The sequence below is a fragment of the Prionailurus viverrinus genome, chromosome X (genome assembly GCF_022837055.1).
Source record: "Prionailurus viverrinus isolate Anna chromosome X, UM_Priviv_1.0, whole genome shotgun sequence".
Classification (NCBI taxonomy): domain Eukaryota; kingdom Metazoa; phylum Chordata; class Mammalia; order Carnivora; family Felidae; genus Prionailurus; species Prionailurus viverrinus.
The window spans coordinates 65,770,369-66,058,726 of NC_062579.1; positions in this window are offsets into that span (position 1 = coordinate 65,770,369).

Below are 288,358 nucleotides of genomic sequence, written 5' to 3' on the forward strand. Positions count from 1 at the left end.
TTTGAGACAGAGAGAGACAAAGCATGAACGGGGGAGGGTCAGAGAGAGAGGGAGACACAGAATCTGAAACAAGCTCCAGGCTCTGAGCAGTCAGCACAGAGCCCGACGCAGGGCTCGAACTCATGGACCGAGAGATCATGACCTGAGCCAAAGTCGGACACTTAATCGACTGAGCCACCCAGGCGCCCTAAATACATCTTAGTTGACTGAAATATGATGGAAGTAAAATATATTTTGAAAAATTTTACATAAATCAAAAAACAGTAATGGAAATTAAATAAGAATATTTTAATAGATATTAAAAGTAAAAATGAAGTTTTTCTCTTTCTGCATTCAAGAAAAAGAAATGTAACAAAAAAAGAAAAAGAAAGGAAAAAAAGGAAATTTTTTGAAATTTGAAAAGGTGAATACACTAAATTAGACTATAATAAAATGATTGAAGTAAAATAGAATTTGAAAAAATTTACATAAAAGCAAAAAATATAGTAATGAAAATTAAATAAAAATATTTTTTTAAAAATTGAAAGTAAAAATGAAGGTTTTCTCTTTCTGCATTCAATAAAAAGAAAAGAAATGAATAGGAAAAAAAAGGAAAAAGAAAGGAAAAAAGGAAAAAAGGAAATTGTTTCAAAATTTGAATAGGTGAATACAGTGAAGCAGACTAAAATAAAATGATGGAAGTAAAGTAGAATTTGAAAAAAATCACACAAAAGTAAAAAATATAGTAATCAAAATTAAAGAAAGATATTTTTAATAAAAATTGAAAATAAAAATTATTTTTCTTTTTGTATTCAAGAAAAAGAAAATAATTTTAAAAGAGAAAAAGAAAAAAGAAAGAAATAAAATTGTGTAAATGAACCTGCTAACAGATTGAAGTAGGACTGTATTGCTTCATTTTCCCCTAAGAGTCAGTCTGTGTAGCAGTTTATAGTCCATAAACTAAGCCAGCAGTGAGAGTTGTGTTCTTGAAAGGCAAAGTTGGCCCAGTTGAGCGGGGTTCAGTGTAACAGCTCTGCTCTTCACTAGATGGCGCTGCTAGCCTCCTGGGGTGAATTGCTGTGGAGCTCATGAGTACATGCATGTGCAGGAGTGGTGAAAATGTCGCCACTCTGCTACCCAGTCTGTTCTCCAGGATCAGCAATCACGCACACATCCTCTGTCTTCAGCTTTCCTCTCATCCCCACTTTTTCACTTTCCGTGACCAGGCCCCAGGCAGTACCACTCTCCCAAGTTTTGTCTCTGATGTGGTGTTTTCTCTGGCCCTTTACTTCAGAAGGACTGTGGCTTTGACCCATTCTGCCCCTCTGCAGGAGTGTCTCACCAAGAAATGGCTAAATGTCGACTGTACCCAGGAACACCCGCTGGACCCTACTGTTGCTGGTGCCCCAAGACTGTGGCCAGATGCCAGCCTGCCTCCAAAAATGTTCGGAGACAATGTAGCAGCAGTGTTTCAGAGATTATGGAAAATCACAACACACATCTGGCACCAGGCTTCACCCTCAATGACTTTGCCCCAGCACCAATGAATGTGGCTGCCTTCTGGGGTCTGCTGAGACCAGGTGGCTTCAACAGTCTCTACCAAATGTCTGTCAAGCAGTGGAACAGCTTTTCCCCGTGTGGCCTGAGAACCTCCCAGACCCCATTCTGTTCCTGGGGATTCATCCTTCCCACCAGAGCACTGCCAGGTATCAAGCTGCAGAGTTGCAGCCTTTGTGCTCCCCTTGTTTACAGTCTTAATGGAATTTAAACCCGTCTCCTTTCTCCTTTCTCCCTTTTTAGTTTAGTCCCTGTGGTGTTTCCAGTTTTCTACTTTCTCTCCAGCTGCTTTTGGGGAGGGATGCTTTTCCTGTATTCTCCCCACCTCCCCAGTCTCCATCCTCTTTCTGCCTGCAAAAGTGGTTTCCTACCTTTTGCAGCTCTCGCTCCCCAAGTTCAGCTCTCCACACCATGTGCCTGCTGAATTCTGTGGTTCAGGCTGTGCAGATTGTTGTGGTAATCTTCCAATCAGCTTTCTAGGTGTGTAGGATGGTTTAATGTCAGTCTGGCTGTATTTCATGGATGCGAGACACACAAAAAGCTTCCATGCTGTTCCACTATCTTCTAGATTTAAAAGTTTTTAATGTTTATTTTTGAGAGAGAGCGAGAGTGGGGGAGGGGCATAAAGAAAGAGAGACAGAATCTTAAGTAGGTTCCAGGCTCTGAGCTGTCAGCATAGAGCCTGAAGCAGGTCTCAATCCCACGGATCATGAGATCATGACCTAAGCTGAAGTCAGATGCTTAGCCGACTGAACCACCTAGGTGCTCCTCAAACTAAATTTTAAAACAAAGATCACAAAAAGAGATGAAGAAGGGCATGATATCATATTTAAGGGGTCTATTCATAAAAAATAGCTAACAAATTGTGGGGGCACCTGATCAGTTCAGTTAAGGTTCCATCTTGGGCTCATGTCATGATCTCACAGTTTGTGCGTCAAGCCCTTCATCGGGCTCTATCGCATTAGCACAAAGCCCGCTTTGGATCCTCTGTGCCCTCTTTCTCTTCCTCTCCTCATTCGTCCTCTCTCTCTCTCAGATTTAAAATAAATAAGAACTTGAAGAAAATTTAAAAAACAAAAAGAAGAGCTAACAATTGTAAATGTTTATTTCCCCAGCATGGAGAAACCCAAATATATAAGTCAATTTTTCACAAATATAAACAAATGTATACATAAAACTGTAATTGTAAGGAACTTTAATGCTCTACTAACATCAATTTACAGATAACTTAGGCAGAAAATCAATAAGGAAACAAAAACTCTGAATGATACATTGGACCAGATGGATTTAAAAGATATATTCTGAACTTTTCATCCTCAAGTGCAGAATACACATTCTTCTCCAGTGCACATAGAACATTCTCCAAAATAGATCACTGCAAGCCTCATTGAATATTTTCAAATCAATAAATGTGATACCTACATTAATAAAAGAAAGGATAAGAATCATAAGATCCTGTGAATAGATGCAGAAATATTTGACACTTGTGTAAAAACTGCATTCCATGCCAGGCCTGAAATGTTCCAAAGCTCAGTTCGCTATCAGCATCCCAAGTGGTGCAATTAATAAAGAGCTAGCGTGGGGCCACTGGCACAAACAAGGCAGCTCCTTAGAACCTGAACTTCCTATTTGTTCCATTCCTTGGGTAGATAACTCCTGTTAATTACTCTGGAGGTTTTGTTAGAACATTCTATCTGGTCTCGCTGGATCAAGCTCTCCTCTCCAGATCGCCCTATATGGGGAACTGAAAATAATCCTCGTTTCAATGAAATTATTTTGGCGAGGAGAAAGGGAAGATGGCAGTGTAGGAGGACACTGGGCTCACCGCGCATCCTGCTGATCACTTAGATTCCACCTACACCTGCCTAAATAACCCAGAAAACCACCAGAGGATTAGCAGAACGGAGTCACCAGAGCCAAGCGCAGACGAGAGGCCCACAGAAGAATGTAGGAAGGACGGCGAGGCGGTGCCCGCTCCACTGACTGGCTGGAGGGAGCCGGGGCGGAGGGGCGGCTCACCAGCCAAGCAGAGACCCCGAGTCTGGCTGGCAAAAGCAGAGGGGCCTGACGGACTGTGTTCCGACAGCAAGCGCGACTTAGCGTCTGGGAGGTCATAAGTTAACAGCTCTGCTTGGAAAGCGGGAAGGCTGGAGGACAAAGGGAGGGAGAGGTGCTGAGCCTCCGGACGACAGAGCTCAGTTTGGTGGGGAACAAAGGCGCTCGCCAGCGCCATCTCCCCCGCCCATCCCCCAGCCAAAATCCCAAAGGGAACCAGTTCCTGCCAGGGAACTTGCTTGCTCCTCGCAAACACCCAACTCTGTGCTTCTGCAGAGCCAAACCTCCAGCAGTGGATCCGACTCCCTCCCGCTGCCACATGGCCCCTCCTGAAGTGGATCACCTAAGGAGAAGCAAGCTAAGCCTGCTCCTCCTGCCACCATGCACCTTGCCTACCCGCCCCAGCTAATATGCCAAATCCCCAGCACCACAAGCCTGGCAGTGTGCAAGTAGCCCAGATGGGCCACGCCACCCCACAGTGAATCCCACCCCTAGGAGAGGGGAAGAGAAGGCACACACCAGTCTGACTGTGGCCCCAGCGGTGGGCTGGGGGCAGACATCAGGTCTGACTGTGGCCCCACCCACTAAATCCGGTTATACACCACAGCACAGGGGAAGTGCCCTGCAGGTACTCACCACTCCAGGGACTATCCAAAATGACCAAGCGGAAGAATTCCCCTCAGAGCAATCTCCAGGAAATGACAACACCTAATGAGCTGATCAAAAAGGATTAAAATAATATAACAGAAAGTGAATTTAGAATAATAGTCATAAAATTAATCGCTGGGCTTGAAAACAGTATACAGGACAGCAGAGAATCTCTTGCTACAGAGATCAAGGGACTAAGGAACAGTCATGAGAAGCTGAAAAACGCTTTAAACGAAATGCAAAACAAAATGGAAACCACCACGGCTCGGCTTGAAGAGGCAGAGGAGAGAATAGGTGAACTAGAAGATAAAGTTATGGAAAAAGAGGAAGCTGAGAAAAAGAAAGATTAAAAAATCCAGGAGTATGAGGGGAAAATTAGAGAACTAAGTGATACACTAAAAAGAAATAATATACGCATAATTGGTATCCCAGAGGAGGAAGAGAGAGGGAAAGGTGCTGAAGGGGTACTTGAAGAAATTATAGCTGAGAACTTCCCTGAACTGGGGAAGGAAAAAGGCATTGAAATCCAAGAGGCTCAGAGAACTCTCTTCAGACGTAACTTGAATCGATCTTCTGCACGACATATCATAGTGAAACTGGCAAAATACAAGGATAAAGAGAAAATTCTGAAAGCAGCAAGGGATAAACGTGCCCTCACATATAAAGGGAGACCTATAAGACTCGTGACTGATCTCTCTTTTGAAACTTGGCAGGCCAGAAAGAATTGGCACGAGACCTTCAGTGTGCTAGACAGAAAAAATATGCAGCTGAGAATCCTTATCCAGCAAGTCTGTCATTTAGAATAGAAGGAGAGATAAAGGTCTTCCCAAACAAACAAAAACTGAAGGAATTTGTCACCACTAAACCAGCCCTACAAGAGATCCTAAGGGGGACCCTGTGAGACAAAGTACCAGAGACATCACTACAAGCATAAAACATACAGACATCACAATGACTCTAAACACGTATCTTTCTATAATAACACTGAATGTAAATGGATTAAATGCGCCAACCAAAAGACATAGGGTATCAGAATGGATAAAAAAACAAGACCCATCTATTTGCTGTCTACAAGAGACTCATTTTAGACCTGAGGACACCTTTAGATTGAGAGTGAGGGGATGGAGAACTATTTATCATGCTACTGGAAGCCAAAAGGAAGCTGGAGTAGCCATACTTATATCAGACAAACAGGACTTGAAATTACAGGCTGTAACAAGAGATGAAGAAGGGCATTATATAATAATTACAGGGTCTATCCATCAGGAAGAGCTAACAATTATAAATGTCTATGCGCCGAATACCGGAGCCCCCAAATATATAAAACAATTATTCACAAACATAAGCAACCTTATTGATAAGAATGTGGTAATTGCAGGGGACTTTAACACCCCACTTACAGAAATGGATAGATCATCTAGACACACAGTCAATAAAGAAACAAGGGCCCTGAATGAGACATTGGATCAGATGGACTTGACAGATATATTTAGAACTCTGCATCCCAGAGCAACAGAATATACTTTCTTCTCGAGTGCACATGGAACATTCTCCAAGATAGATCATATACTGGGTCACAAAACAGCCCTTCATAAGTTTACCAGAATTGAAATTATACCATGCATACTTTCAGACCACAATGCTATGAAGCTTGAAATCAACCACACGAAAAAGTCTGGAAAACCTCCAAAAGCATGGAGGTTAAAGAACACCCTACTAATGAATGAGTGGGTCAACCAGACAATTAGAGAAGAAATTAAAAAATATATGGAAACAAACGAAAATGAAAATACAACAATCCAATCGCTTTGGGACGCAGCGAAGGCAGTCCTGAGAGGAAAATACATTGCAATCCAGGCCTATCTCAAGAAACAAGAAAAATCCCAAATACAATATGTAACAGAACACCTAAAGGAACTAGAAACAGAACAGCAAAGGCAGCCTAAACCCAGCAGAAGAAGAGAAATCATAAAGATCAGAGCAGAAATAAACAATATAGAATCTAAAAAAACGGGAGAGCAGATCAATGAAACCAAGAGTTGTTTTTTAAAAAAAATAAACAAAATTGACAAACCTCTAACCAGGCTTCTCAAAAAGAAAAGGGAGATGACCCAAATAGATAAAATCATGAATGAAAATGGAATTATTACAACCAATCCCTCAGAGATACAAACAATTATCAGGGAATACTATGAAATATTATATGCCAACAAATTGGACAACCTGGAAGAAATGGACAAATTCCTGAACACCCACACTCTTCCAAAACTCAATCAGGAGGAAATAGAAAGCTTGAACAGACCCATAACCAGTGAAGAAATTGAATCGGTTACCAAAAATCTCCCAACAAATAAGAGTCCAGGACCAGAAGGCTTCCCAGGGGAGTTCCACCAGACGTTTAATGCAGACATAATACCTATCCTTCTCAACCTATTCCAAGAAACAGAAAGGGAAGGAAAACTTCCAGACTCATTCTATAAAGCCAGTATTACTTTGATTCCTAAACCAGACAGAGAACCAGTAAAAAAAGAGAACTACATGCCAATATCCCTGATGAATATGGATGCAAAAATTCTCAATAAGATACTAGAAAATCGAATTCAACGGCATATAAAAGAATTATTCACCATGACCAAGTGCGATTCATTCCTGGGATGCAGGGCTGGTTCAACATTCGCAAATCAATCAACGTGATACATCACATTGACAAAAAAAAGAGAAGAAACATATGATCCTGTCAATCGATGCAGAAAAGGCCTTTGACAAAATCCAGCACCCTTTCTTAATAAAAACCCTTGAGAAAGTCGGGATAGAAGGAACATACTTAAAGATCATAAAAGCCATTTATGAAAAGCCCACAGCTAACATCATCCTCAATGGGGAAAAACTGAGAGGTTTTTCCCTGAGATCAGGAACACGACAGGGATGCCCACTCTCACTGCTGTTGTTTAACATAGTGCTGGAAGTTCTAGCATCAGCAATCAGACAACAAAAGGAAATCAAAGGCATCAAAATTGGCAAAGATGAAGTCAAGCTTTCGCTTTTTGTAGATGACATGATATTATACATGGAAAATCCGATAGACTCCACCAAAAGTCTGCTAGAACTGATACATGAATTCATCAAAGTTGCAGGATACAAAATCAATGTACAGAAATCAGTTGCATTCTTATACACTAACAATGAAGCAACAGAAAGACAAAAAAAGAAACTGATCCCATTCACAATTGCACCAAGAAGCATAAAATACCTAGGAATAAATCTAACCAAAGATGTAAAAGATCTGTATGCTGAAAACTATAGAAAACTTATGAAGGAAATTGAAGAAGATGTAAAGAAATGGAAAGACATTCCCTGCTCATGGATTGGAAGAATAAATATTGTCAAAATGTCAATACTACCCAAAGCTATCTACACATTCAATGCAATCCCAATCAAAATTGCACCAGCATTCTTCTCGAAACTAGAACAAGCAATGCTAAAATTCATATGGAACCACAATAGGCCCCGAATAGCCAAAGTAATTTTGAAGAAGAAGACCAAAGCAGGAGGCATCACAATCCCAGACTTTAGCCTCTACTACAAAGCTGTCATTATCAAGACAGCTTGGTATTGGCACAAAAACAGACACATAGACCAATGGAATAGAATAGAAACCCCAGAACTGGACCCACAAACGTATGGCCAACTCATCTTTGACAAAGCAGGAAAGAACATCCAATGGAAAAAAGACAGTCTCTTTAACAAATGGTGCTGGGAGAACTGCACATCAACATGCAGAAGGTTGAAACTAGACCACTTTCTCACACCATTCACAAAAATAAACTCAAAATGGATAAAGGACCTGAATGTGAGACAGGAAACCATCAAAACCTTAGAGTAGAAAGCAGGAAAAGACCTCTCTGACCTCAGCCGTTGCAATCTCTTACTCGACACATCCCCAAAGGCAAGGGAATTAAAAGCAAAAGTTTAGTACTGGGACCTTATGAAGATAAAAAGCTTCTGCACAGCAAAGGAAACAACCAACAAAACTAAACGGCAACCAACGGAATGGGAAAAGATATTTGCAAATGACATATCGGTCAAAGGGCTAGTATCCAAAATCTATAAAGAGCTCACCAACCTCCACACCCGAGAAACAAATAACCCAGTGAAGAAATGGGCAGAAAACATGAATAGACACTTCTCTAAAGAAGATATCCGGATGGCCAACAGGCACATGAAAAGATGTTCAACGTCGCTCCTTATCAGGGAAATACAAATCAAAACCACACTCAGATATCACCTCACGCCAGAGTGGCCAAAATGAACAAATCAGGAGACTATAGATGCTGGCAAGGATGTGGAGAAACGGGAACCCTCTTGCACTGTTGGTGGGAATGCAAATTGGTGCAGCCGCTCTGGAAAGCAGTGTGGAGGTTCCTCAGAAAATTAAAAATAGACCTACCCTATGACCCAGCAATAGCACTGCTAGGAATTTATCCAAGGGATACAGGAGTACCGATGCATAGGGCCACTTGTACCCCAATGTTTATAGCAGCACTCTCAACAATAGCCAAATTATGGAAAGAGCCTAAATGTCCATCAACTGATGAATGGATAAAGAAATTGTGGTTTATATACACAATGGAATACTACATGACAATGAGAAAAAATGAAATATGGCCTTTTGTAGCAACGTGGATAGAACTGGAGAGTGTGATGCTAAGTGAAATAAGCCATGCAGAGAAAGACAGATACCATATGGTTTCACTTTTATATGGATCCTGAGAAACTTAACAGAAATCCATGGGGGAGGGGAAGGAAAAAAAAAAGAGGTTAGAGTGGGAGAGAGCCAAAGCATAAGAGACTGTTAAAAACTGAGAACAAACTGAGGGTTGATGGGGGGTGGGAGGGCGGGGAGGGTGGGTGATGGGTATTGAGTAGGGCACCTTTTGGGATGAGCACTGGGTGTTTTATGGAAACCAATTTGACAATAAATTTCATAAAGTAAAAAAAAAAAAAGAAGATGTGGCATATATACACAATGGAATTCTACTTGGCGATGAAAAAGAATGGAATCTTGTCATTTGCAACAGCATAGATAGAACTGGAAGGTATTATGCTAAGTGAAATAAGTCAGCCATAGAAAGATAGATATCACATTAGTTCACTCATATGTGGAATTTGAAAAACTTAAAATATTATCATAAATGAAGGGAAGAAAAAGTAAGATAAAAGCCGAGAGGCAAATCATTAGCGACTCGTAAATACAGAGAACAAACTGAGGGTTGATGGGTTTGGGGAAAGTAGGTGATAGGCATTCAGGAGGACACTTGGGATGAGCACTGGGTGTTATATGCAAGTGATGATTCACTGGATTCTACTCCTGAAGCCAAGACTACACTGTATGTTAACTAACTTGAGAATTAATATACATACATATATATTTAAGGAGAATATATTTTTTTCTTAAGTTTGTATGTAATACTATTAAAACAATTAAAAATATGCATTAAAAAAAAGAAAACCCGAAAGACTTCACCAAAAAATTACCAGAAGTGACACATGAATATAGCAAAGTCACAGGATACAAAATCAATGGTCAGAAATTGGTTACATTTCTATACACCAATAATGAAACAGCACAAAGGGAAATCAAAGAATTGGTTGCATTTGAAATTGCAACAAAAACAATAAGATACTGGTGTGCCTGGGAGGCTCAGTTGGCTTAGCATCTGACTTTGGCTCAGGTCATGATCTTATGGTTCGTGGGTTTGAGTCCCTCATAGGGTTCTGTGCGGACAGCTTGCTCAGAGCCTGCTTCAGATTCAGTGCCTCCTTCTATCTCTGCCACCTGTCTGTTCACACTCTGTCTCTCTCTGTCTCTCGAAAATAAATAAATTTTAAAATGAAAATGTTTAAATACAATGAGATACCTGGGAATAAACCTAATCAAGGAGGTAAAAGATCTGTGAAAGAAATTGAAGAAGATACCAAGAAATGCCAAAGCATTCAATGCTCATGGATTGGAAGAACAAAAATTGTTAAAAATGTCCGTATTACCCAAACAATTTATACATTTAATACAATCTTCATCAAAATACCATGAGCATTTTTCACAGAGTAACAAAAAACAATCCTAAAATTTGTGTGCAACCAAAAAGGCCCCAAATATCTAAAGCAATCCTGAAAAAGAAAAAAAAAATAGACACACAACAATTCCAGATTTCAAGATATATAATAAAGTTTTAGTCATCAGACAGAACAGTACTGGCACAAAAACAGACACATAGATCAATGGAATGGAATAGACAAAACCAGTAATGTACCTACAAATATATGCTCAACTAATCTTTGAACGAAGTAGGAAAGTATATCCAATGGAAAAAAGACATTCTCTTCAACAAATGTTATTGGGAAAACTGGACAGCAACATGCAAAAGAATGAAACTGGTCCATTTCCTTACACCATACACAAAAAATAAACTCAAAATGGATTAAAAACCTACATGTGGGATGGGACGCCATCAAAATCCTAGAGGAGAACACAGGCAGGAACCTCTTTGACCTTGACTGTAACAACTTCATACAAACATGTCTCTGGAAGCAAAGGAAACAAAAGCAAAAACGAACTATTGGGACTTCATCAAAATAAAAATCTTCTATACGGTGAAGGAAACAATCAACAAAACTAAAAGGCAGCCTATAGGATAGGAGATGACATTTGCAAATGACCTATATGATAAAGGATTAATATCCAAAATCCAAAAGGAATGTATCACACTCAGTTTCCAAAAACCAAATAATCTAGTTATCAAATGGACAGAGGACATGACTATACACTTTTCCAAAGAAGACATACAGATGGCCAATAGACACATAAAAAGATACTCAACATCAAGGAAATACAAGTCAAAATCACGATGAGATACCACCTCAAACCTGTCACAATGGTTAAAATTAACAACACAAGAAACAAAAGGTGTTGGTAAGCACAAGGAAAAATGGGAACCCTCTTACACTGTTGGTGGGAATGCAAACTGACACACTACTCTAGAGAATAGTATGGAGGTTCCGCAAAAAGTTAAAAATAAAACCGCCCTACAACCCAGAAAATGCACTACTAGGTGTTTACACAAAGGATACAAAAATGCAGATTCAAAGGTAGATGTACCCTGATGTTTATAGCAGCATTATCAACAATAGCCAAAATATGGTGACAGCCCAAATGTCCATCAACTGATGAATGGAAAAGGGGAGGTGGTATATATAGTGGAATATTTCTCATCCACCAAAAATAATGAAATCTTGCCATTTACAATGACATGGGTGGAGTTTGTATGTATTATGCTAAGCTAAATAAATGACTCAAAGGAAGACAAATAAATATGATTTCACTCATAGATGGAATTTAAGAAACAAAACAGATGAACATATGGGAAGGGGGAAAGAGTGAGCTTAACAATGAGAGACTCTAAAGATAGAGAACACACAGTGTTGATGGAGGGAGGTGGGTGGGTGATGGGCTATATGGGTGATGGGTATTAAGGAGAGCACTTGTTATAATAAGCACTGGGTGTTGTATGTAAATGATGAATCACTGACTTCTATACCCCAAACCAATAACTAACAGGATCAACTGTTAACTAGCAGAATTTAAATACAAATTTGAAAAGTGAAAAATAAAAAAAAAAAAATTAAGGACTTACATTCCTAAAACTCTCATTTCCTACTGTATAGCCTCTTTCTGCTTTCTGAAACTCTCAATTGTAATTTTAGAATCTATGAAAGAGTGATAGAAGGCCATATAGTATTCAGTTGGTATATATCTGATGCTGTATTTCTTAAATGAAATACCTAGTTCAATTTCAGCCTAAAAGTAGGTTTTTATCTTATATTCCAGATGTAAATTCATTAATTCTTGAATGTTTATACTTATCTTCCTATGTTGATGTAACTGTCGTCTGATTATTTCAATTTGATTGGTAATAACTAAGCATTCTTGGAAATCTCCATAGACATAATGTGAAAGTAAGCACTTAAATTAGTATACGGATGGACCAATTATATATAATCACTGATTAGTGATATAGTAAGCTGCTATGTACTAAGTATGTACTAAGGGTAAAACAATCTGAGAAACATTTAAAAATATAATATATGAATCATGATCTCAAAAAAGCAAAAATAGTTTTGGAGATATATGAAAATAAATATCTACAGTGTAAGGGAGAAAATGGCAAGTGTCTCATTTTGACTATCTATAGGAAGGGGTAAAAAACTAACTTAATAGAGTAAAACTAGTAAAACGTGTTTTGAACTTGCTGGGAAAGCACAATCCAAATGAGATAGGTTAGAGCAATGTTTCTCAAACATAAGTATGCATCAGTACCACCTGGGTATATTTTTAAAAATATATATATATATTCCTGTGTCTCACAACCAGGGAATCTGATTCAGTTGGATTGTGGTAAAACCTGGGAATTACATTTTACCAAAATTCTCAAACAATTCATATTAAAGGAATCCATGTCAAGAAACATAAAGGAACACATCATATCATCGCATTATTACTAATTGTTCATACGTATTGAGCAACTACTCTGTCCTTGGCCTTGTGTTTCTGCAGTGTAGTTGTTATCACATTTTTCTGACACTGGCTTAATGCTCATTATCTCATGTAACCCTTAGAACTATGCTATGACATAAGAACCATTACTACTACCTCATTGTATAAATGAGAAAAATATAATACAGAAAGGATAATTTACTCAAAGTCAGCAAGTCAGTAACTAGTGGAGATGGAATTTAGCCTGAAGAGGACTTCAGCCCAGGCCTCAGGTAAATAGATCTAGGAATAAAGATACCTGGGATAGGAAAGAGCATGACAAGCCAAGTGAAGCCTGACTCCTTGACTGAAAATCCCTTCGGAGACCGCAATGCACTAGCTATACATTAAGTCTGGTGTGGAAAGTGCAGCTTCCACAGTGAAGCCTGTAAGATAATGCCTTTTTAATTGCCTATGGTCAGAACTGAAAAATCACACATAGGTTTCTAGTAGGAGCCAAACCACTCAGTTTCTGCCTTTATGAATTTTATATTACTAGTGAGTTCCAAAAATTACTTATAAAACTTTGCATTGATTAAATATATCATTTCCTAAACCATATGGATCTATGTCTAATTTATTTGCTGTTATCTAAGGCTTGTAATAACCCATGGGAAATGGTCCCAATGTGCTATGAAAGCGAGTTGTTTTTATTGTTATTTATTACTAAGTTGTTGCTAAAAGGAATTGTTTGGCTTGAAATATAAAGGAATAGTTCGATTTACTTGTAAAATGCAAGCAATAATTCTTGATAAGTAAGTGAGAAGATGCAAAAATGGAGAAATGCTATATTTATGATTTAGCTTTTTTCCTGCTGGTAAAATACTGATCAAGAATTCTGAAAGCTAAGATGACATGAATCAGAGTCTATACCAAGTGCTTTAGTTAAACATTGTACAGTTGTTTTAATTTTTCTTATAAAGGAGATGTCATTGTCATTTGCATCGCTCACTCCCCATCCTGAGTAGGTGATATATAGTTGATAACACACATTTACAAATGCATTTGATTTAAGTGCTACATGAAAGTGGAAGTGTCAAGGTGATTCATCTGTATTCCAGTGCTGACAGTTACATAGCACAAAGTAGAGCAAGAATTGTTTGGATCAAAGTAATAGAGATGACAAATCAAACAGGTGGCATTTTTCGAATTCCAAGGACAAGATATCTATAAATATAATATGACAGATGAAGAATCTAAATAGCATCCTCCACATTCACAGTGACCTGAAGCACTGTGTAAATTGTAAATATGTGCTGCCAGTGTGTTTATTATGTGGGCAAAGAGAACAATCATTCTGTCCTCTAAAGTTGATCTCCCACACCCATGGAGGTTAGAATCAAAAAAATAATATTTCCACTTACCTAAGTAGAATTTTATAGGAGTAGATCCCCAGCACATGTAGGAAATAAGGCTAAGTATGAAAAGATAAACAAGAAGCAAAAGTATCAATAGACAAACAATGTTTTGTTCCCTAAAACACTGATATTTTAATTTATATCATCATGCTTTTTTTATATATATACCAGGAATATTGCCCAGGAATCTGACAAAGATCAGAAGACCTACGGTCACATTGGTTTGTGGAAATATTTATAGATTGTGTGACCTTGGCATTCTATCAACAAAGCAAATCTTGTGTTCATAATAATCCTAAAAAGTTAAGCCTTGATAATCTGTTAGTTCTTAAAGTGGACCAATATTTACTACTTCCACCAAAATGACACAATAGATATTTATGCTTTTGGTTCTAGTAAAAGGTATGGAACAAAAAACATTTTCTTCAATTTGGCTCTTACATTTGGTATTGCGTTCTGAATTTCTTTTTGAAATTAAACATATCTTTAAGTTTACAAGTGAGAAACTAACCACTAATTATTTACATTAGTTAAACAAACATGCATGTATTAAATATTTTGGAAGACTGTTTTTGGGAAAATACAAAATACTGACATTGACTTAACTGACTAAATTAACCAAACAAGGAAATATTTAATATTGTATTTTAGTAATTTAGTACTGACTGCTTTTATATGTGAAGCACCATGTCTCAACACTATATATAAGTTATCTTATTTGATCCTCAAAACAACCCTATGACATAGACACTATTACTTCCCCCATTTTAGAGATGAAATCAGAAGCAGACAGTGATTAGGTCAGGGTCACACAAGTGATAAACAGGTAGTTAAGAGTCAAATGCTGAGAGTTTGAGTCCACAGCCTATGCTTTTAACTACTACGCTAGATATAAGGGGAAATTATTGTTTCAGATAATGAATGATCAGATAGAAGATCAAGAAGGGTGTTTTATTTTTTTTATTGCTGACTCTCTTGACAACACTTTATTTGCATTTCAATTAAGAATAACAAAACAAATAAACACAGCAGCTATAATTTACACTTTCTTTTGGAGTGAAGATAATTCTTAAAATAAGTGAATATTTGGGACGCCTGAGTGGCTCCATGGGTTAAGCGTCCGACTTCAGCTCAGGTCATGATCTCACAGTTTGTGAGTTTGAGCCCCGCGTCAGGCTCTGTGCTGATAGCTCAAAGCCTGGAGCCTGTTTTGGATTCTGTGTCTCCTTGTCTCTCTGCCCCTCCTCCACTTTTGATCTGTCTCTCAAAAATAAATAAATGTAAAAAAAATAAAAATAAAAAAATAAAAATAAAGTAAGTGAATAGTCAATAGCTATAACAAAGATTTCTCATCATTTCAAAATAAACATGGTCTTGGTTTTTAATTTATTATTTTCAACAACTGTGAATTTACAAGAGTAGGTATGTTATCACTGAAGGTTGAATAATATTCGTTGACTGTACTGCATATAGGCTAAAATGTAATTCTTATCAAAGTATTTATGTATTTTTAATACTTATTTCTTCTCAAACTTTCAATACAACTATTCTTTTTACAAAACAAAATAAAATAAAATGAACGTGAACAGTGTTAGGCCTTCTATATGACTTATTCAGTCAGGCATACATTTTAAATTAACTTTTAAAGTTGAGTAAATTAACAAAATTTAAATAAAATATTAAATTATTCATATTAAGTAAAATATCACTGCTAGATAGTATGGATATTTGAAACATTAGGAGATATTATTTTCTGTGACTTGAAAACGTTATCATGTAAAATGAATTATATTTATTTAATATATTTTAATTAAATTTTAATTAAATTTAAATTAAATTAAATTAAATTAAATTAATTAAATTAAAAAAATTAATGTTTGTTTATTTTTAAGAGAGAGAGAGAGACAGAGCATGAACAGGGAAGGGGCAGAGAGAGGGACACACAGAATCAAAGCAGGGTCCAGGCTCCGAGCTGTCAACACAGAGCCCTACACGGGGCTGGAACTCAGGAACTGCGAGATCATGACCCGAACTGAAGTCAGAAGCTTAACCGACTGAGCCACCCAGGTGCCCCATATTTAATATAATTATTTATTCCAAAGATTCCACCATATTCAAGTACATGAATGCATGTTAGTAGGTGACTAGTCTTTTTTAGTTGTTTCATAGACAACACATATTCAGTTTCTATAATTACAAGGATGTTTCAGATATTATGCTCTTTATCCTGACATTTTTCAAGAATTCTATATATTCATGCTTTAACCAAAGTTTTCTAAATGACAGCAAAGAAGAGATAAAGGAAATATTTAGATGAGTAACTAAAACAAATTGATCAGGCCAATGACCCAGACATTAGGTCATTCAGTAAGATATATATATATATATATATAGATAGATAGATAGATAGATATATAGATATATATATAAATATATATATATATATATCCATTTGCCTATGGATGGACACTTTGGTTGCTTCATAAGTCAACTATTGAAAATAATGCTGCAATAAACATAGGGGTGTGTATATCTTTTCCAGTTAGTGTTTTCATTTTCTTTGGGTAAATACCCAGTAGTGGAATTATCAGATCATGTAGTATTTCTATTTTTAATTTTTTTGGGGGAAACTCCATACGATTTTTCACAGTGGCTGTAAAATTTCCATTTCTCCTAACAGCACATAAAGGTTCTATTTTCTTCACATCCTCACCAACACTCGTTATTTCTTGTCTTTTTTATTTTAGCCATTCTGATATTTGTAAGGTGATACCTTCTTGAGGTTTGGTTGAGATTCCTTGATGACTAGTGATGTTCAACCTCTTGTCATGTATCTGTTAGCCATCTGTATGTCTTCTTTAGTAAAATGTTTATTCTGGTCTTCTGTCCATTTTTAATCAGATTATTTTGGGGTTCTAGTGTTGGCTTATGTACATTCTTTATAATTTTTGGACGTTAATCCTTTATTGGATATGTCATTTGAAAATATGTTCTTCCATTTAGTAGGTTATCTTTTTGTTTTTTGATGGTTTCCTTCACTGGGAAAAATATTTTATTTTGGTGTAATCCCAATAGTTTATTTTTGCTTTTTTTCCCTTGCCTGAGGAGACATATACATAAATGTGTTGCTAAGAACGATGCCCAAGACATTATTGCTTATGTTTTCTTGTAAGACTTTTATAGTTTCATGTTTCATATTTAGGTCTTTAACCCATTTTGAGTTTATTTTTGTGTATGGTGTGAGATAGTGGTCCAGTTTCATTCTTTTGAATGTAGCTTTCCAGTTTACCCAGCACCATCTATTGAAGAGATTATCTTTGCCCCATTGTATATTCTTGCTCCTTTTGCCATAGGTTAATTGACTATATAAGCGTGGCTTTATTTCTGGGATTTCTATTCCTTTCCGTTGACTTATGTGCCTATTTTTGTGTCAGTATCTTACCGTTTTGATGACTACAGGTCTGTAGAATATCTTGAAATCTGAGAAGGTGATATCTACAGATTTCTTATTCTTTCTCAAGACCACTTTGGTTATTTGGGGTCTTTTGTGGTTTTATACAAATTTTAAAATTATTTGTTCTAGTTGTGAAAAATGCTCTTGATAGGAAAGTAATTTTTTGTGTGGCCCTTAATACTCAATTATTGTTACAAAATTCCAATCCAATAAATTACTTATTTTTTAATGTTTATTTATTTTTGAGAGAAACAGAGACAGAGTGCAAGTGGGTGAGGGGCAGAGAGAGAGGGAGACACAGAATCTTAAGCAGGCTCCAGGCTCTGAGCTGTCAGCACAGCCCCCTGACGTGGGGCTTTAACTCAGGAATCACAAAATCATGACCTGAGCCAAAGTCGGTAGCTTAACCGACAGAGCCACCCAGGCACCCCCAAATTACTTAATTGTAAAACCCCTTTCAAATGTCAGTGTTGCCCAGTGCCTAGCCAGTGCCTGGTAAATAATTGGCAACCAGTACATATATTTTGAATTAAAATACAAATAAACATTATTATTCACTTATTGAAGATTAATAAAGAGATTAAATAATTGAGACAGTATCATATATTTGCTAAGAGACATACCTAGAATTTCAGCCATGATTTCTTAACTCACAATGTCTGTGATCTTTCAACTAAGCCATATTGCCTATCATGTGTTGAAAAGTTTGGAAGAACACTAGAGAATATTGTAAAATTTTTGTTAACTATTGTTGCCCTAAATTGATTTCTTGTAGGTTGAATAATTATATAAGTGAAGTGAAGTGGAATTAAAGCATGTTTTAATTTCTATAGCCAAAATCGTATATTCTTTTATGAGTCACTCAGTAATACATAATTAACTTCAAAACATACATATGTAATATTTTGTTTTCCTTATTATAACTTTAAAAATACCCAAAGTATTTCTAATTCTAAAATTAATACAATTTTAGTGGTTGTTCCAAGGACCTTTTTAAATGGAAAGCAATTGAAGGTGCAACATGAAGGGTTAATATTGAGTTTTTTCTCATATTTAGATACACATAAAGAATCTAAATTGTGATTTGGCATTTTAAGGATAATTTTCTTTGTTAAGCTTTCAAAATGAAACTTAACAATACAACTACAACAAGACTTACAAGAAATATTTTTATATCATTTATGTAATTATTTTCTTTAAAACATATATAGACTGTTTTGCTATTTATATGTATGCATATAATGTTATATACATTATAATGTGGAAATATAAAGATACAAAATATAAAGTTATATACAAATACATATCTATGATATATAAATATGTATAAGGTTAAAAATGTATAATTATATATATGTATATATAAATTCTTCACATTATCATTACTAGGTGAAATGAAATGGAAAAAAAAGTTCTTAACCATGCTACGTGAAAAGAGGACAGTAAATAAAATGAAAAATAGAGATTTATTATTCAACACAAAACTTCTTTAGAATTATTTTTCATACTAAATTATATGTTCTCCGTAGCTGTTTAACCTTAACTCCTTTTTCTTTTCACTAGTGGAAGCATTATATAGTTGCTATTATGGTGTTCAATACATTAACTTAAAACAAAGAACACTCAAAGCCTCAGATGCTAAAAATTATGGTTGTCAAAAGTAGAGTAAAACAAGTCATTGAAGAAATAACTGGGAATAAGCCCTTGTCTATGAGGTTTATATATCATATTGACAACAAGAAAAGATTTACTTAGAAAAGTATAAGCTTTTTCAACATGAAAAAGGTAAGTACTACAAAAGCTTTAGTGAAGTTTATTCCTTTAATACTATTGCCTGCTTTAATCTGTAAAGTAAATATAATTTATGTATTTCAAAGGAAAACTAGATAAAAAGAAAAATGAAAAAAGAAAATGAAAGGATAAAGACACATATATCCTGAAAGGTATGGTTGACATAAAGATTTATTCAAAAATATGATGAATGCTGAGATCCTGGATTTCAATTACTACATAAAATTTTTCACATGAAAGTAAAATGTGACAAATTTAAGGTGGATACTATTGCAAAAAATGAAATAACAAAGAATTATGGACAAAAGGCAACAGAGAAAATAAAATTCAGGCATACATTATATTCAGTTAATCTAAAAGATGGCTGAAACATAAGGAAAGGGGAAAAAAGAACAAATGGACAAATAGAAATCAAATAATTATGTGATGCTCTTTAACATAACTGTATAAGCATTCAGATTAAATGTAAAGGGACTAAATACCCAAATTAAAAGCAAAGACTGTCAGAATGGATAAAAAGTTTAAAACTAAATACATGTTCTAGGAAGAAATATTCTTTAACTGTAAAGACAAGAATAGGTTATAACTAAAAGTACTGAAAAAAGAAATACCATGCTACCACTAAAAATAGTGGAAGTAATTGCCTGAAGTAACTATGTCATATGTACTTTATATTGTAAGCCCTAGCATGTGATTTTTGTGATGCAAGTGCTTGACATAAGTTTTGAATGCTGGGACATCCACTTCAAAGACATAGCCACTTAATGATGGTTGTCTTGAATTAATGCATTACCAGCTTCAAGATAAAACTACTAGATAAAGAGCCAGGCCACCTTCAACCACCCTTTGTTCCCATTGAAGCTTTTGTTTGTTTCTTTTAGAGAACTTGTTTCATTTCAGTGACTGACCATTTGTGTCACTTATTGTTTTTTTTCATCTTGTGCTTTAAATTATCACTTTTATGTTTTAAATTCACCAATAAAGAATGAGTTTGTGACATCCTAGGCTTGACATTAATAAAAACAGAACCTCAGGATTCTGAGCACTCCTTCTCTATGCATGACTTCACTGTGTGTCCCTAGGTATGCTGGGTCATGTTTTAGGTCCTATAAGTAATAAGGCTTTATTATTTATTTATTTATTTTTTATTTATTATTTTTATATATTTATTTTTATATTTAATATATTTAATACTATTTATTATTATAAGTAATAAGGCTTTATGTTTTCAATGTTTTATGACGGTTATTGCTGAAGAGCATCTTTCAACAATAATAAGAACCACAACAGCTGGTCCAGCCACAACATTGGTTGTTGATAGGCTGAGACAAGTACATAACACTGTCTAAATAAATTTCAGAAAAAATATATTATCAGACATAAAGGAAATTATTTCAGAATGATAAAAGGGAAAGTTTACTATGAAGAACTAATCCTAAATAGTTATATGCCTAATGACAGCACTTAAAAATACATGAGGGGAAACAGTTAAGGTGGTGGAATAGTAGGAGGACTCTATGCTTGCCTTGCACCTCAAACACAGATAGATAAATATAAAATCATTCTGAATACCCAAGAAATCAATCTGAGAACTGAGAAAACAAACTGAACAACTAGAAGGATAAAAGAGGTCACATTGTGGCAGGTAAGAAGTTTGTAGATATGGCTTGAGGGAGAAAAGGATCATGGGTGCTGAAGAGGGGATTAATGACTGATTACAGAGAAAGGAGAGGAAGACAGAGAAACAATCACAGAGAGGGAGACAGAGAGCAGTGTACAGGGGATTACACAAGAAAAAAAATTCCCTGAAACCATTGACTGTGAAACAAGACGGTCTGATTATTATGAGGTGTTACAACAAGCAGAGCTCAAAGACTGGAATTTTAGAATTCCACGCTGTGCTCAGTGTGGAGCCTGGAAGGCACAGTGGGGTTCCCATGGAGAAGGAGTGCAGAGGCCTGGGAGCAGATGGCATGATCTAAGGATCCCCTGGGGTGCACAGGGAGAGATGTTTCCCCCTTCTTGGTGTGTGTATGGCAGAGGTAGTATAGCTTCTCAGGGGACAAAAGAGCAGGCAGGCAACATTGACATCCCTCACCCACAACATAATGGGCAGAGACACCTGCTGAGGATGGCTAACTTAGAATCAGGCATTTTGCTATGATTTGTTCTGAACTCCAAGCTCTTCTGTGACTGCCCTTCTGGGACATAACTGCACCAGCTGTATCATGGTGTGACCCTTCCTCAGAAGACCAGCATGTGTCCACACCTCACTGTGTCCTTAAAGTTTAGAAGTTTGAAACTCAACCAGCATGCCTGAGATAAAACACAGGTGCACTGCACTCCCAGGTGGAAAGATGGCCCATATATTGACAGGTGAAGGCAGGAATTTGAGGAACATTTGGGAAACATGAGGGGAGATTGTTTGCTCTTCTTTGAGGGCTTCCTGGACAGCCACGGGTGCAAACTACTCTCTCCAAGTAATAGGGAGAGGGCTGGTACCATCTTTCTCCCTCAACCATCAGCACGGGCTGATTTCAGTGAGCAGCACAGCGCCAAGAGTGAAGGCCTGAGCTGCTATCAACAATCCCCATGCCCCTGTGCTCCACAGGTGCTTCTTTACTAGGGAAGTGTGCCTGAGAACCAGAGCATCAGGCCCCTCCCCCAGAAGATCAGCAGAAATTGCACACATGCACCAAGTCTACTGACCATAGACTGCTGCAAAGCTTCAGCTCCAAAGGAAATGTGGTCAAGTATCTTTTAACAAGCAGACCAGAGCACACCTATTTAAGACTTTCCACACCCTGGCCAAGGCCCAAAGACTCCCCACTATCGGCAAGCAGAAACCCTGCAGAGGACTGACCTGAGGGAAAAAGCAGACAAAACACAGCAGCACAATGCACACAGCATACACCACAAACACTTCCTGAGATGCCAGGCACTGAAGAGTATATGACCTCTTATTAATGAATTCATTACTCTCAGGAGAAGGAAATATAAGAGGTTTTCCTAGCAGAAGAATACAAGCTAGAAAAAATGCTGAGACACAGGAAGTCATCCCAAAAGAAGAATTAAAAAAAGGTCACAGCAAGAGATCTAATCAAAAGGGCTATAAATAATATGCCTGATATAGAAATTAAAACAACAATAATAAGGATACTGCTGGGCCTGAGAAAAGCATGCAAGACTGCAGGGAGTCCCTAACCACAGAGATAAAAGACCTAAAAACTAGTCAGGCAGAAATAAAAAGTGCTATAACCAAGATGTGAAACCAACTAGATGCAATGACCAGAAGGATGGAATACGCAGAGGAACCAATAGGTGATATAGACTATAAAATTAAGGAAAATAATGAAGCTGAAAATAAGAGGGAAAGAAAAATATTGGATCCAAAATGGAGACTAAGGGAACTCAGTGACACCACAAAGCATAACATTTATATCATAGGAGTCCCAGAACAATAAGAGAGGTAAAAAGGGGCAGAAGGTTTATTTGAGGAAACTATAGCTAAGAGCTTTCCTAATCTGTGCAAAGAAACATCCAAATGCAGGAGGTACAGAGAACTCCCATCAAAATCAATGAAAGCTGGCAAACACCAAGACATATCATACTGAAATTTGCAAAATATAGAGATCAAGAGAAAATCCTAAAAGCAACAAGGGGAAAAAAATCACTAATTTATAGGGGAAGACAAATTAGGTTACCACAAAACCTCTTCATAGACACTTGGCAGGCCAGAAGGGAGGGGCATGATATATTCAATGTGTTCAATGGAGAAAACATGCAGCCAAGAATACTCTATCCAACAAGGCTGTCATTCAGAATAGAAGGAGAGATAAAGAGTTCTCCCCCACCAAAAAATGAGATTGTGACCACCAAACTAGCCCTGAAAGAAATATTAATGGGAACTCATTGAGTGAAGAAGAAAGAACAAAAGTTTTTTTTTTTTTTTGTTCTAAAAAAGAACAGAGAAAATCCCCAGAAACGATGACTTGGGAGCACACAAAAATATAAAACAGTGAGTAAGAAACATAAATGAACTCATTGATAATAATACAATAAGAGTAGGGGACTTTAATAGCCCACTTAGAGCAACAGACAGATCATCTGGGCAGAAATTCAACAAGGAAACAATGAGTTTGAATGACACACTGGATCAGATGGACTGAACAGATATATTCAGAACATTTCTTCTTAAGGAAGTAGGATACACATTCTTCTCATTCACACATGGAACATTCTTCAGAATAGATCACATACTGGATCAAAAGTCAGCCCTCAACAAGTATAAAGAGATTGAGATCATACCATGCATAATTTCAGACCACAACACTATGAAATTTGAAGTCAACCACAAAGAATTTTTTTGAAAGACCACAAATACATGGAGGTTAAACAGCATCCTACTAAAGAATGAATAGGTAAACCAGGAAATTAACAAATATATAAACGGAAACAAATGAAGATGGAATCACGGTCCAAAATCTTTAGAATGAAGGTGAAATAATCATGAGGGAAGTATATAGCAATATAGGTCTACCTCAAGAAGCAAGAAAGATATCAAATACACAACCTAACCTTACAGATAAAGGATCCGGAAATAGAACAACAAAAGAAGCCTAAAGCCAGCAGAAGAATGGATATAAAAAAGATTAGAGAAGAAATGGATGATATAGAAACAAACAGACAAAACAACACAGTAGAACAGACCATTGAAACCATTTGAAAGTACTAATAAAATTGATAACCCCCAGCAAGACTTATCAAAGCACAAAAAGAAAGCACACAAATAAGTAAAATAATAAATGAGAGAGGAGAGATCACAAACAGCACCACAGAAATACAAACAATTACAAGAGAATATCATGAAAATTTATATGACAACAAATTGGGCAGTCTGGAAGAAATGAATAAATTCCTAGAAACATAAACTACCAAAAATGAAATAGGAATAAATAGAAAATTTAAAGAGACCCTGAACAAGCAAAGAAATTGAATTCATAAACAAAATTCTCCCAACAACAAAAGTCCAGGACCAGATGGCTTTCACGGGAAAAATCTACCAGACATTTAAAGTGGAGTTAATACCTATTCATATCAAACTCTTCCTAAAAAATAGAAAAGCAAGGAAACTCCAAAACTCAATCTGTGAGGCCGGCATTACTTTGATTCCAAAACTGGACATTGATATCACTAAACAGAAGGATTACAGGCCAATATCCCTGATGAACACAAATGAACAAATTCTCATTAAGATTCTAGCAAATTTAATCCAACTGTATATTAAAATAATTATTCACCACGATCAATTGAGATTTATTCCTGGGCTGCAGAAATGTTTCGATATTTGCAAATAATTCAACATGATACATCACATGAATGAAAGAAAAGATAAGAAACATATTACCATGTCAATAAATGCAGAGGAATCAATGACAAATACAGCATCTATTCATGATAAAAACACTTGACAAAATAAGGTAGAGGGTACAAACTGCAACATCATAAAGGCCATATACAGAAAACACACAGCTAATATCATCCTCAATGGGGAAAAACTGAAAACTTCCTCTATGGTCAGGAACAAGATAAAGATTCCACTCTCCCCATTATTATTTAACATAGTATTTGAAGTCCTAGTCTCAGTAACCAGACAACACAAAGAAATAAAAGGCATTCAGATAAGCAAGGAAGAAGCCAAACTTTCACTGGAGGAAGTCAAACTTTCACTGTTGGCAGACCACATGATACTCTATGTAGAAAGCCAGAAAGACTCCACCAAAAAATTGCTAGTACTGATTCATTAATTCAGTAAGTCTCAGGATACAAAATCAACTTACAGAAATCTGTTGCATTTCTATACATCAGTAATGATACAACAGAAAGAGAAATCAAGTAATTAATTCCATTTACAATTGCATCAAAAAAAAACCATAAGATACCTACGAATTAACCTAACCAAAGAGGTAAAATACTTCTAGTCTGAAATCTATAGAGCATGTATGAAAGAAATTGAAGAAGACATAAAGAAATGGAAAAACATTCCTTGCTCTGGATTGGAAGAACAAATATTGTTAAAAAGTCTATATTACCCAAAGCAATCTATAGATTTAATGCAATTGCTATCAACGTACCACTAGAAATTTTCAGAGCTGGAACAGCCAATATTAAAATATTTAATGGAACCACAAAAGACATCAAATAGCCAAAGCAATCCTGAAAAAGAAAAGCAAAGCTGGAGGCATCACAATTCCAGACTTCAAACTATATTACAAAGCTGTAATCATCAAGACAGTGTGGTACTGACACAAAAGCAGACACATAGATCAATGGAACAAAATAGAAAACCCAGAAATAGACCCACAACTATAAAGTCAGTTAATCTTTGACAAAGCAGGAAAGAGTATCCAATGAGAAAAGACACTATCTTCAAGAAATGGTGTTGGGAAAACTGGGCAGCAACATGAAAAAAAAATGAACCTGGACCACTTTCTTACACTAAACACACAAAAAAATTTAAATGGATGAAAAACCTAAATGTGAAACAGGAAACCATCAAAATCCTAGAGGAGAACAGAGACAACAAGCTCTTTGACCTTGGCTCTAGCGACTTCTTAATAGACATGTCTCTGGAAGCAAGGGAAACAAAAGCCTAAATGAACTATTAACACTTCATCAAGATAAAAGGCTTCTGCACAGTGAAGGAAATAATCAACCTTCAGTTGGAAAACATATTTGCAAATGACATACCTCATAAAGGGTTAATATTAAAAATCGATAAAGAACTTATCAAATTCAACACCCAAAAAAACAAATAATCCAGTTAAGAAATGGGAAGAAGATATGAATAGATATTTTTCCAAAGAAAACATACAGATGGCCAATAGAAATATGAAAAAATGCTCAATATCACTCATCATCAGGGATATACAAATCAAAACTACAGTAAGGTATTACCTCATACCTGTCAGAATGACTACAATTAACAGAGGAAACAATAGATGTTGGCAAGGATGCAGAGAAAGGGAAATCCTCTTACACTGTTGGTGGGAATGCAAACTAGGGAAGTCATTCTGGAAAACAGTATGGAGATTCCTCAAAAAGTTAAAAATAGAGCTACCCTAGAATCCAGCAATTGCACTACCAGGTATTTATTGAGAGGATACAAAACTACTGATTTAGAGGGGCACTGATTTGGAGGGGCACCCTGATATTTATAGCGGCCTCATCAACAATAGCCAAATTATGGAAAAAGCCCAAATGTCCATCAACTGATGAATGGATAAGAAGATGCGGTATTAATATACAATGGAATATTTCTCAGCCATCAAAAATAATGAAATCTTTCATTTGTCAAAATGTTGATGGAGGCCGAGAGCATTTGGCAAGCATAGTAAATCAGTCAGTGAAAGCCAAATTGCTTTACTCATATGTGGAATTTAAGAAACAAAACAGATAAACATAGGGTAAAGAAAAAAAAGGGAGAGGGAAGCAAACTATAAAAGTTTTTTTTTTTCCTTTTTTAAAGTTTATTTATTTATGTAGAGAGAGTCAGAGAGAGCACTTAGGAGGGGTGGAGAGAGAGGGAGAGAGAATTGCAAACAGGCTCTGTACTGTCAGAGCAGAATCCAATGCAGGGTTAGAACTCATAAACGGAGAGATCATGACCTGAGCCAAAACCAAGAGTTGGACGCTTAACAGACTGAGACATCCAGGTGCTCCAAATAGATTTTTTTATTATAGAGAAAAAACTGAGGGTTCCTAGAGTGGATGTGGGTGGGGTGATTGGCTAAATAGGTGATGTAAATTAAGAAAGGCACTTGTGATGAGCACTGGGTGTTATATGTAAGTGATGAATCACTACATTCTACTCATAACACTAATATTACACTACATGTTATGTAACTGGGAATTGAATAAAAACTTGAAACATTAAAAAATACATATAACAAAGACTAATAAAAGTACATGAAGAAATACACAAATCCCAAATTAGAGTCGTAGTTTTAGTACCCTTCACTCAATAATTGATAAAACAAGGAGCCAAAATGTGGCAAGAATATAAAAGGTTTAAATAACAGTATCAACAAATGTGACAGACTGACATATATAATCCCACCCTAAAATAATGGTTTACACATTGATTTTAAGTGTACAAGTAACATTTACCAAATAAAGCCAAATTCTAGACCATAAAACAAGTCTCAATACATTTAAAATAATTCAGTTCATACAAATCATGTTCTTTGACAACAATGGAATAAAATTAGAAGTGACAGAGATATCTTAAAATCACCCAATATTTGGAAATTAAATAACAAAACTATAAATAAGCATTAAAAAAAGAACAAATCAAAAAGCAAATTAGGCATATTATAAATTGAATGAGGATAAAAACACAGAATATGAAAATTTCAGGGATGCTGCTAAAGGAGTTAGTCAGTGAAATTTAAAGAGCAAAATGTCTATATTGATTATGAAGAAAAATCACAAATTACTGACCACAATTTATACATTAAGATACAGGAAGGGGAGATATGGGTGTCTCACTTGGTTAAGTGTTCAGACTATTGATTTTAACTCAGGTCATGCTCTCAAGGTTTGTGAGATGGAGCCTCATGTCAGGCTTCGGGTTGATGGTGAAGATCCTGCTTGGGATTCTCTCTCTTCCTCTCTCTCTGCTTCTATCTCATTATTTCAAAATAAATAAATCAAAAGATACAGGAATAAAAGAGTAAATTAAAAGAAAATTAAGCTTCAGAAATGAAACAAATAGATGAAGTAAATAAAATAAAAAAGAAAACTAGTGAAAAAACAATGAAATACAAAAATGATCCTTGAGATCAATGAATTGATAATTATCTCCTTAGGTTGATGAGGAGTAAGTTAAATGACCAGAAACCAAATCACCAGAAGTAAAAATTAGAGCTGTGCTATGACTATATATTCTCCACATAGTAATATGATAAGGAAATATGAGCAATGTAATGCCAAAAATGTTAACAATTAAGATGAAATAAACAAATTCATTGAAAAATTCTAAGCACTAATACTCTTCCAAGAAGAAATAGACAATTTGATAGATCTATATGTATTAAAGAAATTAAATATATAATTAACCTTCCCAGAAAGAAAATTCCAAATGCAGATACATTCAGTTGTGAATTCTACCAAATATTTAGGGAAAGCTAATACCAATTCTACACACACTTAAAAAAAAAGGGTAAAGATGAGGAAATAGTTTCTAATCATTTTTGAGACAAACAAATCATGACACCAAAACCTGACAAAAGCATTACAAGGAATGAAAAACTATAGATCAATATCTCTCATGAACATGTATGCAAAATCTTAAACAAAAACTTAGCAAATTAAAAACTACAATATCTTGAAGTGATAATAAACAATGAACCTGTAAAGTTTATTCCAAGAATACAAATTAGTTTAATATTTGAAAATTAACAGAATTCACCACGTTAAAAGACTTAAAACACAATGTAGTCATCTCAGTAGGTTAAGAGAAAATACTTGAGAAAATCCAACACCATTCTTGATAAAAACTAAAAAAAAAAAACCTCAAAAAAAAAGTAAGAAAGAAACGTTCTGAACTCAATAAAGAAATGTTACCAGGGGCATCTGTGTTGGTTGAATGTCAAGCTTCAACTCAGGTCATGATCTCACAATTTGTGAGTTCGAGCCCCACATTGGGCTCACTGCTGTCAGAGCCAAGCCTGCTTCAGATCCTCTATCCCCTTCTCTCTCTGCCCTTCCCCCACTTGTGCTCTCTCTTTCAAAAATAAATAAACATTAAGAAAAATAAATGTTACCAAAAAAACTGCAGTGATCTTAATAGTGGAAAAAAATCTCTCCTCACTATTAGGAAGAAGACAATGATGACCACTATCTCTACTTCCACTCAGTCTGTAATTGAGGTTTTAGCCATATTAGGAAAGATGAATACATTTATTTTTATTCAAGGACTACCTGAACATCAAAAAGAAAAACTAGTTATATTTTTCTTGCTGTGGAATAATGTTTACAAATTTAAAAAAATTCTGAAATGTGCAGTTTTCTCTAAAATTTCATTGTTATAGTCTGTTATTACCTGCTCAAGTTTATAAACCATATACAGTGCATTTATCATTTTTTTAAAACACAGTAAAGGTGTTACTTCTGTTTTGGAATAGGCAGCAACCAATTGGGACTCTTAAAATTTATGGTTATCAAGCAAGTGTTCCTAAGGCATTGTACTCCCAGATTTATTCAGTATGATCAACAAATTTTAAATATATACATGTGTGTGTATATATACACATATATGTAGTTTTTATTTACCATTACTAGCTTTTGATATAATGGCATCTAACTTTGAGTGGAAATAAAATATTTAAGATGCATTATTTATGAGTATTTTCTAAAATCTTGTACTATTTTAATTGAGGGTAAAGTTTACTATAGGCATATAATTTTTTTAAGTTTATTCATTTTTGAGAGACAGAGAGAGACAGAGCATGAGTGGGGGAGGGTCAGAGAGAGAGGGAGACACAGAATCTGAAGAAGGCTCCAGGCTCTGAGCTTTCAGCACAGAGCCTGATGCATGGCGTGAAACCATGAACCATGAGATTGTGACCTGAGCTGAAGTCAGACACAACCAACTGAACTACCCAGGCACCCCAATAGGCATATAAATTTTGAAGGAAATAAAGCATTCCTATTCTCCATGTAATGAAGGTAGTTTTTATTTACAGACTTATTATTTTGATAGTAATGTAGTTAATAAACATAAATTAAGGTGAACCCTTATTGTAACAAGCTAAATTAGATGAAAGAAATAAAGTACTTTAGATGTCTTTAGAATTAATAACTTTCACAAAGATAGGAGAGCAGATATTTGTTTACAAATAGATTTCTATTTAATAATCAAGCAAACGTTTTTGAAAGATCTGAAAAATGTCCATATCTTCCTGCTATAATTGAAGACCTATTTACTTTACTGAGCATCATTATTAAATCATTTACTTACAGATCAAAGAAGATTTTAATTATAATAAACAAGTTACTCAGGAACATAAAATGTTTCTTTAAGCCTCACATATTTTTTTTTCAACGTTTTTTAATTTTATTTTTGGGACAGAGAGAGACAGAGCATGAACGGGGGAGGGGCAGAGAGAGAGGGAGACACAGAATCTGAAACAGGCCCTGGGCTCTGAGCTGTCAGCACAGAGCCCGACCTGGGGCACGAACTCACAGACTGTGAGATCATGACCTGAGCTGAAGTCGGACACTCAACCGACTGAGCCACCCAGGCGCCCCAATAATGTCTTTTTAAAACAGGAATCACATCTATCACTGTTGGGGTAAGACACATATAAAGAGGTGTAGAGGATAAAATAATTCATGTGGTGTAAAGTTTAGTTGTTTGAGATCTTTTTTTCTTAATATAGTCATTTAATGCTATGAACTTCCCTCTTCATAATTGCTTTTACTTTGTCCCCTAATTATTGCCATATTTTATTTCCATTTTCTTGTTTCTCAGTATATTTTTTTTCAATTTTTCTTTGACCTATTGGTTTTTCAGTAGCACATTGTTTAATTTTACATCATCAGAAATTTTCCAGTTTCTTGTAGTTGATTTGTAGTTTCATACCAGTGTGATTGGAAAAGATGCTTGATACTATTTCAATTTCTTCAAATTACTAAGGGTTGTTTTGTGGCCTATCATATGATCTATTCTGAAAAATGTACCATGTACACTTTAGAAGAATATATATTTTGCTTCTGTTGGATGGAGTGCTCAATATATATCTCTTAGGTCATTCTGGTTAAATATGCAGTTTAATCCAATGTTTCCTTAATGATTTTCTACCTAGATGGTCTATCTATTGTTGAAATCGGGCTATTGAAGTTATACTATTATTGTATTGCTTTCTATATCTCCTCTTAAGTCTCTTAACATTTGTTTTATATAGTCAAGTGTTCCTATGTTGGATGCATAAATATTTATAATTATTAAATCATCTTTATGGATTGACATTTTTATCATTATATCATGACCTCCTTTATATTTATACAATCTTTGGTTTAAAATCTATTTTGGCTGATATAAGTCTAGCTATCCTGGCTTTATTGTGGTTTCCACTTGCATGGAATATATTTTTGCACCCTTCAGTGAGTCTATGCGCATCTTTAGAGGTAAAGTGAGTCTGTTCTAGGCAGCATATGTTTGAATTGTCTTTTCTTTAATCCACTTAGCCACACTGTGCTTTTTATTTGGTGAATTTAATCCATTTACATTGAGTGATTACTAATATGTAAGAATTTATCAATGTCATCTTACTAATTGCATTTTAGTTGTTTTGTATTTCTATTGTTTCTTTTTCCCTTTGCATCTTCCTACCTTTGCAAAGTTTTTTTTTTTTTCATTATGGTATGTTCTGCTTACCCTTTTTTTCATATTTTGTGGGTCCAGGACAAAGTTTTATTTTGTGGTTTTTATGGGATTTACACTGAATGTTTTAAAAACAAGCAGTCTATTTTAAGTTGATAACAACTTATTTTGGCTGCCAAGAAAGACTTCACGTTTTTTTCTCCTCCCTTTTATATTATTAATGTCACAATTTACCTCCTTTTATCTGGTGTATTAGTTAACAATTTATAGTACCTATAGTTACTTATACTATTCTTTCACTTTAATCTTTATACTATAGTTTAGTATTTAGTACACCATGCTACTGTAAAGTTACAGTTTTCTAAGTCTGACTGTATATTTTTCACCTGTACCAGTGTGATATGTGATTTAATATGTGTTTATGTTACTGACTGACATCTTTTTATTTCAGATTATGGAACTTTTTTTCAGCATTTCCTACAAGGCGGGGCTAGTGGTGGTAAATTTCATCAGCTTTTGTTTGTCTGGGAAAGCCTTTATTTCTTTTTCATGTCTGAAGGATAACACTGGTGGATGAAGTACTCTTGGCCAGGAATGTTTATTTTTAAATATGCTGTATGTTATTCCACTCTCTTTTGGCCTGTAGAATTTTTGCTGAGCAATCCACTGATAGCCTACTGGAGGATCCATTGTAAGTTACATTCATTTTTTCCTGGATGCTTTTAACATTCTTTATCACTGATTTTAGACAGTTTTACCATAATGTGTCTGGAAGAAGGTTTTTGTTGTTTGTTTTGTTTTGTTTTGTTTTGTTTTGCATCAAGATAACAGGGTAAATATTAGCTTCATGGACTTATATGTTCAATTCTTTTCCCAGGTTTGTGAAGTTCCCAGCTATTATTATTTAAATAAACTCTCTGTCCCCTCCTCTCTCTCTTCTTTTGAGTACCCAATTATTCTAATATTCGTGTTTTTTTTTTAATTTTTTTTCAACGTTTTTTTTAATTTATTTTTGGGACAGAGAGAGACAGAACATGAACGGGGGAGGGGCAGAGAGAGAGGGAGACACAGAATCGGAAACAGGCTCCAGGCTCCGAGCCATCAGCCCAGAGCCTGACGCGGGGCTCGAACTCACGGACCGCGAGATCGTGACCTGGCTGAAGTCGGACGCTTAACCGACTGCGCCACCCAGGCGCCCCCTAATATTTGTGTTTTTTTAAAATTATGTAGGTCTCATAGGCTTTCTTTTCTCTTTTTCAAATCTTTGCTTTTTCTTCTTTGTGTGTGTGTGTGTGTGTGTGTGTGTGTGTGTGTGTCTTATTTCAAAATTCTTATTTTCTGAGTTACTTTTTCTTTTTTCCATCTGGTTTGCTCTATTACATATACTCCATTGTGTTCCTCATCTCATTCACTAAATTCTTCAGCTGTAGAATTTCTGTTGGTTCTTTCTTATGATTTCAATGCTTCAGGTAAAAGATAAACTTATTTTATTCATATATTTTATTTCTGATTTCATTGAATAGCCTTTCTGGGTTTTCTTGTAACTCACTGAAGTTTTTAATAATAGCTCTTTTCAATTCTTTATCAGTTAGATTGCAATATTCTATGCCTTTGAGCTTTGTTGGTGGATAATTATCATTTTCTTTGTGTGATGCTATATTACCTTGATTTTTCATATTGTTTATTATTATGTAATTTTTTTGCTTTTGCATTTGAAGTGACAGACATTTCATTAAATCTTTGCTCTTTGCTTTCAGATGGGTGTTACGTTCTATGGTGTAATTATCTATTTTCCCCTTGTCTTTGTAAAAGAGTATCCATTCCATTCTTCTTGCTCCCTCTTGTAAGTAAATTTTTAAATTTGTATTTGTACTTTTTTCCCAATTCACTCTACTGGCTTTAGAAATCTCTTTTGTTTTTCAGAAGGTGGCACTATATTTAAAGTTTGTGACTTATCACTTGTCCAGCTGCCTTGTCCTGTTTACTTAGTGCTCTCCCTTCTCACTGGAGTTCATTCTCTTGGGCCCATTCAGGGGCTGACACAAAGACCTGGCAACAGTGTAATGAGAGTTATGGGTTCAGCACTCAATATATTTGGGGTTCTCATGGACCCTGTAGGGAGATCTGCAGTGGTGTCACTCCCTGAAGTTCCTTGGTGGACTTTCTTCTGAGCACAATCCTTTAACACTATTTGAAATTCTTATCTGACTCTTTCCCAATATCCTCTTTCCCCCAAGTTGTAGAGCTGTTACTTTAGTACTCCAAGTGCTGGTGGAGAGACTTGGGTTTCTCCAGCTACAATCTGCTTATGTGAAATAGCTGGGTCCTCACTCACTGCTTTCCTTTTCCCCATAGGAGAGATTGTTTTCACCAGATAAATCATCCCCACTCAATGTTTTCTTGGGGAAGATACAGTTCCAGAAAAGTTTCTGTTACCACCTTTGCCAGGACCAAATACTCATATATGTATGTAAATATATATATATATATATATATATGAATATATGAATTTATATATATGAATTTATATATATGAATATATGAATTTATATATATACATATATATATATGTATATATATACTTTTTTTTCCTCCAATGTTTGCTGGAGTCTCCCTTCAGAAGGAATAAACCTCTGCAAGTTCTATCTTGTATATGAGTACCTGCCGGTGACAGCATCCATACAATTTTTGCTCTACAATGGCAAAAAAGGTCTAGGCAATTTTTCTGGTTCCACTGACTGTACAGCCCATATAAGTTTGTCTATTACTCACTGGGAAAGATTTATCATGGATGTCTTGCAGTACAGTGCTAGATATCCAAATACAAAGGCACTTTTGTTCATATATAGATGTCTAGTTTGTTGATTAAAAGGGTGAAAACAGGAGGAATGTCATATGCTGCCATATTGCTGACATCACTTGAAATAATTTTTTTAATATCAAATGTTTTTCACCACATTCTACACGAATTCCAGAAATTCATGTATAAATTAAATACCATATTTGAAAAGCCATGCCTCAGTACTAATATTGTCAGCTGCACAACATTTGAGCTACAGATTAGCTATATACCATATGCCAAATGAGAGACCTTTGCCAATGACTTAGAAATAAATCAATTACAAAAAGGAGCACCAGGTATTAGAGACAGCATTCTTAGAGAAATCAGCACTTTTATCACTATATTTCTGCTGTTAATCTACCAGCAACATCTCATGTGGTCTGTATGAAACAGGCCCATGCCATGAATACTGAATTATTAGAAGAAATATTCTACAAGAAAAGTTTGACTATATGATTTTAAAATCTCCCTTCCAGTTCTACATTTCTAAAATACCAGGCATTAAAAAAGCAAGGTCTTATAATAATTTTTATTAAATACAGTAAGTGTTTAGTATCTTTGTTTGCTTCCAGCTCACATCCCTTGAGAACTGGGTTATTTTGGAAATATCTAAGAATGGCTAAGACAGGATATGCTGAATTTTTGGGTTTCAGGATTTGTGTGTGGTGTGTGTACATGTGGATAGATATATGATAGATAAATAGATACAGATGATATAGATATAGGTATAGATGCTGGAAAGATGGAGAAGCAAAGAAGGGATGTGGTGAGGAAGAGGAAAAAAGAATTGAATTGAAAATATGAATTCAGACTGATGTACACAGTTTCTCAAAATCTTTCTTAATCTAGATTCATAACTGTGTGTCAACTCAGAGGGACTTATAATTGACAAAAGATGTACAGATAGAAATCTAGACTAATCAAAAAGCTTTCATTATTTCAAAGCAATATATGATGGGTATATAATGTACAGTCACATAATTACTCTGTAAAAATATTAATCATGATGACTGTAGTTATGAACTTTTAAACTATACAAATACAAATATGTATTTTGAATACATATTCATTTTTTGGAAATAATACCTAGAAATACTATCATCATTAATCTTAATAATGTTATTTCATTTATTATTTATTTATTTTTATTTTTTCAGAGACAGAGAGAGTGTGAGCAAGGGAGAGGGGCAGAGGGAAAGAGAGATAGAATCCTAAGCATGCCCCATGCTCAGCACAGAGCCTGACACTGGGCTTGATCCCACCATCCTGGGATCATGACCTGAGCCAAAACCAAGAGTCAGATACTCAACTGACTGTGCCACCCAGTAATTTATATATATATATATATATATATATATATATATATAATATTATACACATTTATTTATAAATAAAAAAACAAAATTTTAAAGCACCTACAAAAATATTAATTTTCACTAAAAAGTGGACATGCTATGAGTGTTAAATAAGTACTGGATTAGCTCTTTCTTTCTGATACCATATATTTAATATTATCAAATTGAAAAAGCTATGTTTGAAGGTCTTGTGACTAAATAAAATCTGTTTTTCTGTTTTCATTGGTTTATTCTCTGCTATTCATGATTTTAAGTGTGGATATTAAAGGTATATTATCAAAACCACCTGGTTATATTTGTAAATAATATTTTTCCAATTCTCAAATAATAATTTTGAATATTCATTTACAATACAACAGCACTTGGAGTCAAGGCCATGTTCCTATGCATATTAATGGTTCTGAGGAGGAAGAAAGGGAGTTCTGTTTGCTCATTTTTCAGAAGATATAACAGTCTTCAACCATACAACCATCTAGAAGCTTTAAACATGTAATGAAAATCACAGTTGGAATCAATTGATAAATTATATTATTATCTCTGGAAGACTGTGAGCTCTACTATGAGCAATGACTTCATCTTCAGATTCTGGAACAGTGGCTGGCAACTAGTGGGTACCCAATAACTATCTGTTGAATAAATTAATGTATTAATATTCCATAAAGCACCATTCTTCCCCTTTGGCAACTTTCTAAAGCAAAACCCTTCAACCAAGAGTGTCTTCATCAGGGTGAAGATAATTTTAGAATATTGAAAATGTATGTAAACAAATGTAAAAATACAAAGCAGCCATGTAAAGAAATCATATCCGGATATAGTAAAAAAGTTATCATCTTAGTTACAAGAAATACATTATTATTAAATTGTGTATGTATATATATATATATAATTTATATATATAATATATTATATATTTATACAATATACAATTGTATATATTATATATAAATAAAATTGTATACATAATTATTATGTTGTACACCTATAATTAACAATGTTATATGTCAACAGATCAAAAAGAAAAAAATAGAGCAGAACTCTCTGCAGTCTTTTTTTTTTAATGTTTGTTTATTTTTGAATGAGCAAAAGAGACAGAGTGCAAGCAGGTTATGGGCAGAGAGGGAGACACAGAATCCGAAGCAGGCTCCAGGCTCTGAGCTGTCAGCACAGAGCCCAACATGGGGCTTGAACCCACAGACTGTGAGATCATGACCTGAGCTGAAGTTGGATGCACAACTGACTGAGCCACCCAGGCACCCCTCTCAACAGTCTTTCAAGAAATTTACTTATTTACTTAGTGGGGGAGTGGGCCAAATGAAAAGCCCTTGGTAAATATATTTAAACTCTTTAAAAAAAATAATGTTTATTTTATTTTTGAGAGAGAGAGAGAGAGAGAGAGAACGAGTGGTGGAGGGGCAGAGGAAGAGAGGGAGACACAGAATCCAAAGCAGGCTCCAGTCTCTGGGCTGTTGGCACAGAGCCTGATGTAGGGCTTGAACCCACAAACTGCGAGATCGTGACCTGAGCTGAAGTCAGACACTTAACTGACTGAGCCACCCAGATGCCCCCACCTGCTGCTTTTCTTTGATTTCAGTGGCTTCCCAACATCCATCCTGTTCTTGTATCAGCTTTCTGAGTGAAGTGAGACACAAAGTACTTCCTTCAGCATATCTGAAAATCCAGAACATTGGAGGTATATGCTCCATTCTTTGCCTTTCTCCAAGGGAGATGTTATGGGCCAAGGTTTTTTTCCCTGACACTGAGCTGAACTGGCTTGCAGGAGGACCTGATGCAGATAAAGTGAAATTGCTCTTATTACCCAATTCAATACAGTTGTTCTTGGCTTCGTACTTCTCTGCAGTACTGAAACTTCTTAATTGAATCCTGGATTCTTATAGAGTTATTTGTGTCCTCATATCATTGTTAAATAGTGTTTCTATCAGAGAACAAGGACTGGTACTTCCTATTCTGCTGACCAGCTGATATCATGATGGAAAATATTTATGTAATACATTTATATTCTTTAACAATAAAGGACATTAAATTTTTCCCTTACACTTTGTTGTTTCTCTTTCCCTCAGTTTAGAGTGATGATACCAGATGCTATTATATTTTTACATCTTTACTCAGGCACATACTGTGTTTTCAGTCAAAATAAGAACCATTATTAAATAGGAAACTTCTAAAATACATTCTTTGTCTTCCTTTAGTCAAAATCCCAAGTGATGTTGATAATCCTCCTGGTTTTATTTTTGATGCCAATAATCCTTCTCTTTATATATGTAATCTTTTACCAACTCAGATCAAGCAACAAAACAAATCTTAATTCTTTCTCCCCCACAGATTTTGATTTATACAATAACATATCTATTCTTCATGAACTTATGCAAATAGCAATAAAGTGATTTATGATCTAGTTTATGGTACTACTGTGATCCAGGCCCCACATAACACTGCGATCATCCAATGTGTTGTGCCAACCACACAGCCCTGTTGAAACTGTGCTTTATAGATCATTATGTTAGAGAATGTATTTCCAAATATACTTGTATATGTATAATTATATATTATAGATGCACATACATACTTAATAATTATAATTTAGAAATTGAAATAAATGTAAAATGCTTTCAAATTATATTGAATATATTTGACCTTTTCTAAGTGCCTAACTAAAGAATATTTATTTCAAATATGATGTTTGCTGCTCCGTAGTGGAATGAGATAAAATGCCACTGAAAAAATATAGGAAAACTCATTAAATATGTGTTGACATATGCAATTTAATCCATTTGTATCCTCACATACATTTGAATAAAACAGGATATTGAAATAATGTAATAGAACATCTGAAGCATTAGATAACCACAGTGTTTCCTAGGCTATCTGTGCTGCATGATTTTGCATGTGCAATATGATTTTATCTTTATATCATCAATGTTTCTAGATGAGTAATAAACATTCTTACAGTTAGTTCACTACGAATGTGGCCAAAATATCTCCAGAAATATGTCATAAATGACACATACCTGGATGGATTACTACATGTACATTTTTGTATTTTTTCTTTCTTATGATTTTCTTTTTTAAGTATAATTAACATACAGTGTTATATTAGTTTGAGGTATACAATATAATGATTCAACCATTCTGTACATTACTCAGTGCTCACTACAATGAGTGTAGGCACCATCTGTTGCCAAAGATAAATCTTGTTTGTCAATACTGTATTATCTAATCCCCATATATTTTTTTTCCTTTCCCACTTATATTTGTTTACAAGTTGGAATGGGTTTCAATAGGTATTGACACCTGACCATTGTGACCAGTGGAGAAAAAAATTATGTCAGTTATTTGTATGAATTCTCTCTTTATTTAAATGAAACTTCAATTAATCATTTTGAGAGTAAAACTGTTTCCACACTAAATTGACACCAGTAAGAATCAATCATATCACTTCCAAACTGTTGTTGCCATCTGGAATAGTTATTTATCAAATTTAAGCAGGAAAATAAGACTTTATACTTGTCTCTCATGCAAATATCTTAAGAATTGGCCCTCCTGACTTTTTTCATTTTACAATGAACAGGGGAATTGCTATTTTGATGATGCAGAGGAAGCAATATTTACTTTCATCTATGGAGAAAGAATAAAGAAGGCAGCTGATATGGTTTGTCTTCTTTGCTATAAATTGTTCTCAGTATATACTATACTTCCCCCAAAATACAAAAGGAAATATTGAAAGAAGGAAACCACTGATTTCCAGCTTCTTTGGCAGGGGGATTGTTTTAAGTGAGAATTGAATGATATAAAGTTTCACTAAATTTTGAGAAACTAAGTGGAATTATATCTATTGCAAAATACCTGCCAATCCCCTGTGTTCTGAGATCCTGTCAGTTCTTGAGACATTTTAGTTTTGAAATAACTTGTTCCTCTATCTGTGATTTAAATTATTTAGTTTGCATATTCACCAAGTCTTTTAAAAGGTGCCTTTGGATGTTCATTTATATATAATTCAACTATTTAGAGAAAATGTTCTTTTCCTGGTGGGGGAATTAAATGTAAGGTCAGCTAATGACTTCAGAGCCACAATTAGTTACAGAATTCAAGTCTATTAGCTTCCAGAACAGCTCTTGTTAATTAATTCAGAAATTTTCTGAGTAGAAGGTGGCTGATGGTTTCTCTACCTATTATTACTTTACCTCAGTAGAAATAATTCACCTAATGAATAGCCATGGTATTACCAGTCTCCATTATCCAACAGAGTAGGAAAAAAGGAGGAGAGAAATACAAAGAAATATAGATATAATGAGGAATTCCACATAAAATGTATATATGTAGAGGCAATGCTCTGTCACATTTTCCTTTACAAATGGAAGCATTTGTTTCCTTGGTTATCACATTGGAATGACTTGTCTTGGGATCACATGCAAAAAAGCCTTAACCTGGCATCTTGGGATTATATGAGAAAAGCCTTAACCTGGCATCTGAGCTTAACTTAGGACCTATTGAATTAAAATATATATATAAGTGATAATTCACCACTCACAGAAACCACTAATCTCAAGGACTTTAACAAGCAGTATGTGCTGAAGCCCCCTAGAAGAGTTATAAGCAAATGCTTGGATTCCAGTAGTCAGGGCTGAATGTGAGGAAATGGGAGTTTTGTTCCTCCAAAGATTAGCTGATTCAGAAAGTAATAGAAAGCACCTGACAGTACAAACAGGTGTTGGAGTTATAATGGAAGTTTCCAGCAGCTCCATTTTCCTAGGTCGGTATTGAAGGATACTAGTAATCCATGAGACTGGAATCAAATGTGGTAATCTGCTTTAAAAATACACAATTGAATATTACTCAGGCATCAAAAATAATGAAATCTTGCCATTTGCAATGATGTGGATGGAGCTAAAGTGTATTACGCTAAGCGAAATAAGTCAGAGAAAGACAGATGCCATATGATTTCACTTATATGTGGAATTTAAGAAACACAACAGATGAATATAGGAGAAAGGGGAAAAAAGAGGAGGAGGCAAACCATAAGAGATTCTTAAATATGGAGAACAAACTGAGGGTTGCTAGAGGGAAGGTGGATGGGGGGTGAACTAAATGGGTGATGGGTATTAAGGAGAGCACATGTTGTTTGAGCACTGGTTGTTATATGTAGTGACTAATCACTAATTCTACTCCTGAAACAAACATTACACTATATCTTAAATAACTATAATTTAAATAAAAACTTTACAAAAAAGAAATAGTACAGAATACCCCTCAAAATTATGAAGTTTCATCAGAGATTACACAGTTCATTTAACCATGAAATTTAGTCTATATTTAATTAGTATTCACTAATATACTGTGGTATGGATGTGTTACCAATTCAATCATTTTAGGTATGTGTTTTATATAGTCCTATAATTGAATCATGTACATGTGATTTAATTTAGCATTAATTATATATAAGGAATTTGTACTAAATAAACTCATTCGTTGTGAGTCTGGGTTTGAAAATAGAAAGTATTAAATAAAAAGCATAGTTTTATCTGAATCAAGCAAACAAAATGTAGAAAACCCAAGATAAAAAATATATATTTTTTGGTTTCTAAAAAATCAATTTTTCAACTTGTGGAAGGTCAAACAATTCATATCAAATTGCACGAAACTATGTTTTAAAAATATGAAAGTCATTTGCCCACCATAAGTAATGTTTCTCTTGAAGCAAAGTGAATGCTGGGTAGCGAAAATTTTTATAAGAGATCCTTTTGTCTTAGCTTAAAAAGCATTTGGAAAAAAATTATGATGTGTATAAATATGAAGATATATATTTTCAGGCAACATCTTAATTTGTTTGAAAATGTTTATTAAAAATGTTAATAAATGTGGCATAATACAAAAATTGTGCACATTTAAAGTATAAAATTTAGTAATTTTGTCATATGTATACATTTTGAAAGCATTACTACCACCAGAGTACACATCTACCACACACTAATGCCACATCTACCACACACTAATGCCACTCTCTTAATCCTCTCTGGGCCTTTTCTCCATAGCCATGGAAACATTCATCTCTTCTTTCACTATAGATTAGTTTCCATTTTCCAGAATTTTATATAAGTGGAATCAGGTAGTGCGTATTTTCTTGAGTTTGGCTTCGTTCTTTCAGTATATTTATTTATGTATTTATTTATTTATTTATTAGAGAAAAAGAGACAAGAGAGCACGGGAGAGGGGCAAAAGGGAGAAGGAGAGAGGCAATTTTATGCAGCGCAGAGCCTGCCACGGGGCTCAATCTCATGACCATGAGATCAAGATCTGAGCCAAACATCAAGAGTCAGATGCTTAACTGACTGAGACAACCAGGCTCCCTTCAGCATAATTATTTGAAATGTATCCATAATGTGTATGTATGGATAGTCTTTCTATTCCTAAGTAGGATACCATTGTATGGATGTACCACCTTTATTTATCCATTCACTATTGTTGGGAATTTGGATTGTTTCCAGTTTTTGGCTATTAGAAATAAAACTGTTATGAACTACCGTGTACAAATCATTTTATGTGCATATATCATTTTTGTCTTTGGTAAATACCTCAGTGGAATGGCTGGATTATATTGTAGGTGTGTGTTTAACTTAAAAAAAAAAAAACAACTATCAAGCTCTGAAAATAGTTACGTGTGTGTGTGTGTGTGTGTGTATGTGTATGTGTGTGTGTGTAATGACCAAGTGATAAGATGAAAGTGCGAGTGTTATTTTACAAAGTAAGCTTACCATACAGCACTCTCTGGAGAAACCAGGAAAATTAGAGAACTGCAAACTGCTTATACAGCTTTAACTGAAATGTGGGGTAATTTGACTAATTTAAATTACTAGTTGTATTAAAGCTATCAGTGCTGCTGCTGTGCATCAAATTAAGTCGTTTGTCATTTGGTATTAAGAAGACCAAATTTGTTAACAGAACTCTTGTGATCGATGGTTATTTGATGATGAGTCAATTTTATCACAGGGATTACTATTGTTGTTTTCAACATTCAGTATCAATTTGAAAAATCACATTGAAGAGGACTGCTCTTATGAGGCGTTTTTATATGTAGTGTCACTAGTAAAGAAATATTTGACCAAAATAACAAATAACAAACAAATATTTCAATATTTAACATGCTTCAGAAGTGTGGCCACCTGAAAATACATTTAGTTATTGCATGCAAAATAGAATGAAATTAGCTGTATGTAAATGTCCACCTCATTAAAAATTATTTTTAGTCATCATTTATGCTATCTTTTACCCTATCAATTATATTTGATCATGTCAAACTAGGCCAGTTAAAAGTTAATTCCAAAATACAGCATTTTTCCTATGTAGAGTGATAAAATGACTTTCATATAATAAAATACAAAGTTTTCTGAGCTGTTTTATAACTTTAACATTTTCTAACCTTCTGTTGTCTAACAGTTTGAAATATTTTCCATGGCAGCTTAGACATGTATCTTCTGTAGATTTTTTTTTTAATTTCACATGATGGATCTGTTGATAAATGGAAGAATGTGGCAAAGCTTTCTTCCAGATTACAGCATTTCATAATTTATTAAGGAAGCTCTAATTGAGGTCCATATCCTAAGAATAACATAATTTCTTATATTCAGTGACTTTTTGATTAAACTTAATTTTAGAGTTAATAGAGATGTTAATACCATTTCACAGCATCTAAGGGATTTGCACTGGTAAAATACTGTTTTCTGACAATAATTATTGCCTTCTACAATCATGAATATTGGTAATAAGAGTTTTATCTATAAGACAACAGACTCAAAACTGAAACAAAACACTAATGAAACTTTAGCTGAAATATTTTTTTTAAGTAGACTAATTCAAGATATCACAACTATTGGAAAATGTGTATATTGCCATGCTCTTTATTTCAATGTGTATCTGAATGAGAAGTGCAATAAAAATAGTAAAGAATAGACTTTATGTTTCACCTGAAGTGTGGATATGACTCTATTATTAATGAAGAAAAATGGTTTATAAAGCAAATATACAGATTATACTTTAAAACGAAAATATGTCTTATACTTTAAAAACAAAATGGGCATTTTAAGAGAAACAAGTTTTATTTTATCTTTATATTACTTATTTTTTTTGGTTTTAATTCAAATGTTTTAATTTGTTTGGCTTATTTCTTATTGAAGCATAATTGGCACACAACATTCTATTAGTTTCAGGTGTACACAATATTGAGTTGACAATTCTATACATTATTCAATGCTCGCCATGATGAGTGTAGTCACCATCTGTTTCCATACAATGCTATTACAATATTATTACCTATATTTCCTATGCTGTACTTTTCATCTGCATGACTTATTTATTTCACAATTAGAAATCTGTACCTTTTAATCCCCTTTATCTTCTCTGACAAGCATCAATTTGTCCTCTGTATTCGAGTCTGTTTTTGTTTCTTTGTTCTTTGTTTTGTTTTTTAGACTCTACATATATGGGGGCACCTGGGTAGCTCAGTTGGTTGAGTGTCCAACTTCGACTCGCATCATGATCTCACCACTTGTGGGTTCGAGCCCTGCACTGAGCTCTGTGCTGACAGCTCAGAGCCTGGAGCCTGCTTCAGATTCTGTATCACCATCACTCTGCCTCTCTCTCTGTCTCTCATAAATAAACATTTAAAAAAGCGATTCCACATATAAGTCAAATCATGTTGTATGTGTCTTTTTCTAACTTATTTCACTTAGCATAATTTCTAGGTCCATCCATATTGCTGTACATGGCAAGATTTCATTCATTTTACAGCTGAATAATATATACTTCTTATTTATCCATTCATCTATCAGTGGACACTTGGGGTGTTTCCATACCTTGGCTATTGTTAATGTTGAAATAAACATGGGGGTGCATATATCTTTCTAATTAGTGCTTTTATTTTCTTTGGGTAAATTTTCAGTAGTGGAATTATTTCATCATATGGTATTTTTATTTTTGATTATTTGAGCAACCTTCATACTGTTTTCCACAGTTGCTGCACCAATTTATATTCTCATCAACAGTGCACAAATGTTCCTTTTTCTCCACATCCTTGCCAAGGCTTGCTATTTTTGGTCTTTTTGACACTAGTCATTCTGACTTGTATTAGGGGATATCTCACTGTGGTTTTGATTTGCGTTTTCCTAATAATTAGTGGGGTTGAGCACATTTTCATGTGTCTGTTGCCCATGTATATGTCTTCCTTAGAAAAATGTATATTTGGACCCTCAATCCACTCTTTTTTAATGTTTATTTATTTACATTTGAGAGAAAGAGAGAGATTCAGGGAGAGAGAAAGAGAGGCAGAGAGAGAGGGAGACAGAATCCCAAGCAAGCTCGCACTGTCAGCTCAGAGCCTGATGCAGGGCTCAAACTCACAGACTGTGAGATCGTGATCTGAGCTGAAATCACGAGTTGAATACTTAACTGAATAAGCCACCCATGCACCCCCTCAGCCTACTTTTTAATCCAATTGTTTGTTTTTATGGTGTTAACTTGTAAAATTTCTTTATATATTTTGCATATATACCCTTTATCAGATATATCATTTGACTTACCTTTTGCTTTTCATTTTTGAAATGTTTTCTAAGAACATATAAACTATATTTAGATTATTTCCAGCAGTTCTTACTATTTTACTATTTTGAGCCAAGCATACATTATATTTCATGGACTTTTATAAGGATTCAACACATTATAATTTAAATAATGTCCTGTTTAAATAAATCAGGTGTGGGTCGCCTGTAGGTATTTTTGAGTAATGACTAAAGTACTTGCCATTTCCTGCACTGATAATATATCCGAAGATAAGCACTAAAAAGTAAAGATAAGGATGCCTATAGCAGGTCACACCCCTGACTCAAAGAATCACTCAGGGTAAAAACATCAAGGAACCTGTATAATAAGACTCTGAATTAGGATTTTGAGAAAAAATGAGCCGTGTTAGCTGTCATCATCATCATCATCATCATCCAAAGAATCTAGAAGAGTGTTGTGACTTATTTGTGGAAGATTGCATACAGTGGGAGGCAGCAGAGAGACATGAGTCTACAGGTGCTACAAAAGTCTTTGAGGCAGTAACAGTCTTTGTTTAAGATTTGTTTTAGAACATATTCTTTAGTCAAATATGTTTCAAAAATCTCACTCTAGGTAATAGGGATAATAATGATTGGCATGAAAATAGTGACAATTTTCTTGAGGCCTCCACACAGATCCAGCATGTTTGAATCTAGGGAAGAACACAATTTAGACTCAAGCTGTCACCTTCTCCACATAAGAAGTATTTAATACTGCTTCTGTATTTAAATAACTCCCAAATTAAGGACAGCTAGCCTCAGGCATTTAGTATTTTTTTTCAGTGGGATTGTATTGCTATAACTGTCAAACAATTTTGTGCCCCATGCTGGGTATTTTAATATGGATAAAATTTCAATTTTGTTAAAGCAAAGTAATGCCAAAAGGTAAAGTTAAACATCTGATACAGACAGAACTGGGTGACCTCCAAATTTGCTTTCAAATATACAGTTCTATTATGAGTAAACAAAAATATTTGCCCTTATTGATTCCCATAAAGGACACTGGATATATTAGATTAAGAGACACCAAACCTTGATCCATATTTTAAAATGTATTCTATGTGGAATTTAAGAAGCAAAGAAAATGACAAAAGGGCAAGAAAAGAGGCACATCAAGGAACAGACTTTTAACTATACAGAACAAACGGATGGTTAACAGAGGGGATGTGGGTGAGTGATTGCATTAAATCAGGGATGGGGATTAAAAAGTGCACTTGTTAAAAAAAAACAAAATAAAAATAAAACATAAAAATAAAAATAAAAATAAAAATAAAAAAATAAAAAGTGCACTTGTGATGAGTACTGGGTGTTGCATGGAAGTGTTGAATCACTATGTTGTACGCCTGAAACTAATATTACACTGTATATTAACTAACTGGAATTTAAAGAAAGAACTTGAATAAAAGTATTTTATTTTAAAATTATGTGTGTTAGTTTTGTGTACAAATTATTTCAATTACAACCAATTTGCGGGGAAAGCATCAAAGATGTCATTCTATTATTATTATTATTATTATTATTATTGATATTATTATCATTTAATGTGCCTTTATTTCTACTCTGACCTTCCCAATTTTTGAATTTTATTCATTCAATCAAGGAGTATAAACAAATGTTGGAAAAACTATTCAATTTAGCACGTAACTTTTCCATTTCAATATTATTTAGCATTTTAGATATATTTACTTTTCATACAAATCTTATATGATTTATTGATTTTCAAGACTCACCAGTTGTCCTTTCATACTACTTTTCTTTTCTATTTTTTTAATATATGAAATTTATTGTCAAATTGGTTTCCATACAACAACCAGTGCTCATCCCAAAAGGTGCCCTCCTCAATACCCATTACCCACCCTCTCCTCCCTCCCACCCCCCATCAACCCTCAGTTTGTTCTCAGTTTTTAACATTCTCTTATGCTTTGGCTCTCTCGCACTCTAACCTCTTTTTTTTTTCCTTCCCCTCCCCCATGGGTTCCTGTTAAGTTTCTCAGGATCCACATAAGAGTGAAACCATATGGTATCTGTCTTTCTCTGTATGGCTTATTTCACTTAGCATCACACTCTCCAGTTCCATCCACGTTGCTACAAAAGGCCATATTTCATTCTTTCTCATTGCCACGTAGTATTCCATTGTGTATATAAACCACAATTTCTTTATCCATTCATCAGTTCATGGACATTCAGGCTTTTTCCATAATTTGGCTATTGTTGAGAGTGCTGCTATGAACATTGGGGTACAAGTGGCCCTATGCATCAGCACTCCTGTATCCCTTGGGTAAATTCCTAGCAGTGCTATTGCTGGGTCATAGGGTAGGCCTATTTTTAATTTTCTGAGGAACCTCCACACTGCTTTCCAGAGCGGCTGCACCAATTTACATTCCCACCAACAGTGCAAGAGGGTTCCCGTTTCTCCACATCCTCGCCAGCATCTATAGTCTCCTGATGTGTTCATTTTGGCCACTCTGACTGGCGTGAGGTGATACCTGAGTGTGATTTTGATTTGAATTTCCATGATAAGGAGCGACGCTGAACATCTTTTCATGTGCCTGTTGGCCATCTGGATGTCTTCTTTACAGAAGTGTCTATACATGTTTTCTGCCCATTTCTTCCCTGGGTTATTTGTTTTTCGGGTGTGGAGTTTGGTGAGCTCTTTATAGATTTTGGATACTAGCCCTTTGTCCGATATGTCATTAGCAAATATCTTTTCCCATTCCGTTGGTGGCCTTTTAGTTTTGTTGGTTGTTTCCTTTGCTGTGCAGAAGCTTTTTATCTTCATAAGGTCGCAGTAATTCACTTTTGCTTTTAATTCCCTTGCCTTTGGGGATGTGTCGAGTAAGAGGTCTTTTCCTGCTTTCTCCTCTAAGGTTTTGATGGTTTCCTGTCTCACATTCAGGTCCTTTATCCATTTTGAGTTTATTTTTGTGAATGGTGTGAGAAAGTGGTCTAGTTTCAACCTTCTGCATGTTGCTGTCCAGTTCTCCCAGCACCATTTGTTAAAGAGACTGTCTTTTTTCCATTGGATGTTCTTTCCTGCTTTGTCAAAGATGAGTTGGCCATACGTTTGTGGGCCCTGTTCTGGGTTTTCTATTCTATTCCATTGGTCTATGTGTCTGTTTTTGTGCCAATACCATGCTGTCTTGATGATGACAGCTTTGTGGTAGAGGCTAAAGTCTGGGATTGTGATGCCTCCTGCTTTGGTCTTCTTCTTCAAAATTACTTTGGCTATTCGGGGCCTATTGTGGTTCCATATGAATTTTAGGATTGCTTGTTCTAGTTTCGAGAAGAATGCTGGTGCAATTTTGATTGGGATTGCATTGAATGTGTAAATAGCTTTGGGTAGTATTGACATTTTGACAATATTTATTCTTCCAATCCGTGAGCAGGAAAGTCTTTCCATTTCTTTAAATCTTCTTCAATTACCTTCATAAGCTTTCTATAGTTTTCAGCATACAGATCCTTTACATCTTTGGTTAGATTTATTCCTAGGTATTTTATGCTTCTTGGTGCAATTGTGAATGGGATCAGTTTCTTTATTTATCTTTCTGTTGCTTCATTGTTAGTGTATAAGAATGCAACTGATTTCTGTACATTGATTTTGTATCTTGCAACTTTGCTGAATTCATGTATCAGTTCTAGCAGACTTTTGGTGGAGTCTATCGGATTTTCCATGTATAATATCATGTCATCTGCAAAAAGCGAAAGCTTGACTTCATCTTTGCCAATTTTGATGCCTTTGATTTCCTTTTGTTGTCTGATTGCTGATGCTAGAACTTCCAGCACTATGTTAAACAGCAGCGGTGAGAGTGGGCATCCTTGTCGTGTTCTTGATCTCAGGGAAAAAGCTCTCAGTTTTTCCCCGTTGAGGATGATGTTAGCTGTGGGCTTTTCATAAATGGCTTTTATGATCTTTAAGTATGTTCCTTCTATCCCGACTTTCTCAAGGGTTTTTTTAAGAAAGGGTGCTGGATTTTGTCAAAGGCCTTTTCTGCATCGATTGACAGGATCATATGGTTCTTCTCTCTTTTTTTGTTAATGTGATGTATCACGTTGATTGATTTGCGAATGTTGAACCAGCCCTGCATCCCAGGAATGAATCCCACTTGATCATGGTGAATAATTCTTTTTATATGCCGTAGATTTCGATTTGATAGTATCTTATTGAGAATTTTTGCATCCATATTCATTAGGGATATTGGCCTGTAGTTCTCATTTTTTAGTGGGTCTCTGTCTGGTTTAGGAATCAAAGTAATACTGGCTTCATAGAATGAGTCTGGAAGTTTTTCTTCCCTTTCTATTTCTTGGAATAGCTTGAGAAGGATAGGTATTATCTCTGCTTTAAACGTCTGGTGGAACTCCCCTGGGAAGCCATCTGGTGCAGGACTCTTATTTGTTGGGAGATTTTTGATAACCGATTCAATGTCTTCGCTGGTTATGGGTCTGTTCAAGCTTTCTATTTCCTCCTGATTGAGTTTTGGAAGAGTGTGGGTGTTTAGGAATTTGTCCATTTCTTCCAGGTTGTCCAATTTGTTGGCATATAATTTTTCATAGTATTCCCTGATAATTGTTTGTATCTCTGAGGGATTGGTTGTGATAATTCCATTTTCATTCATGATTTTATCTATTTGGGTCATCTCCCTTTTCTTTTTGAGAAGCCTGGCTAGAGGTTTGTCAATTTTGCTTATTTTTTCAAAAAACCAACTCTTGGTTTCGTTGATCTGCTCTACAGTTTTTTTTAGATTCTATATTGTTGATTTCTGCTCTGATCTTTATTATTTCCCTTCTTCTGCTGGGTTTAGGCTGCCTTTGCTGTTCTGCTTCTATTTCCTTTAGGTGTGCTGTTAGATTTTGTATTTGGGATTTTTCTTGTTTCTTGAGATAGGCCTGGATTGCAATGTATTTTCCTCTCAGGACTGCCTTCGCTGTGTCCCAAGGCGTTTGGATTGTTGTATTTTCATTTTTGTTTGTTTCCATATATTTTTTAATTTCTTCTCTAATTGCCTGGTTAACCCACTCATTCGTTAGTAGGGTGTTCTTTAACCTCCATGCTTTTGGAGGTTTTCCAGACTTTTTCGTGTGGTTGATTTCAAGCTTCATAGCATTGTGGTCTGAAAGTATGCATGGTATAATTTCAATTCTTGTAAACTTATGAAGAGCTGTTTTGTGACCCAGTATATGATCTATCTTGGAGAATGTTCCATGTGCACTCGAGAAGAAAGTATATTCTGTTGCTTTGGGATGCAGAGTTCTAAATATATCTGTCAAGTCCATCTGATCCAATGTGTCATTCAGGGCCCTTGTTTCTTTATTGACCGTGTGTCTAGATGATCTATCCATTTCTGTAAGTGGGGTGTTAAAGTCCCTTGCAATTACCACATTCTTATCAATAAGGTTGCTTATGTTTATGAGTAATTGTTTTATATATTTGGGGGCTCCGGTATTCGGCGCATAGACATTTATAATTGTTAGCTCTTCCTGATGGATAGACCCTGTAATTAGTATATAATGTCCTCTTCATCTCTTGTTACAGCCTTTAATTTCAAGTCTAGTGTGTCTGATATAAGTATGGCTATTCCAGCTTTCTTTTGGCTTCCGGTAGCATGATAAATAGTTCTCCATCCCCTCACTCTCAATCTAAAGGTGTCCTCAGGTCTAAAATGACTCTCTTGTAGACAGCAAATAGATGGGTCTTGTTTTTTTATCCATTCTGATACCCTATGTCTTTTGGTTGGCGCATTTAACCATTTACATTCAGTGTTATTATAGAAAGATACGGGTTTAGAGTCATTGTGATGTCTGTATGTTTTATGCTTGTAGCGATGTCTCTGGTACTTTGTCTCACAGGATCCCCCTTAGGATCCCTTGTAGGGCTAGTTTAGTGGTGACAAATTCCTTCAGTTTTTGTTTGTTTGGGAAGACCTTTATCTCTCCTTCTATTCTAAATGACAGACTTGCTGGAGAAAGGATTCTCGGCTGCATATTTTTTCTGTCTAGCACCCTGAAAATCTCGTGCCAATTCTTTCTGGCCTGCCAAGTTTCAAAAGAGAGATCAGTCACGAGTCTTATAGGTCTCCCTTTATATGTGAGGGCACGTTTACCCCTTGCTGCTTTCAGAATTTTCTCTTTATCCTTGCATTTTGCCAGTTTCACTATGATATGTCGTGCAGAAGATCGCTTCAAGTTACGTCTGAAGGGAGTTCTCTGTGCCTCTTGAATTTCAATGCCTTTTTCCTTCCCCAGTTCAGGGAAGTTCTCAGCTATTATTTCTTCAAGTACCCCTTCAGCACCTTTCCCTCTCTCTTCCTCCTCTGTGATACCAATTATGCGTATATTATTTCTTTTTAGTGTATCACTTAGTTCTCTAATTTTCCCCTCATACTCCTGGATTTTTTTATCTCTCTTTTTCCATAACTTTATCTTCTAGTTCACCTATTATCTCCTCTGCCTCTTCAATCCGAGCCGTGGTGGTTTCCATTTTGTTATGCATTTCGTTTAAAGCGTTTTTCAGCTCCTCGTGACTGTTCCTTAGTCCCTTGATCTCTGTAGCAAGAGATTCTCTGCTGTCCTCTATACTGTTTTCAAACCCAGAGATTAATTTTATGACTATTATTCTAAATTCACTTTCTGTTATATTATTTAAATCCTTTTTGATCAGCTCATTAGCTGTTGTTATTTCCTGGAGATTCTTCTGAGGGGAATTCTTCCACTTGGTCATTTTGGATAGTCCCTGGAGTGGTGAGGACCTGCAGTGCACTTCCCCTGTGCTGTGGTGTATAACTGGAGTTGGTGGGCGGAGCCGCAGTCGGACCTGATGTCTGCCCCCAGCCCACCGCTGGGGCCACAGTCAGACTGGTGTGTGCCTTCTCTTCCCCTCTCCTAGGGGTGGGATTCACTGTGGGGTGGCGTGGCCCATCTGGGTTACTTGCACACTGCCAGGGTTTTGATGTTTGGATCTGGCGTATTACCTGGTTGGGTAGGCAAGGTGCACAGGGGCAGGAGGGGCAGGCTTAGATCGCTTCTCCTTAGGTGATCCACTTCAGGAGGGGCCCTGTGGCAGCGGGAGGGAGTCAGATCCGCTGCCGGAGGTTTGGCTCCGCAGAAGCGCAGAGTTGGGTGTTTGTGGGGAGAGAGCAATTTCCCTGGCAGGAACTGGTTCTCTTTGGGATTTTGGCTGGGGGATGGGCGGGGGAGATGGCGCTGGCGAGCGTCTCTGTTCCCCACCAAAATTGAGCTCTGTCTTCCAGGGGCTCAGCAGCTCTCCCTCCCTTTGTCCTCCAGCCTTCCCGCTTTCTGAGCAGAGCTGTTAGCTTATGACCTCCCAGACGCTAAGTCGCGCTTGATGTGGGAACACACTCCCTCCAGCCCCTCCGCTTTTGCAAGCCAGACTCGGGGGCTCTTCTTGGCTGGTGAGCTGCCCCTCTGCCCAGGCTCCCTCCCGCCAGTCCGTGGAGCGCGCACTGCCTTGCCGCCCTTCCTACCCTCTTCCGTGGGCCTCTCGTCTGTGCTTGGCTCTGGCGACTCCATTCTGCTAATCCTCTGGCGGTTTTCTGGGTTATTTAGGCAGGTGTAGGTGGAATCTAAGTGATCAGCAGGACGCGCAGTGAGCCCAGCATACTCCTACGCTGCCATCTTCCCTCAAAATCTACTTTTCTTTTCTTGATTTTTAATATTTAACTGATTTCTCAGTCAGTTGGAATACATCTTTCACTATATATGTTAATAAAATCATGTAAGTGATATATTCACAAAGACTTTCCCCACCAGAGAATGACTTTGTATTTGTCTTTACACCTGACGTATTTATTGTTTTTTTCGTTAGGATTTTATTTATTTATTTACTTATTTATTTATTTACTTACTTATTTATTTACTTATTTATTTAATATTAAATATAATTTATTGTCAAATTGGTTTCCATACAACACCCAGTGCTCATCCCAACAGATGCCCTCCTCAATGCCCATCACCCACTTCCTGCTCTCCCCTATCCCCTTAAACCCTCAGTATGTTCTCAGTATTTAAGAGTCTCTTATAGCTTGCCTCCTACCCTCTCTTTAACTTTTTTCTTCCCCTTCCCCTCCCCCATGGTCTTCTGTTAAGTTTCTCAGGATCCAAATATTAGTGAATAATCATGGTATCTATCATTCTCTGCCTGACTTATTCAGGCACTTATTATTCAGGCACTTATTATTTCACTTAGCATAATACCCTCCAGTTCCATCCACATTGCTACAAATGGCCAGATTTAATTCTTCCTCATTGCCAAGTAGTATTCCATTATATATATAAAGCACATCTTCTTTCTCCATTCGTCAGTTGATGGACATTTAGGCTCTTTCCATAATTTGGCTATTGTCGAAAGTGCTGCTATAAACATTGGGGTACAAGTGCCCCTATGCATCAGCACTCCTGTTTCTCTTGGGTAAATTCCCAGCAATGCTATTGCTGGGTCATAGGGTAGATCTATTTTTAATTTTTTGAGGAACCTCCACACTGTTTTCTAGAGTGGCTGCACCAGTTTGCATTCCCACCAGCAGTGCAAGAGGGTTACCATTTCTCCACATCCTCTCCAGCATCTACAGTTCCTGATTTGTTCATTTTAGCCATTCAGACTGGCATGAGGTAGTATCTGAGTGTGGTTTTGATTTGTATTTCCCTGATGAGGAGTGACGTTGAACTTCTTTTCATGTGCCTGTTGGCCATCTGGATGTCTTCTTTAGAGAAGTGTCTGTTCATGTATTCAGCCCATTTCTTCACTGGATTATTTATTTTTTGGGTGTGGAGTTTGGTGAGCTCTTTATAGATTTTAGATACTAGCCTTTATCTGATATGTCATTTGTAAATATCTTTTCCCATTCCACCAGTTGCCTTTTAGTTTTGCTGATTGTTTCCTTTGCAGTGCAGAAGCTTTTTATCTTCATGAGGTCCCAATAGTTCACTTTTGCTTTTAACTCCCTTGCCTTTGGAGATGTGAAAATTTGTGAAAATTGCTGTGGCTGAGGTCAAAGAGGTTGTTTCCTGCTTTCCCCTCTAGGGTTTTGATGGTTTCCTGTCTCACATTCAAGTCCTTTATCCATTTTGAGTTTATTTTTGTTAATGGTGTAAGAAAGTGGTCTTGTTTCATCCTTCTGCATGTTGCTGTCCAGTTCTCCCAGCACCATTTGTTAAAGAGACTGTCTTTTTTTTCCATTGGATATTCTTTTCTGCTTTGTCAAAGATTAGTTGGCCATACATTTGTGGGTCCAAATCTCGAGTCTCTAATCTATTCCATTGGTCTATGCATCTGTTTTTGTGTCAATACCATACTGTGTTGAGGATTACACCTTTGTATTACAGTCTACATTCTGGGACTGTTATGCCTTCCACTTTGGTTTTCTTCTTCAATATTACTTTGGCTATTCAGGGCCTTTTGTGGTTCCATACAAATTTTAGCATTGCTTGTTCTAGCTTCGAGAATAATGCTAGTGCAATTTTGATTGGGATTGCATTGAATGTGTAGATAGCTTTGGGTAGTATTGACATTTTAACAATATTTATTCTTCCATCCATGAGCATGGAATGTTTTTCCATTTATTTGTATCTGCTTCAATTTCCTTCATAAGCTTTCTATAATTTTCAGCATACAGATCTTTTACATCATTGGTTAGGTTTATTCCTAGGTATTTTATGATTCTTGGTGCAGTTGTGAATACGATGTTTCTTTATTTCTCTTTCTGTTGCTTCATTATTGGTGTATGAAAATGCAATTGATTTCTGCACATGAACTTTGTATCCTGAGACTTTTGTAAGACTTTTGGTGGAATATGTAGGGTTTTCCGTGTAGAGTATCATGTCATCTGAAAAAAATGAAAGTTTGACTTCATCTTAGCCAATTTTCATGCTTTTTATTTCATTTTGTTGTCTGATTGCTGATGCTAGCCCTTCCAACACTATGTTAAACAATGGTGGTGAGAGTATACATCCCTGTCGTGTTCCTAAACTCAGGGGGAAGCTCTCATTTTTTCTCCATTGAGGATGTTATTAACTGTGGACTTTTCATAAATGGACTTATGATGTTTAAGTATGTTCCTTCTATCCTGACTTTCTCAAGGGTTTTTATTAGGAAAGGGTGGTGTATTTTGTCTCATGCTTTTTCTGCATCTATTGACAGGATCAAAAGGTTTTTTATCTTTTCTTTTATTAATGTGATCTATCACATTGATTGATTTGCGAATATGGAACCATACTGAAGCCAGGGAATGAATCCCATTTGATCGTGGTGAATAATTCTTTTTATACGCTGTTGAATTCGATTTGTTACTATCTTGTTGAGATTTTTTGCATCCATGTTCATCAGGAATATTGGCCTATCTTTCTCTTTTTTGTGCTAGGCCTCTGCCTGGTTTGGGAATCAAAGTAATGCTGGCTTCATAGAATGAGTCTGGAAGTTTGCCTTCCCTTTCTCTTGTTTGGGAGAGCTAGAGAAGGGTAGGTATTATCTCTGCTTTAAATGTCTTATAGAATTCCCCAGGGAAGCCTTCTAGTCCTGGACTTTTGTTTGTTGGATTTTTTTTTTTGATAACTGATTCGATTTCTTTACTAGTTTTGGGTCTGTTCAAATTTTCTATTTCTTCCTGTTTGAGTTTTGGAAGGGTGTGTGTGTTTAGGAATTTGTCCATTTCTTCCAGGTTGTCCAGTTTGTTAGCATGAAATTTTTCATAGTATTCCGTGATAATTGCTTCTATTTCTGAGGGATTGGTTGTAATAATTCCATTTTCATTCATGATTTTATCTATCAGGGTCTTCACTCTTTTCTTTGTGTGAAGCCTGGCTAGAGGTTTACCAATTTTGTTTATTTTTTAAAAAACCAACTCTTAGTTTCATTGATCTGCTCTACAGTTTTATTTTTATGGATTCTATATTGTTTATGTTCTGATATTTACTATTTCTCTTATTCTGCTGGGTAGGGTTTCTTTGCTGTTCTGTTTCTAGTACCTTTAAGTGTACTGTTAGATTTTGTATTTGGGATTTTTCTTGTTTCTTGAGATAGATCCAGATTGCAATGTATTTTTCTCTCAGGACTGCCTTCACTGCATCCTAAAGCGTTTGGATTGTTGTATTTTCATTTTAATTTGATTTCATATATTTTTAAAATTTCTTCTCTGATTTCCTGGTTGACCAATTCATTCTTTAATAGGAGGTTCTTTAACCTCCGTGCTTTTGGAGGTTTTCCAGACTTTTTCCTGTGGTTGATTTCAAGTTTTATAGCATTGTGGTCTGAAAGTGTGCAGGGTATAATCTCAATTCCTTTATACTTTTAAGGGCTGTTTCGTGACCCAATATGTGATCTATCTTGGATAATGTTCCATGTGCACTCGAGAAGAAAGTATATTCAGTTCTTTGGGATGCAGAGTTCTAAATGTATCTGTCAAGTCCATCTGTTCTAATGTGTCATTCAGGGCCCTTGTTTCTTTACTGATTCTCTGTCTAGATAATCTATCCATTGTTGTAAATGGAATATTAATGTCCGCTGCAATTAGCACATTCTTATCAATAAGGTTGCTTATGTTTGTGATTAATTGTTTTACATATTTGGGTGCTTCTGAATTCGGTGAATAGATGTTTATAATTGTTAGCTTTACCTGTTGGATAGACCCTGTAATTATTATATAAGCCCTTTTTCATATTTGTTACAGCCTTTAACTAAAGTATTATTTGTTTGATATAAGTATGGCTACTCCAGCTTTCTTTTCACTTCCAGTAAAATGGTAGATAGTTCTCCATCCTCTCACTTTCAATCTAAAGGTGACCTCTAAAATTGGTCTCTTGTAGACAAAAAAAAAATAGATTGGTCTTGTTTTTTATATCCATTCTGATACCCTATGTCTTTTAGTTGGAGCATTTAGTCCATTTACATTCAGTGTTATTATTGTAAGATATAGGTTTAGAGTCATTGGGATGTCTGTAGGTTTCATGCTTGTAGTGATGTCTCTGGTACTTTGTGGTCTTTGCAACATTTCACTCACAGAATCCCCCTTAGGATCTCTTGTAGGGCTGGTTTAGTGGTGATGAATTCCTTGAGTTTTTGTTTGTTTGGGATAACTTTTATCTCTCCTATTCTGAATGACTGGCTTGCTGGATAAAGGATTCTTGGCTGCGTATATTTTCTGTTCATCATATTGAAGATATGCCGCCATTCCTTTCAGGACTGTCAAGTTTCAGTAGTTAGGTCTGTTACTACCCTTATGTGTCTACCTTTGTATGTTAAGTCCCATTTATCCCTAGCTGCTTTCAGAATTCTCTGTTTATCCTTGTATTTTGCCAGTTTCATTATGGTATGCCATGCAGAATATCAATTCAAGTTACATATGAAGGGAGTTCTCTGTGCCTCTTGGATTTCCATGCCTGTTTTCTTCCCCAGATTGGGGAAGTTCTCAGCTATGATTTGTTCAAGTACACCTTCAGCCCCTTTCTCTCTCTTCTTCTTCTTCTGGAACTCCTATGATACGGATATTGTTCCATTTGATTTCATCATTTAGTTCTCTAATTCTCCCCTCGTAATCCTGGATTTTTTTTTCTCTCTTTTTCTCAGTTCCCTCTTTTTCCATAATTTTATCTTCTAATTCACCTATTCTCCCCTCTGCCTCTTCAATCCACTCTGTGACTGCCTCCATTTTATCTGCACCTCATTCATAGCATTTTTATTCATCATGACTGTTTTTTAGTCTCTTGATATCTGTGGCAATAGATTCTCTGCTGTCCTGTATGCTTTTTTCAAGCCCAATGATTAATTTAATGACTATTATTCTACATTCTTTTTCCATTGTTTTGCTTAAATCATCTTTGATAAATTTGTTAGCTGTCACTACTCCCTGGAATTTCTTTTGAGGCGAATTCTTCCATTTCATCATTTTGGCTAGTTTTCTGTCTCTTTTGCATTTTAAAAGCTTGTTGTGTGCTCTCCACCTGGAGCACTGCTATATTAAAGGGGGGGGGGTCATACACTGTCCAGGTCCTGGCCCTTAAGGAGGTGTTTTCTTGGAGATTTTTACTTGCTCTCTTGTTGTGACTTTGGTTATTTTATTACCCTACATGTAGTGACATTTTGGACCTTCTGCCAGGTGTGCTTTGATTTGTTCCTTGGAGTAGCCCTGTAAATGAGAACAGATAGACAAACAGGAAACAAAAACATGCAAACACACAAGTAACACAAATAAACATAAACAAAAAAACTAAAGACTAAAAACAAAAAACCCAAAAACACCAACTACAGGTAAAGAACAGGGGGGAGGTGGTGCTGATGGAAGAGCACATACAAAGAGAGAAATGATAGGAGTGGGGAAAAAGAGAATATAATCATTGACTAGGCAGACTAAAAAGCTTAACCCAGAGAGGGAGAAAGTAAAGTAAAGAAGGAGGTGGGGAAAATGAAAGGAAGATAAAGTTACCAAAAGAGAGAAACTATATGGCTTGATTATTCCAGAGAGGGAGAAAGGAGTGTAAAGAAGGAATTGTAGAACATGTATCAAGACAATGGATTAAATATGTCTGTTTAGACAAACCAAAAACCAGAGTAAACAGCCTTGAAGAAGGAATGGATAAGGAGGAGAAATGGGGTGGGGTTTGATAATATATCCATATATCCAGAATTGATCTAGAGTTAATCCAGGCAATGCTGCCATGCTAGTCTGGAGGAGCTGTCCACAGGATCTGTCCAGCTCCTGTAGATAGGTACTTACAGGGTGATAGGGGTATGGTTTGGTGTAGTCTAGACCCACCTCCACTATGGGCCCCAGGACTGAGCCCAGAGGCCCTGCCTTGGTGGTAGTGTTGGCGGGGGGAAATGGTGATCCCCCAGTCTCTTCTCCACAGACACAGACCAGGTGGACATCGTTTGAGTTGTCCTCACTTTGCTGTGGGCTCAGACGGGGCAGTCCTTCTTGCTCTGCCAAATCCCCTGACCCTGCTCTTGGCTAGAATTCAAAGTCCCACTCCATGTGCTCTGGTACTAGGGAAGCGCCTCTTAGTGGGACCCAAAATGTGGTCACGGCTGGCTTTTTCTGTGCTTCTGCACTTCAGGAGGATCACCTTCTACTACCATGGACTGCGTTGCCAACCTCACCCTCGAGCCCCGGGAGGTGACGGATTGAGGCAGACACAGGCAGGGTTTGTCTTTTCCCACAGCACTCCAGGGCTATCTCCTACTGTGGAATGCAACCTCAGCCCAGCCACTGAGCCTGGGGGTGGTGGGCACAGGCCTTGTACTATCACGCAGCCCTCCAGGGAGGGGACTGCTTTCTCTCACTGCAGACTGAGCCCCTGACCTACTGCCGAAACTGGGGCTGGCTCCCCTCCTCCCCAGGTGCTTGAACAGGGCAGCCAGCCCAAGTCCGAAGAAAGCCCCCCCAGTTAGAGGTAGGATCCCTCTCAATCTCAGTCTGAGGTCTTTCTCCTGTCCAGATAAGGTCCTACATTTCCCTAGCTGCTCTTTCGCTTCCCTTTGTCTCTCTGCTGAAGGGAGTCCCTCCCCTCTGGGCCCACACGGCCTTTTATATCTCCCCCAGTTTGCCATCACCCACCTATCTTTTCTCCATTTTTCCCATTTTCTTCCTGATAGATTCAGTCTCTTTTCCTCCCAGACTCTGGGGTTCAAAGTCCATTGGATTCAGAACTTCTTTGAGTGATGCAGGAAGTATGGATCCCCCTACTTTTCTGCCCTGTTGGCCCCTCCTTTGCATGACATATTTATTTTTCAATGAAATATGAAAATTTATGATTTTGGTTCATTTGTACATAAACTATTAGGGTTTTGTTTGTGTTTTTTTTTACTGTCCACATGATTATAGAATTCTAAAATGTATCTTTTAAATTATTTTTATATGAATATGTTTACTTGTGGGATTTACTTTGTGAATTTCCCTCCTGGAATGTACTGACCTCCCCTTTATAGAAATTTCAACCAGCAGTTTTTTCCCCAGATGGCTCTAGGAGAAATCAGGGGAAAAAAGGTAAAACACAAGTGAATTCTAGGAGAATAAGGAGACTGTCTGCTTGGAATTTTGATAAATCTTTCTATGATTAGCAAGAATGGTAATTATATGTCAACAGGTGATATATGCTTTATGTGTCATATGGTACCTAAACCACACCCAATCTTAGGTCATAGAAAACACATAGAGATGTGGTAAGTTGCCTTATTTAAAATTTAATATTGTAATCTTGCTTTAAGAACAAAGCTGAATTGTTTGATTATTTAGGGTACTTCAAATGTGCTAGTGTAAAATAATTGTGTTGAAATAACTGCATCAATCTCAGACTGTGCTCTAGTTGAATGTTGCTTATAGTCAGAGGAAAGTGATGTCCAATTGGATTTGCAGACAATTCCATCTGTGAAAACTCATGCTTCAAAAATAAACATGGAAACAGAATGTCAATATAGAAAAATATAATAAAAATTGAAAAAGGTATGGAATTGAAAAAAAATGTGTCAAAATGTCATATCTTCCTACTAGTTTGATATCATGGTAACCACAAAATCAAAAGGTGTTTAAAAATTATTTCATATTAGAATAGTGATTCAGAATCCTACTACAGAATTCAGCCAAGGAATAATTATTTTTAGCTTATGTATATAATAGTTATTCACTTTAATATTTTTTGGAAAAAAATCACATTGCTTTAAATATACACAGAATCTGGGTGGCTCAGTCAGTTAAGCCTCTGACTTCAGCTCAGGTCATGATCTTATGGTTCATGAGTTCGAGTGCCACATTGGACTCTGTGCAGATAGCTCAGATCCTGAAGCCTGCTTCAGTGTCTCCCTCTCTCTCTGCCCCTCCCATGCTCATTCTCTCCCTCTCTCTCTCCCAAAAATGAATACACATGAAAAAATAAAGTTATATAGAATTCCTCTCACTTGAGAGAATTAAACACAATATATGGTCCCAATGAAATATGGATTTCTTTCAAGTACACTCAATAGCTTCCATAAAACTGATGCTAACATTTGAATAGGGGCACCTGGGTGGCTCGGTCGGTTGAGTGTCCAACTTCAGCTGAGGTCATGATCTCAGTTTGTGAGTTTCAGCCCCGTGTTGGACTCTGTGCTGACAGCTCAGAATCTGGAGCCTGCTTCGAGTTCTGTGTCTCCCTCTCTCTCTGCGTCTCCTCTACTCACACTCAGTCTCTGTCTCTCTCAAGGGTAAATAACATTTAAAAAATTAAAAAGAAAAACAAAAAAAAATCAAATAAAATATTCAGATACAGAAGGCTAATTACAAAGTACATCAAAAGAGAGCCAAAAACAATATATATTAGTATTATCTCTTGTAGCTGAAAGAAAAACAAAGAACTTTAATATTAGAAAGGGGAAACACAGTTCATGGAGAATGGTGTTAATGTTTATACTTATTCTTATGCTCCTCGGTATAATGTAGAGAGTTAGAGAATCTATTTAGGAAATAAAAAAATAATAATTGTAGAAATATGCTATATTATGGTTATTATTATGCTGTAAGAATAGCTCACTATTAAACTGAAATTAGGATTATGAACTTTATAGTAAAATTATAAATTAATTCGTATAGAATATAAATCACAATCATCAGCCTACATGAATGAGAATCATAACATACTCCAAAAGTATTCAGTTTGTATTATAAAAATTAAGACATGCTGGCAGTAGGCACATAATGCATTTAACTTCACTTATTTTAAACTATTTTGTTTTACATGTCATTTGTCACAGAAAATAAGTACATGGAACAAGCAACCTGAGCTTTCAAAAGCATTAAAAGACAAGAATACATAGATGGTGCAGGTTAATATTCATCTGATGATCATGATGACAGTCATGAGGCATATTTCTAAGTATAAGTCATGTTTTCTAAGATGAATCACTAAATTCTACTCCTGAAAAAAACTTCTTTCATTATGTTAAAAAAATAATAATATTAAGCATATCCTCAGTACTTCCAAGGAAACTGCAGTGCTACATTTTATAGCCCATCTCATTTTGATAGGGACAGAACTGAAACCCTGTTTTTTTAATTTCCAATCTGTATGGAGAGCAAAATGAAATTCTCTTGCAATATATTTGGCTTTATTTCTACATATTTAATCCAAATAAATTTGCACAGATTTTTATCTCCATTTTTTATTATTGTTATTTTTTTTCTTGACAGATTTTCTTTCTTTGGACATTTTTATTTTTCACTTTTTTAGTTTAAAATATTATAAATTCACAGGAAATTAGAAAGATAGTAGAGAGTCCATATGTACCCTTCACCTAGTTTCCCACAACAGTTACATCTTGCATACTTAGAGCACCATGTCAAAACCAGGAAGTGGTCATTGGTACAATATACATGTACAGGTATGTGTGAATTTACTACCTGTGTAAATTTGTATAATTGGCACAGCAATTAAGATACAAAACTTTTCCATCATCTGTCATGCTACTCCTTTATGATTGCCCTCATCTTCTTTCCCTTACCTTCAAATTGTTACAACTGATAATGTGTTCAACATCTCTATAATTTTGTCATTTTGAGAAAGTTTTAAATATATATATATATATATATATATATATATATACACACACATATATATATGTGTGTGTGTGTGCGTGTGCCTGTGTGTCTGTGTGTGATTATATACATTGTAACATTTTGAGATTGGATTATTTTGTGTTGATCTATTTTTAGGTTATGTCTTCCTTTGATCTGTATGTTTATCCCTTCACAAACACCATTCAGTTTTAATTACTGAGCTTCTATAATAGTTACTGAAATCCATTAAAATAATTTTCCCCACTTTATTCTTCCTTTGAGAAGCTGTTTAAATATTCTAACTTTATTACCTTTCCAAATATATTGTAGAATAATTGTATTTACAAAAATCTTCCTTAGGTTTTCATGTGAATTGGATTAAACATACTTATAAATTTGGATTAATGGACATTTTTAGTATATTAAGTATTTGAATCCATAAATTCAGTATATCCTTTGATTTTTAAGATTTTCTTCAATTTATACTTATTTTTAAAAGTGCTCCTTTATTATTTAGTTTCGCTACATTTTCCCATTTATTCCCTTTCCAATTTACTAAGCATCAGAATAGGAAAAATACAGTTCTTTAGTTGTTCATCATAGAAACAAACTTGATAATTTTTCTACAAAATAAAGACCAAAGCTCTATACAAATAAATTTGTCTACAAAATAGAAAAAGACAAAAATCTCTATAAAAATAAGCAACAAATAGATGATTACTTTGAAAAACAATTTCTGATTTTTGCCAAGAACCAGTTTCAGTAACAGACAACCATATTAATCTAGACAAACAAAACCACTGCCTACAATGCAATCCAAGTACTTCACTATCTTTCCAGAAGTTTAGACTATAAAATTCAGATCAACCTGAGTGTTCATCCGTTTCAGAACTTCACAAATGAGTTTCTGATGTAGGAACCTCAAGATGAAGTTTTTCTTTTTTTAGTGTAATTTTTACAATTTTATATTTTAATTGTGACAAAATATGAAAAACAACTTGCAGCATTTTAACCACTTATACATCTATAATTCAGTGACATTAATTACATTCTCAATGCTTTGCTACCAACATCACTGTTTATATCTCAAATTTTTTATCATCTTCAACAAACATTCTGTGCCCATTAAAAAATACATCCAATTATCACCTCCCACATGTCTCTGGTAAACTCTAATTGCTTGTCTTTATAAAGTTGGCTTTTCTGAGTACCTCATATAAGTGTAATAATACAATATTTACCTTATGTATCTGGCTTATTTCACCTAGCACAATGTTCTAAAGGTCCATACATCACATAGCACATAACAAATTTTTATTTTTTATAGCTGAATAATATTCCATTATGTGGATTTACCATATTTGTTTATACGTTCATCTGCTGATTGACACTTAAGTTATTTCCACCTTTTGGCTATTCTGAATAATGCTGTTCAAGTCCCTCTTTTTAATTACTTTCTATCTATATCCCAGAGAAGAATAGCTGGGTTATGTGATAGTTTTATGTTTAAATTTTTGTGAAACTGCCACACTTTTTCCCAGTGGTCTTACCACTTGATATTCCCATGAGCAATGAACAAGTGCTCCAATTTCTCTCAATCTTTGCAAATACTTGTTATTTTCTGATTTTATTATTGTCATCTGACTACTTTTGAAGTGGTATTTTGTTTTGATTTTATTTGCATTACCCGATAACACATAATGTTGAGCATCTTTTCATGTCTTAATTGTCCATCTGTATATCTCTGGTGTCTATTCAAGTATCTTTTCAAGTCCTTTGCCATTTTTTTCTGCAAAGTTTTTTATTTAAATTCCAATTAGTTAACATATGTATAATATTAGGTTCAGGTGTAGGATTTAATGATTCATCATTTACATATAACACAAAGTGCTCAAAACAATATGTGCCCTCCTTAATACCCATCATTAAGTTAACCCCCCACCTCCCCTACAGAAAACCTCAGTGTGTTCATCTGTTATGTCTCTTAAATTCTACATATGACTGAAATAATATGTATTTGTCTTTTTCTGATTGGCTTTTACACTCAGAATTATACTCTCTAACTCCTTCCAGGTCATTGAAAATGGCAAGATTTCATTATTTTTTGTGGTGGAGTAATATTACATTGTAGATAGATAGATAGATAACCCCTCTCTTTTATCCATTCATCAGAAAATGGACATTTGACCTCTTTCCATAATTTGGGTATTGTAGATAATGTTGATATGAGCATCAGAATGCATGTATCCCTTCGAATCAGTATTTTTTTAACTTTTGGGTAAATACCTAATAGTGCAATTGTTGTATCATAGGGTAGTTCAGTTTTTTGAGGAAGCTACATACTGTTTTGCACAGTGGCTGCATCAGTTTGCATTCCCACCAAGAGTGTAAAAGGTTTCACCTTCCTCCACATCCTTGTCAACCTCTGTTGTTTCATGTGTTGTTAATTTTGGCCATTCAAACAGGTGTGAAGTGGTATCTCATCATAGTTTGGTTTGCATTTCCCAATGATGAGTGATGGTAAGCAACTTTGCATGTGTCTATTGGCCATCTGTATGTCTTCTTTGGCAAAATGTCTATTCATACTTTCTGCCCATTTTTTAACTGGACTATTTGTTTTTTGGATGTTTTGTTTTATAAGTTCTTTATATATTTTGGATACTAACCCCTTATCACATGTCATTTGCAAATTTCTTCTCCCATTCTGAAGATTGCCTTTTAGTTTTGTTGATTGTTTCCTTCCTGGGCAGAAGTTTTGTTTTGGTGAAGTCACAATAGTTCATTTTTGTTTTTGTTCCCCTTGCCTCTTGAGATGTATCTATATGAAGTCGCTACATCCAATGTCAATTTACTGCCTTTGTTCTTCTCTAGGATTTTGGTGGTTACAGGTCTTCTATTTAAGTTTCATTTTGAATTTGTTTTTGTGTATGGTGTGCGAAAATGGTACAGTTTCATTCTTTTGCATATTGCTGTCCAGTTCTCCCAGCACCATTTGTTGGAGATTGTTTTTTTTTATTGAATATTATTTCCTGTTTCACCAAATATTAGTTGCCCATATAGTTATGAGTCTATTTCTGGGTTTTCTATTCTGTTCCAATGATCTGTGGGTTTGTTTTTTGCCAGTCCTGTAATGTCTTGATCAATACAGGTGTGTATTATAACTTAAGTCCAGAATTGTGATGCTTCCAGCTGTGCTTTTCTTTTTCAAGATTGTTTTGGCTATTCGAGGTCTTTTCCAGAAAAGAAAAGAACAACTCCTTACAAATTTTAGGATTGTTTGTTCCAGCTCTGTGAAAAACGCTGGTGGTATTTTATCAGGATCACATTAAATGTCTAGATTTCATTGGGTAGTATAGACATTTTAACAATAGTTGTTCTTACAATGCGTGTAATTTTTTTCCATTTATTTGTATCATCTTCAATTTCTTTCACAAGTTTTTATAGTTTTTAGAGTACAGATCTTTTACCCCTTTGGTTAGTTTTGTTCCTAGGTTTCTTGTTATTTTTGGTGAAATTATAAATTGGATCAATCCCTTGATTTCTCTTTCTGCTGCTTTATTGCTTTGTAGAAAAGCTACTGATTCCTATAAATTGACTTTGTGCCCTGCAACTTTACTGAATTCATGTATCAGTGAGCAATTTTTTTCATGGAGTTTTTCAGGTTTTCCTAGCAATTTTTTTCATGGAATTTTTCAGGTTTTCAACATAGAATATCATTTTGTCTGCAAAAAGTGAAACTTTGACTACTTCCTTTCCAGTTTGACTGTTTTTTATCTCTTTTAGTTGTCTGATTGGTGAAGCTAGGACTTTCACCACTATGTTAAATAAAAATGGTGAGAGTGGACATTCCCATCTTTCTCCTGACCAGAAAGGAAAAGTTTTCAGTTTTTCCCAATTGAGGATGGAATAATCTGTGGATATTTCATACATCACCTTTTTGATGTTGAGGTATGTTCTCTGTATCCCCACCTTGTTGAGGGTTTTTATAAAGAATGGATGCTGTACTTTCTCAAATGCTTTTTCTGCATCTGTTGAGAGGATCACATGGTTCTTATCCTTTCTTTTACTCATGTGATGTATCACGTTGCTTGATTGTGAATATTGAACCACTCTTGTAACCCAGGAGTAAATCCCATTTAATCAAGGTGGATGATTCTTTTAATGTACCATTGGATTCAGTTTGGTAGTATTGTGTTGAGAAATTTTGCATACACGTTCGTCAGGTTATTGGCCTCTTTTTGTAGTGGGATCTTTGGTTTTAGAATCAAGGTAATTCTGGTCTTGTAGAATGAGTTTGGAAGTTTTCCTTCAATTTAAATTTTTTGAAGTCATTTCAGAAAAATAGGTAGTAACTCTTCTTTCAAGGTTTGGCAGAATTCCCTGTGAAGGCACCTCTCCCTGGACCTTTGTTTGTTGGGAGATTTTTCATTACTAATTCAATTTCTTCACTGGTTTTTGGTCTGCTCAAGTTTTCTATTTCTTCTTGTTACAGTTTTGGTAGTTCATATATTTCTAGAAATTTTTTCATTTATTCCACATTGTCAAGTTTTTTGGAATATAATTTTTCATAATATTATATTATAGTTTGTATTTCTGTGGTATTGTTTGTAATATCTCCTCTTCCATTTATGATTTTATTTGGGTCCCTTCTGTTTTCTTTTTGATAAGTCTGGCTAAGGGTTTATCAATTTTATTAATTCTTTCTAAAAACCAGCTCTTGGTTTCATTGATCTGTTCTAGTCTTTTATTTTTATTTCTATATCATTTATTTCTGCTCTAATCTTTATTATTTTCCTTCTTCTCCTGGCTTTGGCTTTCATTTGTTGTTCTTTTTCTTGCTTCTGTATATTTAAGATTAGGTTCTGAATTTGAAATTTTTACTTCTTGAGTAGATCTGTATTGCTATATACTTCCATCTAGTGACCGCTTTTGCTGCATCTTAGAGGTTTTGTGCCATTGTGTTTTCATTTTCATTTGTTTCCATGTAGTTTTTATTCCTCCTTGAATTCCTAGTTGACACATTCATTCTTTTTAAAATTATTTTTTAATGTTTATGTTTTTTTGAGACAATTAGAGAGAGAAAGCACGAGTGGGGAGGGGCAGACAGAAAGGGAGACACAGAATCTGAAGCAGGCTCCAGGCTCTGAGATATCAGTACAGAGCCCAACATGGGACTCAATCCCACAAACCACAAGATCATGACCTGAGCTGAAGTTGGATGCTTAACAGATTGAGCCACCCAGGTGCCCTAACACATTTATTCTTTAGTAGCATGTTGTGAAACTTCCATGTATTTGTAGTCTTCCAAAATTTTTCTTGTGATTCACTTGGTGTTTCCAAAAATTTTCTTGTGATTCACTTCAAGTTTAATAGTGTTATGGTCAGAAAATATGCTTTGTATCATCTCAATCTTTTTGTATTTGGTGAGTCCTTATGATCACATACTGTGACCTATTCTGGAGAATGTTCCATGTGCACTTGAGAAGAATGTGATTCTGCTGCTTTAGGATGAAATTTTCTGAATGATTCTGTTCAGTCCTTTTGATCCAGTGGGTCATTAAAAGACATTGTTTTCTTGTCAGTTTTCATCTTAGATGATCTGTCCTTTGATGTAAGTGGGGTGTTAAAGTCCCATAGTATTATTGCATTATTATCAATGAGTTCCTTATGTTTGTTATTAATTGTTTTATATATTTGGGTATTTCCAAGTTCGGGTCATAGATATTTACAATTGTTAGATATTCTTGATGTTTAGGCCCCTTAATTATGATATATTGTCCTTCTTCATCTCTTGTGACAGCCTTTGGTTTAAAATCTAGTTTGTATAAGTATGGGTAGTCTATCTTTCTTTTGACGTCCATTTGCATAATAAATATTTCTTCATTCCCTCACTTTCATTCTGCAAGTGTCTTTAAGTCCAACATGAGTTTCCTGCAGGCAGTATATAGATGTTTCTTGTTTTTTAATCAATTCTGACATGTATTTATTTTGATTGGAACATTTAATTCTTTTACATTGAGAGTAATTATTGATAGATATGAATTTTACATTCAGAGTAATTATTGATAGATTTGAATTTAGTGCCATTTTATTCCATGATTTGCTATTGTTTCTGGAGATTGTTTCTGTTCCTTTCTAGTCTTGGTTGCTTTTGGTCTTTCTTTACTACTCAAAGATCCCCCTTTAGTATTTCTTGCAGGGCTGGCTTAGTGGTCTCAAACTCCTTTAGTATTTTTGTTTGTTTGGGAAACTCTTTATCTCTCTTTCTATTCTCAATGATATCTTTGCTGGATAGCATATTTTTGGCTATAGACTTTTCTCATTCAGCATGTTGAATATAACATGTAACTCCTTTGCTAGCTTGCCAAATGTCTGTGGAGAGATCAGGTGCTATCTTATTTGTCTTCCATTGTAAGTTAGGGACTTCTTTTGTCTTGCTGTTTTTAGGATTTTTTAAAATTTCTCTGTTTTTCAAATATAACTCCAGTAAGTCTTGGTGTTGGCCTGATTTTGTTGATTATGATGGAAGATCTCTGTGATGCCTTGATTGGGATGTCTGTTTTCTTCTTCCAATTAAGGATTTTTTTCATCTATTCTTTCCTCAAATAATCCTTATGCTCCTTTTGCTTTCTCTTCTTCTTTTGGGATTCCTATGATATAAATGTTATTACATGTCATGAAATCACCATGTTCCCTAAGTCTCCATTCATGATCCAAGGTTTTTTCTTTCCCTCTTTTGATCAACTTCACTATTTTTCATGATTCTATATTCTATGTCACTTATTAATTTCAGTGATTCTTCTATTCTTGTGGTCATTACCTCCAGTCATTTTGGAATCTTGGTTATCATATTTTTCATTTTAGCCTGAATGGTTTAACCTCTTTTATCTCTAAGATAAAGGAATCCTTGGTATCTTCTGTGCTTTTCTCAAGCCCAGTTAGTATCCTTATGATTGTTGCTTTAAATTCTAGTTCAGGCATATTACTTATATCTGTTTACATTAGATACCTGTCCATGACCTTTTCTTGTTCTTTCTTTTGGGATGAATTCCTGTGTGTTGGCATTTTGTCTAGGTCTCTATCTTTTCCTTGTGTTAGAAAAGCCTGTTATGTTTCCTCCTCCTGAGAGTAATGGCTTTATGAAAAAGAGACCATATTATGTCCGGGTCCTGGCCCTTAAGGAAGTACCTCTGGTATATACTGCATAGACTCTGCTTCTGTGTTATGGCTGCTCTACCCCTCAGGTTACTCCTCTGCAGAGTTTCTCCTTGCCTGCAGTAGGGAGTGTGGTGAGTTTTAACTAGGTGTGCTCTGGTCTGCTTGTTAAAAGAGATGTGATGGTATTTCAACTAGCACTGAAGATTTGCAAAAGTTTATGGTCAGTAGATGTGCTGCATGTGGGGGGTTTGTGCTGGTCTTCTGGTGGATGGGCCTACTGTGCTGGTTCTCAGGCACACTTGCTCAAGAAAAGCAATAGTAGCAGATTACAGGGAGAGAAATGGTGTCAGGCAGCTGATTTGTCTCTGGAGATGGTTATTTGTGCTTGTTATTCTGAGGGAATCCTCCCAAAGAGCAAATAAATTGCACTTGTGTATCCTAGGTGTTTTTCAGATGGCCATCTACACACTGTCTGTGTCCAGGTTGCTCACCTGCCTAGAGAAATTCAGTGCATTTTGGGCTTTCTCCCTGCCAAGCCAACTCACTTTTAAAACACTAAACTTTAGGTACTTGATGTGGCAGGAGCCTGTACTAATCTCCTGGGGCTGGGTCTCACCCTTCTGGGATTGATGTGGATTTGACCCATAAGAGCAATCACATCAGTGCTCAGGAGCATGGAATTTGGAGCAGAGCACACTAAGTGATCAGTATCTGGGTTAGCCTCCCTTATCAGGTGTCTGCCTATTCTGAGGGACAGGTGATGGAAATGTCACCTTCCAGCCTCTTTTTCCCTGGACAGGCAATGCAATTTCTCTCAGATGCACTCCAACAAGGGGGAAATGTCTCTCCCAGTGCATCTAATGAAATCCTCAGATCCTGCCATCTGCCCCCTGGGTTACTTGCCTGCCTTCTCTACAGTAGCACTAAAGCATTCTCAGGGCTCTATACTAGCCATGCCACAGACCTCTATGTCTCCAATTTTTGAACCCTACTGGTTGAAAAAGCTCGTGAAAATCAGTGCCTCTCATTTTCCCAGTCACTGGCTTTGGGGAAGTGTTTTTCTTGTGGGATCTTCTTTGTGCTCCTTTCTCTCTCTCTCTTGCCTATCTGAAACTTGGGCTCCCTCCCCTCCACAGGCCCATGATCCATTTCTCTGTGCCCCTTACCTTCTATGATGTGGCCTCTTCTCTCTCTCTCTTTCTAGTTGTGCAGTTTGTTCTGTCAGTCCTCAGGTAAATTTCTTGGATAATCAGAATGATTTAATATTTATCTAGTTGTGTTTGAAGGGTGAGGCAAGCCTAGGGTCTTCTTATTACTCTGCCATCTTAGTTCTATCCCTTCTTTCCCCATTTTTAAATTGTTTGTTTTGTTTTATGGATTATTTATATATTCTGTATGTTATTTCTTAATCAGAGACATTATTTGTGAATATTTTCTCCTATTCAGTAGGTTTTCTTTCAGTTTCTTTTTTAATTTTTTTTTAATTTGAGTATAGTTGACACACAATGTTGCATTTGTTTTAGGTTTACAACATAGTATTTCAGCAACTTTATATGTTATGGTATGCTTACCACAGGTGTAATTAACATATGTCACCATGCACAGTATTACAACTTCACCCATTTTGTCCATCCCCTTCCCCCCATATAAAAATGAAAAAAAAAGTTTTGTACAGCTCAGGAAAGCATCAAAAAAAGAAAAGGATAACATACTGAATAGAACATATGGTAAATGATATATATGATAAGGGTTTTAATATCCAAAATACATGAAGAACTTATACAACTCAACACCAACCAACCAACCAAACAACAACAACAATAACAATTTGATTAAAAGATGAGCAGAGGCCTTGAATAGACATTTTTCCAAAGAAGTTATACAGATGACAATCAGACACATGAAAAGATATTCAATATCAATAATAATCAAGGAAATGTAAATCAAAACCACAATGAAATATCACTTTATGCCTGTCAAAATGGCTAAAATAAAAAAGATAAGACATAAGAAGTACTGTCTTTCCTGTCAAATCCTTTGATACATAAAAGTTCTTTTTTTTACTTTTTTTAACATTTATCTATTTTTGAGAGACAGAGACACAGCATGAGTGGGGGAGGGGCAGAGAGTGGGGGAGAAACAGAATCCAAAGCAGGCTCCAGGCTCTGAGCTGTCATCCTAGAGCCTGACACAGGGCTGGAACCAATAAACCAGGAGACCATAATCTGAGCTGAAGTAGGAGGCTTAACCAATTGAGCCACCCAGGCGCCCTGATACACAAAAGTTCTTAATTGCTACCTCATTCTTTGAGGTCTTAATTCTAGGTACTATTCAGTCCTTTTTACTGAGCCCTAGGTTGAAATAAACAATTAATTGTTTGTAGTCCCTTGACTTTACACATGGATTCCTTTTATCTCACCTTGATTGTATTTCTCCTTTCCAGGACTTACTTCTGAGTTCCACCTAGGGTCTCTCTAGGATGTCTTTATTTCTGAAATACCTTGTTCTCCCTTTGGATTCTCCAGTTTTTATTTTCTATTCGAATAAACAATATTTTCTAAAAACTAGAGACATAATAAATCGATGTATCCCACTCAAATGTTCTCCCTTTTTTTAGTCAAGCCAGAGAACCTTGGAGGACATTCTTAGAATGGTCCTCACTATCTCTCTCTAGTGGCTGTTTTCAGTAGTATTTTCAGTTTCAAGAGCCAGTTATTCATCAAGCACTATGTTATGCATTTTTGGGTTATAGAAGAAATATGACTTATATTTCAGACAAAACAAAATTTTATCTTTTGTACAGATTATCTCATGTTTTATGCCTTTTTGTATCAAATAAAGGTTAATAATGTGTGTCAAATGTATGTATTTGTAGAAGATCCATCTAATTTTCCAAAAGCTGTCATTACAACTAAGGTACTAGGCTTATTATTTGAAAAATTCAGGATAGATAGAAATGCAGAGTTGTTCCTCTATAAGTGATTTGGTATATAATTAGGAAGGAGAAACAATATTTATGACAAAGATGGGAAGCTGTCCCCAAATCTCCAAGATCTCCAAATTAGGCACTACTGAGAGGGATTGAAGGATCTCTACACTACATAATCCTGTCCAAAATAGGAGGTACCCATAAAGTATAAGGAAGATGAGAACTTCTCTTGTGCCACTAGTGAAACAGATTCAGAGAACTATATACTGCAAACTATAGCAAAAGATGTGATTCAGTGTAGTGGTGTATAGTGGGAAGTATCACATTGTTTTGCTTCCTAAATACTCTTGAAGAATCAGTGCAATAAATCACATTAAATTTTTGCAAATCTAAAACCAAAAAACCATAAAACCAACCTAAAACCCTGTAGGGACCTTGAATCTAGCAAAATTTCTGAGGACATGTAATTTCTGAACATTCTGGGTGTGACAGTGGAAGCTATTGACAGGAGTGCAGGCTATTAGTTGAGATGAGAGATATTGCTGGGGCTATACCATGGCAGTTTTCATTGGGAATTTTGAAATTATGAACAATTTAGTGTACAGCTCACTGAGAATAAAATCTGGTCAGATTGAAGTTTCAGAAATACAAATTATTTAGGACCCATAAATATCCAGCAGGGAGAATATGAACATAAGAATTATATCACACAAAATGATACATTTTTTATAACAACCTAACCTGGACTTACTGTAGAAAGGTTAACTAATATTAGCATACCATCTAATTTAGCTAGTTTATTCACCAGCTGAAAATACTTGTCAAAGAACAATTTGTTTTGTGTTTTATTTGTTTTTGTTTTGAGGGGTTACATTTGGATATTTGATAGAGAATTTTATAACATAAAATTTGTTTTATTTAAAAATAATATTTTATTTCTGTAAAAAACTTTTTGTAAATAAAATGAGCTTTTTCTATGGTTTTCATTTGCTTATTTAGTTTTAATCAAATGATTTCTGTGTCATAACGTCTTAAATACTGTGAAGAAAGGAAAATATTTTAATGAACTGAATTACCTTTTTTTTCCAGAACATAACAGGATAGTTTGATATATTTACTACGTATAGAATGCATGACTCGAATTTAAAAGGGAATTTTTAAGGTCTACCACAAATTTTGAAACAGGTAATTTATTCAATAGATATAATAGATTGATAACATCAGATGAATATTCTAATGTAATTATCTTATCAGTTAAAATACAAATTTATGCTGAATGTACACTAGTAAATCATTGTATTTATTAAAGCATAACTTTCAAATAGAAAACTTTATAAAACATTATTTAATGTTAAATCTAAAGCAAATTCTGAAGGAAAGGCAAAGAACTTGGAGTAGTTTCAGGTAAATTCAATTATTTTCATGTATGTCATCATATTTTAGTGATTATACATTTGCCATATCGGAAGTTTCACAAAGTGAGAAAGCCTTATGTTCACTTTCTATCTTTTCATACAAAGGATCATCTCCTGTTTTAGATTCTTATCAACTGATAACCTTAACTTCATTTCTATATAAGATGATGGGAGAAATGATTTATTACATTTTTTCATTCTTTCTAAAGGAGAATAATCTTCCTTAGTATTAAAGGGGCTTGTAGTCAAATCAACCATAGATCATATTCGAAGACTATCTTTTGCTGTTAATAAAGCATTCTGTAAGGAGTCTGTGTTGTATTTATAGACAGGGCTGTTTAAAAAGGACTATAGTACCTGTCATTTCTGATAATGTTGTAATTTATATTTTTAGTTGTATGGTTTCCTTTGTAAATAATAGATATTTGAATATACCAACATATTTCTCTCATTTATTTTAGAAAATAACTTAAAAATCTTTAGAAATACATTTCATTAAAAGTAAATTCCTATATTTGGAAAACAAATGGCTATGCAGTATCTTGGGCATTGTCTTATATATAATAAAGTGTCTTTTTTATTCATTTGATTCTTTCTTGGATATGTTTATACAAGACTGATATTACTTTGAAGAAGAAAAATTTTAAAAATTTACAAGAAATCATTCTACCTTGTACTTATCACATAAAAACAATTTCTCTTTGGGGCGCCTGGGTGGCTCAGTCAGTTAAGCGTCTGACTTCGGCTCAGGTCATGATCTCATAGCTTGTGAGTTCGATCCCTGCATCAGGCTCTGTGCTGACAGCCTGGAGCCTGGAGCCTGCTTCAGATTCTGTGTCTCCCTCTCTCTCTCTCTCTCTGCCCCTCCCCCGCTCACACTCTGTCCCTCTCTCTCAAAACATAAATAAACATTAGAAAAAAAAAACACAATTTCTCTTTAATTTCATGGAATGTAACAGTAGAATATTGCAAAAATTTTTGAGAAAAAAATTGCAACACATCAATTTCTAAAATAATACTAAACTTTATTTCAAATGGAGACAATTTTCTGGCTAGGTATTCAGTAAAATAGAGTAATGTAACTTATTTATGAATACTTTCAGGCCAACTATGATTCATTGCATCTGTACTACCAATGATAAGAAAACAATGACATTTACTTGAGAATTAAAATATTTAGGAGTATGGATGAATAATGATTTACCTTATGTCCATCATATTTACTTTGATAATTTAACAACGCATGTCTTAAGCCAATAGAAATATAAAAAAAATCAAGAATATTTTAGGAAATAAGTAAACTCACTTTTATTTGGATCCCCAGTAATAGCTCTTTGATTTTGTGTGTCAAATACTTAATTTTGTGCTGGAATTTTATAGATGTGTTTAATGTTATTAAATATTTTTTTTAATTTCTTTTTAATGTTTATTTTTGAAAGAGAGAGAAACAGAGACAGAGAGAGAGAGACAGAGACAGAGACAGAGACAGAGACAAAGACAGAGTGTGAGCGGGTGAGGGGTAGAGAGAGAAGGAGACACAGAATCGGAAGCAGGCTCCAGGCTATGAGCTGTCAGCACAGAGCTTGATGTGGAGCTTGAACTCACAAACTGTGAGATCATGATCTGAGCCAAAGTAGGATGCTTAACTGACTGAGCCACTCAGGCGCCCCAATATTTAGTTATTTTTATAATTCAAAAGTGAATAGAGGACTATTGGGATCTCTGCTTCAAAAAATAATGAAAGGAGATAAGTTTGCAAAATGTTATTTTATGAAAGTAGAAAACATATAAGCTAAATTTATTTTAGAACTTACACATATATTATTCATAATAAAGACACATCTATAAATGGCATAAAATATTGAGATGTAATATTTTTTAGTTTTTGTTGATATCTATGTTTTTATTACTAAGACCAAAAGGAAAAACTAAAATTATCTGACTAGAGCTCACTTATTTTTTTAAACTTTGTTTATTTATTTATGTATTTATGTATGTATGTGTGTATGTATGTATTTATTTATTTACTTATTTTTGAGAGAGAGAGAGAGAGAGCTTGAGCAGGGGAGGGGCAGAGAGAGATGGAAACACAGAATCTGAATCAGGTTACAGCTCAGTTATTAAATAAGAATTTTAAATCATCAGTAATAGAAATGTACTTAATAATAACCCAAATATTTTAAAACTTCATTTACTGTATAAGCTTTAGAAAATATTGTTAATTTGATGCATTGTTTACTACTACGGAATTTATAGATATCTCTATGGATGTTATGATACACAGTTCACGGGGTTATTTTTTAATTTTAGCTCATTTATCTTTTTGAATGTCGCAAAAGCCTTCTTTTTAAAAATTTTTTATTCAATTTTTAGCATGTTTTTTTTCCTTCTGAGAGAGAGAGGCAGAGAGAGATGGAGATACAGAATTCAAAGCAGGCTCCAGGCTGTGAGCTGTCAGCACAGAGCCCCTACCCAGGGCTTGAACCCACAAGCCATGAGATCATGACCTGAGATGAAGTTGGATGCTTAACTGACTGAGCCACCCAGGCGTCCCTTAAATTTTTATTTAAATCCAAGTTAGTTAACCTATAGGGTCAGATAGCAATCTTGGTCTCAAAGAGTCATCCAACAGGAGTTGAATTTGTAAAGTCAGCTGGGTTGTTAGATTACTTCTCAGGATATCCTGGTGAGTTAATTCATGCCCTTATGTCATTATATGATATTGCTAAAGTACCATCTTTACAATCTATCACTTTTTCAGATGTAAGTGTCATTGATACCATCCTGGGGATTTCAGTAACTGCAGTGAGGATTGGCTTTGAGAATTATTGATGTTTTATAATATGGTGATTTGTCAAGGCAACAATGTTATTTTTGTGTGGTTTTCAGTTTGTGTAGGTATTAAAGAAAATTAAATGGGAGATAAGGCAGTGAAAAGGCTTTTTTAAATTGTTCAGTAATATCAAATATTTACTGAGTTTAAAGAAAATATAATTTTTTTTAAAATTTTTTTTTCAACGTTTATTTATTTTTGGGACAGAGAGAGACAGAGCATGAACGGGGGAGGGGCAGAGAGAGAGGGAAACACAGAATCGGAAACAGGCTCCAGGCTCCGAGCCATCAGCCCAGAGCCTGATGCGGGGCTCAAACTCACGGACCGTGAGATCGTGACCCGGCTGAAGTCGGACGCTTAACCGACTGTGCCACCCAGGTGCCCCTAAAGAAAATATAATTTATTTCAAACCAAAGAACAGATGCCAAATGATGAAAACTAACTTAGGAGGTTTAAACAGTTTCACATAAATACAAAAATATATAAATTTATTGTATTTGTCAACCTATTACTTAAAATATCAAGAAATACTTTTGTGGGGATACACATTTTTTAAGTACCTTATGAATATTTATTCAACAATCACATTTTTTCCTAATTGAAATTGCATTGACTTCTGATCAGACAGAAGATTATTTTCTTTTTTCAATAGTTGAAAATGTAATCACGAGCTCATACCAGGACTTAAATGAATAAATAGCAGCCATAAACAATAAAGGGATTATACATGTAATTACTAAATTACATTATTTTTAAATAGCTTCCAGGATATTATTGACTTCGAAAAGCTAATAATTTGAACAATGCACACCTACTTACAAACTAAAGAATAATTCAAATATAGCTCTTTTGTTTCACTAAAATCCAAAAATTACTAGAATGATGTAAATTAAATTATATAATCTTCTCTATTAAATAATGATTAGATTATTAGAGTCAAGAAATGTAGTTTTTCCTAAGTAAAACAGTGAGTTTTGTTTCAACTGACTGTTTTTCACCTTTCATATATCCATTCTTAGTCATTTACCACATCTGTGTTTATGTTTCTATAATAAATTACATTATATCATCCTGTAGTCAATAAAGATAACAAAATTGCCCTCAGCCTGATTTTCCCTTGACGGGAGGGGGGCGCACAGCAAGAATTTCAGGACCACCCATCAAATATCCCCCACTCCGCAGTCCAAGGTGAGAGTTTCCTAGGAAACAAAATAGCAAAGCAAATTAGTGTTTTGATTCAATGGCTGGCAGAAAGGCATAGAAGCAAGACCATGATAAACCACTGACGTAAGTTTTTTTCTTAACTATCTTAATTAAAATATAACATTTCTTGGGTAGAAGTAGTCATAAATATAATTGTGTGAATATCACAAAAGCCTGTAATAACTTATCTCTGTGCATATGTCCTCCTGAGGTAGGTTTACCTTTTATAACTTGCAACCTGTTGCTAACCCTCTTTTTTCATTTGCATACTTGTTTTCAGTCCCTGAAGTTTAAAAAGCCCCAAACAGGATTAGGGAGTGCCCTTGTTATGATGAGCACCAAGTGATGTATGGAATTGTTGGATCACTATATCATACACCTAAAACTAATATAACACTCTATTTTAACTAACTGGAATTAAGATAAAAACTTGAAAAAAAAGAGAATTCCCTCAAACATACTATTGCTACTCTCCTTTCTCTATGCCTCTTCCAATCTCTATCTTCATTCATTCACTTATCTATCAATCTATCATCCCAGGGTCTGTGACTTACACTCCACTGAAATTCTTTGTAGTGTCTTCCCGGAACTCAGCATCCAAAAGAACAGAAAATACTAACAAGTATTAATTTAGCATTTATGACAAGTCAAGAAATGTTCTATATGTTGTAATGTATACTGTTATTACCTTCATTTTATAGTTGAAGAAACTGAGGAACGACGATGTTAATTAACTTAATGATTCATGAATTGAATTTGTAGCTTAACAAATGCACTAAACTGCCTCTCATGTAGTAGACACATTTATTCTTTTAGTAGGCGTTAATTAAATAGTATATTATTGTGGGGAGGGGCGCCTGGGTGGCTCAGTCGGTTAGGCATCTGACTTCGGCTCAGGTCATGATCTCACGGTTTGTGAGTTCGAGCTCCACCTCAGGCTCTGTGCTGACAGCTCAGAGCCTGGAGCCTGCTTCACATTCTGTGCCTCCCTCTCTCTCTGCTCCTCCCCTGTTCGTTCTCTCTCTCTCTCTCTCTCTCTCTCTCAAAAAGAAATAAACATTTAAAAAATAGTATATTATTGGGTCTTGGAGTGAGCGCAAAAAAGAATATAGCCCTTGTATCTGACAGGAAAGGTATGAATGTAGCAGCAAAGGTATCTCCTATAATTGATTTGATCTTCTTGACTCCCAACATACTGAGTGGCAATATTCAAAGTAAATAAATAAAACTTCGCACTTGTCAGTTTACCATATTCTGATATTCTTCAGTGAAGCATTTTAACACTTTTTTTCTATAAATTTTTACTTTCAGACCTCCTCATTCCATGAATTTCTTCACAACAAGGCACTTGGGTAAAATGCGGGTGGTGTTTACATGACTTCATGGTAATGGAGGTATGTATGTAAGTGGGGATTCTGCATCAAGGATGAAATCTTAGCAATTGAGCAGCTGATTTGGCATTGTCCCTGGATCATTAGCCTAGCTCCACTCCTACCCTTAATCTAAGGCATTTTCATCCCGAGGTAGACCTCTGCTTGTTGCTGTACTCATTATTGCCACATCTCTGTATTTCTCACTAGAAATAGGGAAACTCTGCATGCCATGTGAAGGTTTTCCTGAATCAGGAGCACTGTCTCAGGTTCATTTATGTATCCTTGCAAAATTTTTGTTATCACTACTGCTGCTATCACCAACACCAACACCACCCACCATATCAGGGGTCTCTTTTCAGATTTCTAAACAGAGTGAGTCTGAAACCCTGCTTAGACCTGGAAAGGAATGTATCTCATATGTCAATAGTGGCTTATCATATATTCCTATATCCGTATTACAGCAGTTCTTTTACTTAGGGGGTTCTTATTTTTTATCTTTTGGCAGACTTCCTCTTGGTCATATTCCTTTCTTTTGAGAAATAACTTTTATATTGCCTCATTCCCTGGAACAAAATAATAAATTTTGTACAGTAAGAGAAAACACAGTTGGGGAAGTATTTAAAAAATATCTTAAATATTCTAACCATTTAACTATGTCACCTTCTTATAATTTCTGTCAGTTATCATAAAAACTTTTGCATTATACGTGGTCTTAAATGATTGCATAATATTCAGTCAGTTAATTTTAACTCTACTATACCTATTCACTTAACCCAATTAATTAAAATTTCAAATTTTAATTTTCCTTAGAAATAACATTGCAGTGGAGATTATATTTTCTGCAAATTTATTTTTTTCTGAAGTTAGGTGTTTCTGTAGAATATATTGCCAGGATAGAACAAAAAATAAGAATATCTTTTATTCATATTCTTTAAAGTGTGTATCATTAGAAATACAAAAATAAGAAAATATAGAAAAACACAAAGGAAAAAAATTAAAATCAACCCTAATAAATCCCTGCTTAGTTAATGTTTTGCAATTATAAATTTCTAAATTTGAAGATAATTAAATGTATTATCACAAAAATACTTATTTTTATTATCTTGAATTCTTCATCTACCATTAATATATTTGAGTAGTATTCTGCTAGTCTTTACACACACACTCACAAACACACAAGCACACACACACACACATAGAAGAAAAAATTTATGGTTCTTGATAAATTGATTTCCAGTTACATGCCACTGATTTTTATTTACTTTAGCAATATGTGAAAGTACCCCTTATTACTATCTCTGTCATTGAGTTATCTCATTTAATAAAAATAATCAATTGATAATTGTTTTAAATAACTTCAAATTGTTGAGAAAATGCAGTTATTTGATTAGTAGTGAAGTTAAACTCTCCTTTCAAAATTTTATTTACGTTTGAATTTCCACTTTGCTGAAAAGTACAATTTAAACTTTTCCCATTATTTCTTTAATTTTTACTGGTTTTCATCTCTATTTTTTTCTGTATACAAAACATAAATTATTTGATCAGGGTACAATATATTTTTCTGATTAGTTAAATAACTTTGAATTTTATAAATTCTAATGATATGAAAAATAATTTATTATGTTTTTATTTTTTGAACTATGTTCCTGTTAGGAAAAGGAGAAAACAGGACATTTCTAAGAATAAAATTAAGGTATTTTATATTTCATCAGCCATTCCTCATTAGTATAAACATGCCTTATTCCAGTTTTGTATCTATGGACTTAAACATGTGCTTATGTTAATTTTCAGTACAAAATTAGAATTGAACTGTAGACAGTTTCTATTAATGTTTCCATGAACATTAAACTTATCTTTAAATTTTTATTCATTTATTTTGAAAATATTTATTAGTGCTTATTACATGCCAGGGTCTGTGTTAGTTGTTGAGGAATTTAATAAAAATGTGAACAAAGTATATTAAATATAATCTCTGGACTATATTTTAGTGGGGAAGACACATACATAATGAGGCAATTGCAATTTAGTGTATTTTTTGAAATATATTTTTTCATATGTCTGTTGTAATATTCTATTCTACAAATAAATATTGGTTTTTTTTGTAATTTAGGTTTTATATGGGCACTTACAAGGTTCTTTTTTAATTATAAAAATTAATGTTTATTAATTTTTGAGAGAGTGAGAGAGAGAATGCAAGCAGGAGAGAGACAGAGAGAGAGAGAGAGAGATGAGACACTCAGTCTGAATCAGGCTCCAGACTCTGAGCTGTCAGCACAGAGCCCGTGGCAGGGCTCAAACTCATGAACCATGGGGTCATGACCTGAGCCAAAGTCCGATGCTTAACCGACTGAACCAACCAGGCACCCCTATGATTCTTTTTAAATGTTTTATTTATTTTGAGAGACAGCACAGGCATGGAAGGGGCAGAGTGAGAGAGAGAAAACTTGAAGCAGGCTGCACACTCAGAGTAAAACTCAATGCAGAGGCCAAGCTCTTGACCATGAGATCATGACCTGAGCCAAAATCAAGAGTTGATCGCTTAACTGACTGGACCACCCAGGCACCCCTATAAGATTCTTAATGCATGTGATAAATCAATCTTGTAGAAAGACACAATTAATTAATAGTTACATAAGTAACATTTTAATGATTTGGCAAAATTGGACATTATACTCTTTAAAACATCTCACTAACATGGTGGAAAATTGCATCTCATCAGTATTTTAATTTTTGTTGTTCACTAATGACTGAACATTTTTCACAAACCTATTACCATTTGTTTTTCCTCTGTGATAATTCTTTTCATGTCCCTTGCTTATTTTTTTACTAGAATGCTTCTCCCTTGCATATTGTCTTGTCAGAACACTATATTAATATTATTGATTTTTTCTTTCTTCAATACGTTTTCCATTTTTTCATTTGTCATTTCTCTTTTAATTTTACTCATGAGCTTGCTTCTTTTTTTATTTACATTAAGAATACTTAAATTTTTAATTTTTTTAACGTTTTATTTATTTTTGAGACAGGGAGAGACAGAGCATGAGCAGGGGAGGATCAGAGAGAGGGAGACACAGATTCTGAAACAGGCTCCAGGCTCTGAGCTGTCAGCACAGAGCCCAACTCGGGGCTCCAACTCACAGACCGGCGAGATCATGACCTGAGCCGAAGTCGGCCGCTTAACTGACTGAGCCACCCAGGAGGCCCCAGAATACTTAAATTTTTATGAAAGAAATTTTATCAATCTTTTATTGTGTGCCTTCTGTCTTTTGTACTTAAAAATTAATTCAAAGTTCTAGATCATATAAATATTCACTTATATTTTCTTCCAAAACATTTTCTTTTCCATTAAAACATTTAATATTTTATCCCATTAAAATTCTCTTTTGTTATGTTATGTGATAGAACTAGTCCACCACTTAATTCTTTTCACTATTATTAACATAGTAATTATAGTTTACACTGACATTTTCATATTGACTTGAAATGCCATTAGCATCATATGATAAATGTTTATATACTCTTCAGTCTGTGAGCTTCATATTGTACTACACATGGTACACTGGTTAGAAGTGCAGCCTTTGGAGTCATATAAATCATCACTTACTAGCTGTGTGCTTTTTAATAATTATTTTGCTAACTTTATTTATTTTGAGATAGAGCAATGATGAGCAGGAGAGGGGCAGAGAGAGAGGAAGAAGGAGAATCCCAAGCAGGCTTTGCACTGCCAGCACAGATCCCAATGTGGGACTTGATCCCATTCACAGTGAGATCATGGCCTGAGCCAAAATCAAAACTCAGATGCTTAACCAACTGAGCCACCCAGGCACCCCACTAGCTGTGTGCTTTTTGAAAGTTACTTATTTGTGTCTCAATATTCCCATTTATAACATCAGGATAATAATAATGACTACTTGTTAGGTTTATGGAAGGATTAAATAATACCTGTAAATTGGTTTTTTTTTTTTTTTCTTCAACGTTTATTTATTTTTGGGACAGAGAGAGACAGAGCATGAACGGGGGAGGGGCAGAGAGGGAAACACAGAATCAGAAACAGGCTCCAGGCTCTGAGACATCAGCCCAGAGCCCGACGCGGGGCTCAAACTCACGGACCGCGAGATCGTGACCTGGCTGAAGTCGGACGCTTAACCGACTGCGCCACCCAGGCGCCCCTGTAAATTGGTTTAAATGAAGAAATATTTATAAACTTTTTTAATTTTATTTTTTATTTTTTTAAATTTACATACATATTTGTTAGCATATAGTGCAACAATGATTTCAGGAGTAGATTCTTTAATGCCCCTTACCCATTTAGCCCATCCCCCCTCCCACAACTCCTCCAGTAATCCTCAGTTTGTTCTCCATATTTATGAGTCTCTTCTGTTTTTGTCCCCCTCCCTGTTTTTATATTATTTTTTTCTCTTCCCTTACGTTCATCTGTTTTGTCTCTTTTTTTTTATTGTTTTTTTTTTTTTTAAATTTTTTTTTTCAACGTTTATTTATTTTTTGGGGAGGACAGAGAGAGACAGAGCATGAACGGGGGAGGGGCAGAGAGAGGGAGACACAGAATCGGAAACAGGCTCCAGGCTCCGAGCCATCAGCCCAGAGCCCGACGCGGGACTCGAACTCCCGGACCGCGAGATCGTGACCTGGCTGAAGTCGGACGCTCAACCGACTGCGCCACCCAGGCGCCCCATCTGTTTTGTCTCTTAAAGTCCTCATATGAGTGAAGTCATATGATGCTTTTCATAAACCACTTTTTCTTTTAAGTGTTTATTTAAATTCCAGTTAGCTAACAAACTGTAATATTATGTTCAGGTGTACAGTTTGTGATTCAACACTTATATACAACACCCAGTGCTCATTACAAGTGCAATCCTTAATCCCCATCACTTATTTAACCCATCCCCATCATCAATCTCCCCTTCTGGTAAAGATCAGTTCTCTATAGTTGAGAGTGTGTTTTCTGTTTGCCTCTCTCTATTTCCCCCCATGATCACTTGTTTTGTTTCTTAAATTCGACATTTGAGTGAAATCATATGGTATTTTTCTTTCTTTAACTGACCTATTTTGCTTACATAGCACAATACTCTCTATCCCTACCCATATAATTGCAAATGGCAAGATTTCATTATTTATTATTATTTTAATTATTTTTATGGCTATTTCATTATATATATCACATCTTAATCCTATTGTCAGTTGTAGATGGACATTTGGGCTCTTTCCATAATTTGGCTATTGTAGATAACACTGCTATAACATTGACTGGCATATATATGCCTTCAAATTAATATTTTTGTGGGGTTTTTTGGATAAATACCTAGTAGTGCAACTGCTAGATCATAGAGTAGTTCTATTATTATCTTTTTGAATAACCTCCATACTGTTTTCAAGAGTGGCTGCATCAGTTTGCATTCCCACCAAAAGTGCAAGAGGGTTCCCTTTTCTCCAGTTCTTCAACAGCACTAGTTGTTTCTTCTGTTCTTGATTTTAGCCATTATGACATGTATGAGGTGAGATCTCATTGTAGTTTTGATTTGTATTTCATTGATGATGAGTGATGTTGATCACCTTTTCATTAGTCTGTTAGCTATCTGTATTTCTTTTTCCGAAAAATGCCCATTTGTTAACTGGATTGTTTGTTTTTGGGAGGAGTTTAATAACTTCTTTGACAATTTTGAATACTAACCCTTTATCACATATGTCACTTGGAAATATCTTCTCACATTCCAAAGGTTGCCTTTTAGTTTTGTTAATTGCTTCCTTCAGTATGCAGCAATTTTTGTCTTGAAAATCCCAATAGTTCATGTTTGCTTTTGTTTCCCTTGCCTCTAGAGATGTTTCTAGTAAATTGTTACAGCCAATGTTAAAGAAGTTACTGCTTGTGTTCTCTTCTAGGATTTTGATGGTTTCCTGTCTCACATTTAGGTGTTTCATCCATTTTGAATTTATTTTTGTGTATGGTCTAAGAAAGTCGTTCAGATTCATTCTTCTGCATGCTGCTGTCCAGTTTTCCCAATACCATTTGTGGAAGGGACTGCCTTTTTCTCCATTGGATATTCATTCCTGATTCATTGAAGATTAGTTGATCATATAGTTGTGGGTCCATATCTAGGTTTTCTATTCTGTTGTAGTGACCTATTTGTCTATGTGCACTGTCTTGATCACTATAGCTTTGTAATATAACTTGAAACCCAGAATTGTGGTGACTCCAATATTGTTTTCTTTTACAAGGATGCTTTGGCTATTTGGGATTTTTTTGCTTCCACCCAAATTTTCAGGTTGTTTGTTCTAGCACCATGAAAAATGCTGTTGGTATCTTGAATGGGATTGCATTAAATGAGTACATTGCTTTGGATTATATAACAGTTTAACAATATCTGTTCTTCCAATCCATGAAAATTAGAGGTTTTCAATTTCTTTGTGTCATTCAATTTCATTCATCAGTGTTTTATACTTTTCAGAGCATAGGTCTTTTACCTCTTTGTTTAGGTTTATTCCTAGGTACCTTATGTTTTTCAGTGCAATCGTAAAAAACTGAAATTGATTCCTTGATTTCTCTTTATGCTGCTTCATTATTGGTGTATAGAAACGCAACAGATTTCTGTACATTGATTTTTGTATCCAAGACTACTGAATTCATTCATCAGTTCTAACAGTTTTCTGGTGGAGTCTTTGTGTTTTCTATATACAATATCATGTCATCTGCAAATAATGAAAGTTTTACTTCCTCCTTCCAATTCATACGTCTTTTATTTATTTTGTTGTCTCATTGTTGTGCCTAGGACTTCCAGTGGTATGTTAAATAACAACAGTGAGAGTGGATATTCCTGTTTTGTTCCTGACCATAGAGGAAGAGCTCTCAATTTTTCCATGTTAAGGATGATATGTGCTGTGAGTTTTTCATATATGTCTTTTATTTTTTTGAGGTGTGTTCTCTCTAACACTACTTTATTGAGTGTTTTTATCATAAAAGGATGTTCTACTTTGTTAAATGATTTTTCTGAATTTTTGGAAGAATCATATGGTTCTTATTTTTCTTTACTAATGTGGTGTATCATATTAATTGATTTATTAATATTGAACCACCTTTGCAGCCCAGGAATAAATCCCACTTGATTATGCTGAATGATTTTTGTGTGTGTGTGTGTGAATATTTCTTTTAATATACTGTTGGATTTGGTTTGCTAGTATTTTATTAAGAATTTTCGATTCCATGTTCATCAGAGATATTCGCCTGTATTTTTCTTTATTTAGTGGAGTAATTTTGTGTTTTGGTATCAGGGTAATGTTGGCCTTAAAGAATAAATTTGATAGCTTTTCTTCCTTTTCTACTTTTTGGAATAGTTTGAGAAGAATAGTTATTAACTCTCCTTTAAATGTATTTTGTCTTTTTTTTTTTTAGCCTGAACAGTGAGGGTTTTTTTTTTAGTGTTTATTTATTTTTGAGACAGAGAGAGTGAGCAAGAAGACAGGAGTGGGGGAGGGGCAGAGAGAGGAGGATGGAGGATCTGAAGCAGGCTCTGTGCTGATAGCAGACAGCCAGATGTGTGACTTGAACTCAGAAGCCAAAAGATCATGACATGTGCCAAAGTAGGACAGTCAACCAACTAAGCCAACCAGAAACCCCTTTCCTTAAATGTTTGATAAATTTGCCTGTGAAGCTGGGAGATTTTTTTTAATTGGGAGATTTTTTTTTTATTACTAATTCAATTTCTTTGCTGGTTTTTGGTCTGTCCAAATTTTCTATTTGTTTCTGTTTCAGTTTTGGTTGTTTGTGTTTCCAAGAATTTATCCATCTCTTCCCTGTTGTCAATTTGTTAGGATATAGTTTTTCATAATATTTCTTATACTTGTTTGCATTTCCATGGTGTTGGTTGTTATTTCTCCACTCTCAGTTGTTATTTTATTTATTTGGGTCCTTTGTCTTTTCTTTTTGATAAGTCTGCATAATGATTTATCAATTTTATTTTATTTTTCAAAGAACCAGCTCCTGCTTTCATTAATCTGTTCAATTTTTTAAATTTCTATATCATTTATTTCTGCTCTAATCTTTATCATTTCCTTCTTTACTGTCTTGAAGCTTTGTTTGCTGTTCTTTTTTCTTTCTCCTATAGATGCAAGATTAGGGTTTTTTTATTTGAGATTTTTCTTGCATCTTAAGCTTAGCTTATATTACTATATTCTTTCCTCTTCTGACCACTATTGCTACAAAGGTTTTGGATCATTGTGTTTTCATTTTCATTTCTTTCCATGTATTTTTTCTTTTCTTCTTTGATTTCCTGGTTGACCCATTCATTTTTCAGTAGTATGCATGTAGCCTGCTCGTATTTGTGGTCTTCTAATTATGGTATTTACTTTTCAATTGATTCTCTTGAATTTTCTCTGCAGTAATTATATTGACTGTCACGAAATTGTTCCTTGATTCTCATGCTTGTAAATCATATTTTTTACATGTTTTATACCAATGCTAACATTTACAAAATGTTTTAAGTAATAATAGCAATAGTATATACATTTATGTCTTCTTATTTGCTTTAAATGAGCAAAGTGAATCATGGTCATGGCTGCTTGAGACAGATGTACATTATCATATAGAAAAAATTTACTTCTATTCCTATTTTACCATGAGTTTTGCCAAAAACTGACAGTTCATTTTATCAAATGTGGCTTCAATATTTAGAGAAAAATTTTGTGTATGTATGTGTGTGTTTTCTTATTTGATCTATTATGGAAAACTGCTATAACAATAGATTTCATAATTTGGAACCGTCCTTACACTTGTGCAATTGTTTTTGATTATTGTGTATGAGTTTTAATATACTCATAAATTAAATTTTTGAACATTTAACGTTATTGTGTCTACCTCCATGAATCACTTACATTTTTAGATTTCATCTCTGTGCTTTTGTTGTTTCAAGTTTGGTACCTAGATAGTTATATATGCTTCATGGAATGAAAATGAAATTATTCTTCCTTATCTTCTGAAAGGAAATAAATTACACAAATCATATGTCCCTTGTATTTTTTCCTTTTTAAAGTTTTTATTTAAATCCCAGTTAGTTAACATACAGTGTAATATTAATTTCAGGTGTGCATTATGGCGTTTCAACATTTATATACAACACCCGGCGTTCATCATAACAGGTGAAGTCCTTAATCTCCATCACCTATTTAACCCATCCCCTCACCCATCTCACTTCTGGTAACCACCAGTTTGTTCTCCATAGTTAAGAATCTTTGTCTTGGTTTGCCTCACTCTCTCTATTTTCCCCACTGTGATTGTTTTGTTTCTTAAATTCCACATATGAGTGAAATCATATGGTATTTGCCTTTCTCAGACTGACTTATTTTGCTTAGCATAATGCTTTCTAGGGCCATCCACATCATTGCAAATGACAAGATTTCATTCTTTTTATGCGTGTGTAATATTTCACTGTATATCTGTATCACCTCTTCTTTATCCATTCATCAGTCAACCTACAGTTGGGTTGTTTCTATAATTTGGCATTGTAGATAATGTTGGTATAAACATTGGGGTGCATGTACACTTTTTTTACATTTTATTATTATTTTTTTTATTTCTAGGGTCAAAGTTTTTATTTTTTATTTAATATTAAATTTATTGTCAAATTGGTTTCCATACAACACCCAGTGCTCATCCCAACAGGTGCCCCCCCTCAATACCTATCACCCACCCTCCTCTCCCTCCCACCCCCATCAACCCTCAGATTGTTCTCAGCTTTTATTTTAATATTAAATTCATTGTCAAATTGGTTTCCATACAACACCCAGTGCTCATCCCAAAAGGCGCCCTCCTCGATAACCATCACCGATCCTCCCCTCCCTCCCACCCCCCATCAACCCTCAGTTTGTTCTCAGCTTTTAAGAGTCTTATAGTTTGGCTCTCTCCCTCTCTAACTTTTTTTTCCTCCCCCTCCCCCATGGTCTTCTGTTAAGTTTCTCAGGATCCACATAAGAGTGAACACATATGGTATCTGTCTTTCTCTGTATGACTTATTTCACTTAGCATCACACTCTCCAGTTCCATCCACGTTGCTACAAAAGGCCATATTTCATTCTTTCTCATTGCCATGTAGTATTACATTGTGTATATAAAACACAATTTCTTTATCCATTCATCAGTTGATGGACATTTAAGCTCTTTCCATACTTGGCTATTGTTGAGAGTGCTGCTATAAACATTGGGGTACAAGTACCCCTATGCATCAACACTCCTGTATCCCTTGGGTAAATTCCCAGCAGTGCTATTTCTAGGTCATAGGGTAGGTCTATTTTTAATTTTTTGAGGACCTCCACACTGTCTTCCAGAGACTACTAGGAAGACTAGAGACTACTGGGAAAATATGCTTCATTTTTCCTCCACATCAACAAATGCACATATTAAAAAGTTTTCTGGTCTGTATTTCAGTGTTTGTGGCTTGAAGAGTCATAGCTAGGAATTAAGCCTTGCCTTTTCCCCTGGATCTTGTGGGACATTCTAATTGGGGAGGACTGTGACAAGAAAGTGAAATGCTTGTTTATTTCTCAGGTTCTTTTTCCATTGTTTTGGCATTAAACTTCTTTCTGATAGAATTTCCCTTGGTTTATGCAAGACATTTCTATAAGGAAGAATGTGGCAACAAAAATCATATTTTGTCTTATTTTGTGCCTTCACAGTAAAAATCCTTTACACTTAATATTCATTTATATAGTAATGTAAGTGTAGTTCTACACATCACAAATCTTTCAAATGAAACAAAAATAATCAAAATTTAAAAATTGCTATCATTATCCTAAATCTTCCTTGTAAGATTCACTGTGATACTTTAAGTTCATATTGATATAATGGTAGTGAATTTTTTTCCAATGTGCTTATTTTCCTTTATGATTGGGCCCTGCTACCAATTACTCACATTGGCTTCTTTAAACAGAATAAATTATGTGAAAATGAGCTTTAGTTCTTGCTGCACTAAATGATAACTATTAAATTAGTATTTCTAATACTTTCATAGTCTGGAAGCATATAGATATTATAAAATTGTGTAAAAAATCTAAGATAATAGAAAATTTGAAAACTTGTGTTACTACATTAATTTTCTGGAATATGGTTTGCAATATTAATACAGCAATAAATGGAACTTTTTTCTCAGAACAGTAGATAACCATGTCATCCTTTTAAAAATTATTTTCTATCCCAAGAAAGTATTTTAGCACTCTGTAGTGGCATACTCTGTAATGTAATATATAAGACTTTATAAAATAAAGTCCTGTTGCTTATAATAAATTAGACTAACAGGTTATGCATATAAATAATCTATCACATAGCTATAAGATAGAACTGTTACCCAGAAATTAAGATTTCTCACAATTATTTGTGCTTAATAATTTGATGCTATTTTCTGTTAATTTCTATGAGGTTTATCTAGTATTTAATAACCTAATGAAGCATTTTTACATTTAAAAATAATCTGACTCCATTTGCACTGTTTGTTTGTGTATTTTTGATATGGAAATCACCAACAAATGTTAACATTTTGGTATGGATGGAATTCTTTAATACGTGCTATCTTTTCCTCCAAATCAGAAATGACTACATTACAGTTTAACTATATTACATTTCTAGAGTTAGCCAAATTGTGAAGTTTAAGGGGCAGTTCTCCAAATAGCCAAGTCCACCCAAAGTTTCTGGCCTCAAATAAAATCAGTTTAGTTTCAATTACAAAGTTAGAGGGAAGAATTCATACAAGACCACTATCACTTCTGACATTCACTACAAGTTTGGAAGTTTCAGTTTGATAATTTGCTGGAAAGACTCAGAACACACTGCAACTCTATTATGGTCTACCACAGGAATAGATACAGAACATTATCCAAAAGAAAAGACACATAAGGCAGAACCAGGAAAGGTCCTACATGCAAAGCTACTGTTGTTCTCAGGAAATATCATTTTTTCTTAGTCATCTCAGGCTGATATAACAAATTTACCATAGGCTAGACAGTTTATGAATGATAGAATTTATTTATCTCTGTTCTGGAGACTGGGAAGTCCAAGATCAAGGTCTTAGCAGATTTGGTGTCTGGAAAGGATCCACTTCCTGATTCATAGACTGTCACCTTCTCACTATAACAGTACAAGAGAAAAAACAAGAGAGATCTCTGGAATCTCTTTTATAAAAGCAATATTTTCATTCCTGGGGGCTCTACCTTTGGACCTAATCACTTCAAAAATCCCCACTTTCTAATACCATCAAGTGGGGATTAAGTTTCAACACGTGAATTTCAGGGAGACATAAGCATTCAGTATATAGTACTCTCTTATCATTACTGTGTAACAAAACACTGAGAATATTACCAACCTGAGAAATTTATCTGAACTTTATGTCAAGAGTTTTTTTAGTAGAACTTTAGTAGGTAAAAATGATTAATTTATTGATTGCCCATGTGATTGAACTCAGTCTCTAGTCTCCTTGTTCCCTGGACGTCTGGCTGATATCAAGTGGCCCAATGGGCCTATGATGAATCATCTCATTAGTATTAACTAGTAGGTGTCCACAGGGTCCACAATGAATAAAAAAGACATTCTCATCCTTGGACTATTCCAGATACTTATAGATTACCTACTAGGAGCTGAGAATAAAGGCCAGGACTTTCTTTGAGAAAAGCCAAAAAGGAAATAACACAGTAAAGAATGACCACTGGGAAGAACTATTTGATACCTCTATAGCAAAAGTTTTCAAGAATGACTTTATTCACTAACACTTTCCAGTAATTGCCATGCAAATTTTAGGAAAAAAAATATGACCAGACTAGGTCCACACTACTATAGTTTTCCTAGCGATTACAGCCATAGAAACTGAGTGACCTTCACTGATCACTTTTCTTTCCAAACTTCTTTGATTTACAAATAAGGAAAATTTTGCCTCTAATAATGCAAAGTCAAGATCCTCAGCACTTTACCCAGCCCTTCCCTTTTCTGCAAGGATTTTGGATTTTGAAAGAACCTGATTCAAATCCTGACACTGCCACTTATTATCTGTGTAACTTTGGACAGATTAAGCAACCTCTCTGAAGATTAAATGTCTCCTTTGAAAAATAGAAATAATAAAAATAAACTCAAATGGTTGAATTGGTATTTAAAGAAGGTTATATATGATAAATCTGTAAATAGTCCCAGTGTTTTTTGATCACCTTCATGAAGGTGGGAAGAATTCTGTCCAATTAATAGGTGAGATATTGATACTGATAACACTTTTTTACAAGACAATGCAGAATTTAAAGAAGAAATGTCTACATAATGCATGGCAGGCATGAGCTGGTCTGGAGAGGCAAGAGCAGAGCAGAGAGATGGTTTGGCTTTTGTAATGGCTAAAGAGTGGGGCTGGAAAAGAGATCCCATATGCAGGCTGGGGCTGTGGGATTCAGATTCCCATAGGAACCAATATCTCAAGAGACATGCAGGTATCCTTATCTATAGTACCAGATATGTGGTAGTAGCAAAGGGAAGCATAGGTCCTAAATGCTGCTCATAGTCAAATATCAAACATAGAGTCAGATTACCATGAGGAATAGCAGATACCCAATAAACATGAGCAATGTTCTCACTCTCTCCATGAAAATCTTCATTTTCTTGAAGAATATTCTTTAATATTCTTTTTTTATTTTAATTGCAATGTACTTAACATACAGTGTTATATTAGTTTCAGGTGAACAATATAGTGATTCAAAAATTGTATACATTACTCAGTGCTAATCATGCTAACTGTACTCTTAATCCCCATCAACTCTTTCACCCATCCCCCACCTACCTCCCTTCAGGTAAACATCAACTTGTTATCTGTAGTTAAGTGTCCCTTTCTTGTTTTTTTTCTCTCTTTTTTTATTTGCTCATTGTTTTTGTTTCTAAAATTCCACATATGAGTGAAATCTTATGGTACTCGTCTTTCTCTATTTTGCTTAGCATTATTCTCTACTTCTCTCCATGTTTCTGCATGTGGCAAGAATTCATTGTTTTTTATGGCTGAATAATATGCCATTGTATATATGTTTTATATAATATATATATATATATATGGTATTTTTGGTATATATCTTTTCATTTGATTACTGGATCATAGGGTATTTCTATTTTTAACTTTAAAAAAATGTGTGTTTATTTATTTTGAGAAAGAGGGAGAAGGGGAGAAGCAGAGAAATAGAGAAAGAGAAAGAATCTTAAGCAGGCTTTGCACCATCAGCACAGAGTCCTATGTGGGGCTTGAACTCATGAACAATGAGATCATGACCTGGGCTGAAATCGAGAGTTGGACGCTTCACTGACTGGGCCACCCAGGTGCCCCTGAAGAGTTGCACACTCTTCGGACTGAGCCAGTCATGTTCCCTGACATCTTAACTTTTTAATAAACAATGCAAAGCCCTTTATGAACTTAATCCTATGTATCTTTTTACCTTTATCTCTCCCACTGTTGCGTTCCTCTTCACACTCTATGTTCCAGCCATAAACAACTATTTGAGTGTTCCTGAATGTGCCAGATGTTGTCAAGCCTCTGAATCGGTTAATAATGAAGCAGCCCACCGTCGTTTGACTCCTTAACTCCTAATTGTCCTTCAAAACTAACTTTGAGAACATTCTCACTTCAGAGGCCTTGCCTGACCCTGTTATCATCTCTGAACAGCCCCCGTCTACTACACACACACACACACACACACACACATTTAAAAAATATATTTATCTGTCTATTTTGAGAGAGAGAGCACGAGTAAGGGAGTGGGAGAGAGAGTGGCGAGAGAGAATCCTAAGCCAGGTCCACGCTGTTTGCACAGAGTCCGATGCAGGGCTCAATCTCCCAAATCATGAGATCATGACCAGAGCTGAAATCAAGGGTTGGACACTTAAACCAACAGAGTCACTCAGGTGCCCCCTCCATACACACACACACACACACATTTACATAAAAGTACCTTGTGTGCATATCCGTGACACCTACATATTATCATATATTATATTTTATCTTTTTTTTCCTATTTCCCACATTGGATAGTAATACCTTTGAGGGCAAAGAGTGCATCTTTTTTTTTTTTTTAATTTTTTTTTTCAACTTTTATCTATCCTTGGGACAGAGAGAGACAGAGCATGAGCAGGGGAGGGGCAGAGAGAGAGGGAGACACAGAATCGGAAACAGGCTCCAGGCTCTGAGCCATCAGCCCAGAGCCCTACACGGGGCCCGAACTCAGACCGCGAGATCGTGACCTGGCTGAAGTCGGACTCCCAACCGACTGCGCCACCCAGGCGCCCCAAGAGTGCATCTTATTTATCTTTGTATCCCTGGTCCTAGCATAATTTCAGACATAGTGGGTATTCAGTAAATGTTTCAACAAGTGTAATTGTTGAGATCAAAATATACCATGCAATAACTTTAATGACATATAATATTCCTAGATATTTTTAAATGAGGTAAATTTTCCCCTCCATGAATAACTTCTTAGAAATATATGTAGTAAAACAAAGTTAAATGGACAATTTGTAAAATAAATTGTAAAAATTTTTGCTGGATAATCTTCCATTTCTCACTGGATCATAATGTGTACCATTTGTTTGTTGATAAATTTGTAGATTAGTTTCAGTTTTTGACTATTGAAAAATATTATAACTGTTCATGTTCAAGTCTTTATGTTGTCATATAATTTCATTTTACACGTGGGGGAGTAAATGCCTAGGTGTAGAATAGCTGGGTCACATGGTAGATGCATGCTTAAATTTATATAAAATCACTAAATTGCTTTCCTAAATGATTATAACATTTTATGTTACTACCAGCATTGTATGAGGGTTCCATTTGCTCCACAAAAGAATCCTTTTTATACTCAGGCCTCCACTGGTAAATAACTTGTATAACAAAAAGGAACAATTAAAACCATCACTTACTTAGAATGTGAATTATATTGTTGGTTGATGGAATGCTCTCCAAGTGTTAATTATATCCTGTTTGTTGATTGTCTTTTTCAAGTCTACCATATCTTTGATGATTTTATATTTATGGTTCTATCAATGATCAAGAAAGAGTTGTTGAAACCTTTAACTATAAATGTAGATTTGCCTTTTATTTTTTTTGCATTTTGTGTTTGTTTTCTTTTGTTGCTGTAACATATTACCACAAACGTAGAGTTTTAAAGAAAACACAAAGAAATTATCTCATAGTTCTCTCTGGTCAGTGGTCCAGTTTGTCTTGGATGGTTTCTCTGCTCTAGGTTTAACAATGTGAAAATTAAGGTATTAGCTAGACTGGTCTCTGCTTGAAAGATTTTGGGAAGAATCCACATCAAGCAGCATTAATTTGTTGGCCAAATTCAGTTCTTTGTGTTTGTAGGATTAGAGTCCCCATTTTCTTGTTGACTACCAGCAAGGGGATAATCATTGCACCCAGAGGCTGCCCACCTTCCCTCTTATGTTTTCCATGCAACCTCCCTCCAGCAATGGTAGATCAAGTCCTTCCCATGTTTTCCTTTCTGTCATCTCCCTCTGACTCTTCTGTTTCTTGTACTGCTTTTTTTAAAGCGTTATTTATTATTGAGAGACAGAGAGAGACAGAGCATGATCATGGGAGGGATAGAGAGAGGAAAAGACACAGAATCCGAAGGAAGCTCCAGGCTCTAAGCTGTCAGCACAGAGCCCAATGCGGGGCTCAAACTCACAACCCGTGAGATCATGACCTGAGCCAAAGTCGGACGCTTAGCTGACTGAGCCACCCAGCCGCCGCTTCTGTACTGCTTTTAAGGGCTCATGTGACTACACTGAGATCACCTGGATAATTCGGAATAATCTTCCTTTTTATTATCTGCAGACAAATAAATTTAATTTCATCTGAAAAGTCCCTTCACAACAATACCTACATTAGTATTTGATTGATTAGCCTAATATTTTTGGCTATTTGAAGTTTTTTTTTAACAGCTCACTGATGCATTCTTCACTTTTAGGGGGATTTTGGACTATTTTTTATTTTGAATATTTTTTATTTCTGTGACTTCAAATTCACTGAATTTTCTTTATCACTTTCCAATCCAATGTAATTTTTCACCTTACACATTTGGATCTCTGAAAGTTAGATTTGGGTCATTTTCTTTCTATTTTTCAGGTGTCCACTTAACATGTCCAATCTTTACTGTACCTCATTGGGTGGTAGTTATTTTTTGTATTTTTATAAGTCTTCTTTACATTATTTTGTGATGCAGTTAAGATTTTTGGAAAAGTTTGATGCTTTTGAGTCTTGCTTTGGAAACTTTTTTTTGGAATATAGATCTCCACAGGGTTATGGGCTAAATGGTGATGGACATTAAGAAGGCACTTGTTGTGATGAGCACTGGATGTTAGATATAAGTGATGAATCACTGGGTTCTACTTCTGAAACCAATACTATGCTGCATATTAACTAACTTGAATTTAAATAAATAATTTAAAAAAATTAAATCAATAATTAAGGAAGAGAAATAAAAGACACCAAAGAAATACAAAGAGTTATAAGAAAATATTATGAAAAAACATGTGACAACAAATTGGACAACCTGGAAGAAAAAAGATATTCCTGGAAACTACAAATTACCAAAACTAAATCAGGAAGAAATAGAAAAACTGAACATACTGTTTACTAGTAATGAAATTAAATCAGTAGTCAAACTGCTCCCAACAAACAAAGTCGAGGACCAGATGAATTTACAAATGAATTATAACAAACATTTAAAGAGTTTCTACTTTTCTTCCAAAACTATTCTGAGAAATGGAAGAGGAAGGGAACATTCTAAATTCATTCCATGAGGCCAGCATTATCCTGATACCAAAATCAGATAGACACTACAAAAAAAAAAAAAGACACAAACATACAAGCTATTTATGATGCAAATAGATGCAAAATCCTCAATAAAATATTAGCAAATTGAATCCTATAGTACATTATAAAAAGTCATTCACCACAATCAAGTGGTAGTTATTTCAATGATGCAAGGGTGGTTCAATATTTGAAAATCAATCATGTGATACATCACATAAGAAGAGAAAACATGAAATCCATATGATCATTTCAGCAGGTGAAGAAAAAACATTTGAGAAGCTACAACATTCATTCATGATAAAAAACCTCAACCAAGTAGATTTACAGGGAACATACCTAAACATTAGAAAGGCCACATATTAAAAACTCATAGCTACCATCATACTCAGTGATGACAACTGACAGCATTTCCTCTAAGATCAGGAACAAGACAAGGATGTCCACTGTTACCACTTGTATTCAACATAATATTGAAAGTCCTAACCATATAATCAGATAACAAAAAAGAAATAAAAGACACTCAAATTGGTAAGAAAGAAGTAAAATGTTTACCATTTACAAAAGACATGATACTATGCATAGAAAAACACTAACAACTCTACCAAAAAACTACTAGAACAGATAAATGATTTATGTGTGTATGTATGTATGTAGATATGTATGTATTGTTCCAAGATTTTATTTAAATTCAAGTTAGTTAAAGGGCGCCTGGGTGGCTCAGTTGGTTGAGCATCCAACTTCGGCTCAGGTAATGATGTCATGGTTCCAGATTTCGAGCCCCTCATCAGGCTCTGTGCCTGACAGCTCAGTGTCTGGAGCCTACTTCTGATTCTGTGTCTCCCTCTCTCTCTGTCCCTCCTTCACTCGCACTCTGTCTCTCTCTGCCTCTCAAAAATAAAGAAACATAAAAAAATTAAATTCAAGTTAGCTAACATATACTGTAGTACTGATTTTAGGAGCAGAATTTAGTGATTCATCACTTAAATATAATACCCAGTGCTCATCACAAGTGTCTTCCTTAATGTCCATCACCTATTTACCACATCCACCACAACATACCCTCAAGCAACCTTCAGGTTGTTCTCTATTGTTAAGTTTCTTATAGTTTGCCTCCCCATATGTTTTTATCTTATATTTTTCCCTTCCTTTCCCTTATGTTCATCTGTTTTGCTTCTCAAATTCCACATATAAGTGAAATCATATGGTATTTGTCATTCTGTGACTGATGTTTTTTTGCTTAACCTAATACACTCTAGTTCCATCTGTGTCATTAAAAATGCAAATATTTCATTCTTTTTGATGGCTGAGTAATAGTCCATTACACACACACACACACACACACACACACCCCACTTCTTTCTCCATTTATCAGTTGATGGACATTTGGGCTCTTTCCATAATTTGGCTATTGTTGATAGTGCTGCTATTAACATTAGTGTGCATGTGCCTTGCTGAATCAGTATTTTTGTATCCTTTGAACTGCCCAGCAGTGCAATTTCTGGGTCATAGGGTAGTTCTATTTGAAACTGATTGAGGAACCTTCATACTGTTTTCCAGTGTGACTACACCAGTTTGTATCGCCACCAACAGTGTAAGAGGGTTACCCTTTCTCCACATCCTCACCAATTTCTCTTGTTTCCTGTGTTGTTAATTTCAGTGATTCTGACAAGTGTGAGGTTGTATTTCATAGTGGTTTTGATTTGCATTTTCCTTATGATGAGTGATGTTCAGTATTCTTTCATTTCTCCGTTAGCCATTTGTATGTCTTTGGCGAAATGTTTGTTCATGTGTTCTACCAATTTCTTAAATGGATTATTTGGGGGATTTTTGGTGTTGAGTTGATAAGTTCTTTATAAATGTTGTATACTAGTGCTTTATCCAATATGTGATTTGCAACTGTCTTCTCCCATTCCGTAGGTTGCATTTTAGTTTTGTTGTTTCCTTCACTGTGCAGATGCTTTTTATCTTGATGAAGTCCCAATAGTTCGTTTTTACTTTTGCTTCTCTTGCTTCCTGAATCATGTCTAGTAAGAAGTTGCTGTAACTGACATCAAGGAGAATTCTGCCTGTGTTCTCCTGTAGGATTTTGATGGTTTCCTGTCTCACTTTTAGGTCTTTCATCCATTTTGAAATTATTTTTGTGTATGGTGTGAAAAAGCTATTCAGTTTCATTTTTTTTTTGCATGTCACAGTCCAGTTTTCCCAACACCATAGAGTGTAGTTTCTCCATTGGATATTCTTTCCTGCTTTACCAAACATTAAATGACCATTTACATTTGAGTCCTTTTCTGGGTTTTCTAATCTGTTCCACTGATTTATGCATCTATTTTTTTTTGTGCCAATATCACACTGCCTTGATAAATATAGCTTTATAATACGGCTTGAAATCCAGAATTGCGTTGCCTCCCACTTTGCTTTTCTTTTTCAGTATTACTTTGGCTATTCAGGTTCTTTTCTTGTTCCACAAAAATTTTAGAATTATTTGCCATAGCTCTGAGAAATGCTGCTGTTATGTTGATGGGGATTGCATTGAATGTGTAAATTGCTCTGGGTAGTATAGATATTTTCAAATAATTGTTCTCTCAATCCATGAAAATGGAATGTTTTTCCATTATTGCATCTCCTTTAAATATCTTTCATTAAGTATTCTATAGTTCTCCAAGTACACATCTTCTACCTCTTTGGTTAGGTTTATTCCTAGGTATCTTATAGTTTTTGGTTCAAGTACCTGGGATTGATTCCCGATTTCTCTTTCTGTTGCTTCATTATTGGTGTTTAGAAATGCAACAGATTTTTGTATGTTGATTTTATATCCTTCAATTTTGCTGAATTTATGTATCAGTTCTAGAGAAATCTTGATGGAGTTTTTTGGGTTTTCTACATACAGTATCATGTTTTCTGTAAATAGTGAAAGTTTGATTTATTCCTTGCCAATTTGGATGCGTTTTATTTATTTTTGTTGTCTCATTGCTAAGGCTAGGACTTCCAGTACTATGTTGAGCATTTAACAGTGAACATCCCTGTCATGTTCCTGACCATAGGGGAAAAGCTGTCAATTTTCCCCCATTGAGGATGATATTAGCTGTGGGTCTTTGTATATGGATTTTATGATGTTGAGATATGTCCCTTTTATCCCTACTTTCTTGAGAGTTTTTTTTTTTTTTAATTTTTTTTTTCAACGTTTATTTATTTTTGGGACAGAGAGAGACAGAGCATGAACGGGGGAGGGGCAGAGAGAGAGGGAGACACAGAATCGGAAACAGGCTCCAGGCTCTGAGCCATCAGCCCAGAACCCGACGCGGGGCTCGAACTCACGGACCGCGAGATCGTGACCTGGCTGAAGTCGGACGCTTAACCGACTGCGCCACTCAGGCGCCCCTTGAGAGTTTTTATCAACAAAGGATGCTGTATTTTGTCAAATGCTTTTTCTGTGTTAATTTAGAGGGTCATATGGTTCTTATCCTTTCTTTTATTCATATGGTGTATCACGTTTATTGATCTGTAGATATTAAGACATCCCGGAAGCCCAGAAATAAATCCCAGTCAATTGTGGTGAACAACTCGTTTAATGTACTGTTGGATTCAATATGCTGATATTGTTGAGAATTTGCATGCAGATTCAACAGGTATATTGGCCTGAAATACACCTTTTTAGTGGCATCTTTGGCTGGTTTTTGAATCAAGATAATTTTGGCCTTATAAAATGAGTTTGGGAGCTTTAGCTCCATTTCTATATTTTGGAACAGCTTTAGAAGAGCAGATATTAACTCTGCTTTAAATGTTTGGGAGAATTCCCCTGGAAGCAATCTGGCCCAGGACTCTTGTTATTTTGGGTGATGTGTGATTACTGATTGAATAGTTTGCTAGTTATGGGTCTGTTCAAATTTTCTATTTCTTCCTGTTTCCCTTATGGTAGTTTGTGTGCTTCTAGGAATTCGTCCATTTCTTTGAGACTGCCCAGTTTGCTGACATATAATTTTTTATGCTATTCTCTGATAATTGTTTCTATTTCTGTGGTGTTGGTTGTGATCTCTCCTCTTTCATTTGTGATTTTATCTATTTGGGTCTTTTCTGTTTCTCTGTTTTTCTGTCTCTGTCTCTCCATCTCTGTCTCTGTCTCTGTCTGTCTCTCTCTCTCTTCTTATTTGACAAGTCTACCTAGGTTGTTATCAATTTTGTTAATTCTTTCAAAGAACCAGCTTTTACTTTCATTGATCTGTTCTACAGTTTTGTTGTTGTTGTTTCTATAACATTTACTTCTGGCCTAATCTTCATTACTTCCCTTCTTTTGTTGGCTTTAGGCTTTATTTGCTGCAACATTTCTTTCAAAATATTACCCCCAATTTGTGGATTTCATATTTTACTGATTGACTTTGGAGGTGTTCTCCCTTTCTATTTCTTTAAATTTCTTTATACATAGTTTATTTATTTTTCTAAATATGAAATTTATTGTCAAATTGGTTTCCATATGACACACAGTGTTCATCCCAACAGATACCCTCCTCAATATCCATCACCCACCCTCCCCTCCTTCCCACCCCCCATAAACTCTCATTTTGTTCTCAGTTTTTTTTCAATATATGAAGTTTATTGTCAAATTAGTTTCCATACTACACCCAGTGCTCATCCCAAAAGGCGCCCTCCTCAATACCCATTACCTACCCTCCCCTCCCTCCCACCGCCCACCAACTCTCAGTTTGCTCTCAGTTTTTAAGAGTCTCTTATGCTTTAGCTGTCTTCCACTCTAACCTCTTTTTTTTCCCTTCACCTCCCCCATGGGTTTCTGTTAAGTTTCTCAGGATCCACATAAAAGTGAAACCATATGGTATCTCTCTTTCTCTTTATGGCTTATTTCACTTAGCATAACACTCTCCAGTTCCATCCATGTTGCCACAAAGGGCCATATTTCATTCTTTCTCATTGCCATGTAGTACTCCATTGTGTATATAAACCACAATTTCTTTATCCATTCGTCAGTTGATGGACATTTAGGCTCTTTCCATAATTTGGCTATTGTTGAGAGTGCTGCTATGAACATTGGGGTACAAGTGGCCCTATGTATCAGTACTCCTGTATCCCTTGGGTAAATTCCTAGAGTGCTATTGCTGGGATATAGGGTATGTCTATTTTTAATTTTTTGAGGAACCTCCACACTGTTTTCCATAGTGGCTGCACCAGTTTGCATACCCACCAACAGTGCAAGAGGGTTCCTGTTTCTCCACATCCTCGCCAGCATCTACAGTCTCCTGATTTGTTCATTTTGGCCACTCTGATTGGCGTGAGGTGATATCTGAGTGTGGTTTTCATTTGTATTTCCCTGATGAGGAGCAATGTTGAGCATCTTTTCATGTGCCTGTTGGCCATCCGGATGTCTTCTTTAGAGAAGTGTCTATTCATGTTTTCTGCCCATTTCTTCACTGGGTTATTTGCTTTTTGGGTGTGGAGTTTGGTGAGCTCTTTATAGATTCTGGATACTAGCCCTTTGTCTGATATGTCATTGCAAATATCTTTTCCCATTCCGTTGGTTACCTTTTAGTTTTGTTGGTTGTTTCCTTTGCTGTGCAGAAGCTTTTTATCTTCATAAGGTCCCAGTAGTTCATTTTTGCTTTTAATTCCCTTGCCTTTGGGGATGTGACAAGTAAGAAATTGCTATGGCTGAGGTCAGAGAGGTCTTTTCCTGCTTTCTCCTCTAGGGTTTTGATGGTTTCCTGTCTCACATTCAGGTCCTTTATCCATTTTGAGTTTATTTTTGTGAATGGTATGAGAAAGTGGTCTAGTTTCAACCTTCTGCATGTTGCTGTCCAGTTCTCCCAGCACCATTTGTTAAAGAGACTGTCTTTTTTCCATTGGATATTCTTTCCTGCTTTGTCAAAGATGAGTTGGTCATCCTTTTGTGGGTGTAGTTCTGGGGTTTCTATTCTATTCCATTGGTCTATGTGTCTGTTTTTGTGCCAATACCATGCTGTCTTGATGGTTACAGATTTCTGGCAGAGGCTAAAGTCTGGGATTGTGATGCCTCCTGCTTTGGTCTTATTCTTCAATATTACTTTGGCTATTCAGGTCCCTTTGTGGTTCCATATGAATTTTAGGATTGCTTGTTCTAGTTTTGAGAAGAATGCTGGTGCAATTTTGATTGGGATTGCATTGAATGTGTGATAGCTTTGGGTAGTATTGACATTTTGACAATATTTATTCTTCCAATCCATGAGCACAGGATGTTTTTTCCATTTCTTTATATCTTCTTTAATTTCCTTCATAAGCTTTCTATAGTTTTCAGCATACAGATCTTGTACATCTTTGGTTAGATTTATTCCTAGGTATTTTATGTTTCTTGGTGCAATTGTGAATGGGATCAGTTTCTTTGTCTTTCTGTTGATTCATTATTAGTGTATAAGAATGCAACTGATTTCTGTACATTAATTTTGTATCCTGCAAGTTTGCTAAATTCATTTAGCAGTTCTAGCAGCCTTCTGGTGGAGTCTATCAGATTTTCCATATAAAATATCATGTCATCTGCAAAAAGTGAAAGCTTAACTTCATCTTTGCCAATTTGATGCCTTTGATTTCCTTTTGTTGTCTGATTGCTGATGCTAGCACTTCCAACACTATGTTAAACAACAGCAGTGAGAGTGGATATCCCCATCGTGTTCCTGATCTCAGGGAAAAAGCTCTCTGTTTTTCCCCATTGAGGATGATGTTAGCTGTGGGCTTTTCATAAATGGCTTTTATGATCTTTAAGTATGTTCCTTCTATCCCGACTTTCTCGAGGGGTTTTATTAAGAAAGGATGCTGAATTTTGTCAAAGGCTTTTCTGCATCGATTGACAGGATCATATGGTTCTTATATTTTCTTTGATTAATGTGACGTATCACATTGATTGATTTGCAAATGTTGAACCAGCCCTGCATCCCAGGAATGAGTCCCACTTGATCATGGTGAATAATTCTTTTTATATGCTGTTGAATTCGATTGGCTAGTATCTTATTGAGAATTTTTGCATCCATATTCACCAGGGATATTGGCCTGTATTCTCTTTTTTTAGTGGGTCTCTGTCTGGTTTAGGAATCAAAGTAATACTGGCTTCATAGAAAGAGTCTGGAAATTTTCCTTCCCTTTCTATTTTTTGGAATAGCTTGAGAAGGATAAGTATTATCTCTGCTTTAAACATCTGGTGGAACTCCCCTGGGAGGAAGCCATCTGGTCCTGGACACTCATTTGTTGGGAGATTTTTGATGACTGATTCAATTTCTTCGCTGGTTATGGGTCTGCTCAAGCTTTCTATTACCTCCTGTTTGAGTTTTGGAAGTGTGTGGGTGTTTAAGAATTTGTCCATTTCTTCCAGGTTTCCAGTTTGTTGGCATATAATTTTTCATAGTATTCCCTGATAATTGCTTGTATCTCTGAGGGATTGGTTGTAATAATTCCATTTTCATTCATGATTTTATCCATTTGGGTCATCTCCCTTTTCTTTTTGAGAAGCCTGGCTAGAGGTTTATCAATTTTGTTTATTTTTCAAAAAACCAACTCTTGGTTTCGTTGATCTGCTCTACAGTTTTTTTAGATTCTATATTGTTTATTTCTGCTCTGATCTTTATTATTTCTCTTCTTCTGCTGGATTTAGGCTGTCTTTGCTGTTCTGCTTCTATTTCCTTTAGGTGTGCTTTTAGATTTAATATTTGGGATTTTTCTTGTTTCTTGAGATAGGCCTGGATTGCAATGTATTTTCCTCTCAGGACTGCCTTCGCTGCATCTCAAAGCATTTGGTTTGTTGTATTTTTATTTCCATTTGTTTCCATATATTTTTTACATTTCTTCTCTAATTGCCTGGTTGACACATTCATTCTTTAGTAGGGTGTTCTTTAACCTCCATGCTTTTGGAGGTTTTCCAGACTTTTTCGTGTGGTTGATTTCAAGCTTCATCACATTGTGGTCTGAGTGTATGCATGGTATGATCTCAGTTCTTATATACTTATGAAGGGCTGTTTTGTGACCCAGTATGTGATCTATCGTGGAGAATGTTCCATGTGCACTCGAGAAGAAAGTATATTCTGTTGCTTTGGGATGCAGAGTTCTAAATATATCTGTCAAGTCCATCTGATCCAATGTGTCATTCAGGGCCCTTATTTCTTTTTTGACCGTGTGTCTAGATGATCTCTCCATTTCTGTAAGTGGAGTGTTAAAGTCCCTGCAGTTACCACATTCTTATCAATAAGGTTGCTTTTGTTTGTGAGTAATTGTTTTATATATTTGGGGGCTCCTGTATTCGGTGCATAGACATTTATAATTGTTAGCTCTTCCCGATGGATAGACCCTGTGATTATTATATAATGACCTTTTTCATCTCTTGTTACAGCCTTTAATTTAAAGTCTAGTTTCTGATATAAGTATTGCTACTCCAGCTTTCTTCTGACTTCCAGTGGCATGATAAATAGTTCTCCATCCCCTCACTCTCAATCTGAAAGTGTCCTCAGGTAGAAAATGAGTCTCTTGTAGACAGCAAATAGATGGGTCTTGTTTTTGTATCCATTCTGTTACCCTATGTCTTTTGGTTGGCACATTTAGTCCATTTACATTTACATTCAGTGTTATAGAAAGATATGGGTTTAGAGTCATTGTGATATCGGTAGGTTTCATGCTTGTAACAATGTCTCTGGTACTTTGTTTCCAGGATCCCCCTTAGGATCTCTTGTAGGGCTGGTTTAGTGGTGACCAATTCCTTCAGTTTTTCGTTGTTTGGGAAGACCTTTATCTCTCCTTCTATTCTAAATGACAGACTTGCTGGATAAAGGATTCTCAGCTCATATTTTTTTCTGTTCATCACATTGAAGATCTCTTGCCATTCCTTTCTGGCCTTCCAAGTTCAGTAGAGAGATGGGTCATGAGTCTTATCAGTCTCCCTTTATATGTTAGAGCACGTTTATCTCTAGTGCTTTCAGAATTTTCTCTTTTTCCTTGTATTTTGCCAGTTTCACTATTATATGTCGTGCAGAAGATCGATTCATGTTATGTCTGAAGGGAGTTCTCTGTGCCTCTTGGATTTCAATGCCTTTTTCCTTCCCCAGTTCAGGGAAGTTCTCAGCTATTATTTCTTCAAGTACCCCTTCAGCACCTTTCCCTCTCTCTTCCGCCTCTGGGATACCAATTATGCGTATATTATTTCTCTTTAGTGTATCATTTAGTTCTCTAATTTTCCCCTCGTACTCCTGGATTTTTTTTATCTCTCTTTTTCTCAGCTTCTTCTTTTTCTATAATTTTATCTTCTAGTTCACCTATTCTCTCCTCTGCCTCTTCAATCCGAGCCATAGTTGTCTCCATTTTATTTTCCAGCTCATTGACAGCATTTTTTAGCTCCTCCTAGCTGTTCCTTAGTCCCTTGATCTCTGTAGCAAGAGATTCTCTGCTGTCCTTTATGCTGTTTTGAAGCCCAGCGATTAATTTTATGACTGTTATTCAAAATTTACTTTCTGTTATATTGTTTAAATCATTTTTGATCAGTTTGTTAGCTGTTGTTATTTCCTGGACGTTTTTCTGAGTGGAATTCTTCCGTTTCGTCATTTTGGATAGTCCCTGGAGTGGTGCGGGACTATGGGGCACTTCTCCTGTGCTGTCTTGAATAACTTGCATTGGTGGGCGGGGCCGCAGTCAGACCTGATGTCTGCCCCCAGCCCACCGCTGGGGCCACAGTCAGACTGATGTGTGCCTTCTCTTCCCCTCTCCTAGCAGCAGGATTCACTGTGGGGTGGTGTGGCCCATCTGGGCTACTTGCACACTGCCAGACTTGTGGTGCCTGGGATCTCCCGTATTAGCTGGGGTGGGTAGGCAAGGTACACAGGAGTGGGAGGGGCAGGCTCAGCTCCCTTTTCTTTTGGTGATCCTCTTTGGGTGGGAGGGGCCTGCGGCACCAGGAGGGAGTCAGACCCGAGGGAGGGTTGAATCTGCAGAAGCACAGCGTTGGGTGTTTGCCTGGTACAAGCAAGTTCCCTGGCAGGACCCGGATTTTGGCTGGGGGGTGGGCAAGGGAGATGGCTCTGGCGAGCGCCTTTGTTCCCCACCATCTGAGTTCTGTCATCCGGGGCTCCACTCTCCCTCATGCTGTCCTCCAGCACTCCTGGTCTCCGAGCAGAGCTGTTGGCTTATAACCTTCCAGATGTCAAGTTCCCCCTTGCTGTTGAAACACACTCCGTCCGGCCCCTCCGCTTTTGCAAGCCAGACTCGGGGGCTCTGCTTGGCTGGTGGGCTGCCCTTCCCCCCCGCCTGCTCCCTCCCGACAGTCTGTGTAGTGTGCACTGCCTTGCCGCCCTTCCTACCCTCTTCCGTGGGCCTCTCATCTGTGCTTGGCTCCAGAGACTCCATTCTGCTAGTCTTCTGGCGGTTTTCTGGGTTATTTAGGCAGGTGTAGGTGTAATCTAAGTGATCAGCAGGATGCGTTGAGCCCAGCGTCCTCCTACACCATCTTCCCTGCCAAACCTTGTTCTCAGTTTTTAAGAGTCTCTTATGTTTTGGCTCCCTCCCTCTCTAACCTCTTTTTTCCCCCTCCCCATGGTCTTCTGTTAAGTTTCTCAGGATCCACATAAGAGTAAACACATATGGTATCTGTCTTTCTCTGTGTGACTTATTTCATTTAGCATCACACTCTCCAGTTCCATCCACGTGGCTACAAAAGACCATGATTCATTCTTTCTCATTGCCACATAGTATTCCATTATGTATATAAACCACAATTTCTTTATCCATTCATCAGTTGATGGACATTTAGGCTCTTTCCATAATTTAGCTTTTGTTGAAAGTGCTACTATAAACATTGGGGTACAAGTGCCCCTATGCATCAGTACTCTTGTTCTCCCTTTGTAAACTATATGCCCTCTGTGTGTTTATTTTCTCCCCCTAGTCAACATTTTTACTTTTTGTTACATTTTTTACTGTTCTGTGAATGCGTAATTATTATGATTCTGCTCCATTTGGTTGCAAAAAATATTTCTCAGTAGAAGCCTGGGTTTAAAATAGACCATTTTGTTGCTCAGCAGCTGGAATGCTCATATACTTGTGATAGGAATAATAAAATGATAAAATCATTAGGAAAGTAATTTGGATATTTCTTATAAATGTAAGTATCCATATACCCTATGGCCAAGCCATTATACTGTTAGGTCTTTTCCCAAGAGAAATGCTCCTGCACAGGTCAATAGACTACGTGCCCATGTATTTCAAATACATGTATTTCAGTTATACCTCACTGAAGTTGTAATTAAAAAAAAATAACTGACCATGTGACAAAATAAATGGATCCTTCATTGAACAGAAATATAATAAGACGCCCTCTGCAACACCATGAACAACATATTTCTCACACTTTGCAACAGCCACTACAGGCAAAGGCCCATGTGTATAACTCAATTACAACTGGATCCCTGTGGGTGGAGCCTCTCTTATCACTCCATTCTCATCCTCAACCTATACCAAATAATTCTTTATCTCTAAAGAAAATTATCAAATTCTATAATTTATTAGAAAAATATCATATTAGACAAAGACGGATTATCTCGCAAAATAGCTTCCTTAAAATTTTCATTATATATACAATGGAATGCTACTTGGCAATGAAAAGGAATGAAATCTTGCCATTTGTAACAATGTGGATGGAATTACAGTGTACTATGCTAAATGAAATGAGTCAGATAAAGATACCATATGATTTCACTCGTATATGGAATTTGAGAAACACAACAGTGAACATAAGGGGAGGGAAGCAAAACTAAGGTAAAAAACAGGGAGGTAAACCATAAGAGCCTCTTAAATACAGAGAACAAACTGAGGGTTGCTGGAGGGGAGGTGGTTTGGTGTTTGGGTTAAATGGGTGATGGGCATTAAGGAGAGCACTTCTTGGTATGAGCACTGGGTGTCATATATAAGAGATGAATCACTGGATTCTACTCCTGAAGCCAAGAGTACACTGTATGTTAACTAATTTGAATATATATATATATATATATAATATAAAGTCTCATGAAATGCCTTCATTTTTTCCCCTAATGTTTCTTACAATAGGTCAGCTTCTTCATTTCACATTCTATTTCTCTACATGTCTCTGTGTGTTGTTTTAAAACAATTAAACAATGGGTGTTAAATTGCATTAAAAAACAAAACAAAACCAAAAGCCAAAATTAAAAATAAAAACTTCCACTTAGCTTAATTTCCCTTGGAAAAAAAAAAAAGCTTATCCATACCGTCAACAGTTCCTCCAAAATCTTTCTTGGGAATCTAATTCAATTTACCAAGTATTCAACTCATTCCCATCCCCAAAATACACCTCTCCATAGAAATATGATTTCTATACTAGGAAATAAGATTTTCATTATGTTCCATTTACTTTTTGCCAACTGTATTTTTGTAACTATTATCTAGTGGCACTCGTTATGTTATTTGTGATTTTTTTGTACATATATTAAAGCTTATTCTCTTTTATTTCTAAAATAGTCAATTGCTTTAACAAGTTTTATTCGTTTGTTACTTGGAGTAAAAAAGAAACCAGCACAATGAGAAATAATCAATTTATTTTTGGAAAATTGGCACTATGTATTTTTTCCATGTAATAATAGTATTATTTGTGGACAATAGCTGTTATTTAAAGGTCTTATGTTTCAATATTTCTTAGAAATTTCTTTTAAAATGGGTGCATTATTTTTCTGCTGTTCCATGTCTATTAAACAACTACTGGATTCAAAGCCCTTTGGTCTCAAAGTTCCCTTTCACAAATTGTTTCTCTTAATCAGATGTATAGTTTCACGGTGTAAAACTATGTAATCTATAAAAAACAAAACAAAACATGTGATTAAGGTTCATGAGTTCGAGCCCTGCATTGAGCTCTACTTTGATAGTGGTGAGTGTGCTTGAGATTTTCTCTCTCTCCCTCTCTCTCCGCTTGTCATACACTTTATCTTTCAAAATAAATAAATAAAACTTTAAAGAATAAAAATAAAAATGAAAAGACATGTGATTATAATCTTGGCAGAATTTAAGACACTTAGAGTCTATTTTTATAGCAATAATCTTTTCACTATGCTTTCTCTACTTAATCCATTTGTCCTGGGGAAAATGATATCTACTTTTTGTTTTTTTCAGCAGAGGCAAAAATGCTTTCTAAAGTTTAAAATTTTCATCTTCTCTTCAAGATAAACTTTTCATTGATCATACGTTATTTCAAACTCAGGTTTTTGTTTACTGTAAATTACTTGCTAACTGTAAATGCCAATAGTGAACTACATAATTTATAACTATAATCTTATTAAACTATTTCCTGGTGCAGTGTTCACAGACCCTTTAGGTGCAGGGCAAGATAATAATGTATGGTTATTAGAGTGTTATTCTCGAACACAGAAAATGTAACAAAACTATGTCTTATAAAACTATCATTTAGAAATTTGCTCAGTCCCAGATCTTGCTATTTTGCTGAAAAGTTAAAAAGAAAAACTCCAATGTACACCATCTTATATTCCTAGCATGTTTTAGGATTCTTATATAGCCACAAATAAAACTTTGGTGTATGGAGTTTTCTCATGAGTTTTCACAGCTTCTCATTCACATAATCTTTATTGCTTTGTAAAGTCAACAAAGATGAAATGAATGCTGATTCAGGAAATTTTGAAAGCTTCAAGCAAACCATGATAATATATTTAAATTCTTTTCATTAATCTGCCATTCTCACACTAGTCAGTGTCAAAGATTCAATATTCAAATAAAGTACTTACTAGTGACCTACAGTAATATTGTATTAAATAACTAAGGATACTTCCTATTTTCAAACACTTGTCTACCTATTTTATTTTGCTTTTACTTTCCAAAAATATGATATGAAGCTCAATGAAGAAAAATAAGAAAACACTCCACCACCACACACATCCCTGAGTCATTATGACATGGTGACTAGAAGTCCATTAGTGATGTCTGAATGTATACGAGCAGTAGAAAAGTAAGATCATCAATTAGTTCAAAGGGGATTATTTTTTTTACTGTCATTGAATTCATCACTTCCTCTTTCCCTCTTACCAACATTACAAAATGTACCCATTTTTTTTTACAATTTCAATACTCAACTTTTATATATATTACTGCTAACCCTGTCATCAATCTCCAGAGAAATAGTTATACTTATCTAAAAGACAGTTATACTTGGATGTTTTTAAATTTAAAGTCAATATCACTAATAATTGAATTCACCTTTTTCTTTTCTTCCCAATTGGCACACTTTTTAATGCTGTCCATGTTACTACCATTCTTAACCTAAAAAGCTAGTTAAAGAATCCTTTCTCCTCTACAAGTATCATATATAACCTATCTCAAAGTGATATCAGTGATTCCATCAATGACTTCATTATCCATATATTTTTTACATATCCTGCTTATCCTTTAAGATCCAGATGAAATCATAGCATTTTCTTTGAGATGTTGAACTCTAGTAGTATTAGGATGGCTGATAAACTCCAAATTCCACACTGGGGTAATTTGTGTCTAATAATAAAAACAACAAATAATACAGTATAAAGTTTTTTGAACAATAACAGACGTGTTTAAGGAGAAAGAAGTAGAGGAATCAGATTCATTAAAAATTGAATTCAGCTTATATATATATATTTTTTTTTTCCTCTGGAGGTTAAAATTTAAATAGTTCCTCAACCAATGCTCATGGCAAAAAAATTCTTTAGGTGCCCTTTACACAAATGAGCGATTATATCACATGTTCCCCTTTCAGAAAAAAAAATCTTTGATATGCCTGGGTGGCTCAGTTAGTTAAGGATATGACCTGCTCAGTACATGATCTCATGGTTCCTGGGTTTAAGCCCTGCATCAGGCTCCACACTAACAGTGTGCAGCCTGCTTGGGATTATTTCTCTCATTCTCCTTCCTCTTCACCCCCCCATCTCACTCTGCCCTTCCCTTGCTCATGATTTCTTTCTCTCAAAATAAATAAATAAACAAACTTTAAAATAAATAAATAAAATAATATAAAATAGAACACCCTGTACACATATTACTTAATGAGAATGTGAGAAATTAAAACTGGGAAACTATTTTCTTGCCTGCTGATAGGGTTACCTGTGTTATATCTACATATTGTATGAAAGGAAATGTTGAAGACTCAACTGTTCCCTAAATGCTGCCACTTCTTAAACTTATACTAAATGCAATATAGAATCACAGTTATGATTTGATATATGCCCAACAAGAGCTTTAGTAAAGAGGTCATTCTGACTTCACCATGAAATTGATTGATTACCCTCCCTACTTAATCCTGCCTTCCTAGCAAGTTTAGCTACTAAAGCCATTTGATGATACTATCACACACACTGAACATTGGGACATCAGTGATTAAAAAGTAAAATTAACAAAGAAAGTTAAGGACTTTACTAGTGAACTAGCCATGGCAAAATCATATGAGTGTCAAAAGAAATGTATATCTAAAAAATTTGTCACCAAGTTTATTTTCCAACAAAATGTATTTTTTTATTAATTGTGGATTTTTTACTAAAATATTAAAGGCCTTAGAACTTCTCTCAAGAATATAAATAGCCTTTCAAATATTCATAAATTTAAAAAAATGTAAGTGGTTATTTTATTTATCGCTTCAGGGTAAGTGTGTTTAAGACAAGAAAAGAAAAGGTTAAACCATAATAAATTGATAAATATGATGGCACAATATTTCAAATATATGCCAGAAAAAAACCCACAGTACTAAAAGCCAATCAGGCAGATAACAAAGAAAAAAAAGAAAGGCTAAAGAGTAAGTTAATATCCTTACTAAAAAATAACTCTTTACAGTTTTTCCCCTTTGAGGATGACATTAGCTGTGGGTCTTTCATATATGGTCTTTATGACATTGAGGTAAGTTCCATCTAGCTCTACTTTGTTGCGGGTTTTTATCAAGAATGAATGCGCTATTTTGTCAAATGCTTTATCTACATCTATTGACAGCATCACATGGTTCTTATCTTTTCTTTTATTAATGTGGTGTATCAAGTTGATTGATTTGTGAATATTGAGCCAGCCCTGCACCAGTAATAAATCTCATTTGATCATGATGATTAATTCTTTTAATGTACTGTTGAATTTGAATTGCTAGTATCGTTGAGAATTTTTGAAACAGGGAAAAGCTGAGAGCCTTTTCCCTATGGTCAGGAACAAGACAAGTATTACCATTTCACCTGTCATAGACTCTAAGTCTAAAGTTGTCTTGGCCAGCAAAAGAGCTGATGCAGGATTAAAGTGAGAGGTGGCTATGTCCAGGAAAATAAGGGTCCTTGACCCGTATTTATTCAGATCAGAAGGCTAACAAACGTGATAGACATGCACAGACAAAGAAACTGTGAACATTAACTTGGGGACGTGAGGGAAGAGGGAGGCTTTGAAGATATACAGTATTTGGGGTTTGGGTCAATATAAAACAAAATCCTGGTGCTGGGCAGATAGGTAGATGGTTGTTGACAGCAGACAGGAGGTGCCATGCCTATTTATCTTAGCTAGCCTAGGGGATGAGACAGGAGAAATAACCTCAGGGTTAATAAGGCACTTTTCTTTTGTTAACCATTTCTGCTCTGGGCAGTGTTGCCTACAGCACAGAGGTCCATAGTCCAATTCACCAATTTACTTAACTTGGACCTATCTTCCTGTGAAAGCAGATTTTCTTCTATAGTACTAAATTGAGAGTGCTTCCACCCTGAATATCTAATCTTGTTTATTCCATACACCTCTGTATTGGGCACCTTTGTGCCTGTTCCTATTTTGGGACTTTGTCCTTCCCTCCCTATTCTGGGGGCTCTGCACCCCTTTCTACTTTGGGGTGCATTTCACCTCCTTATTATTGGGGTGTCTTTGCATTCCCCTATTCTTGGGGTACCAATCTGGTTTACCCAAACTCGGGTGTGAGCATTCTATGGCTTTGTATTTCTTTATGCCTTGTTAACCCATTGGTGTAAGTAAGCATGGGGGATTCCTAAACTTATTCCCCACACTCACCATTACTACTTAACGTAGAACTGGAATTTTTGGCCTCAGCAATCAGAAAACAAAATGAAATAAAAGTCATCCAAATTGGTAAGAAATAAGTCAAACATTCACTATTTGTGGACAACATGATACTCTATGTAGAAAACCTGAAAGACTCCACCAAAAAATTGCTAGAACTAATACATGAATTCAGCAAAGTTACAGTATATGAAATCAGCATGCAGAAATCCATTGCATATTTATACACCAATAATGAGACAACAGAAAAAGAAAACAAGGAATTGATCCAATTTGCAATTGAACCAAAACAATAAAATATCTAGAAATAAATCTAACCAAAGAGGTAAAAGATCTTTACTCTGAAAAATATAGAATACTTATAAAATGAATTAGAGGATGGAAAGAATTGGAAAAGCATTCCATGCTCATGGATTGGAAGAACAAACATTGTTAAAATGTCTATACTACCCAAAGCAATATATACTTTTAATGCAATCACTATCAAAATATCATCAGCATTTATCATAGAGCTAGAAAAAACAATTATAAAATTTGCACGGAACCACAAAAAACCCTCAATAGCCAAAGCAATCCTGAAAAAGAAAAACAAAGCTGTAAGCATTGTAATTCCAGATTTCAAACTGTATTACAAAGCTGTAGTCATCAAGACAATATGATACTGGTACAAAAACAGACACATAGGTCAATGGAACAGAATAGAAAACCAAGAAATGGACCCATAACTATATTCCATTTCCCTCCCTCAGCCCTCAGCATAAACCAGGACTACCTGTAGAAACCAGTGCATAACACACACTCCCTATCTAACTTACTTTCACAAGCCACACCCACGTGTGTTCTGGTGGATTCACTTCTGCTAGTGTCCTTTGCCTCTGTCACAGTGTTGCAGACTCCCTCCCCCAGAAGATCACCCCAAAAGCTTCCCCCTGGGGTCTCCTGAATCAGAAGTTTTTCAAGGCCTCTGTTCTGATGGTGGTGTCAGCAGGTTTAATTTCACAGACAAGAGAAGGTTTAGTTAAAACTGGCCGCATTCAGGTGAGAGACCAAACACTGCTCACAATAGGCAAAGAGAGCCTCTGCAGATGATTGACTTAAAGTATAAAGTGGCCAGGCCACAAAAGTAGAGAGCACTCAGCACACCACATTGGAGACACCCCTTGAAGTGTCAGGCCCTGGAGAACACAGGATACTATATAGCATGGCACTACAGGACCTCTTCATAAGAAGATTACCCTCAAGAACCAGAGACATAGCTGACTTTCATAACAAACATGAACAGGCACAGACACTTAGACAAAATGAGAAGACAGAGAAATCTGTCCCAAATGAAAGGACAAGGCCATGTCCATAGGCCTAAGTGAAACAAATATAATAAACATGCCTGATGGAGAATTTAAAGCAATGATCATAAATATACTCATTAGACTTGAGAAAAGAGTGTAAGACATCAGTGACACTCTTAACACAGAGATAAGAAATGACATGGCAGAAATAAAGGGCTCTGTGAACAAAATAAGGAACATGTTTGATGGAAGAAGAGTAGGCTATAAGAAGCATAAGAATTAATTAATGACCTAGAAAACAGGGTAGTAGAATGTAATCAATGTGTGTGTGTGTGTGTGTGTGTGTATAACACAGGGAACATAGTACTCTATGGGGAAAAACTTAGAGCTTTTCCCCTAAGGTCAGGAACAAGATGAGGATGTCCACTCTCACCATTTTTATTCAGCATAGTACTGGAGGACCTACCCACAGCAATTAGACAAGAAAAAGAAATAAAAGTTATCTAAATCACTAAGAAGGAAAACTTTCACTATTCACAGATGATATGATATTATATAAAGAAAACACAAGAGACACCACCAAAAAACTGCTCAAACTGATAAGTTAATTCAGGAAGGTGCAGGATATAAATCAACGTGCAGAAATCTGTTGTGCTTATATACACTAATAATATAGCAGCAGAAAAAGAGATTAAGAAAGAATCCCATTTACAACTGCACCAAAAAATAAAATACTTCGGAATAAACCTAAGCACAAAGGTGAAATATCTGTACTGGGAAAACTATGAAACATTGTTGAAAGAATTTGAAGATGACAAAGAAATGGAAAGAGATTCCATGATCATGGATTGGAGAACAAATATTGTTAAAATTTATATACTACCCCCCAAAATTTACAGTTTTAATGCAATTGCTATCATACTACCAAGAGAATTTTGCACAGAACTTGAACAATCATTCCTAAAATTTATAAGGAATCATAAGAGATTTTGAGTAGCCAAAGGCTTTTTTTAAAAAACATGGACTCTTTCATATTTAAAAAATAAAATAAAATAAAATAAAATAAAATAAAATAAAATAAAATAAAAATTCATGACAAAAAAAAAAAAAGCATGGGCTCCTGGGTGGCTCAGTTGGTTAAGTGTCTGACTCTGGCTTTCACCTCAGGTCATGTGTCTCGATTTATGAGATCAAGCCTCACGTTAGGCTCCATGCTGATAATACAGACCCTGCTTGGGATTCTGTCTTCCTCTCTCTCTTCTCCTCCCCTTTTCATGCACGTGCACAATCTCTCTCTCTCTCTCTCTCTCTCTCTCTCTCTCAAAATAAATGAATAGACATAAAAAAATAAATAAAAAGCAAAAAAAAAGCTGGAATTATAATCACTCTAGACATCAAGTTATGTTAAAAAGCTGTGAGGATCAAAACAGCGTAGTAAAGGAATAAAAATAAACACACAGAAAAATAGAACAGAATAGGAAACTCAGAAATGAACCCACAACTATATGGTCAACTAACCTTCTACAAAGGAGTAAAGAAAATCCAGTGGGGGGGGGGGGACAGTCCCTCCAACAAATGGTGTTGGTAAAACTGGACGGCAAACATAGAAAGGAATGAAACTGGACCACTTTCATATACCATACACAAAAATAAATTCAAAATGGATGAAAGACTTAAATGTGAGAACGGAAACCATCAAAATCCTATATGGGAACACAAGCAGCAACCTTTTTGACATCGGCTATAGCAACTTCTTACTAGATATATCCTCTTGAGGCAAGGGGAAAAAAAGACATATGAACTGTTGGGACATTATCAAGATAAAAACCTCTTGCACAGCAAAGGAAATAATCAGCAAGACTATGGAATGGGAAAAGATATTTTCAAATGACATATCTGATAAAGGGTTAGTATGCAAAATATATGCTGAACTTATGAAAATAAACAGCTAAAAACAAATAATCCAATTAAGAAATGAGCAGAAGAAATTAATAGACAGTTTTCCAAAGAAGACATATAGATGGCTAACAGATAAATGAAAAGATACTCAACATCACTCATCATCAGGGAAATACAAATCAAAACTAAAATGAGATATCATCTCATACCTGTCAGAATGGCTAAAATTGACACAGTAAACAACAAGTACTTGCAAGGATGGTTAGAAAAGGGAACCGTATAACATTGTTGCTGGGAATGCAAACTTGTGCAGCCACTTTAGAAAACAGTATGGAGATCCTTCAAAAAGTTACAATTGGAAGTATCCTACAGTCCAGGAACTCCACTACTAGCTCTTTACCCAAATGATACAATAATACTAATTTGAAGGCTTACATGCACCCTTATGCTACAGCAGACTTTTCAACCATAGCCAAATTATGGAAAGAGCCCAAATGTCCATAGACTGATGAGTGGATAATGAAGATGTTGCATATATACAATATGTAATATTATTCAGCCATTAAAAAGAATAAATTATTGCCATTTGCAATGATGTAGGTGGAGCTAGAGACTATAATGCTACATAAAATAAGTCAGTCAGAGAAAGGCAAGTATGATTTCACTCATATGTGGAATTGAAGAAACAAAACACATGAACATTGCGGGGGGGGGGGGAAGAGAAAGACAAACTAAAAAACAGACTCAACTATAGAGAACAAACTGAGGGTTGCTGAAGGAGAGGTGGGTGGGGGATGGATTAAATGGGTGATGGGTATTAAGGGAGACACTTGTAATGAGCACTGGGTGTTGTATGTGATTAATCACTAAATTCTACACCCAAAACTAATATTACACTGTATGTTAAACTGGAATTTAAATAAAAACTTGGTTACAAAAAAAGCAGAAACTTCTGCAAAGCAAACAATCAACCAAACCAAAAGGCAATCTTTGGAATTTGAGAAGATATTTGCAAATGATATATTTTATAAAGGGTTTATATACAAAATATATAAAAAGCCATAAATACAATAAGCTATCACTGCACACCTGATAGAATGGTGAAAATCAATAACAAAAGGGGTGCCTGAGTGGCTCAGTTGGTTGAGCTGATTCTTGATTTAGGCTCAGGTCATGATCCTAGAATGGGATTGAACCCCACATCTGGCTCCCACTGACCGTGTGGCCTGCTTAAGATTCTCTCTCCCACTGCCCTTCTTCCAAATTTGCACTTTCTCTCTCTCTTGGTCTCCAAAATTAGAATATATATATCAATACAAAAACAATAGGTGTTGGTGAGGATGTGGAGGAAAAGGAACATTCATACATTGTTTCTGGGAATTTAAACTGGTGCAGACACTTTGGAAAACAGTATGGAGTTTCCTGAAAAAGTTAAAAAGAACTACCCTAAGATCTAAAAATCACAACAGTGGGTATTTACCCAAAGAATACAAAAACAGTAATTCAGAATGATATTTGCACCCCTATGTTTATTGCAGCAATGTTTACAATATCCAAATTACAATATCCAAATTATGGATGAAGTCTGTGTCCGTTGGCTGATTAATGGAAAAGAAGATATGGTATATATGAATATATATGTATATATACATACACACACACACACACACACACACACACACATATATATATATATATATATATACACAATGGGATATTATTCAGCCATAAAAATAATGGAATTTTTCCATTTGCAATGACATGGATGGAGATGGAGAGCATAATGCTACATGAAATAAGTCAGATAAATTACAAATATCACATGGTTTCACTCATGTGCAATTTAAGAAATAAAATGAATAACAAAAAAAAGGAGAGAAAAATCAAGAAAAAGACCCTCCACTACAGAAAATAAACTATGGTTGTCAAAGAGGAGGTGAGTGGATGGATGTTTTTAATAGGTGATGGAGATTAAGAAGTGACCTTGTAGTGATGAGCACAAGGTCATATGGAATTGTTGAATTCCTTTTGTACACTTGAAATTAATATAACCCTGTATGTTGACTAACTTAAATTAAAATGAAATATTCAAAATTTTAAAAAAAGATAAAAGAAAATTGTTATCAAACTTTATTATTTTATGTTTTTACTGATCTATGTTTTATATTTTAAAAAAGTTTATTACTGAATGTAGTGACATACAATGATATATTAGTTTTTTATTTTAATTTAATTTTTTTATTTTAATTAAATCCAAGTAAGTTAACATATAATAATGATTTCCGGAGTAGTGATCCATCACCTACATACAACACCCAATGCTCATCCCAAGTGCCCTCCCAAATGCCCATCATCCATTTAGCCATTCCCCAGCCAATATCCCTCCAGCAACCTTCAGTTTGTTCTCTGTATTTAAGAGTCTCTTATGGTTTGTCTCTCTCTGTTTTTATCTAGTTTTTGCTTCCTTTCCCCTATATTCATTTGTTTTGTTTCTTAAATTTCACACTAGTGAAATTATATGATATTGTCTTTCTCTAACTGATTTCGCTTAACATAATATCCTCTAGTTACATCCACGTTGTTGCAAATGGCAAGATTTCATTCTTTATGTTTGCCAAGTCATACTCCATTGTATATTAATATATCACATCTTCTTTATCCATTCATATGTCAATGCACATTTGGGCTCTTTCCATGCTTTGGCTATAAATATTGGGGTGCATTTCCCACCTTGAAACAGCACACCTGTACCCCTTGAATAAATATCTAGAAGTGCACTTGCTGGGTCATAGGGTAGTTCTATTTTTAACTTTTTTGAGAAACTCCATACTGTTTTCCAGAGTGGCTGCACCAGTTTGCATTCCCACCAGCAATGCAAAAAGAGTTTCCCTTTCTCTGAATCCTCGCCATCATGTCATTGCCTGAGTTGTTAATTTTAGCCATTTTGACTAGTGTTAAGTGGTATCTTGTTGTGGCTTGGATTTGTATTTCCCTGATGATGAGTGATGTTGAGCATTTTTTCATGTGTCTGTTAGCTATCTGGATGTCTTCTCTGGAAAGTGTCTATTCATGTTTTCTGCCCATTTTTTCACTGGATTATTTGCTTTTTAGGTGTTGAATTTGGTAAGTTCTTCATAAATTTTGGATACTAACCCTTTGTCCTATATGGCATTTGCAAATATATTCTCCTATTCCATTCATTGTCTTTTAGTTTTGTTTATTGTTTCTTTCACTGTGCAGAAGCTTTTTATTTTTTATTTTTTAATATGAAATTTATTGTCCCATTGGTTTCCATACAACACCCAGTGCTCATCACAAAAGGTGCCCTCCTCAATACCCATCACCCACCCTCCCCTCCCTCCCACCCCCATCAACCCTCAGTTTGTTCTCAGTTTTTAAGAGTCTCTTTTGCTTTGGCTCTCTCCCTCTCTAACCTCTTTTTTTTCTTCCCCTCCCCCATGAACTTCTGTTAAGTTTCTCAGGATCCACATAAGAGTGAAAACATATGGTATCTGTCTTTCTCTGTATGACTTATTTCACTTAACATAACACTGTCCAGTTCCATCCACGTTGCTCCAAAGGGCCATATTTTATTCTTTCTCATTGCCATGGATAAAGAAATTGTGGTTTATATACACAATGGAATACTACGTGGCAGAAGCTTTTTTTTTGATGAGGTCCCAATAGTTCATGTTTGCTTCTGTTTCCCTTGCCTCCATAGACGTGTTGAGTAACAATTTGCTGCAGCCGAGATCAAAGTTTTCTGCCTGCTTTCTCCTCCAGGAATTTAATGGCTTCCTGTCTTTTATTTAGGTCTTTCACCCATTTGGGGTTGATTTTTGTATATGGTGTAAGAAAGTGGTCCAGGTTCATTTTTTTTCATGTGGCTGCCCAGTTTTCCCAACACCAATTTCTGAAGAGACTGTCTTTTTTCTATTGGATGTTCTTTCCTGCTTTATCAAAGATTAGTTGGCCATACATTTGTGGATAAATTTCTGGGTTCTCTATTCTGTTCCATTGATCTAAGTTTTGGGTTTTGTGCCGGTACCATACTTTCTTGATGATTACAGCTTTGAAATACATCTTGAAGTCTGGAATTGCTATGCCTTCAATGTGGTTTTCTATTTCAGGATTGCTTTGGCTATTTGGAGTCTATTCTGGTTCCATGCAAATTTTAGGATTGTTTCTTCTAGCTCTGTGAAAAATGCTCTCATTGTTTTGATAGGGATTGCATTGAATATATAGATTGCTTTGGGTAGTATCGATATTTTAACAATATTTGTTCTTCCAATCCATGAGCATGGGATATTTTTCCATTTTTGTGTGTGTCTTCTTCAATTTCTTTCATAAGCTTTCTAGAGTTTTAAGTGTATAGATTTTTCACCTCTTTGGTTAGGTTTATTCCTAAGTATCTTATGATTTTTGGTGCAATTGTAAATGGGATCAATTTCTTGATTTCTCTTTCTGCTACTTTATTATTTGTGTATAGAAATGCAACCAATTTCTGTACATTGATTTTATATCCTGCAACTTTGCTGAATTCATGCATCAGTCCAGACCGTTTTTTGGAGTAGTATTTTGGGTTTTCCACATGGAGTACCATGTTATCTGGGAAGTGTGAAAGTTTCCGTTCCTTCTTGCTGATTTGCACGCCTCTCATTTCTTTGTGTTTTCTGATAGCTGTGACTAGGACTTCCAACATTATGTTGAATAATGTAGTGGGAGTAGCCATCCCTGTCATGTTCATGACCTGAGGGAGAAAACAATTTTTCCCCATTGAGGATGATATTATCAGTGGGTCTTTCATATATGGTCTTTATGATCTTGAGGTGTGTTCCTTCATCCCTACTTTCTTTAGGGTTTTATGAAGAAAGGATGCTGTATTTTGTCAAGTGTTTTTTGAATCTATTCAGAGGATTGTGTGGCCCCTATTTTTTCATTTATTCATTTGATGTATGACATGATTAATTTGTGGATATTGAGCCAGCCCTGCATCCCAGGAATAAATCCCACTTGATCATGGTGAATAATTCTTTCAATGTATTGTTCGATCCAGTTTCTAGTATCTTGTCAAGAATTTTTGCACCCATGTACATCAGGGAAATTGTTCTGTAGTTTTCTGTTTTAATGGGTTCTTTGTCTGGTTCTGGAATCAAGGTAATGCTGGCCTCATAGAATGAGTTTGGAAGTTTCCCTTCCGTTTTTTTTTTTTTTTAACAGCTTTAAAAGAATAGGTGTTAATTCTTCTTTAAATGTTTGGTAGAATTACTTTGGAAAGCTATCTTGTCCTGGAATTTTGTTCGTTGGGAGGTTTTTATTGTTGATTCAATTTCTTTACTGGTTATGGGTCTGTTCAAATTTTCGACTTCTTCTGTTTCAGTTTTGGCAGTTTATATGTTTCTAGGAATTTGTCCATTTCTTCCAGATTGCTCAATTTGGGGGCATATAATTTCTCACAATATTCTCTTACTATTTTTTGTTGTTCTGTTGTTGATTGTGATATATTTTATTCATTATTTATTTATTTGGGTCCTTGTCTTCTTCTTTTTGATCAATATGACTAGGGGGTTATCATTTTTTTTTAATTCTTTCAAAGAACCAGCTCCTGGTCTCATTGATCTGTTCTACTGTTTGTTTTTTATTTCAATAACATTGATTTCCTCTCTAATCTTTATTATGCTTTATTATTTCCCTTCTTCCACTGTTTTTGGCCTTTATTTTCTGTTCTTTTCCCATCTCACTTAGGTGTACAGTCAGGTTGTATATTTCGGGACTTTCTTCCTTCTTTGGGAATGCCTTGATTGTTATATATTTCCCTCTTATGACTGCATTTGTTCCATCACAGAGATTTTGGACTGTTTTGTTTTCATTTTCATTGGCTTCCATGTAGTTTTTAATTTCCTTTTTAATTCCTTGGTTAACCTATTTATTATTTAGAAGGATGTTCTTTGATCTCCAATTAATCGTAGTCTTTCCAATATTTTTTCTTATATTTTATTTCAAGTTTCATAATGTTGTGGTCTGAAAATATTCATAGTATGATATCAGTCTTTTTACTTGTTAAGGGCTGATTTGTGTCCCAGTATGAGATCCATTCTGTAGAATGTTCTATGTGCACTCAAGAATAATTTGTACTCTGCTGCTTTAATATGAAATGTTCTGAATATACGTGAAGCATGTCTGATCCAGGGTGTCATTCAAAGCCATTGTTTCCTTGTAGATTTTCTTCTTAGATGATCTGTCCATTGCTCTAAATGGGACGTTGAAGTCCCCTACTATTATGGTATCATTATTGATGAGTTTCTTTATGGTTGTTATTAATTGATTTATATATTTGGAATTCTTCTAGGTTGGGGGCATAGATGTTTACAATTGTTAGGTGTTCTTGGTGGATAGATTCCTTAATTATGATATAATGCCCTTCTTCATCTCCTGTTACTGTCTTGGTTTTAAACCTAAAATGTCGGATATATGTATAGGTACTCCTGCTTTCCTTTGAGGTCCATTAGCCTGATAGATGGTTCTCCATCCCCTCCTTTTCAATCAGCAGGTGTTCCCAGGTCTAAAATGAGTCTCCTGTAGGCATCCTATAGATGGTTCTTGTTTTTTTCTCCATTCTGATGCCCTATATCTTTTGATCGGGGCATTTAGTCCATTTACATTTAGAGTGATTATTGAAAGATGTGAATTTATTACCATTGTGTTGCCTGTAAAGTTTATGTAAAGACCTTTCTAGTCTTTGTTGCTCTTGTTCTTTTTTTTTGTTTTGTATTGTCTTTCCTCCATTCAAAGATTCCCCCTTAATATTTCTTTTATATTTGGTTTAGTTCTCACAAACTCCTTTAGTTTTTGATTCTCTGGGAAAGTCTATCTTTCCCTCTTTTTTGAACAATAGCCTTACTGGATAAAGAGTTCTTGGCTGCATATTTTTCTGACTCAGCACGTTGAATATATCCTGCCACTCCTTTCTGGTCTGCCAAGTTTCAGTGAACAGATATCCTGTGAACCTGGTCTGTCTTCCCTTATAGGTCAAGGACACTTTTTCCCCCTGCTGCTTTCATAATTATTTCCTTGTATATGTATTTTGTGAATTTGACTATGGTATGACTTGGTGATGGTTGGTTTTTGTTGAATCTAATGGGAGTTCTCTGTGCTTCTGGAATTTTAATTTCTGTGTCCTTTCCAGATTAATAAAGTTGTCCACTATAATTTGATCGCATAGAACTTCAGCCCTTTTTTCTTTCTCTTCATCTCTGGGACTCCCTCCTATGATTCGAATGTTATTCCTTTTAATAAGTCACTGAGTTCTCTATGTCTTGTATCCTGTTCTTTTGATTCAGTTTCCCTCTTTTTTTTTCCGTTTCATTATTTTCCATAATTTTATCTTCTATATTGTTGATTCACTGCTCTGCTTGGTCCATCCATGCCATCGTGGCAGCTGTTCGAGTTTGCATCTCAGTTATGACATTTTCAAATTCTGCTTGACTAGATTTTAGTTCTTTTATCTCCGCAGAAATGGATTTTCTGGTGTCTTTTATGCTTTTTTGCAACCCAAGCTAGTATTCTTATAATCATGGTTTTAAGTTCAACTTCAGACATTTTATTTATATCTGTGTTGATTAAATCCCTGGCTATTATTTTTTCCTGTTCTTTCTTTTGAGGTGAATTCGTTCATCTTTCATTTTGAAAGTAGAAAAAATTAATAAAATTGAAAATTAAAAACACAACCAAAAAAATAAAATAAAGGAAGCTAAATCTTGGGGGTGTTTCAGACTGCTTCTTGAAAGAAGTTTGATAAAATAGAGAAAAAAGAGAAAGGAAAGAAAAGAAAGTTAAGCAAAAATTTTAAAGTAAATAAAATTCAAGTAATAAAATAGAATAAAATAAAGAAAATAAAATAGAATAATACTTTTTAAATGAAAAATAAATACAATTAAAACAACATTTGCTCTCTCTGTATCCAAGAAAGAGAAAGGAATGAAAGAAAAAAGAAAAAGGAAAAGAAAACAATTTAAGCAAAAACAGAAGCAAAAAATGAATACACAAACCAGCAAACAGAATGAAACCTGGATAAAGTTACATCCAGTTTCCCCTAGAACTGAAACTTTTAAGCCCAGTATAGTCCATTCACTAAGGAGGTGGTGGGATTTGTGCTTTTCTTCTGAGGACCTGCAGTTGTGTGAGGCTTGATGTAACAGCTTCATTCTCCACTAGGTGGCGGTAGTTGCCTTACTTGGTTGGATCCTTGTGTGTGCACACATGCACATGTGCAGTAGAGTTGAAAATGGCTTCACCCAGCTCCCTAGTCTGTGGTGTGTGAACTTCACATTCTCACCCACCTGTGATCAAGTACCCCTCCTTTGCCTCAGGCCTCGGTCAACTTCCTGTCTCTACCCTGTCCCAGTTCAAGCTGTTTGTCATGTGGTGCCTCCCTGAAGTGTTTTATCTCAAATTGGGTTGTGTTTCCAAACCCAACACTTCAGAGACCCCTGTGGCTTTTACCCCTGCTGACTCTCTAGAGGAGTGTTTCCCTGAGCAATGGCTGGATGTTGGCTTTCACCAGAAAATGTTTGTGTGATCATTCAACAGCAGAGGTTCAGATATTATGGCAAATTAAAACACACAGTTGGCACCAGGTTTCACTACACTCTGGTATCTTTGTCCCAGTACCAGAAAATGTGGCTGCTCTCTGGGGTCTGCGAGGACCTTTGCCCACATGGTGGACATATGGCTACTATCCAATGCACTCCAAGTAGGGGAACTACTTCTCTGTTTGGTACATGGACCCCCTCAGACCCTGCTGCCTTCTCCCGGGGTTTTGCCCTACTTCCTAACCAGAGCACCAGCAGGCACAGAGCTCTGAACCTTCAGACTCTGCATTCCACTGTTTATAGAATGCTGGTAGTATTTAATCCCTCTTTTTTCTCCCCGCCAGTGCTTTTGGAGAACAGATTTCTTGTTCAGTCCCCTGCGAGTGTTTTCATTCTTTCTCTCCAGCTATTTTCTAGGAGAGTGATTTCCTTGGATGATCCCAGTGCACTGCACTCTCCCCCTTTCTCTTTGTTTCTCTGTTCTATCTCTATGACAATGGCTCCCTATGATCTGCAGCTCCACTGTTTATGTCTACCCCAGTCCACCTCTCTGCACTGCGTACCTGCCAAATTCTGTAGTTCAAGTTATGCAGATTGTTATGTTTTCCCTCACATCAATTTTCTGTGTATTCAAATGATTCAGTGCTGATCTAGTTGTGTTTCAGGGACATGACAAGCACAGGGTCTCCATACTGCTCTGCCATCTTAACTTCCCCTGCCTGTTATATTAGTTTCTCAATGTGATACATCACATCAACAAAATGAAGGTTAAAACCCATATGATCATCTTAATAGAAAATTATTTCATTTTATATATTAATGCATATGATTATTCAGTTATTTTCCTATCAATGTCAACGATTTGACCATCCCACTAGATTGAGATATACATGGCAGTGAAGACATTGAGATTGAAAAATTGTATACAAAGCACAACTGGAAATCATATGTGTTTTCTAGCCAGTATTGTTAATGGTCTTTTGGTAGTGCTTTTAACTCAAGAACCACTCCAAAAGTATACATTACCAATGGTCCCACCTGTAGTCATTTTCTTAGCAATTTCTTTTATAAGTTTTGACAATTGACTTCCCTTTTTCCTTATTAGTTAATTCATCCTAGAAAATTAATAGGGTCAGTATACCTTCTATTTTTCACTCTAACCAGGACATAACACCAAAATTTCCCTACACATCCTCCTTTTTTTTTTTAAGAAATCCATTGCAGGGAAGCAATTAACTTTTGTCAAAATAACTGATTGCAGAACTTATAAGAGGAAAAAAAAGTTATGAGATCTTAAAATAGTTTTGAAAATATCAGTTGGTGTTCAATTGAGTTATTCTGGGACTTGGTCACCTTTCTAATAGTTTCCTCCTCCCCCTCCTCCTCCTCCTCCTCCTCCTTGTCTTCCTCCTTCTCCTCTTCCTCCTCTTCCGTTACTTTTCTTTGAGCTTCTATCATTCTTTATGTACCTGGACTGATGGCCCTGAGTTAGCACAATTTCCTACATCTCCATATATCTTTTAGTCCAAGCTCAGATTAACCCCTTATAAAGATGTATGATAACAACTAAGGAGAGGATGCATAACAGTAGAACCAGGAAGTACTATTTTATTTGATATTTAAAGATAAGTCAGGAAAATTTTCAAGCAATTAAGGTAGTAAAATTGTTACAGAAGTCAAATAAATTCTGAGAAGCATTAGTCATTGTAGACATTAAAAACAATAATTAGCATCACAGGCCATATTTCAAGATGTGACTATATCTTAAACCAGATTGTAAATAATAGGAGGAGAAAAGTATTTGATGAAAGCCTGTAATATCTCAATGCCTGTATGTAATAGAATTTTGATTTTTGGAATTATTGTTTTATTAAGTTGCCTTATGTTAATTGTTTCAGCTTTGGCATATTTTATTTAAGTTATTTTAAGTGCTTTCATTATATTTATAATGAAATATATGTTCTACCAGCAATAGAGAATACATTATCCCTGACATTATACAATGTAATTAAAATTTTTCATAATATTTAAAAAGCAAGAGTAAGGATTTTAATTTTACTAATTTTTCATTTTCACATTTCCATGTATTTAGTTTACATTTTTAACTAACATTGTAAATCAAGAGATCTTGAAAATGTCTTGCATTATGGACTCCACTACAAGATGAAAAATTGAAAATATGTAAAGGGGCACCTGGATGGATCAGTCAGTTAAGCATCCAAATCTTGATTTTGGATCAGGTCATGATCTCAGTTTGTGGGTTCGAATCCTGTTTCTGCCTCTGCATTGACAGTGCACAGGCAGCTTGCAATTTTCTCTCCCTATCTCTCTGCTTCTCCCCACTCATTCTCTCTTTGTCTCTCTCTTTCTCAAAAAAAATAAACCTTAAAAAGAGAAAATAATATCAATTTTTATTTGTCTTAAAAAATTCAACAAAAAAATTAACAAAATTTAACTTCTTACAGAGTTTAAAATAAGAAATCCAAATTTAATATTGGCATAAACTTTACTAAATGTGAGAGATCAAATAAAACTAAACTGTCTAGTTCAGACATTTTTTTTTACTGAAAGTTATTGTGTAAAAAATGCATAATGTGTATACAGGTCAAAAAAACACTAAGTTATAAGGAAATTTACAGCAAAATTAAAGATTAATGCTATAGTCTAAGATACTTAAATTTTCTTCAAGATTTTTTCAGTTTATGCTCTGACCATATGGATATCAAATTTAAGCAAAAATGGATTTATTTCCTTTGAAATATGTATTTCCCTAGTGCCAAAATCATAAAAAAATTATTCTCTTACATTTTATCACTAGGCTATAATTTTCATTTTATTCACTATTATTATTTATTTTCTATATATCTTGTGTTTTCTTTGTTAGAATATTTTCTTAATTTTATTTTTTTTTTAATTTACATCCAAATAAGTTAGCATATAGTGCAACAATGCTTTTAGGAGTAGATTCCTTAATGCCCCTTACCCATTTAGCCCACCTGCCCACCCACAAACCCTCCAGTAACCCTTTGTTTGTTATCCATATTTAAGAGTCTCTTATGTTTTTCCCCCTCCATGTTTTTAGATTATTTTTGCTTCCCTTCCCTTATGTTGATCTGTTCTGTGTCTTAAAGTCCTCATATGAGTGAAGTCATGATATTGTCTTTCTCTGACTGACTAATTTCACTTAGCATAATACTCTCCACTTCCATCCACGAAGCTGCAAATGGCAAGATTTCATTATTTTTTATTGCCGAATAATACTCTATTGTATATATATACCGCATCTTCTTTATCCATTCATCCATCAATGGACATTTGGGCTCTTTCCAAACTTTGGCTATCATTGATAGTGCTGCTTTAAACATTGGGGTGCATGTGTCCCTTCGAAACAGCATACCTGTATCCCTTGGATAAATACCTAATAGTGCAATTGCTGAGTCATAGCGTAGTGCTATTTTTCATTTTTTGAGGAAATTACATACTGTTTTCCAGAGTGGGTGCACCAGCTTGCATTCCCACCAAAAATGAAAAAGAAATCCTCTTTCTTTGCATCCACACCAACATCTGTTGTTGCCTGATTTGTTAATGTTAGCCATTCTGACAGCTGTAAGGTGGTATCTCATTGTGGTTTTGATTCGTAATTCCCTGATGACCATTTATGTTGAGCATTTTTTCATGTGTCGGTTGGCCATCTGGATGTCTTCTTTGGAGAAATGTATATTCATATCTTTTGCCCATTTCTTCACTCGATTATTTGTTTTTTGGGGGTTGAGTTTGATAAGTTCTTTGTAGATTTTGGATACTAACCCTTTAACTTTATGTCATTTGCAAATATCTTTTCCCATTATTTCGGTTGACTTTTAGTTTTGCTGATTGGTTCCTTTGCTGTGCAGAAGTTTGTTTGTTTGTTTGTTTGTTTGTTTGTTTGTTTTGATGAGGTCCCAATACTTTATTTTTGCTTTTGTTTCCCTTGCCTCTGGAGACATATTAAGAAGTTGCTGCGGTCAAGATCAAAGTGGCTTTTGCTTGCTTTCTCTTTGAGGATTTTGATGGCTTCCTGTCTTCAATTTAAGTCTTTCATCTGTTTTGAGTTAATTTTTGTGTATGGTGTAAGAAAGTGGTCCAGGTTCATTGTTCTGCAGGTCGCTGTCCAGTTTTCCCAGCACCACTTGCTGAAGAGACTGTCTTTATCCCATTGGATATTCTTTCCTGCTGGGTCAAGGATTAGTTGGCAATATGTTCGTGGGTCCATTTCTGGTTTCTCTATTCTGTTCCATTGATCTGAGTGTCTGTTTTGTGCCAGAACCATACTAACTTGATGATTACAGCTTTGTAGTATACCTTTAGGTCTGGGATTGTGATACCTCCTGCTTGGATTTCTTTTTCAAGATTGCTTTGGCTATTCAGGGGTCTTTTCTGGTTCCATAGAAATTTTAGGATTATTTGTTCTAGCTCTGTGAATAATGCTGGGGGTTATTTTGATATAGATTGCATTGAATATGTAGATTGCTTTGGGTAGTATCAACATTTTAACAATATGTGTTCCTCCTATCCAGGAGCATGGAATCTTTTTTTCCATTTTTTTGTGTGTCTTCTTCAATTTCGTTCATAATCTTTCTATAGTTTTCAGTGTATAGATTTTTCACCTCTTTGGTAGATTTATTCCTACTTTTTTAATGCTTTTTGGTGCAATTGCAAATAGGATTGATTCTCTGATTTCTCTTTCTGTTGCTTCATTGTGGGTGTATAGGAATGCAACCGATTTCTGTGCGTTGATTTTATATCTTGCAACTTTGCTCAATTCCTGGATCAGTTCTAGCATTTTTTTGGTGGAATCTTTTGGGTTTTCCATGTAGAGTATTATGTCATCTGCAAAGAGTGAAAATTTGACCTCCTCCTGGTCGATTTGGATGCACTTAATTTTTTGGTGTTGTCTGATTGCAGAGGCTATGACTTCCAATACTATGTTGAATAACGGTGGTGAGAGTGGACATCTCTGCCTTTTCCTGACCTTAGGGGGAAAGCTCTCAGTTTTTTCACATTGAGGATGATATTAGCGTTGGGTCGTTCATATATGGCTTTTATTTTCTCAAGGTATGCTCCTTCTATCCCTACTTTTTTGAAGGTTTTTATCAAGAAAGGATGCTGTATTTTGTCAAATGCTTTCTCTGCATCTATTGAGAGGATCATATGGTTCTTGTCCTTTCTTTTATTGATGTGATGAATCACGTTGATTGTTTTGCAGATATTGATCCAGCCCTGCATCCCAGGAATAAATCACACTGGTCATGGTGAATAATTTTTTGATGTATTGTTGGATCCAATTGGCTAATATCTATTTGAGGGTTTTTGCATCCATGTTCATCAGGGAAGTTGGTCTACAGTTCTCCTTTTAATGGGGTCTTTGGTTTTGGAATCAAGGTAATGTTGGCTTCATAGAAAGAGTTTGGAAGTTTTCCTTCCATTTCTATTTTTTGGAACAGCTTCAAGACAATAGGTGATAACCCTTCCTTCAATGTTTGGTAGAATCCCCTGGAAAGCTATCTGACCCTGGACTCTTGTTTTTTGCGAGATTTTTGATTACTAATTTGATTTCTTTACTGGTTATGGGTCTGTTCAAATTTTGTATTTCTTCCTGTTCCAGTTTTGCTAGTTCATATGTTTCTAGGAATTTGTCCATATCTTCCAAATTGCCCATTTTATTGGAATATAATTGCTCATAATATTCTCTTATTATTGTTTTTATTTCTGCTGTGTTGGTTGTGATATCTCCTCTTTCATTCTTAATTTTTATTTTATTTGGATCCTTTCCTTTTTCTTTTTGATCAAACTGGCTAGTGGTTTATCAATTTTGTTAATTCTTTCAAAGAACCAGCTTCTAGTTTCATTAATCTGTTATACTGTTTTCTTTGTTTGTTTTTATAGCATTAATTTCTGCTCTAATCTTTATTTTTTCCTGTCTTCTGCTGGTTTTGGTTTTATTCTTTTTCCAGTTCTTTAAGGTCTAAGGTTAGGTTGTGTATCTTAGATATTTATTCCTTCTTTGGGAAGGCTTGAATTGCTATATACTTTCCCCTTATGAGCGCCTTTCCTGTGTCCAGAGGTTTTGGATAGTGGTACTATCATTTTCATTGGCTTTCATGAACTTTTTAATTTCCTCTTTAACTTCTTGGTTAGCCCATTCATTCTTTATAGGATGCTCTCTAGTCTCCAAGTATTTGTTACCTTCCAAATTTTTTCTTGTGGTTGATTTCTAGTATCATAGTGTTGTAGTCTGAAAATATGCACAGTATGATCTCAATATTTTTGTACTTGTTGAGGACTGATTTGTGTCCCAATATGTGGTCTATTCTGGAGAACCTTACATGTGCACTGGAGAAGAATGTATATCCCGCTGCTTTAGGATGAAGTGTTATGAATATATCTGTTAAGTCCATCTGGTCAAGTGTGTCTTTCAAAGCCATTATTTCCTTGTTGATTTTTTGATTAGATGATCTGTCCATTGCTGTGAGTGGGGTGTTGAAGTCTCCTACTATTATGGTATTATTATCAATGAGTTTCTTTATGTTTGTGATTAATTGATTTATAGATCTGGGTGCTCCACATTTGGCACATAAATGTTTACAATTGTTAGGACTTCTTGATGGATAGACCCCTTAATTATGATATAATGCCCTTCTGCATCTCTTCATACAGACTTTATTTTAAAGTCTAGATTGTCTGATATAACTATGGCTACTCTGGCTTTCTTTTGTTGACCATTAGCATGATAGATGGTTCTCCATCCCCTTACTTTCAATATGAAAGTGTCTTTAGGTCTAAAGTGGGTCTCTTGTAAACAGCATATAGATGGATCTTGTTTTCTTACCTATTATGTTACCCTATGTCTTTTGATTGGAGTATTGAGTCCATTGACATTTAGAGTTAGTAGTGAAAGATATGTACTTATTGCCATTATGTTGTCTTTAGAGTTGGAGTTTCTGGTGGAGTTGTCTGGTCCTTTCTAGTCTTTGTTGCTTTTGGTCTTTATTTTTATTTTTTTAATCTTTTCTCCCCTGAGAGTCCCCCTTAAAATTTCTTACAGGGCTGGTTTAGTGGTCACAAATTCCTTTAATTTTTGTTTGTCTGGGAAACTTTTTATCTCTCCTTTTATTTTGAATGACAGCCTTGCTGGATAAAGAATTCTTGGCTGCATATTTTTCTGATTGAACAAATTAAATATATCCTGCCACTGCTTTCTGGCCTGCCAAGTTTCTGTGGATAGGTCTGCTGCTAACCTTATCTGTCTTCCTTTGTAAGTTAAGGACTTTTTTTTCCCTTTCAGCTTTCATGATTCTCTCCTTGCTTGAGTATTTTCTGAATTTGACTATGATATGCTTTGTTCATGGTTGGTTTTTGTTGAATCTAATAGGAGTCATCTGTGCTTCCTGAATTTTGATGTCTGTGTCTATCCCCAGGTTAGGAAAGTTTTCTGCTATGATTTACTCACATAACCCTTCTACCTCTATTTCCCTGTCTTCCTCTTCTGGACCCCTATGATTCTGATGCTGTTCCCTTTTAGTGAGTCACTGATTTGTCTAATTCTTAAATCGTGCTCTTTTGGCTTAATCTCCCTCTTTTTTCCTGCTTCATTATTCTCCATAAGTTTGTCCTCAGTATCACAGATTCTCTGTTCTGTCTCATACATCCTTGCCGCTGTGGCATCCACTCATGATTGCAACTCAGTTATAGCATTTTTTTATTTCATCCTGAATGGCTTTTACTTCTTTTATCTCCGCAGAAAAGCATGTTAATCTATTTTTGACTCAAGCTAGTACTCTTATTATTGTGATTCTAAATTCTGGTTCAGACATCTTGCTTGTATCTGTGTTGGTTAAGTCCCTGGCTGCCGTTTCTTCCTGCTCTTTTTTGGGGGGTGAAGTCCTTAATTTCGTCATTTTGAAGGGAGAAATGAATTAATGGGGTTAAAAATTTTAAAATTAAAATTATTAAAATAAAAAAAATTAAACACACGCACACACAAAATTGCATAAATGATGCTAGTTCCTAGGTGTGTTTTGGTCTGGGTGTTGAAAGGGGCTTGATTGATTAGAGAAAAAAGGGGGAAGAAGAAAAAACAAAATCTTTTGAAAATTTGAAAAAATGAATACACTGAAATAGACTAAAATGAATTGATGGAAGTAAAGTAGAATTTGAAAAAAATACACAAAAGTAAAAAATATAGTTAAAAAATTTAAAAAATATTTTTAATAAAAATAGAAAATAAAATTTTTTTTTCTCTTTCTGTATTCAAGAAAAAGAAAAGAAACAAAAAAGAGAAAAAAAATTGAATAGATGGACTGGTGATCAAAATGAAATACATCTGAAATTACTTTGTTTTCCCCTAGAAGTCAAACTATGATTTGCTTTATAGTCTTTAAACTAAGCAGGTGGAGAGACTTGTGTTCCTGAAGAGTAGGTTGGCCCAGTTCGCAGGGCTTAGTGTAATGCCCCCGTTCTCCACTAGATGGCACTGCTTAGCTTACTGGGGCGGATTGGTGTGGTGCTTATAGGTGCGCATGCGCATGTGCAGGAGCAGTGAAAATGGAGTCACCCAGATACCCAATCTTTAGTATCGGAATTCTGTTATCCCCAATCAGCAATCGTGCACCCGTCCTTTGTCTTTGGCTTCTGTCCACTCCCCACTTTTACACAGTCCATGACCAAGCCCCAGGCAGCACCTTCCTCCTGATTTTTTTCTCAGAAGAGGCTGTTTTTCTTGACCCCTTACTTCTGTGGGACTGTGGCTTTGACCCATTCTGCCCCTCTGCAGGAGGGTCTCACCTAGCAATGGATGGGTGTGGGCCACACACAGAAACGTTTGAGGGACCGTGTTGCTGTTCATGCCGGAGACTGCAGCCAGGTGCCACCCATCCCAGAGAAAGTTTGTGAAATAGTGCAGCAACAGCTTTTCAGGGATTATGGAAAATTACAACACACATCTGGCACCAGGCTTCACCCTTAACGACCTTGTTCCAACACCCGCAAATGTGGTTGTTCTTCCAGGTCCACTGGGACCTTGCCTTTGGGGGACACACACAGCCTCTATCAGGTGTCCTCCAAGCAGGGGAACCGCCTGTCCCCGTGTACCTTGAAGAACCCCGGACTCCACTCTGCTCCTGGGGATTCGCCATTCCCACCAGAGCACTGCCAGGTATTGAGCTTCAGAATTTCAGACGCTGTGCTCCCCCTGTTTATAGTTTTAATGAAGTTTAAACCCTTTCCTTTCTCCTCCCTTGTTAGTTCAGTCACTGTGGCTATTCCCACTTTTCTACTCTCTCTCCAGCTGCTTTGGAGGGTGCTTTTCCTGTATTCTCCCCCCATCTCCATCCTCCCTTTGCATGCAAAACCTACTCCCTGCCCTCTGTGGCTTCTGTCTCCCCCAGTTCATCTCTCCATGCCATGTAGCTGCTGAATTCTGTGGTTTTGGTTATGCAGATTTTGTGTTAATACTCAGATCAGTTTCCTAGGTGTGCAGGATGGTTTAGTGTTGGTCTGGCTTTTTTTCATGGATGTGAGACACACAAAAAATTTCCATGCTGCTCTGTCATCTTGGCTCCTCATAGAAGTTTTTTTTATAGTGAGTTCAAATTTTCTATTTCTTTGTATTCCACCTTACTGTTTTTGTTCAAGGGATATGTCTCTGTCATACAATTTTTTAAATATTTATTTATTTTGAGACAGAGAGATAGAGAAAGAACACAAATGGAGGAGGGGCAGAGAAAGAGGAAGATACGGAACCTGAAGCAGGCTCCAAGCTCTGAGCTGTCAGCACAGAACCTAACATGGGGCTTGAACCCATGAGCCATGAGATCATGACCTGAGTCGAAGTTGGACATTCAACTGACTGAGCCACCCATGCACCCAGAGAGAGATGCACAGAGACAGAAATTTCCAAGCAGGCTCCACACTGCCAGTGCATAGCCTGATGCAGGGCTCGAACTCATGAACCTTGGGATTCATGACCTGAGCTGGAATCAGGAGTCAGATGCCTAACTGACTGATACACCCAGGCACCCCTGTCATCTAAATATTTAACTCATTAGCAAATAAGATTTTTATAACATTACTTTATTGTCTTTTTAGTATCTTTATGATCTGTAATTATATTACTTATTTTATTTTCAATGATAGGAATTTGTGATTTCTCCATTTTTTTCTCATTTATTGGTAGCAGTGTATTATGTCCATTTTTTAAATACATCAATTTGTGTTTAATTTTCGTTATTTGTATGCTTACAATTTCATTGTTTTTGTTTCTATTGTTTTATCCTTATATATTTATTTTGGGTTTATTTTTTATATTTCTACATTCTTCTTTTATAATATAAACATCTTTTAAAATAAATTTTCTAACAGCAATGGTTTTAGCTATTCTTTGCATATAAATTATGTTTTCATTTTTACTCATGTAAAAGTATTTTTTAAAATTTTTCATTGTGGTTTTTCCTTTGACCAATGGATTATTTGAAATGTGTCATTTCAATTGTAAATATTTAAGACATATTTTTGGATACTTTCTTTATGTCTAATTAATTTTCTTGTGTCCTAAAACACAACATAATATTTCAAACTTTTAAAGTGTATTGAGATTTTTTTTACTTCTTTATTCAAAAATTTACATTCAAGTTAGTTAAAATACAGGGCAGTCTTGGCTTCAGGAGTAGAACATAGTGATTATCTCTTACATATGACACCCAGTACTTATTCCAAAAAGTACCCTCCTTAATGCTTATCATCCATTTAACCTATCCCCCCACCTCATTCCCCTCCAGCAACCTTCAATTTGTTCTCTGTATTTATGAGTCTCTTATGATTATCCTTCCTCTCTGTTCTTATCTTACTTTTCCTTCCTTTCCCCTATGTTCATCTGTTGAGTTTCTCAAATTCCACATATGAATGAAATCATGATATTTGTCTTTCTCCAATTGACTTATTTCATAGTGTAATATCCTCTAGTTCCATCCACGTTATTGCAACTGGCAAGATTTCATTCTTTCTTATATCCAAGTAGTATTCCACTGTATATACACACTTCTTTATCCATTCACGAGATGATGGATATTTGAGGCCTTTCCAAAAGTTGGCTAATGGTTGATAGCACTACTATGGACATTTGAGTGCACATGCCCCTTAAGATCAGGATTTTTGTATCCTTTGAATAAATACCTAGTAGTGAAATTCCTGGGTCATAGAGTAGTTCTATTCTTAAATTCTCAAAGAACCTCTACAATGTTTTCCAGAATGGCTGCACCAGTTTGCATTACCACCAGCACTGCAAAAGGGTCCCCATTCCTTGCATCCTCAGCAACATCTGTTGCTTCTTGAGTTGTTAATTTTAGCCATATTGACAGGTGTGAGGTGATATTTCATTGTGGTTTTGATTTGTATTTCCCTGAAGTTGACTGACATTGAATATCTTTTTCACGTGTCTGTTAGCCATATGGATGGTCAGGAAGAATACAGGGATATCCAATCTCACCACTTGTATTTAACAGAGAACTGAAAATCCTATCCAAAGCAATCATAGAGTAACAACAAAAAAATGAAAAGTATCCAAATCAGCAAGGAAGAAGTGAAACTTTCCCCCTCTAAACCTAATTTCTTCAGGATTTTTAGATTACATGATACTCTATATAGAATATCCAAAAGACTTCACCAGAAACTGCTAGAACTTACACACAAATTCAGTAGCCATAGGATAAAAAATCAATGTACAGAAATCTGTTTCATTTCTGTACACCAATAGAGGCCCAGCAGAAAATAAATTTAAGTAATCAATATCATTTAAAGTTCACTAAAATGCATAAGATACCCAGGAATAGACCAAGGCAAAGAGGTGAAATAAACAAACTTAAAAAAAGGTAGTTGGTGGGGATTAAGGAGTGCACTTGTGATGAACACCAGGTGTTGTAGGGAAGTGTTGAATCACTAAACAGTACACCTGAAACTAATATTACACTGTATGTTAACTAATTGAATTTAAATAAAAAGAAAAAAAAGAAAAAGAAATCAATGCATCCTGCCACCTTAATGTGATAGCTGTTCTTACTCTACTCCCATCTTCACAAATTACCCTTTTTAAAAATTGGCTTCCTGCAGGGGTGCCTGGGTGACTCAGTCGGTGAAGTGAGTTCCAGCCCTGCGCCGGGCTCTGTGCTGACAGCTCAGAGCCTGGAGCCTGCTTTGTATTCTCTGTCTCCTCTCTCTTCCCCTCCCCAACTTGTGCTCCATCTCTCAAAAATAAATAAATGTAAAAAAATTTTTAAAAATGGCTTTATGTATATATCATACCATATGTCACATTAAATGATTTGCTCTCCATGCATTTATTAGAATTAATGGCAATTTCACTTTTTATTTAATATTAAAATACTGGTATTTTGATTCAATTCACCAGTCTCACTGAACTGGGTTGATTTCCCTCTTGAGGTTGATTAAGCTCAGCTGATTATTCCCTTAAAGATGAAATCCATTATCAATGAGATGGCATATTCAGGATTCTCAGTTAAATGTTTTACTTTTGAACTGTAGTGAAATAACTTATTAGGCAACATCCAACCTTCATCCTACATCATTGAACGCCTTCTGTTCAAATTTCTACTGGGATTATATAATACTTTAAACAATTTATATTCTAAACTATGAATTCCTTGAGGAAATATGATGTGGCATATTTTCTCGTTGCTGTATACCCACCTGTAACATAGTTTATGGTACATAATGGGAACTCAATACATCTTGTTGAATAAATGAATTCATGAATTCATATAAATATTCATTATGCTTACACATTTAATTTAAAATTTAATGTCACTTAAAAGGCTGGGTCTTAAAATTTTAATTCCTAGTAATTCATTAGAGAAAACCATCTCTTTATTTATAAAAAGTAAAAGATCTCTCAACCAAGAGTTATACTCCCAAATAAAACTCACCATCATAATTTCAGCATATGCATTCTTTATTTCAGTTTTCTGCCACAGATGTGTTTATTTCAATGAAAGAATGGTGAGAAATTCTATCATTAGATAATATTACACCATAGACTGGAAAATCTCATGATATTGTTTTGTTTCCACTATCAACAAATCCTTGTACTCCCATTGTTCTTCTGTAGCCAGCTTTGTTATTTCAGGGAACAGGCAAAGGCTAGTTCCCCATCATATATCCTATGGTAGTAAATCTTTGTCTAAAATGTCACTCATGTTTGAAATTAATTTCTTCCTTATCTCTTTAAATATGTTGTCCAATTTCAAATGTTTCCAATGACTACAAAAACTAATAAATTACTGATTATTTCACTTTTAAAAAGTGCCAAAAAAACCCTTATTTCCTTTACTAATCCCAGGTTTATAGGACATCATAAATGTAGTTCCAGAAAGTTTCTCAATTTTATGTGAACTCCATAAGTTTAAAAGTGTAGTTTTGACTCAGAATTTGAATGTGCCAAAACTTAGCTTGTAAAAGCACTTATGGGGAAAACTCCTCAGCCAAGCTTGTGGAAAATCTAATTACATTAGGAACCTTACTCTAGCATCACCTTTCAAATTCAAAATTGAAAGGTTGTGTTGTAATATAGTTTTTCTAATATATAAAGTTCCATGCTGTTAGGTCTCAATAATCACATATTTGTACACATTATATTAATAGTAATACTCAGCATAATACAACTTTTCAAGAAAAATAAAAACATTTACTAAGGTATAAATAGGAACCTCCCTGAATTTCTATGTATGCCAATCTTGGTAGTACTCAATGTAAATAAGTATCTCAGTGCTACAAAAAAAAATTCTTTATTTTGAGAGAGGGAGAGCACAAGCTTGTAAGGGGCAGAGAGAGAGAGAGAGAGAGAATCCCAAGCAGGCTCTACACCATCAGCACAGACCCCAATTGAGGGCTCAGATAGACGAACTGTGAGATCATGACCTGAGGATAAATCAAGAGTTGGATGCTTAACTGACTGAGCCACCCAGGAAATCCTGTTTTGTTTTTTGTTTTTCTAATACATAGTGATTTTTCCCTCACCTCATTTGACATTCAGTACTAAAATACTGCCAGCTTGGTATTTGGAGGGAACAATAAATTTGAAACACTGCATTTTAGCTCTAAACACCATCTTCAAAATTGGGGGGGGGAGGAAAACTGGATGATGGAAGTATGAGAATTGACATAGCATATATGTCCTAGGTTCTAATATTCTTTGCCATGTAGTGTTGTCTTTTGTTATGACTTACTGTGCCTGGCTTTCACGAAAGCTAGAAGTACATAAGGAAAAGAGGCATCAACAGGAACATAGTAGTACATTACTAAACTTTATAAATTCTATTTGTATTCATAAATGTTAGAGTCAATAATAGATGTTTGGCAAACACACTGACATCTTGTTTCAATGCCAACAAGCATAACGGTTGAATATTTCCTTAAATATTTCTCTTACTAGTATGCCATCAGAAGAGATAATAATACATCTGTTCTGTTACTTTTAAAATAATTAAATACTATGTTACCTTTAAGGCTTTTTTTTTGCCAATTGGTTTAAATTCTTATAATTGTTCTTCTTGTAGATTGTGCCTTACTTTCAGACTTGCGTTTACTGTGTCCTGGTATATTTAAGGTCTCAGCATTTTAACAGCATGGATATACTCTGAATATTTTAGAGTCTTATTTGTTTGTTTGTTTATTTATTTATTTATTTATTTATTTATTTATTTATTTTAGAGAAGGAAAGAGAGAGCACAAGTTGGGGATGGGCAGAGAATGAGGGAGAAGAGGGAGAAAGAGAATCCCAAACAATCTCTACACTCAGCACAGAGCCCCATGCAGGGCTCGATCTCATGACTGTGAGATCACTATCTGAGATGATATGATGTGTTGGATGTTTGACTGAGTCACCAAGGTGCCCCTAGTGTCTGTCTTCTTAAGGAAAAGGTATATTTATCTCTTACAGATTCATTTAGGCATGAAGCCTATATTTTTTTTTAACTTGCATTGATAAAATAAATGTTACTTTTAGGTGGAGTCATTGAATGGTCATTTGCATGTTTTCCTATATAATCTCTTAATATGGAAAACTATTACGGATTTTACTATTTTTTTCTTCAATAAAAATTATTTGATGGTTTGCTAAATTCACCCACATCATTGAATAGTATCACTTGAAATCAGAGAACTTTTCAAGAATTTAGCCAGGTGGAATTACTATATGGTTTGAGGTTTTTTTTTTTTTTAATATTAACACCCCCTCAATGTTTTCAATTTTATTCATTTTTAAACTTAAAAGTTGCCAGTTTTTGACCTGTATACATTGTGGCTCTATTTGTGAAATGAAAAATAAAACTAACTTCATGTCAGGTCTGAGTTAGGACAAAGTATTTAATCAGAATTTCAAATGGTAGCATGTAAAAGGTATGGATTTAAAGGTGCCCACTGTGTATTACTGTTACTTAGCATTTAAATCGAATATTTTCTTTGCAACGCTCATGTTAATATTTTCTTGGCCCTTCAAATGAACAGCAAAAAAAGCAATGCATTCAAATGAACAGCAAAAAAAGCAGAACAGCAAACTGCCTGCTACCAGTTTGACAATCTCTACCTATAATTTCAAGTGATAAGTCAATGGTACAAATGTGATTACATACTCTAAGATTGCACCCTTCTGTAGTAAATTCATGGCATATCTACACCTACATTAGCAAAGTATATTTTGAAAATATACTGCCGATCTAACACTGTACTGTAGTCATTTTCTCAGCATCAGGCAGAAACATACATGAGTGATATATCACTTCTCAGGGTTGACATTGTATGGAAACATGCTTTTCATGAGCTCACCTTTCATACAATCAAATTAAAAAAACAATAGATGCAATCTAAAGCATTAAGATGACTTACATAAGTGTTATCATGATCACTATGCCCAGGTTTCCACAGAATTAGTTCCATGATGATTTTAAACCATAAAGAAAAACATGATTCTGGAAAACTACAAGAGTTAAAAATAGGATTACCCAAAGAGGAGTTAGGATGGCAGAGAAGTAGGGGAACCTTGGACTGCCCATGTCAGTCAAATTATCTGTATTTGGGTCATATTACTTGGAATACCGAGGAAATTGATCTGCAGAGTGTCAGGAGTATCTCCACAGTTGGAGGCAGGCAGCTTGAGAGGTGAGAGGTGCATGTGAGTTGAGGAAGATAAAATGGTGGAGTGATGGAGGGGAGAGAACTCCTTCCATGGAAAGACAAAAAAGGAGAGAAAGAAAGAGGGCTTTAGATACTCACGTTAGCACAAGAAGAAAACCTCTCTGGACCATGGACTAAGGAGCAGGAAGTACAGAGTGTCCCAGTCGTTGTTTTGCAAACAGCCTCAGGAGCTCAAACTTGGAGATTTTGGTATTGCAAAACTCTCTATGGGGCAAGGCTGTGGGTCAGCTCCTGGGCAGGAAGGAGATGGCTCCAGAGTGCATAGCATGGCATACTGATCTCTGGGTCACATTGGGAGGGAACATTCCTTTTCCTGGAGTACTTTTGAAGATGGTGTATTAGCTCCCCAAGGACAAAACGCCCTGCAGGTGCCAGCCAAAAACCTTTCATCAGCAGGGTAGAGATGTTCTACTCCAGAGCAGAGGAGTGGAGCTGTGCTGTGCATGGTCCTTTCAGACTTTAAGTTTTGAATCCCAGCCAAGTTCTAAAGATAAGGTGCAGAATAGTTGAAGCACAGGGTGAGGTGACTGCCCTCACCGTTCTGTGAGGGCTGCCTGAAAAGCAAGTGTTGAAATCCCATGTCCAGGTACATTGATGTGATGCAACTTTTCCACATAAAACCAACATTTTGGGACTTCAGAAAACAACACAGTGGCCCCAGTGGAGGGGGGACATGCTTACACCAAACCCTGACCTTTTGTGCCTGGCAATTGCTTATTTAATGGGGCAAGACTGATCTGACCCAATGTTGCCAGATTTCCTCCAGAGCAGTACAGCCATCACCCCCAGGCACCAAGAAACAACTCTTTTCTTTTTCTTTTTCTTTTTATCCCTCTTCACTTTTTCTTTTGGAATAAGGCTCATCATTTCTGATTTGTTTTTGGTCATATCATTTTATGTTATTTTTTTACAGGCTTTTTAAATTCTTTTCTTTTTCCTTTTTTTCTCTTTTCTTCTTTTTCTTTCTCTTTCCTTGGAATCAGCTTCAGAGTTTTGTGATTCTGTTTGTTTGGTTTTCTTTTCTTCCCATTATTTTTTTCTTTTTTTATGGTATCAACTCCCCCCTCTTTTTTTCAACAAGGAAATGAAAGCACACCTAGTTAAATATCCAAACACTCTAACAATGCGAGCAAAGAAGAGCTCTGCAGAGGACTGACCAGTGGGGAAAAACAGCGAGTACACATAGCAAAGTGCACAACACATACACCAGAAACACTTCCTGGAGTTCCAGACCCTGGACAGTGTATGACGCCTTTATAATACAGTAGTATTCTCAGATGCAGGACACATAATAAGCTTTTAAAACATGCAAAAGACAGAAACAGCCAAAATGACAAGAGAAAGGAATTCTCCCCAAAAGAAAGGTCAAGAAGAGATGATATCCATAGATTTGTTCAAAACATGTATAAAAAAATATATCTGAACAAGGATTTAGAACAAGTCATAATACTAATCTGGGATTGAGAAAAGGATAGAAGACACCAGAGAAACCTTTGTTTAAGTGATCAAAGACCTAATAACTAGTCACAATGCATTAAAAAATGTTATAACTGAGATGCAAAATAAATGAGGATTTAAAAAGCAGAGGAGAGAATAGGTGAAATAGAAATTAAAATTATGGAAAATAATGAAGCTGAAAACGAGGGGAAATAAACAAAACAATATACGTATCATAGGAGTTCCAGAAGAAGAAGAACGAGAAAAGGGGCGGAAGGTTTATTTGAAAAATCATAGCTAAGAACTTCCCTAATCTTGGGTAAGGAAACAGGCATCCAAATATGAGGCACAAAGAACTCCCTTCAAAATCAACAACAAACAGGTCAACAACAGGACATACCATACTGAAACTGGAAAAACACAAAGATACAGAGAATGCTAAAAGCAGCTAGGGACAAAAGTTCCTTAACCTACAAGGGTAGACACATAAGTTTAGTAGCAGACCTGTTACTGACACTTGGCAGGCCAGAAGCAAGTGGCAGGAATATTCAATGTGCTGAATGAGAAAAGTATGCAGCCCCAAATCCTTTATCCAGCAAGACTGTCATTCAGAATAGAAGAAGATATAAAGGCTAAAGGAGTTTGTAACCACTAAACAAGCCCTGCAAGAGATCATAAGGGGCACTCTGTGAGTGGAAAACAATAAAGACTACAAAGGACCAAGAACATCACCACAAACATAAAATCTTCAGATAACACAATGGCGCTAAATTATTATCTTACAATATTCATTCTGAATGTAAGTGGACTAAATGCCTGAATTAAAGACAAGGTAACAAAATGGATACCGAACAGAAAACCCATTTATATGCTGCCTACAAAGATATTCATTTTAGACTTGAGAACATGTGAAAATTGAAAGTGAAGGATTGGAGAAACATCCATCAAGCTATTGGATGTCAAAAAAAGCGAGACTAGTCATACTTATAGCAGAAAAACTACATTTTATTTTTAATTATTTATTTATTTATTTATTTATTTATTTATTTATTTATTTATAAAAACGAAAATTATTGTCAAATTGGTTTCCATACAACACCCAGTGCTCATCCAGACAGGTGCCCTCCTCAAAACCCCTCACCCACCCTCCCCTCCCTCCCACCCCCCCATCAACTCTCAGTTTGTTCTCGGTTTTTAAGAGTCTCTTAGGTTTTGACTCCCTCCCTCTCTAACTCCTTTTTTTCCCTTCCACTCCCCCATGGTCTTCTGTTAAGTTTCTCAGGATCCACATAAGAGTAAACACATATGGTATCTGTCTTTCTCTGTATGACTTATTTCACTTAGCATAACACTCTCCAATTCCATCCACGTTGCTACAAAAGGCCATGTTTCATTCTTTCTTATTGCCACGTAGTATTCCATTGTGTATGTAAACCAAAATTTATTTTTCCATTCATCAGTTGATGGACATTTAGGCTCTTTCCATAATTTGGCTATTGTTGAAAATGCTGCTATGAACATTGGGGTACAAGTGCCCGTATGCATCAGCACTCCTGTATCCCTTGGGTAAATTCCTAGCCGTGCTATTGCTGGGCCATAGGGTAGATCTATTTTTAATTTTTTGAAGAACCTCCACCCTGTTTTCCAGAGCGGCTGCACCACTTTGCATTCCCACCAACAGTGCAAGACGGTTCCCATTTTTCCACATCCTCTCCAGCATCTATAGTCTCCTGATTTGTTCATTTTAGCCACTCTGACTGGCGTGAGGTGGTATCTGAGTGTGGTTTCGATTTGTATTTCCCCGATGAGGAGTGATGTTGATCATTTTTTCATGTGTTGGTTGGCCATCTGGATGTCTTCTTTGGAGAAGTGTCCATTCATGTTTTCTGCCCATTTCTTCACTAGATTATTTGTTTTTCGGGTGTGGAGTTTGGTGAGTTCTTTATAGATTTTGGATACTAGCCCTTTGTCTGATATGTCATTTGCAAATATCTTTTCCCATTCCACTTTGAATTAAAGGCTTTGTTCCTTGGGTACATATCTAGTGTAGGAATTTCTGAATTATAAGGTAATTCTATTTTTAACATTTTGCAGAATTTCCATACTGCTTTCCAGAGCGGCTGCACCAGTTTGCATTCCCACCAACAGTGCAAGAGGGTTCCCGTTTCTCCACATCCTCACCAGCATTTATTCTCTCCTGATTTGCTCATTTTAGCCACTCTGACTGGCATGAGGTGGTGTATGAGTGTGGTTTTGAATTGCATTTCCCTGATGAGGAGCGATGTGGAGCATCTTTTCATGTGCCTGTTGGCCACCTGGATGTCTTCATTACAGAAGTGTTTATTCATGTTTTCAGCCCATTTCTTCACTGGGTTATTTGCTTTTCAGGTGTGAAATTTGGTTAGCTCTTTATAGATTTTGGATGCTAGTCCTTTGTCCAATATGTCATTTGCAAATATCTTTTCCCATTCCGTCGGTTGCCTTTTAGTTTTGTTGGTTGTTTCCTTTGCAGTGCAGAAGCTTTTTATCTTCATGAGGTCGCATTAGTTCATTTTTGCTTTTTCTCCCTTGCCTTTGGAGATGTGTCAAGTAAGAAATTGCTGCGGCTGAGGTCAGAGAGGTTTTTTCCTGCTTTCTCCTCTAGGGTTTGGATGGCTTCCTGTCTCACATTCAGGTCCTTTATCCATTTTGAGTTTATTTTGTGGATGGTGTAAGAAAGTGGACTGGTTTCATCCTTCTGCATGTTGCTGTCCAGTTCTCCCAGCACCATTTATTGAAGAGCTGTCTTTTTTCCATTGGATATTATTTCCTGCTTTGTGAAAGGTTAGTTGGCCGTACTTTTGTGGGTCTAGTTCTGGGGTTTCTATTCTATTCCATTGGTCTATGTGCCTGTTTTTGTGCCAATACCATGCTGTCTTGATGATGACAGCTTTGTAGTAGAGGCTAAAGTCTGGGATTGTGATGCCTCCTGCTTTGGTCTTCTTCTTCAATATTACTTTGGCTATTCGGGTTCTTTTGTGGTTCCGTACAAATTTTAGGATTGCTTGTTCTAGCTTCGAGAAGAATGCTGGTGCAATTTTGATTGGGATTGCATTGAATGTGTAGATAGCTTTGGGTAATATTGACATTTTAACAATATTTATTCTTCCAATCCATGAGCACGGAATGTTTTTCCATTTCTTTATATCTTCTTCAATTTCCTTCATAGGCTATGTATAGTTTTCAGCATACAGATCTTCTACATGTTTGGTTAGGTTTATTCCTAGGTATTTTGTGCTTCTTGGTGCAATTGTGAATGGGATCAGTTTCTTTATTTGTCTTTCTGTTGCTTCATTATTAGTGTATAAGAATGCAACTGATTCCTATACATTGATTTTGTATCCTGTGACTTTGCTGAATTCATGGATCAGTTCTTGCAAACTTTTGGTGGAGTCTATAGGGTTTTCCATGTATAATATCATGTCGTCTGTAAAAAGTGAAAGCTTGACTTCATCTTTGCCAATTCTGATGCTTTTGATTTCCTTTTGTTTTCTGATTGCTCATGCTAGAACTTCCAACACTATGTTAAACAACAGCGGTGAGAGTGCACATCCCTGTTGTGTTCCTGATCTCAGGGAGAGAGCTCTCAGTTTTTCCCCATTGAGTATGACATTAGCTGTGGGCTTTTCATAAATGGCTTTTATGATGTTTAAATATGTTCCTTCTATCCCGACTTTCTTGAGGGTTTTTATGAAGAAAGGATGCTGAATTTTGTCAAATGCTTTTTCTACGTTGATTGACAGGATCATATGGATCTTATCTTTTCTTTTCTTAATGTGATGTATCACATTGATTGAATTGCAAATGTTGAACTAGTCCTACAGCCCAGGAATGAATCCGACTTGATCATGGTGAATAATTCTTTTTATATACTGTTGAATTCGATTTGCTGGTATCTTATTGAGAATTTTTTCATCCATATTCATCAGGGATATTGGCCTGTAGTTATGTTTTTCTGCTGGGTCTCTGTCTTGTTTAAGAATCAAAGTAATGCTGGATTCAAAGAATGAGTCTGGAAGTTTTCCTTCTCTTTCTATTATTTAGAACAGCAAGAGAAGGATAGGTATTATCTCTGCTTTAAATGTCTGGTAGAAGTCCCCTGGAAAGCCATCTGGTCCTGGACTCTTATTTGTTGGGAGATTTTTGATAAATGGTCCAATTTCTTTGCTGGTAATGGGTCTGTTCAAGTTTTCTATTTCTTCCTTTTGCGTTTTGGAAGTGTGTGGGTGCTTAAGAATTTGTCCATTTCTTGCAGTTTGTCCAGTTTGTTGGCATATAATTTTTCATAGTATTCTCTGATAATTGCTTGTATTTCTGAGGGATTGGTTGTCATAATCCCATTTTCTCTTTTTTTTTTAATTTTTTTTAACTTTTATTTATTTTTGAGACAGAGAGAGACAGAGCATGAACAGGAGAGGAGCATAGAGAGAGGGAGACACAGAATCTGAAACAGGCTCCAGGCTCTGAGCTGTCAGCACAGAGCCTGACGCGGGGCTCGAACTCACGGACCGTGAGATCATGACGTGAGCCAAAGTCGGACGCCCAACCGACCAAGCCACCGAGGCGCCCCATATAATCCCATTTTCATTCATGATTTTATCTATTTGGGTCATCTGCCTTTTCTTTTTGATAAGCCTGGCTAGAGGTTTATCAGTTTTGTTTATTTTTTCAAAAAACCAACTCTTGGTTTCATTGATCGGCTCTATAGTTTTTTTTAGATTCTATATTGTTTATTTCTGCTCTGATATTTATTATTTATCTTCTTCTGCTGGGTTTGGGGTGTCTTTGCTGTTCTGCTTCTAGTTCCATTAGGTGTGCTGTTAGATTTTGTATTTGGGATTTTTCTTGTTTCTTGAGATAGGCCTGGATTGCAATGTATTTTCCTCTCAGGACTGCCTTCTCTGCGTCCCAAAGAGTTTGGGTTGTAATTTCATTTTCATTTGTTTCCATCTATTGTTTAACTTCTTCTCTAATTGCCTGGTTGTCCCATTCATTCTTTAGTAGGGTGTTCTTTACCTCCATGCTTTTGGAGGTTTTCCAGACTTTTTCCTGTGGTTGATTTCAAGCTTCGTTGCATTGTGGTGTGAAAGTATGCATGGTATGATCACAATTCTTTTCTACTTAGGAAGGGCTGTTTTGTGACCCAGTATGTGATCTATCTTGGAGAATGCTCCATGTGCACTCGAGAAGAAAGTATATTCTGTTGCTTTGGGATGCAGAGTTCTAAATATTTCTGTCAAGTCCATCTGATCCAATGTGTCATTCAGGGCCCTTGTTTCTTTATTGACCGTGTGTCTCGATGATCTATCCATTTCTGTAAGTGGAGTGTTAAAGTCCCCTGCAATTACCACATTCTTATCAATAAGGTTGTGTATGTTTGTGATTAATCATTTTATATATTTGGGGGCTGCCGTATTTGGTGCATAGACATTTATAATTGTTAGGTCTTCCTGATGGATGGACCCTGTAATTATTATGTAATGTCCTTTCTCATTTCTTGTTACAGCCTTTAATTTAAAGTTGTTGTCTGATATAAGTATGGCTACTCCAGCTTTCTTTTGACTTCAGTAGCATGACAGATAGTTCTCCATCTCCTCACTTGCAATCTGAAGGTGTGCTCAGGTCTAAAATGAGTCTTCTGTAGATAGCAAATAGATGGGCCTTGTTTTTTTATCCATTCTGATACCCTATGTCTTTTGGTTGGAGCATTTAGTCCATTTACATTCAATGTTATCATAGAAAGATATGGGGTTGGAGTCATTGTGATGTCTTTAGGTTTCATGCTTGTAGTGATGTCTCTGGTACTTTGTGGTCCTTGCAACATTTCACTCACAGAATCCCCCTTAGGATCTCTTGTGGGGCTGGTTTAGTGGTGATGAATTCGTTCAGCATTTGTTTGGTTGGGAAGACCTTTATCTCTCCTTCTATTCTGAATGACAGACTTGCTGGATAAAGGATTCTCAGCTGCATATTTTTTTTTTCTGTTCATCACATTGAAGATTCCCTGCCATTCCTTTTGGCCTGCCAAGTTTCAGTAGATAGGTCTGCCACTAGTCTTATCGGTCTCCCTTTATAAGTTAGTGTGTGTTTATCCCTAGCTGGTTTCAGAATTTTCTCTATCCTTGTATTTTGCCAGTTTTCACTATGATATGGCATGCAGATCAATTCAAGTTACACCTGAAGGGAGTTCTCTGTGCCTCTTGGATTTCAATGCCTTTTTCCTTCCCCAGATCAGGGAAGTTCTCAGCTATGATTTGTTCAACTATATCTTCAGCCCCTGTCTCTCTCTCTTCTTCTTTTGGAATTCCTATTACACGGATATTGTTCCATTTCATTGCATCACTTAGTTCTCTAATTCTCCCCTCATACTCCTGGATTTTTTTTAATCTTTTCTCAGCTTCCTCTTTTTCCATAATTTCACCTTCTAATTCACCTATTCTCTCCTCTGCCTCTTCAATCGGACTGTGGTCGCCTCCATTTTATTTTGCACCTAATTTATAGCATTTTTTAGCTCCTCATGACTGTTTCTTAGTCCCCTGATCTCTGTATAGTTCCCTCTTTGGACCACTTTTGCTGCATCCAAAATGTTTTAGACCATTCTATTTTCATTTTCATTTGATTCCATGATTTCTTTGGATTCCTTGTTTTCTTAATTGACTCATTCATTATTTGGTAGCATGTTGTTTACACACCATGGAATTGTGGTCTTTCAGTTTTATTCTTGTGGTTGACCTCAAGCTTCATAGCATTGTGTTCAGAAAAATATGCATGGTATGTTCTCAATATTTTTCTATTTGTTCAGGCCCTGTTTGTGACTCAGTTCTGGAGAATATCACATGTGCACTTGAAAAGAATGTGTATTCTGCTATTTTAACATGGAATGGTCTGAATAAATCTGTTAAATCTATGTGGTCCAGTGTTTCATACAAAGCCATTGTTTCCTGCTTTATTTTTTTATTGGTGTTAGAGACTCCTATTATTATTATGTTATTATTGATGAGTTCCTTTATGCTTGCTATTAATTGTTTTTATGTATTTGGTTGCATCCAAAATGGATGCATAATTACTTACAATTGTTATATCTTATTTTGGATTGTTACCCTTTTTTATGATATAGCGCCATTCCTCATCTCTTGTTACAGCCTTTGATTTAAAGCCTAGTTTGTCCAATATAAGTATTGCTAGTTTGACTATCTTCTGATGTCCATTTACATGATAAATGCTTCTTCATCCCTTCACTTTCAATCTGCAGGTGTCTTTAGGTCTAAAATGAGTTTCTTGTAGGCAACATATAGATGTGTCTTATATTATTATTATTATTATTATTATTATTATTATTATTTTATCCATTTTGGCACCCTATGTCTTTTTTTTGGATAATTTAATCCATTTGTATTCACAGTAATTATTGGTAGATATGGATTTAGTGCCATTTTATTAATTGTTTTGTCTTTTCTGGAGATTTTCTCTGTTCCTTTCTTGTCTTTGTCATTTTTGGTCTTTTCTTCCAACTCAAAGAGTCCCCTCTAATTTCTTTCAGGGTCAGTTAGTGGTCATGAACCCCTTTAGTTTTTGTTTGTCTGGGAAATTCTTCAACTGTCCTTTTATTCTAAATGATAGTCTTGATGGGTAGAGTATTCTTGCCTTCAGATTTTTCCTATTCAGGGCTTTGAATGTATCATCTCCCTCACTCCCTTCTGGCTTGACAAGTTTCTTTGAGAAATGTGCATTTAGACTTATGGGTATTCCCTTGTCAGTCACTTATTTCTTTGTCCTACTGCTTTCAAGATTTTTTCTTTATAACTATCTGTTGCAAATTTAATTACAATACATCTTAGTGTTGACCTGCTTTTGTTGATTTTTATGTGAGTTTTCTGTGCCTCCTGGATCTGGATATCTGTTTCCTTCCCCATATTAGGGAAGTTTTCAGCTATTTTTTTTCCATAAATATATTTGCTGTCCCCTTTCTTTCTTTGTCTTCTGGGAATCCTGTAACCTGAATGTTATTACATTTGATGGAGTCCCTGAGTTCTATGTCACTGAGTTATTTAATTATATTCTCATGTTGTATAATTCTATCTTTTGTCCAGCTTCATTATTTTCCATTATTTTGTCTTCTATATTACCTATTCATTCTTCTGCTTGTTCCAGATGTTCATTGCCTCAAGCTTGTTTCTAATCTCAGTCACTGCATTTTTCATTTCTAACTGATACTTTTTTACTTTTTTATCTCTGTGGCAGAGTTCTCCTGTCTTCTTTCTCTTCTCAAGCTCTGAGAGTATCCTTATTATTGTTGCTTTAAATTCTCCATCAGGCATGTTACTTATATTGGTTTTGTTTAGACCTTTGGCCATGGCTGTATCTTGTTCTTTCATCTTGGATGATTTCCTCCATCTTGACATTTTCTCTAATTCTCTGCCTTCTTTGTGTTAGCAAAGCCAGTTATATTCCCTTTTATTGAGAATAATAGATTTATGAAGAAGAGGCCATGTAGTGTCTAAGGTCTGGTGCTTCAGGGAATGTTTCTAGAGTGTGCTGCATGCATTCTGCTGTTGTGTTTTGGCTGTTCTATCATTTAGACCAGTAATCTACAGAGAGGCTCTTCTTGCCTGCAGTGGGAAGTGTTTGGTCACTGGCCAGAAAATGGTGAGTTTTAACTAGGCGTGCTCTGGTCTGCTTGTGAATTTAAACATGATACTACTTCCACTAGAATTGAAGCTCTGTAGAAATCTCTTGTCATAAGATATGGTTTTGGGAGGAATTTTTGCTGGTCATTTTGGGAAGGGGCCTACAACATGGACTGAGGCAGACTTGACTGAGAAGAGCAGTCCCACCAGAGCTGAGGGGTGTGGGACTTGATGAAAGCAAGTTAGGCAAACTTTGTCAGTCCTGTGCTGCTTCCCATAGGTGCTCTGTGTTTATGCCTAGAGGAAAGGGAGGGAAATGGTGCCTGAAAGATCCTTTGTCCCTAGAGAAGTGTCTCTGTGAATACCACCTCTTAGGGAAGCACTGAGAAGAGTAAATAATGTCCTCACTGTGTGTCCCAGGTATTTTTCAGATCACTGTTTCTAAGCTGTCTCTGGATTTTTAGCCTGCCTTGTCTCCACGAGGAGAAGAGTGTCCTTTGGGCTCTATCCTAACCAAGCCTGCTGACCTTTAAAACTTTATTCTTTAGGGACGCCTGGGTGGTTCAGTTGGTTAAGCATCCAACTTTGGCTCAGGTCATAATCTATCTCACGGCTTGTGGGTTCAAGCCCCACATCAGGCTCTCTGCTGACTGCTTAGAGCTTGGAGCCTGGTTCAGATTCTGTGTTGTCCTCTCTCTGTGCCTCTCCCCCTCTTGTGTTCTCTCTTTCTCTCAAAAATAAACATTAAAAATATTTATACTTTAGAGACGTGGTGTGGGGAGGGTCTTGTGCTTGTTTTCTGGAAGAAGTTCTTATTCTGTTGGAACTGAGGCAAGCTTGACTGAGAAGTGTGGCCCTGCCAGAGCACTGGGGAAGAAGGAGAGGTATGGAACATGGTATAAACAAGTTAGGTAGTTTATGTCATTGCTGCACTACATCCTGCGGGAGACTTTGTGTTTATGCTGTTTTTAGTTGGTAGTAATGGCACTGCCCAGACTCCTTGTTCCCAGAGAGTTGTCTCTGTGATGGCTGCCTCTCAGGAATATGCTCTGAGAAGTGTGAATAATCTCCCTCCTGTGTGCCCCAGGCATTTCTCAGATCGTCATTTCCACACCATCTCCCCCGTGGATTTTTGACTTCCATCTCTTCAGGAGCAGCACACTGCCATCTAGCCTCTATCCCAGCCAAGCTATTTGGCATTCAAAACTCCAGACTTTAAGCTCCAGTGGTTGAAAGAACTCATGAAATTCAGCCCCTCTCTTTTTCCCAGCCAATAGCTTTGGGAAAATACTCTCCTTATGCATTCCTCTGTGTGCTCTACTTTCTCTCATACTTCTCTGAAACCATGGCTCCTGTCTCTCCACAGAACCTGCAATCCATTTCTTCCCTGAACCACATCTCCGTATTTCCAACCTTGTTCAATGTGGTCCCCTTCTTTCTCTGTAGTTATATAATAACTCTCAGTCTTCAGGTTGATTTCTGGGGTATTTAGGATGATTTGATAGTTATCTTATTATGTTCAAAAGAACCAGAGGAGCCTACAGTCTTCCTACTCTGCCGCCATCTTCTCACCCTTCTAGGATGCATTCATTTCTAATCAGGGTAATATTCATGCAGTATATTCAGTAGTTCCTTAGGGTAAATGCTAACCAATTAAAATATAAATTGTGACTTTCTGTGTGATAGAGTATATATACAAAGTCGTAGTTTTCATTAGCTAATTCTCTTTATAAATAGACTAAAACATTTCAAAAAGCTTGTGAAGTTTTATAATTTATTCCATTGCTCCATCTTATGGGTCCTCAGTTGGAATGTGTGCAGTGATAGGAGAATAATCATTCAAATTAAAGGCTATTATGAGCTCTTTAAATGTACTTTTTATTAAACTTCATTTATTTAAGATAATTATAGATACATATAATAAACAATGCAGAGATCTCCTACATACCTTTTCCCTTATTTTCCCAAAATTAAAATTTTGCAAAATTATAGGACAATATCACAACTGGATATTGACATTGTTACATGCAAATTACAAAACAGTTCTATCACATTGGTCTCTCCATTGTATTTTTTTAGAAATTTATTTTTACTTTATTTTTAAGTGAGGTATAATTGGCATACAGTATTATATTAGTTTCAGGTGTACAATATAATGATTTGTTATTTTTAGATATTGGGAATGATCACCACAATTATTCTAGTTGACATTCATCACCATACATAGTTATATAGTTTCTTGTTCTTGTGATGAAAACTTTTAAGATTTGCTCTTTTAGTAATGTTCAAATATGCAATACAGTATTAAGTATAACTTCCATGTTGTACATTATATCCCCACGACTTATTTACTTTATAGCTAGAAATTTGTGCCTTTTGACAACCTTCACTTATTTTGCCCACCTCTCATCTCCCACCTTTGGGAACCACCAATATGTTCTCTGTATCTATGAGCTTGTTTTTCTTTTTTTTTTCCATCCACATATAAGTAAGATCATACAGTATTTATCTTTATCTGCCTCATTTCTTCTATTGTAAAACCCACCAGTTTCTACCATATAGTTGCATATGGAAATATTTCATTACTTTTATGGATGAGTAATATCCCATTGTATATATTTGCCATATCTTCATTCATTCACCCATAAATGGACACTTTTGTTGTTTCCATATCTTGGCTATTGTAAGTAATGTTAAACTGAGTATGGGGGGTGCATACATCTTTTTGAGTTAGTGGTTTTTTTTTTTGGATAAATACCCAGAAATGGAATTGCTGTATCATATTCTATTTTTTGGATAAATACCCAGAAATGGAATTGTTGTATCATATTCTATTTTTAACTTTTTTGAGGAAACTCCATACTATTTTTGATAGTGGTTGCACCAATTTACACTCCCTCAAGAATGCATATACTCATCAGCACTTGTTATTTATTTGTCTTTTTATGATAGTGATTATGATAGGTGTGAGTTGATATCTCATTGTGGTTTTGATTTGCATTTCCCTAATGATTAGTGATGTTGACCATCTTTACCTGTGCCTGTTGCACTCTTGTCTATCTTATTTCAAAAAATGTTTTAGATCTTCTGCCCATTTTTAATCAACATTTTTGTTATTGACTTGTATGAGTTCTGTCTATATTTTGAATATTAATCTTGTATCAGATATGTGATTTGTAAATATTTTCCCCTATTCATTAGGTTGCCTTTTCATTTTTCTGGTAGTTTCCCTTATGGTACATAAGCTTTTTAATTTGATGTACTCCCGTTTTTGTTTTTTTGGGTTTTTTTTGTTGTTGTTGTTTTGTTGTTGTTGTTGTTGTTGTTGTTGCCTTTGCTGTTGGTGTCAAATCCAAAAAATCATCACCAAGATTGATGTAAAAAGTTTACATCTTATGTTTTCTTCTTGGAGTTTTATGATTTAGGTTCTTACATTTAAGTCTTTAATCCACTTTGAGTTAATTTTTGTGTAGGTATAAGATAATGGTCCAATTTCATTCTCTTGCATGTATCTGTATAGTTATCTCAAAAGCATTTATTGAAGAGACTGTAATATTTCCTCCATTGTACAGCCTTATATCCTTTGTCACAAATTAACTGACCATATATGGTTTGGTTTACTTCTGGTCTCTCTATTCTTTTCTATTGATCTATGTGTCTTTTTTAAGTTTTTTTTTTAATTTCAATGTAGTTGGCACACAATGATACATCAGTATCAGATGTAAAATATAGTGATTCATCTCTATACATTATGCTATGTTCACCACAAGTGTAACTACCATGTCACCATACAACATTAATACAATATCATTGACTATATTCCCTATGCTCTACCTTTTATCCCTATGACTTATTCATTCCATAACTGGAAGCATGTATCTCTCACTCCCCTTCACTCATTTTGCCCACCATCCCGCCCTCCTTCAAACACATGATCCCATAATTCCACTACTAAATATTTACCCAAATAAAATAAAAACACTAATTGGAAAGTATGTATTCATTTCTATGTTTATCACAGCATTATTTACAATAGCCAAGATATGGAAGCAATTTTATGTGTCAATCAGTAAACAAATGAATAAGAAAGACCTGGTTTATATTACACACACACACACACACACACACACACACACACACAAACACTTGCTTTGGCTATTCAGGGTTTTTGTTTTGTTGTTTCATACAAATTTTAGGATTGTTTTTTCTATTTCTGTGAAAAGTGCCATTGGGATTTTGATAGGAATTGCATTGAGTCTGTAGATTGCTTTTGGTAGTATGGACATTTTGACAATAATAATTATTTTAAGCCATGAGCTTGGAATATATTGTCATTTATTTGTGTCTAATTTAATTTCTTTCATCAGTGTCTTATAGTTTTTAGTATACATATCTTTCACCATCTTGGTTAAATATATTCCTAAATTTATTTCTTCGATGCAATTGCAAATAGATTTTTTCTTAAAAACAACTGATTTCTGTATATTTACTTTGTATCTTGAAAATTTACTGAATTCATTTATCAGTTTTAACAGTTTTCTGGTGGAGTCTTCTGGGTTCTCTATCTATATATTATCATGTTATCTGTAGATAGTGGCAGTTCTCCCTTCCCCTTTTACAGTCATACTCACTTCCCTCCTCTGACAGTCATACTTATTTCCCTCCTCTGTTCCTTGGTTCTGATGCTTAGTAGCAAAAATGCTATTTTATATTTCTATAATTTTGTTATTTAAAAATATACAAATTGAATCACTTAGCACATCAATTTTGGGGATTTTGTTTTTCATCAGCATAATTCCCTGGAGATTCACATATATCACATATCTTTTTAACTGTATATTGCTGAGTAGTACACTATGGTATAAATGATCCACTCATTATTTGGCCATCCACTTACTGAGGGACATATGGTATAGTTATGGTTTGGGGCTATTATTAATAAGCTGCTATAAACACTTATGTACAGAATTTTGCATGTATATAAGTCGTCATTTCCTTGGGATAGATATTCAGTAGTACAATTGCTTGGCCACTTGGTAGTTGAATGGTATGATTACTACAAAAATGCCAAACTAGTTTTCAGAGTTATTATGCAATTTTACATTCCCACCAGCGATATATGAGTGATCAAGTTTCTCCACATCTTCACCAGAATTTCATTTCCATTTTAGTGATAAAATAGTGATGTTGAACATCTTTGTATGTGTTTATTTGACTCTTCATAACTTTTTTGTAAATTGTTTCTGAATGTTTTTTCATCTTCTATGTAAGTTGTTTGCTTATATACAATTGATTTTGTGAGTTCCTTTTATATTCAAAATCCTAGTATTTTTCAGGTATGTGATTTGCAAATATTTTCTCCTAATTGGTAGCTTTATTTCATTATCATTACCTGGGCTTTTGCCAAGTTAATGATTTAAATTTTAATAAATTTTAACTTCAACTTTTGTATTATTTTTTGTTTCTAATTTACATCCAAATTAGTTACCATATACTGCAATAATGTTTCAGGAGTAGATTCTAGTGATTCATCCCCTATGTATAACACCCAGTGCTCATCCAAAAGGTGTTTTCCTTAATCCCTCTTATCCATTAATCCCATCCTCCCACCCATGGCTCTACCAGTAACCCTCAGTTTGTTCCCTGTATTTAAGATTCTCTTATATTTTGTCCCACTCCCTGTTATTATATTATTTTTGCTTCCATTATCTTATGTTCATCTGTTTTGTATCTTCAGTTCCTCATATGAATGAAGTCATATGATATTTGCCTTTGACTGACAGATTTTCCTTACCATAATACCCTCTTGTTCCATACACTTTCTTGCAAGTGGCAAAATTTCATTCTTTTTAATTGATGAGTAATACACCATTGAGTGTGTGTGTGTATGTGTGTGTGTGTGTGTGTGTGTATATATATATATATATTCATATTCTTTATCTATTCATCTGTCAATGGGCATTTGGACTCTTTCCATACTTTGGCTATTGTTGATAGTGCTGCTATAAATATTAGGGTGCATGTGTCCCTTCAAAACAGCACACCTGTATCCCTTGAATATACACCTAGTAGTGCAATTGCTGGGTCTTAGGTAGACTTTTTGAGGGAGCTACATACTGTTTTCCAGAGTGACTGCACCAGTTTTCATTCCCACCAACAATGCAATAGATTCTCTTTCTCCACATCCTCGCCAACATCTGTTGTTGCCTAAGTTGTTAATTTTAGCCATTCTGATATGTGTGAGGTGGTATCTCATTGAGGTTTTGACTTGTATTTCCCTGATGATGAGTGATGTTGAGAATTGTATCATGTGTCTATTAGCCATCTGGATGTCTTCTTTGTAAAAGTGTCTATTCATGTATTTTGCCCGTTTCTTCACTGGATTATTTGTTTTCTGGGTGTTGACTTTGATAAGTTCTTTATACATTTTGGGAACTAACCCTTTATGTGATATGGAATTTGCAAATATCTTCTCCCATTCCGCTGATGGCCTTTTAGTTTTGCTGATTGTTTCCTTCACTGTGAAGAAGCTTTTTATCTTGATGAAGTCCAAATAGTTCACTTTTGCTTTTGTTTCCCTTGCCTCTATAGACGTCTAAAGTAAGAATTTTGATGTGGCCGAGGTCAAAGAGAGTTTTGTCTGCTTTCTTCTCTAGGATTTTGATGGCTTCCTGTCTTACATTTAGGTCTTTCACCCATTTTGAGTTTATTTTTGTGTGTGGTATAAGAAAGTGGTCCAGGTTCATTTTTATGCATGTCACTTTCTAGTTTTCCCAGAACCATTTTCTGAAAAGACTATCTTTATCTGATTGGATATTCTTTCCTTCTTTGTCAAAGATTAGTTGGACATACGTTAGTGTGTCCATTTCTGGGTTCTCTCTTCTGTTCCATTGATCTGATAGTCTTTTCTAGTTACATACAAATTTTAGGTTTGTTTGTTCTAGCTCTTTGAAGAATGCTGGTGCTATTTTGATAGGGATAACACTGAATATGTAGATTGCTTTGGGTTTTATTGACATTTTAATAATATTCGTTCTTCCTATCCAGGAGCATGGAATCTTTTTCCATTCTTTGTGTCTTCTTCATTTTATTTCATAAGCTTTCTATAGTTTACAGCATAAAGATTTTTTTCATCTCTTTGGTTAGATTATTCCTAGTTATTTTATGGGTTTTTGTGCAATTGTAAATGGGATTGATTCCTTGATTTTTACTTCTGTTCATTCATTATTTGTGTATAGGAATGCAACCGATTTCTGTGCAATGTTTTTATATCCTGCAAATTTGCTGAATTCATGAATTAGTTTTAGCAGTTTTTCATGGACTCTTTTGGGTTTCCATATAGAATATAATGTCATCTGAAAAGAGTGAATTTTGACTTCATCCTTGACAATTTGCATGCATTTTATTCCTTTGTGTTGTCTGATTCCTGAGGCTAGGACTTCAAATACTACGTTGAATAACAGTGGTGAGTGGACATCCCTGTCGTGTTCCTGACATTATAGGGAAAGTGCTTAGTTTTTCCTCATTGAAGATAATATTAGCAGTTGTTCTTTTATATATGATCTTTATGATCTTGAGGTGTGATCCTTCTATCCTTACTTTCTTGAGATTTTTTATTAAGAAAGGATACTGTATTTTGTCAAATAATTTTTCTGCATCTATTTAGAGGATCACGTGGTTCTTGTCCTTTCTTTTATTGATGTGAAATAGCACATTGATGGTTTTGTGGATATTGAACCAGGCTTACATCCCAGGGATAATATGTGCTTGGTCACGGTGAATAATTCTTTTAATGTATTGTTGGATCTGGTTGGCTAGTATCTTGTTGAGGATTTTTGAATTCATGTCCATCAGGGAAATTGGTCTGTAGTTCTCCTTTTTAGTGGGATCTTTGGTTTTTGAATCACGGTGATGTTTTATTCATAGAATGAGAAGTTTTCATTCTATTCCTATTTTTTGGAACAGCTTCAAAAGAATAGGTGTTAACTCTTCATTAAATGTTTGGTAGAATTCCTCTGGAAAGCAATCCAGCCCTGAAATCCTGTTTTTTGGGATTTTTTTTATTACTAATTTGATTTCTTTACTGGCTATGGGTCTGTTCAGTTTCTATTTCTTCTTGTTTCAGTTTTGGTAGCTTATATGTTTCTAAAAATTTGTCCATTTCTTCCAGATTTCACAATTTATTGGCATATAGTTGCTCATAGTATTCTCTTATTATTGTATTTCTGCAGTGTTGTTTGTGATCTCTCTTCTTTCATTCTTGATTTTATTTATTTTGGTCCTTTTCTTTATCTTTTTGATCAAACTGTCTAAGGGTTTATCAATTTTGTTAATTCTTTCAGAGAATCAGCTTCTGGTTTCATTGATCTGTTCTACTGTTTGTTTAATAACATTGATTTATCTTCTAGTCTTTATTATTTCCTCTCTTATTCTGGTTTTGGTTTTATTTACTGTTTTTTTCAAGCTCTTTAAGGTGTAAGGTTGGGTTCTATATGTGACACAATTCTTCCTTGTTTAGAAAGGCCTGGATTGCTATATACTCCCCTCTTATGACTGCCTTTGCTGCATCCCAGAGGTTTGGGGCTGTGATGTTATCATTTCATTGGCTTACATGTACTTTTAATTTCCTCTTCAATTTCTTGGTTAGTCTATTTATTTTTCAGTGCGATGTTCTTTAGTCTTCAAGTATTTGTTGTCTTTCCAAATGTTTTCTTGTGGTTCATTTCAAGTTTCATAGCATTGTTGTCTGAAAATATGCACAGTATGATTGCAATCTTTTTGTACTTTTGATGGCTGATTTGTGTCCCAGTATGTGGTCTATTCTGGAGAAGGTTCCATGTGCACTTGAGAAGAATGTGTATTCTGCTGTGTTAGCATGAAATGTTCTGAATATATTTGTTAATTCCATCCAGTCCAGTGTGTCACTCAAAGCCATTGTTTCCTTGCTGCTTTTCTGTTTAGATTATCTGTCCATTGTTGTAAGTGGGGTATTGAAGTCTTCTACTATTATGGTATCATTATCATTGAGTTTCTGTATGTTTGTGATTAATTGATTTATATGTTTACAATTCTTAAGTCTTCTTGGTGGATAGACCCCTGAATTATGATATACTGCCCTTCTTCATCTCTTGTTACTTTCAGTCTGAAGGTGTCTTTAGGTCTAAAATGGGTCTCTTGTAACAGCATATAGACGGATCTTGTTTTCATATCATTCTATTATGCTATGTCTTTTGACTGGAGGGTTTAGTCAATTGGCATTTAGAGTGAATACTGAAAGAAATAAATTTATTGCCATTGTGTTGCCTGTTGAGGTGGAGTTTCTTGTGGTGTTCTCTGGTCCTTTCTAGTCTTTGTTGCTTTTGGCCATTTTTGTTTTGTTTCTTCTTTTTTCCTCTCAAAGAGTCCCCCTTAAAATTTCTTTCAGGGCTGGTTTAGTGGTCACAAACTCTTTTAGTTTTTGTTTGTCTAGGAAAGTTTTTATTTTTCCTTCTATTTTGAATGACAGCCTTACTGGATAAAGAATTCTTGGCTGCATATTTTTCTGATTCAGCACATTGAATATATCCTGCCACTCCTTTCTAGCCTGCCACGTTTCTCTGGATAGGTCTGCTGGGAACATGATCTGTCTTCCCTTGTAAGTTAAGGAATTTTTTCTCCCTTGTTTTTTTCATGATTCTTTCCTTGTCTCTGTATTTTGTAAACTTGACTATGATATGCCTTGGTGACAGTCGGTTTTCGTTGAATATAATGGAAGTCCTCTGTGCTTCCTAGATTTTGATGTCTGTGTCTTTCCCCAGGTTAAGAAAGTTTTCTGCTCTGATTTGCTGACATGAAGTTTCTACCTCTTTTTCCCCCCTCTCCTCATCTTCTGGTATTCTTTTGATTAGGATATTTTTCATTTTTAAAATTTTTAATGCTTATTTATTTTTGAGAGAGAGAGACAGAACATGATTGGGGAAGCGGCAGAGAGAGAGGAAGAAACAGAATGTGAATCAGGTTCCAGATTCCATACTGTCAGCACAGAGCCCAACATGAAGCTCAAACTCACCAACCATGAGTTCATGACCTGAGCTGAAGTCGGATACTTAACCGACTGAGCCACCTTGGTGCCCAGAATGCTATTCCTTTTTAATGAGTCACTGAGTTCTCTAATTCTTCTATCATTCTCTTTTGCCTTAGTTTCTGCCCCCCCCTTTTTTTTGCTTCATTATTCGCCATAAATTTGTCCTCTATATTGCTGATTAGCTGCTCTGCTTCATCCATCCTTGCCACCATGGCAATCCTTTGGAGATTGCATCTCAGTTACAACATTTTTAATTTCATCCTGACCAGATTTTACTTCTTTTATCTCTGCAGAAAGGGATTCTATGCTTTTTTAATCCCAAGTGAGTATTTTTTATTATCATGTTTCTAAATTCTGGTTCTGACATCTTCCTTGTATCTGTGTTGACTAAGTTTTTGGCATTCAATTCTTCCTGTTCTTTCTTTTGGGGTGAAATTCTTCATTTCATCTTTTTGGAGGAAGAAAAATATTTAATAAACAAAAAAATAAAAATTAAAAACAACACCAAAAAAATAAAATAAAGGATGTGTTTTGGTCTCATTGTTCAAAGAAGCATGATAGAGGAAAAAGAAAAAGGAAGGGGAAAAATAGGAAAACGTTTGAAAATTTAAAAATAAATGAGTACAATAAAATAAAATAAAATGAAATGATAAAAGTAAAATAAAATTACTTTTTAATAGAAAAAAGTAAAGAAAAATATTTTTATAAAAACTGAAAATAAAAATAATTTTTCTATTTCTGTATTCAAGAATAAGAAAAGAAATGAAAAAGAAAAAAAAAAGAATAGATTGACTGATGAACAGAATGGAATACGATTGAAATTACATAGTTTCCCCTAGAAGTCAAATAATGAACCACTGTATAATCCATTAACTAAGCAGGTGGAGAGACTTGTGGTGTTCCTCTATAGCATGTCATTGTTGGAGGGGGATTGTTGTAACAGCTCCATTTTCTACTAGATGGTGGTGCTTAGTTTACGAGGATGGATCATTGTGTTGTGTGTACTCGTGCGTACACATGTGAGGGAGAGGTGAAAATGATGTCACCCAGCTACCCAGTCTCTGCTATCAGAACTCTGTGCTCTCACCTACCAGCAATCAAGCACCCCCCCTTTTGTCTCATCCACTCCCTGATTCTACCCTGTGTGTGAACAAGTCATCAGCTAACCAGGCAGCACCTCCTTCCTGAGTTTTATCCCTGTGTTTCCAAACCCCTTACTACTGAGGGCCCTGCAGGTTTGACCCTCTCAGACCCTATGGGGGAGGATCTCTCTGGGAAATCCAAGAGAGATTTCTGGCCTGCCCCCAAGGAGTTTTGTGTGACCAGGCCCTGCAGATGCCCAGAGACCGCTGCCAGTCTGCCTCAGAAAACTTTCATCAGATCATGTAGCAGCAGGGTTTCAGAGATTATGGTAAATAAAAACGGACACCTGGTTCCAGCCTTCACCACCTCTTAACATCCTTGTTCTCATACCAGCAAACATCACTGTTTTCCAGTGTCTGCTGGGACCTTTGCCTGTGGGGAGGCCACACAGCCTCTACCAAATGTCCTCTCAGCAGGGGAACCACCTCTATTTATGTGGCCTGAAGATCCCTCAGATCTTGCTGTCTGCTCCTGGGGATTCACCCTTCCCAACAGAGCTCTGCCAGGTATGCTGCAGATTTTCAGACTCTGTGCTCCCCTGTTCATAGAGTCTTAATGATATCCAGAACCTATCGTTTCTCCCTTACTTGTTAATTCTCTTCAACGTGTTTCCACTATTTCTCTTTCTCTCCTGCTGCTTTCAGGGGGAGTCCCTTTCCTGTACTCTCTCTCCTGTCTCTCTCCTTTCTCCACAAGCTAAAACAGCTCCCTACACTGTGTGGCTTCTCTCTACTTCAGGTTACCTCTCCACACCCCATACGTGCTGAATTCTGTGGTTCAAGTTATGCAAATTGTGAGTTGTTCCTCAGATCAATTTTCTAGGTTTGCAAGATGGTTTGGTGTTGTTCTAGCTGTATTTCAGGGACAAGAGATGCAAAAACTTCCATGCTGCTTTGCCATCTTTACCCCTCCTAATTTTTTTACTCTCAAGTATAAGAACCCTTTGCTTAACTGTAGACAGAATATTTTCTCCTATTCTATTTATAAAAGTTTTATACTTTTATATTTTACATTTTAGTCATGGTCCTTTTGATTTGATTTATTTTCATATAACATACGAAGATTAGTTTATGGTTTTGTTTGTTCATTTTTCTAATGAATGTTTATTGCTCCAGTACCATTTATGTGTTAAGAAAGATATTATTTTTGTTGTTCAAGTACTTTTGCATTACTATAAAAATCCCTTGAGGATTTTTATGTTAGTCTATTCCTGGGTTCTTCTGCCAATACCACATAGTCTTCAATACTGTAGTTATATAGTAAGCTTAAATAGACAGAGTTCTTCCTACTTTATTTTTTCTTTCTTTTTTCAAAATTGCTGTAGCTAATTTAAGTCCTTTCTGTAGAGACTTTTGGCTAAACTTGTCTATGTATACAAAAAATTAGCTGAGATTTTTATAGGAATTGTATCAAATCTATATATTGTTTTGGTAATAATTGACAGTCTCATTATATTGAGTCATCCAATTCATGAAAATGGCATATCTCTCCATTATTTAGATCTTTGATTTCCTTTATTAGTATTTTGTAATTTTAAGCACACATATTCTATACATCTTTTCTTAAATATATATCTATGAATTTCTTTATATTTGGAGCAATTTTAAATGGTATTATATTTTTAATTTTAGTTTCAATATTTTTATTGTTAGCATATGAAAATATGGTTTATTTATGCAGGTTGATCTTATCTCCTGAAACGTTGCTGATTTTCATTATTTGTTCTAGGAAGTTTTTTGTTTTTTGTTTTTTGTTTTTAGATTTATTGGGATTTTCTAGGCAGGAAATCATGCTATTTTTATGTAGGAGCAGTGGTAGTCCTTTCATTTTAATCAATGTGTGTTTTCTCATCATTTTTTCCTTGCATTATTGCAGCATCAAGTTCTAGTACTACATTAAATAGGAGAGAAGAAAGTGAATGCTATAGATTCGGTTGTGTCCTCCCAAATTTCATGTTGAATTCCTAATCCAATACCATAGAATTTGTATTTGTGGATATAGTCTTTAAAGATGTTTTTAAATTAAAATGAGATCATTAAGTAGGTTCCTAGTTGAATATTGTGTTCTTATAAAAATAGGAGATTAAGACACAGACACACACAAAGGGAAGAGTATATGAAAACCCATAAAGATGGCCATCTATAATCTAAGAAAAAGGCCTCAGAAGAAATCAACCCTGCTGACACTTTTATCTGAGACTTCTAGCCTCCATAATTGTGAGAATATAAATGTTTGGTTTTGGGGTGACCTAATCTTTAATATTTGTAATGCCAGTCCCAGAAAACTAACAAAATGAGCATAATTGCTTAGTTTGAAATCTTAGAAGGAATATAAATATGATGTTACCTGTAGAGTTTTGTAAATGGTCTTAAGCAAGTTGAATAAGTTCTCCTCTATTCTTATATATAATTTTTAAAATGTTAATGTTTATTTTTTTAGAGAGAGAGAGAGAGAGAAACAGAATGAGAATGGGGGAGGGGAAGAGAGACTGGAAGACACAGAATCTGAACTGGGCTCCAGACTCTGAGCTGTCAGCACAGAGCGCAACTTGGGGCTCTAAACCACAAACTGTGAGAACATGACTTGAGAGGAAGTTGGATGCTTAACTGACTGAGCCACCCAGGCCCTCCTAAAAGATAATTTATTTTTGAAACAAATTGAGGATGATCAGATCCAGTATTTTCTCCTAATGTGTGTTATATTTTATGCATAATCACAGTTTAATTGTTTCTCCTGTCCAAACGCATGCATCTAATTCTTTTTTATCACTACCATATCTAACTCTTTGCTCTATTATAGACTGTATGTTAATAGCTGAATTGTGAAGGCAAGTATCACTTTATGAATATGTAAGAGTATAGAAACCTGCTGGTCCCTATCCAGGAGATCAAAACTGCTGTGCCTAAGCAGCATCTTTGCTTCTCAGCATCATATTGTTTCTGCCATGCAGAGACTAATGGCCAAAGCCATTTTGAGTAAGTAGATATTGAAATTGTTGATATCAAAATAGTCAACATTTTAATATCTTTAATAATGAAATAGTAGATAATTTTGATATTTAGTATCAAAAATAGTAGATATTACAAGTTGTTGAACATTATGGCTATAATCTTATTCATCTTTATACACTCTCCAATTTACCATATCAACCTGAAAATTCTATGCACTCTATAAGTGTTTATTAAATTCATTTGTAAAGATGTTAAGAAAATTGATGTGGGATGTTTTATAAAAATATTAGGTCATTATTATAATACTGGACTCTGGGACTCTTCTCATTTTAATAATCTTTGAGGAAGGAATTTAGATGATTGATTTGAGTTCTTTAATCTTTTTCTAATGTAAATATTTAGTGCTCTAAATATCCCTGTCAACACTGCTTTACTGTGTCCCACATATTTGAAGTGTTGCATTTTGATTTTCATTTAGTTCTTTATAATTTATAAATTTCTTTTGAGACCACCTCTTTGGTCCACAGATAACACAAAAGTGTGTTGTTTAATTTCCACATGTTTAGATATTTTCCTATTGTACTTGTGTTGTTTATTTATGGATTGATTCCACTATGTCTTTATTTATGGATTGATTCCACTATGTCTAGAGAACACACTCTGTATTATTAAAATTATTTCAAATTTGTTGAGGTTCCTTTTATATCCACAAATATACTCTACCTAGGTGATTGCCCCATATGTGTTTAAAAAAAGTTCTGTATTTTATTATTGTTGAATCAAAGCTTCTATCTACATTATAGTTGGTTGTGTTATCCAGTTATCCCACATCTTTATTCATTTTCTGTCTAGTATTGTTCAATGAAATGTTGACAGTGAGGTGTTGAAGTACCCAATAATAATGCTGAATTTGTCCATTTATATTATGTGCTGTATTAATTTAGGCTGAATCTGTTTTGAGGCTCTGTATTTTGGTGCCTACATATTTAAAGCTGTTTTATCCTTCTTGTGGATTGATAGTTTCATCATTACCTGTGTCTTTGTTTCCACTATATGCTTTTGCTCTCAGATCTACTTCATCTGATGATAATATAGCCTCTCCTGTTTTTTTTAAGTTAATGATTGTGCAAAATATCTTGTTCCATATGTTAACTTTCAAACTCTCTATGGTTTTGTATTTGAAATGAGCTTCTTATATACAACATATTGTTGGATCTTTTTTTCAATATCTGCTTTTCAATTGGTATACTTAGACAGTTTAATTTAATGTGATTAATGGTATTTGAGGGTTTACATCTCCAAATTTGACTTACATTGTTTCCTTTATTCTGTTTTTGATTTTCTTGTTTACCTGATTTTACTTTCTTATAGAATACTTGAAAACTTTCTAGGATTCCATCTTAATACTCTTAAAATGTTTTTAGTCATGTCACTTGGTATAGTTCCCTTAGTGATTGTTCTAGGTACTACATTATATACACACAACTTATCACAATATATTCTTTCCCTTATTTTAATACTTTTTTTCAATATATGAAGTTTATTGTCAAATTGGTTTCCATACAACAGCCAGTGCTCATCCCAAAAGGTGCCTTCCTCAATACCCATCAACCACCCACCCTCTCCTCCCTCCCACCCCCCATCAACCTTCAGTTTGTACTCAATTTTAAGAGTCTCTTATGCTTTGGCTCTCTTCCACTCTAACCTCTTTTTTTTTCCTTCCCTTCCCCAATGGGTTTCTGTTAGGTTTCTAAGGATCCACATAAGAGTGAAACCATAGGGTATCTGTATTTCTCTGTATGGCTTATTTCACTTAGCATCACACTTTCCAGTTCCATCCATGTTGCTACAAAGGGCCATATTTCATTCTTTCTCATTGCCACGTAGTACTCGATTGTGTATATAAACCACAATTTCTTTATCCATTCATCAGTTGATGGACATTTAGACTCTTTCCATAATTTGGCTATTGTTGAGAGTGCTGCTATAAACATTGGGGTACAAGTGCCCCTATGCATCAGTACTCTTGTATCCCTTGGGTAAATTCCTAGCAGTGCTATTTCCGGGTCATAGGGTAGGTCTATTTTTAATTTTTTGAGGAACCTCCAGACTGTTTTCCAATGCGGCTACACCAATTTGCATTCCCACCAACAGTGCAAAAGGGTTCCCGTTTCTCCACATCCTCTCCAGCATCTATAGTCTCCTGATTTGTTCATTTTGGCCACTCTGGCATGAGGTGATATCTGAGTGTGGTTTTCATTTGTATTTCCCTGATGAGGAGCGACGTTGAGCATCTTTTCATGTGCCTGTTGGCCATCTGGATGTCTTCTTTAGACAAGTGTCTATTCATGTTTTCTGCCCATTTCTTCACTGGGTTATTTGTTTTTCGGGTGTGGAGTTTGGTGAGCTCTTCATAGATTTTGGATACTAGACCTTAGTCCGATATGTCATTTGCAAATCTTTTCCCATTCCGTCAGTTGCCTTTTAGTTTTGTTGGTTGTTTCCTTTGCTGTGAAGTAGCTTTTTATCTTCATAAGGTCCCAGTAGTTCATTTTTGCTATTAATTCCCTTGCCTTTGGGGATGTGCCAAGTAAGAAATTGCTACGGCTGAGGTCAGAGAAGTCTTTTCCTGCTTTCTCCTCTAAGGTTTTGATGGTTTCCTGTCTCACATTCAGGTCCTTTATCCATTTTGAGTTTATTTTTGTGAATAGTGTGAGAAAGTGGTCTAGTTTCAATCTTCTGCATGTTGCTATCCAGTTCTCCCAGCACCATTTGTTAAAGAGACTGTCTTTTTTCCATTGGATGTTCTTTCCTGCTTTGTCAAAGATGAGTTGGCCATACGTTTGTGGGTCTAGTTCTGGGGTTTCTATTCTATTCCAGTGGTCTATTTGTCTGTTTTTGTGCCTATACCACGCTGTCTTGATGATGACAGCTTTGTAGTAGAGGCTAAAGTCTGGGATTGTGATGCCTCCTGTTTTGGTCTTCTTCTTCAAAATTCCTTTGGCTATCCGGGGCCTTTTGTGGTTCCATATGAATTTTAGAATGTCTTGTTCTAGTTTCGAGAAGAATGCTGGTGCAATTTTGATTGAGATTGCATTGAATGTGTAGATAACTTTGGGTAGTATTGACATTTTGACAATATTTATTCTTCCAATCCATGAGGATGGAATGTTTTTCCATTTCTTTATATATTTTTCAATTTCCTTCATAAGTTTTCTATAGTTTTCAGCATACAGATCTTCTACATGTTTGGTTAGATTTATTCCTAGGTATTTTATGCTTCTTGGTGCAATTGTGAATGGGATCAGTTTCTTTATTTGTCTTTCTGTTGCTACATTGTTAGTGTATAAGAATGCAACTGATTTCTGTACATTGATTTTGTATCCTGCAACTTTGCTGAATTCACGTATCAGTTATAGCAGACTTTTGGTGGAGTTTTTCGGATTTTCCATGTATAATATCATGTCATCTGCAAAAAGCGAAAGCTTGACTTCATCTTTGCCAATTTTGATGCCTTTGATTTCCTTTTGTTGTCTGATTGCTGATGCTAGAACTTCCAGCACTATGTTAAACAACAGTGGTGAGAGTGGGCATCCCTGTCGTGTTCCTGATCTCAGGGAAAAAGCTGTCAGTCTTTCCCCGTTGAGAATGATGTTAGCTGTGGGCTTTTCATAAATGGCTTTTATTACCTTTAAGTATGTTCCTTCTATCCCGACTTTCTCGAGAGTTTTTGTTAAGAAAGGGTGCTGAATTTTGTCAAAGGCCTTTTCTGCATCGATTGACAGGATCATATGGTTCTTATCTTTTCTTTGATTAATGTGATGTATCACATTGTTTGATTTGCGAATGTTGAACCAGCCCTGCATCCCAGGAATGAATCCCACTTGATCATGGTGAATAATTCTTTTTATATGGTGTTGAATTCGGTTTGCTAGTATCTTATTTTAATACTTTGAATGAAGTATACTTTATTTCATGGGGTGCCTGGGTAGCTCATTTGGCTAAACCTCTGACTCTGGCTCATGTCATGATCTCATGATTTTTGGTTTTTGCCCTGCATAGAGGTCTGTTCTGACAGCTCACAGCCTGGAACCTGATTCAGATTCTGTGTCTCCGTCTCTGCCCCTCCATTGCTTACACTCTGTCTCTTTCTCAAAAATAAATAAACATTAAAAAAATTAAAAACTTTACTTTCATTAAGATTCCATTATCCTCCCCACTTTGTAAATATAATTGTCCTTTAAAAAGTATTTCCTTGGAAGATGGCAGCATAGGAGGATGCTGGGCTCACCTTGTCCTGCTGATCCCTTATTCCACCCACATATACCTAAATAACCCAGAAAACCACTGGAAGATTAGTAGAATGGAGTCTTCAGAGCTAAGTGTAGACAAGAGGCGCATGGAACAGGGTAGGAACAGCAGAGAGGCATTGGGTGCTACACGGACTGGCAGGAGTGAGCCAGGTGGTGCAGGGGCATCCCAGTAGGCAAGACAGAGCCCCCGAAGTCTGGCTTGCAAAACCAGAGGTGCCGGGATTTGTGAGTTTCTGACAACCAGCAGGACTTAACATCTGGAATTTTAAAAGTCAACAGCTCTGCTCTTGGAGAACGGGGAGGGTAAGAGGATGCCAGGAGGGAGAGTTGTTGAGTTCTGGAAGGACAGAGCTTGACAGGGAAACAAAGGTGCTGGAAGGAGCCATTTCCCTGTCCCATCCTCAAGCCAAAATTCCAAAGGGAACTAGTTCCCATAACCGAACTTGTTTCCACGAGCAAACACCCAACGCTGTGTTTCTGTGGATGCATACCTTCAACAGGCCTGCCTCCCTCCCGATGCTGCAGGGGCCCTCCTGTGGGGGACCAATGATGGCAAAGCTAGCTAAGACTGCTGCTCCTGCCCCTGTGCACCTTGCTGATCCACCCTGGCTAATACACCTTTGGCCAGAACCCAGTGAAGCAGCACCACAAGCCTGGCAGTGTGAAAGTAGCCCAATTGGGGCCACACCACTCCACAGAGTCCTGCCCCCAGAAGAGGGGAAGATAAGGTACACACCAGTCTGCTTGTGACCCCCGCAGTGGGTTGGTGGCAGACATTGGTTCTGACTGCAGCCCCGCCCACCAACACAAGATTCTCCTGGTTGCACAGGGGAAATGCTGCAGGTTGGAGGTGGCTAGCCAAAATGACAAAATGGAAGAATTCTACTCAAAAAAAAAAAAAACTCCAGGAAGTAGCAACAGCTACGAATTGATCAAAACCGATTTAAGCAATATAATGGAACAAGAATTTAGAATAATACTCATAAAATTAATTGTTGGGCTTGAAATAAGTATAGATGACAGCAGATAATATATTGCTACAGAGATCAAGGGACTAAAAAATAGTCATGAGGAATTTAAAAATGCTATAAATGAGATGCAATATAAAAGGGAGGTGGCCATAGCATGATTTGGAGAGGCTGAGGAGAGAATGTGTGAATTAGAAGATAAAATAATGGGAAAAAAGGAAGCTGAGAAAAAAAATATTAAAAAAATCCAGGAGTATGAGGGGAGAATTAGAGAACTAAGTGATGCAATCAAAAGGAACAATATACATATCATAGGAAATCCGAGGGAAGAATTCTCTCTAGGGAAAGGGGCTGAAGGTGTACTTGAACATATAATAGATCAGAACTTCCATGATCTGGGGCAGGAAAAAGGCATTGAAATCCAAGGGGCACAGAGAACTCCCTTCAGACGTAACTTGAATTCATCTTCTGCATGATATATCATAGTGAAACTGGCCAAATACAAGGCTAAAGAGAGAATTCTGAAAGCACCTAGGGATAAACGGACCTTAAAATACAAAAACAGACACATAAGGGTAGTAGCAGACCTATCTACTGAAACTTGGCAGGCCAGAAAGGAATGACAGGAAATCTGCAATGTGATGAATGGCAAAAACTATGCAGCTGAGAATCCTTTATCCAGCAAGATTGTCATTCAGAATAGAAAGAGAGATAAAGGTCTTCCGAAACAAAAATGGAAGGAATTAATCACCACCAAACCAGTCCTACAAGAGATCTTAAAGGGGATTCTTTGAGTGAAATATTGCAAGGACCACAAAGTAGCAGAGATGTCACTACAAGCATGAAACCTACAGACATCACAATGACTCTAAACCCATAATTTTCTATAATAACACTGAATGTAAATGGACTAAATGCTCCAACTAATAGATACAAGGTATCAGAATGGATAAAAAACAATACCCATCTATTTGCTGTCTAAAAGAGACTCATTTTAGACCTGAGGACACCTTCAGATTGAACGTGAGGGGATGGAGCACTATCTATCATGCTACTGGAAGTCAAAAGAAAGCTGGAGTAGCCATACTTATATCAGACAAGCTAGACTTTAAATTAAAGGCTGTAACAAGAGACAAAGAAGGGCATTATATAATAATTACAGGGTCCATCCATCAGGAAGACCAAACAATTATAAATGTCTATGCACCAAATATGGGAGCCCACAAATATATACAGCAATTAATCACAAACATAAGCAACCTTATTGATAAGAATGTGGTAATTGCAGGGTATTTAATACTCCACGTACAACAATGGATACATCATCTAGACACAGGATCAATAAAGAAATAAGGGCCCTGAATGATACATTGGATCAGATGGATTTGGCAGATATGTTTAGAGTTCTCCATCCCAAAGCAACAAAATATATTTGCTTCTCGAGTGCACATGGGAAATTCTCCATGATAGATCACATACTGAGACACAAAACAGCCCTTAATAAGTGTAAAAGAATTGAGATCATACCATAAACACTTTCAGACCACAATGCTATGAAGCTTGAAATCAACCACAGGAAAAAGTCTGGAAAACCTCCAAAAGTATGGAGGTTAAAGAACACCCTACTAAAGAATGAATGGGACAACCAGGCAATTAGAGAAGAAATTAAAAAAATATATATGGAAATAAGTAAGAAAGAAAAGACAACAATCCAAACGCTTTGAGATGCAGTGCAGTCCTGAGAGGAAAATGCATTGCAATCCAGGCCTATCTCAAGAAACAAGAAAAATCCCAAATACAAAATCTAACAGCACACCTACTGGAACTAGAAGCACAACTGCAAAGAACCCCCAAACCCAGCAGTAAAAGAGAAATAATAAAGACAGAGCAGAAATAAATATAGAATCTAAAAAAAAAAAACACAAAACTGTAGAGCAGATCAATGAAACCAAGAGTTGGTTTTTTGAAAACATAAACAAAATTGATAAACCTCTATCCAGGCTTCTCAAAAAGAAAAGAGAGATGACCTAAATAGATAAAATCATGAATTAAAATGGGATTATGACAACCAATCCCTCAGAAATACAAGCAATTATCAGGGAATACTATGAAAAATCATATGCCAACAAACTGGACAACCGGGAAGAAATGGCCAAATTCCTAAGCACCCACACACTTCCAAAACTCAGGAAGGAATAGAAAGCTTGACCAGACCCATAACCAGCAAAGAAATTGAACCAGCTATCAAAAATCTCCCAACAAATAAGAGTCCAAGACCAGATGGCTTCCCAGGGGACTTCTACCAGACATTTAAAGCAGAGATAATACCTATCCTTCTTAAGCTGTTCCAAAAAATAGAAAGAGAAGGAAAACTTCCAGACCCATTCAATGAATCCAGCATTACTTTGATTCCCAAACAAGACAGAGACACAGCAAAAAAAGAGAACTACAGGCTAATAGCCCTGATGAATGGTGATGCAAAAATTCTCAACAAGACACTAGCAAATCAAATGCAACACTTAATATAAAAATATTAACCACCATGATCAAGTGGGATGCAGGACTGGTTCAACATTCGCAATTCAATCAATGTGATACATTCACATTAATGAAAGAAAAGATAAGATCCATATGATCCTATCAATTGATGCAGAAAAAGCATTTGACAAAATTCAGCATTCTTTCTTCATTAAAGTCCTTGAGAAAGTCGGACACATAGGAAAATACTTAAAAATCACCAAAGCCATTTATGAAAAGCCAACAGCTAATACCATCCTCAATGGGGAAAACCTGAGTCCTGCCCCCCTGAGATCAGGAGCATGATAGGGATGTGCATTCTCACCGCTGCTGTTTAACATAGTGTTGGACGTGCTAGCATCAGCAATCAGACAACAAAAGGAAATCAAAGGCATCAAAATTGGAAAAAACGAAGTCAAGCTTTCACTTTTGGCAGATGACATGATATTATACATGAAAAACGCAATAGACTCCACCAAAAGTCTGCTAGAACTGATACATGAATTCAGCAATATTGCAGGATACAAAATCAATATACAGAAATCAGTTGCATTCTTATAGACTAATAATGAAGCAACAGAAAGACAAATAAAGAAACTGATCCCATTCTCAATTGCACCAAGAAGCACAAAATACCTAGGAATAAACCTAACCAAAGATGTAAAACATCTGTATGCTGAAAACTATAGAAAGCTTATGAAGGAAGTTGAAGAAGATATAAAGAAAAGGAAAAACATTCCCTGCTCATGGATTGGAAGAATAAATATTGTTAAAATGTCAATACTACCCAAAGCTATCTACACATTCAATGCAATCCCAATCAAAATTGCACCAGCATTCTTCTTGAAGCTAGAACAAGCAATCCTAAAATTTGTATGGAACCACAAAAAACCCAAATAGCCAAAGTAATTTTGAGGAAGACCAAAGTGGAGGCATCACAATCCCAGACTTTAGCCTCTACTACAAAGCTGTCATCATCAAGACAGCATGGTATTGGCACAAAAACAGACACATAGACCACTGGAATAGAATAGAGAACCCAGAATTGGACCCACAAATGTATGACCATCTAACCTAATCTTTGACAAAGCAGGAAAGAATATCCAATGGAAAAAAGACAGTCTCTTTAACAAATGGTGCTGGGAGAACTGGACAGCAACATGAAGAAGGATGAAGCTAGACCACTTTCTTACACCATTCACAAAAACAAACTCAAAATGGAAGAAGGACTTAAAAGTGAGACAGGAAACCATGAAAACCCTAGGGGAAAAAGAAGGAAAAAATCCTCTCTGACCTCAGGAACAGCAATTTCTTACTTGACACATCCCCAAAGGCTAAAATGAACAAATCAGGAGACTATAGGTGTTGGAGAGGATGTGGAGAAACTGGAATCATTTTGCACTGTTGGTGGGAAAGCATACTGGTGCAGCCGCTCTGGAAAACAGGGTAGAGGTTCCTCAAAAAATTAAAAAATCGATCTACCCTATGACCCAGAAATAGCACTGCTAGGAATTTACCCAAGGGATACAGGAGTGCTGATGCATAGGGGCACTTGTACCCCAATGTTTATAGCAGCACTTTCAACAATATCCAAATTATGGAAAGAGCCTAAATGTCCATCAACTGATGAATGGATAAAGAAATTGTGGTTTATATACATAATGGAATACTACTTGGCAATGATAAAAAATGAAATATGGCCTTTTGTAGCAACGTGGATGGAACTGGAGAGTGTGATGCTAAGTGAAATAAGTCATAGAGAGTAATACAGATACCATATGTTTTCATTCCTATGTGGATTCTGAGAAACTGAAGAGAAGACCATGGGGGAGCGGAAGGGGAAAAAAGTTACAGAGAGGGAAGGAGGTAAACCATAAGAGACTCTTAAAAACTGAGGATAAACTGAGGGTTGAAGGGGCATGGGAGGGAGGGGAAAGTGGGTGATGGGCATTGAGGAGGGCACCTGTTGGGATGAGCACTGGGTGTAGTATGCAAACCAATGTGACAATAAATTTCATATTTAAATAAATAAATAAATAAATATTTCCTTCACATTTAGAGAACCACATTATATGATATTATATTTTTTTGCAATTTCCAAATATAATTTTAAACATTCATAGAAAGTAAGATAATGTATTATATTTAACTGTTTGCTTCCTTATTTACCCATCCCAGTGTCCTTGTTTCCTTTATCAAGTTCCAAACTGACTCGGTTTTCCCTACTTCAAATTTCAGTATGAGACCTAGTAATGACTAAGCCTACTTTGCATCACATCATTAAGACTCATCACTGCCTGTTGCAGGTAGAAGTTTAGGTTACTGGACATCGCTGATACTATTTTCACAGGTGAATTGGAGCACTGACTGGCTTGGAAAAGCAAATAATTAAAGATCAGCTGCTTACTCAGACACCACCCAGGCAGACATTGAACTGTTGCTGTCTGCTTCTGCCAGGAAAAGGATGGCACAACAGCTCTCTGTCTGCTGGTTCCCACCAACACCATCCTTCAGGGAAATCAGAGTGCTACCTGCTTTTTGTGGGAATTAGTAGGTTAGAGATATGAGAACTTGTAGAAAATTTATTGCCAAAACGTTTTTCTTTTGTTAGGCTGATGTTTTATGTGTATAGTGAAAAAGAAGGCTTAGTGATGCCTGAATAAAATTGGGTCAAGAAAATTCTTTGTCAGACACATAGGGAGAAGATGGCCATTTGCAAGTCAAGGAGAGAGATTTAAAAAACAAAACAAAAACAACTGTTCTGCCACCTTAGTATGGGACTTATAGTCTCCAGAATTGTGAGAAAAAAATTATTTTGTTTAAGCCATCCAGTGTGGTACTTTGTTATGCAAGCTCTAGCAAACTAATAAACTATGATTCAGTAAGTGAAGAATAACCAGATATTCAGTGGATTACAGTGTGAGATATGGATAGAGGTTATTTATAGCCAGATGACATGATACTCAAGACAACACGGATTTTGAAAACGTGGTTGAAGTAGTAGTTTAGAAATAATGGTGGGCAGGGGCGCCTGGGTGGCGCAGTCGGTTAAGCGTCCGACTTCAGCCAGGTCACGATCTCGCGGTCCGTGAGTTCGAGCCCCGCGTCGGGCTCTGGGCTGATGGCTTGGAGCCTGGAGCCTGTTTCTGATTCTGTGTCTCCCTCTCTCTCTGCCCCTCCCCCGTTCATGCTCTGTCTCTCTCTGTCCCAAAAATAAATAAACGTTGAAAAAAAATTTAAAAAAAAAAAGAAATAATGGTGGGCATACCTATTCAGTAAAATACTGGAAGTTCTAAATAGGTAAGACAGGTTCTAAATTAGGTAAGACAGATAAATAAAAGGCCTTCAAAGTAGATATAAGGGAATAAAATTATAACATTTTGCTGATGATATCATTGTATATACAAATTCAATAGAACAAACAAAAAAATTTATAACTAAACAATGACATCATTGAAAGTTGCAGGTTAGAAAATCAACATAGAGAAATAAGTTGCATTATTTTACATGAATGATGAAGTATTGAAAAGAATTTTGAAAAGAAATATCCCACTCAGGACAGCATCAAAAATAATAAAATATTAAGGAAGACATGCATGGCTCAGTCAGTTGAGTGGCCAACTCTTGATTTTGGCTCAAGTCATGATTACAGGGTTGTGGGATCAAGTCCTGCACTGGGCTCTGCACTGAACATGGAGCCTGCTTAAGATAATCTCTCTCTCTATCTCACTCCTCCACTCATTCTCTCTCTCACTATAAAATTAAAATAAATAAATAAATAAATACACAAACAAACAAAAAAAAAGGAAATGAAAGACCTAATAAAAGCTTTCCTGAGAGAAATAAAAGAAAGATACAAACAAACGGATATACATCTCATGTTCATGGATTAAAATAATTAATATTGTTAAAATCACCATAGTACCCAAAAACATATACAAATTTGATGGAATTTCCATCAAAACACCAAAAATATTCTTCACAGGAATATAATTATATGAATAGAAAATTTCTGTGGAACCACAAATGATCCTAAATGGACAAAACAATCCTGAGAAAAAAAATAAAAACGTTAAAGGTAATATACTTCCAGATTTCAAATTATACTACAAAACCATAGTAATAAAAACAGTGGCAGAAAAATAGACACATAAATTAATGGAAAACAATAGATATCCAGGTGTATATGGTCAACTAATATTCAATAAGGGAGCTAAGAGTACCTAATGAGGAAAGGATAGTCCCTTCAACAAATTGTGTTAGGAAAAATGGAAAAATACATGCAGAATAATAAAATTGGAGCCCTATCTCACACCACTCACAAATTTAGTTGAAATGGCTCACAAATTTAAATATAATACTGATACCATTAAACTTCTAGAGGAAAACAGGGACCAAGCTCTTCAATACTGGTCTTGGCAATGATTTTATGGACATGATGCCAAAAGCGTAAACAGCAAAATTAAAAATCAATAAATGGGACTAGGTCAAAATCAAAAGCTTCTGCACAGCAATATAAACAACAGAATGAACCCACAGAATGGGGAAAAATTTTTGCAAACCATATGTTGGTTTGCAAGGGATTAGTATCCAAAATATATAAAGAACTCATGCAACAGCAACAAAACACAAAGAATACGATTCAAAATGAGAAGAACTCAGTAGACATTTTTATAAAGAGTACAGCAAAATGGCCAACAGGCACATGAAAAGGAGTTCAGTATACTAATGAGGGAAATGAAAATTTAACCCTAATCAATATATCACCTCTCACCTCTCACCTCTGAGAATGGCTATCATCAAAGAGACAAGAGACAACAAGTGCTGTCAAGGATGTAGTGACAGGGGAATCCTTATGCTTTGTTGATGGCAATATAAGTGGGTCCAACCACTATGGAAAAGTATGAGGATTTCTAAAAAAAAAAAACCAAAAATAAATCAAACATATGATTCAGTAATTCCCCTACTGGGTAAAAACCAAAGGAAATGAAAACAGTATTTTGAAGAGATGTATGTACTCCCATGTTTACTGCAGCATTATATGCAATAGGCAAAATATGGAAACAACCAAAATGCTCATCAATGGATGAATGGATAAAAAAGATGTGGTATATATACACAATAGAATATTATTCAGACATAAGAAAACAGGGTATCTTGCTATTTGCAACATAGATGCACTTTGAGAACATAATGTTAAGTTAGATAAGTCAGACAAAGTCAACTACTGTTTAACGTCATTTATATGTGGAACCTAAAAAAAATTCAAACATGTAAAAAACAGAGTAAAATAGTGTTTACCAGGTGACGAGGACTGGGAGAATAAGATTCATGTTGTGTAAGGGTAAAAATATGCAATGAGTAGTAAATAAGCTATAGTAATATAATACACTGTATGTTATAGACATTATTTTACTACAATTACGTAATGCAATAAATATCTATAATTGAAATTATATTGCAATATGTAACTGTATTAAAGTAACACGTTGTGCACGTTAAATTTACACAATGTGGCATGTAAAATATTTTCAATAAGAAAGAAGTAGGAAAGGTAAAAAAAAAAAAAAAGGAGTGGTGTGGAGCAAAGACCATATTTAATTTACCTGCTTATCCAATATGTAATAAGAACAAAAAAAATAATAATGATGCTACCATCAACAGCAACACTAAAAATAGTGACAAATTACTTTATTTTTCTTAGTATATGCCAAGTATTATTTTAGTCCCTTTGTACACATTAGCACAGATTCAATTCTCAAAAGACTTATTACCATTATTTCTTTTTTTTTCAATATATGAAATTTATTGTCAAATTGGTTTCCATACAACACCCAGTGCTCATCCCAAAAGGTGCCCTCCTCAATACCCATCACCCACCCTCCCCTCCCTCCCACCCCCCATCAACCCTCAGTTTGTTATCAGTTTTTAAGAGTCTCTTATGCTTTGGCTCTCTCCCACTCTAACCTCTTGTTTTTTTTCTTTCCACTCCCCCATGGGTTTCTGTTAAGTTTCTCAGGATCCACATAAGAGTGAAAACCTATGGTAACTGTTTTTCTCTGTATGGCTTATTTCACTTAGCATCACACTCTCCAGTTCCATCCACGTTGCTACAAAGGGTCATATTTCATTCTTTCTCATTGCCATGTAGTACTCCATTGTGTATATAAACCACAATTTCTTTATCCATTCATCAGTTGATGGACATTTAGGCGCTTTCCATAATTTGGCTATTGTTGAGAGTGCTACTATAAACATTGGGGTACAAGTGCCCCTATGTATCAGTACTCTTGTATCCCTTGGGTAAATTCCTAGCAGTGCTATTGCTGGGTCATAGGGTAGGTCTATTTTTAATTTTTTGAGGAACCTCCACACTGTTTTCCAGAGTGGCTGCACTAGTTTGCATTCCCACCAACAGTACAAGAGGGTTCCAGTTTCCCCACATCCTCTCCAGCATCTATAGTCTCCTGATTTGTTCATTTTGGCCACTCTGACTGGCATGAGGTGATATCTGAGTGTGGTTTTGATTTGTATTTCCCTGATAAGGAGCGACGCTGAACATCTTTTCATGTGCCTGTTGGCCATCCGGATGTCTTCTTTAGAGAAGTGTCTATTCATGTTTTCTGCCCATTTCTTCACTGGGTTATTTGTTTTTTGGGTGTGGAGTTTGGTGAGCTCTTTATAGATTTTGGATACTAGCCCTTTGTCCGATATGCCATTTGCGAATATCTTTTCCCATTCCGTTGGTTGCGTTTTAGTTTTGTTGGTTGTTTCCTTTGCTGTGCAGAAGATTTTTATCTTCATAAGGTCCCAGTAATTCACTTTTGCTTTTAATTCCCTTGCCTTTGGGGATGTGTCGAGTAAGAGATTGCTACGGCTGAGGTCAGAGAGGTCTTTTCCTGCTTTGTCCTCTGGGGTTTTGATGGTTTCCTGTCTCACATTAGGTCCTTTATCCATTTTGAGTTTATTTTTGTGAATGGTGTGAGAAAGTGGTCTAGTTTCAATCTTCTGCATGTTGCTATCCAGTTCTCACAGCACCATTTGTTAAAGAGACTGTCTTTTTTCCATTGAATGTTCTTTCCTGCTTTGTCAAAGATGAGTTGGCCATACCTTTGTGGGTCTAGTTCTGGGGTTTCTATTCTATTCCATTGGTCTCTGTGTCTGTTTTTGTGCCAATACCATGCTGTCTTGATGATGACAGCTTTGTAGTAGAGGCTAAAGTCTGGGATTGTGATGCCTCCTGCTTTGGTCTTCTTCTTCAAAATTGCTTTGGCTATTCGGGGCCTTTTGTGGTTCCATATGAATTTTAGAATTTCTTGTTCTAGTTTCGAGAAGAATGCTGGTGCAATTTTGATTGGGATTGCATTGAATGTGTAGATAGCTTTGGGTAGTATTGACATTTTGACAATATTTATTCTTCCAATCCATGAGCAGGGAATGTCTTTCCATTTCTTTATATCTTCTTCAGTTTCCTTCATAAGCTTTCTATAGTTTTCAGCATACATATCTTCTACATGTTTGGTTAGATTTATTCCTAGGTATTTTATGCTTCTTGGTGCAATTGTGAATGGGATCAGTTTCTTTATTTGTCTTTCTGTTGCTTCATTTTTAGTATATAAGAATGCAACTGATTTCTGTACATTGATTTTGTATCCTGCCACTTTGCTGAATTCATGTATCAGTTCTAGCAGACTTTTGGTGGAGTCTATTGGATTTTCCATGTATAATATCATGTCATCTGCAAAAAGCGAAAGCTTGACTTCATCTTTGCCAATTTTGATGCCTTTGATTTCCTTTTGTTGTCTGATTGCTGATGCTAGAACTTCCAGAACTATGTTAAACAACAGCGGTGAGAGTGGGCATTCCTGTCGTGTTCCTGATCTCAGGGAAAAAGCTCTCAGTTTTTCCCCATTGAGGATGATGTTAGCTGTGACCTTTTCATAAATGGCTTTTATGATGTTCAAGTATGTTCCTTCTATCCCGACTTTCTCAAGGGTGTTTATTAAGAAAGGGTGATGGATTTTGGCAAAGGCCTTTTCTGCATTGGTTTACAGGATCATATGGTTCTTATCTTTTCTTTTATTAATGTGATGTATCACTTTGATTGATTTGCGAATGTTGAATCAGCCCTGCATCCCAGGAATGAATCCCACTTGATCATGGTGAATCATTCTTTTTATATGCTGTTGAATTCGATTTGGTAGTATCTTACTGAGAATTTTTGCATCCATATTCATCAGGGATATTGGCCTGTAGTTCTCCTTTTTTTACTGGGTCTCTGTCTTGTTTGGGAATCAAAGGAATACTCTTGTACTTTGTCTCACAGGATTCCCCTTAGGATCTCTTGTAGGGCTGGTTTAGTGGTGACAAATTCCCTCAGTTTTTGTTTGTTTGGGAAGACCTTTATCTCTCCTATTCTAAATGACAGACTTGCTGGATAAAGGATTCTCGGCTGCATATTTTTTCTGTTCAATATATTGAAGATCTCGTGGCCTGCCAAGTTTCAAAAGAGAGGTCAGTCACGAGTCTTACAGGTCTCCCTTTATAAGTTAGGGCACGTTTATCCCTTGTTGCTTTCAGAATTTTCTCTTTATCCTTGTATTTTGCCAGTTTGACTATGATATGTCGTGCAGAAGATCGATTCAATTTACGTCTGAAGGGAGTTCTCTGTGTCTCTTGGATTTCAATGCCTTTTTCCTTCCCCAGTTCAGGGAAGTTCTCAGCTATGATTTCTTCAAGTACACCTTCAGCACCTCTCCCTCTCTCTTCCTCCTCTGGGATACCAAATATGCATATATTATTTCTTTTTAGTGTATCAGTTCTCTAATTTTCCCCTCATACTCCTGGATTTTTTTATCTCTCTTTCTCTCAGCTTCCTCTTTTTCCTTAACTTTATCTTCTAGTTCACCTATTCTCTCCTCTGCCTCTTCAGTCCGAGCTGTCGTCATTTCCATTTTATTTTGCATTTCGTTGAAAGCGTTTTTCATCTCCTCCTGACTGTTCCTTAGTCCCTTGATCTCTGTAGCAATAGATTCTCTGCTGTCCTCTATACTGTTTTCAAGCCCAGTGATTAATTTTATGACTATTATCCTAAATTCACTTTCTTTTATATTATTTAAATCCTTTTTGATCAGTTCATTGGCTGTTGTTATTTCCTGGAGATTCTTTTGAGGGGAATTCTTCCGTTTGGTCATTTTGGATAGTCCCTGGAGTGGTGAGGACCTGCAGGGCACTTCCCCTGTGCTGTGGTGTATAAATGGAGTTGAAGGGCGGAGTCACAGTCAGACCTGATGTCTGCCCCCAGCCCACTGTTGGGGCCACAGTCAGACTGGTGTGTGCCTTCTCTTCCCCGCTCCTAGGGGCAGGATTAACTGTGGGGTGGTGTGGCCTGTCTGGGCTACTTGCACACTGCCAGGCTTGTGGTGCTGGGGATCTGGGGTATTACCTGGGGAGGGTAGGCAAGGTGCACGGGGGCAGGGGGGCAGGCTTAGCTCGCTTCTCCTTAGGTGATCCACTTCAGGAGGGGCCCTGTGGCAGCGGGAGGGAATCAGACCCGCTACCGGAGGTGTGGCTCAGCAAGAGCACAGTGTTGGGTGTTTGGGCAGAGCAAGCAAGTTCCCTGGCAGGGACTCGTTCCCTTTGGGATTTTAGCTAGGGGATGGGCGAGGGTGATGGCGCTGGTGAGCACCTTTGTTCCCCGCCAAACTGAGCTCTGTCGTCCAGGGGCTCAGCAACTCTCCCTCCCTTTGTCCTCCAGCCTTCCCGCTTTTCCAGCCGAGCTGTTAGCTTATAACCTTCCAGATGTAAGGTCCTGCTTGCTGTCGGAACACACTCTGTCTGGCCCCTCCGCTTTTGCCAGTCAGACTCAGGGGTTCTGCTTGGCCAGCAGGCTACCCTTCCACCCCGGCTCCCTCCTGCCAGTCCGTGCAGCGCGCACCACCTCTCTGCCCTTCCTACCCTCTTCTGTGAGCCTCTTGTCTGTGCTTGGCTCCAGAGACTCCATTCTGCTAGTCTTCTGGTGGTTTTCTGGGTTAGTTAGGTAGGTGTAGGTGGAATCTAAGTGATCAGCAGGATGCACGGTGAGCCCAGCGTCCTCCCAAGCTGCCGTCTTCCCCCATTGAATCTTATTACCATTATTTCAATGATAAGAAAGCTAAGGCATACAAAACCTAATTTTTTTCCCCAAAGTTATGTAGCTGTTCAGTCACAAGAATATGATTCAAAACAAGATATTCTGGATCAATGCCTCCTCTCTATTTAAACCACACTACAAGGTATGCTACAATGTACATAGTGTGTAGGAGAAAAAATAACCTCCCTCAGCTTTTTTTCAATTTCATACATCTAATGAATTCCAGAATCAAGATCCACCTAAGTATTCTGCTTCCAAGTTTAGTATTCATATTGTCACTTATAGTTGCATTGAATAAAATATTAACCAAGCTATAAACTAATCAATTTTGTGAGCTAATCAACTGTAGTTATTAGTGTTGCCCTGTTAAATAAATTACATAAAAGGAGTTTTAACTTCTACTACAAAAAGTAGAACTTTTAAATTTTTTTAGAAAAAAAATTAGTACTAAGAATTCATCCTTCTTACTTTTAACTTATTATAGACCCAAACAGATTCATAGTTTAATAGTTGTCTGTAAGGTCCAAGAAATGAAACAATTTTTATTAAGGTGTGAAATTCAGTTCTGTCAGAGAATAAATATTTACATGTAAGAATGGTGGTCTGAAACATGTGCACATTATTCAAGCACAGTCGTCTATAAATTTGAATATCTTTCTATAAAATTAATTGCTTTCACATTTTATAAAGTATTTGTTATTTGTAAGACCGAACTGCTCAACTTTATTAAGTAATTTCCATGAACTGTACAATGAAGTTTTGTTTTAAAGACCAAGTAATTTGCAGGAGAAGAAAGTTCACTTGAGTGTATATTAAAATGCACAGCAACAATAGTAAACAAAAATATTTGTTTCCTGGCTTAAAGTCTGCGGCTATATCTGCTGGCACTCAGAGACCACAACAGTCTAGCTACAAGGCTAGTGGACAAGAAGTGCAGCTCTAAAAATATTGGTTAATGCAATTACCACCATTTCACAAAGGATGAGATCAATGTATCAGTAGCCTACAGTTGAAAAGCTTTCAGAATTATTCAAGTACAATTTATACAGAAAAAAAATACATCACATGGAAAGTAAAATGCATTAAAAATGTATTTATTTCTTTTTGTGTAGTATAAAGAAATATATTGATTCAGATATGGTATAAATGTCATAATATTCAGGTAAGAGCTAAAAATTTATTATAGGGAATAATTTAATTATAAAGACATAAAGGGATATAAAGGTTAATATTTATAGAAAAGTATTGAAGGCAAATTGGAAGAGATTTTGACCATCAGCATTAATTTAATTTTAGTCTCTTTCCAATTATATGATTAGAACCTTAGTCAGTTTTCATCTTATTAAATGGTTTAATTGAAATTATAGTGAAAATGTGAGCAAATGACTAAGTGCATTTTGCAAAATTTATCTGAAGCAAGGTAGTCTGCTTGGCATTAAAAATATAAAACTTTGGGGCGCCTGGGTGGCTCAGACAGTTAAGTGGCCGACTTTGGCTCAGGTCATGATCTCGTGGTCCGTGAGTTCGAGCCCCGCGTCGGGCTCTGTACTGACAGCTTAGAGCCTGGAGCCTGTTTCATATTCTGTGTCTCCCTCCCTCTGACCCTTCCCTGTTCATGCTCTGTCTCTCTTTGTCTCAAAAATAAGTAAACGTTAAAAAAAATCAAACATCAACCAAAAAATTATTTGAACTACTAAATGAATTCAGCAAACTGCAGGATGCAAGATTAATATACATAAATCTGTTGCATTTGTATAAATTGAAAACGAATTGACAAAAAGAGAAATTAAGAAAAAAAATTATAATTGCATCAAAATGAATGAAATATCTAGGAATACATTTAACCATGAAGGTAAAAGACCTGTACTCTTAAAACATTAAGACATTGATGAAAGAAATTTAAGATCAAACAAATAAATTCAAAGATACACTGTGTTCATGGATTGAAAGAATTTATATTGTTAAATGTTCATACTACCAAAATAATCTACAGATTCATTGCAGTCCTTATCAAAATACCAATGATGTTGTTTACACAACTAGAACAAAGAATTCTAAATTTGTATGGAGACACAAAGGACCTTGAAAAGCCAAAGCAATCTTGAAAAAGAATAACAAAGCCGTGTGTATCATTCTTTCTGAATTAAAACCATACTGTAAAGCTATAGTAACCAAAGCAGTATGGTGCTGTCACAAAAACAGACGTGTAGATAAATGGAGCACAATACAGAGTCCAGAAACAAACTCATACTTATTCAATTGATCTTCAAGAAAGAAAGCAAGGATATTCAATGGTAAAAAGACAGACTTTTTAATAAATGGTGTTGGCAAAACTAGACAACATGCAAAATAATAAAACTGGACTGGAGTGCCCCATTCTGGTTAAGGGTTCAATTCTTGATTTCAGCCCAGGTCATGATCTCGTGGTTTGTGGGATCAACCCTTGCATTAAGCAGATTCTCTCTCTCCATCTCTGTCTCTCAGTCTCTCTCTCTCTCTCTCTCTCTCACACACACACACACACACACACACACAGAAAATAAATTAATTAAACAAACTGGACTACTTTCTTAAACCATATAAAAAAAAGACTCAAAATGAATTAAAGACATAAATGTAAGACAAGAAAGTATAAAAAAATATGGGAAAAAAAACATAGGCACTAAGCTCCTGTATGTAAATCTGAGCAATATTTTTGTGGGACTGTCTCTTTAGGCAAGGACAACACAAGCAAAAATAAATAAAATTATATCAAACTAAAAAGCTTTCACAACAATGAAAAATTGTTGTGCAGTGAGCACCATCAACAAAATGAAAAGGCAGCACACTGAATGGGAGAAGATATTTTGACATGATATAACTAATAAAGGGTTAATATACAAAATACACAAAGGACTTACAGAACTGAAAATAAAAGACAGCCAATCCAATTAAAAATGGGTAGAAGACCTGAATAGACATTTCTCCAAAGAAGACATAAAGACATCTTACAGACACATGGAAAGAACCTCAACATCACTAATCATCATGGAAATGTAAATCAAAAGCATAATGAGATATCAGCTCACACTTGTCAAAATGGCTATCATCAAAAAGACAATAAAAAGCAAATGTTGACATACATATGGAAAAAGGGAACCCCCTTGGACTGCTAGTGTGAATACAAAATGGCACAGCAACTATGGAAAACAATATGGAGGCTCCACCAAAAATTAAAAATAAAGAGAAAAACAGTAGAACTACTATACAATCCATCAATTCTACTTCTGGGTATTTAGCAGAAAAAAAACACTAATTTCAAAAACTATGTACTCCCCTATTTTCATTGCAGAATTATTTACAATAATCAAGATATGGAAGCTCCTAAGTGCCTATGAATAGATGAATAGATGAAAAAGATTGCATATATAAAATACACAATGGAATTTTACTCAGCCACAACAAAAAATGGAAGGCTACAAGAAACCAATTTTAGACCTAAAGACACCTGCAGATTTAAACTGAAAGGGTGAGAAAATATTTACCATGCAAATGGATGTCTAAAGAAAGCCAGAGTAGCAATAATCATATCTAAAAAATTAGAATTGATAACAAAGACTGTAAAAAGAGATAAATAAGGGCATTATATAATCATAAAGGGGACAATCCAACAAGAAGAAATCACAATTGTAAGTATTTATAGACCTGGCATGAAAGCCCTCAAAAGGATAAAACAATTAATAATGAACATAAAGGAACTAATTGATGATACCAAAATAATAGTAGGGATCTGTCAATGGACACATCATTTAAACAGAAAATCAACAGGGAAGAAATGTCTTTGAATGACACACTAGACCAGATGGACATAACAGATATATTCAAAACATTCCATCCAAAAATAGCAAAATATATATTCTTTTTAACTGCACATGGAACATTCTCCAGAATAGCTCAACTATTAAGTCACAAAACAGTCCTCAACAAATACAAAAATATTGAAATGATACCATGCATCTTTTTTTACCACAATGCTATGAAACTTGAAGTCAACCACAAGAAGTAATTTTGTAAGACCACAAATACATGGAGGTTAAATAACATGCTACTAAACAATGAGATGGTCAACCAGGAAATCAAAGAAGAAAAATTTTAAAACTACATGGAAAAAAAAATGAAAATTCAACATTCCAATACCTTTGGGATGTAGCAAAAGTGGTCCTAAAATGGAACTGTATAGCCATACAGGCATATCTCAAGAGCAAGAAAAAATCTCAAAAACTAACCTAACCATACATATGATAAGTGAGAAAAAGAACAACAAATGAAGACTAAAACCAGCAAAAGGAAGGGAATAATAAATATTAGAACAGAAATAAATGATATAGAAACTAAAAAAAAAAACAATATAACATATCAATGAAAGAAGATGATTCTTTGGGAAAAAAACAATAAAATTGACAAGAATCTAGCCATATTTATCAAAAAGAGAAGAGAAAAAAATAAATAAAATCACAAATCAGAAAGAAGAAATAATGGGGCGCCTGGGTGGCTCAGTTGGTTAAGCGGCCGACTTCAGCTCAGGTCATGATCTCGCGGTCCGTGAGTTCGAGCCCCGCATCAGGCTCTGTGCTGACTGCTCAGAGCCTGGAGCCCGTTTCGGATTCTGTGTCTCCCTCTCTCTCTGACCCTCCCCCATTCATGCTCTGTCTCTCTCTGTCTCAAAAATAAATAAACGTTAAAAAAAATTAAAAAAAAAGAAAGGAGAAATAACAGCCAACAGCACAGAAATACAATTATAAGGGAATAATGTGAAAAACTATATTCCAGCATATTGGACAATCTGAAAAAAGTTAAAAAATTGCTAGGAACATAAAAGCTACAAAACCTGAATCAGGATAAATTGGAAAACTTGAACACACCAATAACCAGCAAAGTAATTGAATCAATAATCAAAAAAATCCCAACAAACAGTAATTCAGGAGAATTCTACCAAACATTTAAAGAAGGGTTAGTACCTATTCTTCTCAACTTATTTTAAAATATAGGAGAGGAAGGAAAACTTCCAAATTAATTGTATGAGGCCAGCATCACCTTGATACCAATACAAGATAAAGACTCTAATAAAAAGAGAACTACTAACCAATATCCATGATGGACATAGATGCAAATATTTTCAATAAAATACTAGCAAATGAAATCCAACAAAACATTTTAAAAATCATGCACTAAAATAAAGTGGGATTTATTGCTGGGTTGCAAGTGTGGGTCAATATTTGCAAATCAGTCAACATGATACACCACATTAATAAAAGAAAGATAAGAACCACATGATCATTTCAATAGGTGCAGAAAAAGAATTTTTCTCTTTTTTTAGCTTGTTTAATTTCTATTACTCTGTATTCTAGGTCAGTAATTCATTCCTGTGCTTCTTCCATCTTGCTATTCCATTTCATCAAGCATGTTTTTCATTTTGTTTATTGAGCCTTTTATATCGGCTATGCTATTCTTTATCTCTTTAAAAGTCTTACTCATGTAAGACTCTTTTCTCAAATCCAGTGAGTATTCTTATGATCATTTTTTTAATTTATTTAAATATCAGGCATGGTACTTATATCTGTTTTGTTTAGATCTCTGATTATGGCCTTGTCCTTTTCTTTCACTTAGTATAAATTTCTCTGTGCCCTCATTTTGTCTGTGTCTTTATGTCTGTTTCTCTGTGTTAAGTCAGCTATGTCTTTACTCTTGAAAGTAGGAACTTTACAAAGAAGAGGTCCTGGAGTGTCCTGCAGTGCAGTATCCCTTGTTCACCAGAACCCAGAACTTCAGTAGGGTACCTTATGTGTGGTGTTTCTACCCTGCTGTTGTGTATGAGTCAGTTTTAATGCTGCCTTCTGCTCTGACTCTCTGGCTTTTGTGGTCTGTGTTTGCTCTCTGTGGTGTTAGTGGGACCCAGGTAGGACATCACTGATGGTGCATGCCTGCCAGGGAACTGGGGATCAGGTTGATGATGCTAGCAAAATTTACATTGGGCCACCAGTCTTTTTTTAAAATATCTTTTAATGTTTATTTTTGAGAGAGAGAGAAAGAGGGAGAGAGAAGAAGAAGAAGAAGAAGAGGAAGAAGAAGAAGAAAGAGGAGGAGGAGAAGGAGTGGAGAGAAAAGGAGACACAGAATCTGAAGCAGGCCCCAGGCTCTGAGCTGTCAGCACAGAGCCAACACGGAGCTCAAACTCACAAACTGTGAGATCATGACCTGAGCTGAAGTCAGACACTTAACCGACTGAGCCACTCAGGCGCCCCAAATTGGGCCACTAGTCTTATGCTGGATCCCCTAAGTGCTGCAACATCTGGGGACTGTGCTGAGTTGGCTGGGGACATGCGGCTGGGCTCAGCATTCAGCAATAAATGGATGCAGCTGGGCCCATTGGGTAGCAATGGCTGGAGGCATGTTGCTGGGTGCAGCAGGGTGATTACATGTGGAGTGACAGTAGAATGTGACTCATAGTGGTAGCTATTCACCAGGCAGCTGAGTGTGGTGAATACTCTTTAACAAAATTTGCCCTGATCACAGAGCTGAGGGTAGCAGGCTTGACTAGAGGAGGCCTCAGGGGAATTCATGGACATGGCACACTGCTAGAAGTTTAGGTAAAAAATGTCTGTGTTTATTCTGGGGAACAACAGAGGAAAATGACACCTGCCAGCTCCCCAAAATGTTCTGAAATTACCATGAATATTTGTCTCTTCTTTGTACCCAGTGTTTTGCAAAGTGCTGTTTTTATGTTTCCTTTCTACACTGGTTCTCTTTCTGTAAGCATGGTGACCTAGCTATCACTTGCTCTCTGGCTCACTCAGTGCTGAGTGAGATGACTTTCAAAGCTCCAGGCTCAAACTCCCACTGATTTTACAAACTCACAGAATTCAGCCCTTCTGCTTTTAAAGCCAAATATTATAGGGGTTAATTTTACTTGTGTGAACTCCCTGATGTGAGGGCCTCTTTCTTGTCCTCTCTGTATGTGTAGCTCTCTCTCTCCATTGGGCAGCCTCTCTTAGCATTTCTGACCTTCCTAAGCTTTCAGATGCAGCTTCTTCTATGTATTTAGTTGTGGAGATTGTTCTTTTCTTTGGATCACTTTCAGTGTTATTGACTTGCATGTGGATGATATCTAGTTGTCAAGGTGAGGCCCAATGAGCTCAGGAACCTCATATTCTTTCATCTTCCCAAATTCACCTTTCTTGGTATGTGTCAATTTGAATTCCCACCAACATTGTAAGAGGGTTCCTTTTTCTCCACACCCTTTACAATACTTATTATTTCTTTTATATTTATTTTTATTTTTTTGCCATTCTGACATCTGTAATGTGATACATTGTTATAGTTTGTATTTGCATTTCTGTGAAGATTGATGATGTTGAGCATTTCTTTATGGTCTGCCATGTGTATGTCTTCTTTGGAAAAATGTCTATTCAGTCCCTCTGCCTATTTTAATCAGATTATTTATTTTAGTGTTGAGATGTGTAAGTTCTTTATATGTTTTGGATATTAACCATTTTATCAGTGTTTTTTTAATTTATTTTTTAATTTTTTTAATGTTTATTTAGTTTTGAGAGAGACAGAGACGAAATACGAGTGGGTTAGGGGCAGAGAGAGAGGGAGACACAGAATCTGAAGCAGGCTCCAGGCCTTGAGCTGTCAGCACAGAGCCCGATGCGGGGCTTGAACTCATGAGCTGTGAGATCATGACCTGAGCCGAAGTAGGACACTCAACTGACTGAGTCACCCAGGCACCCCTATCAGTGTTTTTTTTAAACTATAAATTTACATCTTCCTTTGAATGCCATATTGGAGAATTTGTATCAAGAAACAAGTTATCTTTATAAATGAGACTTAATGAAAATAATTATTTCCATGTTTCTTGTTGAAATAATAATACTTTAAGTGGCTTTGATGTCTATCAAAAATGAAATGAAGCAATCATATACGGTATATTGGCAATGAAATGTGATCAATCTACTAAAAAAGGATAAGGTAAATTTAATGTAAATACTTAAAACACACAGCTAGATAAATATAAAATCATTCTGAATACCCAGGGAAATTATCTGAAGATTGACAGAACAAACTGCACAAATAGAGGGAAAGAAGAGGCAACATTGTGGAATATGGGAGGTATGGAGATGTGATTTGGAGGAGAAACAGATTGCAGGTGCTGTAGCGGGGAGGGAGCCTTGGTCACAGACAGAGATGAGAGAAAGAGAAGAATGGATAGGGGATCACACAAGGAAAACACTCTCCAAAACCATTTACTGTGAAAACAAGAAGGGTTGATTTTCATCACTTTTTAAAACCAGCAGGCCCAAAGTCTGGAGTTGTAGATATCCACAGTGTGGCCAGTGTGGAACCCTGAGAACGCTGCAGTGCTCCTGTGGGGAAGGTCAGATAGCCTGGGAGAAGACAGCACAAACTGAGGATCCCCGGGACACAGTGGGAGAGACAGTTCTCCCTTCTTGGAGTGCATCTGGAAGTCTGGGAGAGGTACAATTGTCTTTCCAGGGACAAAAGGGCCAGTGGGCACCATTACCCTTCCCTGCTCCTCAGCATAGGGGTAGAGACACCTGCTGAGGGCAGTTAACCTGGACACTGCCTCTTTGTAGTGCTTTACTCCAAACTACATGCCCTTGTGCTTTGGTGCAACGGTCTTCCTAGGACAAATCTGCATCAGTCCCAGCATGGTAAAACTCTGCCCCAAAGCCCTAGCAGTGGTCCACACCGTGCCAGATCCCTAAGGTTTCAAATTTTAAAGTTCAGCTGGACTGGGGACCCTGGGTGGCTCAATCGGTTAAGCACCCAACTCTTGATTTTGGCTCAAGTCATGATCTCATGGTTTGTGAGTTTGAGCTCCATTCAGGCTTTGCATTGACAGCACAGAGCCTGCATCAGATTCTTTGTCTACCTTTATCTCTGATCCTATCCCGTTAATTCTCTCTTTCTCTCAAAAATAAACATTAAAAATCTCAGCTGGACTGCCTGGGATAGAACACAGGTGTACTGCATTGTCAGGCAGGCAGACAGTCTGGACACAGAGAGGATGAAGGCAAGAACCTAAGGGACTCTTGGGACACATGAGGAGACATTGCTTCCTCTTCTGGGAGGACTTCGTGGACAGCAGTGGGCAGGAACTACCCTCTTGAGGAACAATGGAGGGGGCTGTCATCCTTTCTCTCCCCCCACCCCCAGCATAAACTAACTTCAGTAAGTTGCACAGCACCACCAATGGGAACCTAAACAGCTTACACTAAGCCCCATCCCCCTGTGCTATGCAGGTATTGTTTCTTTTTGGCAAGTGTGTCTGAGAGCCAGAGCAACTTGCCCCTCTCACAGAAGATCAGCACAAACACCACACACTCACCACATCCACTGACAAGAGAGTTCTGCAAAGCTTCAATAAATTTAAAAGGGCACAGAAACTTAAAAAAAATACTTGAATCAATGTCCTTGATGTTTTGTTAAGTGACTAAAACTAGCCATATAATAACATGTATTTTATGATTCTACATTTGTACAAAGCTAAAATAAGCATCTACCTGCACATGTATGTTTGTGTAAGGAAAAGAAATGAAAGGAGAGGCATACAGTTTTTGACAATATTTTGATGGATAAGATAATAGCATGAAAGGGAACTTGTTGACTTCATTTTATGCACTTATTTATGCCTTTAAGGATTTGAACGCAAGCTCCATGAGGTCAGGCCTTATATATCTTATTCACTGCCATAAATCCACTGCCCAGAAATAAATATTTTAAATTAATAAGCAATCAAGGTTAAGTTGTCATAAGGATATACATAACTTTTGTAATACAAATTGTGTGTTAGTGTTTTGTTAAGTCATTATGTACAATTAAACACGTTATTATTATAGTCATAACTCTGGCAATAACTTTGACCTATTTATGACTTCTAAGTCTATTTCTACATCTCTCATATACCTTGTCTTACCTTTCTCAGAAGCAAAAAATACTACTTTGTAAACATAGTATTGTATACCAATCATCTGATGAATGAGAAACAACTACAGAAAATATTCTAATTTACATTCATTCTTAATTAAAAATGATAAAAAATAAGCAGTTTAATGACTCTGATCTATTTTTCCATTTTAGGGATGATCTTTATCTTTGTATTCATTTTGTAGTAACCTTTCCAAGTGTTAACATTTGAAGGGTTTAGGCCATCATGTTTGGGGCCTTGGAGTTACTGTTTTCATATGCATTCTTCTACTTGGGTGGTAAACAAATTCTGTTACCTACCCCACTTTATAAAAGGAAAAAATGAAGTTCTGAAAAGTAATTTGCTCAAAGCCTCACAGATAATAACTATTCCTAAAAGTACTCTCACAAGTAACTTACAAGATTATCAATGAAACTTCTCATGAACATTCCCTGCTTAGAAGATTCCAAGAAATGGTTTGTGGTTTGTAAAGTCATAGGCCTTAACAATGCTTTTTGAATGTCTCCTTTGGTACTTTAAACTAATGTGCCTTTAGGGGCGCCTGGGTGGCTCAGTCGGTTAAGCGTCCGACCTCAGCTCAGGTCATGATCTCATAGTCTGTGGGCCCGAGCCCTGCGTCGGGGTCTGGGCTGACAGCTTGGAGCCTGGAGCCTGCTTCGAATTCTGTGTCTCCCTCTCTCTCTGCCCCTCCCCTGCTCATGCTCTGTCTCTCTCTGTCTCAAAAATAAATTTAAAAAAACATTAAAAAAATAAACTAATGTGCCTTTAATCTAGTATTGTAATTTAAATAGTTGAAGGGAGTGGGCACAACATGGGGTGGTACATATTTCTTAATTCTCATTTCTAGATAATATTTATGAAAAACAAAACTTTATACAGGATGTAGAAATATCAAATTGTGCCATATGTAATTTTACATAGTGAGATCACATGTAATGGAATTAACAAAATGTTAATATTAACAATATTAACAAAGATAATAAAATTCTGTGGAACACATGTATTCTGTGTTATAGACTTGGGCTGTGGGCATTCACTTAGTCAGAATGGCACATCTAACAGCTCCATTTACACACATTCTTGAAGAAAACAAAAAAGAAGCAGAGTCTGTATACACTTGGATAGCCATACATTGTCAACATTTTATTTTGTGTAGGTCAGTTTTTGTACTTGTTATTATGGTTTGCCTTTCCTGTTTCAGACAAACAGAAGTCTGAAAGAATCTTATTTTTTCTTTACTTCTTGACAGTATAACAATACCTGAATAGTGTAGGTAAGAATTAAACACCAACTCCAAGTTTTTCATAAATCCCATTCACAATCAAGGCTACATTTTTTTTTCGAGATAATAACCCTCCAACACATGGGGAAACAATATATGTTCATACATATTTGTAAATACTTAAAAATTGGTATTGAAAATAGAAACTAATATTTAGGAGCTCCTGAAAACACACACATATAAACACACAAATATGCACACACACATGAACACAAACACACATAGGTATACAGAGAAAAAGGAAGTGGGAGAATTATATATTTACTTAAGGTTAGGGTTTAGTGTTTTTAAAATTTTTTAAAATGCATAATAAATCAATTTAGAATGAAGAAAAGGAAAAAAAAGTAAGATGAATTTCAAAAACAGTTAACAGTAATATTGCCATGGTTAAGACTGATAGTTGAAATATATGGATCATGGTGAGTAATATTTTTATACATTAAAATGCTTTCTCATCATACAAATTAGTCAGCAGTTAATAGAGAATTTAAATTTCAGGCATTTCTTACTGACCTGTGAGCACCAAATGACATGGGGTTACGGAAACTATTTTTTGCTTTTCTTATTTCATTATCTTTCATATTAGTATGAATGGAATTTATTTTTTAGATGAACTTATCAAAAGCTTACATTTTAGCATAATAAAGATAGAAAAATGTTAAAAGAAAATTCTCAAATGCTTTAAAACTATTCAAAACACAAGTATAAGAATAACCATTGAGACTGTTAGAAAATTCTGGGGTTTTTTAGCAGAATTTCAGGAGGATATACACCTTCAACATTTCTAAAGGGCACGTGTGTGTGTGTGTGTGTGTGTGTGTGTGTGTGTGTGTGTGTAAAGGATGCTGGGGTAAAGATAAAGATGGTGATCTTTATCTCCAAAGTCAGACTGCCTTCCTTGAGACCCTGGCTCTGCCACTTACAACAGTCTACTTTTGGAAAACTTACTTCTTTGTCCTTCAGTTTCATCATTTGTATAATACAGATGACATTAGTACCTCATGCAGAACTAGGTCTGCTGTGTCCAGAGCCCTTGCTATTTCTATTACACCATGCTGAGATAACTTAAGTGAAAGCTCATTGAGATAGACAAAGTAATATGATTTAAAAACATCAACAAAATAAGAAAAATATAGTGAGCAAAAGAATGAATAAATAAAAATAAAGAAGCATTAAAACCCCCTCATTTTCTACCTCACTGAGGAAGCCAGCTATTTCAAAAGAGCTCCTGTTTTAAACTTTCTTTAAACAAAATCAAAAGTGGACATCTATCAAACCACAGCAGGCAGGAAATGCCAAAGATGTTACCCTTCCTCTGGAAACACATGACTTCCATTGTTGAAAGTGTAAATTTGGGAACTTTTGTAGGAAAGACATGAGCATATCTTAGTTACCACAAGGCTCCATAAATATCCACGTTTAAATCATGTGAGACTTCATAGATTACAGTCAGAGCTGCAGTGCTAGTAAATTAATGAGAGAGTAAACTTGCTTTTTAAGAAATATTTGGCCTACCCATCTACTTAGAATTCTAGGTTTTAGGGTAGGGCAAAGCTCAAATAAATAGCAAAATATATATGTTTTCTGTAACTGTAGGTCATCAAAATCACTGAATGGCTTAAACCAATAAGAAAATAAAATGTTAAATTAAAAAATCTGAAACAAAACAAAAACAAAAGCACACTGATTATTAGCATTGCATTGATGAAACTGGTTAAGTGAAACTTCCTACTTTTTATTAATTAATTTTTATTTTTAATGTTTATTTATTTTTGAGAAAGAGAAAGAGCATGAGCAGGGGAGTGTCAGAGAGAGAGGGAGACACAGAATCTGAAGCAGGCTCCAGGCTCTGAGCTGTCAGCACAGAGCCTGATAGGGACTCAAACTCAGGAACCAAACTCACCAACTGTGAGATCATGACCTGAGATGAAGTGGGACGCTAAAACTTCTGAGCCACCTAGGCACCCCAAACCTTCTTATTTTTTTTAAACTTTAAGCCCTGTCTATTTATGAACATTTTGGCCATAAGTATTGGTCAAAGTAATCTATAAAATTGATCTATTATGGTAGCATGATCAACATCTGCAGTATTCTGATATTCTGGTATTATGAGGTATTTTACCATTACTACCTTATTATTATCTTAGCCTATTTCTTTTCACCTTTAATCAGTAAGAATAAAAAAGAGTATTCAAGTTGGAAATGAATAACTTGGGACTAATAAATTGGTGTTAGTTGTGAAGAATGCATGCAATATTCTAAATCATATTTTATTTTGAATCAGAAAATGTTATATATGTGTGTGTTGTATATTTTGATATATTAACATATACATTTCTAAGTATTCTTGACATAATTTCAGAAATAACCAATCTAAACATATGAATTATCCCTATCATCTCTCCAAATATGTCAATTAAACTTGATTATTAATAAGTTAATATTTTATCATTACACATTCAGAAATAACTTTGTAAAAATAAAAGTTAATGTTGACTAAAATCATTATCTTATTATAAATTATAATTCTTAAAAAAGATAAACTTCTTTTTTTTTTTTTTAATTTATTTTGGGACAGAGAGAGACAGAGCATGAACGGGGGAGGGGCAGAGAGAGAGGAAGACACAGAATTGGAAACAGGCTCCAGGCTCCTGAGCCATCAGCCCAGAGCCAGACGCGGGGCTCGAACTCACGGACCGCGAGATCGTGACCTGGCTGAAGTCGGACGCTTAACCGACTGCACCACCCAGGCGCCCCCCTTTTTTTTTAAATTTATTTTGTAGATAAACTTCTTTAAGATAAAAATACATGTATTTTTCTATAACAAAGTGAAAAAATATAAATCACAGATAATATGAGTATATATTAAGTCTATGTTGACTTTTCCATTTTGTTTTGATATGCTTGTTTAAAAAATAGAACAGTTTGGGACGTCTGGGTGGCTCAGTTTGTTATGCGTCTGACTTTGGCTGAGGTCGTGACATTGTGGTCCATGGGTTCGAGTCCCGCATCGAGCCCTGTGATGACAGCTTGGAGCCTAGAGCCTGCTTTGGATTCTGTGTCTCCCTCTTTCTCTGCCCCTCCTCTGCTTGCACTCTCTCTCTCAAAAATAAATAAACATTGAAAAAATAAAAATAAAAAGACAACAGTTTCTATGTCAAGGAAACATTATATGATTGTCATAGGTCAAAGTTCCTATTATATCTTTGAATCCCTTTTTGCTCATATGGTAGTACTTCACAAATAGCATTTTTGAAGAAATCAAGGTACCTTTCTTGGCATATAGTCTTAATAGCATAGTTCCTATAAAATAATAATTTTAGAGATGAGTTTTATGCTACAGTTTTGCACTCTATAACCTATAGTTTAGACTGTATAAGTTGAATTCATACTGCCTATAGTCTGTATCTTTTCTAAAATAATAAATATAAGTTTTTATATTTACAGAATTAATAGATTTAATTTCCTGCTTGCACAAAGCATGGCCAGAAGAACAAAAGAAAGTCTCAATTACTAAGAAGCTAATTGAATTGTGCCAAATGTTTTGTTTGTGTATCTCCTTTTCAGGAGAATAAGTTCTTTGGATAATAATTTTTGACAAAAAAACCATACCTGTATAATATAAATTTTACAGCTTAATGGATTTATCAAATTTTGATTGTATACTTAAAATGTGGGCCATGAAAGTAGGTCATTGTAGCACTTATAGCTTTTATTTTTCTGTTAATTATGAATCACATTCATCTGACAAAAGTGAGTAGGGGAGATGCAGCAGTAGTAGAATTATAGAGGGTAGGAGTGTTATCTGATCACAAAAATGTAGCAAGATTGTTGGTGTTTGAAACTTATTCAATATGAGTGACTGTATCTTTATAATGTATGGTTGGGGCAAAATAGAATATATTAGAGACTAGAATTTAGGGTGAGCCATTCATATGGACATTCATTCTATCCAGGATGACTCATGGAAGAAGATGAGATGCATTCCTCAAAGTGCTCTATTTATCTCCAAAAATACTTTCTCTAGCTAGAAGCATCTATAGGTCTAGTGAGCACTAAATTAAGGAATGAAGACAAAAGAAAAACTGGAGATGTAGGAATATTTGTAAAAGGAAAATAAGATAATTTTGAGTAACTGTGGCAACTGTAAAAATATGTGTAAAAAATCCATTCAAGTGTGTAGATTGTGGTTTAAGTAGTCTTTTTTTGGCAATTTGGGAATCTAGCTACCATGTAATACATGTTTCTATAAGACATGCACTTTAACATGGAAATATAAACAGTTGATATATTTATGTACTTTTTGAATGTAACCTTTGTTCAATTTGGGAGAAACTGATTGAATGCCTACTATAAACTGAACATTGTATGAAATGTTGTATAAGAGTAAAGTTCAATCAACTTTTTCCCTAAAGGACTAGATGCTAAATATTTGTGACTTTGTGGACCATATGGTCTCTATTGCAGTGACTCAGTCCTGCTGTTGTAATATGAAAGCAGCCACAAACAATATCTTTTTAAACATTTTATTTATTATTGAGAGACAGAGAGAGACAAAGCATGAGCATGGGAAGAGCAGAGAGAGGGAGATACACAGAATCTGAAGCAGGCTCCAGGCTTTCAGCTGTCACCACAGAGCCTGATGTGGGGCTCAAACTCACAAACCATGACCTGGGCTGAAGTCGGACGCTCAACCGACTGAGCCACCCAGGTGCCCCCACAAACGTTTTTTAAAGTAATTTTAGTATATCTTTTTTTTTAGTTTATTTGTCTTTTTGAAAGAGACAGAGACAGTGCAAGCAGGGGAGAGGCAGAGAGAGAAGGAGAGAGAGACAGAGAGAAAGAAAGAGAGAGAGAATCCCAAGCAGGCTCCATGCCATTAGGATGGAGCCTGATGGAGGGGTTCAAACTCACAAATGGTGAGATCGTGACCTGAGCCGAAATCAAGAGTTGGATGCTAACTTGACTGAGGCACTCAGGTGCCCCCACAAACAATATTTAAATGGATGAATGTTTTCAATAAAACTTTATTTATGGATATTGAAATTTGAATTTCCTATGATTTTTATGTATCACAAAATAGTAACCCTCTTGATTTTCCTCAACCATTTAAAAATGTAAAAAACATACTTGTTCATGGACCCTAGTTTCTCTTACATAAAATTTAAATCTTGTTATACATTTCAACCCCAAATTAAATGATGGATAATTTGAATCTGAAACACTTGGCATATAAAGACCATAGATGGTTCATATTTATGAACACAGTTCCAAAATAAGAGAATTTATTAACTACTTTTTCATTGAAGATATTATCACAGTGAATGGGAGACATCAGGTCTGACATTATGCCAGTCTCTTACCAATGGTTCTTGCTTCCTGGTATTTATATCTTTGAGTGATACCTTCCCACATTGAATAGGACTGACACATGTAGTCAATAGGACATTACAGAAATGACAGTGTATGCCTACTCAGTCTAAGCCATTAAAGACCCTGCAGCTATTGCCTTGCTCTTTCTTGAGACACTAGTGCTAGTGGAAACCAGCCACCATGGCATAGGAACACTCAAGCATTACTATAAAGAGGTACAGATGGTGAAGTATTGAGTTGGAAACATTGTTTTCAAAACAAAAGTAAATGAGCTCTTGAGTGTGACGTGCTCTCTGATATATTATGTTTTATTCTGAACTGTGATAAAAAAAGAGGGGTTAACATAACTTTGACTTAGAAATGAGAAAACAATCCTAGGAAATTTAATATTTGAGAAAAAATAATTTAGACAAATGCTAGTACTTAGTATACAAACCTAAGAGGTATCTTGATTTAAGAAAAATATTACATCAAGGACCAAGTCTACATTGTAAATCTGATACTGTCACAACATTCAACAAGTTTTTTTGAACCTGTGAGACCTTAGTTTTACAGGTAAAAAGGCATGTTTAGCATAGGTGGACTCTAGCAGTCTCATGATTTCATATGTAGACTCCCTGCCTTTCTCAATTCATCACTTCAGAATTCAGCACTGTTTGAATGCCATCTATTTATAAATATGAACAAAAAGTGGAAAAAAAATATTTGAAAAAGAAAATAATTGAAATATTTTGGTATTTTAAACTAATAAGTTTGGTGCTACAAAAATTACTGCAAGTTTAGCTAACTCTTCTCCCATCTAACAATAATGATACTGCTTATAAGTGAACAGCAAGTCCTTCCCCTTTCAATTTTCAAAGGTACTGCCATGCCATAACTGTGTAGATTAGGTTAGATTTTTTAAAGACAAGGGTTATATAGAAGGTGATATGTGACATAAGATCTGAATCAAAATATTTATTTTTAATCATTTTTGTCATACTACATAAATTTACAATCTCACCTACCCAACTTTGTTTCACAAGTACTTAATAAAAGCTGATACTGCCCAAACACTGGGGATAATCTCAACATACATACCTTACTTATTTAAAAAATCTTCCAGTTTAAAATTTCAAAGAAAAGTGTTCTCCACTAGAAAGTTTAATGCTAAACATCAAATCCTTACCATGTTTCTTTTACCATACCTTTATCATGTCAGCTTTTCCAATTCTGGAAATGCATGCACATGAATATTTGCCCTCTTCAATACTGGGTTAAACAAACTTAATTATTTGTGGTATTCTTCTCAAATCCCTTAATATGGTAATGTAAATTTTGAGTGTCCTAGAAGGGAGTATAATATAAATCATTAACCAAAAATATCTGACTACAGAGTCCACTTAAAAAATACTGACCCAACTCACATCCAGAAACTGAGATCAGAGTACATAACATCTGATAACATTCACTTTACTTAAATGGTCTGAACCATCCTTCCTATGTCTGCCTCCACAAGTTGCCTGATTTTACTGAAGCCTCATTATAATCATGATATCAAACACTTTCATCTGTTTCAGTAAAACAGAGCTATAAACTAGAAATATTCTTTCACCACCTGAGGTAGGTGCTTTCAATATAAAGTTTCACTAACAATCCATGTATTCTGTCTAAACAACCCACTGTTACTTTGGACCAAACTATTTTGAGGAAGGCCTTAAAATGTAGAAGTTAAGCTCTTGAATTGCAGTTGAAAATTTAAATTTGGCAATCAAATATATATTTTTTAATCAGCTATAGCTAAAGGAAAGACACATTGGAGTTAATGGAAGCTATAATACCACAGTCACAGAGACCATTTCAGACAAACTTCCTAAGGTCTCTCAGTTAAGAAAGGACATTCTTTGTATGATGATTTCTGTGTGCCTAGGTTAACAACAAAGTAGTTATCCAAAGATAAGTGTCTTCATGATAGTTTCTAATAGGCTTCATTCATAAGCACAGGATTTGTAAATTATACAAGACTTAAACTGGAGAAAGTTTTATATTACATCCCATCTACAAAGCTTTTCCTTAGCCATTGCTCCTGACTATATACTAAATCCTTTTGAGAAGTGATTTAGAGCCTGACTCTCAAAACACTTGTGAAATGTTTGTAACCCAGCCTCCCCTTTCTTTCCACTTTTCCACATAAAATAATATTTTATCCACTTTTGTTTTTTCAGATATTTTTGTAACTTTTAAAGCTTTCTCTCTAGGAAAATCTCTCATATTGATTCTTTGTATTCAATTATAAATTTATGTCACTCCCATAGAACTATGGGAGTTGGAACATTTGAACATTCCTGAGAATAATTGAGGGTTTTTATCCTTAGACAAATTTCACACATCAGTGTCTTACCTTAAAGATTCCTTTCCTAAATTTTCTGGGAAAGACATTATTAAATGTAAATACAAATAAACTGGTGAAGCTCTCTCAATTCATGAGGATACAAGGTGGGTGGGGTAGCTAATAAGAAAAAAATCTTAAGAATTCTGACAGGAACTAGGAGCTCCTAGTTCTCCGCCGAAATAAAGTCACAGCATCTCAGATAGCCCCAAGGAATATTTATAGAAAATCTAATTTTTTGAAAATATAATTTTAATTTAAATAAGTGAGACTAATAATTACATACACATATGCACACATACATAAACACTGACTTCACATATATGATAGGGAAGAGTAAGGACTTTGGAGTCAGACATACCTGAGTTCAAGTTCTAGCTGTTGTTTTATCAGCAATGTCAATTTAGGCAAATTACTTAATTTCTAATCACTCTAGTCCAGAGTTTTTCATTGGAAAAGTAAGGATAGTAATAGAACACGGAAGTTTTGGGGGACATTCAGAAGATTAAGCTCAGTAATGTATAACAAGTGCTTAGCATAATTTTGGGCACATAGTTAAAAATTGACAAAGTGAGTGATTCTTGACATTGAGTGCTTGATTCATGACATTCTGAGACTGATTTCTAGAAAAGATTACAAATTATGACTTCATAATTTCTTAAATGTACATTCCAATGAGCATTTATATTTTTGATACTAAAATAATACAGGTTTCTGATTTCTAAAATGTGTTTGCAAGGATAATTCAAATCCATTGTTTTTGCATATATTTTCCAAGAAATTAAAATAAATACTTTTAAATACCTTACTTCTGAATGATTTGTTGGGATTTTATTCCAATTTGATTTTGGTCATCCTTTTTCTTGATACTATTATGGTTACCCATTTGATAGTATTATTTATCTACTCACATGCTATCTCTAATTAAATTCCCAACGAAAAAAGCATTTTATTTTCTGTAGCCATAGAAGAAAACACAAATATACAAATTAAAAAACAACATCATGAGGAAAATATACAAATATAGTCATTAAATTTAGATTACTAAAAAACACAATCAGCTTGATCAATATGAAAAAAGTTTTTCCTTGGGAACAGGGAATTCCAAAAATCATGATTTTAAAAAAGCTATTAGTAGGTCATAAATTACCATATGGGAGGAAACTGCATTTATTATTGCAAATTGTTATCAAATAACTTACAATATGAACATGTAGAAATTCTATGTACAATAATTAAGAAATAATTGCTACCCATGATCATTCACTTTTTGAGAAATAACTGCTGAAATTCAAAGGATTTTTGATGGGATGAGTCAAATAAAATAAAAGAAACTAGAAATAAATTAGCCTGGTAGATACTGCACACTAGACTCTTAATATATGTACTCATTCATACTTACTGGTACTTTAGAAGAAAATATTATCAATGAAACACGGTATTAAAAAGCAAAACATGGGGTGCCTGGGTGGCTCAGTTGGTTAAGCATCCGACTTAGGCTCAGGTCATGATCTCCCAGCTGGTGAGCTCAAGCCCCATGTCAGGCTCTGTGCTGACAGCTCAGACCCTGGAACAAGCTTCAGATTCTCTCTCTCTCTCTCTCTCTCTCCCCTCCCTGGCTCACACTCTGTCTCTGTATCTCTCTGTCTCTCTCTCAAAAATAAATAAACATTAAAACCATTTTTAAAAAAGCAAAACATAAGTGTTACTAATTTTGTATAAAATCATAGTGCATATGTACCCTTACAACAATATGATTTTCTGGTGACCTTGTCTCAGGAAAGGAAGAGTGAAATTGTTTAGAAAAGAGTAATATAAATAAACAATTTGATGTGGGAGCTATTTATGGACAATTAAAAATCAAGACTTTTAACCTTACAAAAATAAAACCTGAAAGAGAATACATAGCAAATCATAATATTAAATTACAAGAAAATGTAAATACTTCTGTTAAAAAACAAAGCATTAGGATGGCTCTGTTGGTTAAGCTTCTGACTTTTGATTTTAGCTCTGGTCAGGATCTCACAATTCCTGAGATAGAGTCCCACATAGGGCTCTGTGCTAATAGCGCAGAGCCTGCTTGGGATTCTCCCTCTCTCTATGTCCTTTCCCTACTCTAAACAAACAAACAAACAAACAAACAAACAAACAAACATTTTTTAAAAAGGATTAAATGATTTAGGACAATTTTATTTCATATGGTGGTTCACACAATATGTAGTTTATGAAAAGTATTTTCTCAAACTAGGTTTCACAACAGAAAAGTTTTGAAGAGCATTAGGCATATTTATTAATGGTTTATTATATAAATCTGAGGTTAGTTTTCATTCATACACTTTAAAGTTAACCTCCTGAAGGATATCCATGCACATCTCACCTGCCACTGCCACAGAATAACCCTTTCAGATTTTATACTGGATTCATTGACTCTTGGATTAAAAATTAATATAATAGTTAAAGGAAGAAATACAAAAGATATATTTAATAGGTATAAAATTAAAATATATTTGTCCTATACCAAATGACCCTGGTTTACTAGTTCTAGCTACAGTTTCTAGCACAACTGCAGATTGGCAATAATCTGTCATGCTCATTAAGGATTCTTCAGAGTTACCAAAAGACAACCACCAGAGTATCTGTGAAATGAATCACTTTAGACCTTGAATTAACTTTATTTCTCATTTTTTTTGTAACATTGAAGAGGCCAAGAACTAGAGACCAAAACAATGATAAATATAATTACTCTGAGGCTTACAACTTTCTATAGACTCAAATTTATACACCATCTGTGAGCTTACCTGCTATGTGATCTAATAACTGTTTGATGTCTCCTAAACTCGAAGTAGACTGAGCATGGAATCAAACCCTCTGAGCATATTTACAACTTTTTCCTTTAAATTTTCTTCCTATATCTTAAAGTGGGATCATGCTAGAATAAGACACATGGATATATGTATCTTTTGAGGTGCAGCAACTCTGTTTACAAGGGTTATGAGCTATAGGCAAGTACTTGCAAGTATGTACTTTCCTTCACATTCTCTCTGACTTGATCCTAGACCAAAACTCGAGTGGTTCAGCTACTCTTTACTCATAGAAAGCGGATGTAGGAAGTTCAAAAGTTAAACTCTTACAATATTAATGTTTCTATTATGGTATCATCAATGTTAATTTGTTCTGTCAATAAAATATAATTAATCTATGATCTCAGCTACTCATTTCATCAAAAGTAGGTCGTTCATAATGAAGAGGAGTTTTTTTTATTAATATTTTGGAACAATTTTATGTTTACAGAAAAATTGTAAAAAGTTCCCATAAATACCATTAGATTTCACTCACATGTGGAATTTAAGAAACAGAACAAACAAGAATGGGGAAAAAAGAAGAGAGAGAAAGAGGCAAACCAAGAAACAGACTCTTAACTATAGAGAGCACACTGATGGTTAACTAGAGGGGAGGTGGGTGGGGGGATGGGTTAAATAGGTGATGGAGTTTAAGGAGTGCGATTGTGATGAGCATGAGCACCAGATGTTGTATGTAAGTGTTAAATCACTAAATTGTACACTTTAAATTAATATTACACTGTATATTAACTAGCTGGAATTCAACTAAATACTTTTTTAAAAAGTTTCCATATAACTTGCCATCATCTCTAATCTCTGCACACACGGTTTTCACTGTTATTAACATCTTTCATCAGTGTGGTATATTTGTTATATTTTATGAGTCAGTATTGATATATTATTGACTAAGGTCCATAGATTACATTAGGGTTCCTCTTTGTGTCATACAATATATGGCTTTTGAAAATTGTATAAAGACATGTATCCACCATGACAATATCATATAGAATAGTTTCACTGCCCTAAAGAATTACTGTGCTCCATATATTTATCCCTCTTCCCTTCTCCCCAAACCCTTTGCAACCTATGCTCTCCTTAGTGTCTCTTTTTTTTCCTTTTCCAGAATATTATACAGTTGGAATCATACACTATATAATGGTTTTAGATTGAATTTTTTTCACTTAGCAATATGTACTTAAGTTTTCTTCATATTTTTTGTGGCTTGATAGCTCATTTATTTTTACTGCTAAGTGATAGTCCATTATACAGATGTAGCACACTTGGTGTATCCATTCACAAATTTAATAAGCATCTTGATTTCTTCCAAGTTTTGGCAATTATGGATAAAACTGCTATAAACATTCATGTAAATGTTTTTGTGTAGAGACAAATTTTTAGCTCATTTGGGTAAATATCAAAAGTACAAATGCTAGATCATAGAGTAAGTATACTTAGCTTTGTAAAAACAAAACGAAACAAAACAAAACTGCTGAACTGCCTTCCAAAGTACTGTACCACTTTACGTTTTCACCACCAACAAACAAAAATTCCTATTGATGCATATCCTCACCAACATTTGGTATCATTCCTGTCTTGGATTTTACCTAGTCTAATAGATGTGTAGTATAGATGTAGTGTTTTATTTTGCAATTTCCTGGTGAAATTTGATGTTGACTATCTTTTTAATATGCTTACTTGTCATCTATATATCCTATTTGATAAAGTGTCTGTTCTTTGATCCATTTTTATTGAGTTGTCTATATACTTATTGTTGAATTTTAGTAGTTCTTTGTATATATGATATTTCATTCCTTTACTGATTATGTGTTTTGCAAATATTTCTTCTTTTTCTGTTCATCTTTTTATTCTATTAACAATGTATTTTGGAGAGCAGAATTTTTAATTTTAATTGTGTACAAATTCCCATTTTTTCTTTCATAGCTCATCCTTTTGGTGTTGTATCTAAAAAGCTATCACCAAACCCAAGTTTATCTAGGTTTTAGCCTATTATCATCTAGAAATTTTATATGTATTTTTTTTTATTTTTTGTTTATGTCTATGGTGTACTTTCAGTTATTTTTTTTTTAATGAATGGTACAACATCTAGGTATATGTTCGAGTTTAGGGCGAGGCCGTGGAGGCATTTCTCTGTTCAGCTAATCTATCACGAATTTTTTTTATTCATGCCATTTATTTTCTTCCTTAAGTTTTTATTTTCATTCCAGTTAGTTAACATACACTGTTTTATTATTTTCCGGTGTTCAATACAGTGATTCAATACCTACATACATCACCTAGTGCTCATCACTACAACTCCTCATCACTATACTCCTCAATCCCCATCACCTATTTAACCCATCATCCTACCACCATTCCCTCTGTTAACTATCCATTTGTTCTCTAGAATTAAGGGTCTGTTTCTTGGATTCTCTCTCTCTCTCTCTCTCTCTCTTTCTTTTTTTGTGTGTGTGCGTGAGTGCGTGTGTGTGTGTGTGTGTGTGTTTGGTAAATTGCACATAAGAGTGAAATAATATGGTATTTTTCTTTCTCTGACTTATTTCACTTAGCATAATATTCACTAGGTCAAACCATGTCATTGCAAATGACAAGATTTCATCCTTTTTATCACTGGATAATATTTCATTGTACGTATATACCACATCTTTATCCATCCATCAATCAGTGTAAACTTAGGTTGCTTCCGTATCTTGACTATTGTAAATAACATGGATATAAGCATAAAGGTTTATTTATCCTTTTCAGTTAGTGTTTTTGTATTATTTGGGTAAATACCTAGAACTGTGAATGAAATAGTTTATTTTTAACTTTTTTTGAGAAACCTCCACAGTTTCCAACTGTGGCTGTACAATTTTTCCTTCCCACAAACAGTGCATGAGTGATCCTTTTGTATACAGAGTATCATGTCATCTGCAAACAGGGAAAGTTTGACTTCTTCCTTGCCAATTTGAATGCCTTCTATTTCCTTCTCTTGTTGGATTTTTGCGGCTAGGACTTCCAGTACTATGTTAAATAACAGTGGTGAGAATGGACATCCCTGTCTTGTTTCTGATCATAGAGAAAATAGTCTCAGTTTTTCCTCTTAGAAGATTATATTAACTGTGTTTTTTTTTATATATGGTCTCTATTATGTCGAGTTTTTTTTTATCATAAATGAATTTTGTAGCTTGCTAAATGCTTCTCCTGCATCTATTGAAATGATCATATGGTTCTTATCATTTCTTTTATTAATGTGTATCATGTTGAATGAATTGTGAATTTTCAACCAACCTTGCATACCAGGAATAAATGCGACTTGATCATGGTGAATGATTTCTTAAATGTATTGTTGGACTCAGTTTACTAGTATTGTATTAGGAATTTTTGCATCTGTGTTCATCACAGATACTGGCCTATAATTTTCTTTTGTAGGAATATCCTTATCTAGTTTAGGTACCAGGGTAATGATGACCTCATAGAATGAATTTGGCCTTTTTCCTCCCTTTTCTATATTTTTTTTAAATAGATTGAGCAGAATATGTATTAATTCTTCTTTAAATGAGTTGTAGAATTTGCCTGTGAAGCCATCTGGCCCTAGAATTTGTTTGTTGAGAGTTTTTTTTAATTAATAATTTAATTTATTTGCAGGTTATGTATCTGCTCAAGTTTTCTATTTCTTCTTTTTTCAGTTTGGTATTTTATATGTTTCTATGAATTTTTCCATTTCTTTTAGGTTGTCCAAATTTTTGACATAACTTTTCATAATATAATTGTATTTCTTGGTGTTTGTTGTTATTTCTCCTCCCTCATGTGTTATTTTATTTCTTTGTGACATTTATCTTTTCTTTTCGATGAGTCTGGCTAGAGATTTATCATTTTATTATTTTTTTAAAGAAACAAGCTCCTGGTTTCCTTGATCTGTTCTTTTTTTTTTTTTTAGTTCCTATATAATTTAATTCTGCTCTAATCTTTATTATTTATTTCCTTCTGCTGGATTTAGATTTTGTTCATTTATCTTTTCCTAGCTCTTTAAGGTGTAAGGTTAGATTGCTAATTTGAGATTTTTCTTCTGCCTTTTTTAAATTTTTTTAACATTTTATTTATTTTTGGGAAACAGAGACAGGCAGAGCATGAGCAGGAGAGGGGCAAAGAGGGAGACACAGAATCTGAAGTAGGCTCCAGGCTCTGAACTGTCAGCCTAGAGCCCAACACAAGGCTCTAACCCACAAACTGTGAGATCATGACCTGAGCCATATGTTTAACTGACTGAGCCACCCAGGCACCCCATCTTCTGTCTTGAAGTAGGCCAGTATTGCTCTAAACTTCCCTTTTAGGAACCACCGTTCCTACATTGCAAAGGCTTTGGATCACTGTGATTGCATTGCCCTTTATTTCCAAGTTATTATTTTTTAAAATTTGTTTCTCTGTTTTATGTTCGACCCATTCATTGTTTAGTAGCATGTTATGTCACCTCCATGTATTTGTGTTCTTTCCAGATCTTTTCTTTTGGTTGGCTTCTAGTTTCATGGCATTGTGGTCAGAAGGGATGCATAGTGTGATTTTTTCTTCTTAAATTTGTTGAGGCTTGTTTTCTGGGCTAATATGTGATCTATTCTGGGAAATGTTTCATGTTCACTTCAAGAGAATGTGTATTCTGTTGTTTTTGGATGCCATGTTCTGAATATATCTGTTAAGACCGTCTGGTCCAGTGTGTCATTCAAAGCCATTTTTTTTCCTTATTAATTTTCTACTTACATGATATGTCCATTTACGTAAGTGGTGTTAAAGTCCCCTACTATTATTATATTACTATCAATTAGTTCCTTTATGTTTGTTATTAACTGTTTTCTGTATTTGGGTGCTTCTATGTTGGAAGCATAAGTATTTACAATTTTTGTATCTTCTTATTCAATTGTTCCCTTTATTACTATATAGTGTGCTTCTTTGTCTCCTGTTACAGCATTTCTTTTCTTCTTTGTCTCCTGTTACAGCATTTCTTTTAAAGCTTAGTTTCTCCAATATAAATAGTGTTACTCTGGCTTTCTTTTGACATCCATTTGCATGATAATGTTTTCCCATTGCCTCACTTTCTTTTTTTAAGTTTTTATTTGTTTATTTAGGGGGAGAGAGAGAGAGAGAGAGAGAGAGAGAACAAGTGGGGGATAGGCTGAGAGAGAGGGAAAAAGAATTGCAAGTGGGCTCTGCAATGTCAGTACAGAGCCTGACACAGGTCTCGATTCCATGAACCATGAGATTATGACCTGAGCATAAATCAAGAGTTAGATGCTCAACTCACTGAGCCACCAGACACCCCACCCATCTCCTCACTTTCAATTTGCAGGTGTCTTTACATCTAAAATATGTCCCTTGTAGGTGGCATATGAATTCGTCTTGTTTTTTGTTTCTTTGGGTTTCTGTTGTATCCATTCTGGCATCCTATGTCTTTTGATTGGAGCACTTAATACATTTACATTCAAAGTAATTATTAATAGATATGTATTTATTGTCATGTTGTTTTGTGGTTGTTTCTGAAGATTTTCTCTGATCCTTTCTCCTCTTTATGTTTCATGTTTTGCTAATTTTATTTAGTGATATATTTGGATTTCTATTAATTTTTGTGTATTTATTAGTGGTTTTTGATATATGGTTACCATTAGGTTTGTATATAACCTCTTCTGCATAGAGCGGTTTATATTAAGTTGATTGCCATTTAAGTTTGAACTTATGCTTTTTCTTGTGCTCCTGACATTTTAGGTATATACTATATTTAATATCCTTTCATTTTATGAGTTCCTTGAATAATTTTTTACAAAATTATTTGTTTTTTACTTTACTTTATTTTTATTTTTATTTTTTTGCTTCCTACCTTTATATTGTCACTTTGGTCTCTCCTTTCCACTCAGAGTTCCCTGCAATACCTATTGCAGGGCAAGTTTAGTGGTCGTTCACTCCTCTAGTTTTTTTTTTTGTGGAAAACTTTTGATTTTTTTCTCCTATTCTGAATTATAGCCTTGAAGGATGGAGTATTCTTGGTGGAAGATTTTTCTCATTCAGCACTTTCAACATATCATGACACTGTTTTGTGTCTACTAGTTCCTGTTATGCTCACATTATGGGTTTTCCCGTGTAAGTTACTGTCTTCTTTTGTCTTGGTGCTTTAAACAGTTTTTTTCTTTATTGCTATATTTATCACTAGTTTTATTTCTATATCACTATATTTATTGCTAGTTGAATTAAAATATATCTTGGTTTCTGCTGTTGTTTATTTTGATGGAAGTTCTCTGTGCTTCTTGGATCTGAAAATCTATTTTGCTCCCTAGTTTAGGGAAATTTTAAGCTAATATTTCTTCAAATTTTCTGCCCTTTCTCACTTCGTCTTCTCCTTCTTCAGCTCGAATAATGTGAACATTATTAAGTTTGATGGAGTCATTGAACATCCTAAGTATATTCTTTCTTTGCATTATCCATTCTTCCCGTTTTTTCTTCAGCTTGTTTACTTTCCACTAATCTGTCCCTACGTCACTTATTTGTTCCTCTACTTCATCCATCATGATGTTTATTTCATCAAGTATGTTTCTCGTTTTGTTTACTGAGCACTTTATCTTTGCTATGTTTGTCTTATCTCTCTGTTAAAGGTGTCACTCATGTCTTCCACTTTTTCCTTTTTCTTTTTTCTCTCAATAAAATTTATAAATTAATATTTAATATTTATATTGGACATTATTTAAAAAGCTTAAAGCTTTTTCAGTCTTTGGCTTTAATTAACACATATATTTTAATTTACTTCTAACCAAAAATTCTAGGAATTCCTACTATAACATTGCTAAATGGTTTTCTCATTGGTGCATGGTAGTTGTATACATTTTTTAAATTATTTATTTATTTTTTTAATATATGAAATTTATTGTCAAATTAGCTTGCATACAACACCCAGTGCTCATCCCAAAAGATGCCCTCTTCAATGCCCATCACCTACCCTCCCCTCTCTCCTACCCCCCATCAACCCTCAGTTTGTTCTCAGTTTTTAAGAGTCTCTTATGTTTTGGCTCTCTCTCCCACTCCAACCTCTTTTTTTGCTTCTCCTCCCCCATGGGTTTCTGTTAAGTTTCTCAGGATCCACATAAGAGTGAAAACATATGGTTGTATACATTTAAAAGGCATGTGTTCTACTTCTGAAATCAATACTACACTGTATGTTAACTAACACAAATTTAAATAAATTTTTAAAAGGGCATAGGTATTTCAGATGTGAATAGGTCACTTAGTAATTTTCATTTCTTCACTTTCATTATATTTTTCCTTAACTAGCACTTCCTGTATTGATGAATACTTTAATAAAACAGACGATTCACTTTTTAGGAATTCAAACCATTCTGATGAAAGACAGAATGTTAGGATATCTAAATTCTTATAAAATTCACTACTGCTGTTTATCCCTGCATTCAAGAAACTGGTACAACTGGGTGCCTGGGTGGCTCAGTCAGCTGAGTGTCTGACTTTGGCTCAGGTCATGATCTTGTGGTTCATGAGTTCAAGCCCCACATTGGGCTCTGTGCTGACAGCTCAGAGTCTAGAGCCTGCTTCTGAATCTGTGACTCCCTCTCCTGCTGCCGCTTTCCCACTCATGCTCTGTCTCTGTCTCTCAAAAAATAAATAAATGTTAAAAAAGAACATGAAAGAAAGAAAGAAAGAAAGAAAGAAAGAAAGAAAGAAAGAAGAAAAAAGAAAAAAGAAAAAAAAACTGGTAACAAGAAGGAAAGAAAGAAAGAAAGAAAGAAAGAAAGAAAGAAAGAAAGAAACTGGTAACAAGAAGCACAGGCTGTGACCTAAAAGGTGCTTTGATTGATAAGGCATTGTCCTTCCTTTAATTTTTCAACATGTAACTGTAATGGAAAGATACTCTAATTCTAATCAATTCACATGGATAAATGAAAAATATTTAGAGGTAAATGTTATTTAAACAGATTTTTTCAGGGAGAGAATTTTATATTTCAAATTTTTCAAGTTATGCAAAGATCATACAACAATCTATTTTTTTCTTTAAGCCATGCATGTAAAGTATTTTATAAAAGTTCTATTTCCATCAATGGAAAATGAAGTAGCTGAACCCAGCTTGTTCCTTTTTTCCCTATTTTTTCCTTCAAATTTTTATTTAAATTGTAGTTAGTTAACATATAGTGTAATATTGGTTTCAGGAGTGAAATTTAGTGATTCATCAGTCACATATAACACCCAATGCTCAATACAACAACTGCCCTCCTTACTATCCATCACCCATTTAGCCCATCCATCACCCACTTCCCCTCCATCAACCTTCAGTTTGTTTTCTATACTTAAGAGTCTCTTGTGGCACCTGGGTGGCTCAGTCAGTTAAGCCTCTGACTTTGGCTCAGGTCATGATCTTGCGGTTTGTGAGTGTGAGCCCTGAATTGGGCTCTGTGCTGACAGCTCAGAGCCTAGAGCCTGCTTCAGATTTGTGTCTGCCTCTCTCTCTGCTCCTCCCCTGCTCATGCTCTGTCTCTCTCTTTCAAAGTAAACATTAAAAACATTTTTAAAAGAGTCTCTTATGGTCTGCTTCCCTCTCCTTTTTCCCCCTTCCCCTATGTTCATCTATTTTGTTTCTTAAATTCTTCATATGAACGAACTCATATTACATTTGTCTTTCTCTGACTGATTTAATTTGCTCAGCATAACACAATTTAGCTCCATCCATGTTTCTGCAAATGGCAAGATTTCATTCTTTTCATGGCTAAGTAATATTCCATTATAGATGATATAGATATAGATAGATATAGATATAGATATATAGATATAGGTATAGGTATAGGTATAGGTATAGGTATAGGTATAGGTATTGGTAGATAAATGCAACATCTCCTTTATCCATTCATCAATTGATGGATATTTGGGCTCTTTCCATAATTTGGTTATTGTTGGTAATGCTATAAACATCAGGGTGCATGTACCCCTTCAAATCAGGAATTTTACATCTTTTGGGTCAACATTTAGTAGTGCAATTTCTGGGTCATAGGGTAGTTCTACTTATAACTTTTTGAGGAAATGCCATACTGTTTCTTAGAGTGGCTACACCAGTTCGCATTCCCACCAACAGTGCAAAAAGGTTTCTCATTCTCCACATCCTTGCCAACATCTCTTGTTTCCTGCGTTGTTAATTTTAGTGACTCATAAAGGTGTGAGGTGGTATCTCATCATGATTTTTAAAGATGTGAAGTGATGGGGCACCTGAGTGGCTGAGTTGAATGTGTCCAACTTCAGCTCAGGTCATGATCTCACAGTCCACGAGTTTGAGCCCCATGTTAGGCTCTGTGTTGACAGGTCAGAACCTGGAGCATGCTTCAGATTCTGTGTCTCCCTCTCTCTCTTCCCCTCCCCAACTCACACTTTGTCTCTCTTTCTCTCAAGAATAAATATTTTTAAAAAGATAAGAGGTGGTATCTCTTTGTGGTTTTGATTTGTATTTATCTGATGGTGAGTGATGTTGAGCATCTTTTAATGTGTGTATTAGCCATCTTGATTTCTTCCTTGGAAAAATGTATTCCTGTCTTCTGTACATTTCTTAACTGGGTTATTTGGTTTTTGGGTGTTGAGTTTTATAATTTCTTTATAGATTTTGGATACACACCCTTTACCAGATATTTCATTTGCAAATATTTTTTCCCATACTGTAGGCTGCCTTTCAGTTTTTTAAAATATTTTCTTCACTGTGCAGAAGGTTTTTATGTGTTTTTTAATGTTTTTATTTATTTTTGAGAGAGAGACAGAGCTCAAGTGGGGGAGGGGCAGAGAGAGAGGAGACACAGAATCCGAAGCTGACTCCACCTTCTGAGCCGTCAGCACAGAGCCTGTTGTGGGGCTCAAACTCACGAACTGTGAGATCATGATCTGAGCCCAAGTAGGACACCCAAATGACTGAGCCACCCAGGCACCCCAGAATGTTTTTATCTTGATGAAGTCCCAATAGGCCATTTTTGATTTTGCTTCCCTTGCCTCCAGAGATGTCTCATAATAAGTAGCTACAGCCAAGGTCAAAGAAGTTGCTGACTGTGTTCTCCTCTAGGATTTTGACAGCTTCCTGTCTCACATTTAGGTCTATTCATCCAGTTGAACTTAATTTTTAAGTTTATTTTGAGAGAGAAAGAGCACGAGTAGGGGAAGGAGAGAGAGAGAGCATGCGCGAGAGAGAATCCCAAGCAGGATCCCCACTGTCAGCAAGGAGACGGACATGGGGCTTGATCTCACAAACTGTGACATCATGATCTGAGCTGAAATCAAGAGTTGGACACTTTACCACCTGTACCACCCAAGTGCCCCATTGTGAATTTATTTTTGTTCATGATGTAAGTGGTCCATTTTATTCTTTTGCAGGACACTGGCCAGTTTTCCCGATGTCATTTGTTGAAGAGACTGTCTTTTTTCCATTGGATATTCTTTCCTGCTTTGTTGAAGATTAGGTGACCATATATTTGTTGGTTCATTTCTGGGTTTTCTATTCTGTTACAATGATCTATGTGTCTGTCTGTGTTTGTGGCAGTACCATACTGTATCGGTGACTACAGCTGTAGCTTGAAGTCCGGAACTGTGATGCCTCCAACTTTGTTGCTGTTGCTGCTGCTGTTGTTTTTCAAGATTCCTCTGGCTATTCGGTTATTTTGTGGTTCTATAAAATTTGTAAGATTATTTGTTCTAGTGCTATGAAAAAATGTTTGTAGTATTTTGATAGGGATTGCATTAAATAAGTAGATTGCTTTGGGTACAATAGACATTTTAATAATATTTGTTCTTTCAGTCCATGAGCATGGAATGTTTTTCCATTTCTTTGTGTCTTCTTCAATTTCTTCATCAGTGTTTTATAGTTTTCAGTGTACAGATCTTTTAGCTCTTTTGTAAGATTTATTACTAAGTATCTTAACGGGTTTAGAGCAGTTGTAAATGGGATCAACTCTTTGACCTCTCCTTTTGCTGTTTCATTTTTGGTGTATAGAAATGCAACATATATATGTACATTGATTTTTTTGTCATGTAACTTTGCTGAATTTGTGTATCAGTTATAGCAATTTTTTGGTGGACTCTTTGGGTTTTCTACAAGGAGTATCATGTCATCTGCAAATGTGAATGTTTTACTCCTTACTTGTCAATTTGGATGTTTTTTATATCTTTTTGTTGTCTGATTTCTGAGCTAGGACTTCTAGTACTATGTTAAATAACAATGGCGAGAGTGGACATCCTTGTCTTATTCCTGGCCTTAGAGAAAAAGCTCTCAGTTTTTCTCATCTACTTTTTTCTCATGTCCAGTGAGTGTCTTTATTATCATTGCTTTAAATTCTTCATCAGGTACTTTACTTATATCTGTTTTGCTTAAATCTTGGGCTCTGGCCTTGTTCTGATCTTTCATTTGTGATAAATTTCTCTGTGTCCCCATTTTGTCTGTGTCTGTTTCTCTGTGTTAAGAATGTCAGTTATGTGTTTGTTCTTGCAAGTAGTTACTTTATGAAGAGTCCCTGGAGTGCCCTGCAATGCTGTGTACCTTGTATACCAGAACCTTGACACTTTAGGAGAGTATCCTATGTATTTTGCTTACACCTGCTGATGCATGTTAGTCAGTTTTCCTTTCAGTGCAGTTGTGTGCACTGACTCTGCCTATTGTGGCCTGTCCTTGTTCTCCATGGTGTTAACAGGACTCAGGTGAGCTCAGACGGGGCATTCCCACTGGGAAAGTTGGAAGTGGAGAAGCACTATTATCAAAATTTGCACTGGGTCACTAGTCCTATGTTGGATTCCCTGAAATGCTGTGGCATCTGGTTTCTGTGCACTGGCGTGCCTGTGGGCAGAAGTTTGGATGTGGAAGGTAGTAATAGCCGGAGATGGCTGGGCTCAGTGCAGTGGCAGCTGTGTACCCATAACTAGGCATTGTGTGGCTAAACTAACATGAATTTTATAAAAATTCTTATCCCATTAAATTACATTTGTTCCTTTGACAAAGATTAGTTGACTATATTTGTGTAGGTCTAATTCTACGCTATTTTGTTCCATTGATCTAGTTGTCAATTCTTTCACCAATAGCACATTTTCTCAATTACTGTAACTTTATATAGAGTAAGAATTAAAGTCTATATAGGCTCTTTTAATTTGTGCTTCTTCTTTAATATTGTGTTGGTTATTTTGGATCTTTTGTTTTTCATTTAAATCTTAGAATCAGTTTGTCAATAACCCACAATTATTTGCTGGGATTTTTATTGGTATTGCATTAAATTTATAGATGAAATCTGAAAGAACTGATATATTTAAAAATATTGAGTCTTCCAGTTTATCTGTAATATAACATATCTCTCCATTTGTTTTTTAAATGTTCAGTTGTTTTGAGAAAGAAACAAAGAGGGGAAGGGGAAGAGAAATGGAGAGAGAGAATTACAAGTAGGCTCCTTGCTGTATGCAGAGTCTGACACAGGGTTCAATGTCATATAATGTGAGATCATGACCTGAGCCAAAATCAAGGGTTGTACATTTAACCAGCTGAGCCACCAGGCACCCTTGTCTCCATTTACTTAGATAGTGTTTGATGTCCTTTTACAGAATTTTGTAGTTTTCATCGTATAGATGTTGTGTATACTTTGTTAGATTTGTACATATATATTTCAAGGGATTATTTTATGTGAAAGAGATTAGTATTATGCTTTAAATTTGTTTCATTGTTCATACATAAGAAAGCCATTTACTTTTATATATTAACCTTGTAATCCTGTAACCTTGCTATAATAACATTAGTTTCAAAAGTTTTTCGGTTGATTCTTTGTGAATTTTCTACATAGGAAACATATAATCTGTAAACAAAGAAAGTTTCATTTTTTCTTCCCTATATTTGTGTTTTATTTCTTTTACTTGTATTATTGCATTAGCTAGTATTTTCAATATAATATCAAAAGAGCTGTGAGAAGGGTCATCCTTGCCTTATTTCTAATATAAGGGGAAAACATAAAGTCTGCTAAGAATGATATATTCTGTGTGTGTTTTGCTGACATTCTTATCAAAATGAAGACTCTTCTGTTCCTAGTTTGCTGAATTTGTTCTATTATTATGAATGGAGTTGGCTTTGTCAAATGCTATTTTTGTGATATGATATGATATGATTATATGATATTTCTCTTTTATACTGTTCATGTGATTAACTACATTATTTATATTCAAATATTGAACCACACTTTCATGTATGCAATAAATCATATTTGGTCATGGTGTATAATTCTTTCTATACATTGCTGGATTCAGTTTGCTAATATTTCATTAATGATATTTGCATCTATGTTCATGAGAGATATTAATCTATAGTTTCCTTTTCTTGTAATGGATTTTTCTGGTTTTAGAATTAGGGCAATTTAGGCCTCATAAATTGAATTAGGAGGTATTTCCTCTGCTTCTATCTTTGGAAAAGATTGCAGAAATTAGTATAATTTCCCTATAAATACTTTTTTAAAATATTTTTAAAAATAGCAGAATTGAGCAGGGAACTTATCAGTTCCTGGCCTGTTTTTTTTTTTTCCCTTCAAGTTTAACCATAATTCATTCACTTTCTTTAACAGAGAGAGACCTATTCGAGTTCCTCTGGTGTTTTTTTTTTCCACCTATTTTTGTTGGATTTCTCTAAAGATTTCTTATAAATAATGTCTGAGACATGTAGCTGTTTCAATTGTATTCTCTTATTATTATACAGAAGCCTTATAATGTGGTGGTAAGATATGGGAGGAGAGAAAACATTTTATCATCCTATGATTGGATATTAGTTTTCTAGTAAACTTGTGCCCTTGAGCTGTGATCTACACAAGTGATTCTCAATCATCCACTTCCAGGTGAGACAGAAATTCTATGCATTTCTCAGTGCTCATCAAAATAAGTGTATTTTTCATCCCAATTAATCTATTTCACCCATTTCCCCTGTCACCTCCCCTCTATCAATAACGAGTTTGTTCTCTCTCCTTAAGAGCCTGATGTGGTTTTTTTTTGTTTACTGTTTTCTTTCCTTGTCTGTTTTGCTACTTAAATTCCATATGAGTGAAATCGTTGTCTGTCTCTGACATATTTCACTCAACAATATATCCACTGAGTCCATTCATGTTGTGACAAATGACAAAATTTCACTTTCTTTTTTTCTCTGACTTACATTACACTATAAACATACACCGCTTCTTTATCCATTCATCTATGTATGAACACATTGGTGGTTTCCTATCTTGGCTATTGTAGATAATCCTACAATAAACATAGGGGAGCATAGATCTTTTTGAATTAGTGTTTTCATTTTCTTTGGATAAATACCTATTAGTAGAATTACTGAATCATATGGTAATTCAATTTTTAATTTTTTGAGGAATCTACATATTGTTTTCAATAGCTGCATGAGTTTGTATTTCCACCAACAGTGTATGAGGGTTTTTTTTTTTTCCCACAACATGGCCAACACTTTATTTTTTGTGTGTTTGATTTTTAGCCATTCTGTCAGGTGTGAGGAGACATCTCATTATGGTTTTAATTTGCATTTCCAAGATGATGACTGACATTGAGCATCTTTTACTTTTGTTTTGTTTTTTTTTATTTATTTAAATTCAAGTTAGTTAACATACAGTGTGATATTGTTTCCAAGAGTAGAACCCAGTGATCCATCACTTACATATAATACCCAGTGCTCATACCAACAAGTGCCCTCCTTAATGCCCATCACCCATTTAGCCCATATCTCCACCCACCTCCCCTCCCACAACCCTCAGTATTTTCACTGTATTTAAGAGTCTCTTGTGGTTTGTCTCCCTCTCTGTTTTTATTTTATTTTTCCTTCCTTTCCCCTATGTTCATCTGTTTTGTTTCTTAAATTCCACGTATGAGTGAAATCATATGGTATTTGTCTTTCTCTGACTAACTTATTTGGCTTAACATAATACACTCCAGTTCCATTCACATTGTTGCAAATGGCAAGATTTCATTCTTTTTGATATCTGAGTAGTATTCCATTGTATGTGTGTGTATGTATGTATGTATGTGTGTGTATGTATATATCTATATATCTATATCTATATCAATATCTATATCTATATCTATATCATTTATATCATCTATCTACCATATCTTCTTTATTCATTCATCAGCTGATGGACGTTTGGGCTTTTTCCATAATTTGGCTATTGTTGATAGTGCTGCTATAAACATTGGGATGCATGTGCTCCTTCAAATCAGCATTTTTGTATCCTTTGGATAAATACCTAGTCATACAATTTCTAGGTTGTAGGGTTGAGCCTCTTTTCATGTGTCTGCTAGCCAGTTGTTTGTCTTCTTTGCAAAAGTGTCTAGTCAGGGCTTCTGCCTATTTTTTTTAATGGGATTATTCCTTTTTGAGTGTTGAGTTGTGTAACTTCTTCATATATTTTGTATACTAACCCCTTATTAGATATATCATTTGAAAATATCTTTACCGATCAGTGGTTGCCCTTCTACTTTTGTTGATAGTTTTCTTCACTGTTAAAAAGATTTTATTTTGATGTAGTACAATCGGTTTATTTTTGCTTTTATTTCCCTTGCCAGATTAGGCATATTTATGGCCAATGTCATAGAAATAACTGCCTCTGTTTTATTCTAGGTATTTTATGGTTTCTGGTCTCACATTTTGAGTTTATTTTTGTGCACGGTGTAAGAAATGGTCCACTTTCATTCTTTTGTATGTAGCTGTTCAGTTATCCCAACACCATTTGTTGAAGATACTTTTCTCCATTACATATTTTTCTTTAAAATATTTCATTGTATATTAATTGACCATAAAAGTGTGAGTTTATTTCTGAAATCTTTATTCTGTTTTATTGATCTATGTTTCTGTCTATGGGCCAGTACCATACTGTTTTGATTACTACAGCTTTGTAGTATATCTTGAAATCTGGAATTGTGATACTTTCAACTTTGTTCACATTTCTGAGATTGCTTTGGCTCTTCGGGATCTTTTGTGGTTCCATACAAATTTTTGAATTATTTTTTCTGGTTTTGTGAAATATATTGGTGATATTTGGTAAGGATTGCATTAAATCTGTAGATTGATGTCAATAGTGTGGACATTTTAATACTATTAGTCCTTCCCATTCATGATCATTGAACATCATTTCATTTCTGTCATTTTTAAATTATTTTCATCAATATTTTATTGATTTTTGAGCACAGGTCTTTCAACTTCCTACTTATGTTTATTCCTAGGTGTTTTATCATTTTTGGTGCAATTGTAAATAGATTGTTTTCTTAATTTCTCTTTCTGCTTCTTCATTATTAGTATATAGAATTGTAATTGACTTTTATATATTAATTTTATATCCTGCAGCTTTACTGAGTGTATTTATCTGGTCTCCAATATTTTTAGTGGAGTCTTTAAGGTTTTTTATACATGGCATCATGTCATCTGCAAATAGTGAAAGTTTTACTTCTTCCTTACCAGTTTGGATGCTTTTTTTTTTTTCTTCTGAAATTTATTGACAAATTGGTTTCCATACAACACCCAGTGCTCATCCCAAAAGGTGCCCTCCTCAATACCCATCACCCACCCTCTCCACCCTCCCACCCCCCATCAACCCTCAGTTTGTTCTCAGTTTTTAACAGTCTCTTATGCTTTGGCTCTCTCCCATTCTAACCTCTTTTTTTTTTTTTCCTTCCCCTCCCCCATGGGTTCCTGTTAAGTTTCTCAGGATCCACATAAGAGTGAAACCATATGGTATCTGTCTTTCTCTGTATGGCTTATTTGACTTAGCATCACACTCTCCAGTTCCATCCACGTTGCTACAAAAGGCCATATTTCATTTTTTCTCATTGCCACGTAATATTCCATTGTGTATATAAACCACAATTTCTTTATCCATTCATCAGTTGATGGACATTTAGGCTCCTTCCATAATTTGGCTATTGTTGAGAGTGCTGCTATGAACATTGCGGTACAAGTGGCCCTATGCATCAGTGCTCCTGTATCCCTTGGATAAATTCCTAGCAGTGCTATTGCTGGGTCATAGGTAGGTCTATTTTTAATTTTCTGAGGAACCTCCACACTGCTTTCCAGAGCGGCTGCACCAATTTGCATTCCCACCAACAGTGCAAGAGGGTTCCCGTTTCTCCACATCCTCTCCAGCATCTATAGTCTCCTGATTTGTTCATTTTGGCCACTCTGACTGGCGTGAGGTGATACCTGAGTGTGGTTTTGATTTGTATTTCCCTGATGAGGAGCAACGCTGAACATCTTTTCATGTGCCTGTTGGCCATCCGGATGTCTTCTTTAGAGAAGTGTCTATTCATGTTTTCTGCCCATTTCTTCACTGGGTTATTTGTTTTTCGGGTGTGGAGTTTGGTGAGCTCTTTATAGATTTTGGACACTAGCCCTTTGTCCGATATGTCATTTGCGAATATCTTTTCCCATTCCTTTGGTTGCCTTTTAGTTTTGTTGGTTGTTTCCTTTGCTGTGCAGAAGCTTTTTATCTTCATAAGGTCCCAGTAATTCACTTTTGCTTTTAATTCCCTTGCCTTTGGGGATGTGTCGAGTAAGAGATTGCTACGGCTGAGGTCAGAGAGGTCTTTTCCTGCTTTCTCCTCTAAGGTTTTGATGGTTTCCTGTCTCACATTCAGGTCCTTTATCCATTTTGAATTTATTTTTGTGAATGGTGTGAGAAAGTGGTCTAGTTTCAACCTTCTGCATGTTGCTGTCCAGTTCTCCCAGCACCATTTGTTAAAGAGGCTGTCTTTTTTCCATTGGATGTTCTTTCCTGCTTTGTCAAAGATGAGTTGGCCATACGTTTGTGGGTCTAGTTCTGGGGTTTCTATTCTATTCCATTGGTCTATGTGTCTGTTTTGGTGCCAATACCATGCTGTCTTGATGATGACAGCTTTGTAGTAGAGGCTAAAGTCTGGGATTGTGATGCCTCCTGCTTTGGTCTTCTTCTTCAAAATTCCTTTGGCTATTCGGGGCCTTTTGTGGTTCCATATGAATTTTAGGATTGCTTGTTCTAGTTTCGAGAAGAATGCGGGTGCAATTTTGATTGGGATTGCATTGAATGTGTAGATAGCTTTGGGTAGTATTGACATTTTGACAATATTTATTTTTCCAATCCATGAGCAGGGAATGTCTTTCCATTTCTTTAAATCTTCTTCAATTTCCTTCATAAGCTTTCGATAGTTTTCAGCATACAGATCCTTTACATCTTTGGTTAGATTTATTCCTAGGTATTTTATGCTTCTTGGTGCAATGGTGAATGGGATCATTTTCTTTATTTGTCTTTCTGTTGCTTCATTGTTAGTGTATAAGAATGCAACTGATTTCTGTACATTGATTTTGTATCCTGCAACTTTGCTGAATTCATGTATCAGTTCTAGCAGACTTTTGGTGGAGTCTATCGGATTTTCCATGTATAATATCATGTCATCTGCAAAAACTGAAAGCTTGACTTCATCTTTGCCAATTTTGATGCCTTTGATTTCCTTTTGTTGTCTGATTGCTGATGCTAGAACTTCCAGCACTATGTTAAACAGCAGCGGTGAGAGTGGGCATCCTTGTCGTGTTCCTGATCTCAGGGAAAAAGCTTTCAGTTTTTCCCCGTTGAGGATGATGTTAGCTGTGGGCTTTTCATAAATGGCTTTTATGATCTTTAAGTATGTTCCTTCTATCCCGACTTTCTCAAGGGCTTTTATTAAGAAAGGGTGCTGGATTTTGTCAAAGGCCTTTTCTGCATCGATTGACAGGATCATATGGTTCTTCTCTCTTTTTTTGTTAATGTGATGTATCACGTTGATTGATTTGCGAATGTTGAACCAGCCCTGCATCCCAGGAATGAATCCCACTTGATCATGGTGAATAATTCTTTTTATATGCCGTTGAATTCGATTTGCTAGTATCTTATTGAGAATTTTTGCATCCATATTCATCAGGGATATTGGCCTGTAGTTCTCTTTTTTTACTGGGTCTCTGTCTGGTTTAGGAATCAAAGTAATACTGGCTTCATAGAATGAGTCTGGGAGTTTTCCTTTCCTTTCTATTTCTTGGAATAGCTTGAGAAGGATAGGTATTATCTCTGCTTTAAACGTCTGGTAGAACTCCCCTGGGAAGCCATCTGGTCCTGGACTCTTATTTGTTGGGAGATTTTTGATAACCGATTCAATTTCTTCGCTGGTTATGGGTCTGTTCAAGCTTTCTATTTCCTCCTGATTGAGTTTTGGAAGAGTGTGGGTGTTCAGGAATTTGTCCATTTCTTCCAGGTTGTCCAATTTGTTGGCATATAAGTTTTCATAGTATTCCCTGATAATTGTTTGTATCTCTGAGGGATTGGTTGTAATAATTCCATTTTCATTCATGATTTTATCTATTTGGGTCATCTCCCTTTTCTTTTTGAGAAGCCTGGCTAGAGGTTTGTCAATTTTGTTTATTTTTTCAAAAAACCAACTCTTGGTTTCATTGATCTGCTCTACAGTTTTTTTAGTTTCTATATTGTTTATTTCTGCTCTGATCTTTATTATTTCTCTTCTTCTGCTGGACTTAGGCTGCCTTTGCTGTTCTGCTTCTAGTTCCTTTAGGTGTGCTGTTAGATTTTGTATTTGGGATTTTTCTTGTTTCTTGAGATAGGCCTGGATTGCAATGTATTTTCCTCTCAGGACTGCCTTTGCTGCGTCCCAAAGCGTTTGGATTGCTGTATTTTCATTTTCGTTTGTTTCCATATATTTTTTAATTTCTTCTCTAATTGCCTGGTTGACCCACTCATTCGTTAGTAGGGTGTTCTTTATCCTTCATGATTTTGGAGGTTTTCCAGACTTTTTTCTGCGGTTGATTTCAAGCTTCATAGCATTGTGGTCTGAAAGTAAGCATGGTATAATTTCAATTCTTGTAAACTTATGAAGGGCTGTTTTGTGACCCAGTATATGATCTATCTTGGAGAATGTTCCATGTGCACTCGAGAAGAAAGTATATTCTGTTGCTTTGGGATGCAGAGTTCTAAATATATCTGTCAAGTCCATCTGATCCAATGTCTCATTCAGGGCCCTTGTTTCTTTATTGACCATGTGTCTAGATGATCTATCCATTTCTGTAAGTGGTGTATTAAAGTCCCCTGTAATTACCACATTCTTATCAATAAGGTTGCTTATGTTTATGAGTAATTGTTTTATATATTTGGGGGCTCCGGTATTCGGTGCATAGACATTTATAATTGTTAGCTCTTCCTGATGGATAGACCCTGTAACTTTTATATAATGTCCTTCTTCATCTCTTGTTACAGCCTTTAATTTAAAGTCTAGTTTGTCTGATATAAGTATGGCTACTCCAGCTTTCTTTTGGCTTCCAGTCGCATGATAAATAGTTCTCCATCCCCTCACTCTCAATCTGAAGGTGTCCTCAGGTCTAAAATGAGTCTCTTGTAGACAGCAAATAGATGGGTCTTGTTTTTTTATCCATTCTGATACCCTATGTCTTTTGGTTCGCGCATTTAATCCATTTACATTCAGTGTTATTATAGAAAGATATGGGTTTAGAGTCATTGTGATGTCTGTATGTTTTATGCTTATAGTGATATCTCTGGGACTTTGTCTCACAGGGTCCCCCTTAGGATCTCTTGTAGGGCTGGTTTAGTGGTGACAAATTCCTTCAGTTTTTGTTTGTTTGGGAAGACCTTTATCTCTCCTTCTATTCTAAATGACAGACTTGCTGGATAAAGGATTCTTGGCTGCATATTTTTTCTGTCTAGCACCCTGAAAATCTCGTGCCAATTCTTTCTGGCCTGCCAAGTTTCAAAAGAGAGATCAGTCATGAGTCTTATAGGTCTCCCTTTATATGTGAGGGCACGTTTACCCCTTGCTGCTTTCAGAATTTTCTCTTTATCCTTGTATTTTGCCAGTTTCACTATGATATGTCGTGCAGAAGATCGATTCAAGTTACGTCTGAAGGGAGTTCTCTGTGCCTCTTGGATTTCAATGCCTTTTTCCTTCCCCAGTTCAGGGAAGTTCTCAGCTATTATTTCTTCAAGTACCCCTTCAGCACCTTTCCCTCTCTCTTCCTCCTCTGGGATACCAATTATGCGTATATTATTTCTTTTTAGTGTATCACTTAATTCTCTAATTTTCCCCTCATACTCCTGGATTTTTTTATCTCTCTTTTTCTCAGCTTCCTCTTTTTCCATAACTTTATCTTCTAGTTCACCTATTCTCTCCTCTGCCTCTTCAAGCCGAGCTGTGGTGGTTTCCATTTTGTTATGCATTTCGTTTAAAGCATTTTTCAGCTCCTCGTGACTGTTCCTTAGTCCCTTGATCTCTGTAGCAAGAGATTCTCTGCTGTCCTCTATACTGTTTTCAAGCCCAGCGATTAATTTTATGACTATTATTCTAAATTCACTTTCTGTTATATTATTTAAATCCTTTTTGATCAGCTCATTAGCTGTTGTTATTTCCTGGAGATTCTTCTGAGGGGAATTCTTCCGCTTGGTCATTTTGGATAGTCCCTGGCGTGGTGAGGACCTGCAGGGCACTTCCCCTGTGCTGTGGTGTATAACTGGAGTTGGTGGGCGGGGCCGCAGTCAGACCTGATGTCTGCCCCCAGCCCACCGCTGGGGCCACAGTCAGACTGGTGTGTGCCTTCTCTTCCCCTCTCCTAGGGGCGGGATTCACTGTGGGGTGGTGTGGCTGGTCTGGGCTACTTGCACCCTGCCAGGCTTGTGATGCTGGGGATCTGGCGTATTAGCTGGGGTGGGTAGGGAAGGTGCTCGGGGGCAGGAGGGGCAGGCTTAGATCGCTTCTCCTTAGGTGATCCACTTCAGGAGGGGCCCTGTGGCAGCGGGAGGGAGTCAGATCCGCTGCCGGAGGTTTGGCTCCGCAGAAGCGCAGAGTTGTGTGTTTGAGCGGAGCGAGCAAGTTCCCTGGCAGGAACCGGTTCCCTTTGGGATTTCGGCTGGGGGATGGGCGGGGGAGATGGCGCTGGCGAGCGCCTTTGTTTCCCACCAAACTGAGCTCTGTTGTCAGGGGGCTCAGCAGCTCTCCCTCCCTTTGTCCTCCAGCCTTCCCGCTTTCCGAGCAGAGCTGTTCACTTATGACCTCCCAGACTCTAAGTCGCGCTTGTTGTGGGAACACAGTCTCTCAGGCCCCTCCGCTTTTGCCAGCCAGACCCGGGGGCTCTGCTTTGCCGGCGAGCCGCCCCTCCACCCGGCTCCCTCCTGCCAGTCCGTGGAGCGCGCACCGCCTCGCTGCCCTTCCTACCCTCTTCCGTGGGCCTCTTGTCTGCGTTTGGCTCCGGCGACTCTGTTCTGCTAATCCTCTGGCGGTTTTCTGGGTTGTTTAGGCAGGTGTAGATGGAATCTAAGTGATCAGCAGGACGTGCGGTGAGCCCAGCGTCCTCCTAAGCCGCCATCTTGCCGCCAGAGCAGTTTGGATGCTTTTTATCTCTTGTTTTCCTCTCATTGCTGTGAAGAGCTTCCAGTTCTATTCTGAATAAAATGGCAAAAGTGGACATCCCTGTCTTGTTTTATATCTTAGAGGAAAAACTCTCAGCATTTCACCATTGAGTCTGATGGTTGCTGTGGATTTTTCATATATGACCTTTATTGTGTTGAGGTATTTTCCCTCTAAACCTACTTTGTTGAGAGTTATTATCATGGATGGATGTCATAATTTGTAAAACACTTTTTCTATATCTATTAAGATGATCTTATGTGTTTTTTTCTTTTCTCTTTTTGTGTGATGTATCACATTGATTTCCAAATATTGCACTATTCTTGCATCACTGGAATAAGTCCCACTTGATCATTTTGAATGAAATTTTTAAATTTATTTTTGGATTTGATTTCCTGTTATTATTTTAAGGATTTTTGAATCTATATTAATCAGAAATATTGGTCAGAATTTTTTTTGTAATTTATTTTCCTGGTTTATATATCAGGGTAATGATGGACTCACAGAAATCATTTTGAAGCTTTTCTTTATCTTCCATTTTTTTGAATTATTTAAGAATAATAGGTATTAATTCTTTAAATGTTGGTAGAATTCACCTCTGAAGCCATCTGATTCTGAACTTTTTTTTTCTTTTTTTTTTTTGCAGGGGGAGCTTGTTTGATTACTGATTCCTTTTATTGCTGGTAATCAGTCTGTCAAAATTTTCTCCTTCTTTCTGATTCAATTTTGTAAGGTTGTATGTTTCTAAGACTACACCCATTTCTTTTGTTTGTACAATTTGTTGTCATAAAAGTTTTCATAATACCCTATTATAATCCTTCATATTTTTGTGATGGTTATTGTTATTCCTTCTCCATGAGACTGGTTAAAAGGTTTATTAATTTTGTTTGTCTTTTCAAAGATCCAGCTCCTGTTTTCATTGATCTGTTTAATTGTTTTTTAAGTCTCTATTTCTGCTGTAATCTGTATTATTTCCTTCCTTCTACTGGGTTTAGGTTTTGTCTATTCTCCTTTTTATAACTTTTTTAGGTATAAGATTATGCTGTTTATTTGAAATTTTTCTTACTTCTTAAGGTAGGCCTGTATTGCTATAACATTCTCTCCCTTAGAACAGCTTTTTCTATACCCACAAAAATTTTGGATGATTCTGTTTTCATTTTCTTTTTCTCTATGTATTTTTTTAATTTCCTTTTTGATTTCTTAGTTGATCCATTCATTGTTTAGTAGCATGTTGTCTAAACTCCATGGATTCATTTTCTTTGCAGTTTTTTTTCTCTTAGTTGATTTCTAGTCTCATACCATTATGGTCAGACAGAAAAAATGCATGATATTACCTCATTTTTTAATATTTGTTGAGACATGCTTTGTGACTGAATGTGATCCAATATGGAGAATGTTCTATGTACACTTGAACAGAATGTGTATCCTGCTATTTTTTGATGGAATATTATGTTAGGTCCATCTAGTCCAATGTGTCATTCAAAGCTAGTTTCCTTATTGATTTTCTGTGTTGACGATACATACATTGATGTAAGTCAGTTGTTAATATCCCCTACTTTTAATACATTACTGGAAAATTTTTTTACGTTTGTTAATGGATGTATTTGGATTATAACTGTATATGTTTGTTAATGTATGTTATATATTTAGGCATTTCCATATTGGGTGCATAAATGTTTACAATTTTTGTATTTTCTTGTTGGGTTGTTCCATTTATCATTGTGTACTGTTTTTCTTTGTCTCTTGTTATGGCGTTTGTTTTCAAGTTTATTTTGTTCAACATAATAATTGCTACCTTAGTTTTCTTTTCACTTCCAATTGCAAGTGAATTTTTTTTTCTATACCTTCACTTTCCTTCTCATCTTTATGAGTCTTTTGTCTGAAGTGACTCTCTTGTAGACAGCATGAAGATGGGTCTTGTTTTTTTATCCATTCAGTACCCTGTCTTTTGATTGATGCATTCAGTCCAACTACATTTAAAGTAATTATGGTTATGTGCTTATTGCCATTTTTTCTACTTGTTGTATTATTGTTTTTGTAGTTCTTTTTCTTCTCTTGCTGTCTTCCCATTTGGGTTTACAGTTTTCTTTAGTGATATGATTGGATACTTTTTTATTTTTTATGTATATATTACTGGTTTTTGACTTGTGGATACCGTTAGTTCACATATAGCATATTATGCATGCAGAAATCTATATTAAGTTGGTGGTTGCTTAAGTTTGAACTCATTTCAAAACCACCAAATTTCCCCACACACATTTTAGGTGTATAGCTTCATACCTTATATCCTTTTATTTTGTGAGTCATTTGACTGATTTTTATAGATGTGATTGATTTTAGTGCTTTGTGCTTTAAATATTGTACTGGTTTTATACGGGATCACTCTACTACTTTTATTATGTTTGTATTTGCCTGTGAATATTTTATCATTCATTTTTCTCTCCCAAATTATGACTTTTCCTTTCAATTCATATAATTCCCTTTAACATGCTGGAAAATTTTTATCATTCATATTTTTTCTCCTATATTGTGACCTTTCCTTTAAATTCATGGAATTCCCTTTAATGTTTCTTACAAATGTGGTTTAGTGCTGATGTTTTCCTTCAACTTTTGTTTGTCTGAGAAACTATCTCTTCAATTCTGAATGACAGTCTTGCTAAGTAGAGTATTCTTGGCTGCATTTTTTTTTCCTTTCAGAATTTGGATATATCGCATCACTCCCTTCTGCTCTACAAAGTTTCTGTTAAAAAATGCTGAAAACATTATGGGTTTTCCTTTATGTAAATTATTTCTTTTCATTTACTGCTCTTAAAATTCTCTCTTTGTCACCACTTTTTGCCATTTTAATTATTATGTACCTTTGTGTGGACATCCTTGGGTTGATTCACCAGAAGCAGGTGCTTTAGTGTTGTCTCCAATGTGTGTTGTATGTGCTCTACTGTTGTGACTGAGCTCATTTGCTCTAAGTGCAGTCATCTGCAATAGCTCACTTTGCCTATGGTGGATATGTTTCCTCTCTGTGCTATTAAGGTGGCAGTTTGAGTTACCATGGATTTGTAGTTGGACAATGCCAGCAGTTCAACCAGATGCCTGACCTCAACCCCGTTTTTCTAAACTGTGCTCCCACCAAACTTCAGGGAACTCTCTACTTTTTCCCCTGAGAGGTTTTGTTGGAAGACAGGGCCTGTAGTCAAACAAGTTGCCCACCCCCAATTCATTTGCCAAGACTGCAGTGACCCTGAACTCTAGGGATCTTTCCCTGTACTGCTCCTTGAGAAGATTTCTTTGATGGGTAGGGCCAGCATTCAGATAAGTTGTCTGCCTCGTCTATCTCCTGGGACTGCAGTGGAACTTGTGTGTTGTGGTTATCTTCCCTCCTCTTAAATAAAATGTCACTTTGTAGTGGTGCTGGTCCCTGCTGGGGCTGCTTGCAGGATGAAATGTGGCAGGAGCCAATTTGGATGGACTCCAGATCTTTAGGGTGGGTTGGATGGGGCAGATCCCTAGGAGAACTTGGGAGCATGGCATGCAATGTTACAGTGTAGGTGGAGGGTGTTTGAACTGGTTTCTCTAAGTGTCTGACTTTGTAAATGAAGAGGGGAAACAAATGGAGCCCACCAGCTCTTTTGTTCTTGGAGAAGTCTCCTAATGATCCCTGCTCCTCCAGCACACATTCTGAAATCTCCTTCATGCATACCTCAGATGATTTTCAAACAGCTGGTTCTATGCTGTATCTTCAAGGGGCTCTGGCTCTCCCAGAGCTCTAAGCCTGATGATTTTTAAAGTAACTGGAGTTAAGCCCAACTGATTGCAAAGTCTCAAAAAATTAAGCCCCACTAGTTTTAATATCCAGATGTTATGGGGGTGCACCCCTAATGCATGTCTCTTGTGTCTGGAGTGCGTGCTGTGGGGATTTGTTTTTCTTTTTTCTTTGTGTTTGTGCTGTCCCTCCAGTTTGTGCTTACTCTCACTGGGAGTTTTGTTCCCAACGACATCTCTGCTCTCCTACCCTTTTTGATGTGAAAAGTCATTTCTACCAGTCTTCCAGTTATTTCCTGGATTATTTGCATCAACGTGGCTGTTATCTAGGTGTGTCTATGGTAAAAAGTCAACTTAGGATCCTCCTATTCTGCCATCTTTCATATATTTTTCTTTATTAATACATTTATTAGGTTTTGGGTACTTTTGTGATTATGTTAAAATTATTTATTTGAATGCTTAGTTCATTTATTCTCATTACTTCTTATTTTCCAAAATATAAATCTAAAGTTCTATAAATTCCTCTGAATACTATTTTTGTTGATCCAACAAATCTTGATATATAATGTTCTATCTATATATTTTTTTCTAAATAGTCTGCGTTTTAAATATTTTACTAATTTTTAAATCTAAGAGTTATACACCAGAGTGTGGTTTGTTTTATTATTTGTTTTTAATTTTCTCAAAGAGAATTTATTTGCCCTTTGCTTTTTGTTTAATTTCTAGTTTCCTCTATGCTTTGAATGTGATTAACTTTTATAAATGTCCTTTGTCTACTTGAAAACAATGTGTGCTTTCTTATGTGTTAAAAGTATTTATAAAATCAATATTATCTGTTATTCAATTCCTTTGTAACCTTAATTACTTTTTTTTAAGTTTCATATACTAATGTTTAATGTAGTGTGCATGATTTGGTTTTACAACAATAAATTAGTGCATAGAAATAAGGAGAAACACGGAGTTAGAAACTAGGCCATCATTGGTCCACATATAGAAGCTTTCCAGAGCTTTCCGAAGGACAGTGGTGATTAATAAATAGCATATATTCACCAAGGAGTTAAGATGATCCACATAGTTCGATGTGCCCATCAGCATTCTCTAGGAGTGAAGCAATGCTTGTTAAAAAATTTATTTCATCCTTGCTTTTGTGGATTAATCAAACAGTTGTCTAAAATTATAGGCATATTAAATTATAAGGTAAATAAAAACTGATTATTTGATGATTTAAAACAATAAAACCGGAAGAGGGGCCAAGATGGTAGAACGGCATGGAAGGTTTTTTTGTTTTTGTTTTTGTTTTTGTTTTTGTTTTGCATCTCCCATCCCTGAAATGCAGCCAGATCAACACTAAACTTATCTTGCAACCTATAAAACTGATTTGAGGATTAACACAACAATCTGCACAACCTAAACCACAGAACTCGGTAAATACGTGGTGTGGAGAGGTGAAGTGGGGGAAAGAGGAGCTGTGGAGGTCAGGGAGTTGTTTTTGCTTTCCGAGAGAGGATGGAGATGGGGGTAGAGTACGCAAAAAGCAACCCGCCCAAAAGCAGCTGGAGAGAAAGAGGAAGAGTGGAAATAGCTCCAAAGGACTGTTTCACTTTGCTATGCCAAAACTAAACAAACCTGAAGTCTCTAAACCCCTGCTTTTTTCTCCTGGGCCTTATTGTGGCTGACCCATCTAGTTCCCCATAATCTAAGATGCCTCATTAGTTGATGGCTCTGCCCCACAGCACTCAATAACTCCAGCTCTTCTTGTTTTATACTTTAGCTTTTTTTCTTTTTAATTTGTGGGTTTTTTTTTTTTTTTTAATTTTTTTTTTTCAACGTTTATTTATTTTTGGGACAGAGAGAGACAGAGCATGAACCGGGGAGGGGCAGAGAGAGAGGGAGACACAGAATCGGAAACAGGCTCCAGGCTCCGAGCCATCAGCCCAGAGCCCGATGCGGGGCTCGAACTCACGGACCGCGAGATCGTGACCTGGCTGAAGTCGGACGCTTAACCAACTGCGCCACCCAGGCGCCCCTTTAATTTGTGGGTTTTTATATTAATTCAAGTAAAGTTAACATACAGTGTTACATTAGTATCTGGTGTATAACATATCGATTCAACAATTCTATATATTACTCAGTGCTCATCAAGATAATTGTACTCTTAATCCCCTATAGTCATTTCATCCATCCTCCCACCCACCTCCCCTCTGGTAACCCCTGTTAGTTCTGTATAGCTAAGAGGTTTTTGGTTTTTTTTTTGGTTTGTCTTTTTTTTCTGCCTCTATTCACGGGTTGTGTTTCTTTTTTTTTTTGTTTGTTAATTTAAATCTAACTTAGTTAATATAGTGTAATAATGGTTTCAGGAGTAGAATTTGGTGATTTATCACTTACATATAACAGCCAGTGTTCATCCCAGGTGACTTCCTTAATGCCCATCACCATTTAGCTTACCCTAACCCCACCCAGCAACCTTCAGTTTATTCTCTGCATTTAAGAGTCTCTTATGCTTTGTCTCTCTGTTTTTAATCTTATTTTTGCTTCCCTTCCCCTGTGTTCATCTGTTGTGTTTCTTAAATTCCACATATGAGTGAAATCATATGATATTTGTCTTTCTCTGACTGATTCATTTTGATTAGCATAATACATTCTAGAACCATCCATGTTGTTGCATATGGCAAGATTTCACTCTTTTTGGTCTCTGAGTAATATTCCATTATATCTATATCTATATATCTATATCTATATCTATATATCTATATCACATATTTATCCATTTGTCACTCGATGGACATTTGTTTTTTTTTCATAATTTGGTTATTGTTGATAGTGCTTAAACATTGAGATGCATATGCCCCTTCTAATCAGCATTTTTGTTTCTTTTGGATAAATACCTAGTAGTGCAATTGCAATTGTTGGATCGTAGGGTAGCTCTGTTTTTAAATTTTTGAAAACTACCATACTATTCTCCAGGGGGCTGTACCAGTTTGCATTCCCAATAGTGCAAAAGTGTTCACCCTCCTCTGCATCCTTGCCAACATCTGTTGTTTCCTGCATTGCTATTTTAGGTATTCTAACAAGTGTGAGGGGGTAGCTCATTGTGGTTTTGATTTGTATTTCCCTGATGATGAGCAATGTAGAACATCTTTTCATGCATCTGTTAGTCATCTATATGTCTTCTTTGGAAAAGTGTCTGTTCATGTCTTCTTCCCATTTTTAAACTGGATCATTTGTTTTTTGGGTGTTGAGTTTGGTAACTTCTGAATATATTTTGGATATTAAAAATTTTCTGGTATATTATTTGCAAATATCTTCTCCCATCCTGTTGGCTGTCTTTTAGCTTTGTGGATTGTTTCTTTTGCTGTGCAGAAGCATTTACCTTGAAAAGGCCCAAATAGTGCATTTTCTGCTGTTGTTTCCTTTGCCTCTGGAGACCTGTCTAGCAAGAAGCTGCTGTGGCCAAGGTCAAATATGTTGCTGCCTGTGTTCTACTATAGGATTTTGATAGTTTCCTGTCTTACATTTTGGTCTTTCATCATTTTGAGTATATTATTGTGTATGGTGTAAGAAAATTGTCCAGGTTCATTCTTTTGCATTTAGCTTTCCAGATTTCCCATCACCATTTGCTGAAGAGACTGTCTTTTTTCCATTAGATGTTCTTTCCTGCTTTGTCAAAAATTAGTTGGCCATACATTTGTGGGTCCATTTATGGGTTCTCTATTGTGTTCCATTGATCTGGGGGTCAGTTTTTGTACCAAGACCATACTGTCTTGATGATTACAGCTTTATAATACAGCTTGAAATATGGAATTGTGATACCTCCAACTTTGGTTTTCTTTTTTGACATTAAAGTAATGGGATTGCATTGAATGTGTAGATAGCTTTAAATAGTATAGACATTTTAACAATGTTTATTCTTCAATACATGAACATGGGATGTTTTTCCATTTCTGTGTGTCTTCTCCAATGTCTTTCACATGTTTTCTATAGTTTTTAGCATACAGATATTTTAGTTCTTTAGTTAGGATTATTCCTAGGTATTTTATGGGTTTTGGTGCACATTTGTTTTTTCTTTTTTTTAATATTTTAATGTTTATTAATTTTTGAGAGAAAGAGAGAGTGAGCAGGGAGAGGGACAGAGAGAGAGGGAGACACAGAATTGGAAACAGGCTCCAGGCTCTGAGCTTTCAGCACAGAGCCCAATGTGGGGCTTGAACTCAAGAAACATGAGATCATGACCTGAGCTGAAGTTGGATGCTCAATCGACTGAGCCACCCAGGCGCCCCTGTTTTGTTTCTTAAATTTCACATATGAATGAAATCATATGGTATTTGCCTTTCTATGACTGACTTTTGTACTTACCATTATATTATTTAGCTCTATCCTTTTTGTTGCAAATGACAAGATCTCATTCTTTATTATTATCTTTAAATGTTTATTTATTTTGAGAAAGAGAGAGAGTGAATGAGAGAGCTCTAGTGAGAGAAGGGAAGAGAGACAAGTCCAAGCAAGCTCCATGCTGTCAGCACAGAGCCCAATGAGGGGTTTGATTCCATGAGAACCGTGAGATCATGACCTGAGCTGAAATCAAGAATCAAACACTTAACCAACTGATGTACCCAGGTGCCCATAGATCTCATTCTTTTTATGGCTTCATAATATTACATGGTATATGTACCACATTTTCTTTATCCTTTCTCCTATTGAAGGACAATGGGCTGCTTCCACAATTTAGCTGTTGTAAATAATGGTGCCTTAAACATAGGGGTGCATGTATGCTTTCAAAGTAAAGTTTTTGTACTCATTGGGTAAATACCCTATGGTGCAGTTACCAGATCGTAGAGTAGTTCCATTTTTAGTTTTTTTTGGGGGGAATCTCCATACTGTTTTCCACAGTGGTGCCACCAGTTTGCATGCATACCAATAGTGCACAAGTGTTCCTTTTTCTCCATATTCTTGCCAACACCTATTGGTTCTTGTGTTTGTGATTTTAGCCATTCTGACAGGTGTGAGGTGGTATCTCATATCTCCACATTCTTGCCAACACCTATTGGTTCTTGTGTTTGTGATTTTAGCCATTCTGACAGGTGTGAGGTGATATCTCATTGTTGTGTCAATTTTTATTTCCCTGACGATGAATGATGTTGAGCATTTTTTTCATTTGCCTATTGGCAACCTGTCCATCTTCTTGGAAAAAATGTCTGTGTCTTCTGTCCATTTTTTAATTGGATTATTTCTTCTTGGTGTTGAGTTGTATGAGTTCTTTGTATATTTTGGATTGTTAGCCTTTTACTGGATATATCTTTTGCAAAAGCCTGCTCTCATTCAGTAGGTTGTTTTCCAGTTTTGTTGATTGTTTCCTTCAGTGTGCGGAAACATTTTTTATGTATTTCCAATAGTTTATTTTTGCTTTTGTTTCCCTTGTCTCAGAAGGCTTATCTAGATAAATGTTGTTATGGCCAATGTCAGAGAATTTATTGCCTATTATCTCTTCTAAAACTTTTATGGTTTTGGGTTTCACATTTAAATCCTTAATCAATTTTCAATTTATTTTTGTGTATGATATAAGAAAGTGGTTCATTTTAATTTTTTATGGGTAGATGTCCAGTTTTGCCAACAGCATTTGTTGCCAAGACTATCTTTTCCCCATTGCATACTGTTTCCTCCTTTATTGAAGATTAATTGACCACATAATATTGGGTTATTTCTTGGTTTATATATTGTCCAATTGATCTACATGTCTATTTTTGTGCCACTATTGTACAGTTTTGATTACTGTCTCTTTGTAGTATAACTTCAAGTTTGGAATTGTAATGCCTACAGTTTTGTTTCTTTTTCAAAATTGATTTGGCTCTTCAGAGTCTTTTGTGGTTCCATACAAATTGTAGGATTCTTTATTCAATTTCTGTGAAAAATGCTGTTGGTATTTTGATAGGGATTCGGTAGTGTGGACATTTTAACAACATGTATTCCTCCAATCCATGAATATATTTTCATTTCCTTGTGTCATCTTTATTTTTTCGATTAATGTTTTATATTTTTCAGAGCACAGGTTTTCATCTATATGGTTGAGTTTATTCCTAGGTACTTTATTATTTTTGGTACAATTGTAAATGGGATTCTTTTCTTAATTTATCTTTCTGCTTCTTCATTATTAGTGTATAAGAATGCAGTGGATTTCTGCACATTGATTTTGTATCCTGTGACTTTACTAAAATCATTTATCAGTTCTAGGAATTTTTGGTGTAGTCTTTAGGATTATATATATACACACACACATGCAGACACACACACACACACACACACACACACACACATACACACACACACACATATATATATAATCATGTCATCTTCCAATAGTGAAAGTTTTAATTATTTCCTACCAATTTGTATGACTTTTATTTCTTTGTTGTCTAACTGATGTGGCTGGGATTTCCAGTACTATGTTGAATAAAAGTGGTGAGAGTAGACTTCTTTGTCTTGTTCCTGAACTTAGGGGAAAATTTCTAAATTTTCCAGCATTGAGTATGAGGTAAGCTATGTTTTTCTCATATATGGTCTTTATTATGTTGAGATATATTCTTTCTAAAGCTAAATCATTTAGTTTTTTTAATACTTTAATTAGTTCTAAAGTTTCTCAACCCCACACTTGTAATATGTTCAACAAAGAGGATAGGATAAAGGTGAATTTCAACCTACTTTTACTTTCCCCATAATTTTTCTTCATCTTATGGGTTTATAATTTACTATTTTATTTTTATATTACTTTTAATTGAAGTGTATTTGGCATATACTGTTAGTTTCAGGTAGAGAACATAAGAATCCATATTATATACATTATGAAATGCTCAATGTGATAAGTGTAGTTATCATGTGTCATTATACAAAGTTATTACCGTATTATTGACCATATTCTTTATGTTACTCTATTTTTAACTTTTATTCAAAATTTCTATGATAATCTCCTTTCGTGTCTTATAATTGGTGCTTGATGCTTTCCAGAACCACTTCATTGGAAAGTTTCATGAGTAGAAGACATAAAATGTGTGTACAAAACGTGTATATACTTGGTTGCATAAATAATGTTCCACATGATCAATGTTGACTGGGTATCATTTGACACTTTATCGCTATTCTGGATCTCAAAAACAAGCATCCTTGAGAGTGGGGTGATAATTTAAGTAGCTAAGTCCGAAGGACAAAGATGAAGAAATAGCATTCATGAAGAATTTATTAACCAATATATTGAAATTAGGTAATGATTAGTACAGTTGAAACTGTGTTTACAATCACAAGTTATTTAAAATCATTTCAATAGATAGTGCATATCAAAAATCAAAACCCAAACATTACACTATAGTTAAAAGTGCAAGCATGATGACACTAATGACTAAGAGCCAGGACTTTGAATCGGAGTATAAATCCTAGATTAATCACATCTTTGATCTCTGTACCTTTGGGGTAATTACTTAATCTCTCTAAGACTCAGTTTTATCATCTATAAAATGAAGACTATATTGTTTGTATTGTAGTGATTTTGTGAGTACTGAATGGGAGAATGTGTAAAGAACATTTTGTACAATACCTGACAACTCGTGAACCTTCAATTCATAGTAGATGCTATTATTATTTTAGTCACTGTAAATCATTACATCACCATAATATAGTCTAATGTTAATTCTCTGGCTTCTATGAATCATGAAGGATTTGGAAATTTTTGAAGTAATTTCAGACTTGATAAGAAAGAAGTAGTTTAAAGTTTGGAAAATAAAATCTAGGAGGAGGAGCAAACAAAAAAACAACAAAAACAAACAAAAACACTCGCAATTTTTTTTTTAGCATGGAATGAACAGAATTCACCTTCATTCTCATGTAATTACTGTTACTGTTATGTGAAATGAACCCTTTTAGTTTCTGAGCTTCAAAAATCTGAAGTACTTCTTATTTCTTCTTTAAACAATTTTTTAAAGTTTATTTATTTATTTATTTTTAAATATGAAAGTTATTGTCAAATTGGTTTCCAAACAACACCCAGTGCTCATCCCAACAGGTGCCCTCCTTGATGCCCATCACCCACCCTCCCTCCCTCCCACTCCCCATCAACACTCAGTTTATTCTCAGTTTTTAAGAGTCTCTTATGTTTTGGCTCTCTCTCTAACTTTTTATTTCTTCCTCTCCCCCATGGTCTTTGGGGAAGTTTCTCAGGATCCACATAAGAGTGAAAACATATAGTATCTGTCTTTCTCTGTATGACTTATTTCACTCAGCATAACACTCTCCAGTTCCATCCACATTGCTACAAAAGGCCATATTTCATTCTTTCTCATTGCCAAGTAGTATTCCATTTTGTATATAAACCACAATTTCTTTATCCATTCTTCACTTGATGGGCATTTAGGCTCTTTCCATAAATTTTTTAATTTAAAAAATTAAAAGATATATTTTTCATTTTTTGAGGAACCTCCACATTGTTTTCAAGAGTGGCTGCACCAGTTTGCATTCCCACCAACAGTGCAAGAGGATTCCCATTTCTTCACATCCTCTCCAGTGTCTATAGTCTCCTGATTTGTTCATTTTAGCCACTCTGACTGGCATGAGGTGGTATCTCAGTGTGGTTTTGATTTGTATTTCCCTGATGAGGAGTGATGTTGAGCATCTTTTCATGTACCTGTTGGCCATCTGGATGTCTTCTTTAGAAAAGTGTCTGTTCATGTCTTCTTCCCATTTCTTCACTGGATTATTTGTTTTTTGGGTGTGGAGTTTGGTGAGCTCTTTATAGATTTTGGATACTAGCCCTTTGTCCTTTGCAAAGGACATGTCATTTGCAAATATCTTTTCCCATTCCGTTGGTTGCCTTTTAGTTTTGTTGATTGTTTCCTTTGCAGTGCAAAAGCTCTTTATCTCAATGAGGTCCCAAGAGTTCATTTTTGCTTTTAATTTCTTGCCTTTGTAGATGTGTCAAGTAAGAAATTGCTGTGGCTGAGGTCAGAGAGGTTTTCTCCTGCTTTTTCCTCTAGGATTTTGATGGTTTCCTGTCTCACATTCAGGTCCTTCTGTCTTTGCATTGTTTCCTACTATTATTCCACTACAGATTTCTACCAATTATCTCTTCAAAGACATTAGAATTTTGTTCTTCCCATGCCCACTTTGAAAATAAAAAAAAAAGAAAAGAAAACATTAGGGGCTCCTGGGTGGCTCACTTGGTTAAGCATCCGACTTCAGTTCAGGTCATGAACTTCCAGCCTGTGAGTTCAAGCCCTGTATCAGGCTCTGTGCTGACAGCTCAGAGCCTGGAGTCTGCTTCAGATTCTCTGTCTCCCTTTCTCTCTCTGTACCTCCCTCGCTCACAGTCTAACTCTCTGTCTCTCTGTCTCTCAAAAATAAAATAAACATTAAAAATTTTAAAAAAGAAAAGAAACAATAAAATACTTTTAAATAATTTTTAGAAACATTTTATACATGTAAGTTTAAATGGTGGATTTTATGCATTACAGTATGGTAAACATTTTTCCAATGTAAAAACACTGTTCTTATTTATATATAAAACCTAATATTCTTAGAAACATCTGTTGAAATCATGTCCTTACATGTTGTAGTAAATGTAGCAAATGTAGAAAATACTTCGGAAGTATAAAACCCTATATGTATGGGAGATATTATTAAATCTATAATACTTTGTTGATTCCCTTGAGAGAATTTACCATTCTGTAATGTTAACTGCTTACTAATCTGCCCCCCGTTGCTAGATTGTGAAAACCTTGAAAGCAAGATCCATTTTCATATTGCTTACATTTTCAAAACATCCCTATATATATATATATATATATATATATATATATATCTCCAGCACACACACAAAGAAACATGCCCATGTACATATACAATATAATCAAGATTATTGGGTGAATCACTGAAAATTTATAGCAATAGAGCAGGATACAGCATAGCGTAGTGGTTAGAACATGAATTTTAACATCAGAAAAATTTTATCTAAGGTCAGATCTCTCGCTTTTTTGCCTGTGTGAACTTGGAAAGGTTTCTTGACCCCCCCATTACTAATTTTACTCATTTGTAGAGATAACAATGTTATATACTTCAGAATTCTATGAAGATAAAAGCACATCATGCATGGAAGGCACTATGAACAATACCTCACACAGTCTAAGTATTCATTGAAAGTTATTACAATAATTCCAATATCTCATCACATTATTCATGTATTAATTTAAGAAACATTACTGAGTGCCAGTATAGCAGGAGTCATGCCAACTGCTAAAGGTGTAAAGTCTTAGTTCTTGCCCTGAGGGAAGTGAAAGAGAAAGACAAAAACTAAAATTTAAAATACAGTGTGTATAGGAAGTAATGAGAGTACAGAGGCAGGGCACTGTATTAAATTTGGGGAAGAAAGCAGGGATGAAGATCAATGATGTCATATTAAGTTTTGGAAAATAAGTAATATCCAGGTAGAGGAGAGTGAAAGCTGGAAGATAATGAGAAATCTGGGAAATGAGTATTTTATATCTGAAGTTTTTCAATGACCTCATAGTTAATTTTTTTTTCTTCTTTTTTTAAATATAATGTATTGTCGAATTGGCTAACACATAGTGTGTACTAGTATTCTCTTGGTTTCAGGGGTAGATTCCCATGGTTAATCGCTTATATACAAAACCCAGTGCTCATCCCAACAAGTGCCCTCCTCAATGCTCATCACCCATTTCCCCCTCTTCCCACCCCCCCATCTACCCTCAGTATTTTCTCTGTGTTTAAGAGTCTCTTTAAGAGTCTCTTATGTTTAAGAGTCTCTTGCTTCCCTCACTCTCTTTGTAACTATTTTTTTCCCATTCCCTTCCCCATGGTCTTCTGTTATGTTTCTCAAGTTCCACATATGAGTGAAAACATGATATCTGTCTTTCCCTGACTGATATATTTCACTTAGCATAATACCTTCCAGTTCTATCCACAATGCTGCAAATGGCATGATTTCATTCTTTCTCATTGCCTAGTAGTATTCCAGTGTATATATAGACCACATCTTCTTTATCCATTCATCAGTTGATGGACATTTAAGCTCTTTCCATAATTTGGTTATTGTTGACAATGCTGTTATAAACAATGGGGTACATATGCCCCTATATACCAGTACTCCTGTATCCTTTGGATAAATTCCCAGTAGTGCTATTGCTGGGTCATAAGGTAGTTCCATTTTTTTTTTTTCTTGAGGAAACTCCACATTGTTTTCCGGAGTGTCTGCAAAAGTTTGCATTCCCACTAACAGTGCAAGGGGGTTCCCATTTCTCCACATCCTTGCCAGCATCTGTTGTTTCCTGAGTTGTTAATTTTAGCCACTCTGACCGGTGTCAGTTGTGTCTCATTGTGGTTTTGATTTGTATTTCCCTGATGATGAGTGTCATTGAGCATCTTCACATGTGTCTGTTGACCATCTGGATGTCTTTGTAAAAGTACCTAATCATTTCTTCTGTCCATTTCCTTACTGAATTATTTGTTTCTCAGGTGTTAAGTTTGGTATGGTCTTTATACATTTTGGATACTAACTCTTTATCCGATATGTCATTTGCAAATATCTTTTCCCATTCTGTCGGTTGCCTTTTAGGTTTGCTGTTTTTTTTTTATTCAGTGCAGAAGCTTTTTACCTTGATGAGGCCCCAATAGTTCATTTTTTATTTTAATTCTCTTGCCTTTGAAGATGTGTCAGGCAAGAAATTGCTGGGGCTGAGGTCAAAGAAGTTGTTTCCTCCTGATTTCTCATCTAGGGTTTTGATAGTTTCCTGTCTCACATTTAAGTCTTTCATCCATTTTGAGTTTATTTTTGGGTATGGTGTAAGAAAGTGGTCTAGTTTCATGCTTCTGCATGTTGCTGTCCAGTTCTCCCAATTTGCTAAAGAGACTGGTTTTTGTTTTGTTTTGTTTTGTTTCTCCATTGGAATTCTTTCCTGCTTTGTCAAAGATTAGATGGCCATACATTTGTGGGTCCAATTCTGTGTTCTCTATTCTATTTCAGTGGTGTATGTGTCTGTTTTTGTGCCAATATCTTTGTGATTACATCTTTGTAGTAGAGGCTAAAGTCTGAGAATGTGATGTCTCCCACTTTGGTTTTATTCTTCAATATTACTTTGGTTATTCAGAGTTTTTGTGGTTCCATACAAATGTTATGATTGTTGTTTTTCTAGCTTTGAGAGGAATGCTGGTGCAATTTTGATTGGAATTGCATTCAATGTGTAGATTGCTTTGTTCAGTATTGATATGTTAATAGCATTTATTGTTCCAATCCATGAACATGGAATGTTTTTCCATTTTTTTGTGTCTACTTCAGTTTCTTTCCTAAGTTTTCTATAGTTTTCATCATGCATATCTTTTACATCTTTGGTTAGGTTTATTTGTAGATATTTTATGGTTCCTGTTGCAATTGTAGATAGGATCAGTTGCTTGATTTCCCTCTCTGTTGCTTCATTGTTGGTGTATAGAAATGCAACCAATTTCTGTACCTTGATTTTGTACCTTGTGACTTTGCTGAATTCATGTATCAGTTCTAGCAGCCTTTTGGTGGAGTCTGTCAGGTTTTCCATATAGAGTATCATGTTGTCTGCAAAAAGTGAAAGTTTGACTTCTTTGCTAATTTGGATGCTTTTTATTTCATTTTGTTGTCTGACTGCTGATGCTAGGACTTCCAACAGTGTTTTAAGCAATAGTGGTGAGAATGGACATCCCAGTTGTGTTCCTGATCTCAGAGGGAAAGCTCTGTTTTTCCCCATTGAGGATGGTATTAGTTGTGGGCTTTTCATATTTGGCTTTTATGATGATTTGGTATGTTCCATCTATCCCAAATTTATTGAGGGTTTTTATGAAGAAGGGATACTGTATTTTGCCAAATGCTTTTTCTACATCTATTGACAGTGTAATAGGTTTCTTATCCTTTCTTTTGTTAAGGTGATATGTCACACTGATTTATTTGTGAATATTGAACCCGCTGTGCAATCCAGGAATAAATCCCACTTGATCATGGTGAATAATTCTTTTTTATGTGCTTTTTATATGTTGAATTCTATGTACAGGTATTTTTTGAGAGTATTTGCATCCATTTTCATCAGGGATATTGGCCTATAATTCTCCTTTTTTGTGGGGTCTCTGTTTGGTTTGGAAATCAAGGTAATTCTGGCTTCATAGAGTGAATCCAGAATATTTCTTTCCGTCTTTATTTTTTGGAACAGCTTGAGGACAGGTATTAACTCTGTTTTAATGTCTGCTAGAATTCCCCTGGGAAGCCATGTCGCCCAGGACTCTTATTCGTTGGGAGATTTTTTTTTATATGAAATTTATTGTCAAATTGGTTTCCATACAACACCCAGTGCTCATCCCAAAAGGTGCACTCCTCAATACCCATCACCCACCCTCTCCTCCCTCCCACCCCCCGTCAACCCTCAGTTTGTTCTCAGTTTTTAACAGTCTCTTATGCTTTGGCTCTCTCCCACTCTAACCTCTTTTTTTTTCCTTCCCCTCCCCCATGGGTTCCTGTTAAGTTTCTCAGGATCCACATAAAAGTGAAACCATATGGTATCTGTCTTTCTCTGTATGGTTTATTTCACTCAGCATCACACTCTCCAGTTCCATCCACTTTGCTACAAAAGGCCATATTTCATTTTTTCTCATTGCCCCGTAGTAGTCCATTGTGTATATAAACCACAATTTCTTTATCCATTCATCAGTTGATGGACATTTAGGCTCTTTCCATAATTTGGCTATTGTTGAGAGTGCTGCTATGAACATTGCGGTACAAGTGGCCCTATGCATCAGTACTCCTGTATCCCTTGGATAAATTCCTAGCAGTGCTATTGCTGGGTCATAGGGTAGGTCTATTTTTAATTTTCTGAGGAACCTCCACACTGCTTTCCAGAGCGGCTGCACCAATTTGCATTCCCACTAACAGTGCAAGAGGGTTCCCGTTTCTCCACATCCTCGCCAGCATCTATAGTCTCCTGATTTGTTCATTTTGGCCACTCTGGCGTGAGGTGATACCTGAGTGTGATTTTGATTTGTATTTCCCTGTTAAGGAGCGATGCTGAACATCTTTTCATGTGCCTCTTGGCCATCTGGATGTCTTCTTTACAGAAGTGTCTATTCATGTTTTTTGCCCATTTCTTCACTGGGTTATTTGTTTTTCGGGTGTGGAGTTTGGTGAGCTCTTTATAGATTTTGGATACTAGCCCTTTGTCCGATATGTCATTTGAAAATATCTTTTCCCATTTTGTTGGTTGCCTTTTAGTTTTGTTGGTTGTTTCCTTTGCTGTGCAGAAGCTTTTTATCTTCATAAGGTCCAAGTAATTCACTTTTGCTTTTAATTCCCTTGCCTTTGGGGATGTATCGAGTAAGAGATGGCTACGGCTGAGGTCAGAGAGGTCTTTTCCTGCTTTCTCCTCTAAGGTTTTGATGGTTTCCTGTCTCACATTCAGGTCCTTTATCCATTTTGAATTTATTTTTGTGAATGGTGTGAGAAAGTGGTCTAGTTTCAACCTTCTGCATGTTGCTGTCCAGTTCTCCCAGCACCATTTGTTAAAGAGGCTGTCTTTTTTCCATTGGATGTTCTTTCCTGCTTTGTCAAAGATGAGTTGGCCATACGTTTGTGGGTCTAGTTCTGGGGTTTCTATTCTATTCCATTGGTCTATGTGTCTGTTTTGGTGCCAATACCATGCTGTCTTGATGATGACAGCTTTGTAGTAGAGGCTAAAGTCTGGGATTGTGATGCCTCCTGCTTTGGTCTTCTTCTTTAAAATTACTTTGGCTATTCGGGGCCTTTCGTGGTTCCATATGAATTTTAGGATTGCTTGTTCTAGTTTCGAGAAGAATGCTGGTGCAATTTTGATTGGGATCCGTTGGGAGATTTTTGATAAATGATTCAATTTCTTCACTAGTTATGGGTCTGTTCAAATTTTTTATTTCTTTCAATTTGAGTTTTGGTAGCATATGGGTGTTTGTGAATTTGTCCATTTTTTCCAGGTTGTCCAGTTTGTTGGCATATAATTTTTCATAGTATGCTCTGATAATTACTTGTACTTCTGAGGGATTGGTTGTGATAAATCCATTTTCATTTGTGTTTTTATCTATTTGGTTCTTGTCTTTCTCTCTTTTGTCTTTCTTTCTTTCTTTCTCTGTCTTTTTTTTTTTGAAAAGTGTGGCTAGGGTTTTATCAATTTTGTGTATTTTGTTTTTCAAAAAGCAGCTCTTAGTGTCATTGATATCTCTGTTCTACTTTTTTTAAATTTCATATTGTGTATTTCTGCTGTTATCGGAGTTCTCTTTTTCTGCTGGCCTTTGTGTTTCTTTGTTGTTCTGCTTCTAGTTCCTTTAGGCATGCTGTTAGTTTTTGAATTTGGATTTTTTTGTTTGTTTGTTTCTTCAGATATGCCTGGATTACAATGTATTTTCCTCTTGGGACTGCCTTTTCTGTATCCCAAAGGATTTGGACTGTCTTGTTTTCATTTAAATTTGTTTCCATATTTAAAAAAAATTCTTTAATTTCTTGGTTGACCCATTCATTCTTTAGTAGGATGTTTTTAACCTGCATGCATTTGGATGTTTTACAAACTTTTTTCTGTGTTTGATTTCAAGTTTTATAGCACTATGATCTGAAAATGTCATGGTATGATCTCAATTCTTTTGTGTTTATTGAAGGCTGTTTTGTGACCCAGTATGTGATCTATCTTGGAAAATGTTCCATGTGCACTTGAGAAGAATGAGTATTCTGTTGCTTTAGGATAGAAAGCTCTGAATATATCTGTCAAGTCCATCTGGTCCAGTGTATCATTCAGGGACATTGTTTATTTGTTGATTTTCTGCCTAAATGTTCTGCTTATTGCTATAAATGGAGTATTAAAGTCCCCTGCAATTACCATATTGTTATCAATAAGATTGCTTATATTTGTGATTGTTTTATATATTGAGGTGCTTCAGAATTTGGTGCATAAACATTATAATTGTTAGCTCTTCTTGATGGTTTGACTTTGTAATTATGATAAAATGCCCTTCTTCATCTCTTGTTACATACTGTAGTTTAAAATCTAGTTTGTCTGATAAAAATATGGTTACTCCAGCTTTCTTTTGACTTCCACTAAAATGATAGATAGTTCTCCATCCCCTCACTTTCAATCTGAAGGTGTCCTCAGGTCTAAAGTTGATCTCATGTAGACAGCAAATAGATGGGTGTTTTTTTTTTTAATCCATTCTGATACCTTATGTCTTTGGATTGGAGCATTTAGGCCATTTACATTCAGTGTTATTATTGAAAGATATGGGTTTAGAGTCATTGTGTTATCTGTCGGTTTCATGCTTGTAGTGATGTCTCTGGTGTGTTGTGGTCTTTGTGATGTTCCACTCACAGAGCCCCTGCTTAGGATCTCCTATAGGGCTGGTTTAGCGGTGATGAACTCCTTCAGTTTTTGTCTGGGAAAACTTATATCTCCTTCTATTCTGAATGACAGTCTGGATAATGGATCTTTGGCTACATATTTTTCCCATTCAGCATATTGAATATTTCCTTCCACTCCCTCTGGTCTCCAAAGTTTCTGTAGATAGGTCTGCTACTACCATGATGTGTCTACACTTGTAGGTTAAGCACGTTTGCCCCTAGCTGCTTTCAGAATTCTCTCTTTGTCTTTGTATTTTTCCAGTTTCACTATAATATGTCATGCAGAAGATCAGTTCCTGTTACATCTGAAGGGAATCCTCTGTCCTCCTGGATTTCAATGTCTGTTTCCTTCCCCAGATTAGGGAAGTTCTCAGCTATGATTTGTTCAAGTACACCTTCCAACCCTTTCTCTCTACATTCTTCTGGAACTCCTATGATACGTATATTTTACATTTCATTGAATCACTTTATTCTCTACTTCTCCCCTCGTGGCCTAGAATTTTTTTTATCTCTCTTTTTCTCAGCTTCATCTTTTTCCATAATTTTATCTTCTATTTCACTTATTCTCCCCTCTGCCACTTCCATCCTTCCTAGTTGATTTTCTTGATTTACATCACCCTGTATATTTTCAAGCTTTTAAAAGAAATCAGATCAATCTCAGATCACAAAGTTGCAGCTGATCCTTACTACATTTGTGCTTGTTTTCATTATCTCTGCCTGTCAATTTTATTTGGGTTTCCTATATTCCTGTTTTCATGATCTATGTCTGTCAATATTGCTGTTTTACTAACTTTTTAAGATGAGCATTTTAATGAACAAATTAATCTTAAGCATTTATTTTTTCTAATATATTTTAGCGTACACATTTTTAGAAAATATCCATTTTATTATATCTCGCAAGTTTTTGTAAACTACGTTTTCATTAGCATTTAGTACTGAGTTTAAAAAGTTTTCATTATAATTTTTCTTTACCTCATTAGTTAATTAGCAGAATATATTGTTTTTAATTACCAGATGGTGGGGTGTGTAAACCATATGTTTTTGTTACTAATGTTTAACTTAATTGTGTCATAGTCAGAGATTTAATATGCCTATACCTGTTCTCTCACATTGTTGCGGTTTTATTTGTGGCCTAGCACATGATCAGTATCTATGAATACTTCAGAGGTTCTTGATAAAAAGTGTATCCACAAATTGCCAGTGACATAACTCTATATACTTGTCCATAATTTCATTACTTGTGTTTCAGAGATCATCACTATTTTGTCTATTTAATCTATTAATCATCAATAAAGATATGCTGAAATTTTTCCATATGATACTGGATTTATCATTTTAAGGTTATTTTTTTTAGGTGAATACATGGTTAATTAATCTTTTCTCATTATTTAATAACCCTTTAGATCTGTAAACATTCTGTTTTGTCTTAATTCTTTATGATATTAATCAAGATACAATGGCTTCACTTTAATTAATTATTGTTGGATATGATTTTTTTCTATTATTTTACTTTCAATATAAGGGTATTAACTGCAAAAATATGTATTTATATATATTTCTTTCTCCTTTCTTTATACAGTGCACCCTGCTGCATATCATTACCATGTAAAATACAAAATTCTTATCCAAGACCTTTCTAATTGTTCCCCAGGCTACAAATTTACTAATCTTATTTCTTATTATTCTTAATTTATCTCACAACTTACCTTATTTTACTTATTTTTCCTCTGAATACAATTTGTTTCTATGTTTTGTATATATAATCATTTCTCCCTCATTGCTTCTGTCCTTTATATTCTTCAAAATTTAGGTGAAACATCCATCTAGTTTACCTCTACAAAACCATACCTAAATGCTCAATCTATTTCTTATTAGTCTTAATATTAATCTCCAAAGATAGTTTATGCCAAATTTATATATTAATATAAAATTATTTTTATCAATTATATTATGTTTTCTAAATAATTTTTTAATTATTATGTCTGATTTTAAAACTTATACCATGTAATTATACTGGAGTATGTGGAATATTTCTCTAGATTTCTTTAAGAAAATGTTAGGTAGAAATATTTTGAATGATAATAAATAGTTGCAGAAAATATTCAGAAGTATCAGTTATCTGTTAATAATAGATCGATTTGAGTCATACAATATAACTCTATAGAGAATTCTAATATTACCTGGAATGATCACTGCATTACTGAAGCAGATATAATTCATTGGTAGATAATATTTCCAAAGCCAAAATTTGCATGTAGTTATTTAAGATGACAGGTAGGGGCAGTGCTGCTATTTAATGCAAAATAGCCCAAAGATCAATTAGCTATTTCATAGTAAGTACTACTATGTGTAAAGACACTTTATTTTGTGTTGTGAGGAAAACAAAGGCATATAGATAAATCACTTATGACCTAGTTGACATTTTGAGAAGAATGAACTTGAAAAGGAAACTATTAATGAAGGGACCACAAATAGGGTGCCCGGGTGGTTCAGTTGGTTGGCAAATACCTGACTCTTGATTTTGGCTCAGGTAGTAATCTCATGGTTCTTGAGTTCAAGCCCCACGTGGGGCTCTTTACTGACAGTTCAGAGTCTTCTTGGGATCCTCACTCTCCCTCTCTCACTGTTCCTCCCAAGCTCATGCTCTCTCTCTCTCTCTCTCTGTCTCAGAATAAACTTATAAAAAAAGGGACCACAACATGTGAAATTGAAATTTTAAGACACTATTTATTGACCATTTTAATTCATTTTATCTTTAAAAATCTCATAAAAAAAATAGAAATAATACAAATCTGATACAAGAAACAAATCGTCTCATAAAAACATGCAAACAACACTTTAGAGAATTCAGAACCTTTTGAACCCCATTCTTTAATGTATAAAGAGTAAGAAATCCCAATATAAGAAAAAGGAGGTGTCACTGAATATGGAGAAGCTAAGATCTCAGGTAAGCCTTGAAAAATAAGTAGGATTTAAATAATGGAAGAGGTGGTAATTGTCAGCAGAGAGAATGATATGAACTATGGTAAAGAGGGACTAATAAATAAAATTTTGTTTCAATAGCTCAGTTAGAAATAGAGGTTCTCAGTTGGAAAGTTGTAAAAAGAAAAGGTGGATAACTAAAGATATAGATATCTTCATATACCTGGGAGTGAGATAACCAAAACAAGCACCTCAATTCATAGAGTATGCTCAAGTACTTTCCTCACCAATCTTACTAACACTATCTCTCCCCTCATTGATCAGTGTTACTTTGAAAGTGCAGCTAGTGTCATAAACGTGAGGCACTGGAGAAAAACAATCTCAACTAGGTGCTCTTTCTACTTTTCTTACAAAAAAAGTTTTCACCCACATTTTCAAATTAATTTTGGTCTAACATTTTCAGAGTAGGGCCTATCACCTGGGTGACTCAGTCAGTTAAGCGTCTGAGTTCAGCTCAGGTCATGATCTAAGAGTTTGAGGGTTTGAGCCCAGCATTGGGCTTTCTGCTCTCAGCACAGAGCCCACTTTGGATTCTCTGTCCCTCTCTCTCTCTCTGTTCGTCCCAACTTACGCTCTTTCTCTGTCTCTCAAAATAAATAAAGAAACTTAAAATGAAAATAAGGTAAGGTGGCGCCTGGATGGCTCAGTTAAGTGTCCAACTTCAGCTCAGGTCATGAGCACAGAGTTTGTGGGTTCAAGCCCCATGCCAGGCTTTGTGCTGACAGTTCAGAGACTGGAGCCTGCTTTGGATTCTGTGTCTCCCTCTCTCTCTGCCCCTACCCCGCTTGCTCTCTTTCTCTCTCTCTGTCTCTCTCTTCCTCTCAAAAATAAATAAACATTAACAAAGAAGAGGAGAGGGCCTGAGGCATCATGGTTTTTTCCATAGTGTGCTACAAAAGACATATGAAATACAGTTGGAATCATAGAGCTGATTCTTTCAAAAACACGTAAATTTCCCACAGCTTTTACTCATACTAAGAATTCATCTTTTGATTTATTAAATTTTTATTTGGTAAAAGAAATTACATTATAGGGTGTTACAAATGTCATTTGTTATCTGGGAAAAATAAGAGCCATAAATAGGCTGAGTCGCTATAATATGAAAAAATTGTAGTGATACCTATTATATTGCATCAAATATTTATAGCAGAACTAAATCGCAATTTTTTATATTAATGAAGAGAACTAGTAGAGGGAAACATACAATAGATAATCTCTGAAATCACTTACATTGTTCTGGGCTACAATCAGAAAGAGGTGCAGGCAGATTCAATACCTTGATGGTTACTATCTTTTCTTCGGCCCCAAACACAAAGGATAGGGGGTGAGAGGATTTAAGAACTTAGAAGGATTAGTCTTTGAGTCATTTCTTTTTTTTCAGTATGAAAATTATTGTCACATTGGTTTCCATACAACACACAGTGCTCATCCCAACAGGTGCCCCCCTCAATACTCCTCATGCACCCACCCAACCCTCCCTCCCACCCCCCCCATCAACCCTCAATTTGTTCTGTTTTTAAGGGTCTCTTATGTTTTGGCTCTCTCCCTCTCTACCCTTTTTTTCCTTCCCCTCCAAAATGGTCTTTGGGTAAGTTTCTCAGGATCTACATAGGAGTAAAAATATATGGTATCTGTCTTTGTCTGTATAACTTATTTCACTTAGCATAACACTCTCCAATTCCATCCACGTTGCTACAAAAGGCCATGTTTCATTCTTTCTCATTGTCAAGTAGTATTCCATTGTGTATATAAACCACAATTTCCTTATACATTCATCAGTTGATAGACATTGAGGCTCTTTCCATAATTTGGCTATTGTTGAGAGTGCTGCTATAAACATTGGGGTAGAAGTGCCCCTATGCATCAGAACTCCTGTATCCCTTGGGGAAATTCCTAGCAGTGCTATTGCTGGGTCATAGGGTAGATCTATTTTTAATTCTTTGAGAAAACTCCACACTGTTTTCCAGAGCGGCTGCAACACTTTGCATTCCCACCAACAGTGCAAGAGGGTTCCCATTTCTCCACTTCCTTTCCAGCATCTAAGTCTCCTGATGTGTTCATTTTAGCCACTCTGACTGGCATAAGGTGGTGTCTGAATGTGGTATTGATTTGTATTTCCCTGGTGAGGAGCGACGTTCAGCATCTTTTCATGTGCTTGTTGGCCATCTGGATGTCTGTTTTAGAGAAGTGTCCATTCATGTTTTCTCCCCATTTCTTCACTGGGTTATTTGCTTTTCGGGTGTGGAGTTTGGTGAGCTCTTTATAGATTTTGGATACTAGTCCTTTGTCCGATATGTCATTTGCAAATATCTTTTTCCGTTCCGTTGGTTGCCTTTTAACTTTGTTGGTTGTTTCCTTTGTAGTGCAGAAGCTTTTTATATTCATGAGGTCGCAATAGTTCACTTTTGCTTTTAATTCCCTTGCCTTTGGAGAAGTGTCAAGTAAGAAATGGCTGTGGCTGAGGGCAGAGAGGTTGTTTTTCCTACTTTCTCCTCTAGGGTTTACATGGCCTCCTGTCTCACATTCAGGTCCTTTACCCATTTTGAGTTTATTTTTGTGACTGGTGTGAGAAAGTGGTCTAGTTTCAACCTTCTGCATGTTGCTGTCCAGTTCTCCTGGCACCATTTGTTAAAGAGACTGTCTTTTTTCCATTGGATAGTCTTTCCTGCTTTGTCAAAGATGAGTTGGCCATACATTTGTGGGTCTAGTTCTGGGGTTTCTATTCTATTCCATTGGTCTATGTGTCTGTTTTTGTGCCAATACCATGCTGTCTTGATGATTACAGCTTTGTAGTAGAGGCTAAAGTCTGGGATTGTGGTGCTTCCTGCTTTGGTCTTCTTCTTCAAAATTACTTTCGCTTTTTGGGGTCTTTTGAGGTTCCATACAAATTTTAGGATTGCTTGTTCTAGCTTCGAAAAGAATGCTGGTGCAATTTTGATTGGGATTGCATTGAATGTGTAGATTGCTTTGGGTAGTATTGACATTTTAACAATATTTATTCTTCCAATGCAAGAGCACGGAATTTTTTTTTTCATTTCTTTATATCTTTTTCAATTTCCTTCATAAGCTATCTATAGTTTTCAGCATACATATCTTCTACATCCTCGGTTAGGTTTAATCCTAGGTATTTTGTGCTTCTTGGTGCAATTGTGAATGGGATCAGTTTCTTTATTTGTCATTCTGTTGCTTCATTATTAGTGTATAAGAATGCAACTGATTTCTGTACATTGATTTTGTATCCTGAGACTTTGCTGAATTCATGTATCAGTTCTAGCAGACTTATGGTGGAGTCTATCAGGTTTTCCATGTATAATATCATGTCATCTGCAAAACGTGAAAACTTGACTTCATCTTTGCCAATTTTGATGCCTATGATTTCCTTTTGTGGTCTGATTGCTGATGCTGGCACTTACAATACTATGTCAAACAACAGCGGTGACAGTGTCCATCCTGTCATGTTCCTGATCAGGGGGACGGCACTCAGTTTTTCCCCATTGAGGATGATATTAGCTGTGGGCTTTTCCTAAATGGCTTTGGTGATGTTTAAGTATGTTTCTCCTATCCCGACTTTCTCAAGGGTTTTTTTATGAAGTAACGGTGCTGAAATTTGGCAAATGTTTTTCTGCATCAATTGACAGGATCATATTGATCTTATCTTTTTTTTTTATTAATGTGATGTACAACATTGATTGATTGATGAATGTTGAACCAGCCCTGCAGCTCAGGAATGAATCCACTTGGTCATGGTGAATAACTGTTTTTATATACTGTTGAATTTGATTTGCTAGTATCTTATTGAGAATTTTTGCATCCATATTCATCAGAGATATTGACCTGTAGTTCTCTTTTTTGCTTGATCTCTTTCTGGTTTGGAATCAAAGTAATGGTGGCTTCATAGAATGAGTCCAGAAGTTTTCCTTCCCTTTCTATTTTTTGGAATAGCTTGAGAAGGATTGGTATTATCTCTGCTGTAAATGTCTGGTAGAATTCCCCAGGGAAGCCACTGGTCCTAGAGTCGTATTTGTTGGGAGATTTTTGATAACAGATTCAATTTCTTTGCTGGTTATGGGTTTGTTCAAATTTTCTATTTCTTCATGCTTGAATTTTGGAAGTCTGTGGGTATTAAGAATTTGTCCATTTCTTCCAGGTTGTCCAGATTGTTGGCATATAATTTTTCATAGTATTCCCTGATAATTCCTTGTATTTTTGAGGGATTGGTTGTCATAATCTCATTTTCATTCATGATTTTATCTATTTGGGTCATCTATCTTTTGTTTTTGAGAAGCCTTGTTAGAGGTTTATCAATTTTGTTTATTTTTTCAAAAAACTAACTCCTGGTTTCGTTGATCTGCTCTACAGGTTTTTTTAGATTCTATATTGTTTATTTCTGCTCTGATCTTTATTATTTCCCTTCTTCTGCTGGGTTTGGGGTGTATTTGCTGTTCTGCTTCTATTTTCTTTAGGTGTGCTGTTAGATTTTGTATTTGGGATTTTTCTTGTTTCTTGAGATAGGCCTGGATTACACTGTATTTTCCTCTCAGGACTGCCTTCACTGTATCTCAAAGCACTTGGATTGTTGTCTTTTCACTTTCATTTGTTTCCATATACTTTTTAATTTCTTCTTTAATTGCCTAGTTGTCCCATTCATGCTTTAGTTGGGTGTTCTCTAACTTCCATGCTTTTGGAGGTTTTCCAGTCTTCTTCCTGTGATTGATTTCAAATTTCATAGCATTGTGGTCTGAAAGTGTGCATGGTATGATCTCAATTCTTTTATATTTATGAAGGGTTGTTTTGTGACCCAGTATGTGATCTATCTTGGAGAATGTTCCATGTGCACTCAAGAAGAAAGTATACTCTGTTGCTTTGGGATGCAGAGTTCTAAATATATCTGCCAAGCCCATCTGATCCAATGTACCATTCAGGTACATTGATTCAGGTACCCTTGTTTCTTTATTGACCGTGTGTCTAGATGATCTATCCATTGTTGTAAGTGGAGTAGTAAAGTCCCCTGCAATTACCACATTCTTATAAATAAGGTTGCTTACGTCTGTGAGGAATTGTTTTATATATTTGGGGTCTCCCATATTCAGCGCATAGACATTTATAATTGTTAGCTCTTCCTGATGGAGAGACCCTCCATTTTTTATGTAATTCCCTTCTTCATCTCTTGTTACAGCCTTTAATTTAAAGTCTAGTTTGTCTGATATAGGTATGGCTACTCCAGCTTTCCTTTGACTTTCAGTAGCATGATAGATAGTTCTCCATCCACTCACGTTCAAGCTGAAGGTGTCCTCAGGTCTAAAATGAGTCTCTTGTAGACAGCAAATAGATGGGTCTTGTTTTTTTATCCATTCTGACACCCTATGTCTTTTGGATGGAACATTTAATCCATTTCCATTCAGTGTTATCATAGAAAGATATGGGTTTAGAGTCATTGTGATGTCTGTAGGTTTCATGCTTGTAGTGATGTCTCTGTTACTTTGTGGTCCTTGCAACATTTCACTCACAGAATACCCCTTAGGATCTCTTGTAGGGCTGGTTTAGTATCTCTTGTAGGGTTAGGGAAGACCTTTATCTCTCCTTCTATTCTGAATGACAGACTTGCTGGATAATGGATTCTAGGCTGCATTTTTTTTTCTGTTCATCACATTGAAGATTCTCTGCCATTCCTTTTGGCCTGCCAAGTTTCAGTAGATAGGTCTGCCACTAGTCATATTGGTCTCCTTTTATAAGTTAGTGCGTGTTTATCGATAGCTGCTTTCAGAATATTCTCTTTATCCTTGTATTTTGCCAGTTTCACTATGATATATCATGCAGAAGATGAATTCAAGTTACGTCTGAAGGGAGTTCTCTGTGCCTCTTGGATTTCAATGCCTTTTTCCTTCCCCAGATCAGGGAAGTTCTGAGCTATGATTTGTTCAAGTCCACCTTTAGCTCTGTCTCTCTCTCTTCCTCTTCTGGAATTCTTATTAATCAGATATTGTTCCGTTTGATTGCATCACATTGTTCTCTAATTCTCCCCTATACTCCTGGAATTTTTTTTATCTCACTTTTTCTCAGCATCCTCTTTTTACATACTTTTATCTTCTAATTCACCCATTGTCTCCTCTGCCTCTTCAATCTGAGATGTGGCCGCCTCCATTTTATTTTGCAGCTCATTTATTGCATTTTTTAGCTCCTCATGACTATTTCTTAGTCCCTTCATCTCACTAGCAATAGAGTCTCTGCTGTCTTCTATACTTTTTTCAAGCCCAGCGATTAATTTTATGACTATTGTTCTAAATTCTTGTTCTATTATATTGCTTAAATCGTTTTTGATCAATTCGTTAGCTGTCACTACTTCCTGGAGTTTCTTTTGAGAGGAGTTCTTCTGCTTCATCATTTTGGGTAGTCCCTGGGGTGGAGCCAAACTGCAGGGCACTTCCCCTGTGCTGTCTGAAGTAACTTGTGTGGGTGGTCGGGACCGCAGTCAGACCTGGTGGCTGCCCCCAGCCTACTGCTGGGGACCCAGTCAGACTGGTATGTATCTTATCTTCCCCTCTCCCAGGGGCAGGACTCATTGTGGAGTGGCGTGGCCCCTGTCCAGGCTACTTGCATACTGCCAGGCTTGTGGTGTTGTTTTGATGGGATCTGGTGTATTAGCTGGGGTGGATCCTCTTCCATGGGCCTCTTGTCTATGCTTGGCTTTGCAGAGTCCATTCTGCTTGTCTTCTGGCAGTTTTCTGGTGTATTTAGGCAGGTGTGGATGAATCTAAGTGATCAGCCGGATGATGTGAGCCCAGTGCCCTCCTATGCTACAATTTTCCGGTTTTCAATATATTTTTAGCAACACAAGGTACTCCAATTAAACACCCATCAAACTCTTGATGGGACTCAGTCACTGCCGTGAACTGGGACAAGCAGCCTAGCGCAGGAACCAACCTCTGCTTTGAGTCATTTCTATTCTTCTTGCAGTATATTCTGATTTCCTCTTTCCCCAGCCTCAGAGCTTCATTCAGCATCAAGGCCACATGGAGTACCTTAATATATTAGCTCTACCACAGACCATACAATTCCATCTGCCTACTGGACATCACTTAAGCATATCTTTAGACACCCTAAACTCAACTTATTTCTTCATCAAATCTCTTCTTCATGTGACCCTATCTCAGCTGATAAATGCCGGTAAGTCAGCCAGGACAAAATTATCTATCAGGTTTGGCATCTCCTCCTCCCTCATTTCTCATATCAAGTAAAAGTCTTAATGAAGAGGGTGCCTGGTTGCTCAGTTGGCTAAGTATCTGACTCTTGATTATGGCTCACATAATAATCCCAGGACTGTATAATTGAGCCCTACATAATGCTCCATGCTAAGCATGGATTTTGGTTTGGTTTCTCTCTTTACCTCTCTGTCCTTCCCCTGATCATAGTCTTTCTCTCTCTCTCTCTCTCTCTCTCTCTCTCAAAATATGAAAAAAAAACCTCTTAATGAAGCTACCTCAGAAATGTGTCATGCATTTGTCTTCACCCTTTATATTCATACTGCTACTACCTTAGTACAGGTGCATGTCACTTCTTACCATGCCTAATCTGTTTTCTGCTATCTTCATCAGCCCTCTAATTTATTAAGTATATTCAGATGCTCTGTTTTCCATGATTATTTTTATTCAATTTTCATTAATAATTATTTTCTTTGAAAGATTTTACAAATTTTGAACATATCACATTCTGTCTTATATTCTAGCTTGGAGTACAACTGTTTGTTTAACTTACAACTGGATTATGACATCCCCAGGGGTGACAAAGATCAGATCCTAAATATGTGTTTGGAGAAATAAATTCAATTTTACTGATTGTTACATATGTAAATTTTTACTCTTATACCATAGTGATTTGTATATGTGACTTGTATCCCCAATTAGAGTATAAAATTAAAAAAAACTATTAAAATGACATTGAAAAGCATATCATGAATTTCATGCTAAGTATGGACTGTATCACAAAGGTAATGGAAAATTATTTGTTTTTGGAGGAAGACAATGACATGATTTAATCTGTGTTTTAAGAGGGTAGATCTGATGCCAGGTTGAAGGATGCAATGAAATAGTGAGGACTAGAAAGAGGAGATTAGTTAAAAGACTAATGCAGTAGTCCAGGTTAGGGATGCAATAGATATAGTGACAGAATGCTATGGTTTTTCTCACTTTAGAAACAATGGTAACACTATTATTCTAAAGAAAATAAAATTATTTAAGTTATATTTATTTTTTATGTGTTTCTGTTATGAAACCATATGATACTTCCTTTAGATTAGTTGATTAGAGGAGTATATAAAAAGGATTTTTCAATATAAGAAAGATGAATTCATGACATATATCCAATGAGCGATGAAGAGAAATAAATTAAACTGAATTCTAACATGAGAGCTTAAGTTAAAAATCGCTGTCTATTACTATTATTAAATTCTAAATCTTGCCAGACTGAGTTTTTTTAAAGGATCCTGAAGTGTTCTGTAAAGACAAATTTCTTCTAAATTGCTGTGTATTAGATTCAAGAGCAGCCTTTCATGTTGGAATATTTATTTGTGTGGAAACTTTAGTGATACCTGGAAAGCCCTCTTCATATGTGCACATGAGCACATATACACATTCTCCAACATGAGCCTCGTGGTTTTGGGCAATTTTTTAATGTTTATTTTTGAGAGAGAGAGAGAAAGAGTGTGAGCAGGGGAGTGGCAGAGAGAGAGGGAGACATGGAATCCAAAGCAGGCTCCAGGCTTTGAGCTGTCAGCATAGGGCTTGATGAGGGGCTTGAACTCACAAACTGTGAGACCATGACCTGAGCCAAACTCAGACACTTAACCAACTGACCCATGCAGGTGCCCAGAACCTTGTTTATAAAATTAATTTTTTTAAAATATTCATTCTCTATTTGCAAATAACCTTGGGAGTAGTAACAGCTAGCTGAGGAAAGGTTAATATGGGAAGTGAAGGTAAAAACAGACTCTGAGTATAGTACATAGGAAGAGAGGGGAGAGTTAGGTTGAGAGTATCTGTGTAACCTAGTTCAGAATGAGAGGGGGGTAACATATATGAAATTATCACCAGCAGCCAAAGTGAAGGAAAGCACCAAAGTTATAATTTACTTCTATCAAAATTGTTACTCCAATTACTGGTTATAACTAGCCAGAAATAAGTCTATGACTACCAAAGATCACATCGATATTTACTTCTAGTAGAGAAAAATATTCATAGATTTCTTCTTCCTTTCCTTTGGAGTCCAAATTTTATGTCACCGAATAAGGAAGAAAGAAACATTTTAAAGGCATACGAAGATGTAACCGTATTTGTGGTTTAATTTATATTTATTTGTTGTGGGTTAAGACATCATAAATTATGCAGTGAGAAAATGAAACTACATTATCTCACTGGCAGTGAACTAATTATAACCAAGCTTCTCTTTTTGGTCAGACATGCATAACAAGAATTATGCTGGATTTTTTTTCAGTTCAGACCTCAAGTATTCTAGAATTGACTTGCACTGAGGAAATGTACACTGCCTTATAATCTCCAACTGATATTATAAATTGTTTATTTTCTAGGAATGAATTACAAGTTTTAGCAATGAGTATAAGTGAAAGGAGCAAATTTCCTATGTGACAATTCTGCATAATGAAAAACATCTAGAAAGAACTAAAATTATAAAGTTGTTTGCCATTATATAAAATCGTTGGATAGAATTCATTTCTTGATAATTACAGCTTTGTAATACTGTCTGACACCCAGAACTGTGGTGCCTCCAGCTTTGCATTTCTTTCTCAACATTACTTTGTTTATTCAGGATCTTTTCTGGTTCCATACAAATTTTAGACACAAAGAAATAGGAAAACATTCCATTCTCATGGATTCGAAGGACAAATATTGCTAAAATATCTATACTACTCAAAGCAATCTACATATTCAGTGCAAACCCTATCAGAATAAAACCAGCATTCTTCACAGAGCTAGAACAAACAATTATAAAATTTTTATGGAACTAGAATTGTTTTCTGATGCACACAGACTTTTTAAGGATATACATGGTCCCTATGAATTAGGAACTATGCATTCAAAGAATAGTCTTAAAACAATTTAGATTAACTCAAATCTGTAAAATATTTTGAACATGTACCCACAAGATATGTATATTTGTTTTTATACAGTCATAAATATATAAACAATTAAACATTTAAGAAGAATGAGAAAAAGATAAAAACTATTTTCATTAGTTTTTTTTTTTTATTCCAGTATGGTTAACATACAGGGTTATATCATTTTCAGGTACACAATTTACTGCTTCAACAATTATACATAATACTCAGTGCTCATAATGATAAGTTTACTCTTTAATCCTCATCACATACTTCACCTATGCCCCATGCACCTCCCATCCAGTAACTATCAGTTTATTCTCTATAGCTAAGAGTCTGATTCTTTCTTTGTGTCTATATCTTTTTTCTTTTTCTCCTTTTGTCATATGTTCTGTTTCATAAATTCTACATAGGAAATCAGTTAGAATTATTCTTTCTAGCTTCATCCATGCCATTGCAAATAGCAGGATTTCATTCTTTTTCGTGGCTGAGTAATATTCCATTATATACATGTACTACTTCTTTATCCATTCATCAGGTGATGGACCCTTTGGTTGTTTTCATATTTTGGCTATTGTAAATAATGCTGCTGTAAACATCAGAGTGAATGCATCACTTTGAATTAGTACTTTAGTACTCTTTGGGTAAATACCTAATAGTGCAATTGCTGATCATAGCATAGTTATATTTTAACTTGAGGAACCTATATAATATTTTCCACAGCAGCTACAAAAGTTTTACTCCCACCAACAGTGCAAGAGGGTTTCCCTTTCTCCACACCCTTGCCAACACCTGTTGCTTCTTATGTTGATTTTAGTCATTCTGACAGATATGAGGTGATATCTCATCATTGTTTTGGTTGTATTTTCCTGATGATGAGTGATGTTGAGTATCTTTTCATATATCTGCTGGCCATCTGGATGTCTTCTTTGGAAAGATGTCTATTCATGTCTTTGCCCATTTTTAGTTGGATTATTCATTTTTGGGGTGTTTGTTTTTATATTTTCTGTATATATTTTGGATACTGACCTTTTGTCAGATATGTCATTTGTAAGTATCTTCTCCCATTTCATACATAGGTTGCTTTTTAGTTTTGTTGATTATTTCCTTTGTTGTGCACAAGCTTCTTATTTTGATGAAGTCCCAATAATTCACTTTTGCTTTTGTTTCCCTTGCCTCAGGAGACATATCTAGAGGATAGGAGTTAAGATGGCAGAACAGTAGAAGGACATTATGCTTTCCCTGTCCCTAGAACACAACTTTATAATTATGAAATCATTCCAAACATCCAAGAAATCCGTCTGAGGACTCAGAGAACAAAATGCAATACTAACGGGAGAAAAAAGGCCACATCAAGGAAGGTAGAGGATGCAATGATGTGATTTGAGAGACAAATGAATTTCAGGTGTTGAGGAGGGGAGTGAGCCCTGATCACGGAGAGGGGAAAGAAAGAGAGACAGAGACAGAGACAGAGAGAACATATGCTAGAGAAAGCAGCATGCAGGAAATTGCCCAAGAAAAACACTTCTCCAAAACCATTGCCTGGAAAATTAGAAGGGATGATTATTTCAAGTTTTTGCAGGCAACAGAGCTGAAAGCCTGAAGTTTTAGAAGTCAACACCATCATCAGTGCCAGGCCTGGTGGGTGTGGTGGTGCTGCTGTGAAGAAGGAGGGCACAGGCCCAGGAATGGACTGCTTGCTTTGAAGATCCCCTGGATCATACTTGGAGAGACAGTTCCCCTTATGGGAGGGCATTTGGAAGAGGTGGCAGTGCCTCTTAGGGGGAAAAATATCTGGTGGGTGCCATTGAGCTATTCCATTCATACGAGCACAGATGTCTGCTGAGGGCAGCTAACTGGATGCCAGATTTTTGCTATGCTTTACCATAAAACACAAGCCCCTGTATTGTCATGCAACTGTTTTTCTGGAACTAATCAGGACCAGTGACAATTTGGTGAGACACTCACTCAGAAGATCAGCATGTGTCTGCTCCACACTGGATCCTTAAAATTTGGAGTTTAGAGAGACGCCTGGATGGCTCAGTCAGATGAGTATCTGACTTTGGCTCAGGTCATGATCTCACGATTCATAGGTTCGAGTCCTGTGTCAGACTGTGCTGAGAGCTCAGAGCCTGGAGCCTGCTTCAGATTCTCTCTCTCTCTCTCTCTCTGCAACTTCTCTGCTCATGTTATATCTGTTTCTGTCTCAAAAATAAAAATTAAAAAAAAATTGGAGTTTTGGAACTCAGCTTCCTGCCTCAGATAAAACATACAAGCTCTGTACCTCCAAGCAGAGGTATACACAGTCAGGGTGCAGGCAGGGATGTGAAAGAAGCCTGGGATACAAAAGGAGAGACTGTTTTCTCTTCAGTGAAGACTTCCTGAACATCAGTGGGTGTAAACATCCCTCTTCCAGAAATAGAGTAGGCCAAAGCCATTTTTTACCTTCCCACAAGTGGCACAACACACAGTGCAGGCTTGAGCTGCTTTCACCAAGCCTCAGCCCCCTGAGCTATACAGGCTCATTTCTTAATAGGTAAAATGTGATTGAGTCAGAGCAGCAGCATGCCCCTCTACCAAAAGTCCAGCACAAACCATCCACACACACCAAGTCTACTGATCACAGAGTGTTGCAAATCTTTAGCTCTAATGCAAATAAGACCAGGCACAGGCGTTCCTACGCATGAGACATAGACCTAGACAAAATGTATACATGGAGTAATTTACCCCAAAAGAACCATAAGAGTCATGGCCAGGAAGCTAGTCAAAATAGTTTTAAGTGATATGCTTGAACCAGAGATACAGAGATAAGGAAAGAGTCCTGCAAGCATCAACGGAAAATAAATCCCTAACCTACAAGGGAAGAGAAATCAGGATAGCAGCAAATCTTTCCACACAAACCATACAGGCAAAAAGGGAGTGGCATGATATAGTCAATGTACTGAAGGGGAAAATATGTAGCCCAGAATACTTTATCCACCAAAGCTGTCATTCAGAATACATGGAGAGATAAAGAGTTTCCCAGGCCAAAACAACAACAACAACAAATAAATAAATAAATAAATAAGGAGTTTGTGAGCAGAAATCCAGCCATGCTAGAAATATTAAAGGGGACTCTGAGTGGAAGGGAAAGCCAAAAAGCAACAAACACTAAAACAGAGAAAATCTCCAAAAATACGGACTTTACAGGTAATACAATGGTACTGAATTCTTATTTACCAATAATCACTCTGAAAGTAAATTGATTAAATGCTCCAGTCAAAAGGTATAATGTATCAGAGGTACCTAGGTGGCTCAGTTGGTTGAACATCCGATTGCTTAGGTCATGGTCTCACGGTTTGTGAATTCAAGTCCTGCATCAGGCTCACTGCTGTTAGGGCGGAGCCTGCTTGAGATCCTCTGTCCCCCTCCCCTTGCCTCTCTCTATGTCTCTGTCTCTGTCTTTATCTCTCTCTTTCTCTCTCTCAAAAATAAGTAAATATTAAAAAATTAAAAAAAAACCATATAAGGTATCAGAATGGATAAAAAATAAAAACAATACCCATATATATGCTGCCTACAAGAGACACATTTTAGACCTGAAGACACCTTCATGTTGAAAGTAAGGGGATGAATAAAAATCTATCATGCTAATGGACATCAAAAGGAAGCCAAGTATCCATACTTATATCAGAAAAACTATATTTTAAGCCAAACACTGCAACAAGAGATGAAGAAAGGCACTATATCATAATTAAGGGTACTATCAATAAAAAATTATCTAACAATTGCAATTACTTATGCTTCAAAATTGGAAGCCCCTGTATATATAAATCAATAACAAATGTAATGAAATTCACCATTAACAATACAATAATATTAGGGGACATTGACACGCTGCTTACAACAATGGATAGATCAACTAAGCAGAAAAGCAACAAGAAAACAATGAATTTGAGTGATACATTTGACCAGATGGACTGGATATATGTATTCAGAATATTGTATCCTAAAGCAGAAGAATACATATTATTTCTAGTGCACATGTAACATTTTATAGATTAGGTCACACACTGGGACACACATCAGGCCTCAACAAGTACAAAAAGATGGAGACTGTACCATGCATATTTTCAGAACACATTGCTATGAAACTTGAAGCCAACCACAAGAAAAATTTGGGAAGACCACAAATACATGGAAGTTAGAGAACATCCTACTAAAGAATAAATGGGTTAACTAGGAAATTAAAGAAGAAATTAAAAATAAAGAAGCAAATTAAAATTAAAACATGACAGTACAAAACTTCTGGGATGCAGCAAATAAAGTCACCAGAGGGTAGTATAAAACAGTACAGGCGTACCTCAAGGATTAAGAAAAAGCTCAAGGGGCGCCTGGGTGGTGCAGTCGGTTAAGCGTCCGACTTCAGCCAGGTCACGATCTCGCGGTCTGTGAGTTCGAGCCCCGCGTCAGGCTCTGGGCTGATGGCTCGGAGCCTGGAGCCTGTTTCCAATTCTGTGTCTCCCTCTCTCTCTGCCCCTCCCCCATTCATGCTTTGTCTCTCTCTGTCCCAAAAATAAATAAAAAACGTTGAAAAAAAATTTAAGAAAAGGCTCAAATATGCAACATAGCTTTTCACGTATAGGAGTTAGAAAAGGAACAGCAGTTAAAGCCTAAAGTCAGCAGAGGAGTGAAATAATAATGAATACAGTATAAATAAATGATATAGAAACAAACAAACAAAAAACAGTAGAACAGATCAATGAAACCAGGAGCTGGTTTTTTGAAAGAAACAATAAAACTGATAAACCCCTAACCAGACTTATCAAAAACAAAACAGAAAAAGCCCAACTAAATAAAATCACGAATAAAAGAGGAGAGATCACAATCAACACCACAGAAATATAAACAAAAAAATTATTTGCTAACAAACTGGGCAATCTGAAAGTAATGGATAAATTCCTAGAAACATACAAACTACCAAAACTGAACATGAAGAAAGAAGATTTGCATAGATCCATAATCAGCAAATGGAATCTGTAATCAAAAATCTTCCAACAAACAAAAGTCCAGGACCAGATGGCTTCCCATGGGAGTTCTACCAGACATTTAAAGAAGAGTTAATAACAACCCTTCTCAAACTCTTCCAAAAAATAGAAATGGAAGTAAAGCTCCATCCATGTGTAATTAAAAAAAATACACAGATGACATGAATAGACATTTTTCCAAAAAAGGCATACAGATAGCCAACAGTTACATGAAGAGATGCTCAACGTCACTCATAATCAGGGCAATACAAGTCAAAACTACAATGAGGTATCACCTCACACCTTTCAGAATGTCTAAATTAAACAAGACATGGGATTGTGCTAGTCTTCTAGGTGCTGGGCCTGCTACACTGTGACTGAGGCAACCTTGACCAAGAAGGACAGTCCCACCAGAGTGCAGGGGTTTGGAGCTTGGTGTAAGACAGCAACCAGTGTAGGCACTGTGTTGCTTCCAGCATGTGGTTCTGTGTTTATGTGGAGGGTTCTGGGAAGGAAATGGCACCAGCCAGCTCCTTTGTCCCCAGAGAGGCATCTCCCTGAAGGCTACTTCTCAGGGACATGCTCCAAGAAGCGTGAATAATCTCCCTGGTGTGTGACCCAGGTATTCTTTAAATCACTGTTTCCATACCATTACCCTGGAATTCTTGCCTGTTTTTTTTCTCCAGGAGCAGCACAATGACTTCCGTGTTCTATCCAAGCTATGCCCCCTGACCTTTAGAACTCTAAGCTTTAAGTCCTGCTAGTTGCCATAACCAATGAAATTTGATCCCTCTTACTCTCAAGCCAATTGCTATGGGGATTTATTTTCCTCATGCACTTACCTATGTGTTGGTCTGTCTCTTACTGTTCTCAACAACCATGATTCTTTCCTCCACCACAGTGACCATGATCATAAAATAAACTGAAAGAAAGTTTGCAAAATCATTCAGTTACCAGATATTAAATGCCATAATCTCCACAATAATTTACTATGCATTAATGAAAAATAATTTAGTGTGCATTAATGAAAAAAGCTTATGTTATTCATTTACCTGTAAAATATCTTGCAATCTTAACTGAGAAGCAAGAACTATAAGAGATATGAAATGGTTAGATAATAATAAACAATGTCTGAAAATTATCTCATTTGAATGATATAGATGGGAGTTTCCCAAATATATTCTGTAAATGCGAGAATTTCAGAGGAAAATGGGTCTATGCTGAAATACATTTGGAAAATGTTGCTTATTATAATACCTCCCAGAAATTTGCAATGTTTTGGGGACTTGTGTGGCTCAGTTGGTTAAGCGGTTAGGCATCTGACTCTTGGTTTCAGCTCAGGTCATGATCTCACAGTTCACAGGTCAGGCTCTGGGCTGACAGTGTGGAGCTTGCATGCTCTCTCTCTGCCTCTCCCCACTGCTCTCTCAAAATAATAAATAAACTTAAATTTTTTTTAATAAAAAAAATTTGCAATATTTGAATATTTAGTATTTCCACAATGCTACAATAAAGAAACCTTTAAATTCAGTGTTTAAAACTTTTAAACCCAGTGTTTCCTAAGGAATTCAGCCATTGAAAACAACCCAACCAAGAATATTTAATGAGTGCTTTTGGGACACAATTTAAGAAGTGCTAACACAGATAAAAAGTGCTTGTTAAGAATTACCTTTCCTCTCAAATTATCTTGTTTGATATATTATTTAATTTCCTGTTGGTCAACATTTATAATTATAGTTCACACATAAAAATTTGATTTCCTAGTGTATTAAAATGGACTGAAATACTTAAAAGATACACTCATTGATTCTGGACAAGAGGCAAGGATGTAATATGTAGAATTTGATAAAATAGGTTGGTACAGAAAATAGGATTATTTTATCTACTTTGAAGCCTTTGATAGTATGTCAACTAACCAGAAACCACACAAGGAATTAAGAGCAAGACATAGTTCTTGGGGAAATGATTGGGAGACTTGCATGGAAACAAAGAAAGTCTACGAAAATTCACTCATTAGTGTATTGTTGGATCAGAAAATAAAGGACTAATCTGGTTATAATTCATATAGCTATAAAGAAAGGAGAATAATTACATTTTGAGCATCAGGTGTATAAATCTGGATACCTCAAATGAACCAGAGAGACAAGTCATCCACGTGGCTTAGGTATAAAGAAAAAAAGAGGCTTGAGCCTGTCCACTTTTGTATAGTTTTCCAACTTGCTTGTTTGAAATATGTGCATATTAGTAAAGATTTGGATTTTAAAAAATCAAATCATGGGATAGGGAATCGTTATTTATGCAATAGATATAACTTACCAAAGTAGTAGCTCTCAAATTTGAGCTTGCATCAGAATCACCTGGAAGGCTAATTAAAAAAAAATGCTAGACCTAACTCCCAGAGTTTCTGATTCAGTAGCTCTGGAGTGGGGCCAGATAATTTTCATTTCTAACAGATTTCAGATGATGCTGATGTTACTGGTCCAGGAGAATCATTGTAAAAAAACATTGACCTGGGTAATGGGGAAAGATTAGGTACAATATAAATATTGGTTAAATTAATAAAATTAAATACAAAAGTGTGTCTATAAACATTTTTGGGCAATGACCATTTTTAGTCTAGTGAAGGAATTCAGGAAATTTATAGACCTTTATGATATATCCATGCACCTACAAGTACACAGATTCCAAGTTAAGAACCTATTCTAGAATTTGATGTCACATATTCTTTTTTTAATGTGTGTTTATTTTTGAGAGGGGGTGGAGAGATAGAGAGCAGGAGAGAGAGAGAGAGAGAGAGAGAGAGAGAAAGCAGGGGAAGGGCAGAGAGAGGGAGACACAGACTCTCAAGCAGGCTCCAGGCTCTGAGCTGTCAGTACAGAGCTCAACGTGGGGCTTGAACTCATAAGCTATGAGATCATTACCTAAGCTGAAGTCTGATGCTTAAACAACTGAGCCACTCAGGTGCCCCACAATGTCCTATAGTCTTCATCAGAAGGGCTTCTTACTTTTGTTCCACCTCCACCAAAAAAAAAGATTACAGAGCATGTCATTGTGACTTTAACACAGTCAAAACACTGAACTTGTTTGTGTCTGTAATGATGAATGAATAAATAATAATCTGTCAGATCTCTGATATGCATCTGGAGATACTCAATATATGTTCAACCCACACTGAACATATTAAGTCTGTTAAGAAGAACATATTAAGTCTGTTTTTGTTATATCTCTCTTACTCCCTATATGTTTTCTGTTTTGATTATATAGAAAGGTGTGTTTCCTACTATAGACAATTTTCCTGGGTATATTATCCTATTTTCTGCCTTCTTTGTGTAAGTCTTAAATAGTTTCTTAACACCTAAGCTTTTACTCCATCCATAGCATCTGACAGACTGCTTGATAGATTGAACTTCAGTTTTGGCATCCTTTGACTCCTTGGTCTGCTTTGGGCATATTTCCAAATAAAGCTTTTATGCCTCATTTTGCTTTATATGTTGGTTACTTGCATAGTAAAATAAAATTACCAGCTCATTTAACATTGGGTAACCAATAGGTATTTGATAGCAATAACTTAAATTATTCCTAACTCAAACCTAATTAGGTCCAGTGACCTAGAGGAACAACAGTTCAGGGGCTCACTACCAAGTCTCTGAACGATTTATTTTTCTGTATACTTGCAATAGACAAATAATTATTTTTGTTAATGCCATGTTTATTTATTTTTTTAAAGTTTATTTATTTTGAAAGACACAGAAAGTGGGGGAAGGGCAGAGAGAGAGGGGGAGAGGGAGAGAGGGAGACTCCCAAGCAGGCTCCACACTATCAGCGAGGAGCCCAATGCAGGACTCAAACTCACAAACTGTGAGATCATGACCTGAGCTGAGTCTAAGGTTTAACTGACTGAGCCACCCAAGAGCCCCATGCCATATTTACTACTGAAGGGTAAATCATCAACCATTATCTACTATTTAATCAGTGATTCCAACATTTGGGGGATTATCATATTCTATCTTTAATTCCCCAATATGCCCAAACCTCAAGCTAAGAAGTGCTATACAATATATGTGTTATATTTTAGGTGAAAGGAAATACAAATTTACTTTATTTTCAGAACGTTAATATGTTCCTTGAGAAAAATCAGAAAATAATATAGCATTATTTCGGGGGTACCTTAATTTTGGCTAAGGTCATGATCTCACAGTTTTTGAGATCGAGCCCCACATTGGTCTCTGTACTAACAGCATGGAGACTACTCGGGATTCTTTCTCTCCCTCTCTTTGCCCCACCCCCTCTCTCTCACTCTCAAAATAAATAGATAACAGAATTATTTCAAAGTAAATCATGTATCTCAGGATGGGGTTGGCAACTTTTAAATATTATATTGGCAAATGGTAGATAAAAATGGTTTTTAAAAATTTAATCTCTGAAATAAGTTGGTTTCAAATATTTTATTTGCCTCCCCATAAAAAATTACAAATTAAGTTGTGTTATCATTTCCAAGACAATATGAGAGGGTATAATATTAGTATTCTTTTTTATAAAACAGTTTCCCTTTGAAACTCTACTATATTTCAATAATTGTTCAGAATTTGATGAAGCTTCAATAATGAGTACACATGTACATATATACAATGAGCACATGTCAATTTGATAATGTCAGAAAATTTTAGGTAAAAAATGCTTTATCATGGAATACTTAAAATAAAATTTGTGATTAGGAAGACAGTGAATTAAGGGATTAAACATAATTACAATGGTGAGAACAATATCTCATTTAAGCAGTTAGTGTCAAAGTAGTAAACATAAGAAATATGACCTTAATATTTCTAGGCCAAATAGATAAATGAGAACACATAGAGAATGGATTTCACTAAATACTGCATAATAGATATCAGGAAAATCATTGAAAGACAATAGTTATTTCATATGCTGATATCCAAAAGACATTGTTATATTTATCCACATGTGCACTCATTTTTTCCTGAGATGTCTTACTAAAATTGCTAGTTTTACTTTGGTTTCACAGTCATTATTATTATCATTCTTATAATATGATAAATTTGTTTAGAAGCTCCAGTTCTTAAATACTTAAACTTTTTAAGATTGACTTTTAAGATACACAAACACACACACACAAAGGATTGAGATTTTTCAGATTATCAAATACACCATCCAGGAACAAACTGGTTCTTGATACAACAAAATGGGTTCAGAAGGAACATACCTCAACACAATAATGACCATATATGAAAAGCCCACAGGCCCACAATTAGTATCATACTAAATGGTAAAAATAATGAGAGTTTCTTCACTAAGGTCAGGAACAAGACAAGGATTTCCATGCTCACCAATTTTATTCAACATAGTACTAAAAGTCCTCGTGACAACAGACAGGGAAAAGAAATAAAATGCAGCCAAATAGTTAAGGAAGAAGTAAAACTGTCACTGTTTGCAAATGACATAATACTCTATATAGAAAATCCTAAATACTCCTCCAAAAGCTATTATAAGTAATACATTAATTCAGGAAATTTCAGGATATAAAATTAATATACAGAATCATTTGGTTTCTAATAATAAAGTAGCAGAAAGAGAAATTAAGAAAACGACCTTATTTACAATTGCATCAAAAAAAAAAAACCCGGCAAATTAACTTAAAAAAGGAGGTGGAAAGCCTGTATTTAGAAAACAATAAAGCATTAATGAAAGAAATTAAAGATGACACAAATAAGTGGAAACATGTTCCATGCACATAGTTTGGAATAATTAATATTTTTAAAATATCCATATGTCCCAAAGCAATCTGCAGATTCAGTGCAATCTCTGTCAAAATAGCATCAGCATTGTTCACAGCATTAGAATGAATACTTTGCATAAAACCACAAAAGACCCTAAATAGTGAAAGCAATCTTAAATAACCAAAGCAATCTTGAGGAAGAAAAAAGCTAAAGGTATCACAGTCCCTGATTTCAAAATATACTACAAAGATGTAATCATCAAAATATTATGGTACTGGCACAAAAATAGACACATACATTAATAGAACTGGATACAGAACTTAGGAAAAACCCCCACACTTACATGGTCTATTATTGTATGACAAAGGAGGCAAGAATATACAATGGAGAAAAGACAGACTCTTAACAAATGATGTTAGGAAACTTAGACAGCTGCATGCAAAAAAATGAACATAAACCATTTTCTTACATTATACACAAAAATAAAAAAAATGGATTATAGACCTAAATATGAGACAAAACCATAAAATGCCTAAAAGGAAACAAAGGCAGTAATTTGACATTGACCTTAGCATAGCAACGTTTGTATAGACATGTCTCAGGCAAGGGAAACCAAGGCAAAATTAAACTATTGGGACTACACCAAAATGAAAAACTCTTGCACAGTGAAAGAAACCATCAAGAAAATGAAAAGTCACCCTGCTGAATAGAAGATATTTTTAAATGACATATCCAGCAATGGGTTAATATCCAAAATATATGAAGAAGTTATATAACTATACACCAAGAAAAACACACACAATCTGATTAAATTGGTGGAGAGTCTAAATAGACATTTTCTAAAGAAGACATATACATGGTAAACAGACAGATGAAAAGACGCTAATTGTCACTAACTCAAGGAAATGCAAATCAAAACCACAATTAGATTTCACCTTACACATATCAATAAGGCTATGATCAAAAAGACAAGAAATATCAAGTGTGGTCGAGGATGTGGAGAAAATGGAAACTTCGTGCTTATTAGTGGACAATGTAAATTGGTGCAACTACTTTAGAAAACACCATAGAGGTCCGTCAAAAATTTAAAAATAGAAATACTAGGGATTTTGGAGGAAGATGGTGGCGGAGGAGGACACTGGGCTCACCACGTCCTGCTGACCACTTAGATTCCACCCACATCTGCCTAAATAACCCAGAAAACCACCAGAAGACTAGCAGAATGGACTCTCCAGAGCCAAGCATAGACGAGGCCCACAGAAGAGGGTAGGAAGGGCAGAGAGGCGGTGCGCGCTACACGGAGTGGCTGGAGGGAGCTAGGTCAGTGGAGGGGCAGCCACTCGACAAGGCAGATCGCCCGAGTTTGGCTTGCAAAAGTGGAGGGGCCAGACGGAGTGTGTTCTCACAGCCAGCAGGACATAACATCTGGAATGTTATAAGTCAACAGCTCTGCTCTGAGAGCGGCGAGCGGGAGGGCTAAAGGACAATGGGAGGGAGAGTTGTTGAGCCCCGGAAGACAGAGCTGAGCTTAGTGGGGGAACAAAGGCACTGGGAAGCGCCATCTCCCTCGACTACCCCCCAGCCAAAATCGCAAATGGAACTAGTTTCCATCACGAACTTGCTTGCACAGCGCAAACACCAAACGCTGTGCTTCTGTGGACCCATCCCTCCGAAGGGTCTGCCTCCCTCCCGGTGACACAGTGCCCCTCCAGAAGTGGACCACTGAAGGGAAAGTGAGCTGAGCCTGCCTCTCCCGCCCCTGTGCACCTTGCAGATCCACCCAGACTAATAAGCCAGATCGCATCGAAGCAGCACCACAAGCCTGGCAGTGTGTGAGTAGCTGAGACAGGCCACACAACTCCACAGTGAGTCCCGCCCCTGGGACAGGGGAAGATAAGGTACACACCAGTCTGACTGTGGTCCCAGAAGTGGGCTGGAGGCAGACATCAGGTGTGACTGTGGCCCCACCCACCAACGCAAGTTACTCCAGACATCACAGAGGAAGAGCTCTGCAGTTCTGTGCCACTCCAGGGACTACCCAAAATGATGAAACAGAAGAATTCTTCTCAAAAGAAACTCCAGGAGGTAGCGACAGCTAATGAACTGATCAAAAACAATTTAAACAATGTAACAGAAAATTAATTTAAAATAATAGTCATAAAACTAATTGCAGGGCTTGAAAAAAGTACAGAGGACAGCAGAGAATCTATTACTACAGAAATCAATGACTAAGAAACAGGAGGAGCTAAAAAATGCTATAACTGAGCCTAAAATAAAATGGCGGTGAACACAGCTCGGATTGAAGAGGCAGAGGAGAGAACAGGTGAATTAGAAGATAAAATTATGGAAAAAGAAGAAGCTGAGAAAAAGAGAGATAAAAAATCCAGGAGTATGAGGGGAGAATTAGAGAATTAAGTGAGGCAATGAAACGGAACAATATCCGTTTAATAGGAATTCCAGAAGAGGAAGAGAGAAAGGTGCTGAAGGTGTACTTGAAGAAATCATAGCTGAGAACTTCCCTGATCTGGGGAAGGAAAAAGGCATTGAAATCCAAGAGGCACAGAGAACTCCCTTCAGACATAACTTGAATCGATCTTCTGCATGATATATCATAGTCAAAGTGGCAAAATACGAGGATAAAGAGAAAATTCTGAAAGCAGCTAGGAATAAACATGCTCTCACATATGAAGGGAGACCGATAAGACTAGTGATGGATTTATCTACTGAATCTTGGCACATCAGAAAGGAATGGCAGGAAATCTTCAATGTGATGAACAGAAAAAATGTGCAGCTGAGAATCCTTTACCCAGTAAGTCAGTCATTTAGAATAGAAGGAGAGATAAAGGTGTTCCCAAACAAACAAAAACTGAAGGAATTCATCACTAATAAACCAGCCCTATAAGAGATCTTAAGGGGGATCCTGTGAGACAAAGTACCATAGACATCACAACAAGCAGGAAACCTACAGACATCACAACGACTCTAAACCCATATCTTTCTATAATAACACTGAATGTAAATGGACTAAATGCTCCATCCAAAAGACATAAGGTATCAGAATGGATAAAAAAACAAGACCCATCTATTTGCTGTCTACAAGAGACTCATTTTAAACCTGAGGACACCTTCAGATTGAACGTGAGGGGATGGAGAACTATCTATCATGCTACTGAAAGTCAAAAGAAAGCTGGAATAGCCATACTTATATCAGACCAACTAGACTTTAGAATAAAGGCTGTAACAAGAGATGAAGATGACATTATATAATAATTACAGGGTCTCTCCATCAGGAAGAGCGAACAATTATAAATATCTATGCACCGAAAATGGGACCCCCCAAATATATAAAACAATTAATCACAAACATAAGCAACCTTATTGATAAGAATGTGGTGATTACAAGGGACTTTAATACTCCACTTACAACAATGGATAGATCATCTGGACACAGGATCAATAAAGAAACAGGGGCCCTGAATGGTACATTAGATCAGATGGACTTGGCAGATATATTTAGAACTCTACATCCCAAAGCAACAGAATATACTTTATTCTCGAGTTCACATGGAACATTCTCCAAGATAGATCACATACTGGGTCACAAAACAGCCCTTCCTAAGTAGAAAAGAAATGAGATCATACCATGCATACTTTCACACCACAATGCTATGAAGCTTGAAATCAACCACAGGAAAAAGTCTGGAAAACCTCCAAAAGCATGGAGGCTAAAGAACACCCTACTAAAGAATGAATCGGTCAACCAGGCAATTAGAGAAGAAATTAAGAAATATATGGAAACAAACAAAAATGTAAATATAACAATCCACATGCTTTGGGATGCAGTGAATGCAGTCCTGAGAGGAAAATATACTGCAATCCAGGCCTATCTGAAGAAATAAGAAAAATCGCAAATACAAAATCTAACAGCACACCTAAAAGAAATAGAAGCAGGACAACAAAGACACCGCAAACCCAGCAGAAGAAGAGGAATAATAAAGATCAGAGCAGAAATAAACAATATAGAATCTAAAAAAAACTGTAGAGCAGATCAGTGAATCCAAGAGTTGTTTTTTTTTTTAAATAAACAAAATTGCTAAACCGCTAGCCAGGCTTCTCAAAAAGAAAAGGGAGATGACCCAAATAGATAAAATCGTGAATGAAAATGGAATTATTACAACCAATCCCTCAGAAATACAATCAATTATCAGGTAATAATATGAAAAATTATATGCCAACAAACTGGACAATCTGGAAGAAATAGACAAATTTCTAAACACCCACACACTCCCAAAACTCAAACAGGAAGAAATAGAAAGCTTGAACAGACCCATAATCAGTGACGAAATTGATTCACTTATCAAAAATCTCCCAACAAAAATGAGTCCAGGACCAGATGGCTTCCTAGGGGACTTCTACCAGACATTTAAAACAGAGATAATACCTATCCTTATCAAGCTATTCCAAAAAGTAGAAAGGGAAGGAAAACTTCCAGACTCATTCTATGAAGCCAGCATTACTTTGATTCCTAAACCAGACAGAGACCCAGTAAAAAAAGAGAACTACAGGCCAATATCCCTGATGAATATGGATGAAAAAATTATCAATAAGATACTGGCAAATCGAATTCAATAGCATATAAAAAGAATTATTCACCATGACCAAGTGGGATTCATTCCTGGGCTGCAGGGCTGGTTCAACATTCGCAAATCAATCAACGTGATACATCACATTAATCAAAGAAAAGATAAGAACCACATGATCCTGTCAATCGATGCAGAAAAAGCATTTGACAAAATTCAGCATCCTTTCTTTTTTTTTTTCAACGTTTATTTATTTTTGGGACAGAGAGAGACAGAGCATGAGCAGGGGAGGGGCAGAGAGAGAGGGAGACACAGAATCAGAAACAGGCTCCAGGCTCTGAGCCATCAGCCCAGAGCCTGATGCGGGGCTCGAACTCACGGACTGCGAGATCGTGACCTGGCTGAAGTCGGATGCTTAAACGACTGCGCCACCCAGGCGCCCCCAGCATCCTTTCTTAATAAAAGTCCTCCAGAATGTTGGGATAGAAGGAACATACTTAAACATCATCAAATCCATTTATGAAAAGCCCACAGCTAACATCATCCTCAATGGGGGAAAAACTGAGAACTTTATCCCTGAGATCAGGAACACGACAAGGATGTCCACTCTCAGTGCTGTTGTTTCACATAGTGTTAGAAGTGCTAGCGTCAGCAATCAGACAACAAAAGGAAATCCAAGGCATCAAAATTGGAAAAAACGAAGTCAAGCTTTCACTTTTTGCAGATTACATGATATTATACATGGAAAACCCAATAGATGCCACCAAAAGTCTGCTAGAACTGATACATGAATTTAGCAAAGTTGCAGGATACAAAATCAATGTACAGAAACCAGTTGCATTCTTATGCACTAATAATGAAGCAACAGAAAGACAAATAAAGAAACTGATCCCATTCACAATTGCACTGAGAAGCATAAAATACCTAGGAATAAACCTAAACAAAGATGTAAAAGATCTGTATGCTGAAAACTATAAAAAGCTTATGAAGGAAATTGAAGAAGATATTCCATTACATTGAAGAAGATATTCCAATGGAAAAACATTCCGTTCTCATGGATTGGAGGAATAAATATTGTTAAAATGTCAATACTACCCAAAGCTATCTACACATTCAATGCAATCCCAATCAAAATTGCACCAGCATTCTTCCCGAAGCTAGAACAAGTGATCTTAAAAATTGTAAGGAACCACAAAAGGCCCCGAATAACCACAGTAATTTTGAAGAAGCAGACCAAAGCAGTAGGCATCACAATCCCAGACTTTAGCCTCTACTACAAAGCTGTCATCATCAAGACAGCATGGTATTGGCACAAAAAAAGACACATAGACCAATGGAATGAAATAGAAACCCCAGAATTAGACACACAAAAGTAAAGGCAACTAATCTTTGATAAAGCAGGAAAGAATAGCAAGTGGAAAAAAAGACAGTCTCTTTAACAAATGGTGCTGGGAGAACTGGACAGCAACATGCAGAAGGATGAAACTAGACCACTTTCTTAAACCATTCATAAAAATAAAGTCAAAATGGATGAAGGACCTGAATGTGAGGCAGGAAGCCATCCAAACCCTAGAGGAGAAAGCAGGAAAAAAACTCTCTAACCTCAGTCACAGCAATTTCTTACTTGACACGTCCCCAAGGGCAAGGGAATTAAAAGCAAAAAATGAACTACTGGGACGTCATGAAGATAAAAAGCTTCTGCACTGCAAAGGAAACAATCAACAAAACTAAAAAGCAACCAACGGAATTGGAAAAGATATTTGCAAATGACATATCAGGCAAAGGGCTAGTATCCAAAATCTATAAAGAGCTCACCAAACTCCACACCCGAAAAACAAATAACCCAGTGAAGAAATGGGCAGAAAACATGAATAGACACTTCTCTAAAGAAGCCATCCAGATGGCCAACAGGCACATGAAAAGATGCTCAACGTCGCTCCTCATCAGGGAAATACAAATCAAAACCACACTCAGATATCACCTCATGCCAGTCATAGTGGCTAAAATGAACAAATCAGGAGACTATGGATGCTGGAGAGGATGTGGAGAAACGGGAACCCTCTTGCACTGTTGGTGGGAATGCAAACTGGTGGAGTCGCTCTGGAAAACAGTGTGGAGGTTCCTCAAAAAATTAAAAAGAGACCTACCCTATGACCCAGCAATAGCACTGCTAGGAATTTACCCAAGGGATACAGGAGTGCTGATGAATAGGGGCACCTGTACCCCAATGTTTATGGCAGCACTCTCAACAATAGCCAAATTATGGAAAGAGCCTAAATGTCCATCAACTGACGAATGGATAAAGAAATTGTGGTTTACATACACAATGGATTACTACGTGGCAATGAGAAAGAATCAAATATGGCCCTTTGTAGCAACGTGTGTGGAAGTGGAGAGTGTTATTTTAAGTGAAATAAGTCATACAGAGAAAGACAGATAGCATATTCTTTTACTCTTACGTGGATCCTGAGAAACTTAACAGAAGTCTATGGGGGAAGGGAAGAAAAACAATATGTTACAGTGGGAGAGAGCCAAAGCATAAGAGACTCTTAAAAACTGAGAACAAATTTAGGGTAGATGGGGGTGGGAAGTAGGGAAGGGTGGGTGATGGGTATTGAGGAGGGCACCTGTTGGGATGAGCACTGGGTGTTTATGGAATCCAATTTGTCAATAAATTTCATATTTAAAAAAAATAGAAATACAATATGATCCAGTAATTCCACTAGTGGATATTTACCCAAAGAAAATGAAAACTCTAATTCAAAAAGATATGTGCACTTGTATGTTTATTGCAGCATTATTTACAATAGCCAAGAAGTGAAGCAACCCAAGTGTTTATTGATAGATGGATGTATATAGATGTGGTATATGTGTATATACATAAAATGTAATGTTACTAAGCCATAAAAAATAATAAGATCTTGAGATTGAAAACAAAAGGTATAAGGCATATGTTTGGCTCAGTCAGTTGAGCATCTCACTCGATTTTGGCTCAAGTCATGATCCCAGGGTCATGGGTTTGAGCCCCGTGTTGGACTCCATGCTGAGCATGGAGTCTGCTTGATACACCCTCTCTCTGTCTCTCTCTGTCTCTCTCTGTCTCTCTGTCTCTCTCTCTCTCTGTTCCTCTCTCCAGCTTTCTCACTCTCTAGATCTCTCTCTCAACACACACACACACACACACACACACACACACACACACACGGCAAAACATGAAAAAAAAACGTGGATGGACCTTTGGGTATTATGCTAAGTGAAATGAGTCGGACATAGAAAGACAAATACCATATGATTTCATTTCCATGTGAAATCTAAAAACCAAAGCAAGCAAACAAACAAACAAACTACAGAAACACACCCAAAAATATAGATAAAACAGTGATGATTGCTAGAGGAGAGGGAAGTGGGGAATGGGCAAAGTTCTTAAGAGCTATAAGGTATGCAGGCTTCTAGTTAGGACATGAATAAGTCATTGGGTTACAAAATACAACATAAAGAATGCAGTCAATGTTATTGTAATAGCATTGTTTAGTGACAGATGGTAGCTACTCTTGTGGTGAGCATAGCACAACATATAAACTCCTTGAATTGCTATGTTGTATACCTGAAACTAATGTAGCACTGTGTGTCAACTGTACTTCAGTAAAAAAAAAATTGACAAGTATATGGTGTTGATGATGGGGGAAGGCTAAGAATAAATGTGAGACTTACATTTTGGAATATTTTATTAAAAACAATACTTAAATAAATAATACTACTTGGTGCAAATGTGCTTGGAAACACATTTGTCTTTCTCTTTTCTATACTTTTCTCATCAATGCCAAATAGAATAAGAAAGAGTTCAATTCAATATCCTTTACTTAAGTATAATCATCCCAACATCAGCAGAGCCTCTCAGTAAGGAGGTAGATAATTTTGGAATAATAAAAATCCCAAAATCTTCCTTAATAAAACTAGATATAATACCTGGGGGGCCTCAGAGAACACTCTATGCCAGGCCATGTTCTGTTAACACTTCTTGGAAATATAAATTTATGTATGGATATAAACTTATACACTTATCTCATGTTTTTTGAGGAAAAATATTATGTGTGTACTGGATGTTATACTTATTATGTTTGTTATAAAGTTAATTTAAATAAGTGGTGCTCAGGCAGCCTGGGTGGCCCAGTTGGTTAAGCATCTTACTCTTGATTTTGGCTCATGTCATGATCTTACAGTTCAAGAGATCGAGCCCTGTGTTAGGCTCTGCACCATTAGAAACTATTATTGAAAGCCAAGATAGATTGGTAAATTTACATTGATAAAGATAAAAGAATGAGGACTGTGTACACAAACTGCAATAAATTTAGCCATATGTTAGTGAAAGCTTGGGCTGATTTTGTATGTCTACCAAATATTCTCAATTTGTATGGAAAAAATCAGATTTCCCCAATTGTATATTTTAAAATGTTTTCTCAAACTTCTCACCCAATATTCTAAAGAGAAATTGCATAAACTTCATACTTCGCCTATCCATTAACCTTTGGATTCAATAAGGCTTATAAGGTAGATAGGACTTATTTCTGACACACATTTATATAAGACTCTGTTATGAAGAACAGGTACATGGAAATCACATCCTGCAACTTTGTCATTAAGATGACCAACCTTGAATAATTACGATAATGGAATATTTTAGTTAAACATGTACAGATTTGTCCAAAACAACAGTATAATTACTTTTACAAAATACTTCTTTAAATTAACTGCCTCATATACCCAACTATTTGCAAGAAATGAAGTAGAATAATCATATTATTTCTTTAATTTCAGCTGAGTATAGATTATTGAAGTAATTTATTTAAAAAAAACTATCATCCACTGAAGGTAACTTTTTTAAAGTTGATTTATTTATTTTGAAAGAGACAGAGAGAGCGTGAGTGGGAGAGGGGCAGAGAAAGAAGAAGAATGCCAAGCAGGCTCCACGCTGTCAGCACAGAGACAGACTTGGGCCTCAAACTCATGAAACTGAGATCCTGACCTCAGCTGAAATCAAGAGTCAGACGTCTAACCAACTGAGCCACACAGGCACTCCTGAAGATAACTTTTTAAAAGTATATAATTTATTGTCAAGTTGGCTAACATACAGGGTAGACAGTGTGCTCTTGTTTTGGGGATATATTCCCATCATTTATAGCTTACATACAAAATCCAGTGCTCATCCCAACAAGTGCCCTCCTCAATGCCTATCACCCATTTTCCCCTCTTCCCTGCCCCCCAATCAACCCTCAGTTTGTTCTCTGTATTTAAGAGTTTCTTATGTTTTGCCTCCCTCCCTCTCTGTAACTATTTTTCCCCCTTCCTTCACTCACGGTTTTCTGTAAGTTTCTCAAGGTCCACATATGAGTGAAAAGATATGATATCTGCCTCTCCCTTACTGACTTATTTCACTTAGCATCCACACTGCTGCAAATAGCAGGATTTCATTCTTTCTCATTGCCAAGTAGTATTCCGTTGTACATATAAACCACATCTTCTTTATCCATTCATCAGTTGATGGACATTTAGGCTCTTTCCATAATTTGGCTATTGTTGAAAGTGCTGCTATAAACAGTGGAGTACATGTGCCCCTATGAATCAGTACTCCTGTATCTTTTGGATAAACTCCTAGTAGTGCTAATTCTGGGTCATAGGGAACTTCAATTTTTAATTTTTTGAAGAACCTCCAAACTGTTTTCCAGAGTGGCTGCACCAGTTTGCATTCTCACCAACAGTGCAAAAGTGTTCCCATTTCTCCACATCTTTTCCAACATCTGCTGTTTCCTGTGTTGGTAATTTTAGCCACTTTGTTGTGAGGTGATATCTCAGTGTGGTTTCGATTTGTATTTCCATGATGATCAGTGATGTTGAACATCTTTTAATGAGTCTGTTGGCCATCTGGATGTCTTCTTTGGAAAAGTGTCTATTCATGTCTTCTGCCAATTTCTTCACTGGAATATTTATTTGTTTTTCAGGTGTTGAGTTTGGTAAGTTCTTTATAGACTTTGGATACTAACCCTTTATCCAATATGTCATTTGGAAATATCTTCTCCCATTCTGTCGATCGCCTTTTGGCTGTGTTGATTGTTTCCTTTGCAGTGCAGAAGTTTGCATCTTGATGTGGTCCCAATAGTTCATTTTTGCTTTTAATTTCTTTGCTTTTGGAGACGTGTAGAGCTAGAAATTTCTGTGCCTGAGGTCAAAGAGGTTGCTGACTGTTTTCTATTCTAGGGTTTTGATGGTTTCCTGTCTCACATTTAGGTCTCCCATCCATTTTGAGCTTATTTTTGTGTAGGGTGTAAGGTGGTTTTATTCTTCTGCATGTTGCTGTCCAGTTTTCCCAGCAACATTTGATAAAGAGACTGTCTTTTTTTCTACTGGATACTCTTTCCTGCTTTGTCAAAGATTAGTTGGCCATACATTTGTTGGTCCAATTCTGGCTTTTCTATTATACTCCATTAGTCTATGTGTCTGTTTCGGTGCCAATATCATACAATTGAAGGTAAGTTTTAAAAAAATGTATTACTTTTGGGCATCTGGATTGCTCAGCTGGTTAGGCGTCAAACTCTTGGTTTGGGCTCAGGTCATGATCTCATGGTTTGTGAGTTTGAGCCCTACATTGGCCTCCATGCTGACAGTGCAGAGCCTCCTTGGGATTCTCTCTTTCCCTCTTTTTCTGCCCCTCCTGTGCATTCTCTCTTATGACAAATAAATTAAAAACTTTAACAAATAAAAATTAAAAATTAAAACGTATTATTTTGATGTCATGAGTTAAGTGAAATAAAAACGTTGTTTAGAGATTTTTTTTCGTGTAAAAGAATCTTTATATTTCTCTTTCCTCTGAGCTGACACATCACCATATGAATTCTCTAAGAACTAAAACACTAACTATGTGCTTGTGATCTATAAATGCAGTCCATAATTTTGGAAATTATGAAAAAATATACTATTTGCTGCATTCATTCCAAAATTAATACCTAAATATATTTATGTACTGTGTTCTATGGAAGTAAAATATTTTGCAGGAAAAAAAGTGAGTTCGATAATATCAATTTCTCATTTAAACTTGTTGATATATTCATCCTCTATACCTGAACCTGAACTTAATTAAAATGAAAAAAAAAGATCATTTATTTTACAAAGTAGGCTTCACACCCAGTACAGAGCCCAACACAGGGCTTGAACTCATGACCCTGAGATCAAGACCTGACCTGAGATCAAGAGCAGATGCTTAACTGACTGAGCTACCCAGGTGCCCCAAAATGAAAAAAAAAAAGCTCTTAATCCAATCCAGGGTTTCTCAAACTCAATACTAATATTATTTTGGACTAGGAACTATTGTGGAGGTTGTCCTATACATTGTACAGTTTTCAGCAACATTTCTGGCCTCTACCTTATAGTTGCTAGTAACAACACTTCAGCATTTGTGACTACCATCATATGTCTCCAGACATTGTTACATGTCCCCTGAGTGGAGAAAAATTTCCTAATTGAACACCACTATTTTTAAAGTGATTATTTATTTTGACAGAGAGCAGGTGTGCATGAGTGGAGGAGGGACAGAGAGAGATTATCTCAAGCAGGCTCTGCACTGTCGGTGCAGAGCCTAACACGGGGCTGGACCCCATGAACCGTGAGATATCATGATATGATCCAAACTCAAGAGTCAGATGCTTAACCAATGGGGTCACCCAGTCCGCCTGAGCACCACTTATTCAAATTACCTTTATAAAGTGAAAAATTGGATCATGATGATTGATGACAGCATATTAAGAGCTGGTATTAATACCCTTAATAAACTCATTCAAAAAATACTTAGGGATTTCTTGCTATCCACAAGGAATTTTGATGACAATAATAAATAGAATCAACAGGGCCCTGCTTATTAAACTGAAGGTATATTAAAAATAATTATACAATTATGTAATAATAACTTATGCTCAGTGCTATGAAAAAAAGCACCATGTTTAAAAAGAGCATAAAAGTGACCATCCCCTGGTCTATGTTGCTTTTCATTGCTTCCCTGAGGAAATGGCACTGAAGTAGAGAACTGAAAAGTTGGAAGACATTATCCAGAAAAAAGATTATTAGAACTTACATTTCTCTTTAAAACTGCATTTAATATTGATGGAACATTTTCCCTCCGTTATTGAACTTGTATGGCAATGTAATTTCTAATTGGTAAGAATTTAAAAATCTTATTATTTTTTTCTTTTTTTCAATTTTTAATTAATTAATTAATTAATTAATTAATTATTTTTTAATTTTCCATCCAAGTTAGCTAGCATATAGTGCAACAATGATTTCAGTAGATTCCTTAATGCCCTTTACCCATTAAGCCCATTCCCCTTCCTACAACCCATCCAATAACCCTCTGTTTGTGCTCTAAATTTTAGAGTCTCTTATGTTTTTCCCCCTCACTGTGTTTAGGTTATTTTTGCTTCCCTTCCCTTATATTTATCTGTTTACTATCTTAAATTCCTCATATAAATTAAGTCATACAATATTTGTCTTTCTCTGACTAATTTCCCTTAACATAATACCTGCCAGTTCCATCCACATAGTTGCAATTGGAAAGATTTCATTATTTTTGATTGCCAAGTAATACTCTATTGTGTGTGTGTGTGTGTGTGTGTGTGTGTGTGTGTGTGTGTGTATACCACATATTCTTTATCCATTTATCTTTTGATAGACATTTGGGCTCTTCCAATACTTTGGCTATTGTCAATAGCACTGCTATAAACATTGGGCTGCATGTGACCCTTATAAACAGCACACTTGTATCCCTTGGATACGTAGTAATGCAATTGCTGGGTCGTAGGGTAGTTCTATTTTTAATTTTTTGAGGAACCTTCATACTGTCTTCCAGAGTGGCCGCACAAGTTTGCATTCCCACCAGCAGTGCAAAACAGATCCTCTTTCTCCGCATCCTCGTTAACATCTGTTGTTGCCTGAGTTGTTAATGGTACCTATTCTGATAGGTGTGAAGTAGTATCTCATTGTGGTTTTGATTTGTATTTCTCTGATACTAAGTGATGTTGAGCATTTTTTCATGTGTCTGTTAGCCATCTGGATGTCTTCTTTGGAGAAGTTTCTATTCATGTCTTTTGCCCATTTCTTCACCGGATTATTTGGTTTTTGGGTGTTGAGTTTGATAAGTTCTTTATAGATTTTGGATACAAACCCTTTATGTGATATGTCATTTGCAAATATCTTCTCCCATTCCGTTGGTTGCCTTCTAGTTTTGCTGATCGTTTTCTTCACTGTGCAGAAAATTTTTATTTTGATGAGGTCTCAGTAGTTCATTTTGCTTTTGTTTCCCTTGCTTCTGGAGACATGTTGATTAAGAACTTTGCTGTGGATGAAGTCAAAGACGTTTTTGCCTAATTTTCCTCAAGGATTTTGATGGCTTCCTGTCTTACATCTAGGTCTTTCATCCATTTTGAATTTATTTTTGGATATGGATACACCAATAATGAAGCAACAAAAAGAAATTAAGGAATTGTTCCCATTTACAATTGTAACAAAACCAAAAATATACCTAGGAATAAACGTAACCAAAGAGGTGAAAAATCTATACACTGAAAACTATAGGAAGCTTATGAAAAAATTGAAGAAGACAGAAAAAATGGAAAAATATTCCATGCTCCCGGATAGGAAGAACAAACATTGTCAAAATGTCAATACTACCCAAGGCAATCTACATATTCAATGCAATCCCTACCAAAATAACACCAGCATCCTTCACAGAGCTAGAACAAACAAACCTAAAATTTGTATAGAACCAGAAAAGATGCCAAATAGCCAAAGCAATCTTGAGAAAGAAAACCATAGCTGGAGGCATCACAATCCCAGACTTCAAGATGTATTACAAAGCTGTAATCATCAAAAAAATAATTAATTAATTAAATTAAAATTTAAAAAGCTGTAATCATCAAGACAGTATGGTCCTGGCACAAAAACAGACACTCAGGTCAATGGAACAGATAGAGAACCAGACATGGACCCACAAACATATGGCCAACTAATCTTTGACAAAGCAGGACAGACTATCCAATGGAAAAAAGACATTCTCTTCAGCAAATGGTGCTGGAAAAACTGGACAGCGACATGGAGAAAAATGAACTGTACCACTTTCTTACACCATACACAAAAATAAACTCAAAATGGCTGAAAGACCTACATGTAAGAAAGGAAGACATAAAATTCATATTTTTAAAATGTTTTGTTATTTTTAGAGAAAGAAAGCACATGAGAGGGGGAGAGACAGAGAGAGGGAGACAGAGGATCCAAAGCAGGCTCCAGTTGACAGTGGAAAGCCTGATGCGGGATTAGAACTCACATCATGTGATGATGATCTG